The 288,358-nt window shown below is 40.3% G+C and overlaps 13 protein-coding genes, 5 long non-coding RNA genes and 1 pseudogene across 22 annotated transcripts in view; 15 read left to right on the top strand and 4 right to left on the bottom strand.

Annotated features, from left to right (window-relative positions):
* dnase1l1 (deoxyribonuclease I-like 1) overlaps positions 1-5,183 on the top strand; it is a 10,191-nt gene extending 5,008 nt beyond the window's left edge. For both annotated transcript variants that reach the window (XM_069169255.1, XM_069169254.1), the window contains exons 4-10: positions 328-416; positions 1,287-1,373; positions 1,480-1,592; positions 1,705-1,817; positions 1,923-2,080; positions 2,810-2,906; positions 4,417-5,183. In XM_069169255.1, the coding sequence (XP_069025356.1) occupies positions 328-416; positions 1,287-1,373; positions 1,480-1,592; positions 1,705-1,817; positions 1,923-2,080; positions 2,810-2,906; positions 4,417-4,602 (843 nt within the window). In that variant the 3' untranslated portion in view covers positions 4,603-5,183. The remainder of the gene's footprint in view (positions 1-327; positions 417-1,286; positions 1,374-1,479; positions 1,593-1,704; positions 1,818-1,922; positions 2,081-2,809; positions 2,907-4,416) is intronic.
* Positions 5,184-5,923: 740 nt separating this feature from the next.
* On the top strand, positions 5,924-11,619 carry LOC138210226 (L-rhamnose-binding lectin SML-like). Its single transcript, XM_069169257.1, has 9 exons — positions 5,924-5,986; positions 6,159-6,191; positions 6,277-6,327; positions 8,670-8,805; positions 10,415-10,521; positions 10,613-10,657; positions 10,740-10,872; positions 11,015-11,118; positions 11,533-11,619. Exons 1-9 carry the CDS (start codon positions 5,962-5,964, stop codon positions 11,544-11,546), a joined length of 648 nt encoding a protein of 215 aa, XP_069025358.1. The 5' UTR covers positions 5,924-5,961; the 3' UTR covers positions 11,547-11,619.
* A 1,047-nt stretch (positions 11,620-12,666) lies between these two features.
* On the top strand, positions 12,667-19,279 carry LOC138210227 (tumor necrosis factor receptor superfamily member 14-like). The gene is made up of 7 exons (XM_069169259.1): positions 12,667-12,817; positions 13,546-13,685; positions 15,743-15,836; positions 17,626-17,751; positions 18,034-18,189; positions 18,574-18,661; positions 18,768-19,279. Exons 2-7 carry the CDS (start codon positions 13,644-13,646, stop codon positions 18,886-18,888), a joined length of 627 nt encoding a protein of 208 aa, XP_069025360.1. The 5' UTR covers positions 12,667-12,817; positions 13,546-13,643; the 3' UTR covers positions 18,889-19,279.
* A 4,220-nt stretch (positions 19,280-23,499) lies between these two features.
* Positions 23,500-28,999, top strand: LOC138210225 (tumor necrosis factor receptor superfamily member 14-like). Its single transcript, XM_069169256.1, has 9 exons — positions 23,500-23,636; positions 24,500-24,593; positions 26,378-26,503; positions 26,786-26,941; positions 27,328-27,415; positions 27,522-27,703; positions 27,800-27,831; positions 27,928-28,003; positions 28,228-28,999. The coding sequence occupies exons 1-8, from the start codon at positions 23,595-23,597 to the stop codon at positions 27,964-27,966; spliced, it is 759 nt and encodes a 252-aa protein (XP_069025357.1). The 5' UTR covers positions 23,500-23,594; the 3' UTR covers positions 27,967-28,003; positions 28,228-28,999.
* A 2,102-nt stretch (positions 29,000-31,101) lies between these two features.
* LOC138210156 (uncharacterized) lies at positions 31,102-61,989 on the top strand. The gene is made up of 22 exons (XM_069169121.1): positions 31,102-31,455; positions 33,281-33,367; positions 33,474-38,549; positions 38,873-39,051; positions 39,704-39,838; positions 41,343-41,380; positions 42,042-42,135; positions 42,378-42,503; positions 42,786-42,941; positions 43,328-43,415; positions 43,523-43,701; positions 43,799-43,836; positions 54,970-55,051; positions 55,707-55,846; positions 58,014-58,107; positions 58,349-58,474; positions 58,752-58,907; positions 59,284-59,371; positions 59,478-59,653; positions 59,755-59,786; positions 59,884-59,938; positions 60,056-61,989. Exons 4-21 carry the CDS (start codon positions 39,009-39,011, stop codon positions 59,926-59,928), a joined length of 1,836 nt encoding a protein of 611 aa, XP_069025222.1. The 5' UTR covers positions 31,102-31,455; positions 33,281-33,367; positions 33,474-38,549; positions 38,873-39,008; the 3' UTR covers positions 59,929-59,938; positions 60,056-61,989.
* LOC138210228 (uncharacterized) lies at positions 48,317-54,861 on the top strand. Its single transcript, XR_011179234.1, has 4 exons — positions 48,317-48,406; positions 49,225-49,311; positions 49,418-49,540; positions 51,612-54,861. It is a non-coding gene; the product is annotated as an uncharacterized lncRNA (long non-coding RNA).
* Positions 61,990-62,908: 919 nt separating the features above from the next.
* On the top strand, positions 62,909-68,746 carry LOC138210192 (tumor necrosis factor receptor superfamily member 14-like). The gene is made up of 7 exons (XM_069169200.1): positions 62,909-63,514; positions 65,721-65,814; positions 66,055-66,180; positions 66,463-66,618; positions 67,005-67,092; positions 67,199-67,519; positions 67,615-68,746. Exons 1-6 carry the CDS (start codon positions 63,473-63,475, stop codon positions 67,395-67,397), a joined length of 705 nt encoding a protein of 234 aa, XP_069025301.1. The 5' UTR covers positions 62,909-63,472; the 3' UTR covers positions 67,398-67,519; positions 67,615-68,746.
* Positions 68,747-79,523: 10,777 nt separating this feature from the next.
* Positions 79,524-80,455, top strand: LOC138210229 (uncharacterized). The gene is made up of 4 exons (XR_011179235.1): positions 79,524-79,560; positions 79,947-80,034; positions 80,142-80,317; positions 80,418-80,455. It is a non-coding gene; the product is annotated as an uncharacterized lncRNA (long non-coding RNA).
* A 2,995-nt stretch (positions 80,456-83,450) lies between these two features.
* LOC138210222 (uncharacterized) lies at positions 83,451-88,694 on the top strand. Of its 2 annotated transcripts, none has more exons than XR_011179233.1 (3): positions 83,451-83,690; positions 83,797-83,912; positions 85,653-88,694. It is a non-coding gene; the product is annotated as an uncharacterized lncRNA (long non-coding RNA). The 2 variants fall into 2 exon arrangements; XR_011179232.1 differs by having other exon boundaries at positions 83,797-83,919.
* A 206-nt stretch (positions 88,695-88,900) lies between these two features.
* LOC138210155 (tumor necrosis factor receptor superfamily member 14-like) lies at positions 88,901-95,067 on the top strand. Its single transcript, XM_069169120.1, has 7 exons — positions 88,901-89,087; positions 89,738-89,877; positions 92,081-92,174; positions 93,745-93,870; positions 94,153-94,308; positions 94,693-94,780; positions 94,887-95,067. Exons 2-7 carry the CDS (start codon positions 89,836-89,838, stop codon positions 95,065-95,067), a joined length of 687 nt encoding a protein of 228 aa, XP_069025221.1. The 5' UTR covers positions 88,901-89,087; positions 89,738-89,835.
* A 5,685-nt stretch (positions 95,068-100,752) lies between these two features.
* Positions 100,753-102,675, bottom strand: LOC138210216 (general transcription factor II-I repeat domain-containing protein 2A-like; annotated as a pseudogene).
* A 213-nt stretch (positions 102,676-102,888) lies between these two features.
* LOC138210223 (E3 SUMO-protein ligase ZBED1-like) lies at positions 102,889-103,854 on the top strand. The gene is made up of 4 exons (XM_069169253.1): positions 102,889-103,085; positions 103,166-103,283; positions 103,396-103,535; positions 103,615-103,854. Exons 1-4 carry the CDS (start codon positions 103,017-103,019, stop codon positions 103,765-103,767), a joined length of 480 nt encoding a protein of 159 aa, XP_069025354.1. The 5' UTR covers positions 102,889-103,016; the 3' UTR covers positions 103,768-103,854.
* An 859-nt stretch (positions 103,855-104,713) lies between these two features.
* LOC138210173 (uncharacterized) lies at positions 104,714-109,171 on the top strand. 2 transcript variants are annotated; one of them, XR_011179229.1, is made up of 3 exons: positions 104,714-104,883; positions 104,990-105,105; positions 107,169-109,171. It is a non-coding gene; the product is annotated as an uncharacterized lncRNA (long non-coding RNA). The 2 variants fall into 2 exon arrangements; XR_011179228.1 differs by having other exon boundaries at positions 104,990-105,112.
* A 1,291-nt stretch (positions 109,172-110,462) lies between these two features.
* Positions 110,463-118,838, top strand: LOC138210154 (tumor necrosis factor receptor superfamily member 14-like). The gene is made up of 8 exons (XM_069169119.1): positions 110,463-110,578; positions 111,317-111,456; positions 113,041-113,134; positions 113,376-113,501; positions 113,784-113,939; positions 114,326-114,413; positions 114,520-114,698; positions 118,564-118,838. The coding sequence occupies exons 1-8, from the start codon at positions 110,536-110,538 to the stop codon at positions 118,836-118,838; spliced, it is 1,101 nt and encodes a 366-aa protein (XP_069025220.1). The 5' UTR covers positions 110,463-110,535.
* Positions 118,839-128,962: 10,124 nt separating this feature from the next.
* LOC138210153 (tumor necrosis factor receptor superfamily member 14-like) lies at positions 128,963-132,553 on the bottom strand. Its single transcript, XM_069169118.1, has 9 exons — positions 132,527-132,553; positions 132,417-132,429; positions 132,159-132,284; positions 131,721-131,876; positions 131,147-131,234; positions 130,861-131,039; positions 130,728-130,759; positions 130,576-130,630; positions 128,963-130,458 (listed from the first exon to the last, which is right to left on the bottom strand). The coding sequence occupies exons 1-8, from the start codon at positions 132,551-132,553 to the stop codon at positions 130,586-130,588; spliced, it is 666 nt and encodes a 221-aa protein (XP_069025219.1). The 3' UTR covers positions 128,963-130,458; positions 130,576-130,585.
* A 38-nt stretch (positions 132,554-132,591) lies between these two features.
* Positions 132,592-134,765, bottom strand: LOC138210204 (uncharacterized). The gene is made up of 3 exons (XR_011179231.1): positions 134,713-134,765; positions 133,920-134,059; positions 132,592-132,620 (listed from the first exon to the last, which is right to left on the bottom strand). It is a non-coding gene; the product is annotated as an uncharacterized lncRNA (long non-coding RNA).
* Positions 134,766-141,829: 7,064 nt separating this feature from the next.
* Positions 141,830-263,995, top strand: prkcz (protein kinase C, zeta). 2 transcript variants are annotated; one of them, XM_069169112.1, is made up of 18 exons: positions 141,830-142,058; positions 148,457-148,578; positions 149,524-149,613; positions 151,177-151,227; positions 200,472-200,557; positions 210,968-211,099; positions 213,136-213,226; positions 216,232-216,287; positions 216,498-216,692; positions 223,430-223,527; positions 225,160-225,246; positions 228,103-228,238; positions 228,497-228,584; positions 229,227-229,346; positions 236,323-236,402; positions 238,995-239,084; positions 252,020-252,135; positions 260,957-263,995. In XM_069169112.1, the coding sequence occupies exons 1-18, from the start codon at positions 141,982-141,984 to the stop codon at positions 261,042-261,044; spliced, it is 1,803 nt and encodes a 600-aa protein (XP_069025213.1). In that variant the 5' UTR covers positions 141,830-141,981; the 3' UTR covers positions 261,045-263,995. The 2 variants fall into 2 exon arrangements, with proteins under 2 accessions (XP_069025213.1, XP_069025214.1); XM_069169113.1 differs by lacking the exons at positions 141,830-142,058; positions 148,457-148,578; positions 149,524-149,613; positions 151,177-151,227 and adding an exon at positions 186,483-186,607.
* Positions 263,996-267,433: 3,438 nt separating this feature from the next.
* LOC138210151 (CCR4-NOT transcription complex subunit 3-like) lies at positions 267,434-275,702 on the bottom strand. The gene is made up of 4 exons (XM_069169114.1): positions 275,560-275,702; positions 273,182-273,329; positions 269,736-270,277; positions 267,434-268,565 (listed from the first exon to the last, which is right to left on the bottom strand). Exons 1-4 carry the CDS (start codon positions 275,700-275,702, stop codon positions 268,493-268,495), a joined length of 906 nt encoding a protein of 301 aa, XP_069025215.1. The 3' UTR covers positions 267,434-268,492.
* Positions 275,703-287,617: 11,915 nt separating this feature from the next.
* The window catches only part of skia (v-ski avian sarcoma viral oncogene homolog a), a 71,631-nt gene continuing 70,890 nt past the window's right edge, over positions 287,618-288,358 (top strand). Inside the window, exon 1 of the mRNA XM_069169275.1 lies at positions 287,618-288,358. This exon is cut by the window's right edge and continues 618 nt beyond it. Coding sequence (XP_069025376.1) covers positions 288,071-288,358 — 288 coding nt within the window. The 5' untranslated portion in view covers positions 287,618-288,070.

Genomic DNA, 288,358 nt, shown 5'->3' with positions numbered 1-288,358 from the left:
GGAGTAAAGGGGTAATAACTTTGTGCTGAAAATGGACTTGGAAATAAATGACGGGCTACTTTCAAATTACTGATCCTCTGTTCTGTAATTACAGGCTACAATAATGTTGTTACTGGGCTACAAGACAGGAAAAATGTGGTTAACTATGGTATCAAATGCTTTTTGGGCTGCCGTAGATTTTAAGAGTTGCAATACTGCTGAGTGGCAGCACCGTATTCAGCTCATCTAATACATCCTCGGCTCACTAGCACGGTACTCAGAGCAAATCACAGAGTTAGCATCCTTATTCCTAACATGCAACGTTCATGTCTGTTTTGTTTGTTTCAGATCATCACTCGCTGTGACGTGTGTTTGCTTCAGGAAGTGAGAGACATTAAAGAAAAAGCTATACCGCTGCTGCTCGACCGTGTTCAAGGGTGATCTATGTTCATGTTGTGTTTACGTCACTTTGGAGGACTTGACATTCATTTTCTCCGGACGCTTACCTCTACCAACCGTTTCCAAAAACTCATCTTACCTTGATCTTAGATCGATCCTTAAGTCTTTATGGTAAATTTTAATGATTTACAGCGTGGGGACTTGATTTTTGCTTCCAAACAGAAGGTGCTTCCCCACGAATGGCTGTTTAACACAAGAATTTTACCATTTGTTCCCCTTTTTTTCCTTATAGTCTATTTGGCAATCAGAACATTTTCAGTGCACCCTCTTTTGTCTCTGAATAGCTGAGGGTCTCTTACCCAGTCCACTTTTGGCCCCGTTTCGAGGTGTCGGTTGGTATTTGCTCACCCGCCTCCACCAAGGGGGGGTCTGTGAAGGCTGATGGGACATCGACAGTAAGACCTGAACTGTTATTGCAGCAACCAGACACAAAGAGTTCTGGTTGAGGCCAGCAGGATCGATGATTATCCTTACAAGACAAGCACTGCAGTTTCACTATCAATTGATGTAATGCATTCCCTCGTTCTTTACCCTAACCGTAACCATCACTGCCAAATGTCTAACCTTAACCCTTAACGTAACCCCGACCTAAACGTAACTGTAACCTTTAACCATCAAAACCAAGTTTTAATTGGTTTTAATTTCAAATCTAATTTTGGTCTCCACAGTGACGGGTTGGTGTGGACTCAGGCTTAAGTCCACACACACACACACACACACACACACACACACACACACACACACACACACACACACACACACACACACACACAGAAAACAAGTCCCTCTTTTCACACTAATATTAATAGCTTCTCCCACTTGTCTGTCTGTATCTCTTCAATATTCAGGTACGACACTCGGCATGAGTATAAATCTTTGGCCAGTGAGCGACTGGGCAGGTCGGACTACCAGGAGCAGTATGTGTTTGTTTACAGGTGAGCTGAACTGTGTGTGCCACTTTACATCTCCACACACCTAAATGTTAAGACTGAGTACAGACGGTAATGTTTGTGTCTACTCTCTGTATCTGCATGTGTGCAGGGCTGACAGAGTGACAGTCACTGGCCAGTATCAGTACCCAGATGATCTCCATGGAGACGTAGATGCTTTTGCAAGAGAGCCTTTTGTTGTCCGCTTCAGAGCCCCCATGACAGGTCAGTTTTCTAAACCATCCAAGATCATGAAAAAGCCTGCTGATGTTTTGGGATATAAACAGATCTCCCTGCGTCCTTCCTCCCTCCCTCTGACCCATATCTATGTCTCCAGCTATAAAGGAATTTGTCCTCATACCTCAGCACACCACTCCAAGCAACACCACTAAAGAGCTTGATGCACTGTATGATGTTCTACAACGTGTGAAAAAGATGTGGAGAACTGAGGTAAAGTCTCATTTTGTTCGTGGTAATCACAGCGCTTTTAAAATAACAATTAATTCATATTTTTTAAGTCTCACCATGACGGTTGGTGTGTGCATGTGTGTGCAGAACGTGATGCTTCTCGGGGATTTCAACGCCGACTGTGGCTACCTCGCCAAGAAGAACAGGAAGTACGTTCGCCTGATTACAGAGAAGGACCTCTTTTGGCTCATATCAGATGACACTGACACCACTGTGCGATCGAGCACGTCCTGCTCCTACGACAGGTGAACTCACACTCCTCACAGCCTGGTCACGTCACAAAACCTGCAGTTCCACCTACAGTCAACCAAAAGGTTTCGTTGGACAAATGTTTGTGAACTTTCTAAGAAACTAAAAGGTTCTTTTAAATTTGTGTTTCCATGGCAGAACCTTCAAAGGTTCCTAAAGGCAAATTAGTCAGCTGAAATTTCAAAAAGATACACTTGCAAATTTTGCAAAACAATGATGACCTTAACAAAAGTTGGCAGACTTTCTAATTCTCACGTCATATTTTGTCTGTGTCTTTCTCTGCATAAATGCGTTAGGTGCGTACAGTTGGTAAACCTTCATAGAATTTTTCCTGAAGCTTCATATTAATCAAATAATTAATTGACAAATTTGTAATTGACAAAATTAAAAGTTTTCAGTTCCAGGATTAAAATAATAGTTGTTGTGAGACAATCAGACTGTATATAAAAGTGGATGGAGCTTCAGTGTTCTAAAAAAATGAGGCCGAGTGCCTCAAGCAAAACAAAATGGCCAAAATTGTTTGTACAAGCGCCGTTTTTACGACCCACATTTACATTTCATTGTTAAGGAACCTGTCGTGGTCGAGTGAGACTGCATTTGATATGATGAAATGAATTTAATTTGCAGCAAGATTACTTTGTCTTTAATTCTTGTGAGACCATAACTCTTTAACATGCTTTCACAGAAGAAACATAATGTGTGGTTTTGGTCCGTTGTTCCGACAGGATCGTTGTGAACGGGGAGACGTTCAACAGAGCAGTTGTTCCTTCTTCAGCCAAACCATTCAACTTCCAAATGGAGTACCAAATGACAGAGGATCAGGTAACAGCCCTGTGTGTGTGTGTGTGTGTGTGTGTGTGTGTGTGTGTGTGTGTGTGTGTGTGTGTGTGTGTGTGTGTGTGTGTGTGTGTGTGTGTGTGTGTGTGTGTGCATGTTTATTGAGGTATGACCCTGCACAAGTGTAGATCTACACCTAACACGCATTTGCACTGATACACACTTTGAGTGCATATAAAAGCAGCAACAGAAATCCAGAAGATTTTGCACAAGAGAGGTAAAGAGAGGGCAGAAGGAAAGAGGGTGGGAAGGAGGGAAGGAGGGAGGGAGGGAGGGAGATCAGTCATTCATAGCTGCTCTCTCTCCACATTCCTCCCCCCTTATATGGACAAAACTACTGGAGCCCATCTCTCCATCTCTTTACCACACACACAAATACATGTGGGGTTGGCAAGGTAACTTTTTGAATGTAATAGTTAGTTAAAATGCAATAACTAATGTAACTATTTTAATTACTTCATCAGAGTAATACGACTTATTACATTTAATTTTCTCTTTGATTCATTTTCTAACAAATGTTTTCAACTGGAACAAAAAGCTGAACAGTTTAAAAACATTTAAACCTCACAACAGAACTCAACACTGGTTACTGTCAAACTATAAATACAAGTTCTTCAATTTAACTTGAATTGAGACTGGACAGTTTTGATTTTAATGCTCAAGCAACAAAAACAAATCAAGAAGATGTAGATCACAAACGACTGCAGTAAAATGTCCCCAAAACCTCAAACTAAATCTACATTCAGCTCAACTCATGTTGAGTGATGACAGAACTATTAACAGGGCTGTGTTCTCTTTATATTGTTTTGACAATGGTTCTTGAACGCCTCTTTTTCAGTCCCTCTTCGTCTTATCCCATGACATGGCCGACCCCCTCGGCAATGTTGCAGAGTGATTTGATCGGCAAATTCAAACAAGAGAAACTAATCAAAAAACAAGACTCAGAGTTTGAGCGCATACAGCCACATTTTTTGAGCGTGTCTCGACGTCGGCAGAAGGCAGTCCTGAACAGAGAAAAAATGCAAAGCAGCCGAATGACTCATATTATGTTTTGTGCTCTGATTCAACACTGAAACACCTCCTCAGTGACCTGAAACTCAAAGTCTTTATTAACGTTTAGCCAAAAATACCATCGGTCTCTGACCTTAACAAAAGTTCTTTTGTTGCCTTGAACTGATCACAGCTGGGAGTCTGGATGTGTACACACATGATCATCCACGCCTGCTGACTTTCATGCAGTTCACGCGTGTGTCACTTCTTTAAACATATTTCAACTGGTAATTATGTGATATCTAAACATAACTGGGAAAACAACTGAATTGTAAAGATGTAAATGTAAAAAAAAACAAAACAAAAAAAAAAAAAATCTGACAAACTGATCTAAAAATATGCACAAAAAAAAAAAAAAAAAAAAAAAAAAAAAAAAAAAAATCCCAAATCAAACCCAAACTCAGTTCTATAAATGCTGACTTGTCTTTCTGTGTTTTTCTTTCAGGCACTGGATGTGAGTGACCACTACCCGGTGGAGGTCCTGCTGAGGGTCACTGACTCCAAAGCTTTCAGCGGTGCGACTTCCTGGATATTAACTGGAACGAGCAAAACTGCATATGAGAGAACACATCGATCAAAGTTCTTGACTTTGTCTGTCCTCAGTTATCTTGTCTCCCAAATGTTGACATAGTGGTGGAATGTTAAAGCTCCTGGATGAGAGAGAATCTCAGGACGAATGAACTGTAAAGAGAACTTCATGGTTTCCCTGTAGGGAGTCCAACCTGCCAAATATCACGACGAAAGAGAAAAATTCAACAAAGCTTAAACCTTGCCATTTTTTAATTCACCGTATGCACAATAACGTATCAAACAGATTTGTGTGTTAATGATTCATTGCAGCTCCTTTAGTTTAGAAAAGTTGGGCCTTTTTAAAAAAATGTTGTTTGTTTCTCCTAAATTGTTGTATTCCTGTTTTATTTTGTATTTATTTCCTATTTTATTTTGAAATCAATCACCCCTTTGTTCATGTATGTTTTCATGTTTTACTTTTCTGGTGTATTTTGTAGTGAGTCATCTGTTTTCATCCAAATGTATTCTGCTTCCTGCCTTTGTGTTCGCTTCTTGACAGTTTCCTGCCGTGTCCGCCAATCACGGAGCCAAAATACACCAAATCACTTATTTAAAAAAATGACCATCAGATGTTTTAATAATAAAAATAGTTATTGCTTGCAGCCCTACAGGCTTTCTGCAAATAAATATTAAAACATTTCATCACGTTTTCTGTGTTGATTACATCACAAAGACAAAAATAAAGCAATCACCCCGATTTAAACTCCACTAGATATAGTACAGACTAGTTCCTCACCAAAACCTGAGGTCAGATTGAGCAGACCTTTGATTGGTAACCCTCGAGTCATTAATAGGAACAAACTCTGCAGGTCCCACCGGTTTTATCATCTTTCAGCTCATTGTTTTGGTTTTACAACTGAACTGTCCGATCGTCAGCCTGGTTTCCAGCAGCAGCAGACAGCTGTTTTTCATTAAAAAAAAAAAAATAATAAAAAAAAGCTCCTGTACACCACCAGCCCAACAGATACAGCCGGACACTGGCTGGTGAGCATATTGGAGCGTTTACCAGCTAAAGACCTCCCGCATTTTTGCTTATTAATATTCTATTTCTGCTGAACATTTACAATATTCCCCCTTTTTATAGATGGTTGCACAAATAAAATGTAAATAATGCAGTTTTAATATTACACTCTGCAAATCACTTACATTTCTGAAGTAAAAGCATAAAAACCTGAAGATGGATACATGGGACGAAATGAAAAGTGTAGTATAAAAATGATCAGTTTGTTCAATCAAAGTAGTAATTTGGATTTTGAAATGTTTGAATAAATTATATAATTTCAGGGACGTCCCGGGTCAACGGCACCCAGCTCAACAGGAGCCATCAGGCCATATTTGTTTTCAGTGATCATCACATTCTGTCCTTGAGCCACAGTAATAAATACTGAGGGTCTGTGTCAACCACCACCAGTCTGAAGCCATGCTTTACCTCAGCAGCACACTCTGTAAGTAAACTGGTAAATTAAATACTTTCATAAGGTCCCTGTATTATATCACACTGAGGTTTGAGGGTTAATTAGGACAAGAACAGTGTAAATGAATGGATTCATTTAAAAACTCATTAGATCTTTTTATATTGGATTATTACATAACTTGAAAGTACTTTTTCTTTTTCAGTGTTGGCAGCAACCTGTCTGCTTGTAAGCACAGGTAAACCTCTGTGTGTAACTGCATTCTTACATTTTTTACACATCTGTCTTTATGTTTAACTAATACTTTCATATGTGTTTCATAGGTGCAGAGATAACTACCACCTGTGGACCCCATGTCCACCGCCTGAGCTGTGGTAGGATCAAGTGGTTTTTTTTTTTACCACACTAGCTGGGATTTGCTCTGAATGGGTCATTTCAGTTTTTAAATCCCCTACTCAATTTTAGTCCCTTCATAAAAAATACAGTATAACTTCAAAATGTCACAGAGTACATTGTGTGGGGAAATGTAGTTCCTCCTGCAAATAAGTAACATATAAACACAGGGAGAAATAAGTGATGGGATGTAATTTGTGCTTTACATAAGTATAGTTTCTAGGTATTTACTTATTATATTTTTACTTCTCTTTATTTCTGAGGGAAATACAGTGGTGTGAAAAAGTGTTTGCCCCCTTCCTGATTTCCAATTTTTTTTGCACGTCTGTCACACTTAAATGTTTCAGATCATCAAACAAATTTAAATATTAGTCAAAGATAACACAAGTAAACACAAAATGCAGTTTTTAAATGAAGGTTTTTATTATTAAGGGAGAAAAAAAAAATCCAAACCCACATGGCCCTGTGTGAAAAAGTGTTTGCCCCCTCCTGTTAAAACACAACTTAACTGTGGTTTATCACACCTGAGTTCAATTTCTCTAGCCACACCCAGGCCTGATTACTGCCACACCTGTTCTCAATCAAGAAATCACTTCAATAGGACCTGCCTGACAAAGTGAAGTAGACCAAAAGATCCTCAAAAGATAGACATCATACCGAGATCCAAAGACATTCAGGAACAAATGAGAAAGAAAGTAATTGAGATCTATCAGTCTGGAAAAGGTTATAAAGCCATTTCTAAAGCATTGGGACTCCAGAGAACCACAGTGAGAGCCATTATCCACAAATGGAGAAAACATGGAACAGTGGTGAACCTTCCCAGGAGTGGCCGGCCGACCAAAATTACCCCAAGAGCGCAGCGACGACTCATCCGAGAGGTCACAAAAGACCCCACAACAACATCCAAAGAACTGCAGGCCTCACTTGCCTCAGTTAAGGTTAGTGTTCATGACTCCACCATAAAAAAGAGACTGGGAAAAAATGGCTGCATGGCAGAGTTCCAAGACCAAAACCACCATTGAACAAAAAGAACATTAAGACTCGTCTCATTTTTGCCAGAAAACATCTTGATGATCCCCAAGACTTTTGGGAAAATACTCTGTGGACTGACGAGACAAAAGTTTAACTTTTTGGAATGTGTGTGTCCCATTACATCTAGCGTAAAAGTAATACCGCATTTCAGAAAAAGAACATCATACCAACAGTAAAACATGGTGGTGGTAGTATGATGGTCTGGGGCTGTTTTACTGCTTCAGGACCTGGAAGACTTGCTGTGATAAATGGAACCATGAATTCTACTGTCTACCAAAACATCCTGAAGGAGAATGTCCGGCCATCTGTTCGTGACCTCAAGCTGAAGCCAACTTGGGTTCTGCAGCAGGACAATGATCCAAAACACACCAGCAAGTCCACCTCTGAATGGATGAAGAAAAACAAAATGAAGACTTTGGAGTGGCCTAGTCAAAGTCCTGACCTGAATCCTATTGAGATGCTGTAGCATGACCTTAAAAAGGAGGTTGGTGCTGGAAAACCCTCCAATGTGGCTGAATTACAACAACTCTGTAAAGGTGAGTCGGCCAACATTCCTCCACAGCTGGAAAAGACTCATTGCAAGTTATCGCAAACGCTTGATTGCAGTTGTTGCTGCTGAGGGTGGCCCAACCAGTTATTAGGTTTAGGGGGCAAACACTTTTTCACACAGGGCCATGTGGGTTTGGATTGTTTTTCTCCCTTAATAATAAAAACCTTCATTTAAAAACTGCATTTTGGGTTTACTTGTGTTATCTTTGACTAATATTGAAATTTGTTTGATGATCTGGAACATTTAAATGTGACAAACATGCAAAAAAAATAAGAAATCAGGAAGGGGGCAAACACTTTTTCACACCACTGTATATCTATATTATTTATTCTTTTACATTTCTTCAACCTCTTTAACATACAACCACTTTTTTTTACTAAAAATAAACTAAAAGCTTGGAAACCCTTTGTTTACTGACTCGTGCTGCAAAAGTAATTTTCTGTAATTAAAAAGTAATGAACTACTGTTGTGGTATTGATATCTTATAATTGATTCAGAAAGGGCTGTTATCATTCAAAATACCCATATCTGGACCAGTGAGTGTTAACTAAAAGGTCCATTACAGTCATGCATTAAAACTATGAATTAAATATTCTGCTTTCCAATAAAAAAGTTGATAAATCTGCCACGTTGTCCCTAAACCCAGGACTTTGTGGGCAGTTGCCTGCTTTTGCTCGGTTGGTGATGCAGCCTTGATTTTGTGCTTCTTTTCTGAGTGTCTCTTTCTGTGGTGTGTAACAGAAACTGGAGTCATCAGAGTGCAGACGGCACTGTACGGACGAGCAAACGGCGAGACCTGCAGCGGAGGGAAAACTGACGCAGAGCTCGCCAATACTGCATGCTCACTGGAAGGTGCTGATGACATCATCCAGACAAGGTACACATGTGGAAGAATAAGCCTGCCTGCATTTCTTAGTGGTGAATGTCACCGGGTTGATGTGCTTTTGCACTACTTTCTTTCAGCACAAAGAGGTAAGAGTTTGTTGGTTCCCTTAGTCACTGAAACAGTGTTTCATTACTCCTCAAAAGTGATAAATCAAGATCAATTCTCTCATGTATCTGAAGCCTTTAATATGTCATAAAATGAAGCAAAAGAGATAAACTATTGCTGATTTTACAAAGATCATTGTAAAATGGCCCAGGACCAAGGACAGTAAGCGTACAAAAGGTTATAAATAACTGGATTAAAGTGAAATCTCAAACCAACTAATTTCTTTAATTAGCATCACACATTTCTTCAACTTGTAATCAATCATTCTGCCTATTTAAATGGAGAAAAGTCATTCTGCTGTTTGATATCATCATGTGCACCACAACAAACATGGACCAGAGGAAACAGAGGAGAGAGTTGTCTGAGGACATCACAAAGAAAATTACAGACAAGCATGTTCAAATTATTGGCTTTAAGACCAAACAGCTTAATGTTGCTGTGATGACAGTTGCAAATAATGTTAACAAGTTTAAGTTCCATGAGGTGATAATAGTCAAACTGCCTGGATGCAAGAAAAGGAAAATCCACCCCAGATTGAACAGGATGGTGGTAATGGCAGACAAAGAAACAACAAAAACTTCCAAGTAAGTATAAGCTGAATTTCAAGGGCTCGCTATCCATTTTTATGGCATTATGCGTCACTTTTTGAGTGACAGTGGAAGACTTCACTTTTGAAAGAAAAACATAAAAAATAGCCAGGAATGAGGTCAAATGCATACGATGATTCTGGGAAAATGCTGTCTGGAAAGATGAGACAAAATGGAGCTGCTGGAAAGTCACATCAGCTCGATGTTTACAGACAAAAAAAATGAAGCTTTCCGTGAAAAGAATACCTGCTGTGAAACGTGGAGGAGGTTCGGCTCTGTTTTAGGGCTGCTTATCTGCATCTGGCTCAGGGTGCCTCGAGTCTTTAATGAACGATAATGAAATCTCAAGACGATCAAGGCATTCTGGACTGAAACATGCTGACCAGTTTCAAGAAGCTCTGCTTAGTGTCGAGGGCTTTAGACTACGGTGGAAACACAGATAACCAAGAGCTGAAGGACCTTTCAGTTCCTTGGAAAGTTCCCAGACCTTCGTCCTCAAAACTTGGTTCTAGGAACTTTTAGTGGCAACGTGGCTAAAGTTTCAGCTCATTGATTGTGCGATTGTGAGAGCCAGCAGCTGTTTTCAGAGAAAAAGCTGTGACACATGACACAGTACCTGTTAGAGACAAGCTGGTGAAAACACTGGAGCATTTAGCAGCAGACAGCTGGTTAGGACTCTAAGCAGTTGGTTGAGACCAAAAGAAGAATTCTATTCATCAAGTGGACATGAATACAATTTCAAGCATTATTTTGGTTACAGTTTGTCGTGTTGTCCCAATAAATAAGAAGTTGTGGGATTAAGTTTTGTTGTATTTGTTGTAAACATGCCAATTATGTCTTGAGATAAAGCCATGAGTAGAAGAAAGAAAGATGTAATTTTCCTGTTGGTCTTTGTGTTCTCCCTGCAGGTGTAATGGCAAGAAGGTCTGTGAACTAAACAAAAGCATCTTTCCAACGGACCCCTGCAGCGACACTTTTAAATACCTGGAGACCACCTACATCTGCATCCCAGCAAGTCAGTCGCATGTCTGCACCAAACATGGAGACATAGATTCAGATGTGTTTCAAAAAAGCTCCATCTAATGTGATTCATGTTGCTTTGACAGCTCACCTCATAACCTGTGAGCACTCGATGGCACACCTGAAGTGCGGTAAGGTCACATTTTGCATTGACCTGATTGTTTAATCCTTTCAAAACAGCATTATCAGAGCATTTCCTTCTATCGTCGATAGGCGATGGCCTCGTGATATCTGTCTTAGGTGCTGATTTTGGACGTCGCGATGAGACCACTTGCTCCTTTAAGAAGCCTAAAGAGCAGATCACCAACGTCAGTTGTTCGAACCCCACTAAAAAAGTTGCTGAAAGGTACAATTGCCTGCTCTTTGTTCATTTTAAATTAACCATTTATAAACTTTATTAGTCGTTTTAAAACGTTTTAACAGTTAAAGCTGAGCCCAGATTTAATTTGCTCCGATGCTCACATGCTCTCATGTCGTTGCATCCACAGGTGTAACTTGAAAGAGAACTGCACCATGAGAGCCAGCAGCTCAGTGTTTGAGGACTCCTGCGTCGACACTTACAAGTACCTGGAGGTGTCGTACGTGTGTGTGAGTAAGTAGCTGGAAGGGAGAATATCACATGGTGAATGATATAAGGTGAGGAGGAAGCAGGGATGTGGGGGTACGGACAGAAAACAGCTCAAACATCCCTCAATGATACCACCAATAAAATGCTGCAGTCTTAAAGAAGGTTCCATCAATGTTGAAGCTTTCAGTTATTTGCATTTCTCCTTGATTTTGGGCCTAAAAGAAAATAGGAACGGTTTTATTTTTTACCTGTGCTGGTTTAAAGGAGCCATCCTGCCATAGCATAACAGTTTGTGTATGTGTGTGTTTGTGTAGTGTGTGTTTGTGTAGTGTGTGTGTGTGTGTGTGTGTGTGTGTGTGTGTGTGTGTGTGTGTGTGTGTGTGCTAAGTCACTTAAATTTGACATCTAACATAAAGTCTTTCATCTGTTCCCTCACAGATCCTCCGTCTTAAAGGAGATCATGTAATGAAATCTCAGCATCACAGTGAACACGCACTGAATAAAAACATTCAATTGAAAAAAAAAGTGTCTCCTTGTGATTAACGTCCAGCTCAAGAAATGTTATTCATAAAAAAATATTTGTATAATTAACACAGATTTTTTTGTTTAAGTTTTTAAAGGACATTTAAGACTTTTGTCCACGTGGCATCTTGGAGACGACACGTGTTTAGTTACAGGAACTCTGTTTCAGGTTTTGTTTATTTTATCAGTCCAATACAGCAAACACAAACTCATTTATAAAAGTGACACTGATTCATGGCAGAGCTCAAACAGAAATGATTCACACACTGTCTGACAAGTCTAAAAGTGTCAATACATTCATAAATGAAACAGATTATTAATATGAACAAGAAAAATACATCTCATTCATAAGGTGAAACATGACCTTCAATTATCTTATACTATTCACATTAATTAATATTATAAAATTAATATTATAAAATCTAAATTATATTATTGAAATAAAAATAAATAACTAATTAATATATAATAAATAAATAGAAAATAAAAAATTGCTAATCATATATATTGACCTTTTGTCCCTCAACACGTTAACAACAACCTTCTACTGGTGAAAGTTATTTTCCATCCAGATGTCAGTCCACACTTACAAACAGCAGGATTCAGCTGAACAAAGCTTGAAGACAGAAACAGAAACATACAGGAAGACTTTCCAGAATACATTTCGTGAGTTTAGACTCAAAACATCCACTTCAAGAGTTCAATAATTTAACAAATGTGGACCAAAGACAAAGGTTTATAAAACAGGGGATATTCAATCAAGATGATATTGAGTGATGTTTGGTGGACAAATTGTGCTTTTTGATGAAACCTAAACTTTCCCGTTCTTTTAATGGTGATGAATTGTCTGTTTGTTTAAATAAACTTTCTGCACAATTAGACTTGAAAGTATGTCCGTGTCCATTTTTGGATTTACACTCATCTGTGTGTCGATGTGGTTGTGGAGGCTTGTCTTTGGGGAATCTAGGGAAGGAAACAGCTTCTCTATTGGCTGAGAGGGTCAATGAGACTTTGTCTTGTTGCACACAGATCTGCCCTTTATGAATCTACACTTTGTACTTTCAGTTACACACCAAGATGATCTGAACGTCATATCGGTTACCTTTTTTTTTTTTACCTGCTATATTTTCATATTTATTTCGCGCCAAAAGTTAGAATTACAATGCAACTTAAAGTAATCCGAGTGCTGTGACGTGGACAGGTAAGTTCCTTGATTTGTGTTATTCATGTTATTTGGTAACATCTACAAACAGCCTTAACACACAAAGATCAGTGTGTTGTTGAGTTCCTGGTGAAAAATACAATAATGTTCCAGTTCATACGATGTGTGTGTTTTTTTGTTTTTTCTGTTTCGTAATGTTCATACAAAAAGTATTTCCTCATACGCAGCAGCTGTTAAAATGTTCACGTAAAATAGATGAAAAGAGTTTTAAAAACGGTTTCACTTCGTGTACCTGCAGAGTGAAGCAGCTCTTAATGCAGAAATAGACTTTAATCCAGAACAAGTCGTTGTACAGACATGAACAGTGAACGTTGTGGATCAGATCAGAGACCTCAATGATCCAGTCCCGACGGACCACAATGATTCCTTTGTTTTACATCTCTGAGTTTTGTCTGTATCTGTATATTGGTTTGGTTCATGACGTTTTCCAAGTGAGAGAACAACTGTAACTGACAAAGAACTCTCAAGATATCTATCAGTCATAAAGATTGGATGAAGTTTGAAAGTTGGAGTTGTAATAATGTGAACTTTGATCAGCTCATTGAGCTAAAAACAGATTTATGTTGACGAAGAGAAAACAAAGTCAGCAACTTGAAACCTGCTCTGTAGCTTCATGTTAACTATTTCAAACCTGTCAGCTGATCTCTTCCTCACAGTAAACATGTTTCCTGGTTAGTGCAGCTTTTATAATGTCTGTTTGTTTCCAGATGTTGTCCTGATGTTCTGGATTGTACAACCCAACTCATACCAAATCTGAGTGAAGTTCTATCTTCAGTCCAAGAGAACTTTCATCCTGCTGTACAAAATGATCTGGAGAAGAAAACATTTGACTGCTGCAACGTTTCTGGTAAAAAACTGTTCACAGCATAAAATTACAGGAAGCTGGTTTTTAATCAAGTAGTAATTTATAGATTGCATGATTCCTCCTGCAACATTTCTGACCGTTTACAAAATCAGAAATATCCTTTTCCTGTCTGACTGGTCTTTATTTCAACTAAGATTTCACTGAGACAAAAACCCTTGTTGTTACTCTTCTCCTAACTGGATTGTGATTTAAGAAACTTCTCAGAGCAACTCTTGATTGAGGAAAGGACAGAAACCCTTATCTTAGTGAGGAGGTGTGGTCGACCCCGTTGCTAGGTGACACGTACTTTTAAAAGATGTGATTGATCAAAAAAGAATGGACGATGACATCCAGTGGAAATAAAATGAACTGCAAATTATGAAATTAGACATCAATTCTGCTCATCAGGTCTAGTGAGAGAAGGTGTGGCAGGTTAGAGTGTGGAAGAGTTGATGTGAGGACATATTCCAAAAATAGTTCTGTTTGAACTTCTGAAATATATTTTTCTGGTGGTGGGAGGGGGGGGGTTGATTTGTTAAATTGTACAGTGGTTAAACCTTCAGGAAGTCATGTTTTCAGTTGATAAACCAAGAGCTCAAAAGTCAGCTTCATTCTTGTTTTGTATTCTGAGACTTCCCTCTGATGAGACAGTTGTTTATTTCTGGACATGCTGTAGATTTATGCAGCTCAGCAATCCAGCAGAATTCAAACAGCACATTCAGTAAGATTTAGTGGGCTGTCTGAATGAATGGTGTATACTGGAAACACTGGTGTACCTCCACTCCACTTTAACAGATGCAAACTACCTGCTTTTTGCTGAGATTCAAATTCTCTGCATTTACATATTGATTAATACGATAACTTCACTCTTCTGACTCAGATTGGGAACTTCTAATTCCCATTTTAGCGTGTTGTGGTTGTAATTATACATGATCATCATGTTTCTTCAGGAGTTCTGAGCACATTTATTCACAGTTTTAAACTTGCCTGTGATTGATTTGGGCATGTGGATAAAAATTTAAAAACTGTTAAAAATAGAAACACACACACACACACACACACTGGTTAGTTAGTTGGAGGACTATTTTGTATTTAGCAACCATTTGCACGTAGTGTTGCAGTTTATATCAGACTATCATAACAACTACATGTTATACAGTATTAGTTGGTCTCATGCCACAGATTTGTGCACTTTTACAAAAGTCCACAAGTTCAAGAGATCAAACAGTGAAACTGTTTTCTTGTTGTTGAAGATTAAACTGGACAAAATGATCATAATCAGTAAATCCTGAACTGGAAAGTAAAAACAATTGTTCTTTGGTCATTTTGCTGTTCAGTTGTCTTCTCTTTCTTCCCTCCAGATCTTCAGTCTTCCTGTCCCCTCATCTTCTCCCATCAGGTCTCCTTTTCTTTCCTCCATCAGTTTCCTCTTCCACTTACTCTCCATGTTCTTCTGGTCGTATTCACAATGATTCTTAGAATCCTCTGAGAGCTCCTAACTGGATTGTGATGGATTAATGGGCACAGAATGGACGATGACATCCAGTGGAAATAAAATGAACTGCGTCCCAATATGAGGCTGTGAAAGTGGGTTTTTGATATTTCCACTTTCATTTCAGCCTTTATTGTGTTGAGAGGGAGAAGTGAGCGTCTCCAAGGAAACCGACTACAAACATCATCACTGGACGATATCATTTATAGCGTTTCATTAACGTGCCGTCATTCAGTGTTTGAAGAATAATCCTCTGACCTCGCTGTACTTCTGCAGTTTTCTCCTCTGATCAAGAAATTCTTCAGCCTCTGAAAAGTCCTCCTCCCTGCTCCGAACAGTTGTTCGCCATCTTGAGGGTCAAGATGTTTTGTTTTGTTTTAGTCTGATGAATCTTTGTGAATACGTCCCCTGGTTGCTGCAGTGACTTCTTATGGTCCGTTTCCTTTTTTCTGCCTCCTGCTTGTCTTTATTTGTCGTGTCTTTAATTTTGCAATTGGAATCAAGCTGCTCTTTTTTTCAACTGAGATTTCACTGAGACAGAAAGAACCCTTGTTTTCCCTTTTCACAGATACTTGTGATGAAAGTCTTCAGTGGTCTCACCATCACATGTCATCCAGCTGAGTATCTCATCTGGGATAAATGCTGTCCTAAATGTCTGTCTGGTAAGATCCAACTGAATGCTGAAGGGTTATTTCACTTTGCTCATTATACAATGCCTATAAAAAGTATTCACCCCCTTGGATGTTTCACCCTTTTGTTGCTTTTATACATGAAATCATGGTTAACATAATTTGGATTTATTCTTTTTTACAAGAATTTGCAAAAAAAACAAAAAAAAACAAAAAAAACCTAATATCAAAGTGAAAACAGACTTTTACAAAATAATGTCAAATTAATTAAAAATATACAAGGTAGAGTAAATGATTGCATAAATATTCAGCCCCTTCAGGTCAGTATTTCGTAGATGCACCTTTTGATGCACCAGGCACCTTTGTGTCTGTGTGGATTTGTCTCAATCAGGCTGGCACATCTGGACACCACAATTTTTCTCCATTCTTCCTTGCAAAGCAGCTCAAGCTCTGTCAGGTTGCTCAGGGATCAGGCGTGAACAGCTCTTTTCAAGTCCAGCCACAAATTCTCGACTGGATTGAGATCTGGGCTTTGACTTGGCCACTCCAGAACATTCACCTTGTTGTCTTTGAACCATTTCTGTGTATCTTTTGCTGGATGCTTGGGGTCGTTGTCTCGCTGGAAAATAAATCTTCTCCCAAGTCGTAGTTCTCTTGCAGACTGAGTCGGATTATCCTCCAGGATTTGGCGATATTTTTCTGCATTCATGTTCCCCTCTACCTTTACAAGCCTTCCAGGGCCTGCTGCTGAAAAACATCCCCACAGCATGATGCTGCCACCACCATGCTTCACTGTGGAGATGGTGTGTTTGTGGTGATGTGCAGTGTTTGGTGTTCGCCAAACATAGCGTCTGTCTGATGGACAAAAAGCTCAATTTTTGTCTCATCAGACCAAAGAACCTTCTTCCAATTGACCTTGGAGTCTCCCACATGCCTTTGGGCGAATTCCAGGCGAGATTTCATGAGCTTTTTTCAACAGTGGCTTTCTCTTTGCCATCTCCCATACAGCTTCGACTGGTGAAGAACCCAGGCAACCGTTGTTGTATGTACAGTCTGTCCATCTGAGCCACTGAAGCTTTTACCTCCTTCAGAGTGGTCGTAGGTGTCTTGGTGGCCTCCCTCACCAGTCTTCTTCTTGCCCGGTCACTCAGTTTGTGAGGACGGCCAGCTCTGGGCTTCTCTGAGTTGCTTGAAGTGTTATCTTGTCTTCATGTTGCAATTGTAGCATGAATACTGATGAACCAGAGAGTGGACCTCCCAGACAGGTATTTTTATACTACAATCACTGGACACACATCAACTGCACTCAGGTGATCTCCATTTCACTAATTGTGCCACTGCTGGCATCAACTAGCTGGACCTCTGTTGAATTAGGTCAGTCACTTTAAAGGGGGTGAATATTTATGCCAACACTTATTTTACACTAACAATTTTTAATTAATTGACATTAATTTGTAAAAATCTGTTTTCACTTTGACATGAAAGAAGCTTTTTTTTGGTGCAAATTCTTGTCAAAAAAGCAAAATAATATTGACCATGATTTCATGTATAAAAGCAACAAAAGGGTGGAACATCCAAGGGGGGTGAATACTTTTTATAGGCATTGTATATGGTGTCTTTCTGTTATGCTGTAAGTGTTAATGATAATTATCAGACTTAACTGTTTGTGTTTAGATCAGTGGAGTCAGTGAAGTTTCACTGCTCTCTGCTGCTGCTCTTCATGTTCACAAGAGAAAGTTATTGGGGGACAACATCCATCTAACTAATCAACGTTTTCTTTTTTTTAATGTTTATTCATATTTAAAATAATTATTTTCAACAGGAAGTCGTGTTAAAATTCATTGTACCGAGTTCCGCAGCACTTCATGTCTGCCCTGCATAGAGGGAACCTACATGGATAAACCTAATGGATTATCACAATGTACTCTCTGCACAATCTGTGATGCAGGTAAATATCTGTTCATATTTTATAATCATTTGAAAGAGAAAAATCAAATGTCCACTGGTTGATACGTACAGTACCAGCAGTTTAAATCAAATCCAGACAAGTCATTTATGCAGATGTTTCCCATGAATTCATCATTTGGAGGAGTTATTTTATCACATTTATTGAAGAAGTTGTAAACACTGAAGGTGTCTTATAGATAGAAAAAGCAGCATGTAGCTCTGTAGCAGATACAAACAGAATAGAGGTTTTCTAACTGTGTTTAACCTCCATGTGTGTTGACAGGTTCTGGTCTGAAGGTAAAGAGGTCATGTACAGTAACATCAGATACAGTTTGTGAACCACTGGAGGGATTCTACTGTACTGACTCTACAGAAGGCAACTGTGCAGCAGCAGAGAAACACACAACCTGTCAGCCAGGACAATACATCAGCCAGAAAGGTTGGTTTTCTTGGACTGACTTTTAAGAATATATTATATATACTGAGCTCAAACGTGCCAATGATTAATGATGATTAATGATTACAGTAAGACTGACCTGGCCTTGATCTTGAACCAGCAGAGTTTTCACATGAAACGTATGGTTGGACAAAAGATTCTTTTGTGGCGCTTCCTGCCACATCTTTACTTCCATCAGAATGGAGTTTGCTCAGTTGTCCTTCAATAATGATATCTAGTGATTACAGTCTGGTACTTCTATTTACCTAAATGCTGACTGACTGTTTCTCTTATCCAGCTGTCAGACAGTCATCCAATCTGCTCATTACTTGTCATGTAAAACTTTGAATCCTTTCATGCAGCTGTATATCATGTGTGTTTGTGCAGGAACAGCCTTCAGAGACAGTGTGTGCTCTGACTGCACTGATGGAACATTTTCAAATGGGACATTTACATCTTGTCAGCAACACACACAGTAAGTGAAGCTTCACATCAGACATGGACACATTTGATTTCTTGAAGCAGCAGTTAATTTGTAATATCTGTATATTTTCCTGTAAAATCTCCTTCTGTTATTCCAGATGTGAAACAATAAACCTTCAGTTGATAAAAGAAGGAACAACTTCGATTGATGCTGAATGTGGAGAACCAAGTTCAAATGTGGCAGAAATTGTGATCAGCTTCTTCTCGGCGCTTTTTTGATTAACTGGTTTATGTGGATTCACATTTTACTTTTACATGTCTAAAAGCTAAGATTTGCATTTATGAAAATTATTTTGTTTTTTTTCATGATGTGGACTAATATTTTTTTATTGGTTTTGTTGCTATAGACAAAAGAGGAAATGCAGTCATTGTAATCGTGGTAGGTTTGTTATCACTGTAATTTACTCTTAATTTGCTCATTCATAATTCACTTTAGAGTTTAAATGTTTTTCCTCTGTTCATTTTTGCATTTGATGTTAGTTTCAGGCAAGCAGGAATGTCGGAAAACTTATTACGTCCCTTTACAAACACGCCTGAAAGTCCTGGATAGAAAATCACTACAGTATCATCATTGTGTACGTTTGAAATAAAACATTTTAAGCTTTGACAAGTTGTATTTAGATATCAGTTTCATGTATAATAATTAATAATGCTGCTCCTCCACTGGATGTTTGTAATTGTTCTCATTTTGAAAATAATGCATTTTGCACAAATATATTTATTTGACTAAATCAAACTTTCAGTGTCATGCAGAACATATAGAGAAGGAAAAAACAGTAATGATTAGTACAGCAGTGTTCCGTCTGAGTTGTCCATTGTTAAGCCGCAAATGAGCTGCGGACACAGTGACTTCATTTCCTTACGCGAATAACAAGGTCTTTTCATTCTTTTCCTTTTATCTTTATTTTACGCAGCAAAAAGTTAACTGAAAACACAAAATAATAAACTCTGTCACACGCTAGAAAAACGGAACGCTCCCGTGCCTAATGCAGCTCTCTGTTTGGCACCTGCTGCCGTCATGATGTCATTATACCACAAAAAAGAGGGCACGTCATATTTTACATGTGTTAGTTCCTGCACAATGAGCATAATTCAGAAATTAAATTACTAATATTCTCGAAACTCAAATGAACTAATAATACAATTGTGGCTCTTGCATATCCGGCCCCTAATGTTTAAGCATGAAGATTAAACCATTACAGAACAACTTAAATTCTAAGAGCCATCAACTGAACTAAATATCAAACTAAACAAATATTCATAAATCTAAGTCTTCTTTATCAATCTTCTTCACATTTCTTCATCATCTGATCTTCTTATGTTCACATTGCTTCTTGCAGCACATAGTTTATGTACAGGTCTCTCCAGCGTGCTGGTTTGGTCTGCAGCTTCACTCTGCGTACAGATCCACTGGAGTCAGATATGGTTTGGTTTATTCTTCCCATTATCCATGTGTTTCGTGGTGACAAACTGTCAACTAGTAGCTCCACATCTCCATGCTTGAAGTTTCTTTTCATTCTTGACCACTTTTTCCGCTCCTGGAGGAGAAGTAAGTATTCTCGAGTCCATCTGGTCCAAAATCGATCTGCGAGATACTGTACTTGCCTCCAGCGTCTCCTCGCATATTGATCGTCCTTTTTGAATGTTCCCCGTGGCTCGTTGGGTTGCACTTTCATCAGCAGCAGATGATTGGAAGTCAAAGGCTCCATGTCACGTGGATCATCTGATGGGCTAGTGAATGGTCGTCCATTGATGATACTTTCAACCTCACACATTAGCGTTTGGAGATTGTCGACAGTACTCCGGCCCTGTTTTACATCAAAGGGACCAAAATAATCTATGCCTACATTGGTAAAAGGTGGCTGATCTGGTATGAGGCGATCCTCTGGCAGAATGGCCATTCTTTGATCTCCCACTCTGCCTTGGAGTCTCCTGCAGACTGTGCATTTTGAGAGAAGCTTCCTGATGGCTGAGGTTGCTTGTGGAATCCAAAACCTTTGTCGTAACTGCGACAACATATAGTTACGTCCACAATGTCCAGTCTTTTCATGAAGATCCAGCAAGATGAGGGTGGCGACTCTGGAGTCTTTTGACAGAATTGCTGGGTGTTTGGATTTATCCAGCCATCCTCCTACTTTTAAGATGCCATCTTGCAAAGAGGGGTCAAGGCTGTACAGCTGACTGTTTCTCTTGACAGACCCACAACTGTAGAGGGCCTTCACTTCTTCAGGAAACCATTGTTTTTGACTGTGTTGAATGATTTCCGTTTCCACAGCCAACAACTGTTCCAAGCTCAGCGATTTCTTTTCTATGTCAGATTTGACCTTTTTCATTTGTTGCTGCATGAGTAATTCTAGTCTTTCTGGATCCTTTTTGACCTGATTAATGGAGTGCTGTAACTCTTTTGTTTTGTCTTTCAGGTAGATCAAAGTTTCCTAGGCTCTCAAAATCCATTGAACTGCTCTCTTCAGTCTGTCCCAACTTGAGTAATATTGAAGCAATTTGTCAGAGATGACACAAATTGTCTTTTTCTTTGGGTAGTACACCCCATGGTGAGGGACGTACCAGACCCTGTAGTGATCACAGTCAAGCTGTTCTTCAGGAACTTCAACAGCGTAGCCTTTATCCAGCATGCCTTTCATGAAGTCTTTGTAGTCTTCAAGAAAGACATCAATCTTTTTCCGTTTTCTCTTTAGGCTAGCAGTTTGCTGTTCTGCCATAAAGCGGGTACTCGGCATCTTAGCTGCTTCATGTTTCAACGGAAGTCCTATGCAGTAATGTCCATCCACAAACTTTTTTGTCTTTTGCACTGACAGCATAAACTGCTTGTCCTTTTGCGACATCTCTTCCTTCTATGAAAAAACAATGTTCTGCACTGTTGATATTTAGATTCTTCATCCTGCCACAGGACCATTGTGGGAGGATCATTGCAGATTCATCCTGTAGCAGGAGAACAAGCTCAGACAGCTTGCATGAGTCATTAAGAACAATCACTCACTTGTTATCAGTAAGGAGTGGTTTTCACATTGCTGTTATCTTTGCAGTCACATAAACTGGTATAAGACATCAAACTGCGCTTAAAAATAGAGGTGAACTAAGTCTCTATATTACAATATTGATTCTATTTTGTCTAAATATTCCAACTTTATTCTTGTAACATTACTTTTATCTCAACATATTTCAACTTCCTTAGAACAGTGTACTGAATATTGTCTGTCTTGAAGTACTCTTCGGCGCCAGCTTTGTTCGGGTGCAAACGGTCTCCTGCGTGGAGGCTGGGACGCTTTCAAAACAAGTTAAAGTTGGAGATAAAACCAACATCGTGAGCCCTGCAAGCGGACTTGAGCCAGTTGTTGAGTGAGCGGATCCTGCTGAAACAAACGGATCCGCGGCTAAGAGCCGGAATGGGGCCAGAAAAAAACATTTCCTTTCCTCATTTTATTAAGAAACTCGAAAAGAAATAGTTTTTTGTCATTTGAGAGTGTTGTCTGGTTGTGTCATTAGTTCCAACGTGCACGATGAGTCTGTTTCCTGGGGAGGGGAGTGTCGGCAGAAGTGATTGGAGATATCGCAGGAATGTCGGAAACTCACGTCGGGAAAGCGCCCGACAAAGTGTTAAGGCTAGTCACCAGCAATATGACGCACTCTTCTCTCACACACACACACACACACACACACGAAACTATGTCCGTGACCAATTGTGGATTTACAGTCATCTGTATCGATGTGAACGTGGAGGCTTGTTTTTTGGTGATTTACTGAAGGAAACAGCTTCTCTACTCACTGGAAGGTCTTTTTTTAACCTGCTATATTTTCATATTTATTTCGCACCAAAATTAATATTTCCGATGCTACTTAAACTACCCTGAACGCCGTGAAGTAACCGTAGACTGTATGGACGTAACCCATGACTGTAGTATGTGTTAAACCATCGACGGTAAGTTCCTTGATTTGTGTTATTCATGTTATTTGGTAACATCTACAAACAGCCTTAACACACAAAGATCAGTGTGTTGTTAAGTTCCCGGTGAAAAATACAATAATGTTCCAGTTCATACAATGTGTGTTAGTTTTTTTCCTGTTTCGTATGTTGATACAAAAAGTATGACCTCATACGCAGCTGTATGAAGGTATTTTTGGGTTTTTATTATGCAAGCAAAAAAAACAGTTTTAATCGCAAATTTCTTGCTCTGCAGTCAAAAATAAAGTTTGCAAGTAAAACTATATAAACTGAGAATAAAATTATTTGCATTGCAAACAAATTTGCACTCACTGTTTTGTTAGTTTTGGTTACAGAATTTTGCTTATGAAACCAGACTTTTTGGCTGCAATTTGAAAACCTTTGCTCTCAAGTCAAAAACCTACCAGTGGAGTTGAGTCGTGGTTCTTCTACGATGGAGACGGAGTTTCTATTGGTGGACTGACTTCCGCCACACAGCATGGACACATCCTGCTGCTTCTGTAGACATCTGACAGGAGAGGACAGTGTTTAACTACATGGAGGCATGTTTGTGTGATATTCATCTTTTACTATGGAAAGTGATGTTAGAGTGACGTAACGTTAGCAGACCTCTAATATAGTTCAACAAACAGTCCTCTGAGTCTGACTCAATCCCCCAATAAAAACTCTGAAGCTGTTGTGGGAAGTTTCATCAGCTCAGTGAAACAGTAGAAACAGTTTTATGTTCACTAAGAGAAAACAAAGGTAACCTTGAAACCTGCTCTGTAGCTTCATGTTAACTATTTCAAACCTGTCAGCTGATGTCTTCCTCACAGTAAACATGTTTCCTGGTTAGTGCAGCTTTTATAATGTCTGTTTGTTTCCAGATGTTGTCCTGATGTTCTGGATTGTACAACCCAACTCATACCAAATCTGAGTGAAGTTCTATCTTCAGTCCAAGAGAACTTTCATCCTGCTGTACAAAATGATCTGGAGAAGAAAACATTTGACTGCTGCAACGTTTCTGGTAAAAAACTGTTCACAGCATAAAATTACAGGAAGCTGTTTTTAATCAGGCAGTAATTTATAGATCGCTTGATTCCTCCTGCAACATTTCTGACCGTTTACAAAATCAGAAATTTCCTTTTCCTGTCTGATTGGTCTTTATTTCAACTAAGATTTCACTGAGACAAAAACCCTTGTTGTTACTCTTCTCCTAACTGAATTGTGATTTAAGAAACTTCTCAGAGCAACTCTTGATTGAGGAAAGGACAGAAACCCTTATCTTAGTGAGGAGGTGTGGTCGACCCCGTTGCTAGGTGACAGGTCCTTTTAAAAGATGTGATTGATCAAAAAAGAATGGACGATGACATCCAGTGGAAATAAAATGAACTGCGTCCCAATATGAGGCTGTGAAAGTGGGTTTTTGATATTTCCACTTTCATTTCAGCCTCATTGTGTTGAGAGGGAGAAGTGAGCGTCTCCAAGGAAACCGACCACAAACATCATCACTGGACAATATCATTTATAGCGTTTCATTAACGTGCCGTCATTCAGCGTTTGAAGAATATTCCTCTGACCTCGCTGTACTTCTGCAGTTTTCTCCTCTGATCAAGAAATTGTTCAGCCTCTGAAAAGTCCTCCTCCCTGCTCCGAACAGTTGTTCTCCATCTTGAGGGTCAAGATGTTTTGTTTTGTTTTAGTCTGATGAATCTTTGTGAATACGTCCCCTGGTTGCTGCAGTGACTTCTTATGGTCCATTTCCTTTTTTCCGCCTCCTGCTTGTCTTTATTTGTCGTGTCTTTAATTTTGCAATTGGAATCAAGCTGCTCTTTTTTTCAACTGAGATTTCACTGAGACAGAAAGAACCCTTGTTTTCCCTCTTCACAGATACTTGTGATGAAAGTCTTTAGTGGTCTCACCATCACATGTCATCCAACTGAGTATTTCATCGGGGATAAATGCTGTCCTAAATGTCTGTCTGGTAAGATCCAACTGAATGCTGAAGGGTTATTTCACTTTGCTCATTATACAATGCCTATAAAAAGTATTCACCCCCCTTGGATGTTTCACCCTTTTGTTGCTTTTATACATGAAATCATGGTTAACATAATTTGGATTTTTTTTTTTTTTTTTTACAAGAATTTGGAAAAAAAAAAAAAAAAAAAATGTCAAAGTGAAAACAGAGTTTTGCAAATTAATGTCAAATTAATTAAAAATATACAAGATAGAGTAAATGATTGCATAAATATTCAGCCCCTTCAGGTCAGTATTTAGTAGATGCACCTTTTGATGCACCAGGCACCTTTGTGTCTGTGTGGATTTGTCTCAATCAGGCTGGCACATCCGGACACCACAATTTTTCTCCATTCTTCCTTGCAAAACAGCTCAAGCTCTGTCAGGTTGCTCAGGGATCAGGCGTGAACAGCTCTTTTCAAGTCCAGCCACAAATTCTCGACTGGATTGAGATCTGGGCTTTGACTTGGCCACTCCAGAACATTCACCTTGTTGTCTTTGAACCATTTCTGTGTATCTTTTGCTGGATGCTTGGGGTCGTTGTCTCGCTGGAAAATAAATCTTCTCCCAAGTCGTAGTTCTCTTGCAGACTGAGTCAGATTATCCTCCAGGATTTGGCGATATTTTTCTGCATTCATGTTCCCCTCTACCTTTACAAGCCTTCCAGGGCCTGCTGCTGAAAAACATCCCCACAGCATGATGCTGCCACCACCATGCTTCACGGTGGAGATGGTGTGTTTGTGGTGATGTGCAGTGTTTGGTGTTCGCCAAACATAGCGTCTGTCTGATGGACAAAAAGCTCAATTTTTGTCTCATCAGACCAAAGAATCTTCTTCCAATTGACCTTGGAATCTCCCACATGCCTTTGGGCGAATTCCAGGCGAGATTTCATGAGCTTTTTTCAACAGTGGCTTTCTCTTTGCCATCTCCCATACAGCTTCGACTGGTGAAGAACCCAGGCAACCGTTGTTGTATGTACAGTCTGTCCATCTGAGCCACTGAAGCTTTTACCTCCTTCAGAGTGGTCGTAGGTGTCTTGGTGGCCTCCCTCACCAGTCTTCTTCTTGCCCGGTCACTCAGTTTGTGAGGACGGCCAGCTCTGGGCTTCTCTGAGTTGCTTGAAGTGTTATCTTGTCTTCATGTTGCAATTGTAGCATGAATACTGATGAACCAGAGAGTGGACCTCCCAGACAGGTGTTTTTATACTACAATCACTGGACACACATCAACTGCACTCAGGTGATCTCCATTTCACTAATTGTGCCACTGCTGGCATCAACTAGCTGGACCTCTGTTGAATTAGGTCAGTCACTTTAAAGGGGGTGAATATTTATGCCAACACTTATTTTACACTAACAATTTTTAATTAATTGACATTAATTTGTAAAAAATCTGTTTTCACTTTGACATGAAAGAAGCTTTTTTTTGGTGCAAATTCTTGTCAAAAAAGCAAAATAATATTGACCATGATTTCATGTATAAAAGCAACAAAAGGGTGGAACATCCAAGGAGAGTGAATACTTTTTTATAGGCATTGTATATAGTGTCTTTCTGTTATGCTGTAAGTGTTAATGATAATTATCAGACTTAACTGTTTGTGTTTAGATCAGTGGAGTCAGTGAAGTTTCACTGCTCTCTGCTGCTGCTCTTCATGTTCACAAGAGAAAGTTATTGGGGGACAACATCCATCTAACTAATCAACGTTTTCTTTTTTTAATGTTTATTCATATTTAAAATAATTATTTTCAACAGGAAGTCGTGTTAAAATTCATTGTACCGAGTTCCGCAGCACTTCATGTCTGCCCTGCATAGAGGGAACCTACATGGATAAACCTAATGGATTATCACAATGTGCTCTCTGCACAATCTGTGATGCAGGTAAATATCTGTTCATATTTTATAATCATTTGAAAGAGAAAAATCAAATGTCTACTGGTTGATACGTACAGTGCCATCAGTTTAAATCAAATCCAGACAAGTCATTTATGCAGATGTTTCCCATGAATTCCTCATTTGGAGGAGTTATTTTATCACATTTATTGAAGAAATTGTAAACACTGAAGGTGTCTTATAGATAGAAAAAGTAGCATGTAGCTCTGTAGCAGATACAAACAGAATAGAGGTTTTCTAACTGTGTTTAACCTCCATGTGTGTTGACAGGTTCTGGTCTGAAGTTAAAGAGGTCATGTACAGTAACATCAGATACAGTTTGTGAACCACTGGAGGGATTCTACTGTACTGACTCTACAGAAGGCAACTGTGCAGCAGCAGAGAAACACACAACCTGTCAGCCAGGACAATACATCAGCCAGAAAGGTTGGTTTTCTTGGACTGACTTTTAAGGATATATTATATATACTGAGCTCAAACGTGCCAATGATTAATGATGATTAATGATTACAGTAAGACTGACCTGGCCTTGATCTTGAACCAGCAGAGTTTTCACATTAAACATATGATTGGACAAAAGATTATTTTGTGGCGCTTCCTGCCACATCTTTACTTCCATCAGTGAATGGAGTTTGCTCAGTTGTCCTTCAATAATGATATCTATTGATTACAGTCTGGTACTTCTATTTAACTAAATGCTGACTGATTGTTTCTCTTATCCAGCTGTCAGACAGTCATCCAATCTGCTCATTACTTGTCATGTAAAACTTTGAATCCTTTCATGCAGCTGTATATCATGTGTGTTTGTGCAGGAACAGCCTTCAGAGACAGTGTGTGCTCTGACTGCACTAATGGAACATTTTCAAATGGGACATTTACATCTTGTCAGCAACACACACAGTAAGTGAAGCTTCACATCAGACATGGACACATTTGATTTCTTGAAGCAGCAGTTAATTTGTGCTATCTGTATATCTTCCTGTAAAATCTCCTTCTGTTATTTCAGATGTGAAACAATAAACCTTCAGAAGATAAAAGAAGGAACAAATTCGATTGATGCTGAATGTGGAGAACCAAGTTTAAACGTGGCAGTAATTGTGATCAGCTTGGTGTTTTTTTTGTTAATTATTATATTTATTGTTGGATTAATAATTTACTTTCTTAAAAGAAAGAAAACACATCTAAAAGGTAAGAATTGAATTCATGAAAATGTTATTGCATTAATTTGGGATGATAAAAGTCATGACGCTGATTACGTTTTTTTTGTTTTGTTTGTAACTATAGTCAAACAAGAAAAAACAGTCATTGCAAAAGAGGTAGGTTTGTTTTCGCTGTAATTTGCTCTGTAATATATGACAACACGTTGTTTGTTTTAGAAAATTAAATGTCTTTTGTTTTGTTTCACCAAAAAGAACAAACCAGATGAAGCAGAATCATCAGAGATTGTCTGATTATCTGAGATTCGTTATCTGATGTGAACAGCAGCAGGTAAGACAGCAGTGTGTTGTTCTCTGAAATGTTCAGTGATGGAGGACTGTTTGACTGAATCACATCTACAAATGTACAAGACGTCTCTGCTTTAAGTGAATGTATTTCTCTCCTCAGACTGACACAATATGTGGATGAACAGATAAACATCTTTTCACTGCAGAGTAAATGTGTTCTAGAATCCTGTTATAACCCTGCTGGATGCTGGCACGTTGTCTTTGCAGTGAACAGAAATACAACATGTGGAGTTTCCTGCTTTGTGACACAAACTGAAACCCTGAAACTGAACACGTTCTCTCCACTCCTGCTGATCTACAGCCAAGATCATCATCTCAGCAATATACGCTACAGAAACTGAAGATGGTCTGCAATGTTAAACTTGTTGCCTCAATCTACATGAAGGTCCTGGTAAGAGTGAGTCGTGCTACCTGGGACTGTTTATGTCATCTTATTCTATTATGTCTTCTATCCTGTTTTATGATCCTATTTAAAGACCATTGTCCTTTACAAAGTAAAATATCTATTATGAGGAAAATCACATTTGACATTTTACTTAGGAAAAGAAGCAGTATTAATATGAAGCTCCATTTAGTCATTTTTTAAAGGAAGTTTTCTATTTTTGGAACAACAAACCACCACTGGGATATAAAGATGTGTTGGATAATAACATGCGCACTCTTGATTTTTTTTTCCTCTGTTAAATTTTGCATATCATGTTAGTTTCAGGCCAGCAGGAATGTGTTAAAACTTATTAGGTTAGTTTACAAACACGCCTGAAAGTCCTGGATAGAAAATCACGACAGTATCATCATCATGTACTTTTGAAATAGAAAATGTTAAGCTTTGACAACTTGTATTTAGATATCAGTTTCATGTATAAGAATTAATAATGCTGCTCCTCCACCACTGTGGAAATTTGTAATTTTTGTCTTTTTGAAAATAATGTATTTTACACATTCTGCAGTTGCACAAATAAATGTATTCAACTGAACTAAACTTTCAGTGTCATGCAGAACATATAAAGAAGGAAAAGCAGTAATGATTAGTTACTAAAATGAACTCCAGTGGGGCTGAAAATGTGGATTGTGGATTTATTTGTCTGCGTGTGCAGTGGAAGACAAAATCCAGAAGGAGGCGCTAACACACCGTCATTAGTAACAAACACAACAGACCATTACTACAATCCCCCTGGACTGCATGGACCACAACTGTCATGATATTACAACACATGCATTTTAAGGTGCTACATTTTAGTGTGTTGCTGCTGCGAAAATGTTGTTTTAGTGACAAATTGGCTTCTGACAAATAATTACACGTGATGTGATCCTGAACACAGCAGATGAGTGTCTTAACACTACTGAAGCCAAAACCTGGTGTGGCACTGAATGAATGAAAGAAGTGGAGAAGCTACAGGTGCAGTAGAAGAGTGTCTGTAGTCTTCTACAACATGAGACCCACCTAGATCTGATCCTAACATGAGACCCAGGTGGATCTGATCCTAACATCACACCCACCTGGATCTGATCCTAACATGAGACCCACCTGGATATGATCCTAGCATCACACCCACCTGGATCTGATCCTAACATTAGACCCACCTGGATCTGATCCTAACATGAGACCCAGGTAGAATCCATCTGTCATCATCCAGTTCTGTTTGGTACTCAGCTGCATTTTTTACACTAATTTTAGTTAAATTAACCCTTTAAAGAGACACAATCAAACAAACATATTAAAAGTATAAATGTCACTTCAGTAAACATCCTTCTCTCTGTAAATGACTAACAACAATACAATATCAGCAAACAATCACTCACAAGGAAATCTTAAAGGGGAAAATATAAAAACAGATATGAAGCTCTCAGTGGAAATAAATAGGATTTGGGCCACATCAGAATGAAATGTGATTGTTGCCTAATAATGTTTTCCAACATGTAGAAACATGAAAAAGAAAACAAGCAGCTGAAGCTGATGGATCACCTCCACACTGAAAAACAGGAACAGCTGCTTAGTTTTCTTTAGAGGGAAGCACATGCACAGGTCATGTTCATGATCACACACATGGGGGCGCTGACGGCTCGTTTCTGAGGTGTACCACTGTTGGGGTGGTCAATAATTACTCTCTCTCTCTCTCTCTCTCTCTATCTATTCATCTCCAGTAGCACTTCACTCATAGAAGTCATGTTCCTACATGTCTGGTTCCATTAAATGCCAACAGCTCTAATCACTGTTGTGTGGAGGTTTGTCAAAGCTCAGTATTAGTGAACACAGCTCGACTCCTTTATCCTTTAAAAATCCTGCAGGAGATCCAAAGAGCTGCAGGGGGAGTACAGACAGGATTTAGCAAGAGAGATCATACTTCTCCTATTTCAGGTTCTCTTCATTGGCTTACCAGGAAATGAAAAAATGAAATCAGAATTGTTCTCCGAACTTACAAAACTCTTCATGGCCAAACTCCATCTTATCTCAAAGAGTTTATAGAACCAGATCATCCCAACAGAGAGCTTCACTCTCAGAGTGCTGGACTGCTTGTGGTTCCCAGAGTTTTTAAAACCAGTCTGGGAGGATGTTTGACAAAGTTAGGGCAGGTTCAGGCTTGAGTCATCCTTTTATTATGCTGTTATCAGCTGCTGGGGGAAAGTCCACGATGCACTGAGCTCCTCTCCTGTTTCTCTCTTTCACCCTCGATGCATTTATATGACACCATTACATCTCCTTAACTTCACGCCTTCTCTCTCCCATAGTTTTCTATATTGTGTTGTTATCTTTCAGTTCTCCTTGCCTGCGTAGTTTTAGGATTTTCTTTTGCAGGTATCCCTGCAGCTCCATGTTTCTGATCTGTGATTACTGACCTGACCAACAGTTTACTGTAAAATCATTTCATTCTGCCAAAGGCCTGACAGATAATGGAAGAGGGAGTTTGGTTGTTTGGATTGTTTGTGGATTAACCCATGTGTTTTTTGGTGTTTTTTGTGTGTTTTGTGTAAACAGGTTCTGTATCTGACATTAAAAGTATGTTATCAAAATACATAACATGAAGTCAGGTCTGTAGACCTGAAGGGATTTTAGTCATCAAGATTCTCTTAATTACTTGAAATCACTCTGAATTAATCTCAGATTAAAAATAGTCCTCCAAGAGAAGCGCTGCAGTTTGGTTATAAAATACGATTATAGTAGGAATGTTTTATGTAGCTGCCACTTCTTGTTTTTGTTTTTACCTAGTCTAACCTGTACTAGTACACCTGGCTGGTAACAGGGACAGGTTAGACTAGGCTGGTACTCCCCCACCCCACCCCACACCGCCCCACACCGCCCCCCGTACTGTGAATCCCTCCTTCTTTGAAGATCCCACTGGAGAAGTGTTCAGTGAAGTGGCATCTATGTACCGAGCCACGGTCAGCAGGAGTCCAACTGGAATATAGTTTGCTGTTGACGTGTCTTCATTTTTAATCGTGAGTGTTTTATTCATCACTTGCGTTTGATAAAAGTTCTGTGTTGTCTTACTGAAACTGCAAAATATATAAATACAAATAAATACATCTTTGATAGTTTCTAATGGTGATGAATTGCCTGTTTGTTTAAATAAACGTTCTGCACAATTGCACTTAATACTATGTCCGTGTCCATTTGTGGATTTACACTCATCTGTATCGATGTGGACGTGGAGGCTTGTCTTTGGGGGATTTACGGAAGGAAAGAGCTTTTATAGTCATTTGAAGGTCTGTCTTGTTGTACACAGACCCGCCCTTTATGATTCAACATTTTGTACTTTCACACACCAAGATCATCTGAACGTCATGTCGGTCATCTTTTTTTTAACCTGCTATATTTTCATATTTATTTCGCATCAAAAGTAAGATTTCCGATGCCACTTAAACTCCTCCGAGTGCCGTGATGTAGACAGGTAAGTCCTGATTTGTGTTATTCATGTTATTTGGTAACATCTACAAACAGCCTTAACACACAAAGATCAGTGTGTTGTTGAGTTCCCGGTGAAAAATACAATAATGTTCCAGTTCATATAATGTGTGTGTTTTTTGTTGTATTTCCTCATACCCAGTAGCATGAAGGTATTTTTGTGTCTTTATTATGCAAGCAAAAAAAAAAGATAACAGTTTTGACAGCAAATTTCTTGCTCTGCAATCAAAAATCAAGTTTGTAAGTAAAAATATATAAACTGATAATAAGATTATTGCAATGCAAAAAAAAAAAATTGCTCTTACAGTTTTGATTACAGAATTAAGAATTTTGCTTCTGAAACTAGACTTTTTGGCTGCAAATTGAAAACCTTTGCTATCGAGTCAAAAACCTACAAGTTGAGTTGGATGTAGTGAGCGGGACATACGATGGAGACGCAGTTTCTATTGGTGGATTGACTTCTGCCACACAGCATGGACACGTCCTGCTGCTTCTGTAGACACCCGACAGGAGAGGACAGTGTTTAAATACATGGAGGCATGTTTGTGTGATATCAATCTTTTTCTATGGAAAGTGATGTAAGAAGGCTCTCCTCTTTATCAGCCTCCCGATGTCTCCTCTGTGACACACTCTTGACACACACACACACACACACACACACACACACACACACTGTTGTAACCCCAATTGTTTTCCCGAGTCCGTTGATAGAAGCAGTCTTTAGGCAGTTACCGGTCTTAGCTTATTTTTATTAAGCATAGCATACAAGATATCTTGGAGAGCCCAACATCAACAAAGGTCTCTTTGTTGGATTCTAACTTCCCGCTTTCCGGCACATACACTTATACTATTGGAAGAGGCATGGCCTATACTGTGGCGGGAACATTTGCATATGTTTGTCTCAGTACTTTTCCACTGTCCTCCGTTTAAGCCACACCTCCTCTTGCCTGATAGGGAGTTGCACCCCACGTGATCCTCCCACACACATTCCTGTTTTCTATGTAAAGACAAACAGTCAACACATTCAGTTCCCTGGAACACATTTCATTTCCTAATAAGATGCACTGTTGCATCCTACATTTGGCCATATTTCATACACGTGATAAGTTCCTGCATAAGCAATGTGTTCTCTAATGATTACAGTCAGTATGTATTTCGAACGTACATCATATGAGCCCACATATGCTTTAATCAGATCCCACAACACACACACACACACACACACACACACACACACGCGCACACGCACGCACACACACACACACACACACACACACACACACAGAAAACAACTCCCTCTTTTCACACTAATATTAATAGCTTCTCCCACTTGTCTGTCTGTATCTCTTCAATATTCAGGTACGACACTCGGCATGAGTATAAATCTTTGGCCAGTGAGCGACTGGGCAGGTCGGACTACCAGGAGCAGTATGTGTTTGTTTACAGGTGAGCTGAACTGTGTGTGCCACTTTACATCTCCACACACCTAAATGTTAAGACTGAGCGCAGACGGTAATGTTTGTGTCTACTCTCTGTATCTGCATGTGTGCAGGGCTGACAGAGTGACAGTCACTGGCCAGTATCAGTACCCAGATGATCTCCATGGAGACGTGGATGCTTTTGCAAGAGAGCCTAATCTGGGTCTCAGAGTCAGAAGACATCATATTGGTTTGTAGTAAGTTGACTCACAGTCAGATTTAGGGGACTTCAGAGGACATTATAACAATAATGTGTTGTAATTTGAGAGATCCATCATGGCTGATCATCATACTCTTATCAGAACATATGAAACTTCAGCAGCTACATTGGCACAATGAGATACTTTCAATTCATTTAATCACTGGGATTTAGATTTTGTTAATCTTCCCTCCCCAACAGTTCCAGTTTGTTTTATTTTGAAAAGCACATCTGTCTTGTTTCAGTGACGAGGCTGTGTGTCTTAAGAAATCTTCAAAACCATACTCGAAGTCTGTAAAGTATTTCCTGGGGTGAGATCCCAGACACACACGATATACCACAAAGTACAGAGAGTAAAATAACTGGACAAACAAATTAGCTTCTTTCATCAAACCTTCTTCCTTCCAAACATGAGAGACTAAAGCACTTCATTTAAATAGGATTAAGTGATGGGTGTGGTTTGAGTTATTTACGTACTTTTACGTGATACTTTCTTTCTAAACCAGAGTCCATAAAAAATAGGAATTTAGAATAACAGAGGGAAGTGTATATATCACTTTAATTGGTTATAAAAATGGATAATAAAGACCAAGTAAATTCTGATAATGCTCCATCTTTGAGGAGACTGGAAATATGACGTGTCACTGGCTGAGTCGTCCTCCTCCTCACTGTGGCTGATCCGACGTTTACGTGTCAATGAGGGAAATTTTACGTTAATGTGTGAAAAGCACCTGAAACAGAAAATCATCTGCCCACACCTGGTAGAGTGTGAACGGGGTCTGTGTTTCTGGCTGTCTGGCCATGTTTGAAAACCGAATGTTAAAAGCATATGATGTGTCCATTACTTACAATGGCCAAGTTTATTATTCCCAGGATTGGGGAAAAGGTGCAATCACAGCATTTTAAAATAGCAAAAGTTGTACTCTTAGGCCCCCTCCTTGGTTCAGGGATGGTCGTTCCTCCTTCACACAGACGGCCTCTTTGACTCCAAAGCAGTGTTCCTTCCATCAAGCATGAGCTCATCCTCATCCCTGAAGGAGGCCATGGGCCTGTACTTCAGTGTAAACTGTGGAGTCCTGGCCAGAAGAGGTAGCTCTTCCTCCCAGCACTTATCGGAGTACACGGCATTGCGCTGGTTCTGGTTTATGCTCAGTCAGCGGTTTTTACGTCTCCTTTCTTTGATTAGTCGTGCACTGTTTGGGCGTCAAACCCACCAATAGAAACTCACATCTATTCCCGCCCATTATGTCCAACTCAGCTTATTCCTACGCAACCAAAAGTTTTTGTTTCACAACCAAAAGTTTTTAACTTGTGACCCAAGAGGGCCGGATTTGCAATGAAAACTTTTTGTAACAGAAATAAAGTGTAATTTCAGAAGCAGAAGTCTGAATGACCAAAACTAACAAAACTGTTCGAATTTTGATTTTTTTTCAATCCAAATAATTTTATTCTCAGTTCATATTTTCACCTACAAACTCGAGTTTTGAATGCAGGGTAAGAAATTTGCTCTTAAAACATTTTTGTGTTTGTAAAATATAGACACAAAAATACCTGCAGGGAGACAACAAATTAGACTCAACGACATTCAATGATTCTTGATCTTCAACAAACTACAAGAGAAGATATAATTCTTGTTTTACTACTTTTTAATTGATAATGAAACTCATTTGTGTCAAATCAATATATAAGATCTGGGGAGTGATGTATTGATGAGGTATTTTACTGTTGCTGCTCTCTGAGGAAAATTTGCACTCCAACAAAAGAGGTTAAAGATACCTAAAATGTACATGTGTGAGTGTGGCAGCCAATTAGAACCAAATTTATTTATTTATTTAAACTCACTAAAAAAAAAGTTAAATCACTAAAAAATAAGGTTAAGTAATGAATCAAACTAAATATTTGATATCGACTGACTTCCTCTGAGTTTATATTGTATCAAAAAACTTTCAAAGATAAGCAAAAACTAGAAAATTAATAAAAAAAAAAAAAAAAAACTAATACTTTTCAGTAATGGAATGAGAAACAACACATTGAATGAACAGCAGGTTTGTTTTCCTTCTTTTAGAGCCTGACTGATCAGCTGATGAACTAAATGCTGTTCACATGACTGAATATGGAGAGAAGCATGCTGAAGGTTCTTTTCCACAAAACAACCAACAGTGTTGTTTTGTTCTTCTCCCATGGTGCATGAATTAAACTGGATTTTATTCAAGCAAGTATATTTACCAGAAAGGGAAATAGTGTTTGCATGTAATATATGTGAAACCTGATTATTCAAATCCTACATGATCAATAAAATTCTGTTTGAATTCAGTTTTATTCATATAGCACCACATCATAAGTCACGTCGAGGCGCTTTACCTTCTGACTGTATAACATGTAGAAATCCAACAGTTCCCCTTTGAGCAATCACGTGAGTGTTGAGAGGAAGAACTTGCCTTTAAAGAAATTCAACAGTTTTACATGTAACTGTCAGCTAAGAAGGAGTTTTGGTCTCTGAACAGCAGACTTTTGCTTTTGAAATGAGGCTCTTTTTGTCACAAAAAGTTTTGATGGCAACATTTTGGTGTTTCACAATCACCAGCTATTTTCTGAAAGCTGGTGTGATTAGGAAATTAAAGATGTGAAAGGTTTCACTAAGCTGCACGTTTCAGTTCTCATAAAACTACTTGAATGTAGGGAACAAAGTTCGAACACCAGAACCTGTGATTAGTGTCAGATTTTATTCTTTAGTATGTCAAAAAAGAAGATTGATATAACGATAAATAATTTTACTTTTATGAAAGGAGAGTTATACCAGTTTTAAACACCAAAGTGGAAAACACACATGATGTCTTTTGAGTTAGTGTTGGTTGGGTTTGAGGACTACAGGTTTGAAAATGACATTGTTGGGGATGTTGAGTTCTTCAGACCTCTCATAGTTACATTAACCACCACCAGCATAACAGCCAAATCTCCATCTGGAGTTGCATTGTGGGTATTTTAGGGGTCAAGTTTTGACAAAAAGAATTTGTGGAATAAGAAGTTCATAAACTTTATTAATCTCTGCCAGTGTCTTGTCATTGTCAGCACTGAGCTCCATCCTGCCCCGATCAGAAGGAGGTTCCAATAAAGGCTGGGGGAATAAAAAGGGGGAATTGTGAGGAAATTTTCATTCAACATTGGTCTCCCTCTCTCTTACTTACTGTCTAATTATTTCTTATTACCTTTTTATTATTATTAATAATATCCCATCAGGTTCCCTGGCGTAAGTCACTACGTCCTCCTGAAATCTGTGTTGCCATAAGTTCAGGTCTGTTGTGGCTACAGACAGAGACGGTTAATTTAATTATCTTTCCGACCATATCCACATTAATACACATACAGTGCAACGAGATCATGTTTCTCAGGACCAGGGTGAAACGTAATCAACATAAGACATAACAGTGACCAGTTTGTCCTGTAGTAAAGGTCGACAGTGAATTAGTATAGATAGTCCAACAGGGTGCAGAGTGGTTAATGTTTTACAGTCTTATTGCCTGTGGAAAGAAACTGTTCACAGTCTGGTAGTGTTTGATTTGAAGATGCCACTGGAGAGGTGTTCAGAGAAGTGGCATCTATGTACAACTTTAAACACCTTTACACTCATCACTCAGTCTAAAGTTGACCAGCATCAGACTTTAAAAGGCTACATTAGTTGTTTACTGTTGTAGGAATGAGGAATTCACTGACAGAGATCAGATTTTTATTTTCAGCCACTTCTTTGTGTTTTATGAAGTGAAACAGATCTGGTCTTGTGCTCACGATCTCGGTTCCACAAATGATTGGACATACAGAGTTGACTTCCCTGTCCTTCCCTGCTACAACTACCAGCTCAAGATAATGCCAACATGGCAGATTTCGAACTTGTTTCTTCACATCCAATCATTTGTTTAGCAACCACAGTCAGGAACACAGGATGTGATCACTTTGCAAAGTTTGGTGTACATGTATTCATGGGAGATTCATGGATTTTTAACTAGTTTGTATTGGAAAATGTAGAAAAAAACTTGGTCGCCTATCACAAAATAAAGAATGAAGAAATCCACATATTTGGCATTCAAATCTAAAATCCCAAACAAATAAAAAGTATCTTAAAATGTTACAGCCAACGAGACATTCACTTAAACAGGTCTGACAGGATTCAAATAAAATTTGAACAAACTATCTAACTTTTTTTGTGGATTTGTGCTGGCGGTTAGAAAAAAAATAGAGAGAAAACTTAGTTCCTCACGTTGACATAAAAAGATCTCAGAGCTCTGTTTGCTGGATGCAAAAATCAGATTTAAGATATGAAGGACATAACTGACTGAAACTGAGAGATTATGTTCAGAATTCCCCTAAAATCAGGCCAAACATCTGCTTCTGTTTGACCCGGAGGGACCGGCCAGCTCAACTAAGATCATTTCATTCTGACAAATAAAAGAAGAACGAGTTTGGTTGTTGTTTTTGTGTGTTTTGTGTAAACAGGTTCTGTATCTGACATTAAAAGTATGTCGTCAAAATACAGAACATGAAGTCAGGTCTGTAGACCTGAAGGGATTTTAGTCATCAAGATTCTCCTAATTACTTGAAATCACACTGAATTAATCTCAGATTAAAAATAGTCCTCCAAGAGAAGCGCTGCAGTTTGGTTATAAAATACGATTATAGTAGGAATGTTTTTTTTATAGCTGCCACTTCTTGTTTTTGTTTTTACCTAGTCTAACCTGTACTAGTACACCTGGCTGGTAACAGGGACAGGTTAGACTAGGCTGGTACTCCCCCACCCCACCCCACCCCACCCCACACCGCCCCCCGTACTGTGAATCCCTCCTTCTTTGAAGATCCCACTGGAGAAGAGTTCAGTGAAGTGGCATCTATGTACCGAGCCACGGTCAGCAGGAGTCCAACTGGAATATAGTTTGCTATTGATGTGCCTTCATTTTTAATCGTGAGTGTTTTATCCATCACTTGCGTTTGATAAAAGTTCTGTGTTGTCTTACTTAAAATGCGAAATATATAAATACAAATAAATAAATATTTGATAGTTTCTAATGGTGATGAATTGCCTGTTTGTTTAAATAAACGTTCTGCACAATTGCACTTAATACTATGTCCGTGTCCATTTGTGGATTTACACTCATCTGTATGGATGTGGACGTGGAGGCTTGTCTTTGGGGAATCTAGGGAAGGAAAGAGCTTTTATAGTCATTGTAAGGTCTGTCTTGTTGTACACAGACCCGCCCTTTATGATTCTACACTTTGTACTTTCAGTTACATCAAGATCATCTGAACGTCGTATCATTCACCTTATTTTTAACCTGCTGTATTTATATTTATTTCGCACCGAAATTAATATTTCCGATGACACCTAAACTACCCTGAACACCGTGACGTAACCGTAGACTGTATGGATGTAACCCATGACTGTAGTATGTGTTTCTCCATCGACGGTAAGTTCCTTGATTTGTGTTATTCATGTTATTTGGTAACATCTACAAACAGCCTTAACACACAAAGATCAGTGTGTTGTTGAGTTCCCGGTGAAAAATACAATAATGTTACAGTTCATACAATGTGTGTGTTTTATTTTGGGTTTTTTTTCTGTTTCGTAACGTTGATACCGAAAGTATTTCCTCATACGCAGCAGCTGTTGTTAACATGTTCATGTAAAATAGATGAAAAGAGTTTTAAAAACGGTTTCACTTCGTGTACCTGCAGAGTGAAGCAGCTCTTAATGCAGAAATAGACTTTAATCCAGAACAAGTCGTTGTACAGACATGAACAGTGAACGTTGTGGATCAGATCAGAGACCTCAATGATCCAGTCCCGACGGACCACAATGATTCCTTTGTTTTACATCTCTGAGTTTTGTCTGTATCTGTATATTGGTTTGGTTCATAACGTTTTCCAAGTGAGAGAACAACTGTAACTGACAAAGAACTCAACATATAATTTTATGTTCACGAAGAGAAAACAAAGTCAGCAACTTAAACCTGCTCTGTAGCTTCATGTTAACTATTTCAAACCTGTCAGCTGATCTCTTCCTCACAGTAAACATGTTTCCTGGTTAGTGCAGCTTTTATAATGTCTGTTTGTTTCCAGATGTTGTCCTGATGGATTTTACAACCCAACTCATACCAAATCTGAGTGAAATGATGTCTTCAGTCCAAGAGAACTTTCATCCTGCTGTACAAAATGATCTGGAGAAGAAAACATTTGACTGCTGCAACGTTTCTGGTAAAAAACTGTTCACAGCATACAATTACAGGAAGCTGGTTTTTAATCAAGTAGTAATTTATAGATCGCTTGATTCCTCCTGCAACATTTCTGATTTTGTAAACTCCTTTTCCTGTCTGATTGGTCTTTATTTCAACTAAGATTTCACTGAGACAAAAACCCTTGTTGTTACTCTTCTCCTAACTGGATTGTGATTTAAGAAACTTCTCAGAGCAACTCTTGATTGAGGAAAGGACAGAAACCCTTATCTTAGTGAGGAGGTGTGGTCGACCCCGTTGCTAGGTAACACGTACTTTTAAAAGATGTGATTGGTTGATTTAAAAAAATGCACTCTTGGTGATAATGGGCACAGAATGGACGATGACATCCAGTGGAAATAAAATGAACTGCGTCCCAATATGAGGCTGTGAAAGTGGGTTTTTGATTTTTTTTTTTTTTTTTCACTTTCATTTCAGCCAGTTATTGTGTTGAGAGGGAGAAGTGAATAATAAATGAATAATAATTTATACATTACATGATTCCTCCTGCAACATTTCTGATTTTATAAACCCCTTTTCCTGTCTGAAGGTGATGAAGGCATGTTCCAGAAATAGTGCCGGTTTGAACTTTTGAAATAGGTGTAAAGGTTTTTCCAGTGGTGGCTGTGAGGGGGTGGGATTGTTCTTTTGTTTTTTATTTAAATTGTGTGGTGGTAACCAGCCCCCAATGGGTTTATGTTTTGGATGTGATAAACCAACAGCTCAAAAGTCAGCTTCATTCTAGTTTTGTATTCTGAGACTTCCCTCTGATGAGACAGTTGTTTATTTCTGGACATGCTGTAGATTTATGCAGCTCAGCAATCCAGCAGAATTCAAACAGCACATTCAGTAAGATTTAGTGGGCTGTCTGAATGAATGGTGTATACTGGAAACACTGGTGTACCTCCACTCCACTTTAACAGATGCAAACTACCTGCTTTTTGCTGTGATTCAAATTCTCTGCATTTACATAATGATTAATACGATAACTTCACTCTTCTGACTCAGATTGGGAACTTCTAATTCCCATTTTAGCGTGTTGTGGTTGTAATTATACATGATCATCATGTTTCTTCATGAGTTCTGAGCACATTTATTCACAGTTTTAAACTTGCCTGTGATTGATTTGGGCATGTGGATAAAAATTTAAAAACTGTTAATAATAGAAACACACACACACACACACACTGGTTAGTTAGTTGGAGGACTATTTTGTATTTAGCAACCATTTGCACGTAGTGTTGCAGTTTATATCAGACTATCATAACAACTACATGTTATACAGTATTAGTTGGTCTCATGCCACAGATTTGTGCACTTTTACAAAAGTCCACAAGTTCAAGAGATCAAACAGTAAAACTGTTTTCTTGTTGTTGAAGATTAAACTGGACAAAATGATCATAATCAGTAAATCCTGAACTGGAAAGGAAAAACAATTGTTCTTTGGTCATTTTGCTGTTCAGTTGTCTTCTCTTTCTTCCCTCCAGATCTTCAGTCTTCCTGTCCCCTCATCTTCTCCCATCAGGTCTCCTTTTCTTTCCTCCATCAGTTTCCACTTCCACTTACTCTCCATGTTCTTCTGGTCGTATTCACAACGATTCTTAGAATCCTCTGAGAGCTCCTAACTGGATTGTGATGGATTAATGTGCACAGAATGGACGATGACATCCAGTGGAAATAAAATGAACTGCGTCCCAATATGAGGCTGTGAAAGTGGGTTTTTGATATTTCCACTTTCATTTCAGCCGTTATTGTGTTGAGAGGGAGAAGTGAGCGTCTCCAAGGAAACCGACCACAAACATCATCACTGGACGATATCATTTATAGCGTTTCATTAACGTGCCGTCATTCAGCGTTTGAAGAATATTCCTCTGACCTCGCTGTACTTCTGCAGTTTTCTCCTCTGATCAAGAAATTCTTCAGCCTCTGAAAAGTCCTCCTCCCTGCTCCGAACAGTTGTTCTCCATCTTGAGGGTCAAGATGTTTTCTTTTGTTTTAGTCTGATGAATCTTTGTGAATACGTCCCCTGGTCGCTGCAGTGACTTCTTACGGTCTGTTTCCTTTTTTCCGCCTCCTGCTTGTCTTTATTTGTCGTGTCTTTAATTTTGCAATTGGAATCAAGCTGCTCTTTTTTCCAACTGAGATTTCACTGAGACAGAAAAAACCCTTGTTTTCCCTCTTCACAGATACTTGTGATGAAAGTCTTCAGTGGTCTCACCATCACATGTCATCCACCTAAGTATCTCATCGGGGATGAATGCTGTCCTAAATGTCTGCCTGGTAAGATCCAACTGAATGCTGAAGGGTCATTTCACTTTGATCATTACATTTGGAGTCTTTCTGTTATGCTGTAAGTGTTAATAATGTTTGTGTTTAGATCAGTGGAGTCAATGAAGTTTCATTGCTCTCTGCTGCTGCTCTTCATGTTCACAAGAGGAAGTTATTGGGGGACAACATCCATCTAACTAATCAAAGTTTTTTTTTAAATGTTTATTTATATTTAAAATAATTATCTTCAACAGGAAGTTGTGTTAAAACTCATTGTACCGAGTTCCGCAGCACTTCATGTCTGCCCTGCATAGAGGGAACCTACATGGATAAACCTAATGGATTATCACTATGTGCTTTTTGCACAATCTGTGATGCAGGTAAATATCTGTTCATATTTTATAATCATTTGAAAGAGAAAAATCAAATGTCCACTGGTTGATACGTACAGTACCAGCAGTTTAAATCAAATCCAGACAAGTCATTTATGCAGATGTTTCCCATTAATTCCTCATTTGGAGGAGTTATTTTATCACATTTATTGAAGAAGTTGTAAACACTGAAGGTGTCTTATAGATAGAAAAAGTAGCATGTAGCTCTGTAGCAGATACAAACAGAATAGAGGTTTTCTAACTGTGTTTAACCTCCATGTGTGTTGACAGGTTCTGGTCTGAAGGTAAAGAGGTCATGTACAGTAACATCAGATACAGTTTGTGAACCACTGGAGGGATTCTACTGTACTGACTCTACAGAAGGCAACTGTGCAGCAGCAGAGAAACACACAACCTGTCAGCCAGGACAATACATCAGCCAGAAAGGTTGGTTTTCTTGGACTGACTTTTAAGAATATATTATATATACTGAGTTCAAATGTGCCAATGATTAATGATGATTAATGATTACAGTAAGACTGACCTGGCCTTGATCTTGAACCAGCAGAGTTTTCACATGAAACGTATGGTTGGACAAAAGATTATTTTGTGGCGCTTCCTGCCACATCTTTACTTCCATCAGTGAATGGAGTTTGCTCAGTTGTCCTTCAACAATGATATCTATTGATTACAGTCTGGTACTTCTATTGAACTAAATGCTGACTGATTGTTTCTCTTATCCAGCTGTCAGACAGTCATCCAATCTGCTCATTACTTGTCATGTAAAACTTTGAATCCTTTCATGCAGCTGTATATCATGTGTGTTTGTGCAGGAACAGCCTTCAGAGACAGTGTGTGCTCTGACTGCACTGATGGAACATTTTCAAATGGGACATTTACATCTTGTCAGCAACACACACAGTAAGTGAAGCTTCACATCAGACATGGACACATTTGATTTCTTGAAGCAGCAGTTAGTTTGTAATATCTGTATATTTTCCTGTAAAAATCTCCTTCTGTTATTCCAGATGTGAAACAATAAACCTTCAGAAGATAAAAGAAGGAACAACTTTGACTGATGCTGAATGTGGAGAACCAAGTTCAATTGTGACAGTAATTGTGATCAGCATCTTGGTGGTTTTTTTATTGATTTTTTTATTTGTATTAATAATTTACTGTCTCAAAACAAAGACCACATGTCTAAAAGGTAAGAATTGCATTTTTTTTAAAATGTTATTGCATTAATTTGGGATGATAAAAGTCATGACGCTGATCATGTTTTGTTTTTTTTATTGGTTTTGTAGGTATATTCAAACAAGCAGATGCAGCCCTTCACAGCAGGGTAGGTTTGTTGTCACTGTAATTTGCTCTGTAATATATAACAACACTTTATTTGTTTTAGATAATGAAAGTTACTTTTTTTTGTTTCACCAAAAAGAACACACCAGTTGCAGCAGAATCATCGGAGATGTTGCCGGTGTGAACAGCAGCAGGTAAGACAGCAATGTGTTGTTCTCTGAAATGTTCAGTGATGGAGGACTGTTTGACTGAGTCACATCTACAAATGTACAAGACGTCTCTGCTTTAAGTGAATGTATTTCTCTCCTCAGACTGACACAATATGTGGATGAACAGATAAACATCTTTTCACTGCAGAGTAAATGTGTTCTAGAATCCTGTTATAACCCTGAAACTGAACACGTTCTCTCCACTCCTGCTGATCTACAGCAAAGATCATCATCTCACAGCAATATACGCTACAGAAACTGAAGACCGTCTGCAATGTTAAACTTGTTGCCTCAATCTACATGAAGGTCCTGGTGAGAGTGAGTCATGCTACGTGGGACCGTTTATGTCATCTTATTCTATTATGTCTTCTATCCTGTTTTATGATCCTATTTAAAGACCATTGTCCTTTAAAAAGTAAAATATCTATTATGAGGAAAATCATATTTGACATTTTACTTTGGAAAAGGAGCAGTATTAATATGAAGCTCCATTTAGTCATTTTTTAAAGGAAGTTTTCTATTTTTGAAACAACAAACCACCACCGGGATATAAAGTTGTGTTGGATAATGACATGCACGCTCTTAATTATTTTTATTCCTCTGTTAAATTTTGCATATCATGTTAGTTTCAGGCCAGCAGGAATGTGTTAAAACTTATTAGGTTAGTTTACAAACACGCCTGAAAGTCCTGGATAGAAAATCACTACAGTATCATCATCATGTACTTTTGAAATAGAAAATGTTAAGCTTTGACAACTTGTATTTAGATATCAGTTTCATGTATACGAATTAATAATGCTGCTCCTCCACTGCTCTGGAGATTTGTAATTGTTGTCTTTTTGAAAATAATGTATTTTACACATTTTGCAGTTGCACAAATAAATGTATTCAACTAAACTAAACTTTCAGTGTCATGCAGAACATATAAAGAAGGAAAAGCAGTAATGATTAGTTACTAAAGTGAACTCCAGTGGGGCTGAAAATGTGGATCGTGGATTTATTTGTCTGCGTGTGCAGTGGAAGACAAAATCCAGAAGGAGGCGCTAACACACCGTCATTAGTAACAAACACAACAGGCCATTACTACAATCCCCCCTGGACTGCAAGGACCACAACTGTCATGATATTACAACACATGCATTTTAAGGTGCTACATTTTAGTGTGTTGCTGCTGCGAAAATGTTGTTTTAGTGACAAATTGGCTTCTGACAAATAATTACACGTGATGTGATCCTGAACACAGCAGATGAGTGTCTTAACACTACTGAAGCCAAAACCTGGTATGGCACTGAATGAATGAAAGAAGTGGAGAAGCTACAGGTGCAGTAGAAGAGTGTCTGTAGTCTTCTACAACATGAGACCCACCTAGATCTGATCCTAACATGAGACCCACCTGGATCTGATCCTAACATGAGACCCACCTGGATCTGATCCTAACATGAGACCCACCTAGATCTGATCCTAACATGAGACCCACCTGGATCTGATCCTAACATGAGACCCACCTGGATCTGATCCTAACATTAGACCCACCTGGATCTGATCCTAACATGAGACCCACCTAGATCTGATCCTAACATGAGACCCACCTGGATCTGATCCTAACATGAGACCCACCTGGATCTGATCCTAACATGAGACCCACCTGGATCTGATCCTAACATGAGACCCACCTAGATCTGATCCTAACATGAGACCCACCTGGATCTGATCCTAACATGAGACCCACCTGGATCTGATCCTAACATTAGACCCACCTGGATCTGATCCTAACATGAGACCCACCTGGATCTGATCCTAACATGAGACCCAGGTAGAATCCATCTGTCATCATCCAGTTCTGTTTGGTACTCAGCTGCATTTTTTACACTAATTTTAGTTAAATTAACCCTTTAAAGAGACACAATCAAACAAACATATTAAAAGTATAAATGTCACTTCAGTAAACATCCCTCTCTCTGTAAATACTAACAACAATACAATGTCAGCAAACAATCACTCACAAGGAAATCTTAAAGGGGAAAATATAAAAACAGATATGAAGCTCTCAGTGGAAATAAATAGGATTTGGGCCACATCAGAATGAAATGTGATCGTTGCCTAATAATGTTTTCCAACATGTAGAAACATGAAAAAGAAAACAAGCAGCTGAAGCTGATGGATCACCTCCACACTGAAAAACAGGAACAGCTGCTTCTTAGATTTTTCTTTAGAGGGAAGCACATGCACAGGTCGTGTTCATGATCACACACATGATGGGGGAGCTGACGGCTCGTTTCTGAGGTGTCACCACTGTTACTCTCTCTCTCTCTCTCTCTGTCTCTCTCTCTCTCTCTCTTCATCTCCAGTAGCACTTCACTCATAGAAGTCATGTTCCTACATGTCTGGTTCCATTAAATGCCAACAGCTCTAATCACTGTTGTGTGGAGGTTTGTCAAAGCTCAGTATTAGTGAACACAGCTCGACTCCTTTATCCTTTAAAAATCCTGCAGGAGATCCAAAGAGCTGCAGGGGGAGTACAGACAGGATTTAGCAAGAGAGATCATACTTCTCCTATTTCAGCTTCTCTTCATTGGCTTACTATGGAATCAAAAAATGAAATCAGAATTGTTCTCCGAACTTACAAAACTCTTCATGGCCAAACTCCATCTTATCTCAAAGAGTTTATAGAACCAGATCATCCCAACAGAGAGCTTCACTCTCAGAGTGCTGGACTGCTTGTGGTTCCCAGAGTTATTAAAACCAGTCTGGGAGGATGTTTGACAAAGTTAGGGCAGGTTCAGGCTTGAGTCATCCTTTTATTATGCTGTTATCAGCTGCTGGGGGAAAGTCCACGATGCACTGAGCTCCTCTCCTGTTTCTCTCTTTCACCCTCGATGCATTTATATGACACCATTACATCTCCTTAACTTCAGGCCTTCTCTCTCCCATAGTTTTCTATATTGTGTTGTTATCTTTCAGTTCTCCTTGCCTGCGTAGTTTTAGGATTTTCTTTTGCAGGTATCCCTGCAGCTGCATGTTTCTGATCTGTGATTACTGACCTGACCAACAGTTTACTGTAAAATCATTTCATTCTGCCAAAGGCCTGACAGATAATGGAAGAGGGAGTTTGGTTGTTTGGATTGTTTGTGGATTAACCCACGTGTTGTTTTTTTGTGTGGTTTTTTTTCAGGAACACAGGATGCGATCACTTGGCGAAGTTTGGTGTACATGTATTCATGGGAGATTCATGAGTTTTTAACTCTAGTTTGTATTGGAAAATGTAGAAAAAAAACTTGGTCGCTTATCTCAAAATAAAGAATGAAGAAATCCACATATTTGGCATTCAAATCTAAAATCCCAAACAAATAAAAAGTACTTTAAAATGTTACAGCTAACGGGACATTCACTTAAACAGTTCTGACAGGATTCAACTAAAATTTGAACAAACTATCTAACTTTTTTTGTGGATTTGTGCTGGCGGTTAGAAAAAAAATAGAGAGAAAACTTAGTTCCTCACGTTGACATAAAAAGATCTCAGAGCTCTGTTTGCTGGATGCAAAAATCAGATTTAAGATATGAAGGACATAACTGACTGAAACTGAGAGATTACGTTCAGAATTCCCCTAAAATCAGGCCAAACATCTGCTTCTGTTTGACCTGGAGGGACCGGCCAGCTCAACTAAGATCATTTCATTCTGACAAATAAAAGAAGAGCGAGTTTGGTTGTTTGGATTATTTGTGGATAAACCCACGTGTTTTTTTTGCGTGGTTTTTTTTTGTGTGTTTTATGTAAACAGGTTCTGTATCTGACATTAAAAGTATGTTGTCAAAATACAGAAAATAAAGTCAGGTCTGTAGGCCTGAAGGGATTTTAGTCATCAAGATTCTCCTAATTACTTGAAATCACACTGAATTAATCTCAGATTAAAAATAGTCCTCCAAGAGAAGCGCTGCAGTTTGGTTATAAAATACGATTATAGTAGGAATGTTTTATATAGCTGCCACTTCTTGTTTGTTTTTTTACCTAGTCTAACCTGTACTAGTACACCTGGCTGGTAACAGCTGGATAAAAGTGCCGTGATGGACGTGACAAATAAAAACATCTTTGATGGTTTTCAATGATGATGAATTGTCTGTTTGTTTAAATAAACGTTCTGCACAGTTGCACTTGAAACTGTTCGAGGTCATTTGTGGATCTTTGTGTCGATGTGGTCGGGAGGGTTATCTTTCGAGGAATCGAGGGAAAGAAACAGACCTGCCCTTTATAAGTCTGCACTGTTTACTTTCAGTTACACACCAAGATCATCTGAACATCATGTCGGTCACCTTTTTTTTAACCTGCTATATTTTCATATTTATTTCGCATCAAAAGTAAGATTTCCGATGCCACTTAAACTCCTCCGAGTGCCGTGATGTAGACAGGTAAGTCTTGATTTGTGTTATTCATGTTATCTGGTAACATCTACAAACAGCCTTAACACACAAAGATCAGTGTGTTGTTGAGTTCCCGGTGAAAAATACAATAATGTTCCAGTTCATGCAATGTTTTTTGTTGTTGTTGTATTTCCTCATACGCAGTAGCATGAAGGTATTTTTGTGTCTTTATTATGCAAGCAAAAAAAAGATAACAGTTTTGACAGCAAATTTCTTGCTCTGCAATAAAAAAATCAAGTTTGTAAGTAAAAATATATAAACTGATAATAAGATTATTGCAATGCAAAAAAAAAAATTGCTCTTACAGTTTTGTTAGTTTTGATTACAGATTTAAGAATTTTGCTTCTGAAACTAGACTTTTTGGCTGCAAATTGAAAACCTTTGCTATCGAGTCAAAAACCTATAAGTTGAGTTGGATGTAGTGAGCGGGACATACGATGGAGACGCAGTTTCTATTGGTGGATTGACTTCTGCCACACAGCATGGACACGTCCCGCTGCTTCTGTAGACACCCGACAGGAGAGGACAGTGTTTAAATACATGGAGGCATGTTTGTGTGATATCAATCTTTTTCTATGGAAAGTGATGTAAGAAGGCTCTCCTCTTTATCAGCCTCCCGATGTCTCCTCTGTGACACGCTCTTGACACACACACACACACACACACACACACACACACACACACACACACACACGCACGCACACGCACACACACACACACACACACACACAGAAAACAACTCCCTCTTTTCACACTAATATTAATAGCTTCTCCCACTTGTCTGTCTGTATCTCTTCAATATTCAGGTACGACACTCGGCATGAGTATAAATCTTTGGCCAGTGAGCGACTGGGCAGGTCGGACTACCAGGAGCAGTATGTGTTTGTTTACAGGTGAGCTGAACTGTGTGTGCCACTTTACATCTCCACACACCTAAATGTTAAGACTGAGCGCAGACGGTAATGTTTGTGTCTACTCTCTGTATCTGCATGTGTGCAGGGCTGACAGAGTGACAGTCACTGGCCAGTATCAGTACCCAGATGATCTCCATGGAGACGTGGATGCTTTTGCAAGAGAGCCTAATCTGGGTCTCAGAGTCAGAAGACATCATATTGGTTTGTAGTAAGTTGACTCACAGAGTCAGATTTAGGGGACTTCAGAGGACATTATAACAATAATGTGTTGTAATTTGAGAGATCCATCATGGCTGATCATCATACTCTTATCAGAACATATGAAACTTCAGCAGCTACATTGGCACAATGAGATACTTTCAATTCATTTAATCACTGGGATTTAGATTTTGTTAATCTTCTTCCCTCCCCAACAGTTCCAGTTTGTTTTATTTTGAAAAGCACATCTGTCTTGTTTCAGTGACGAGGCTGTATGTCTTAAGAAATCTTCAAAACCATACTCGAAGTCTGTAAAGTATTTCCTGGGGTGAGATCCCAGACACACACGATATACCACAAAGTACAGAGAGTAAAATAACTGGACAAACAAATTAGCTTCTTTCATCAAACCTTCTTCCTTCCAAACATGAGAGACTAAAGCACTTCATTTAAATAGGATTAAGTGATGGGCGTGGGCTGAGTTATTTACGTATTTTTACGTGATACTTTCTTTCTAAACCAGGGTCCATAAAAAAATAGGAATTTAGAATAACAGAGGGAAGTGTATATATACTTTAATTGGTTATAAAAATGGATAACAAAGACCAAGTAAATTCTGATAATGCTCCATCTTTGAGGAGACTGGAAATATGATGTGTCACTGGCTGAGTCGTCCTCCTCATCACTGTGGCTGATCTGACATTTACGTGTCAACGAGGGAAATTTTACTTTAATGTGTGAAAAGCACCTGAAACAGAAAATCATCTGCCCACACCTGGTAGAGTGTGAACGGGGTCTGTGTTTCTGGCTGTCTGGCCATGTTTGAAAACCGAATGTTAAAAGCATATGATGTGTCCATTACTTACAATGGCCACGTTTATTATTCCCAGGATTGGGGAAAAGGTGCAATCACAGCATTTTAAAATAGCAAAAGGTGTACTCTTAGGCCCCCTCCTTGGTTCAGGGATGGTCGTTCCTCCTTCACACAGACGGCCTCTTTGACTCCAAAGCAGTGTTCCTTCCATCAAGCATGAGCTCATCCTCATCCCTGAAGGAGGCCATGGGCCTGTACTTCAGTGTAAACTGTGGAGTCCTGGCCAGAAGAGGTAGCTCTTCCTCCCAGCACTTATCGGAGTACACGGCATTGCGCTGGTTCTGGTTTATGCTCAGTCAGCGGTTTTTACGTCTCCTTTCTTTGATTAGTCGTGCACTGTTTGGGCGTCAAACCCACCAATAGAAACTCACATCTATTCCCGCCCATTATGTCCAACTCAGCTTATTCCTACGCAACCAAAAGTTTTTGTTTCACAACCAAAAGTTTTTAACTTGTGACCCAAGAGGGCCGGATTTGCAATGAAAACTTTTTGTAACAGAAATAAAGTGTAATTTCAGAAGCAGAAGTCTGAATGACCAAAACTAACAAAACTGTTCGAATTTTGATTTTTTTTCAATCCAAATAATTTTATTCTCAGTTCATATTTTCACCTACAAACTCGAGTTTTGAATGCAGGGTAAGAAATTTGCTCTTAAAACATTTTTGTGTTTGTAAAATATAGACACAAAAATACCTGCAGGGAGACAACAAATTAGACTCAACGACATTCAATGATTCTTGATCTTCAACAAACTACAAGAGAAGATATAATTCTTGTTTTACTACTTTTTAATTGATAATGAAACTCATTTGTGTCAAATCAATATATAAGATCTGGGGAGTGATGTATTGATGAGGTATTTTACTGTTGCTGCTCTCTGAGGAAAATTTGCACTCCAACAAAAGAGGTTAAAGATACCTAAAATGTACATGTGTGAGTGTGGCAGCCAATTAGAACCAAATTTATTTATTTATTTAAACTCACTAAAAAAAAAGTTAAATCACTAAAAAATAAGGTTAAGTAATGAATCAAACTAAATATTTGATATCGACTGACTTCCTCTGAGTTTATATTGTATCAAAAAACTTTCAAAGATAAGCAAAAACTAGAAAATTAATTAAAAAAAAAAAAAAAACTAATACTTTTCAGTAATGGAATGAGAAACAACACATTGAATGAACAGCAGGTTTGTTTTCCTTCTTTTAGAGCCTGACTGATCAGCTGATGAACTAAATGCTGTTCACATGACTGAATATGGAGAGAAGCATGCTGAAGGTTCTTTTCCACAAAACAACCAACAGTGTTGTTTTGTTCTTCTCCCATGGTGCATGAATTAAACTGGATTTTATTCAAGCAAGTATATTTACCAGAAAGGGAAATAGTGTTTGCATGTAATATATGTGAAACCTGATTATTCAAATCCTACATGATCAATAAAATTCTGTTTGAATTCAGTTTTATTCATATAGCACCACATCATAAGTCACGTCGAGGCGCTTTACCTTCTGACTGTATAACATGTAGAAATCCAACAGTTCCCCTTTGAGCAATCACGTGAGTGTTGAGAGGAAGAACTTGCCTTTAAAGAAATTCAACAGTTTTACATGTAACTGTCAGCTAAGAAGGAGTTTTGGTCTCTGAACAGCAGACTTTTGCTTTTGAAATGAGGCTCTTTTTGTCACAAAAAGTTTTGATGGCAACATTTTGGTGTTTCACAATCACCAGCTATTTTCTGAAAGCTGGTGTGATTAGGAAATTAAAGATGTGAAAGGTTTCACTAAGCTGCACGTTTCAGTTCTCATAAAACTACTTGAATGTAGGGAACAAAGTTCGAACACCAGAACCTGTGATTAGTGTCAGATTTTATTCTTTAGTATGTCAAAAAAGAAGATTGATATAACGATAAATAATTTTACTTTTATGAAAGGAGAGTTATACCAGTTTTAAACACCAAAGTGGAAAACACACATGATGTCTTTTGAGTTAGTGTTGGTTGGGTTTGAGGACTACAGGTTTGAAAATGACATTGTTGGGGATGTTGAGTTCTTCAGACCTCTCATAGTTACATTAACCACCACCAGCATAACAGCCAAATCTCCATCTGGAGTTGCATTGTGGGTATTTTAGGGGTCAAGTTTTGACAAAAAGAATTTGTGGAATAAGAAGTTCATAAACTTTATTAATCTCTGCCAGTGTCTTGTCATTGTCAGCACTGAGCTCCATCCTGCCCCGATCAGAAGGAGGTTCCAATAAAGGCTGGGGGAATAAAAAGGGGGAATTGTGAGGAAATTTTCATTCAACATTGGTCTCCCTCTCTCTTACTTACTGTCTAATTATTTCTTATTACCTTTTTATTATTATTAATAATATCCCATCAGGTTCCCTGGCGTAAGTCACTACGTCCTCCTGAAATCTGTGTTGCCATAAGTTCAGGTCTGTTGTGGCTACAGACAGAGACGGTTAATTTAATTATCTTTCCGACCATATCCACATTAATACACATACAGTGCAACGAGATCATGTTTCTCAGGACCAGGGTGAAACGTAATCAACATAAGACATAACAGTGACCAGTTTGTCCTGTAGTAAAGGTCGACAGTGAATTAGTATAGATAGTCCAACAGGGTGCAGAGTGGTTAATGTTTTACAGTCTTATTGCCTGTGGAAAGAAACTGTTCACAGTCTGGTAGTGTTTGATTTGAAGATGCCACTGGAGAGGTGTTCAGAGAAGTGGCATCTATGTACAACTTTAAACACCTTTACACTCATCACTCAGTCTAAAGTTGACCAGCATCAGACTTTAAAAGGCTACATTAGTTGTTTACTGTTGTAGGAATGAGGAATTCACTGACAGAGATCAGATTTTTATTTTCAGCCACTTCTTTGTGTTTTATGAAGTGAAACAGATCTGGTCTTGTGCTCACGATCTCGGTTCCACAAATGATTGGACATACAGAGTTGACTTCCCTGTCCTTCCCTGCTACAACTACCAGCTCAAGATAATGCCAACATGGCAGATTTCGAACTTGTTTCTTCACATCCAATCATTTGTTTAGCAACCACAGTCAGGAACACAGGATGTGATCACTTTGCAAAGTTTGGTGTACATGTATTCATGGGAGATTCATGGATTTTTAACTAGTTTGTATTGGAAAATGTAGAAAAAAACTTGGTCGCCTATCACAAAATAAAGAATGAAGAAATCCACATATTTGGCATTCAAATCTAAAATCCCAAACAAATAAAAAGTATCTTAAAATGTTACAGCCAACGAGACATTCACTTAAACAGGTCTGACAGGATTCAAATAAAATTTGAACAAACTATCTAACTTTTTTTGTGGATTTGTGCTGGCGGTTAGAAAAAAAATAGAGAGAAAACTTAGTTCCTCACGTTGACATAAAAAGATCTCAGAGCTCTGTTTGCTGGATGCAAAAATCAGATTTAAGATATGAAGGACATAACTGACTGAAACTGAGAGATTATGTTCAGAATTCCCCTAAAATCAGGCCAAACATCTGCTTCTGTTTGACCCGGAGGGACCGGCCAGCTCAACTAAGATCATTTCATTCTGACAAATAAAAGAAGAGCGAGTTTGGTTGTTTGGATTATTTGTGGATAAACCCACGTGTTTTTGTGTGGTTTTTTTTTAAAATGTTTTTTTGTGTGTTTTGTGTAAACAGGTTCTGTATCTGACATTAAAAGTATGTCGTCAAAATACAGAACATAAAATCAGGTCTGTAGACCTGAAGGGATTTTAGTCATCAAGATTCTCCTAATTACTTGAAATCACACTGAATTAATCTCAGATTAAAAATAGTCCTCCAAGAGAAGCGCTGCAGTTTGGTTATAAAATGCGATTATAGTAGGAATGTTTCATATAGCTGCCACTTCTTGTTTTTGTTTGTACCTAGTCTAACCTGTACTAGTACACCTGGCTGGTAACAGGGACAGGTTAGACTAGGCTGGTACTCCCCCACCCCACCCCACCCCACCCCACACCGCCCCCCGTACTGTGAATCCCTCCTTCTTTGAAGATCCCACTGGAGAAGAGTTCAGTGAAGTGGCATCTATGTACCGAGCCACGGTCAGCAGGAGTCCAACTGGAATATAGTTTGCTATTGATGTGCCTTCATTTTTAATAGTGAGTGTTTTATTCATCACTTGCGTTTGATAAAAGTTCTGTGTTGTCTTACTGAAACTGCGAAATATATAAATACAAATAAATAAATCTTTGATAGTTTCTAATGGTGATGAATTGCCTGTTTGTTTAAATAAACGTTCTGCACAATTGCACTTAATACTATGTCCGTGTCCATTTGTGGATTTACACTCATCTGTATGGATGTGGACGTGGAGGCTTGTCTTTGGGGAATCTAGGGAAGGAAAGACCTTTTATAGTCATTGTAAGGTCTGTCTTGTTGTACACAGACCCGCCCTTTATGATTCTACACTTTGTACTTTCAGTTACATCAAGATCATCTGAACGTCGTATCATTCACCTTATTTTGAACCTGCTGTATTTATATTTATTTCGCACCGAAATTAATATTTCCGATGACACCTAAACTACCCTGAACACCGTGACGTAACCGTAGACTGTATGGACGTAACCCAGGACTGTAGTATGTGTTTCTCCATCGACGGTAAGTTCCTTGATTTGTGTTATTCGTGTTATTTGGTAACATCTACAAACAGCCTTAACACACAAAGATCAGTGTGTTGTTGAGTTCCCGGTGAAAAATACAATAATGTTCCAGTTCATACAATGTGTGTGTTTTATTTTTTATTTTATTTTTCTGTTTCGTAATGTTGATACCGAAAGCATTTCTTCATACGCAGCAGCTGTTGTTAACATGTTCATGTAAAATAGATGAAAAGAGTTTTAAAAACGGTTTCACTTCGTGTACCTGCAGAGTGAAGCAGCTCTTAATGCAGAAATAGACTTTAATCCAGAACAAGTCGTTGTACAGACATGAACAGTGAACGTTGTGGATCAGATCAGAGACCTCAATGATCCAGTCCCGACGGACCACAATGATTCCTTTGTTTTACATCTCTGAGTTTTGTCTGTATCTGTATATTGGTTTGGTTCATAACGTTTTCCAAGTGAGAGAACAACTGTAACTGACAAAGAACTCAAAATATAATTTTATGTTGACGAAGAGAAAACAAACGTCAGCAACTTAAACCTGCTCTGTAGCTTCATGTTAACTATTTCAAACCTGTCAGCTGATCTCTTCCTCATTGTAAACATGTTTCCTGGTTAGTGCAGCTTTTATAATGTCTGTTTGTTTCCAGATGTTGTCCTGATGTTCTGGATTGTACAACCCAACTCATACCAAATCTCAGTGAAGTTCTATCTTCAGTCCAAGAGAACTTTCATCCTGCTGTACAAAATGATCTGGAGAAGAAAACATTTGACTGCTGCAACGTTTCTGGTAAAAAACTGTTCACAGCATAAAATTACAGGAAGCTGTTTTTTAATCAAGCAGTAATCTATAGATTGCATGATTCCTCCTGCAACATTTCTGATTTTGTAAACTCCTTTTCGTGTCTGATTGGTCTTTATTTCAACTAAGATTTCACTGAGACAAAAACCCTTGTTGTTACTCTTCTCCTAACTGGATTGTGATTTAGGAAACTTCTCAGAGGAACTCTTGATTGAGGAAAGGACAGAAACCCTTATCTTAGTAAGGAGGTGTGGTCGACCCCGTTGCTAGGTGACATGTCCTTTTAAAAGATGTGATTGATCAAAAAAGAATGGACGATGACATCCAGTGGAAATAAAATGAACTGCGTCCCAATATGAGGCTGTGAAAGTGGGTTTTTGATTTTTTTTTTTTTTTTTCACTTTCATTTCAGCCATTATTGTGTTGAGAGGGAGAAGTGAATAATGAATGAATAATAATTTATACATTACATGATTCCTCCTGCAACATTTCTGATTTTATAAACCCCTTTTCCTGTCTGAAGGTGATGAAGGCATGTTCCAGAAATAGTGCCGGTTTGAACTTTTGAAATAGGTGTAAAGGTTTTTCCAGTGGTGGCTGTGAGGGGGTGGGATTGTTCTTTTGTTTTTTATTTAAATTGTGTGGTGGTAACCAGCCCCCAATGGGTTTATGTTTTGGATCTGATAAACCAACAGCTCAAAAGTCAGCTTCATTCTAGTTTTGTATTCTGAGACTTCCCTCTGATGAGACAGTTGTTTATTTCTGGACATGCTGTAGATTTATGCAGCTCAGCAATCCAGCAGAATTCAAACAGCACATTCAGTAAGATTTAGTGGGCTGTCTGAATGAATGGTGTATACTGGAAACACTGGTGTACCTCCACTCCACTTTAACAGATGCAAACTACCTGCTTTTTGCTGTGATTCAAATTCTCTGCATTTATATAATGATTAATACGATAACTTCACTCTTCTGACTCAGATTGGGAACTTCTAATTCCCATTTTAGCGTGTTGTGGTTGTAATTATACATGATCATCATGTTTCTTCATGAGTTCTGAGCACATTTATTCATAGTTTTAATCTTGCCTGTGATTGATTTGGGCATGTGGATAAAAATTCAAAAACTGTTAATAATAGAAACACACACACACACACAGGTTAGTTAGTTGGAGGACTATTTTGTATTTAGCAACCATTTGCACGTAGTGTTGCAGTTTATATAAGACTGTCATAACAACTACATGTTATACAGTATTAGTTGGTCTCATGCCACAGATTTGTGCACTTTTACAAAAGTCCACAAGTTCAAGAGATCAAACAGTGAAACTGTTTTCTTGTTGTTGAAGATTAAACTGGACAAAATGATCATAATCAGTAAATCCTGAACTGGAAAGTAAAAACAATTGTTCTTTGGTCATTTTGCTGTTCAGTTGTCTTCTCTTTCTTCCCTCCAGATCTTCAGTCTTCCTGTCCCCTCATCTTCTCCCATCAGGTCTCCTTTTCTTTCCTCCATCAGTTTCCTCTTCCACTTACTCTCCATGTTCTTCTGGTCGTATTCACAACGATTCTTAGAATCCTCTGAGAGCTCCTAACTGGATTGTGATGGATTAATGTGCACAGAATGGACGATGACATCCAGTGGAAATAAAATGAACTGCGTCCCAATATCAGGCTGTGAAAGTGGGTTTTTGATATTTCCACTTTCATTTCAGCTGTTATTGTGTTGAGAGGGAGAAGTGAGCGTCTCCAAGGAAACCGACTACAAACATCATCACTGGACGATATCATTTATAGCGTTTCATTAACGTGCCGTCATTCAGCGTTTGAAGAATAATCCTCTGACCTCGCTGTACTTCTGCAGTTTTCTACTCTGATCAAGAAATTCTTCAGCCTCTGAAAAGTCCTCCTCCCTGCTCCGAACAGTTGTTCTCCATCTTGAGGGTCAAGATGTTTTCTTTTGTTTTAGTCTGATGAATCTTTGTGAATACGTCCCCTGGTTGCTGCAGTGACTTCTTACAGTCTGTTTCCTTTTTTCCGCCTCCTGCTTGTCTTTATTTGTCGTGTCTTTAATTTTGCAATTGGAATCAAGCTGCTCTTTTTTCCAACTGAGATTTCACTGAGACAGAAAAAACCCTTGTTTTCCCTCTTCACAGATACTTGTGATGAAAGTCTTCAGTGGTCTCACCATCACATGTCATCCAGCTGAGTATCTCATCGGGGATGAATGCTGTCCTAAATGTCGGCCTGGTAAGATCCAACTGAATGCTGAAGGGTCATTTCACTTTGATCATCACATATGGAGTCTTTCTGTTATGCTGTAAGTGTGAATGATGTTTGTGTTTAGATCAGTGGAGTCAGTGAAGTTTCACTGCTCTCTGCTGCTGCTCTTCATGTTCACAAGAGGAAGTTATTGGGGGACAACATCCATCTATCTAATCAAAGTTTTTTTTAAATGTTTATTTATATTTAAAATAATTATTTTCAACAGGAGGTCTGGTTGAAACTCCTTGTAACGAGTTTCACAGCACTTCATGTCTGCCCTGCATAGAGGGAACCTACATGGATAAACCTAATGGATTATCACAATGTGCTCTCTGCACAATCTGTGATGCAGGTAAATATCTGTTCATATTTTATAATCATTTGAAAGAGAAAAATCAAATGTCCACTGGTTGATACGTACAGTACCATCAGTTTAAATCAAATCCAGACAAGTCATTTATGCAGATGTTTCCCATGAATTCATCATTTGGAGGAGTTATTTTATCACATTTATTGAAGAAGTTGTAAACACTGAAGGTGTCTTATAGATAGAAAAAGCAGCATGTAGCTCTGTAGCAGATACAAACAGAATAGAGGTTTTCTAACTGTGTCTCCATGTGTATTGACAGGTTCTGGTCTGAAGGTAAAGAGGTCATGTACAGTAACATCAGATACAGTTTGTGAACCACTGGAGGGATTCTACTGTACTGACTCTACAGAAGGCAACTGTGCAGCAGCAGAGAAACACACAACCTGTCAGCCAGGACAATACATCAGCCAGAAAGGTTGGTTTTCTTGGACTGACTTTTAAGAATATATTATATATACTGAGCTCAAACATGCCAATGATTAATGATTACAGTAAGACTGACCTGGCCTTGACCTTGAACCAGCAGAGTTTTCACATGAAACGTATGGTTGGACAAAAGATTCTTTTGTGGCGCTTCCTGCCACATCTTTACTTCCATCAGTGAATGGAGTTTGCTCAGTTGTCCTTCAATAATGATATCTATTGATTACAGTCTGGTACTTCTATTTAACTAAATGCTGACTGACTGTTTCTCTTATCCAGCTGTCAGACAGTCATCCAATCTGCTCATTGCTTGTCATGTAAAACTTTGAATCCTTTCATGCAGCTGTATATCATGTGTGTTTGTGCAGGAACAGCCTTCAGAGACAGTGTGTGCTCTGACTGCACTGATGGAACATTTTCAAATGGGACATTTACATCTTGTCAGCAACACACACAGTAAGTGAAGCTTCACATCAGACATGGACACATTTGATTTCTTGATGCAGCAGTGAATTTGTAATATCTGTATATTTTCCTGTAAAATCTCCTTCTGTTATTCCAGATGTGAAACAAGAAACCTTCAGTTGATAAAAGCAGGAACAACTTCGACTGATGCTGAATGTGAAGAACCAAGTTTAAACGTGACAGTAATTGTGATCAACTTGGTGTCTTTTTTATTGATTTTTTTATTTTTATTCATAATTTTCTTTTGCAAAAGAAAGAAGACACATCTAAAAGGTAAGAATTGAATTTATGTAAATGTTATTGCATTAATTTGGGATGATAAAAGTCATGACGCTGATCACGTTTTTTTGTTTTTGTTTTGTTTGTAACTATAGTCAAACAAGAAAAAACAGTCATAGCAAAAGAGGTAGGTTTGTTGTCGCTGTAATTTGCTCTGTAATATATAACGACACTTTGTTTATTTTAGAAAATTAAATGTCTTTTTTTTTTGTTTCACCAAAAAGAACAAACCAGATGAAGCAGAATCAGCGGAGATGTTGCCGGTGTGAACAGCAGCAGGTAAGACAGCAGTGTGTTGTTCTCTGAAATGTTCAGTGATGGAGGACTGTTTGACTGAATCACATCTACAAATGTACAAGACGTCTCTGCTTTAAGTGAATGTATTTCTCTCCTCAGACTGACCCAATATGTGGATGAACAGATAAACATCTTTTCACTGCAGAGTAAATGTGTTCTAGAATCCTGTTATAACCCTGCTGGATGCTGGCACGTTGTCTTTGCTGTGAACAGAAATACAACAAGTGGAGTTTCCTGCTTTTTGACACAAACTAAAACCCTGAAACTGAACACGTTCTCTCCACTCCTGCTGATCTACAGCCAAGATCATCATCTCAGCAATATACGCTACAGAAACTGAAGACGGTCTGCAATGTTAAACTTGTTGCCATGATATTACTGAGATGGTATGCAGTGATTCTCTGGAAGCACTGATGTTTATCTGATGGATTTTCTCTAATTCCAAAGATTTCATCTTAAAATTCAGAAAACTCCTGGATAAATACACCATTAGGTTGAGGAGGCCGATAGACGAGTGCGCACAAAGTTCTGATGGACTGTGAAAGCTCAAAGAGTTGAAGCTCAAAGCTGGAGAATGGATTCATTTTAACGTGGCGGCAACAGAGACTGCTCTTAAAGACTGTGGCAAGCCCACCACCTCTACCAGTCAGCCTGGGAGAATTAATGTGTGAAACAAGCTGTGAGAAGGCACTGGGTTCATCTTTAAACCAGGTTTCAGTCAAACACTGAACATCCAACCCATGGGAGTTAAAAAAGTCATTTAGAATGAATGTCTTGTTGGTCAGCGATCTGACATTAGCTAAGGCCATTCTCATCTTCAAGCAGTTCCCCGGCTGAGTGACCGTAGGTCAAAAGTTCACTCCACCATGGTGAGGAAGGGACCGGGATGGTGACCTCACTGATGTAACCGTCTGTATCTGAAACTCAGCTGCTGCAGATGGGGGATTTTTTTAAGAAACTCTAAAAGATGGTTCAAGTCATTTTTTGTCAGTTCAGAGTGTTGTCACAGACCCGCCCTTTAGGATTTTGCACTTTTACTGTCAGTTCCACTCCAAGATCATCTGAACGTCATGTCGCTCACCTGTTTTTAACCTGTTATATTTTCACATTTATTTCGCACCGAAACTTAGTTTTCTGATGCCACTTGCACTACCCTGAACGCCGTAACGTAACCATAGACTGTAGCAGGCTTTACACCACCAACGGTAGTCATATTATTTACCCTTTATGTGTAATGATGAGTACTTGTCTACATTGCTTGTAAACTTGTTCTAATTTAATGTATTGTTTACTGTTCACTGTTGTTCAATATAACAAAAAAAACAAACACACAAACATCGACGGTAAGTTTCTTGATTTGTCAAAAACCTACAAGTTGAGATGTAGTGGGCGTCCCACTGGTTTCTGTCCCACTGTTGTTCACATGGGAATTGTTGAATTAATTCAATTCAATTCAATTCAATTCAATTCAATTCAATTCAATTCAATTCAATTCAATTCAATTCAATTCAATTCAATTCAATTCAATTCAATTCAATTCAATTCAATTCAATTCAATTTTATTTATATAGCGCCAAATCACAACATAGGTTATTTCATGGCACTTAACACATTAAAGTCCTTACAGCAAGATGTTACAATATTATACAGAGAAAACCAACAATTCAGTAATTCCCACATAAGCTAGGAGGGAAAAAAAACCTCCTCTTTAAGGGAGATAAATCTCCAACAGAGGGAAGAAAAACTCCCTCTGAACAGGAAGAAACCTCCAACAGAACCAGGCTCAGAGGTGGGCGGCCATCTGCCTCGACCCGTTGGGGTGAGAGGAGAGCAGAGAGAGAAAAGGACAGCATAGAGATAGAAGAGAAGAACTGTTGGTGGAGACGACAAGCGCAGGGCAGAGACAAATTTGACATCTAACATAAAGTCTTTCATCTGTTCCCTCACAGATCCTCCGTCTTAAAGGAGATCATGTAATGAAATCTCAGCATCACAGTGAACACTGAATAAAAACATTCAATTGAAAAAAAAAAGTGTCTCCTTGTGATTAACGTCCAGCTCAAGAAATGTTATTCATAAAAATATAAGTCATTTTCCATCCAGATGTCAGTCCACACTTACAAACAGCAGGATTCAGCTGAACAAAGGTTGAAGACAGAAACAGAAACATACAGGAAGACTTTCCAGAATACATTTCGTGAGTTTAGACTCAAAACATCTACTTCAAGAGTTCAATAATTTAACAGATGTGGACCAAAGACAAAGGTTTATAAAACGGGATATTCAATCAGGATGATATTGAGTGATGTTTGGTGGACAAATTGTGCTTTTTGATGAAACCTAAACTTTCCCGTTCTTTTATATGTTGGGAGCCAAACTAATAATAACTTCCACAAGTGCAACCTGAAGCCTCCACACTGAAATAATGACATGTTCATTAGTTCTGGATTTTTACTGAAGGGAGAGTAAATATAATGCATCTGAAGAACATGTTTTACAAGGTAATTAAGCTACAAAATATTGCAACGGCCTGGGTGACATGTTCAGTTAAATGTTGAAGTGTTGATTCTTGTTATTGCTGTATTTAGATAAGTTATGAGACCTGTAAGTCATCCCTGTACCGATGACAGTGAACAGTGTGGGACAGTCACCTGTGATTGGCCAGGAGCCAAAGGGGGAGGGGCCTTTATAATTCTGCGCTGTTTACTTTCAGTTTCAAACCAAGATCAACTGAACCTCATGTAGGTCACCTTTTTTAAGATGCTATACTTTCACTTATTTTGCAACGTAAAAAAGATTTCCGATTCCACTTAAACTACTTTAAACGCTGTGACGTAGACAGGTTAGTCTTAGAAAAATACAATAATATTCCAGTTCATACAATGTGTGTGTTTTATTTTTTATTTTATTTTTCTGTTTCGTAATGTTGATACCGAAAGTATTTCCTCATACGCAGCAGCTGTTGTTAACATGTTCATGTAAAATAGATGAAAAGAGTTTTAAAAACGGTTTCACTTCGTGTACCTGCAGAGTGAAGCAGCTCTTAATGCAGAAATAGACTTTAATCCAGAACAAGTCGTTGTACAGACATGAACAGTGAACGTTGTGGATCAGATCAGAGACCTCAATGATCCAGTCCCGACGGACCACAATGATTCCTTTGTTTTACATCTCTGAGTTTTGTCTGTATCTGTATATTGGTTTGGTTCATGACGTTTTCCAAGTGAGAGAACAACTGTAACTGACAAAGAACTCTCAAGATATAATTTTATGTTCACGAAGAGAAAACAAACGTCAGCACCTTAAAACCTGCTCTGTAGCTTCATGTTAACTATTTCAAACCTGTCAGCTGATCTCTTCCTCACAGTAAACATGTTTCCTGGTTAGTGCAGCTTTTATAATGTCTGTTTGTTTCCAGATGTTGTCCTGATGTTCTGGATTGTACAACCCAACTCATACCAAATCTGAGTGAAATGATGTCTTCAGTCCAAGAGAACTTTCATCCTGCTGTATAAAATGATCTGGAGAAGAAAACATTTGACTGCTGCAACGTTTCTGGTAAAAAACTGTTCACAGCATAAAATTACAGGAAGCTGTTTTTAATCAAGCAGTAATTTATAGATTGCATGATTCCTCCTGCAACATTTCTGATTTTGTAAACTCCTTTTCCTGTCTGACTGGTCTTTATTTCAACTAAGATTTCACTGAGACAAAAACCCTTGTTGTTACTCTTCTCCTAACTGGATTGTGATTTAAGAAACTTCTCAGAGCAACTCTTGATTGAGGAAAGGACAGAAACCCTTATCTTAGTGAGGAGGTGTGGTCGACCCCGTTGCTAGGTGACACCCTTTTAAAAGATGTGATTGGTTAATTTAAAAAATGCACTCTTGGTGATAATGGGCACAGAATGGACGATGACATCCAGTGGAAATAAAATGAACTGCGTCCCAATATGAGGCTGTGAAAGTGGGTTTTTGATTTTTTTTTTTTTTTTTTGATTTTTTTTTTCACTTTCATTTCAGCCATTATTGTGTTGAGAGGGAGAAGTGAATAATGAATGAACAATAATTTATACATTACATGATTCCTCCTGCAACATTTCTGATTTTATAAACCCCTTTTCCCGTCTGAAGGTGATGAAGGCATGTTCCAGAAATAGTGCCGGTTTGAACTTTTGAAATAGGTGTAAAGGTTTTTCCAGTGGTGGCTGTGAGGGGGTGGGATTGTTCTTTTGTTTTTATTTAAATTGTGTGGTGGTAACCAGCCCCCAATGGGTTTATGTTTTGGATCTGATAAACCAACAGCTCAAAAGTCAGCTTCATTCTAGTTTTGTATTCTGAGACTTCCCTCTGATGAGACAGTTGTTTATTTCTGGACATGCTGTAGATTTATGCAGCTCAGCAATCCAGCAGAATTCAAACAGCACATTCAGTAAGATTTAGTGGGCTGTCTGAATGAATGGTGTATACTGGAAACACTGGTGTACCTCCACTCCACTTTAACAGATGCAAACTACCTGCTTTTTGCTGAGATTCAAATTATCTGCATTTATATAATGATTAATACGATAACTTCACTCTTCTGACTCAGATTGGGAACTTCTAATTCCCATTTTAGCGTGTTGTGGTTGTAATTATACATGATCATCATGTTTCTTCAGGAGTTCTGAGCACATTTATTCACAGTTTTAAACTTGCCTGTGATTGATTTGGGCATGTGGATAAAAATTCAAAAACTGTTAACAATAGAAACACACACACACACACAGGTTAGTTAGTTGGAGGACTATTTTGTATTTAGCAACCATTTGCACGTAGTGTTGCAGTTTATATCAGACTATCATAACAACTACATGTTATACAGTATTAGTTGGTCTCATGCCACAGATTTGTGCACTTTTACAAAAGTCCACAAGTTCAAAAGATCAAACAGTGAAACTGTTTTCTTGTTGTTGAAGATTAAACTGAACAAAATGATCATAATCAGTAAATCCTGAACTGGAAAGTAAAAACAATTGTTCTTTGGTCATTTTGCTGTTCAGTTGTCTTCTCTTTCTTCCCTCCAGATCTTCAGTCTTCCTGTCCCCTCATCTTCTCCCATCAGGTCTCCTTTTCTTTCCTCCATCAGTTTCCTCTTCCACTTACTCTCCATGTTCTTCTGGTCGTATTCACAACGATTCTTAGAATCCTCTGAGAGCTCCTAACTGGATTGTGATGGATTAATGGGCACAGAATGGACGATGACATCCAATGGAAATAAAATGAACTGCGTCCCACTGTGAGGCTGTGAAAGTGGGTTTTTGATATTTCCACTTTCATTTCAGCTGTTATTGTGTTGAGAGGGAGAAGTGAGTGTCTCCAAGGAAACCGACCACAAACATCATCACTGGACGATATCATTTATAGCGTTTCATTAACGTGCCGTCATTCAGCGTTTGAAGAATATTCCTCTGACCTCGCTGTACTTCTGCAGTTTTCTCCTCTGATCAAGAAATTCTTCAGCCTCTGAAAAGTCCTCCTCCCTGCTCCGAACAGTTGTTCTCTATCTTGAGGGTCAAGATGTTTTGTTTTGTTTTAGTCTGATGAATCTTTGTGAATACGTCCCCTGGTTGCTGCAGTGACTTCTTACGGTCTGTTTCCTTTTTTCTGCCTCCTGCTTGTCTTTATTTGTTGTGTCTTTAATTTTGCAATTGGAATCAAGCTGCTCTTTATTTCAACTGAGATTTCACTGAGACAGAAAAAACCCTTGTTTTCCCTCTTCACAGATACTTGTGATGAAAGTCTTCAGTGGTCTCACCATCACATGTCATCCTGCTGAGTATCTCATCGGGGATGAATGCTGTTCTAAATGTCTGCCTGGTAAGATCCAACTGAATGCTGAAGGGTCATTTCACTTTGATCATCACATATGGAGTCTTTCTGTTATGCTGTAAGTGTTAATGATGTTTGTGTTTAGATCAGTGGAGTCAGTGAAGTTTCACTGCTCTCTGCTGCTGCTCTTCATGTTCACAAGAGGAAGTTATTGGTGGACAACATCCATCTAACTAACCAAAGATTTTTTTTCTGTTTATTCATATTTAAAATAATTATTTTCAACAGGAAGTCGGGTTAAAACTCATTGTACCGAGTTCCGCAGCACTTCATGTCTGCCCTGCATAGAGGGAACCTACATGGATAAACCTAATGGATTATCACTATGTGCTCTCTGCACAATCTGTGATGCAGGTAAATATCTGTTCATATTTTATAATCATTTGAAAGAGAAAAATCAAATGTCCACTGGTTGATACGTACAGTACCAGCCGTTTAAATCAAATTCAGACAAGTCATTTATGCAGATGTTTCCCATGAATTCATCATTTGGAGGAGTTATTTTATCACATTTATTGAAGAAGTTGTAAACACTGAAGGTGTCTTATAGATAGAAAAAGCAGCATGTAGCTCTGTAGCAGATACAAACAGAATAGAGGTTTTCTAACTGTGTTTAACCTCCATGTGTGTTGACAGGTTCTGGTCTGAAGGTAAAGAGGTCATGTACAGTAACATCAGATACAGTTTGTGAACCACTGGAGGGATTCTACTGTACTGACTCTACAGAAGGCAACTGTGCAGCAGCAGAGAAACACACAACCTGTCAGCCAGGACAATACATCAGCCAGAAAGGTTGGTTTTCTTGGACTGACTTTTAAGAATATATTATATATACTGAGCTCAAACGTGCCAATGATTAATGATGATTCATGATTACAGTAAGACTGACCTGGCCTTGATCTTGAACCAGCAGAGTTTTCACATGAAACGTATGGTTGGACAAAAGATTATTTTGTGGCGCTTCCTGCCACATCTTTACTTCCATCAGTGAATGGAGTTTGCTCAGTTGTCCTTCAATACTGATATCTATTGATTACAGTCTGGTACTTCTATTGAACTAAATGCTGACTGACTGTTTCTCTTATCCAGCTGTCAGACAGTCATCCAATCTGCTCATTACTTGTCATGTAAAACTTTGAATCCTTTCATGCAGCTGTATATCATGTGTGTTTGTGCAGGAACAGCCTTCAGAGACAGTGTGTGCTCTGACTGCACTGATGGAACATTTTCAAATGGGACATTTACATCTTGTCAGCAACACACACAGTAAGTGAAGCTTCACATCAGACATGGACACATTTGATTTCTTGAAGCAGCAGTGAATTTGTGCTATCTGTATATTTTCCTGTAAAATCTCCTTCTGTTATTCCAGATGTGAAACAAGAAACCTTCAGTTGATAAAAGCAGGAACAACTTCGACTGATGCTGAATGTGGAGAACCAAGTTCAAATGTGGCAGAAATTGTGATCAGCGTCTTGGTGCTTTTTTTATTGATTGTTTCTTTTTTATTAATAATTTACTTTCTCAAAACAAAGACCACATGTCTAAAAGGTAAGAATTGCATTTATTAAAATGTTATTGTGGTTTTGTTGGATGATAACATTTCCTCCAAGTAATGATGCTGATTTTTTCATTTTTTTTAATTGGTTTTGTAGGTACAGTCGAACAAGGAAATGCAGCCACTGTCAGCAGGGTAGGTTTGTTATCACTGTAATTTGCTCTGTAATATACAACAACACTGTTTGTTTTAGATAATGAAATGTCTTGTTGTTTTTTTTCACCAAAAAGGAAACAACAGTTGCAGGAGAATCAGCGGAGATGTTGCCGGTGTGAACAGCAGCAGGTAAAACAGCAGTGTGTTGTTCTCTGAAATGTTCAGTGATGGAGGACTGTTTGACTGAGTCACATCTACAAATGTACAAGACGTCTCTGCTTTAAGTGAATGTATTTCTCTCCTCAGGCTGACACAATATGTGGATGAACAGATAAACATCTTTTCACTGCAGAGTAAATGTGTTCTAGAATCCTGTTATAACCCTGCTGGATGCTGGCACGTTGTCTTTGCAGTGAACAGAAATACAACAAGTGGAGTTTCCTGCTTTGTGACAGTGAATCGTGCTGCATGGGACTGTTTATACTGTACATACTTAACTGATGTGTGTTGATGTGCAGCATGATGAGATTATTCTTTAAACTGTTTTCATGACGATATTTATGAACCATTTTCATCAGAAGAGACATTTTACTTTGGAAGGACATTGAACATACTAAATATTTACTTATAATTGCATGAGTCTGTTTGTGGCCTGATCTGAATTACCAGTAGAGTTGCTGAAAGTAACAATGTGCTGAATGAATACTGACTGTTGAGTTTTCTACATAAAAAATGAAATAATAATTCCTGTACCAGTCAAGCATTTATGTTAAAATATATTCCAGCGTGTGTCAAGCTGCACAAGCCAAAGAGATGTGTTCTTGAATTTGGAAGTATTCTTTAGAAAACTATTTGGAAATGAAAAAACAACAAATGTGTTGGATAAAAACTAAAAAAGTGCATCTCAGTCTCGGAAGTCAAAAATTCACTTGTTCAATTCAGGAACTTTAGAGTTGTGGAAGTGAAGGTTTAAAGAGGTTCACGCTGAAGCGGCTTTGTAACTCAGTGTGTAATAATATACAGGGAGACAAATTCAGTTGTCTCATCAATATGAATAAAAACCAGGTGGATACTTTAAATGTCTTACTAAATGCTAATAAAGTCTGTGGTGGACGCCACACTGTAGTTCTTCATCAGGTTTCTAAGAAAAAAAAAAAAGCGTGATCTTGCCAAGACAGACGCTTGGTGTGTATGTGGTTTATTTTTTTTATGTTCTCGCAGTTTTTCCACACTTCCTGTGTGCAATACAAACCTTAGTGTAACCGACATATTCCTCTTTTCATGTGTACATGCTGTATGATTTTTACAAGTTTGTTTACTCCGTCCTTCAAACAATTTGTACAGATTTGAAATGCAGAAAAGCACCTTTGTACACGTATTAAACTCTAATTTTGAATAATAGAGAACAATGTTGAATAACTTACAACTGGTGGTTTTACATAAAGGACCGGACCAGAGTCTGAAGCTAAAATGTGATTTGACATCCTCAGTTAATCATGTTGGTAGAGGTGCGTACACGAGCTTCTCCAAGAACACCTTCATGCATATTGAATTTAAACTCGCTGCCTTTGTTACAATTTCATTCTCCTTTAGCAAAAGTGATCCTTGGAACTGGTTATGCTCTTGTGTGATGGTAGACCTACGTAAGCCTCGAGAGTGGAAGAATTAGGAGATAGGTGAGGGCAGCTCCCTTTGGCTTTCAGTTTCTTCCTGTTGGAGTATGTTCTGAACAGTTTTTATAAATAGCTGTAATGTGTTACAACGTGATATCACGGTTTCGGCGCTGCTCGTCGTTGATGAATGCCACACGGCAACTGTATCTTAATTCTGACTCGTTTTTATGGCTAAAGCTAACTACCCAATCCCATCTGCTCAAAACCATAAATTGTAAATACTCAAGTGGACCTCCCCTCTGGGTCTGAAAAACTCGGCCTATGCCAACATGCCCGAGACTGTGTTGCCACCACAGACTGTATATAAAAGTAGACGTAGCTGCCGGCTCTGAAAATGAGGCCGATGCGGAAGTGCCTTAAGCTGCAATACTATCCGGTGCCGCACAGACTCCAATTCAACTGGTCACATCAAATTCAGTCAATAAAATGTGTCCATCAGTTATCTCGGTGTCAAAGGCCACTTGGGGTCGGCTCCAAAAAGCCTCCATAGACTCCCATTCAACTTCTCTCATGAAATACGTTCGCATTTTGTCACAATTAGGCCAACAAAGTCATGTTATTCTGAACTTCACAGACTGAATAGGACTGGAAGCATCAATGCTGTAGTTCCTACAATGTTTAATGTACTAAACGATCTACCCCCGGTTAACAGTGACCCAGCTGTGTGGTAGTTTGCCTCAAAAATGAGGAGATAACCGACCAGTCTGGGTGAGGGCTCTATCTTACACCTGGCACTAAGCAGGACTAAGGCAGTGTCTCTGTTAGTTCCAGATGGATGCAGCTGTTCTATCTGTCCAACACCCACGTTGTTTCAACAGCAAATGTACCGTTAGTCAAAAAATGAGGTGTGGTCAGGCGAATTGTTTGGAAATGACTATCTTGAGGCAGCAGAACGCTCGATTGGCCAACAAAAGCCTGATCCTCAGTCAGTGGCGCAGTATTTATTTGATATATTTTAAAGGCACATTGGCTGTGATATTCTTACATGGGAGGAGGGTCTGCAATGCCAAGCTGCAGGCATACCTGGCTTTCAAGGTGGAATTGGACATGACAGTTCAATTGTCTTATTTGATACTATGCCTGAAGACACTTATGATTCATTTAGAGACAAAGAACCGACCCTTTGAAGCTGACTGAGATCAGATTTGTGCAGCCTCTGCAACATGAGAATAATGTATTTGGATCCAAAAGCAGACACGGTGAAGAGAGTAAGTTCAACAGGTTTATTGTACAGATGATATTTAATGAGCAGTCCAGAACCAGAAGGGAATGTGAGTCTGAGTGTTGGGGATTGGACCTGAGAGACCGGTGTAAAGATGAATATTGACCACTACAGGGTTCTGGTCAGAGAACACAGACATCTGATTGTTCCTCACGTTACTGTATTGAGTTTGGTGTACAGTATTATAACTTGGAGACAGATGGTGACAGATCTGAACGATGGAGAATTATTTCAAAAGATGGAAAGATGAGTTTCTGAAATAAACACAGAAAGTGAATTACAGAACCGAATTATCACCAACAGTTAACATTAATTAAACATTAATATACATTCACAGGAATACAGGCTCGCTAGCCAGATTAGCCACTTAGCTCAACGTTGGGCTATTATTTGAACGGCTCATTGCATAACAAACACTTACTAACACTAAATGCACTTAAGAACATAAGTACAGCTATAAACAGAACCGTTTTACCACATAAATCCAAAGTTACAGTACTCTGACTTACATCATCAATGACTCGATCTGACTGTACTGTCGGTCCTGCAGAGCATATATGATTAGCGCAACCGGAAGCGGAAACAGTTCGCGACGTCAAAATAAAGTTTCAAGATAAGAGCGTCGTAACCGTGTTGTCTCTGTCCGTGAAGAATTCACAACACAGAGTAAACAGGCTGAGTCCTGGAGGTGAAACGGGCCGGAAGCCTGAGGCCAGGTGAGTGGACAGGAAGGACTCCTCTCGAGGGTCGGGGGAGGTTGGAGTGTGTGGCCGGTTTGTTCTGGTGTACTGGGGAACTGAAGAGGTGAGTGCCAGCTGGATGTCCAGGTAACTGCTGACTCGGTGCCGGAGAGACAGCAGAACAGGTAACTGGTGGTGAGTAAATCTGGAGGTTGTTCAGAGGCCGAGAGGTGCCAGAGGATGAGTTCAACACGGGGCGACGGAGTCCAAACCATGGCTGCCACAGGAATGAGTCAAACGGTGATCTCGATGATCATACTGGACAGAGCAGGAAGGGTTTCAGACAGGACGAGACTGGAGCTGGAAGATAATCTCCGGAGTCTCCACGAGAAAACTACACAGGAACACAGGATGGAGGACGGGCGGCCGGATCAGGTGGAGAACACAGGATCAGAACCAGAGGATCAGAACCAGAGCATCAGAACCAGAGGATAAGGTAGGTGAAATCACCAACTTACGACTGGCGGCCAGAAGCCTGATACCAGGTGTGGTGGCGGGGTGTGGTTTTAGCTCAGCTGCAGAGGGGAGAGAGTGGGGGAGTGGTTCAGGGAACAGTGCAGGAAGATGTAATGAGCACAGCTGATCTGAATATGGACTAATGAGCACAGCTGATCTGGATGTGGACTGATGAGCTCTCCCCTATAAAGTGAGAAGGAGGCTGGAGGTGAGTGAATGTAGAGGAACGTGACCAGCGCTCGGGGCACAGCAGCAGAGCGTAGGCACGGTGACCGGGATGGATTTGGAGGAAATAAACCCTGTTAACAGGGAAACATGTGGCTGAAGTGTCTTTAGTCGGAGGAACCCACTGTCCGTAACTCAGGACTTGTTACACCAGGTTGACTAAATGGAATGATGTGACAGCTGTAGAGTGGAAGACCACAGTCGATATACTGCAGGGTGGTGATCAGAGGAAAATTCAGAGCAGCTGTGTCAACCATCAGGAAATCCTGCTGTGATCGGAGTCTGGGGAGAGGAGACACCCACGACAGAAACAAACACAGACAGGAAAACTAACAGGGAACATGGAAAGGGGGGAGGGGGGCAAAAGGGGAAAAACACAGAGAACAGTGTTTCCCCTTCACTTCCTGTGACTGAGCTACAGTCAATTGTAAAATATTTAATCAAATTCATACAGTGTATTTCACCAATACTTGCATTTAAAATAATAAGAGTGACTTCTGTAGACGATGGTCTCTTTGCCCAGAAGAAGTGCACAGAAACAAGCGACAGTTTTCAGCAGTTATTTCTGCAAAAGCCTGGCAGATGTAATTTTGCAGGGAAACAATCACTTGATTACAGAATTAAAAAGAACTAAAAAAGAAACTCAGACAATTTCCAAGTCTGATAAATAAGGGATATTTTCTTGTGTAAGAATGTCTCTAAGGAACCAGAAATGATCGTTTGTGAATCATCATGACCGTCAGCCAGGCTGCTTTTGGCAGGAACTACACAGTTTGGACAACGAAAGACGTAACTTATTACAGTATTTCTCTAAAATCGTCTTCAACACATCAAATGGTTACCATGGGAACTCCAAATCCCCTGCAGGCTATGGGGCAGTCAGTCATTCAGATGACCAAATATGACAAAACACAGTCAACAGTTTCAGATAACTAACTATTAAGAAGGAAGTTGAAATATGTTGAGATAAAAGTAATGTTACAAGAATAAAGTTGGAATATTTAGAAAAAATAGAATCAATATTTTAATATCCTCACTTTGACAATGTGAGGAGGGACTTTGTGAATGAGTTCATCTTTATTTTTAGGTGCAGTTTGATGACTTATACCAGTTTGCCTGGCTGCAAAGATAACACAGCAAAGTGAAAGCTATTCTTCACTGATAACAAAAGTGAAAGTATGTTTGAACTGCAACGTCAACCACAAGGTGTTATGAGTGTGAAGGGAAGTGGGTGTGAAAATGCTTCTGAAAGCAGAAGAAAGAAAGAAAAGAGTGACACACAGTCACACACTCTTCAGTACTTTGTCACACAGTTTTTCAACCTATTTTGCAGGGAGGTTGTTCAGTATCTTGGAGAACTTGCCACAGTTCTTGTGTGGATGTAATCAGTCTCAGTGTCTGATCTCTCCTTATATAACTCCATGATGGTGGGATCAGGTCTTCTGGAGGGTTCAGATCATCTGTTGGGCTTCTGGTTCTGAGTGATTGTTCTTAATGACTCGTGCAAGCTGTCTGAGCTTGTTCTCCTGCTACAGGATGAATCTGGAATGATCCTCCCACAATGGTCCTGTGGGAGGATGAAGAATCTAAATATCAACAGTGCAGAACATTGTTTTTTCATAGCACTGTGCGCTACTTAAAAGGAATTCCAGCAAAAAGGTTCCTTCAAAACTGGGGTCTCATAACAGATACATGCGGTCTAGTGCATGACACAAGGGCATTTTGGATGTTCAAGTCTACTTTCTGCAACAGCAGATAAGCTGAGCACAAAGCAACGTGCATGGTTCAAAGGAGTGGCACTTAATACCCTCATTAATTAGAAGTGAGTTTTGGGCAGACCATGAAATAAGTCTGCCATCTGCCACACCTTAAAGCCAGGTGTGTTTGTAGCTATAACAATGCAGCCTTAAAAAAAACAGGAATATACCTTGTAAATGTGACTGTTTTCTGCAACGGCTGTTATGTTTGCCTGGTTCTATAATTGGTTGTAAAGACTTGGTAACAGGAGGAAAGTTTAGACAAGAAAAAGTTCCTCAAAGAGAAACGTCAATCAAAAGGACCTCAGTCAAGTTGAACTGGTTATTATAAGTAGTTTCAGAATGACGACGAGTCCATCAATTTGTTGTCACTAAGTTTTCAAGGCCCCAAAGAGAAATCATTAAGGATATTAAAGACGTCCTTCAAAGGTCTATTCTTGGTCAACTTTCATTTACCATACACATTTTATCCACTTGAACTTAAACTAAAACACAAGAAGATTTAAATCATGAAGTCTTCATATGTATTGTATTTTCTGTTGTTCATATTGCAGTGCTGTGAATAAAACTGAACAAAGGTGAATGTAACACTTTTTAGAAATCAGGATTAAATCTCAGGTCTTAGTTTTTAAGTTCTAAACTTTGTCTTTTGAGCCTTCAACAAACCTCTATTTATTTATCCCTCACCAAATGATTACCCTTTAAAATGTTAAAATAAAACAAATATTTAAAGCAATTTACATGTAAAATGAATGCTCTTTGACATTTGTATGTGTTACTATTAGGTGCCATTCCCATGATTAAGGTCAGAGATCTGAATTTGAATCTGTTGCTGCATCTTCTTGTCTTCAGCTTTCAAGTTACACATAACTACAACAATATGATTATTTTTTTCCATTTATTTAATATCAAATATATTTATTATTTCCATACTGTCTCTTTATTTTGCTCTCTTTTGCTTTTTATAGAAAATCACTTTGTCATCTGATTCTAAAAAGGTTCTGCATGCTGTAAATAAAGGAAAAAAAATTACTAATTTTTAATCACAGAAACAGTGAAATTAAAGCAGAAAATTAAATCAACAAAAGAATATATACAATATTCTGACATGCCTATCAATCTTTACACTATATTTTCAGAAGTTATTTGATCCAAATACTTGAGGTTCTGATTCACAACTGTTCTCAGGTCATGAGCTTAAAATATTGATGTGACAGTTCACAACGCCTATGAATAATGCATAGCAACAGAAATATAATAATATAATATAACCCTGTTGATTCACTGTATACAGGGACATGAGGAGAAAGTAAAACATAATTAAAAACTTAATTGTGAAACCTGCATAATCTTTGAACTTTAAAGTATTTAATTATTTCCCAAATTATCAACCAATAATGTAAGAAATTCCACAATAAAGTAAATAGGATTCATTACATTTTGTTACTTGGGAAATACATCTTAACTATAACATTGTAAAAATATTTGAGATAAGATAAAGTAGCTATTTTGTCATGAAAAGCCACATTTTTAATCTAACAAGATATTCTGTATCAACAAGTGACATTAGTCTCAAACAACCAGCTGGAAAATTGGTGGAAATGTGATTAATTGTCATGATAGGCATGATTAGTTGAGGAGCTGCTTTTGTTGAGGATCATTATGACGTCACTTTAAAAACGATGCGCTCCTGACCTCTAGTGGCCAACACCAGTATATTATACAATGACGTCATCGGTTAATAAATGCACTGGGAGGAACATGGGAAGTATTCAGAAGGGACACCACTTCAGATGAACTGCAGGGAGAAGCTCCAAAATGTTCTTTAAAAAGAAAAGGAAGTAAATAAAAGTAGAAAGCTAAACAGAAAGATTTGGGCTTTTACTTTAAGGTGTAAAACATTTTATTTGTCTCAATTCTTAGTGGTTTTTTTTTTTTTTTGATTTTATACACTTTATTAATCCCCGAGGGGAAATTTCTTCACTACAGCAGGGGGGCTCTCAAGGGGGAGCTGCTGCAGCAGGCTGCCACTAGCGCGGCGCCAGGTAACCTGACCAGAGGTGCATGTTTTTGGAAATGTGTGTACATATAGCCACTATAGTGTATATATAGTGTGTACATATAGCCACTACTGCGCTTAAAAAAATCCACAATGACGCACAAAAAGTACTAACCACTCTTGTGCTCTGTATTTTAATAGTTATTAAAGTGTTTTATACAAATGTTGTCGTCGATTGTCTGTATTTATTGTAGTTATTGTCTAATTGTTCAACCGTGTTCTGTTCTTCCGTGTTAAATGTGACGCCATGTCCTGTATCGGTATTATATTTCATTCCTCAGTCAACACTGTGGTGGAAGGAAATTGCAATACAATCTAAATAAATAACTAATAACAGAAAGCACAAGTGGCACTGATTGGGGTCCAAGCAGTAGAAGACAAGAAGCACATGAGAGTACACCACATGATACATTTCAACATTGTTGAAAAGTTGTACTTGCCCATCAGAAGATTCAAACCACAAACCTTTGGATCGCCAGAGAAGGTGATTTACAGATGACCTCACTGGGGAGAAACGCCACCTTCAATCCTTCTACAAAGTTAAAGCAAAGACATCACATCTGCAAAATGGAGAAGTTTCCCATGTTTCGCAGTTAAAATGCTTTTAACATTCAAAATATGAATATGAGTTTTTGAAAAAAAGTGACATATCGTTCTGATGATGTCTGGTGTGCCGTCAAATATTTGGGTGAAGTTTATTAAAACATTTGTGGAAATAGAAAATCTTGTGCATACGGTAAAATATACAGGAAGATATTGAATATCACCGACTGAGCAAACGGACCCCCTTTGATAAGATGTTATATCTAGTATCCAAAGAAAACTGTGTTACATTCGGAAGCATTTGAATGAATGAACCAACAATTCAACAATTCCCATGTGAACAACTGTGGGACAGAAACCTCCTTTTTAACAGAAGGAAACCTCCAACAGAACTCAGATTTGGGCATCTGCCTCGACCGGTTGGGTAAAAGGATCGAGAGAAAAGGACATCGTAGAAATCAATACAATAATAATAAAAGAAAAAAGAAAATTGATCTTATTCTCTATGTTCTTCCCAAGAATAAAGAAAAGCTTCAAAAAAATCCTGTAGTTAAGAATCACTTGAGCATTTTTTTGGGAAAACTCACAAAACAGGGTCTGTCGTCCAAGACAATGAATGTTACAATAAGTTACAATTGAGGCAAAAAAATAAAATAAAAATGAACTGAATCAAATTAAAATATTAGCAATTAAATTCCCTTTACATTGTAAAGTTTAGAATGTACATCACAGAGATACAACCAACAACTCAACATTTCCCATGTGAGCATCAGTGGGACAACAACCTCCTTTTTTAAAAGAAGGAAACCTCCAACAGAACAAAAGAACAGAAGAAAAAAATGAGTTGGAAAACCCATTTTTGACACTTCGCAGCACATCCATCACATAATCTGACGTGTTGGACCGTCTGACTTCAAACAAATGTTTCACACACTAACACCACCTTCATGTCACTGGTCGTTTCTGGTAAAAACACTAAACCAGACCAATGTTGTAATGGTGGCAGTGAAACGGTTCTCGTGCCGTATATTGAACACAATAAGCATGAATGAGGGCAGCAGCTGAACTTCCTCCAATATCCCCTCTGCACATCACAGGCTGCTGATGTTCACCGTCCACACAGTATAATCTCATCACACAGATAATCAGGGTGCACTGTGACTAAATTTGTTGAATGGTCAGCTAATCTGGATCAGAAACATCGTTTGTTGTCTCGGTCCAGATAATCAGACTTTGCTGCCGCTGCTGCTTACATAGAAAACAATGGAGGCAACAGCCGGAACCGCTCGTTGCATGAAAGCAACTTCACATGCTAAAAGTGATCATTCAAATACGTTAATGCTAAGCAGATATAATGTTCAGTTGTACACTGCTCTTTTCTTTGACTTTTCAACAGTAATACTGAATTGGTGTTTTAAATCCCGTGACTGAAATGTCCATACTTACAATTTAAAAACTATATTTGCTGCTCAAGAAAGTTTTACAATTCAAAACTTAGATAATTGTGTAATTATTTGTGTATGTATGTAAAAATGGAGTAACTTATGATTGATGTTGATTTTGTGTTCAACTTAATCAACGCGTCTGTTTTTGTATCTATTTATTTTTGGAACAACAGTTGATTTGCTGAAAAAGAAACGTCATCCTTTATGCAGTGTGTAATATCAGCTACTTTTCATTGCTATTATTTTTACTATAAAGGTAAAAGATGATACTTTGTGGGAGTTGGCTAAGAAAAAAATAACCCCAAATTAATTATCCACACTTAAACCTTTTAGCAATGGGAATTGCATTTCTTGAATTTGTTTGTCAATTTACCAGCAGGTGGCGCTTAACAACTGTATTTATGTAAATTGACCTATGATTGAATTAGTTTTGTTTTTGTTAGTCAGAGAAGTTGTCCTTGCTGGTCTTCTTGTGATACAGCTCCAACAGAGAACGTGCATTTTTTTTTAATTTCATATACGATAACATCAAAAGAGAATTAATATCATTAATTAATTTGTGAATTATGTCATTGATTAAGAGAAACATAGGAGACCTGCTGTAATGCTCGCAAATGACAAGAAAATTATAGGAGATAAAAAAACAAACATACCATGAAGTATTCCTTTGTGTAAAGATAGAATAGCCTCCCATTAATACGTTTATTATTCGCACTAACAAAACGACTATTAAATCATATCTGTATATCCGTAGAATAATAATATGAGACGTTTTGTTCGTACAGTTAACAAGCAGCGGTAGCGGCACGGGGACAGGTGAATTTGGATTACCGTAACCATAGTGAGCCGTAAGAGACCGGGTCAAGTTTTGCCACACTTTGCGCTCGTGCAATCAAGGGTTAAGCGGTTTCGGTTTCAAAATAAAAGCACCACTCTCGACCCACAATACCCGTGCGGTATACCTTTCGACGTATTTGTTTAATTTTGAAAGTCAAGGCCGGAAACGGTTTAGGTTAATCAACCCCACTTGACAACTTGCTCCGTCACCAAAGCCTCTAATGTTACCAAACGAAAGAAGCTTGAAAAAAAGTAGCTCCAAAGTTTCTTTTGGGAATATTGGCACGTTCCGGTGCTTCTGCCCGCGTTGTGTGAACGTGCGCGTCCCGACGTGACCGGATGATACAGCTGTTCCGTGGCCTGTCCGGTTACTGTTGGTACGAGTTGGGGAGGCTGACCAAACTGGACCATGCATATGCTAGCGTCAAACGGATCCATAATGGACCTGGACTCGGAGTTGGTCAAAATTAAAGCACACTACTGCGGGTGAGTAACTTTCCACGAGATATAAAGCGTTCAGGTGACAGGAGTTAACCGGCTGGTCACCGTGACGAGCGGAAACACCTGTGGAGCGGAGACTTGGACCTTATCTGGGGGAGTCGTGGGTCAACGTGGAGCCTCGTCTTCTTGGATGTAGTTGAATTAGTCCGTGACAGTGAACTCCTGCACACTCGACCAGTGACAAACACAGGCAGGTATAATACAAATAATGATGAGCAAAGAGAACATTATGTATTTCATTTTTATTTGATTGTTCTCATGATCCCCAAGTTTGGTGGTAGGTTTGCTACTCTGCACACCTGTAATGATTTCATGAACTAAATAACATGACTGCAATTTTGTGTATGATTATAAAATAATGGGATGCCAAACAGCCCATAGCTCAGTTTATTTACTCTAGTAGGTTTGAGCACTTAGTATGTGTGAAGTGTAAAACTCCGCTGATGTGTTGGGGTCATATTTGTATTGTAAGGAACTATGGAAGAGAGTTAAGTTTGTCCTTAATACATACAAAATTGCTTGACTTTGCAGCAGCTTTTCTGCCAAGAAATGCCTTTTTTTTTTTTAAACCATTACTTATTAAAGACAACCTGTCAGCCAGGACAATACATCAGCCAGAAAGGTTGGTTTTCTTGGACTGACTTTTAAGAATATATTATATATACTGAGCTCAAACGTGCCAATGATTAATGATGATTAATGATTACAGTAAGACTGACCTGGCCTTGATCTTGAACCAGCTGAGTTTTCACATGAAACATATGATTGGACAAAAGATTATTTTGTGGCGCTTCCTGCCACATCTTTACTTCCATCAGTGAATGGAGTTTGCTCAGTTGTCCTTCAATACTGATATCTATTGATTACAGTCTGGTACTTCTATTTAACTAAATGCTGACTGACTGTTTCTCTTATCCAGCTGTCAGACAGTCATCCAATCTGCTCATTACTTGTCATGTAAAACTTTGAATCCTTTCATGCAGCTGTATATCATGTGTGTTTGTGCAGGAACAGCCTTCAGAGACAGTGTGTGCTCTGACTGCACTGATGGAACATTTTCAAATGGGACATTTACATCTTGTCAGCAACACACACAGTAAGTGAAGCTTCACATCAGACATGGACACATTTGATTTCTTGAAGCAGCAGTTAATTTGTACTATCTGTATATTTTCCTGTAAAAATCTCCTTCTGTTATTCCAGATGTGAAACAATAAACCTTCAGAAGATAAAAGAAGGAACAACTTTAACTGATGCTGAATGTGGAGAACCAAGTTCAAATGTGGCAGTGATTGTGATCAGCGTCTTGGTGTCTTTTTTATTGATTTTGTTAATTTTATTAATTAAATTTCTCAGAAGAAAGAACACACGTATAAAAGGTAAGAATTGCATTTATTAAAATGTTATTGTGGTTTTGTTGGATGATAACATTTCCTCCAAGTAATGATGCTGATTATTTTCTTTTAATTGGTTTTGTAGGTACAGTCGAACAAGGAAATGCAGCCCCTCACAGCAGGGTAGGTTTGTTGTCACTGTAATTTGCTCTGTAATATACAACAACACTTTGTTTGTTTTAGATAATGAAATGTCTTGTTGTTTTTTTTCACCAAAAAGGAAACATCAGGTGCAGCAGAATTATCAGCGATGTTGCCGGTGTGAACAGCAGCAGGTAAGACAGCAGTGTGTTGTTCTCTGAAATGTTCAGTGATGGAGGACTGTTTGACTGAGTCAAATCTACAAATGTACAAGACGTCTCTGCTTTAAGTGAATGTATTTCTCTCCTCAGACTGACCCAATATGTGGATGAACAGATAAACATCTTTTCACTGCAGAGTAAATGTGTTCTAGAATCCTGTTATAACCCTGCTGGATGCTGGCACGTTGTCTTTGCATTGAATAAAAATACAACAAGTGGAGTTTCCTGCTTTGTGACACAAACTAAAACTCTGAAACTGAACACGTTCTCTCCACTCCTGCTGATCTACAGCCAAGATCATCATCTCAGCAATATACGCTACAGAAACTGAAGATGGTCTGCAATGATCTGATCCTAACATGAGACCCACCTGGATCTGATCCTAACATGAGTCCCACCTGAAATAAGAGACACAATCAAACAAACATATTAAAAGTATAAATGTCACTTCAGTAAACATCCCTCTCTCTGTAAATGACTAACAACAATACAATATCAGAAAACAATCACTCACAAGGAAATCTTAAAGGGGAAAATATAAAAACAGATATGAAGCTCTCAGTGGAAATAAATAGGATTTGGGCCACATCAGAATGAAATGTGATTGTTGCCTAATAATGTTTTCCAACATGTAGAAACATGAAAAAGAAAACAAGCAGCTGAAGCTGATGGATCACCGCCACACTGAAAAACAGGAACAGCTGCTTCTTAGAGTTTTCTTTAGAGGGAAACACATGCACAGGTCATGTTCATGATCACACACATGATGGGGGAGCTGACGGCTCGTTTCTGAGGTGTACCACTGTTAGTCTCTCTCTCTCTCTCTCTGTCTCTCTCTCTCTCTTTTTATTTATTTATTTATTTATTTATTCATTCATCTCCAGCAGCACTTCACTCATAGAAGTCATGTTCCTACATGTCTGGTTCCATTAAATGCCAACAGCTCTAATCACTGTTGTGTGGAGGTTTGTCAAAGCTCAGTATTAGTGAACACAGCTCGACTCCTTTATCCTTTAAAAATCCTGCAGGAGATCCAAAGAGCTGCAGGGGGAGTACAGACAGGATTTAGCAAGAGAGATCATACTTCTCCTATTTTAGCTTCTCTTCATTGGCTTACCAGGAAATAAAAAAATGAAATCAGAATTGTTCTCCGAACTTACAAAACTCTTCATGGCCAAACTCCATCTTATCTCAAAGAGTTTATAGAACCACATCACATGTTTTTGTGTGTTTTGTGTAAACAGGTTCTGTATCTGACATTAAAAGTATGTCATCAAAATACAGAACATGAAGTCAGGTCTGTAGACCTGAAGGGATTTTAGTCATCAAGATTCTCTTAATTACTTGAAATCACACTGAATTAATCTCAGATTAAAAATAGTCCTCCAAGAGAAGCGCTGCAGTTTGGTTATAAAATACGATTATAGTAGGAATGTTTTATATAGCTGCCACTTCTTGTTTTTGTTTGTACCTAGTCTAACCTGTACTAGTACACCTGGCTGGTAACAGGGACAGGTTAGACTAGGCTGGTACTCCCCCACCCCACCCCACCCCACCCCACACCGCCCCCCGTACTGTGAATCCCTCCTTCTTTGAAGATCCCACTGGAGAAGAGTTCAGTGAAGTGGCATCTATGTACCGAGCCACGGTCAGCAGGAGTCCAACTGGAATATAGTTTGCTATTGATGTGCCTTCATTTTTAATCGTGAGTGTTTTATCCATCACTTGCGTTTGATAAAAGTTCTGTGTTGTCTTACTGAAACTGCGAAATATATAAATACAAATAAATAAATCTTTGATAGTTTCTAATGGTGATGAATTGCCTGTTTGTTTAAATAAACGTTCTGCACAATTGCACTTAATACAATGTCCGTGTCCATTTGTGGATTTACACTCATCTGTATCGATGTGGACGTGGAGGCTTGTCTTTGGGGGATTTACGGAAGGAAAGAGCTTTTATAGTCATTGTCTGTCTTGTTGGACACAGACCCGCCCTTTATGATTCAACATTTTGTACTTTCAGTTACATCAAGATCATCTGAACATCATGTCGGTCACCTTTTTTTAACCTGCTATATTTTCATATTTATTTCGCATCAAAAGTAAGATTTCCGATGCCACTTAAACTCCTCCGTGTGCCGTGATGTAGACAGGTAAGTCTTGATTTGTGTTATTCATGTTATTTAGTAACATCTACAAACAGCCTTAACACACAAAGATCAGTGTGTTGTTGAGTTCCCGGTGAAAAATACAATAATGTTCCAGTTCATATAATGTGTGTGTTTTTTGTTGTATTTCCTCATACCCAGTAGCATGAAGGTATTTTTGTGTCTTTATTATGCAAGCAAAAAAAAGATAACAGTTTTGACAGCAAATTTCTTGCTCTGCAATCAAAAATCAAGTTTGTAAGTAAAAATATATAAACTGATAGTAAGATTATTGCAATGCAAAAAAAAAATTGCTCTTACAGTTTTGTTAGTTTTGATTACAGAATTAAGAATTTTGCTTCTGAAACTAGACTTTTTGGCTGCAAATTGAAAACCTTTGCTATCGAGTCAAAAACCTATAAGTTGAGTTGGATGTAGTGAGCGGGACATACGATGGAGACGCAGTTTCTATTGGTGGTTTGACTTCTGCCACACAGCATGGACACGTCCTGCTGCTTCTGTAGACACCCGACAGGAGAGGACAGTGTTTAAATACATGGAGGCATGTTTGTGTGATATCAATCTTTTTCTATGGAAAGTGATGTAAGAAGGCTCTCCTCTTTATCAGCCTCCCGATGTCTCCTCTGTGACACGCTCTTGACACACACACACACACACACACACACACACACACACACACACACACACACGCACGCACACGCACACACACACACACACACACACACAGAAAACAACTCCCTCTTTTCACACTAATATTAATAGCTTCTCCCACTTGTCTGTCTGTATCTCTTCAATATTCAGGTACGACACTCGGCATGAGTATAAATCTTTGGCCAGTGAGCGACTGGGCAGGTCGGACTACCAGGAGCAGTATGTGTTTGTTTACAGGTGAGCTGAACTGTGTGTGCCACTTTACATCTCCACACACCTAAATGTTAAGACTGAGCGCAGACGGTAATGTTTGTGTCTACTCTCTGTATCTGCATGTGTGCAGGGCTGACAGAGTGACAGTCACTGGCCAGTATCAGTACCCAGATGATCTCCATGGAGACGTGGATGCTTTTGCAAGAGAGCCTAATCTGGGTCTCAGAGTCAGAAGACATCATATTGGTTTGTAGTAAGTTGACTCACAGTCAGATTTAGGGGACTTAAGAGGACATTATAATAATAATGTGTTGTAATTTGAGAGATCCATCATGGCTGATCATCATACTCTTATCAGAACATATGAAACTTCAGCAGCTACATTGGCACAATGAGATACTTTCAATTCATTTAATCACTGGGATTTAGATTTTGTTAATCTTCCCTCCCCAACAGTTCCAGTTTGTTTTATTTTGAAAAGCACATCTGTCTTGTTTCAGTGACGAGGCTGTGTGTCTTAAGAAATCTTCAAAACCATACTCGAAGTCTGTAAAGTATTTCCTGGGGTGAGATCCCAGACACACACGATATGCCACAAAGTACAGAGAGTAAAATAACTGAACAAACAAATTAGCTTCTTTCATCAAACCTTCTTCCTTCCAAACATGAGAGACTAAAGCACTTCATTTAAATAGGATTAAGTGATGGGTGTGGTTTGAGTTATTTACGTACTTTTACGTGATACTTTGTTTCTAAACCAGAGTCCATAAAAAATAGGAATTTAGAATAACAGAGGGAAGTGTATATATCACTTTAATTGGTTATAAAAATGGATAATAAAGACCAAGTAAATTCTGATAATGCTCCATCTTTGAGGAGACTGGAAATATGACGTGTCACTGGCTGAGTCGTCCTCCTCCTCACTGTGGCTGATCTGACATTTACGTGTCAATGAGGGAAATTTTACTTTAATGTGTGAAAAGCACCTGAAACAGAAAATCATCTGCCCACACCTGGTAGAGTGTGAACGGGGTCTGTGTTTCTGGCTGTCTGGCCATGTTTGAAAACCGAATGTTAAAAGCATATGATGTGTCCATTACTTACAATGGCCAAGTTTATTATTCCCAGGATTGGGGAAAAGGTGCAATCACAGCATTTTAAAATAGCAAAAGTTGTACTCTTAGGCCCCCTCCTTGGTTCAGGGATGGTCGTTCCTCCTTCACACAGACGGCCTCTTTGACTCCAAAGCAGTGTTCCTTCCATCAAGCATGAGCTCATCCTCATCCCTGAAGGAGGCCATGGGCCTGTACTTCAGTGTAAACTGTGGAGTCCTGGCCAGAAGAGGTAGCTCTTTTATTTTATTTTAATTTTATTCTCAGTTCATATTTTCACTTACAAACTCGAGTTTTGAATGCAGGGCAAGAAATTTGCTCTTAAAACATTTTCGTGTTTGTAAAATATAGACACAAAAATACCTGCAGGGACACAACAAATTAGACTCAACGACATTCAATGATTCTTGATCTTCAACAAACTACAAGAGAAGATATAATTCTTATTTTACTACTTTTTAATTGATAATGAAACTCATTTGTGTCAAATCAATATATAAGATCTGGGGAGTATTGATGAGGTATTTTACTGTTGCTGCTCTCTGAGGAAAATTTGCACTCCAACAAAAGAGGTTAAAGATACCTAAAATGTACATGTGTGAGTGTGGCAGCTAATTAGAACCAAATTTATTTATTTTATTTAAACTCACTAAAAAAAAGTTAAATCACTAAAAAGTAAGGTTAAGTAATGAATCAAACTAAATATTTGATATCGACTGAATGTGTTCCTGTGAGTTTATATTGTATCAAAAATCTTTCAACAATAAGAACAAACTAGAAAATTAATTTAAAAAAAAAATAAACTAATACTTTTCAGTAATGGAATGAGAAACAACACATTGAATGAACAGCAGGTTTGTTTTTCTTCTTTTAGAGCCTGACTGATCAGCTGATGAACTAAATGCTGTTCACATGACTGAATATGGAGAGAAGCATGCTGAAGGTTCTTTTCCACAAAACAACCAACAGTGTTGTTTTGTTCTTCTCCCATGGTGCATGAATTAAACTGGATTTTATTCAAGCCAGTATATTTACCAGAAAGTGAAATAGTGTTTGCATGTAATATATGTGAAACCTGATTATTCAAATCCTACATGATCAATAAAATTCTGTTTGAATTCAGTTTTATTCATATAGCACCACATCATAAGTCACGTCGAGGCGCTTGACCTTCAGACTGTATAACATGTAGAAACCCAACAGTTCCCCTTTGAGCAATCACGTGAGTGTTGAGAGGAAGAACTTGCCTTTAAAGAAATTCAACAGTTTTACATGTAACTGTCAGCTAAGAAGGAGTTTTGGTCTCTGAACAGCAGACTTTTGCTTTTGAAATGAGGCTCTTTTTGTCACAAAAAGTTTTGATGGCAACATTTTGGTGTTTCACAATCACTAGCTATTTTCTGAAAGCTGGTGTGATTAGGACATTAAAGATGTGAAAGAGGTTTCATTAAGCTGCACGTTTCAGTTCTCATAAAACTACTTTAACGTGGGAAACAAAGTTCGAACACCAGAACCTGTGATTAGTGTCAGATTTTATTCTTTAGTATGTAAAAAAGAAGATTGATATAACGATAAATAATTTTACTTTTATTAAAGGAGAGTTATACCAGTTTTAAACACCAAAGTGGAAAACACACATGATGTCTTTTGAGTTAGTGTTGGTTGGGTTTGAGGACTACAGGTTTGAAAATGACATTGTTGGGGATGTTGAGTTCTTCAGACCTCTCATAGTTACATTAACCACCACCAGCATAACAGCCAAATCTCCATCTGGAGTTGCATTGTGGGTATTTTAGGGGTCAAGTTTTGACAAAAAGAATTTGTGGAATAAGAAGTTCATAAACTTTATTAATCTCTGCCAGTGTCTTGTCATTGTCAGCACTGAGCTCCATCCTGCCCCGATCAGAAGGAGGTTCCAATAAAGGCTGGGGAAATAAAAAAGGGGGAATTGTGAGGAAATTTTCATTCAACATTGGTCTCCCTCTCTCTTACTTACTGTCTAATTATTTCTCATTACCTTTTTATTATTATTAATAATATCCCATCAGGTTCCCTGGCGTAAGTCACTACGTCCTCCTGAAATCTGTGTTGCCATAAGTTTAGGTCTGTTGTGGCTACAGACGGAGACGGTTCATTTAATTATCTTTCCGACCATATCCACATTAATACACATACAGTGCAACGAGATCATGTTTCTCAGGACCAGGGTGAAACGTAATAAACACAAGACATAATAGTGACCAGTTTGTCCTGTAGTAAAGGTCGACAGTGAATTAGTATAGATAGTCCAACAGGGTGCAGAGTGGTTAATGTTTTACAGTCTTATTGCCTGTGGAAAGAAACTGTTCACAGTCTGGTAGTGTTTGATTTGAAGATGCCACTGGAGAGGTGTTCAGAGAAGTGGCATCTATGTACAACTTTAAACACCTTTACACTCGTCACTCAGTCTAAAGTTGACCAGCATCAGACTTTAAAAGGCTACATTAGTTGTTTACTGTTGTAGGAATGAGGAATTCACTGACAGAGATCAGATTTTTATTTTCAGCCACTTCTTTGTGTTTTATGAAGTGAAACAGATCTGGTCTTGTGCTCACGATCTCGGTTCCACAAATGATTGGACATACAGAGTTGACTTCCCTGTCCTTCCCTGCTACAACTACCAGCTCAAGATAATGCCAACATCGCAGATTTGGGACTTGTTTCTTCACATCCAATCATTTTTTTTTAGCAACCACAGTCAGGAACACAGGATGTGATCACTTTGCAAAGTTTGGTGTACATGTATTCATGGGAGATTCATGGATTTTTAACTCTAGTGTGTATTGGAAAATGTAGAAAAAAAACTTGGTCGCTTTACTCAAAATAAAGAATGAAGAAATCCACATATTTGGCATTAAAATCTAAAATCCCAAACAAATAAAAAGTACCTTAAAATGTTACAGCTAACATAAACAGGTCTGACAGGATTCAACTAAAATTTGAACAAACTATCTGACTTTTTTTGCGGATTTGTGCTGGCGGTTAGAAAAAAAATAGAGAGAAAACTTAGTTCCTCACGTTGACATAAAAAGATCTCAGAGCTCTGTTTGCTGGATGCAAAAATCAGATTTAAGATATGAAGGACATAACTGACTGAAACTGAGAGATTATGTTCAGAATTCCCCTAAAATCAGGTCAAACATCTGCTTCTGTTTGACCCGGAGGGACCGGCCAGCTCAACTAAGATCATTTCATTCTGACAGATAAAAGAAGAGCGAGTTTGGTTGTTTGGATTATTTGTGGATAAACCCACGTGTTTTTGTGTGTTTTTTTTTTTTTTTTAATGTTTTTTTGTGTGTTTTGTGTAAACAGGTTCTGTATCTGACATTAAAAGTATGTCGTCAAAATACAGAACATGAAGTCAGGTCTGTAGACCTGAAGGGATTTTAGTCATCAAGATTCTCCTAATTACTTGAAATCACACTGAATTCATCTCAGATTAAAAATAGTCCTCCAAGAGAAGCGCTGCAGTTTGGTTATAAAATACGATTATAGTAGGAATGTTTCATATAGCTGCCACTTCTTGTTTTTGTTTTTACCTAGTCTAACCTGTACTAGTACACCTGGCTGGTAACAGGGACAGGTTAGACTAGGCTGGTACTCCCCCACCCCACCCCACCACACACCGCCCCCCGTACTGTGAATCCCTCCTTCTTTGAAGATCCCACTGGAGAAGTGTTCAGTGAAGTGGCATCTATGTACCGAGCCACGGTCAGCAGGAGTCCAACTGGAATATAGTTTGCTATTGATGTGCCTTCATTTTTAATAGTGAGTGTTTTATTCATCACTTGCGTTTGATAAAAGTTCTGTGTTGTCTTACTTAAAATGCGAAATATATAAATACAAATAAATACATCTTTGATAGTTTCTAATGGTGATGAATTGCCTGTTTGTTTAAATAAACGTTCTGCACAATTGCACTTAATACAATGTCCGTGTCCATTTGTGGATTTACACTCATCTGTATCGATGTGGACGTGGAGGCTTGTCTTTGGGGAATCTAGGGAAGGAAAGACCTTTTATAGTCATTGTAAGGTCTGTCTTGTTGTACACAGACCCGCCCTTTATGATTCTACACTTTGTACTTTCAGTTACATCAAGATCATCTGAACGTCGTATCATTCACCTTATTTTGAACCTGCTGTATTTATATTTATTTCGCACCGAAAATAATATTTCCGATGACACTTAAACTACCCTGAACACCGTGACGTAACCGTAGACTGTATGGACGTAACCCATGACTGTAGTATGTGTTTCTCCATCGACGGTAAGTTCCTTGATTTGTGTTATTCATGTTATTTGGTAACATCTACAAACAGCCTTAACACACAAAGATCAGTGTGTTGTTGAGTTCCCGGTGAAAAATACAAGAATGTTCCAGTTCATACAATGTGTGTGTTTTATTTAATTTTTTTCTGTTTCGTAATGTTGATACCGAAAGTATTTCCTCATACGCAGCAGCTGTTGTTAACATGTTCATGTAAAATAGATGAAAAGAGTTTTAAAAACGGTTTCACTTCGTGTACCTGCAGAGTGAAGCAGCTCTTAATGCAGAAATAGACTTTAATCCAGAACAAGTCGTTGTACAGACATGAACAGTGAACGTTGTGGATCAGATCAGAGACCTCAATGATCCAGTCCCGACGGACCACAATGATTCCTTTGTTTTACATCTCTGAGTTTTGTCTGTATCTGTATATTGGTTTGGTTCATAACGTTTTCCAAGTGAGAGAACAACTGTAACTGACAAAGAACTCAAAATATAATTTTATGTTCACGAAGAGAAAACAAACGTCAGCAACTTAAACCTGCTCTGTAGCTTCATGTTAACTATTTCAAACCTGTCAGCTGATCTCTTCCTCACAGTAAACATGTTTCCTGGTTAGTGCAGCTTTTATAATGTCTGTTTGTTTCCAGATGTTGTCCTGATGTTCTGGATTGTACAACCCAACTCATACCAAATCTGAGTGAAATGATGTCTTCAGTCCAAGAGAACTTTCATCCTGCTGTATAAAATGATCTGGAGAAGAAAACATTTGACTGCTGCAACGTTTCTGGTAAAAAACTGTTCACAGCATAAAATTACAGGAAGCTGGTTTTAATCAAGCAGTAATTTATAGATTGCATGATTCCTCCTGCAACATTTCTGATTTTGTAAACTCCTTTTCCTGTCTGACTGGTCTTTATTTCAACTAAGATTTCACTGAGACAAAAACCCTTGTTGTTACTCTTCTCCTAACTGGATTGTGATTTAAGAAACTTCTCAGAGCAACTCTTGATTGAGGAAAGGACAGAAACCCTTATCTTAGTGAGGAGGTGTGGTCGACCCCGTTGCTAGGTGACACGTACTTTTAAAAGATGTGATTGGTTGATTTAAAAAAATGCACTCTTGGTGATAATGGGCACAGAATGGACGATGACATCCAGTGGAAATAAAATGAACTGCGTCCCAATATGAGGCTGTGAAAGTGGGTTTTTGATTTTTTTTTTTTTTTTCACTTTCATTTCAGCCAGTTATTGTGTTGAGAGGGAGAAGTGAATAATAAATGAATAATAATTTATACATTACATGATTCCTCCTGCAACATTTCTGATTTTATAAACCCCTTTTCCTGTCTGAAGGTGATGAAGGCATGTTCCAGAAATAGTGCCAGTTTGAACTTTTGAAATAGGTGTAAAGGTTTTTCCAGTGGTGGCTGTGAGGGGGTGGGATTGTTCTTTTGTTTTTTATTTAAATTGTGTGGTGGTAACCAGCCCCCAATGGGTTTATGTTTTGGATGTGATAAACCAACAGCTCAAAAGTCAGCTTCATTCTAGTTTTGTATTCTGAGACTTCCCTCTGATGAGACAGTTGTTTATTTCTGGACATGCTGTAGATTTATGCAGCTCAGCAATCCAGCAGAATTCAAACAGCACATTCAGTAAGATTTAGTGGGCTGTCTGAATGAATGGTGTATACTGGAAACACTGGTGTACCTCCACTCCACATTAACAGATGCAAACTACCTGCTTGTTGCTGTGATTCAAATTCTCTGCATTTATATAATGATTAATACGATAACTTCACTCTTCTGACTCAGATTGGGAACTTCTAATTCCCATTTTAGCGTGTTGTGGTTGTAATTATACATGATCATCATGTTTCTTCATGAGTTCTGAGCACATTTATTCACAGTTTTAAACTTGCCTGTGATTGATTTGGGCATGTGGATAAAAATTCAAAAACTGTTAACAATAGAAACACACACACACACACACACACTGGTTAGTTAGTTGGAGGACTATTTTGTATTTAGCAACCATTTGCACGTAGTGTTGCAGTTTATATAAGACTGTCATAACAACTACATGTTATACAGTATTAGTTGGTCTCATGCCACAGATTTGTGCACTTTTACAAAAGTCCACAAGTTCAAGAGATCAAACAGTAAAACTGTTTTCTTGTTGTTGAAGATTAAACTGGACAAAATGATCATAATCAGTAAATCCTGAACTGGAAAGGAAAAACAATTGTTCTTTGGTCATTTTGCTGTTCATTTGTCTTCTCTTTCTTCCCTCCAGATCTTCAGTCTTCCTGTCCCCTCATCTTCTCCCATCAGGTCTCCTTTTCTTTCCTCCATCAGTTTCCTCTTCCACTTACTCTCCATGTTCTTCTGGTCGTATTCACAACGATTCTTAGAATCCTCTGAGAGCTCCTAACTGGATTGTGATGGATTAATGGGCACAGAATGGACGATGACATCCAATGGAAATAAAATGAACTGCGTCCCAATATGAGGCTGTGAAAGTGGGTTTTTGATATTTCCACTTTCATTTCAGCCGTTATTGTGTTGAGAGGGAGAAGTGAGCGTCTCCAAGGAAACCGACTACAAACATCATCACTGGACGATATCATTTATAGCGTTTCATTAACGTGCCGTCATTCAGCGTTTGAAGAATATTCCTCTGACCTCGCTGTACTTCTGCAGTTTTCTCCTCTGATCAAGAAATTCTTCAGCCTCTGAAAAGTCCTCCTCCCTGCTCCGAACAGTTGTTCTCCATCTTGAGGGTCAAGATGTTTTCTTTTGTTTTAGTCTGATGAATCTTTGTGAATACGTCCCCTGGTTGCTGCAGTGACTTCTTACAGTCTGTTTCCTTTTTTCTGCCTCCTGCTTGTCTTTATTTGTTGTGTCTTTAATTTTGCAATTGGAATCAAGCTGCTCTTTTTTTCAACTGAGATTTCACTGAGACAGAAAGAACCCTTGTTTTCCCTCTTCACAGATACTTGTGATGAAAGTCTTCAGTGGTCTCACCCTCACATGTCATCCAGCTGAGTATCTCATCTGGGATGAATGCTGTCCTAAATGTCTGCCTGGTAAGATCCAACTGAATGCAGAAGGGTTATTTCACTTTGCTCATTATACAATGCCTATAAAAAGTATTTACCCCCCTTGGATGTTTCACCCTTTTGTTGCTTTTATACATGAAATCATGGTTAACATAATTTGGCTTTTTTTTTTTTTTCAAGAATCTGCAAAAAAAACTAATAAAGTGAAAACAGATTTTTACAAAATAATGTCAAATTGATTAAAAATATACAAGATAGAGTAAATGATTGCATAAATATTCAGCCCCTTCAGGTCAGTATTTCGTAGATGCACCTTTTGATGCACCAGGCACCTTTGTGTCTGTGTGGATTTGTCTCAATCAGGCTGGCACATCTGGACACCACAATTTTTCTCCATTCTTCCTTGCAAAACAGCTCAAGCTCTGTCAGGTTGCTCGGGGATCGGGCATGAACAGCTCTTTTCAAATCCAGCCACAAATTCTCGACTGGATTGAGATCTGGGCTTTGACTTGGCCACTCCAGAACATTCACTTTGTTGTCTTTGAACCATTTCTGTGTATCTTTTGCTAGATGCTTGGGGTCGTTGTCTCGCTGGAAAATAAATCTTCTCCCAAGTCGTAGTTCTCTTGCAGACTGAGTCAGATTATCCTCCAGGATTTGGCGATATTTTTCTGCATTCATGTTCCCCTCTAACTTTACAAGCCTTCCAGGGCCTACTGCTGAAAAACATCCCCACAGCATGATGCTGCCACCACCATGCTTCACGGTGGAGATGGTGTGTTTGTGGAGATGTGCAGTGTTTGGTATTCGCCAAACATAGCGTCTAGTCTGATGGACAAAAAGCTCAATTTTTGTCTCATCAGACCAAAGAACCTTCTTCCAATTGACCTTGGAGTCTCCCACATGCCATTGGCACTCAGTTTGTGAGGACGGCCAGCTCTGGGCTTCTCTGAGTTGCTTGAAGTGTTATCTTGTCTTCATGTTGCAATTGTAGCATGAATACTGATGAACCAGAGAGTGGACCTCCCAGACAGGTGTTTTTATACTACAATCACTGGACACACATCAACTGCACTCAGGTGATCTCCATTTCACTAATTGTGCCACTGCTGGCATCAACTAGCTGGACCTCTGTTGAATTAGGTCAGTCACTTTAAAGGGGGTGAATATTTATGCCAACACTTATTTTACACTAACAATTTTTAATTAATTGACATTAATTTGTAAAAATCTGTTTTCACTTTGACATGAAAGAAGCTTTTTTTTGGTGCAAATTCTTGTCAAAAAAGCAAAATAATATTGACCATGATTTCATGTATAAAAGCAACAAAAGGGTGGAACATCCAAGGGGGGTGAATACTTTTTATAGGCATTGTATATGGTGTCTTTCTGTTATGCTGTAAGTGTTAATGATAATTATCAGACTTAGCTGTTTGTGTTTAGATCAGTGGAGTCAGTGAAGTTTCACTGCTCTCTGCTGCTGCTCTTCATGTTCACAAGAGAAAGTTATTGGGGGACAACATCCATCTAACTAATCAACGTTATCTTTTTTTTTTTTTTAATGTTTATTCATATTTAAAATAATTATTTTCAACAGGAAGTCGTGTTAAAATTCATTGTACCGAGTTCCGCAGCACTTCATGTCTGCCCTGCATAGAGGGAACCTACATGGATAAACCTAATGGATTATCACTATGTGCTCTTTGCACAATCTGTGATGCAGGTAAATATCTGTTCATATTTTATAATCATTTGAAAGAGGAAAATCAAATGTCCACTGGTTGACACGTACAGTACCAGCAGTTTAAATCAAATCCAGACAAGTCATTTATGCAGATGTTTCCCATGAATTCATCATTTGGAGGAGTTATTTTATTACATTTATTGAAGAAGTTGTAAACACTGAAGGTGTCTTATAGATAGAAAAAGCAGCATGTAGCTCTGTAGCAGATACAAACAGAATAGAGGTTTTCTAACTGTGTTTGACCTCCATGTGTGTTGACAGGTTCTGGTCTGAAGTTAAAGAGGTCATGTACAGTAACATCAGATACAGTTTGTGAACCACTGGAGGGATTCTACTGTACTGACTCTACAGAAGGCAACTGTGCAGCAGCAGAGAAACACACAACCTGTCAGCCAGGACAATACATCAGCCAGAAAGGTTGGTTTTCTTGGACTGACTTTTAAGAATATATTATATATACTGAGCTCAAACGTGCCAATGATTAATGATGATTAATGATTACAGTAAGACTGACCTGGCCTTGATCTTGAACCAGCAGAGTTTTCACATGAAACATATGGTTGGACAAAAGATTCTTTTGTGGCGCTTCCTGCCACATCTTTACTTCCATCAGAATGGAGTTTGCTCAGTTGTCCTTCAATACTGATATCTATTGATTACAGTCTGGTACTTCTATTGAACTAAATGCTGACTGACTGTTTCTCTTATCCAGCTGTCAGACAGTCATCCAATCTGCTCATTACTTGTCATGTAAAACTTTGAATCCTTTCATGCAGCTGTATATCATGTGTGTTTGTGCAGGAACAGCCTTCAGAGACAGTGTGTGCTCTGACTGCACTGATGGAACATTTTCAGATGGGACATTTACATCTTGTCAGCAACACACACAGTAAGTGAAGCTTCACATCAGACATGGACACATTTGATTTCTTGAAGCAGCAGTTAATTTGTACTATCTGTTTAGTTTCCTGTAAAATCTCCTTCTGTTATTCCAGATGTGAAACAAGAAACCTTCAGAAGATAAAAGAAGGAACAACTTCGACTGATGCTGAATGTGGAGAACCAAGTTTAAATGTGGCAGTGATTGTGATCAGCATCTTGGTGTCTTTTTTATTGATTTTGTTAATTTTATTAATAATTTACTGTTTTTGTTTTGAACAAAGACCACATGTCTAAAAGGTAAAAATTGCATTTATTAAAATGTTATTGTGGTTTTGTTGGATGATAAAATTTCCTCCAAGTAATGATGCTGATTGTTTTTTTGTTAATTGGTTTTGTAGGTATATTCAAACAAGGAAATGCAGCCCCTCACAGCAGGGTAGGTTTGTTGTAGCTGTAATTTGCTCTGTAATATATAACAACACTTTGTTTGTTTTAGATAATGAAATGTCTTGGGGTTTCTTTCACCAAAAAGGAAACAACAGCTGCAGCAGAATCATTGAAGACGTATCCGGGGTGAACAGCAGCAGGTAAGACAGCAGTGTGTTGTTCTCTGAAATGTTCAGTGATGGAGGACTGTTTGACTGAATCACATCTACAAATGTACAAGACGTCTCTGCTTTAAGTGAATGTATTTCTCTCCTCAGACTGACACAATATGTAGATGAACAGATAAACATCTTTTCACTGCAGAGTAAATGTGTTCTAGAATCCTGTTATAACCCTGCTGGATGCTGGCACGTTGTCTTTGCAGTGAACAGAAATATAACAAGTGGAGTTTCCTGCTTTGTGACACAAACTAAAACTCTGAAACTGAACACGTTCTCTCCACTCCTGCTGATCTACAGCCAAGATCATCATCTCATAGCAATATACGCTACAGAAACTGAAGACGGTCTGCAATGTTAAACTTGTTGCCTCAATCTACATGAAGGTCCTGGTGAGAGTGAGTCGTGCTATGTGGGACTGTTTATGTCATCTTATTCTATTATGTCTTCTATCCTGTTTTATGATCCTATTTAAAGATCATTGTCCTTTACAAAGTAAAATATATATTATGAGGAAAATCATATTTGACATTTTCTTTGGAAAATAAGCAGTATTAATATGAAGCTCCATTTAGTCATTTTTTAAAGGAAGATTTCTATTTTTGGAACAACAAACCACAACTGGGAGATACAGATGTGTTGGATAATGACATGCACACTCTTGATTTTTTTTTTTTTTCCTCTGTTAAATTTTGCATATCATGTTAGTTTCAGGCCAGCAGGAATGTGTTAAAAGTTATGAGGTCAGTTTACAAACACGCCTGAAAGTCCTGGATAGAAAATCACTACAGTATCATCATCATGTACTTTTGAAATAGAAAATGTTAAGCTTTGACAACTTGTATTTAGATATCAGTTTCATGTATAAGAATTAATAATGCTGCTCCTCCACCGCTCTGGAGATTTGTAATTTTTGTCTTTTTGAAAATAATGTATTTTACACATTCTGCAGTTGCACAAATAAATGTATTCAACTGAACTAAACTTTCAGTGTCATGCAGAACATATAAAGAAGGAAAAGCAGTAATGATTAGTTACTAAAATGAACTCCAGTGGGGCTGAAAATGTGGATCGTGGATTTATTAGTCTGTGTGTGCAGCGGAAGACAAAATCCAGAAGGAGGCGCTAACACACCGTCATTAGTAACAAACACAACAGGCCATTACTACAATCCCCCCTGGACTGCATGGACCACAACTGTCATGGCATTACAACACATGCATTTTAAGGTGCTACATTTTAGTGTGTTGCTGCTGCGAAAATGTTGTTTTAGTGACAAATTGGCTTCTGACAAATAATTACACGTGATGTGATCCTGAACACAGCAGATGAGTGTCTTAACACTACTGAAGCCAAAACCTGGTGTGGCACTGAATGAATGAAAGAAGTGGAGAAGCTACAGGTGCAGTAGAAGAGTGTCTGTAGTCTTCTACAACATGAGACCCACCTAGATCTGATCCTAACATGAGACCCAGGTGGATCTGATCCTAACATCACACCCACCTGGATCTGATCCTAACATGAGACCCACCTGGATATGATCCTAACATGAGACCCACCTGGATCTGATCCTAACATTAGACCCACCTGGATCTGATCCTAACATGAGACCCAGGTAGAATCCATCTGTCATCATCCAGTTCTGTTTGGTACTCAGCTGCATTTTTTACACTAATTTTAGTTAAATTAACCCTTTAAAGAGACACAATCAAACAAACATATTAAAAGTATAAATGTCACTTCAGTAAACATCCTTCTCTCTGTAAATGACTAACAACAATACAATATCAGCAAACAGTCACTCACAAGGAAATCTTAAAGGGGAAATATAAAAACAGATATGAAGCTCTCAGTGGAAATAAATAGGATTTGGGCCACATCAGAATGAAATGTGATTGTTGCCTAATAATGTTTTCCAACATGTAGAAACATGAAAAAGAAAACAAGCAGCTGAAGCTGATGGATCACCGCCACACTGAAAAACAGGAACAGCTGCTTCTTAGTTTTCTTTAGAGGAAAGCACATGCACAGGTCATGTTCATGATCACACACATGGGGGCGCTGACGGCTCGTTTCTGAGGTGTACCACTGTTGGGGTGGTCAATAATTACTCTCTCTCTCTCTCTCTCTCTCTCTCTCTCTATCTATTCATCTCCAGTAGCACTTCACTCATAGAAGTCATGTTCCTACACGTCTGGTTCCATTAAATGCCAACAGCTCTAATCACTGTTGTGTGGAGGTTTGTCAAAGTTCAGTATTAGTGAACACAGCTCGACTCCTTTATCCTTTAAAAATCCTGCAGGAGATCCAAAGAGCTGCAGGGGGAGTACAGACAGGATTTAGCAAGAGAGATCATACTTCTCCTATTTCAGCTTCTCTTCATTGGCTTACTATGGAATCAAAAAATGAAATCAGAATTGTTCTCCGAACTTACAAAACTCTTCATGGCCAAACTCCATCTTATCTCAAAGAGTTTATAGAACCAGATCATCCCAACAGAGTGCTTCACTCTCAGAGTGCTGGACTGCTTGTGGTTCCCAGAGTTATTAAAACCAGTCTGGGAGGATGTTTGACAAAGTTAGGGCAGGTTCAGGCTTGAGTCATCCTTTTATTATGCTGTTATCAGCTGCTGGGTGAAAGTCCACGATGCACTGAGCTCCTCTCCTGTTTCTCTCTTTCACCCTCGATGCATTTATATGACACCATTACATCTCCTTAACTTCACGCCTTCTCTCTCCCATAGTTTTCTATATTGTGTTGTTATCTTTCAGTTCTCCTTGCTTGCGTAGTTTTAGGATTTTCTTTTGCAGGTATCCCTGCAGCTCCATGTTTCTGGTCTGTGATTACTGACCTGACCAACAGTTTACTGTAAAATCATTTCATTCTGCCAAAGGCCTGACAGATAATGGAAGAGGGAGTTTGGTTGTTTGGATTGTTTGTGGATTAACCCACGTGTTGTTTTTTGTGTTTTTTTTTCAGGAACACAGGATGTGATCACTTGGCGAAGTTTGGTGTACATGTATTCATGGGAGATTCATGGGTTTTTAACTCTAGTTTATATTGGAAAATGTAGAAAAAAAACTTGGTCGCTTTTCTCAAAATAAAGAATGAAGAAATCCACATATTTGGCATTCAGATCTAAAATCCCAAACAAATAAAAAGTACCTTAAAATGTTACAGCCAACGGGACATTCACTTAAACAGTTCTGACAGGATTCAACTAAAATTTGAACAAACTATCTAACTTGTTTGTGGATTTGTGCTGGCGGTTAGATTTTTTTTTTTTAGAAAACTTAGTTCCTCACGTTGACATAAAAAGATCTCAGAGCTCTGTTTGCTGGATGCAAAAATCAGATTTAAGATATGAAGGACATAACTGACTGAAACTGAGAGATTACGTTCAGAATTCCCCTAAAATCAGGTCAAACATCTGCTTCTGTTTGACCCGGAGGGACCGGCCAGCTCAACTAAGATCATTTCATTCTGACAAATAAGAGAAGAGCGAGTTTGGTTGTTTGGATTATTTGTGGATAAACCCACGTGGTTTTTTTGCGTGGTTTTTTTTTTGTGTGTTTTATGTAAACAGGTTCTGTATCTGACATTAAAAGTATGTTGTCAAAATACAGAAAATAAAGTCAGGTCTGTAGACCTGAAGGGATTTTAGTCATCAAGATTCTCCTAATTACTTGAAATCACACTGAATTAATCTCAGATTAAAAATAGTCCTCCAAGAGAAGCGCTGCAGTTTGGTTATAAAATACGATTATAGTAGGAATGTTTCATATAGCTGCCACTTCTTGTTTGTTTTTTTACCTAGTCTAACCTGTACTAGTACACCTGGCTGGTAAAAGCTGGATAAAAGTGCCGTGCTGGACGTGACAAATAAAAACATCTTTGATGGTTTTCAATGATGATGAGTTGTCTGTTTGTTTAAATAAACGTTCTGCACAGTTGCACTTGAAACTGTTCGAGGTCATTTGTGGATCTGTGTGTCGATGTGGTTGGGAGGGTTATCTTTCGAGGAATCGAGGGAAAGAAACAGACCTGCCCTTTATAAGTCTGCACTGTTTACTTTCAGTTACACATCAAGATCATCTGAACGTCATGTCAGTCATCTTTTTTTTAAGCTGCTATATTTTCATATTTATTTCGCATCAAAAGTAAGATTTCCGATGCCACTTAAACTCCTCCGAGTGCCGTGATGTAGACAGGTAAGTCTTGATTTGTGTTATTCATGTTATTTGGTAACATCTACAAACAGCCTTAACACACAAAGATCAGTGTGTTGTTGAGTTCCCGGTGAAAAATACAATAATGTTCCAGTTCATGCAATGTTTTTTTGTTGTTGTTGTATTTCCTCATACCCAGTAGCATGAAGGTATTTTTGTGTCTTTATTATGCAAGCAAAAAAAAGATAACAGTTTTGACAGCAAATTTCTTGCTCTGCAATAAAAAATCAAGTTTGTAAGTAAAAATATATAAACTGATAATAAGATTATTGCAATGCAAAAAAAAAAATTTGCTCTTACAGTTTTGATTACAGAATTAAGAATTTTGCTTCTGAAACTAGACTTTTTGGCTGCAAATTGAAAACCTTTGCTATCGAGTCAAAAACCTATAAGTTGAGTTGGATGTAGTGAGCGGGACATACGATGGAGACGCAGTTTCTATTGGTGGATTGACTTCTGCCACACAGCATGGACACGTCCTGCTGCTTCTGTAGACACCCGACAGGAGAGGACAGTGTTTAAATACATGGAGGCATGTTTGTGTGATATCAATCTTTTTCTATGGAAAGTGATGTAAGAAGGCTCTCCTCTTTATCAGCCTCCCGATGTCTCCTCTGTGACACACTCTTGACACACACACACACACACACACACACACACACACACACACACACACTGTTGTAACCCCAATTGTTTTCCCGAGTCCGTTGATAGAAGCAGTCTTTAGGCAGTTACCGGTCTTAGCTTATTTTTATTAAGCATAGCATACAAGATATCTTGGAGAGCCCAACATCAACAAAGGTCTCTTTGTTGGATTCTAACTTCCCGCTTTCCGGCACATACACTTATACCAGGGGTGGGCAATTAATTTTTACCGGGGGCTGCATGAGCAACCCGAGCACTGCTGGAGGGCCACATCGACAATATTTCAATTAAATTTTGCTCAATATTATTTTTTATATACCGTAAGATAAAAAAAAAAAAAAAAAAAAAAAAAATTTAATAATAATAATAATAATAATAATTTCATTTAACCTAACTTAACTTTATACAAAAGAAGATTGCTTTTGATGGTTTTATTTAAACTCTTAATCCTTAAATATTTATATTAGGCTATGTGAAATTGAAATAAGAAAACAAAAACAATCTTTGAATCACTGCAATTTATTTTTAACTTGTTCACACTTTAACTTTGTTCCACAAACAAGGAAAAACAACAAACAACTTAACAAGTTTATAGAAATACTGCAATACAACAAACAATAACTTGTTATGTTTTCCACCTCATTTGACCTCTTCAGTGCGAATAATCCAGTCTGTTCTGGGCTTGAACAAGGGCATTGAAATCTGGCTGAATGTCTGAGGTGGCTATGCGAAGGACAGCTGAGAGGTGCTCATCAGTGATAGAGGATCTGTGTTTGGATTTGTTGAACTTCATCACAGAAAATGTCTGTTCACATACATAGGTGGATCCAAAGAGGACCAGAATCCTCTGAGCATGCCTCCTCAGGTGTGGAAAGTTCTCCTCTTTGAGGGAGGAGTAAAAGTCCAGCAGTGAGACTGACCTGAAGTGCTCTGCCAGAAGTAGGTCAGACTGCAGGTCAATGAGCTCCATCTGAACATCGCTTGGTGCATTGTCCACACTGCAGTTGAAGGGAGAAGAAACCATGTGCATTTCACTCTCAAGAGTTTTGAAATCTTGAAATCGCCTCGAAAACTCTCCATGCAGTGCTTCTAACTTGCTTGAGTACTTGTGGAGGTGATCGGCCGATCTTGTGGCTTCCTTTAGTGTTGGCAAGTGGGTCAGGATGTTGTCCTTCACTTGGCTTGAGAGAAGCTGCAACTTTCTCCTGAAAGCCGTCACTGCACTGTACATCTCATGCACAAAAAGGCCCTTGCGCTGCAGTTTGACATTCAGTTCGTTCATGAGTGCAGTCACATCCACAGCGAATCTGAGGTCTGCCACCCAGTCTTCATCTGAAAGTTCTGGGATGTCATGTCCTTTCTTCCCACAGAAATTCTGAATCTGGTCTCTCAGGTCCCAGACACTTTTCAGTACTTTGCCCAGGCTGAGCCACCTGACGTTGCTGTGGTAGCTTATGTCACCATGTTCACTCTCATTTTCCTCCAAAAGTGCAACAAATTGTCTGATTTAACGCTCTCGCTCTGATAAAGTTAACTGTTTTACTTACAGCATCAACAACATGGTTAATTTTTAACACTGTCTTACACAACACTTCCTGATGTATAATACAATGCAAAAATGTCAATTTCTGCACAGGGTTAATTTCTGTCACTTTATCCTGCATCCTCTTTAAAAGTCCAACATTTTTCCCCGTCAGATTTGGACAACCATCTGTTGTCACACCTGCCAGCTTGTCCCATTTCAGTCCTAACATGTCCAAACACGCATTTACCTCTGTGAACAAGTCATTACCTGTGGTTGTCCCTTTAATTGACTGCATGGCTGCCAGCTCCTCCGTGATTTGAAAGTCTGCAGTTATCCCACGTAAGAAGATGAGCAGCTGGGCGGTGTCACGTACATCGCAGCTCTCATCCAAAGCCAGCGAAAAACAGTCAAAGTCGGCCGCTCTGTTCTTCAGCTGAAGCTCCAAGTTTCCAGCGATGGTCTCAACCCGCCTCGTTACAGTGCGTCGGGAGAGTGACACGTTCTCAAATGCGCCCCTCTTCTCCAATAAGCACTCCTTAATAAACTCTCCGTCAGAAAACGCCTTACTTTTTCTGGCGATTTTGTGAGAAATGACGAAACTTGTCCTCTGCAGTTTTACCATCAACGCATCAGCCTCCCTTGCGCGCTCTTCATCAGACAGATTCCCGTATTTATCCTCGTGCTTCGTCGTGTAGTGGCGATTCAAATTATATTCTTTAAACACAGCAACCTGTGTACCACAAATTGAGCACACGGCTTTACCTTTAATTTCTGTAAAGAAATACTTGGCAGTCCATGTCTTGTTGAAAACACGGCATTCGTCATCAACTTTTCCTTTTTTAGCGTGAGCTGACATCTCGGGGGTAACCGGGCATCACTTGTCGCTGTGCACCTTCACTTAGTGATGTCACGAGGTGTGCCGACGCTTCGAAGTGCGTGTCGAGTAACGGAGGGGGCGTGTCCTCGAAGCGCGTGTCGAGGCTTGCTTCATTTAGGGGAGGAGCCAAAAATGATGACGTCCGAAGCCTCGCTGCCCGGCTGTACCACGTGACTGCTCCGGGAAGTGGTTCAGATTTTGCTGGGAGGTTTGACAGCAATATAAACCCCTCAGGCTCCGTTCAAAATGTGGGTTGATGGTGGAGAGTTGAGGTCAGTTGAGAGTTTAGATAGTTTGGAGAAGTTAGAGAGAGAGAGATAGTTTGGAGATTTAGGAGAGAGAGGAGAGAAGGAGGTGATAAGATGGAGCCAGATAGGAAGAGGAGGATTTCCCCTGTGTGGGAACACTTTGATTTGATAACTCCTAATAAGGTAAATCTAACTCTATTTCAGACACATTAGGTTTGCTTATCAAGAACTGCATTTTTCACAGTTTCTTATTTTATTCAAAGGTGAGGTGTTTATTGTGCTCCAAGGAGTTGGGGTACAATAACAACACCTCATCCATGCTGAGGCGTTACCGTGCCTTGCATGAGAATAAGGAGGAAACTGGAGCTTCACCCAGCCAAGGTAAGTCATTACAATATTACAAATGCACCATCACAATTTTTCCCTCTTCACTTTTGTTTATTGTGCAAATAAAGACAGGTAACAGACACTGTATTTATTCTCTTTTAACCAGCCACCAGAAAACAAGAGCTGGATGAAGCCCTCGTCTCCATGATAGTGAAGGACACACAGCCCTTCAGTATTGTGGATGATGTTGGATTCAGGGCGTTTGTGTCCAAACTGGATCCTAATTATGTTCTCCCTACAAGGCAGGTATGTACGGGTGCATGCATGAAACAAATGAGTACTTTATTGTGTCTCACAGTTCAGCACTATATATTTTTTCCTTTAGGCTCTGAAGGCCATGGTGGAGGCCAAGTATGAGTCAGCTAAGGAGAAGGCTAAAGTGGAAAAGGTGGCTGCTGTCAGCCTTACTTCTGACATGTGGACATCCACAAAACCAAAAACTGTTGAGAAACTGTTATTTCTGAATAAAAATGAATAAAATGTCCCCTGTCCTGTACATCATTGTCCAAGTTACACAAGCATATTCAGTCCCCTCTTCCTAGTTCCACAAGCACTTCCACTGTCCTCTGCCTGCTTAAGCCCATGACATTTTACTAAAGTGACAGAAAAACATGATTACACAACCTGCCATATCATATGATACTACCATTTTGGGAAAATTTACTCACACAGAATACATTCAAAAAATATTTTATTATGCACATATGTGATAATTTATGTACAGAAATGATTTGGTCATACATTTTTGTAATTCATAGTCATTCCCAACAGCCATAACAGACACAAAAATGCAATGCATCACATGTGGTTCAGATACAGCTGCCTGTGATTATACACTTGGCCAGCAGGTGGTTTCGTGTTCACATGAAGCTCCGAGTAATGAACCCTTTCTAGAACCAATTGGCTGAAGTGGTTGGATGCCTCATGAGGCTTCATCTCACCATCACTACCTTCACTCACAGGTTATACACGGACATACGTCCATAAATAACACTTTTCAAAATAAAAGCAGCACAGTTGTATTGCACGCATAGTATAAGTCTTATACTATTGGAAGAGGCATGACCTATACTGTGGCGGGAACATTTGCATATGTTTGTCTCAGTACTTTTCCACTGTCCTCCGTTTAAGCCACACCTCCTCTTGCCTGATAGCGAGTTGCACCCCACGTGATCCTCCCACACACTTTCCTGTTTTCTATGTAAAGACAAACAGTCAACACATTCAGTTCCCTGGAACACATTTCATTTCCTAATAAGATGCACTGTTGCATCCTACATTTGGCCATATTTCATACACGTGATAAGTTCCTGCATAAGCAATGTGTTCTCTAATGATTACAGTCAGTATGTATTTCGAATGTACATCATATGAGCCCACATATGCTTTAATCAGATCCCACAACACACACACACACACACACACACACACAGAAAACAACTCCCTCTTTTCACACTAATATTAATAGCTTCTCCCACTTGTCTGTCTGTATCTCTTCAATATTCAGGTACGACACTCGGCATGAGTATAAATCTTTGGCCAGTGAGCGACTGGGCAGGTCGGACTACCAGGAGCAGTATGTGTTTGTTTACAGGTGAGCTGAACTGTGTGTGCCACTTTACATCTCCACACACCTAAATGTTAAGACTGAGTGCAGACGGTAATGTTTGTGTCTACTCTCTGTATCTGCATGTGTGCAGGGCTGACAGAGTGACAGTCACTGGCCAGTATCGGTACCCAGATGATCTCCATGGAGACGTGGATGCTTTTGCAAGAGAGCCTAATCTGGGTCTCAGAGTCAGAAGACATCATATTGGTTTGTAGTAAGTTGACTCACAGTCAGATTTAGGGGACTTCAGAGGACATTATAATAATAATGTGTTGTAATTTGAGAGATCCATCATGGCTGATCATCATACTCTTATCAGAACATATGAAACTTCAGCAGCTACATTGGCACAATGAGATACTTTAAATTCATTTAATCACTGGGATTTAGATTTTGTTAATCTTCCCTCCCCAACAGTTCCAGTTTGTTTTATTTTGAAAAGCACATCTGTCTTGTTTCAGTGACGAGGCTGTGTGTCTTAAGAAATCTTCAAAACCATACTCGAAGTCTGTAAAGTATTTCCTGGGGTGAGATCCCAGACACACACGATATACCACAAAGTACAGAGAGTAAAATAACTGGACAAACAAATTAGCTTCTTTCATCAAACCTTCTTCCTTCCAAACATGAGAGACTAAAGCACTTCATTTAAATAGGATTAAGTGATGGGTGTGGTTTGAGTTATTTACGTACTTTTACGTGATACTTTGTTTCTAAACCAGAGTCCATAAAAAATAGGAATTTAGAATAACAGAGGGAAGTGTATATATCACTTTAATTGGTTATAAAAATGGATAATAAAGACCAAGTAAATTCTGATAATGCTCCATCTTTGAGGAGACTGGAAATATGACGTGTCACTGGCTGAGTCGTCCTCCTCCTCACTGTGGCTGATCTGACATTTACGTGTCAATGAGGGAAATTTTACTTTAATGTGTGAAAAGCACCTGAAACAGAAAATCATCTGCCCACACCTGGTAGAGTGTGAACGGGGTCTGTGTTTCTGGCTGTCTGGCCATGTTTGAAAACCGAATGTTAAAAGCATATGATGTGTCCATTACTTACAATGGCCAAGTTTATTATTCCCAGGATTGGGGAAAAGGTGCAATCACAGCATTTTAAAATAGCAAAAGTTGTACTCTTAGGCCCCCTCCTTGGTTCAGGGATGGTCGTTCCTCCTTCACACAGACGGCCTCTTTGACTCCAAAGCAGTGTTCCTTCCATCAAGCATGAGCTCATCCTCATCCCTGAAGGAGGCCATGGGCCTGTACTTCAGTGTAAACTGTGGAGTCCTGGCCAGAAGAGGTAGCTATTCCTCCCAGCACTTATCGGAGTACACTGCATTGCGCTGGTTCTGGTTTATGCTCAGTCAGCGGTTTTTACGTCTCCTTTCTTTGATTAGTCGTGCACTGTTTGGGCGTCAAACCCACCAATAGAAACTCACATCTATTCCCGCCCATTATGTCCAACTCAGCTTATTCCTACGCAACCAAAAGTTTTTGTTTCACAACCAAAAGTTTTTAACTTGTGACCCAAGAGGGCCGGATTTGCAATGAAAACTTTTTGTAACAGAAATAAAGTGTAATTTCAGAAGCAGAAGTCTGAATGACCAAAACTAACAAAACTGTTCGAATTTTGATTTTTTTCAATCCAAATAATTTTATTCTCAGTTCATATTTTCACTTACAAACTCGAGTTTTGAATGTAGGGTAAGAAATTTGCTCTTAAAACATTTTTGTGTTTGTAAAATATAGACACAAAAATACCTGCAGGGACACAACAAATTAGACTCAACGACATTCAATGATTCTTGATCTTCAACAAACTACAAGAGAAGATATAATTCTTGTTTTACTACTTTTTAATTGATAATGAAACTCATTTGTGTCAAATCAATATATAAGATCTGGGGAGTATTGATGAGGTATTTTACTGTTGCTGCTCTCTGAGGAAAATTTGCACTCCAACAAAAGAGGTTAAAGATACCTAAAATGTACATGTGTGAGTGTGGCAGCTAATTAGAACCAAATTTATTTATTTATTTAAACTCACTAAAAAAAAAGTTAAATCACTAAAAAGTAAGGTTAAGTAATGAATCAAACTAAATATTTGATATTGACTGACTTCCTCTGAGTTTATATTGTATCAAAAAACTTTCAACGATAAGCAAAAACTAGAAAATTAATTAAAAAAAATAAACTAATACTTTTCAGTAATGGAATGAGAAACAACACATTGAATGAACAGCAGGTTTGTTTTCCTTCTTTTAGAGCCTGACTGATCAGCTGATGAACTAAATGCTGTTCACATGACTGAATATGGAGAGAAGCATGCTGAAGGTTCTTTTCCACAAAACAACCAACAGTGTTGTTTTGTTCTTCTCCCATGGTGCATGAATTAAACTGGATTTTATTCAAGCCAGTATATTTACCAGAAAGGGAAATAGTGTTTGCATGTAATATATGTGAAACCTGATTATTCAAATCCTACATGATCAATAAAATTCTGTTTGAATTCAGTTTTATTCATATAGCACCACATCATAAGTCACGTCGAGGCGCTTGACCTTCAGACTGTATAACATGTAGAAATCCAACAGTTCCCCTTTGAGCAATCACGTGAGTGTTGAGAGGAAGAACTTGCCTTTAAAGAAATTCAACAGTTTTACATGTAACTGTCAGCTAAGAAGGAGTTTTGGTCTCTGAACAGCAGACTTTTGCTTTTGAAATGAGGCTCTTTTTGTCACAAAAAGTTTTGATGGCAACATTTTGGTGTTTCACAATCACTAGCTATTTTCTGAAAGCTGGTGTGATGAGGAAATTAAAGATGTGAAAGAGGTTTCATTAAGCTGCACGTTTCAGTTCTCATAAAACTACTTTAACGTGGGAAACAAAGTTCGAACACCAGAACCTGTGATTAGTGTCAGATTTTATTCTTTAGTATGTAAAAAAGAAGATTGATATAACGATAAATAATTTTACTTTTATTAAAGGAGAGTTATACCAGTTTTAAACACCAAAGTGGAAAACACACATGATGTCTTTTGAGTTAGTGTTGGTTGGGTTTGAGGACTACAGGTTTGAAAATGACATTGTTGGGGATGTTGAGTTCTTCAGACCTCTCATAGTTACATTAACCACCACCAGCATAACAGCCAAATCTCCATCTGGAGTTGCATTGTGGGTATTTTAGGGGTCAAGTTTTGACAAAAAGAATATGTGGAATAAGAAGTTCATAAACTTTATTAATCTCTGCCAGTGTCTTGTCATTGTCAGCACTGAGCTCCATCCTGCCCCGATCAGAAGGAGGTTCCAATAAAGGCTGGGGAAATAAAAAAGGGGGAATTGTGAGGAAATTTTCATTCAACATTGGTCTCCCTCTCTCTTACTTACTGTCTAATTATTTCTCATTACCTTTTTATTATTAATAATAATATCCCATCAGGTTCCCTGGCGTAAGTCACTACGTCCTCCTGAAATCTGTGTTGCCATAAGTTCAGGTCTGTTGTGGCTACAGACGGAGACGGTTAATTTAATTATCTTTCCGACCATATCCACATTAATACACATACAGTGCAACGAGATCATGTTTCTCAGGACCAGGGTGAAACGTAATAAACACAAGACATAATAGTGACCAGTTTGTCCTGTAGTAAAGGTCGACAGTGAATTAGTATAGATAGTCCAACAGGGTGCAGAGTGGTTAATGTTTTACAGTCTTATCGCCTGTGGAAATAAACTGTTCACAGTCTGGTAGTGTTTGATTTGAAGATGCCACTGGAGAGGTGTTCAGAGAAGTGGCATCTATGTACAACTTTAAACACTTTTACACTCGTCACACAGTCTAAAGTTGACCAGCATCAGACTTTAAAAGGCTACATTAGTTGTTTACTGTTGTAGGAATGAGGAATTCACTTACAGAGATCAGATTTTTATTTTCAGCCACTTCTTTGTGTTTTATGAAGTGAAACAGATCTGGTCTTGTGCTCACGATCTCGGTTCCACAAATGATTGGACATACAGAGTTGACTTCCCTGTCCTTCCCTGCTACAACTACCAGCTCAAGATAATGCCAACATGGCAGATTTGGGACTTGTTTCTTCACATCCAATCTTTTTTTTTTAGCTGTAACATTTTACGGTACTTTTTATTTGTTTGGGATTTTAGATTTTAATGCCAAATATGTGGATTTCTTCATTCTTTATTTTGAATAAAGCAACCAAGTTTTTTTTTTCTACATTTTCCAATACAAACTAGAGTTAAAAACCCATGAATCTCCCATGAATAACAGTCCAAGTGAAAGAAGGCGGCAGCTGCTGCTGACTAAACCCATAAAAAAGATCTCATAATGAGCTGCTGTGTGCTTCATTAATTCACCTCGTAAAGAAAAGGAAAGACCACCACAGATCCAGACATACTGCCATGTGTCAGCTCCTCTCTTATCTGTTAATTTCATGCATGAGTTTTTAGCTGCTTACTTTCAGGAAGCCATGCCATAAATCTATGAGTGTGTGCATTTAAAGAGCAAACATACATAACTGACTGAAACTGAGAGATTACGTTCAGAATTCCCCTAAAATCAGGTCAAACATCTGCTTCCGTTTGACCCGGAGGGACCGGCCAGCTCAACTAAGATCATTTCATTCTGACAAATAAAAGAAGAGCGAGTTTGGTTGTTTGGATTATTTGTGGATAAACCCACGTGTTTTTGTGTGTTTTGTGTAAACAGGTTCTGTATCTGACATTAAAAGTATGTCGTCAAAATACAGAACATGAAGTCAGGTCTGTAGACCTGAAGGGATTTTAGTCATCAAGATTCTCCTAATTACTTGAAATCACACTGAATTAATCTCAGATTAAAAATAGTCCTCCAAGAGAAGCGCTGCAGTTTGGTTATAAAATACGATTATAGTAGGAATGTTTCATATAGCTGCCACTTCTTGTTTTTGTTTTTACCTAGTCTAACCTGTACTAGTACACCTGGCTGGTAACAGGGACAGGTTAGACTAGGCTGGTACTCCCCCACCCCACCCCACCACACACCGCCCCCCGTACTGTGAATCCCTCCTTCTTTGAAGATCCCACTGGAGAAGAGTTCAGTGAAGTGGCATCTATGTACCGAGCCACGGTCAGCAGGAGTCCAACTGGAATATAGTTTGCTATTGATGTGCCTTCATTTTTAATCGTTAGTGTTTTATTCATCACTTGCGTTTGATAAAAGTTCTGTGTTGTCTTACTGAAACTGCGAAATATATAAATACAAATAAATAAATCTTTGATAGTTTCTAATGGTGATGAATTGCCTGTTTGTTTAAATAAACGTTCTGCACAATTGCACTTAATACAATGTCCGTGTCCATTTGTGGATTTACACTCATCTGTATCGATGTGGACGTGGAGGCTTGTCTTTGGGGGATTTACGGGAGGAAAGAGCTTTTATAGTCATTGTCTGTCTTGTTGGACACAGACCCGCCCTTTATGATTCTACACTTTGTACTTTCAGTTACATCAAGATCATCTGAACGTCAATCGATCACCTTATTTTGAACCTGCTGTATTTAAATTTATTTCGCAGCGAAATTAATATTTCCGATGACACCTAAACTACCCTGAACACCGTGACGTAACCGTAGACTGTATGGATGTAACCCACGACTGTAGTATGTGTTTCTCCGTCGACGGTAAGTTCCTTGATTTGTGTTATTCATGTTATTTGGTAACATCTACAAACAGCCTTAACACACAAAGATCAGTGTGTTGTTGAGTTCCCGGTGAAAAATACAATAATGTTACAGTTCATACAATGTGTGTGTTTTATTTTGGGTTTTTTTTCTGTTTCGTAACGTCGATACCGAAAGTATTTCCTCATACGCAGCAGCTGTTGTTAACATGTTCATGTAAAATAGATGAAAAGAGTTTTAAAAACGGTTTCACTTCGTGTACCTGCAGAGTGAAGCAGCTCTTAATGCAGAAATAGACTTTAATCCAGAACAAGTCGTTGTACAGACATGAACAGTGAACGTTGTGGATCAGATCAGAGACCTCAATGATCCAGTCCCGACGGACCACAATGATTCCTTTGTTTTACATCTCTTGAGTTTTGTCTGTATCTGTATATTGGTTTGGTTCATAACGTTTTCCAAGTGAGAGAACAACTGTAACTGACAAAGAACTCTCAAGATATCTATCAGTCATAAAGATTGGATGAAGTTTGAAAGTTGGAGTTGTAATAATGTGAACTTTGATCAGCTCATTGAGCTAAAAACAGTTTTATGTTGACGAAGAGAAAACAAAGTCAGCAACTTGAAACCTGCTCTGTAGCTTCATGTTAACTATTTCAAACCTGTCAGCTGATCTCTTCCTCACAGTAAACATGTTTCCTGGTTAGTGCAGCTTTTATAATGTCTGTTTGTTTCCAGATGTTGTCCTGATGTTCTGGATTGTACAACCCAACTCATACCAAATCTCAGTGAAGTTCTATCTTCCGTCCAAGAGAACTTTCATCCTGCTGTACAAAATGATCTGGAGAAGAAAACATTTGACTGCTGCAACGTTTCTGGTAAAAAACTGTTCACAGCATAAAATTACAGGAAGCTGTTTTTAATGAATAATAATTTATACATTACATGATTCCTCCTGCAACATTTCTGATTTTATAAACTCCTTTTCTTGTCTGACTGTGTCTTTCTGACTCTGTTACTTCTATTAATCTAATCTAATAATGTCAGGTTTCACACGATGAAAGTCAAATAATAAAATGAGAAATTAAAGCTGTTGTGTTCAACAACTCTCCAGAGAGAACAGGTGGGAGGTGGGAGGGTGGGAAGGTGATGAAGGCATGTTACAGAAATAGTGCCGGTTTGAACTTTTGAAATAGGTGTAAAGGTTTTTCCAGTGGTGGCTGTGAGGGGATGGGATTGTTCTTTTGTTTTTTATTTAAATTGTGTGGTGGTAACCAGCCCCCAATGGGTTTATGTTTTGGATCTGATAAACCAAGAGCTCAAAAGTCAGCTTCATTCTAGTTTTGTATTCTGAGACTTCCCTCTGATGAGACAGTTGTTTATTTCTGGACATGCTGTAGATTTATGCAGCTCAGCAATCCAGCAGAATTCAAACAGCACATTCAGTAAGATTTAGTGGGCTGTCTGAATGAATGGTGTATACTGGAAACACTGGTGTACCTCCACTCCACTTTAACAGATGCAAACTACCTGCTTGTTGCTGTGATTCAAATTCTCTGCATTTACATAATGATTAATACGATAACTTCACTCTTCTGACTCAGATTGGGAACTTCTAATTCCCATTTTAGCGTGTTGTGGTTGTAATTATACATGATCATCATGTTTCTTCATGAGTTCTGAGCACATTTATTCACAGTTTTAAACTTGCCTGTGATTGATTTGGGCATGTGGATAAAAATTCAAAAACTGTTAATAATAGAAACACACACACAAAAGTCCACAGCTCCTGACTGGATTGTGATTTAGGAAATTTCTCAGAGCAACTCTTGATTGAGGAAAGGACAGAAACCCTTATCTTAGTGAGGAGGTGTGGTCAACCCCTTTGCTAGGTGACACCCTTTTAAAAGATGCGATTGATCAAAAAAGAATGGACGATGACATCCAGTGGAAATAAAATGAACTGCGTCCCAATATGAGGCTGTGAAAGTGGGTTTTTGATATTTCCACTTTCATTTCAGCCGTTATTGTGTTGAGAGGGAGAAGTGAGCGTCTCCAAGGAAACCGACCACAAACATCATCACTGGACGATATCATTTATAGCGTTTCATTAACGTGCAGTCATTCAGCGTTTGAAGAATATTCCTCTGACCTCGCTGTACTTCTGCAGTTTTCTCCTCTGATCAAGAAATTCTTCAGCCTCTGAAAAGTCCTCCTCCCTGCTCCGAACAGTTGTTCTCCATCTTGAGGGTCAAGATGTTTTCTTTTGTTTTAGTCTGATGAATCTTTGTGAATACGTCCCCTGGTTGCTGCAGTGACTTCTTACGGTCTGTTTCCTTTTTTCCGCCTCCTGCTTGTCTTTATTTGTCGTGTCTTTAATTTTGCAATTGGAATCAAGCTGCTCTTTATTTCAACTGAGATTTCACTGAGACAGAAAAAACCCTTGTTTTCCCTCTTCACAGATACTTGTGATGAAAGTCTTCAGTGGTCCCACCATCACATGTCATCCAGCTGAGTATCTCATCGGGGATGAATGCTGTCCTAAATGTCTGTCTGGTAAGATCCAACTGAAGGCTGAAGGGTCATTTCACTTTGATCATCACATATGGAGTCTTTCTGTTATGCTGTAAGTGTGAATGATGTTTGTGTTTAGATCAGTGGAGTCAGTGAAGTTTCACTGCTCTCTGCTGCTGCTCTTCATGTTCACAAGAGGAAGTTATTGGTGGACAACATCCACCTACCTAATCAAAGGTTTTTTTTTATGTTTATTTATATTTAAAATAATTATTTTCAACAGGAAGTCGTGTTAAAATTCATTGTACCGAGTTCCGCAGCACTTCATGTCTGCCCTGCATAGAGGGAACCTACATGGATAAACCTAATGGATTATCACAATGTACTCTCTGCACAATCTGTGATGCAGGTAAATATCTGTTCATATTTTCTAATCATTTGAAAGAGAAAAATCAAATGTCTACTGGTTGATACGTACAGTACCAACAGTTTAAATCAAATCCAGACAAGTCATTTATGCAGATGTTTCCCATGAATTCATCATTTGGAGGAGTTATTTTATCACATTTATTGAAGAAGTTGTAAACACTGAAGGTGTCTTATAGATAGAAAAAGCAGCATGTAGCTCTGTAGCAGATACAAACAGAATAGAGGTTTTCTAACTGTGTTTAACCTCCATGTGTGTTGACAGGTTCTGGTCTGAAGGTAAAGAGGTCATGTACAGTAACATCAGATACAGTTTGTGAACCACTGGAGGGATTCTACTGTACTGACTCTACAGAAGGCAACTGTGCAGCAGCAGAGAAACACACAACCTGTCAGCCAGGACAATACATCAGCCAGAAAGGTTGGTTTTCTTGGACTGACTTTTAAGAATATATTATATATACTGAGCTCAAACGTGCCAATGATTAATGATGATTAATGATTACAGTAAGACTGACCTGGCCTTGATCTTGAACCAGCAGAGTTTTCACATGAAACATATGGCTGGACAAAAGATTATTTTGTGGTGCTTCCTGCCACATCTTTACTTCCATCAGTGAATGGAATTTGCTCAGTTGTCCTTCAATACTGATATCTATTGATTACAGTCTGGTACTTCTATTGAACTAAATGCTGACTGACTGTTTCTCTTATCCAGCTGTCAGACAGTCATCCAATCTGCTCATTACTTGTCATGTAAAACTTTGAATCCTTTCATGCAGCTGTATATCATGTGTGTTTGTGCAGGAACAGCCTTCAGAGACAGTGTGTGCTCTGACTGCACTGATGGAACATTTTCAAATGGGACATTTACATCTTGTCAGCAACACACACAGTAAGTGAAGCTTCACATCAGATATGGACACATTTGATTTCTTGAAGCAGCAGTTAATTTGTAATATCTGTATATTTTCCTGTAAAATCTCCTTCTGTTATTCCAGATGTGAAACAATAAACCTTCAGAAGATAAAAGCAGGAACAACTTTGACTGATGCTGAATGTGGAAAACCAAGTTTAAATGTGGCAGAAATTGTGATCAGCATCTTGGTGCCTTTTTTATTGATTTTTTTATTTGTATTAATAATTTACTGTCTCAAAACAAAGACCACATGTCTAAATGGTAAGAATTGCATTTATTAAAATGTTATTGTGGTTTTGTTGGATGATAACATTTCCTCCAAGTAATGATGCTGATTATTTTCTTTTAATTGGTTTTGTAGGTATATTCAAACAAGGAAATGCAGCCCCTCACAGCAGGGTAGGTTTGTTGTCACTGTAATTTGCTCTGTAATATACAACAACACTTTGTTTGTTTTAGATAATGAAATGTCTTGGGGTTTTTTTTTTCACCAAAAAGGAAACAACAGTTGCAGCAGAATTATTGAAGACGGATCGGGTGTGGACAGCAGCAGGTAAGACAGCAGTGTGTTGTTCTCTGAAATGTTCAGTGATGGAGGACTGTTTGACTGAGTCACATCTACAAATGTACAAGACGTCTCTGCTTTAAGTGAATGTATTTCTCTCCTCAGACAGACCCAACATGTAGATGAACAGATAAACATCTTTTCACTGCAGAGTAAATGTGTTCTAGAATCCTGTTATAACCCTGCTGGATGCTGGCACGTTGTCTTTGCAGTGAACAGAAATACAACAAGTGGAGTTTCCTGCTTTGTGACAGTGAATCGTGCTGCATGGGACTGTTTATACTGTACATACTTAACTGATGTGTGTTGATGTGCAGCATGATGAGATTATTCTTTATACTGTTTTCATGACGATATTTATGAACCATTTTCATCAAAAGAGACATTTTACTTTGGAAGGACATTGAACATACTAAATATTTACTTATAATTGCATGAGTCTGTTTGTGGCCCGATCTGAATTACCAGTAGAGTTACTGAAAGTAACAATGTGCTGAATGAATACTGACTGCTGAGTTTTCTACATAAAAAATGAAATAATAATTCCTGTACCAGTCAAGCATTTATGTTAAAATATATTCCAGCGTGTGTCAAGCTGCACAAGCGCTCAGGCCAAAGAGATGTGTTCTTGAATTTGGAAGTATTCTTTGGAAAACTATTTGGAAATGACAAAACTATTTGGAAATGACAAAACAACAAATGTGTTGGATAAAAACTAAAAAAGTGCATCTCAGAGTCTCGGAAGTCAAAAATTCACTCGTTCAATTCAGGAACTGTAGAGTTGTGGAAGTGAAGGTTTAAAGAGGTTCACGCTGAAGTGGCTTTGTAACTCAGTATGTAATAATATACAGGGAGACAAATTCAGTTGTCTCATCAATATGAATAAAAACCAGGTGGATACTTTAAATATCTTACTAAATGCTAATAAAGTCTGTGGTGGACGCCACACTGTAGTTCTTCATCAGGTTTCTAAGAAAAAAAAGCGTGATCTTGCTAAGACAGACGCTTGGTGTGCATGTGGTTTCTTTTTTTATGTTCTTGCAGTTTTTCCACACTTCCTGTGTGCAATACACACCTTAGTGTAACCGACATATTCCTCTTTTCATGTGTACATACCGTATGATTTTTACAAGTTTGTTTACTCTGTCCTTCAAACAATTTGTACAGATTTGAAATGCAGAAATGCACCTTTGTACACATATTAAACTTTAATTTTGAATAATAGAGAACAATGTTGAAGAACTGACTACTGGTGGTTTTACATAAAGAAGGACCGGACCAGAGTCTGAAGCTAAAATGTGATTTGACATCCTCAGTTAATCATGTTGGTAGAGGTGCATACACGAGCTTCTCCAAGAACACCTTCATGCATATTGAATTTAAACTCGCTGCCTTTGTTACAATTTCATTCTCCTTTAGAAAAAGTGATCCTTGGAACTGGTTATGCTCTTGTGTGATGGTAGACCTACGTAAGCCTCGAGAGTGGAAGAATTAGGAGATAGGTGAGGGCAGCTCCCTTTGGCTTTCAGTTTCTTCCTGTTGGAGTATGTTCTGAACAGTTTTTATAAATAGCTGTAATGTGTTACAACGTGATATCACGGTTTCGGTGCTGCTCGTCGTTGATGAATGCCACACGGCAACTGTATCTTAATTCTGACTCAGCTTTTATGGCTAAAGCTAACTACCCAATCCCATCTGCTCAAAACCATAAATTGTAAATACTCAAGTGGACCTCCCCTCTGGGTCTGAAAAACTCGGCCTATGCCAACATGCCCGAGACTTAAGGAAGTGCCTTAAGCTGCAATACTATCCGGTGCCGCACAGACTCCAATTCAACTGGTCACATCAAATTCAGTCAATAAAATGTGTCCATCAGTTATCTCGGTGTCAAAGGCCACTTGGGGTCGGCTCCAAAAAGCCTCCATAGACTCCCATTCAACTTCTCTCATGAAATACGTTCGTATTTTGTCACAATTAGGCCAACAAAGTCATGTTATTCTGAACTTCACAGACTGAATAGGACTGGAAGCATCAATGCTGTAGTTCCTACAATGTTTAATGTACTAAACGATCTACCCCCGGTTAACAGTGACCCAGCTGTGTGGTAGTTTGCCTCAAAAATGAGGAGATAACCGACCAGTCTGGGTGAGGGCTCTATCTTACACCTGGCACTAAGCAGGACTAAGGCAGTGTCTCTGTTAGTTCCAGATGGATGCAGCTGTTCTATCTGTCCAACACCCACGTTGTTTCAACAGCAAATGTACCGTTAGTCAAAAAATGAGGTGTGGTCAGGCGAATTGTTTGGAAATGACTATCTTGAGGCAGCAGAACGCTCGATAGGCCAACAAAAGCCTGATCCTCAGTCAGTGGCGCAGTATTTATTTGATATATTTTAAAGGCACATTGGCTGTGATATGTTCTTACATGGGAGGAGGGTCTGCAATGCCAAGCTGCAGGCATACCTGGCTTTCAAGGTGGAATTGGAAATGACAGTTCAATTGTCTTTTTTGATACTATGCCTGAAGACACTTATGATTCATTTAGAGACAAAGAACCGACCCTTTGAAGCTGACTGAGATCAGATTTGTGCAGCCTCTGCAACATGAGAATAATGTATTTGGATCCAAAAGCAGACACGGTGAAGAGAGTAAGTTCAACAGGTTTATTGTACAGATGATATTTAATGAGCAGTCCAGAACCAGAAGGGAATGTGAGTCTGAGTGTTGGGGATTGGACCCGAGAGACTGGTGTAAAGATGAATATTGACCACTACAGGGTTCTGGTCAGAGAACACAGACATCTGATTGTTCCTCACGTTACTGTATTGAGTTTGGTGTACAGTATTATAACTTGGAGACAGATGGTGACAGATCTGAACGATGGAGAATGATTTCAAAAGATGGAAAGACGAGTTTCTGAAATAAACACAGAAAGTGAATTACAGAACCGAATTATCACCAACAGTTAACATTAATTAAACATTAATATACATTCACAGGAATACAGGCTCGCTAGCCAGATTAGCCACTTAGCTCAACGTTGGGCTATTATTTGAACGGCTAATTGCATAACAAACACTTACTAACACTAAATGCACTTAAGAACATAAGTACAGCTATAAACAGAACCGTTTTACCACATAAATCCAAAGTTACAGTACTCTGACTTACATCATCAATGACTCGATCTGACTGTACTGTCGGTCCTGCAGAGCATATATGATTAGCGCAACCGGAAGCGGAAACAGTTCGCGACGTCAAAATAAAGTTTCAAGATAAGAGCGTCGTAACCGTGTTGTCTCTGTCCGTGAAGAATTCACAACACAGAGTAAACAGGCTGAGTCCTGGAGGTGAAACGGGCCGGAAGCCTGAGGCCAGGTGAGTGGACAGGAAGGACTCCTCTCGAGGGTCGGGGGAGGTTGGAGTGTGTGGCCGGTTTGTTCTGGTGTACTGGGGAACTGAAGAGGTGAGTGCCAGCTGGATGTCCAGGTAACTGCTGACTCGGTGCCGGAGAGACAGCAGAACAGGTAACTGGTGGTGAGTAAATCTGGAGGTTGTTCAGAGGCCGAGAGGTGCCAGAGGATGAGTTCAACGCGGGGCGACGGAGTCCAAACCATGGCTGCCACAGGAATGAGTCAAACGGTGATCTCGATGATCATACTGGACAGAGCAGGAAGGGTTTCAGACAGGACGAGACTGGAGCTGGAAGATAATCTCCGGAGTCTCCACGAGAAAACTACACAGGAACACAGGATGGAGGACAGGCGACCGGATCAGGTGGAGAACACAGGATCAGAACCAGAGGATCAGAACCAGAGCATCAGAACCAGAGGATAAGGTAGGTGAAATCACCAACTTACGACTGGCGGCCAGAAGCCTGATACCAGGTGTGGTGGCGGGGTGTGGTTTTAGCTCAGCTGCAGAGGGGAGAGAGTGGGGGAGTGGTTCAGGGAACAGTGCAGGAAGATGTAATGAGCACAGCTGATCTGAATATGGACTAATGAGCACAGCTGATCTGGATGTGGACTGATGAGCTCTCCCCTATAAAGTGAGAAGGAGGCTGGAGGTGAGTGAATGTAGAGGAACGTGACCAGCGCTCGGGGCACAGCAGCAGAGCGTAGGCACGGTGACCGGGATGGATTTGGAGGAAATAAACCCTGTTAACAGGGGAAACATGTGGCTGAAGTGTCTTTTGTCGGAGGAACCCACTGTCTGTAACTCAGGACTTGTTACACCAGGTTGACTAAATGGAATGATGTGACAGCTGTAGAGTGGAAGACCACAGTCGATATACTGCAGGGTGGTGATCAGAGGAAAATTCAGAGCAGCTGTGTCAACCATCAGGAAATCCTGCTGTGATCGGAGTCTGGGGAGAGGAGACACCCACGACAGAAACAAACACAGACAGGAAAACTAACAGAGGGAGGGGGAGGGGAAAAACACAGAGAACAGTGTTTCCCCTTCACTTCCTGTGACTGAGCTACAGTCAACTGGAAAATATTTAGTCAAATTCATACAGTGTATTTCACCAATACTTGCATTTAAAATAATAAGAGTGACTTCTGTAGACGATGGTCTCTTTGCCCAGAAGAAGTGCATAGAAACAAGCGACAGTTTTCAGCAGTTATTTCTGCAAAAGCCTGGCAGATGTAATTTTGCAGGGAAACAATCACTTGATTACAGAATTAAAAAGAACTAAAAAAGAAACTCGGACAATTTCCAAGTCTGATAAATAAGGGATATTTTCTTGTGTAAGAATGTCTCTAAGGAACCAGAAATGATCGTTTGTGAATCATCATGACCGTCAGCGGGAACTACACAGTTTGGACAACGAAAGACGTAACTTATTACAGTATTTCTCTAAAATCGTCTTCAACACATCAAATGGTTACCATGGGAACTCCAAATCCCCTGCAGGCTATGGGGCAGTCAGTCATTCAGATGACCAAATACGACAAAACGCAGTCAACAGTTTCAGATAACTAACTATTAAGAAGGAAGTTGAAATATGTTGAGATAAAAGTAATGTTACAAGAATAAAGTTGGAATATTTAGAAAAAATAGAATCAATATTTTAATATCCTCACTTTGACAATGTGAGGAGGGACTTTGTGAATGAGTTCATCTTTATTTTTAGGTGCAGTTTGATGACTTATACCAGTTTACATGGCTGCAAAGATAACACAGCAAAGTGAAAGCTATTCTTCACTGATAACAAAAGTGAAAGTATGTTTGAACTGCAACGTCAACCACAAGGTGTTATGAGTGTGAAGGGAAGTGGGTGTGAAAATGCTTCTGCAAACAGAAGAAAGAAAGAAAGAAAAGAGTGACACACAGTCACACACTCTTCAGTACTTTGTCACACAGTTTTTCAACCTATTTTGCAGGGAGGTTGTTCAGCATCTTGGAGAACTTGCCACAGTTCTTGTGTGGATGTAGTCAGTCTCGGTGTCTGATCTCTCCTTATATAACTCCATGATGGTGGGATCAGGTCTTCTGGAGGGTTCAGATCATCTGTTGGGCTTCTGGTTCTGAGTGATTGTTCTTAATGACTCGTGCAAGCTGTCTGAGCTTCTTCTCCTGCTACAGGATGAATCTGGAATGATCCTCCCACAATGGTCCTGTGGGAGGATGAAGAATCTAAATATCAACAGTGCAGAACATTGTTTTTTCATAGCACTGTGCGCTACTTAAAAGGAATTCCAGCAAAAAGGTTCCTTCAAAACTGGGGTCTCATAACAGATACGTGCGGTCTAGTGCATGACACAAGGGCATTTTGGATGTTCAAGTCTACTTTCTGCTACAGCAGATAAGCTGAGCACAAAGCAACGTGCATGGTTCAAAGGAGTGGCACTTAATACCCTCATTAATTAGAAGTGAGTTTTGGGCAGACCATGAAATAAGTCTGCCATCTGCCACACCTTAAAGCCAGGTGTGTTTGTAGCTGTAACAATGCAGCCTTAAAAAAAACAGGAATATACCTTGTAAATGTGACTGTTTTCTGCAACGGCTGTTATGTTTGCCTGGTTCTATAATTGGTTGTAAAGACTTGGTAACAGGAGGAAAGTTTAGACAAGAAAAAGTTCCTCAAAGAGAAACGTCAATCAAAAGGACCTCAGTCAAGTTGAACTGGTTATTATAAGTAGTTTCAGAATGACGACGAGTCCATCAATTTGTTGTCACTAAGTTTTCAAGGCCCCAAAGAGAAATCATTAAGGATATTAAAGACGTCCTTCAAAGGTCTATTCTTGGTCAACTTTCATTTACCATACACATTTTATCCACTTGAACTTAAACTAAAACACAAGAAGATTTAAATCATGAAGTCTCCATATGTATTGTATTTTCTGTTGTTCATATTGCAGTGCTGTGAATAAAACTGAACAAAGGTGAATGTAACACTTTTTAGAAATCAGGATTAAATCTCAGGTCTTAGTTTTTAAGTTCTAAACTTTGTCTTTTGAGCCTTCAACAAACCTCTATTTATTTATCCCTCACCAAATGATTACCCTTTAAAATGTTAAAATAAAACAAATATTTAAAGCAATTTACATGTAAAATGAATGCTCTTTGACATTTGTATGTGTTACTATTAGGTGCCATTCCCATGATTAAGGTCAGAGATCTGAATTTGAATCTGTTGCTGCATCTTCTTGTCTTCAGCTTTCAAGTTACACATAACTACAACAATATGATTATTTTTTTCCATTTATTTAATATCAAATATATTTATTATTTCCATACTGTCTCTTTATTTTGCTCTCTTTTGCTTTTTATGGAAAATCACTTTGTCATCTGATTCTAAAAAGGTTCTGCATGCTGTAAATAAAAGAAAAAAAATTACTAATTTTTAATCACAGAAACAGTGAAATTAAAGCAGAAAATTAAATCAACAAAAGAATATATACAATATTCTGACATGCCTATCAATCTTTACACTATATTTTCAGAAGTTATTTGATCCAAATACTTGAGGTTCTGATTCACAACTGTTCTCAGGTCATGAGCTTAAAATATTGATGTGACAGTTCACAACGCCTATGAATAATGCATAGCAACAGAAATATAATAATATAATATAACCCTGTTGATTCACTGTATACAGGGACATGAGGAGAAAGTAAAACATAATTAAAAACTTAATTGTGAAACCTGCATAATCTTTGAACTTTAAAGTATTTAATTATTTCCCAAATTATCAACCAATAATGTAAGAAATTCCACAATAAAGTAAATAGGATTCATTACATTTTGTTACTTGGGAAATACATCTTAACTATAACATTGTAAAAATATTTGAGATAAGATAAAGTAGCTATTTTGTCATGAAAAGCCACATTTTTAATCTAACAAGATATTCTGTATCAACAAGTGACATTAGTCTCAAACAACCAGCTGGAAAATTGGTGGAAATGTGATTAATTGTCATGATAGGCATGATTAGTTGAGGAGCTGCTTTTGTTGAGGATCATTATCACGTCACTTTAAAAACGATGCGCTCCTGACCTCTAGTGGCCAACACCAGTATATTATACAATGACGTCATCGGTTAATAAATGCACTGGGAGGAACATGGGAAGTATTCAGAAGGGACACCACTTCAGATGAACTGCAGGGAGAAGCTCCAAAATGTTCTTTAAAAAGAAAAGGAAGTAAATAAAAGTAGAAAGCTAAACAGAAAGATTTGGGCTTTTACTTTAAGGTGTAAAACATTTTATTTGTCTCAATTCTTAGTGGTTTTTTTTTTTTTTTGATTTTATACACTTTATTAATCCCCGAGGGGAAATTTCTTCACTACAGCAGGGGGGCTCTCAAGGGGGAGCTGCTGCAGCAGGCTGCCACTAGCGCGGCGCCAGGTAACCTGACCAGAGGTGCATGTTTTTGGAAATGTGTGTACATATAGCCACTATAGTGTATATATAGTGTGTACATATAGCCACTACTGCGCTTAAAAAAATCCACAATGACGCACAAAAAGTACTAACCACTCTTGTGCTCTGTATTTTAATAGTTATTAAAGTGTTTTATACAAATGTTGTTTTCGATTGTCTGTATTTATTGTAGTTATTGTCTAATTGTTCAACCGTGTTCTGTTCTTCCGTGTTAAATGTGACGCCATGTCCTGTATCGGTATTATATTTCATTCCTCAGTCAACACTGTGGTGGAAGGAAATTGCAATACAATCTAAATAAATAACTAATAACAGAAAGCACAAGTGGCACTGATTGGGGTCCAAGCAGTAGAAGACAAGAAGCACATGAGAGTACACCACATGATACATTTCAACATTGTTGAAAAGTTGTACTTGCCCATCAGAAGATTCAAACCACAAACCTTTGGATCGCCAGAGAAGGTGATTTACAGATGACCTCACTGGGGAGAAACGCCACCTTCAATCCTTCTACAAAGTTAAAGCAAAGACATCACATCTGCAAAATGGAGAAGTTTCCCATGTTTCGCAGTTAAAATGCTTTTAACATTCAAAATATGAATATGAGTTTTTGAAAAAAAGTGACATATCGTTCTGATGATGTCTGGTGTGCCGTCAAATATTTGGGTGAAGTTTATTAAAACATTTGTGGAAATAGAAAATCTTGTGCATACGGTAAAATATACAGGAAGATATTGAATATCACCGATTGAGCAAACGGACCCCCTTTGATAAGATGTTATATCTAGTATCCAAAGAAAACTGTGTTACGTTCAGAAGCATTTGAATGAATGAACCAACAATTCAACAATTCCCATGTGAACAACTGTGGGACAGAAACCTCCTTTTTAACAGAAGGAAACCTCCAACAGAACTCAGATTTGGGCATCTGCCTCGACCGGTTGGGTAAAAGGATCGAGAGAAAAGGACAGCGTAGAAATCAATACAATAATAATAAAAGAAAAAAGAAAATTGATCTTATTCTCTATGTTCTTCCCAAGAATAAAGAAAAGCTTCAAAAAAATCCTGTAGTTAAGAATCACTTGAGCATTTTTTTGGGAAGACTCACAAAACAGGGTCTGTCTTCCAAGACAATGAATGTTACAATAAGTTACAATTGAGGCAAAAAAAAAATAAAAATGAACTGAATCAAATTAAAATATTAGCAATTAAATTCCCTTTACATTGTAAAGTTTAGAATGTACATCACAGAGATACAACCAACAACTCAACATTTCCCATGTGAGCATCAGTGGGACAACAACCTCCTTTTTTAAAAGAAGGAAACCTCCAACAGAACAAAAGAACAGAAGAAAAAAATGAGTTGGAAAACCCATTTTTGACACTTCGCAGCACATCCATCACATAATCTGACGTGTTGGACCGTCTGACTTCAAACAAATGTTTCACACACTAACACCACCTTCATGTCACTGGTAGTTTCTGGTAAAAACACTAAACCAGACCAATGTTGTAATGGTGGCAGTGAAACGGTTCTCGTGCCGTATATTGAACACAATAAGCATGAATGAGGGCAGCAGCTGAACTTCCTCCAATATCCCCTCTGCACATCACAGGCTGCTGATGTTCACCGTCCACACAGTATAATCTCATCACACAGATAATCAGGGTGCACTGTGACTAAATTTGTTGAATGGTCAGCTAATCTGGATCAGAAACATCGTTTGTTGTCTCGGTCCAGATAATCAGACTTTGCTGCCGCTGCTGCTTACATAGAAAACAATGGAGGCAACAGCCGGAACCGCTCGTTGCATGAAAGCAACTTCACATGCTAAAAGTGATCATTCAAATACGTTAATGCTAAGCAGATATAATGTTCAGTTGTACACTGCTCTTTTCTTTGACTTTTCAACAGTAATACTGAATTGGTGTTTTAAATCCCGTGACTGAAATGTCCATACTTACAATTTAAAAACTATATTTGCTGCTCAAGAAAGTTTTACAATTCAAAACTTAGATAATTGTGTAATTATTTGTGTATGTATGTAAAAATGGAGTAACTTATGATTGATGTTGATTTTGTGTTCAACTTAATCAACGCGTCTGTTTTTGTATCTATTTATTTTTGGAACAACAGTTGATTTGCTGAAAAAGAAACGTCATCCTTTATGCAGTGTGTAATATCAGCTACTTTTCATTGCTATTATTTTTACTATAAAGGTAAAAGATGATACTTTGTGGGAGTTGGCTAAGAAAAAAATAACCCCAAATTAATTATCCACACTTAAACCTTTTAGCAATGGGAATTGCATTTCTTGAATTTGTTTGTCAATTTACCAGCAGGTGGCGCTTAACAACTGTATTTATGTAAATTGACCTATGATTGAATTAGTTTTGTTTTTGTTAGTCAGAGAAGTTGTCCTTGCTGGTCTTCTTGTGATACAGCTCCAACAGAGAACGTGCATTTTTTTTTAATTTCATATACGATAACATCGAAAGAGAATTAATATCATTAATTAATTTGTGAATTATGTCATTGATTAAGAGAAACATAGGAGACCTGCTGTAATGCTCGCAAATGACAAGAAAATTATAGGAGATAAAAAAACAAACATACCATGAAGTATTCCTTTGTGTAAAGATAGAATAGCCTCCCATTAATACGTTTATTATTCGCACTAACAAAACGACTATTAAATCATATCTGTATATCCGTAGAATAATAATATGAGACGTTTTGTTCGTACAGTTAACAAGCAGCGGTAGCGGCACGGGGACAGGTGAATTTGGATTACCGTAACCATAGTGAGCCGTAAGAGACCGGGTCAAGTTTTGCCACACTTTGCGCTCGTGCAATCAAGGGTTAAGCGGTTTCGGTTTCAAAATAAAAGCACCACTCTCGACCCACAATACCCGTGCGGTATACCTTTCGACGTATTTGTTTAATTTTGAAAGTCAAGGCCGGAAACGGTTTAGGTTAATCAACCCCACTTGACAACTTGCTCCGTCACCAAAGCCTCTAATGTTACCAAACGAAAGAAGCTTGAAAAAAAGTAGCTCCAAAGTTTCTTTTGGGAATATTGGCACGTTCCGGTGCTTCTGCCCGCGTTGTGTGAACGTGCGCGTCCCGACGTGACCGGATGATACAGCTGTTCCGTGGCCTGTCCGGTTACTGTTGGTACGAGTTGGGGAGGCTGACCAAACTGGACCATGCATATGCTAGCGTCAAACGGATCCATAATGGACCTGGACTCGGAGTTGGTCAAAATTAAAGCACACTACTGCGGGTGAGTAACTTTCCACGAGATATAAAGCGTTCAGGTGACAGGAGTTAACCGGCTGGTCACCGTGACGAGCGGAAACACCTGTGGAGCGGAGACTTGGACCTTATCTGGGGGAGTCGTGGGTCAACGTGGAGCCTCGTCTTCTTGGATGTAGTTGAATTAGTCCGTGACAGTGAACTCCTGCACACTCGACCAGTGACAAACACAGGCAGGTATAATACAAATAATGATGAGCAAAGAGAACATTATGTATTTCATTTTTATTTGATTGTTCTCATGATCCCCAAGTTTGGTGGTAGGTTTGCTACTCTGCACACCTGTAATGATTTCATGAACTAAATAACATGACTGCAATTTTGTGTATGATTATAAAATAATGGGATGCAAAACAGCCCATAGCTCAGTTTATTTACTCTAGTAGGTTTGAGCACTTAGTATGTGTGAAGTGTAAAACTCCGCTGATGTGTTGGGGTCATATTTGTATTGTAAGGAACTATGGAAGAGAGTTAAGTTTGTCCTTAATACATACAAAATTGCTTGACTTTGCAGCAGCTTTTCTGCCAAGAAATGCCATTTTTTTTTTTTTTTTAAACCATTACTTATTAAAGACAATACAATCCTGTAATCTGATAATAACCACACCACACATCACAGAGAAAGCTGGAAGTATTTTTAATTCTCACTTTTCTTTCTTATTTTCTGAACCTCCAGAGCCATTAGCTCAAAGTTACAAAACTTTCCCCGACTCATAAAAGTGTCTGTATCTGTGACTGTTATGAATATACTACATCTGTAAAAATAAGTAATTTGAATGCTTTTAAATAGGTTATAATGAATCGAATCAACACATAACGTATGCACCAAAAACAAATTGCTGTTGCTTACAACTGGAAGGCTATATACACTAATACACATAATTTAACACAATACTGTATGATTAGTCTGACTGATAACTGGTAGCTTATTTCTAGTGACAAGACCACATTTCCAATAATCCCCTTCTACTCCGGTTTTACTTTTCTATTCGGTCAGCTGGTTACGGTTACGCCAATCGGAGGTCAGTAAAGTTGATGTGGAATCAGTGTGCAACTTTGCAAAAACAATGTGGGACTCTGTAGTTTTCTCTGGACCCCTTCCTAACCGGACCATTGATGATATGTTTTGCCGTACTTCTTCACTTCACCGCTGGTTGTCGAGGTGGTGTCCCACTAACAATGTGGGCTTCATTGACAACTGGAATACTTTCTGGGGAAAACCTGGTCTGATCCGGAGAGACGGCATCCATCCTACTTTGGATGGTGCAGCTCTTCTTTCTAGAAATATGGCCATGTCTCTTAACAGCCCTAAAACCTGACATCCAGGGTTGAGGCCAGGACGCAGAGCTGCTGTCTTACACGCTCCTCTGCAACTTCTTTAGAGCTGTCACTCACCCAAAACCTTCAACATCCTATAGAGGTTGTGTCTGTACCCAGACCACCTATATTTAAAAAACTCAAGAAAAGATGTATCAATAAAAATGTAATGTAACCACACCCTCCATCTGGTTCTGTCATATGGCATTGAAACTGAAAATGTAATTGTATTTTCTCAAAACCCTGTTTTGTCGGACCACTTCGTATTAACATTTGAAGTTACAATAATGGACTACACAGCATGTGGGAATAAATCCCACTACAGTAGATGTCTGTCACATAATGCCATGGCCAAGTTTAAGTAAGCAGTTACATGCTTATCCTCTTCGATGCCGTGTGTTAAAGCATCTACGTTGATCTTAGTCCCACACAAGTGGATCATCTGGTAGAAAACACTGCAGTATCTCTGCTACAACTCTAGATGATGTCGCCCCTCTGAAGAAGAGAGTAATGAACCAGAGGAAGTTGTCTCCGTGGTACAACTCAGACTTACACTCTGCTAGGCAGTGACTAGAAAGATGGAAAGGAAATGGCATTCCACTAATTTAGAAGAATTTCACCTGTCTGGAAGGATAGTCTAATATTATATAAGAAAGCTCTTCGTAAGGCCAGGACTTTATTTTATTAATCATTAATGGAGGACAACAAGAACAACCCCAGATTTCTTTCCAGCACTGTAGCAGGCTGACAAAGGGTCACAGTTCTTATCATAATCATATCTTAGAGATCTTTTCGAACCATATAATCCCAGCAGAGCACTTCTCTCTCAGTACGTTGGTCTATTTGTGGTTCCTAGAGTTTCCAGAAGTAGAATGGGAGGCAGAGCTTCAGTTTTCAGGCTCCTCTCCTGTGGAACCAGCTCCCAGTTTGTGTTCGAGGGGCAGAAACCCTCTCTAGCTTTAAGATTAGACTCAAAACCTTCCTTCTTGATAAAGCCTATAGTTAGGGCTGACTCAGGTAGACCTGAACCAACCCTTAGTTATGCTGTTATAAGCCGAGACTGCTGGGGGACCTCATTACATGCTGAGCTTCTTTTCTTTCCTCCTACTCTTTAACTGACTCATACCTCACCATCTTTTTCTCTCCCATAGCTTTTTCTTATTGTCTGTTGTCTCCATTCAGTTCCTTCGCTCACGTAGTTTCTGTTCTTTCTTTTGCAGATGTCCCGTCATGGAGCTGCATGTCTTTGCTCTGCACTTGTCGTCTCCACCAACAGTTCTTCTCTTGTATCTCTATACTGTCCTTTTCTCTCTCTGCTCTCCTCTCACCCCAACCGGTCGAGGCAGATGGCCGCCCACCTCTGAGCCTGGTTCTGTTGGAGGTTTCTTCCTGTTCAGAGGGAGTTTTTCTCCCTTAAAGAGGAGTTTGTTTTTTTTCCCTCCTAGCTTATGTGGGAATTGTTGAATTGTTGGTTTTCTCTGTATAATATTGTAACATCTTGCTGTGAGGACTTTAATGTGTTAAGTGCCATGAAATAACCTATGTTGTGATTTGGCGCTATATAAATACAATTGAATTGAATTGAATTAATTCAACAATTCCCATGTGAACAACAGTGGGACAGAAACCAGTGGGACGCCCACTACATCTCAACTTGTAGGTTTTTGACAAATCAAGAAACTTACCTTCGATGTTTGTGTGTTTGTTTTTTTTATTATATTGAACAACAGTGAACAGTAAACAATACATTAAATTAGAACGAGTTTACAAGCAATGTAGACAAGTACTCATCATTACACATAAAGGGTAAATAATATGACTACCGTTGGTGGTGTAAAGCCTGCTACAGTCTATGGTTACGTTACGGCGTTCAGGGTAGTGCAAGTGGCATCAGAAAACTAAGTTTCGGTGCGAAATAAATGTGAAAATATAACAGGTTAAAAACAGGTGAGCGACATGACGTTCAGATGATCTTGGAGTGGAACTGACAGTAAAAGTGCAAAATCCTAAAGGGCGGGTCTGTGACAACACTCTGAACTGACAAAAAATGACTTGAACCATCTTTTAGAGTTTCTTAAAAAAATCCCCCATCTGCAGCAGCTGAGTTTCAGATACAGACGGTTACATCAGTGAGGTCACCATCCCGGTCCCTTCCTCACCATGGTGGAGTGAACTTTTGACCTACGGTCACTCAGCCGGGGAACTGCTTGAAGATGAGAATGGCCTTAGCTAATGTCAGATCGCTGACCAACAAGACATTCATTCTAAATGACTTTTTTAACTCCCATGGGTTGGATGTTCAGTGTTTGACTGAAACCTGGTTTAAAGATGAACCCAGTGCCTTCTCACAGCTTGTTTCACACATTAATTCTCCCAGGCTGACTGGTAGAGGTGGTGGGCTTGCCACAGTCTTTAAGAGCAGTCTCTGTTGCCGCCACGTTAAAATGAATCCATTCTCCAGCTTTGAGCTTCAACTCTTTGAGCTTTCACAGTCCATCAGAACTTTGTGCGCACTCGTCTATCGGCCTCCTCAACCTAATGGTGTATTTATCCAGGAGTTTTCTGAATTTTAAGATGAAATCTTTGGAATTAGAGAAAATCCATCAGATAAACATCAGTGCTTCCAGAGAATCACTGCATACCATCTCAGTAATATCATGGCAACAAGTTTAACATTGCAGACCGTCTTCAGTTTCTGTAGCGTATATTGCTGAGATGGTGATCTTGGCTGTAGATCAGCAGGAGTGGAGAGAACGTGTTCAGTTTCAGAGTTTTAGTTTGTGTCAAAAAGCAGGAAACTCCACTTGTTGTATTTCTGTTCACAGCAAAGACAACGTGCCAGCATCCAGCAGGGTTATAACAGGATTCTAGAACACATTTACTCTGCAGTGAAAAGATGTTTATCTGTTCATCCACATATTGGGTCAGTCTGAGGAGAGAAATACATTCACTTAAAGCAGAGACGTCTTGTACATTTGTAGATGTGACTCAGTCAAACAGTCCTCCATCACTGAACATTTCAGAGAACAACACACTGCTGTCTTACCTGCTGCTGTTCACACCGGCAACATCTCCGCTGATTCTGCTGCAACTGGTTTGTTCTTTTTGGTGAAACAAAAAAAAAAGACATTTAATTTTCTAAAATAAACAAAGTGTCGTTATATATTACAGAGCAAATTACAGCGACAACAAACCTACCTCTTTTGCTATGACTGTTTTTTCTTGTTTGACTATAGTTACAAACAAAACAAAAACAAAAAAACGTGATCAGCGTCATGACTTTTATCATCCCAAATTAATGCAATAACATTTACATAAATTCAATTCTTACCTTTTAGATGTGTCTTCTTTCTTTTGCAAAAGAAAATTATGAATAAAAATAAAAAAATCAATAAAAAAGACACCAAGAAGCTGATCACAATTACTGTCACATTTGAACTTGGTTCTCCACATTCAGCATCAGTTGAAGTTGTTCCTTCTTTTATCAACTGAAGGTTTCTTGTTTCACATCTGGAATAACAGAAGGAGATTTTTACAGGAAAATATACAGATATTACAAATTAACTGCTGCTTCAAGAAGTAAAATGTGTCCATGTCTGATGTGAAGCTTCACTTACTGTGTGTGTTGCTGACAAGATGTAAATGTCCCATTTGAAAATGTTCCATCAGTGCAGTCAGAGCACACACTGTCTCTGAAGGCTGTTCCTGCACAAACACACATGATGACTGATGTACAATTGTGCTTCAAAGTTTAAGATGAAGTATTACTTTGTAAAAATGACATGAAACACCATCAGAATTTCACATTAATCCTAAAAATAAATGAAGACAACCCATTTAAACAAATGTGAGAAAACTACCTGGTCATTTAGTTGTGATTGTGATTTTATTTATATTATAGAACAATAGAAATAAAGTAACATATTTAAATATGTATAGTCTATAAATTGCCCTGAGGTGTGAATGAGAGGGTGAATGGTCTTTGTTTCTGTCTGTCTCTATGTGTTGGCCCTGTGATGGACTGGCGACCTGTCCAGGGTGGAATCTGCCTTCACCCAAAGTTAGCTGGGATAGGCTCCAGCCCCAGGTATAGATAATGGATGGATAGAATTCATCCTGATTATTATCACACACACACACGTCCTGCATCCACTGTGTCCCAGACCCGAAAATCAGTCCAAGAAAACCAACCTTTCTGGCTGATGTATTGTCCTGGCTGACAGGTTGTGTGTTTCTCTGCTGCTGCACAGTTGCCTTCTGTAGAGTCAGTACAGTAGAATCCCTCCAGTGGTTCACAAACTGTATCTGATGTTACTGTACATGACCTCTTTACCTTCAGACCAGAACCTGTCAACACACATGGAGGTTAAACACAGTTAGAAAACCTCTATTCTGTTTGTATCTGCTACAGAGCTACATGCTGCTTTTTCTATCTATAAGACACCTTCAGTGTTTACAACTTCTTCAATAAATGTGATAAAATAACTCCTCCAAATGATGAATTCATGGGGAACATCTGCATAAATGACTTGTCTGGATTTGATTTAAACGGCTGGTACTGTACGTATCAACCAGTGGACATTTGATTTTTCTCTTTCAAATGATTATAAAATATGAACAGATATTTACCTGCATCACAGATTGTGCAGAGAGTACATTGTGATAATCCATTAGGTTTATCCATGTAGGTTCCCTCTGTGCAGGGCAGACATGAAGTGCTGCGGAACTCGGTACAATGAGTTTTAACACGACTTCCTGTTGAAAATAATTATTTTAAATATAAATAAACATTAAAAAACAAAAGTTGATTAGTTAGATGGATGTTGTCCCCCAATAACTTCCTCTTGTGAACATGAAGAGCAGCAGCAGAGAGCAGTGAAACTTCACTGACTCCACTGATCTAAACACAAACATCATTCACACTTACAGCATAACAGAAAGACTCCATATGTGATGATCAAAGTGAAATGACCCTTCAGCATTCAGTTGGATCTTACCAGGCAGACATTTAGAACAGCATTCATCCCTGATGAGATACCAAGCTGGATGACATGTGATGGTGGGACCACTGAAGACTTTCATCACAAGTATCTGTGAAGAGGGAAAACAAGGGTTTTTTCTGTCTCAGTGAAATCTCAGTTGAAAAAAAGAGCAGCTTGATTCCAATTGCAAAATTAAAGACACAACAAATAAAGACAAGCAGGAGGCGGAAAAAAGGAAACAGACCGTAAGAAGTCACTGCAGCAACCAGGGGACGTATTCACAAAGATTCATCAGACTAAAACAAAAGAAAACATCTTGACCCTCAAGATGGAGAACAACTGTTCGGAGCAGGGAGGAGGACTTTTCAGAGGCTGAAGAATTTCTTGATCAGAGGAGAAAACTGCAGAAGTACAGCGAGGTCAGAAGAATATTCTTCAAACGCTGAATGACGGCACGTTAATGAAACGCTATAAATGATATCGTCCAGTGATGATGTTTGTGGTCGGTTTCCTTGGAGACGCTCACTTCTCCCTCTCAACACAATAACGGCTGAAATGAAAGTGGAAATATCAAAAACCCACTTTCACAGCCTCATATTGGGACACAGTTCATTTTATTTCCACTGGATGTCATCGTCCATTCTGTGCCCATTATCACCAAGAGTGCATTTTTTAAATCAACCAATCACATCTTTTAAAAGGGTGTTACCTAGCAACGGGGTCAACTACACCTCCTCACTGAGATAAGGGTTTCTGTCCTTTCCTCAATCAAGAGTTGCTCTGAGAAGTTTCCTAAATCACAATCCAGTTAGGAGAAGAGTAACAACAAGGGTTTTTGTCTCAGTGAAATCTTAGTTGAAATAAAGACCAATCAGACAGGAAAAGGAGTTTGCAAAATCAGAAATGTTGCAGGAGGAATCATGTGATGTATAAATTATTGCTCAATAAAAAACAGCTTCCTGTAATTTTATGCTGTGAACAGGTTGTTTTTTTTTTTTTACCAGAAACGTTGCAGCAGTCAAATGTTTTCTTCTCCAGATCATTTAAATAAAAACAAAAGAACAATCCCATCCCCTCACAGCCACCACTGGAAAAACCTTTACACCTATTTCAAAAGTTCAAACCAGCACTATTTCTGGAACATGCCTTCATCACCTTCCCACATGTTCTCTCTGGAGAGTTGTTGAACACAACAGCTTTAATTTCTCATTTTATTATTTGACATTCATTGTGTGAAACCTGACATTATTAGATTAGATTAATAGAAGTAACAGAGTCAGAAAGACACAGTCAGACAAGAAAAGGAGTTTATAAAATCAGAAATGTTGCAGGAGGAATCATGTGATGTATAAATTATTATTCATTAAAAACAGCTTCCTGTAATTTTATGCTGTGAACAGTTTTTTACCAGAAACGTTGCAGCAGTCAAATGTTTTCTTCTCCAGATCATTTTGTACAGCAGGATGAAAGTTCTCTTGGACTGAAGATAGAACTTCACTCAGATTTGGTATGAGTTGGGTTGTACAATCCAGAACATCAGGACAACATCTGGGAACAAACAGACATTATAAAAGCTGCACTAACCAGGAAACATGTTTACTGTGAGGAAGAGATCAGCTGACAGGTTTGAAATAGTTAACATGAAGCTACAGAGCAGGTTTCAAGTTGCTGACTTTGTTATCTCTTCGTGAACATAAAATTATATTTTGAGTTCTTTGTCAGTTACAGTTGTTCTCTCACTTGGAAAACGTCATGAACCAAACCAATATACAGATACAGACAAAACTCAGAGATGTAAAACAAAGGAATCATTGTGGTCCGTCGGGACTGGATCATTGAGGTCTCTGATCTGATCCACAACGTTCACTGTTCATGTCTGTACAACGACTTGTTCTGGATTAAAGTCTATTTCTGCATTAAGAGCTGCTTCACTCTGCAGGTACACGAAGTGAAACCGTTTTTAAAACTCTTTTCATCTATTTTACATGAACATGTTAACAACAGCTGCTGCGTATGAGGAAATACTTTCGGTATCGACGTTACGAAACAGAAAAAAAACCCAAAATAAAACACACACATTGTATGAACTGGAACATTATTGTATTTTTCACCGGGAACTCAACAACACACTGATCTTTGTGTGTTAAGGCTGTTTGTAGATGTTACCAAATAACATGAATAACACAAATCAAGGAACTTACCGTCGACGGAGAAACACATACTACAGTCGTGGGTTACATCCATACAGTCTACGGTTACGTCACGGTGTTCAGGGTAGTTTAAGTGTCATCGGAAATATTAATTTCGCTGCGAAATAAATTTAAATACAGCAGGTTCAAAATAAGGTGATCGATTGACGTTCAGATGATCTTGATGTAACTGAAAGTACAAAGTGTAGAATCATAAAGGGCGGGTCTGTGTACAACAAGACAGACCTTACAATGACTATAAAAGCTCTTTCCTTCCGTAAATCCCCCAAAGACAAGCCTCCACGTCCACATCCATACAGATGAGTGTAAATCCACAAATGGACACGGACATAGTATTAAGTGCAATTGTGCAGAACGTTTGTTTAAACAAACAGGCAATTCATCACCATTAGAAACTATCAAAGATTTATTTATTTGTATTTATATATTTCGCAGTTTAAGTAAGACAACACAGAACTTTTATCAAACGCAAGTGATGAATAAAACACTCACGATTAAAAATGAAGGCACATCAATAGCAAACTATATTCCAGTTGGACTCCTGCTGACCGTGGCTCGGTACATAGATGCCACTTCACTGAACACTTCTCCAGTGGGATCTTATGATGTTATATCTAGTATCCAAAGAAAACTGTGTTACTTTCAGAAGCATTTGAATGAATGAACCAACAATTCAACAATTCCCATGTGAACAACTGTGGGACAGAAACCTCCTTTTTAACAGAAGGAAACCTCCAACAGAACTCAGATTTGGGCATCTGCCTCGACCGGTTGGGTAAAAGGATCGAGAGAAAAGAAGAGCGTAGAACTCAATACAATAATAATAAAAGAAAAAAGAAAATTTATCTTATTCTCTATTTTCTTCCCAAGAATAAAGAAAAGCTTCAAAAAAATCCTGTAGTTAAGAATCACTTGAGCATTTTTTTGGAAGACTCACAAAACAGGGTCTGTCTTCCAAGACAATGAATGTTACAATAAGTTACAGTTGAGGCAAAAAAAAAAAAAAAAAAGAACTGAGTCAAATTAAAATATTAGCAATTAAATTGCCTTTTACATTGTAAAGTTTAGAATATACATCACAGAGATACAACCAACAACTCATTCAGATGACCAAATATGACAAAACGCAGTCAACAGTTTCAGATAACTAACTATTAAGAAGGAAGTTGAAATATGTTGAGATAAAAGTAATGTTACAAGAATAAAGTTAGAATATTTAGAAAAAATAGAATCAATATTTTAATATCCTCACTTTGACAATGTGAGGAGGGACTTTGTGAATGAGTTCATCTTTATTTTTAAGCGCAGTTTGATGACTTATACCAGTTTACATGGCTGCAAAGATAACACAGCAAAGTGAAAGCTATTCTTCACTGATAACAAAAGTGAAAGTATGTGTCAACCACAGGGTGTTATGAGTGTGAAGGGAAGTGGGTGTGAAAATGCTTCTGCAAACAGAAGAAAGAAAGAAAAGAGTGACACACAGTCACACACTCTTCAGTACTTTGTCACACAGTTTTTCAACCTATTTTGCAGGGAGGTTGTTCAGTATCTTGGAGAACTTGCCACAGTTCTTGTGTGGATGTAATCAGTCTCGGTGTCTGATCTCTCCTTATATAACTCCATGATGGTGGGATCAGGTCTTCTGGAGGGTTCAGATCATCTGTTGGGCTTCTGGTTCTGAGTGATTGTTCTTAATGACTCGTGCAAGCTGTCTGAGCTTGTTCTCCTGCTACAGGATGAATCTGGAATGATCCTCCCACAATGGTCCTGTGGGAGGATGAAGAATCTAAATATCAACAGTGCAGAACATTGTTTTTTCATAGCACTGTGCGCTACTTAAAAGGAATTCCAGCAAAAAGGTTCCTTCAAAACTGGGGTCTCATAACAGATACGTGCGGTCTAGTGCATGACACAAGGGCATTTTGGATGTTCAAGTCTACTTTCTGCAACAGCAGATAAGCTGAGCACAAAGCAACGTGCATGGTTCAAAGGAGTGGCACTTAATACCCTCATTAATTAGAAGTGAGTTTTGGGCAGACCATGAAATAAGTCTGCCATCTGCCACACCTTAAAGCCAGGTGTGTTTGTAGCTATAACAATGCAGCCTTAAAAAAAACAGGAATATACCTTGTAAATGTGACTGTTTTCTGCAACGGCTGTTATGTTTGCCTGGTTCTTAAATTGGTTGTAAAGACTTGGTAACAGGAGGAAAGTTTAGACAAGAAAAAGTTCCTCAAAGAGAAACGTCAATCAAAAGGACCTCAGTCAAGTTGAACTGGTTATTATAAGTAGTTTCAGAATGACGACGAGTCCATCAATTTGTTGTCACTAAGTTTTCAAGGCCCCAAAGAGAAATCATTAAGGATATTAAAGACGTCCTTCAAAGGTCTATTCTTGGTCAACTTTCATTTACCATACACATTTTATCCACTTGAACTTAAACTAAAACACAAGAAGATTTAAATCATGAAGTCTCTATATGTATTGTATTTTCTGTTGTTCATATTGCAGTGCTGTGAATAAAACTGAACAAAGGTGAATGTAACAAACTTTTTAGAAATCAGGATTAAATCTCAGGTCTTAGTTTTCAAGTTCTAAACTTTGTCTTTTGAGCCTTCAACAAACCTCTATTTATTTATCCCTCACCAAATGATTACTCTTTAAAATGTTAAAATAAAACAAATATTTAAAGCAATTTACATGTAAAATGAATGCTCTTTGACATTTGTATGTGTTACTATTAGGTGCCATTCCCATGATTAAGGTCAGAGATCTGAATTTGAATCTGTTGCTGCATCTTCTTGTCTTCAGTTTTCAAGTTACACATAACTACAACAATCTGATTATTTTTTTCCATTTATTTAATCTCAAATATATTTATTATTTCCATACTGTCTCTTTATTTTGCTCTCTCTTTTGCTTTTTATAGAAAATCACTTTGTCATCTGATTCTAAAAAGGTGCTATATGCTGTAAATAAAAGAACATTTTTTACTTATTTTTACTCACAGAAACAGTGAAATTAAAGCAGAAAATTAAATCAACAAAAGACTATATACAATATTCTGGCATGTTAAGCCTGTCAATCTTTACACTATATTTTCAGAAGTTATTTGTTCCAAATACTTGAGGTTCTGATTCACAACTGTTTTCAGGTCATGAGCTTAAAATATTGATGTGACAGTTCACAACGCCTATGAATAATGCATAGCAACAGAAATATAATAATATAATATAACCCTGTTGATTCACTGTATACAGGGACATAAGGAGAATGTAAAACACAATTAAAAACTTAATTGTAAAACCTGCATAATCTTTGAACTTTAAAGTATTTAATTATTTCCCAAATTATCAACCAATAATGTAAGAAATTCCACAATAAAGTAAATAGGATTCATTACATTTTGTTACTTGGGAAATACATCTTAACTATAACATTGTAAAAATATTTGAGATAAGATAAAGTAGCTATTTTGTCATGAAAAGCCACATTTTTAATCTAACAAGATATTCTGTATCAACAAGTGACATTAGTCTCAAACAACCAGCTGGAAAATTGGTGGAAATGTGATTAATTGTCATGATAGGCATGATTAGTTGAGGAGCTGCTTTTGTTGAGGATCATTATCACGTCACTTTAAAAACGATGCGCTCCTGACCTCTAGTGGCCAACATCAGTATATTATACAATGACGTCATCGGTTAATAAATGCACTGGGAGGAACATGGGAAGTATTCAGAAGGGACACCACTTCAGATGAACTGCAGGGAGAAGCTCCAAAATGTTCTTTAAAAAGAAAAGGAAGTAAATAAAAGTAGAAAGCTAAACAGAAAGATTTGGGCTTTTACTTTAAGGTGTAAAACATTTTATTTGTCTCAATTCTTAGTGTTTTTTTTTTATTTTTTATTTTATACACTTTATTAATCCCCGAGGGGAAATTTCTTCACTACAGCAGGGGGGCTCTCAAGGGGGAGCTGCTGCAGCAGGCTGCCACTAGCGCGGCGCCAGGTAACCTGACCAGAGGTGCATGTTTTTGGAAATGTGTGTACATATAGCCACTATAGTGTATATATAGTGTGTACATATAGCCAATACTGCGCTTAAAAAAATCCACAATGACGCACAAAAAGTACTAACCACTCTTGTGCTCTGTATTTTAATAATTATTAAAGTGTTTTATACAAATGTTGTCGTCGATTGTCTGTATTTATTGTAGTTATTGTCTAATTGTACAACCGTGTTCTGTTCTTCCGTGTTAAATGTGACGCCATGTCCTGTATCGGTATTATATTTCATTCCTCAGTCAACACTGTGGTGAGAGGAAATTGCAATACAATCTAAATAAATAACTAATAACAGAAAGCACAAGTGGCACTGATTGGGGTCCAAGCAGTAGAAGACAAGAAGCACATGAGAGTACACCACATGATACATTTCAACATTGTTGAAAAGTTGTACTTGCCCATCAGAAGATTCAAACCACAAACCTTTGGATCGCCAGAGAAGGTGATTTACAGATGACCTCACTGGGGAGAAACGCCACCTTCAATCCTTCTACAAAGTTAAAGCAAAGACATCACATCTGCAAAATGGAGAAGTTTCCCATGTTTCGCAGTTAAAATGCTTTTAACATTCAAAATATGAATATGAGTTTTTGAAAAAAAGTGACATTTCGTTCTGATGATGTCTGGTGTGCCGTCAAATATTTGGGTGAAGTTTATTAAAACATTTGTGGAAATAGAAAATCTTGTGCATACGGTAAAATATACAGGAAGATATTGAATATCACCGACTGAGCAAACGGACCCCCTTTGATAAGATGTTATATCTAGTATCCAAAGAAAACTGTGTTACGTTCAGAAGCATTTGAATGAATGAACCAACAATTCAACAATTCCCATGTGAACAACTGTGGGACAGAAACCTCCTTTTTAACAGAAGGAAACCTCCAACAGAACTCAGATTTGGGCATCTGCCTCGACCGGTTGGGTAAAAGGATCGAGAGAAAAGGACAGCGTAGAAATCAATACAATAATAATAAAAGAAAAAAGAAAATTGATCTTATTCTCTATGTTCTTCCCAAGAATAAAGAAAAGCTTCAAAAAAATCCTGTAGTTAAGAATCACTTGAGCATTTTTTTGGGAAGACTCACAAAACAGGGTCTGTCTTCCAAGACAATGAATGTTACAATAAGTTACAATTGAGGCAAAAAAAAATAAAAATGAACTGAATCAAATTAAAATATTAGCAATCAAATTCCCCTTTACATTGTAAAGTTTAGAATGTACATCACAGAGATACAACCAACAACTCAACATTTCCCATGTGAGCATCAGTGGGACAACAACCTCCTTTTTTAAAAGAAGGAAACCTCCAACAGAACAAAAGAACAGAAGAAAAAAATGAGTTGGAAAACCCATTTTTGACACTTCGCCGCACATCCATCACATAATCTGACGTGTTGGACCGTCTGACTTCAAACAAATGTTTCACACACTAACACCACCTTCATGTCACTGGTAGTTTCTGGTAAAAACACTAAACCAGACCAATGTTGTAATGGTGGCAGTGAAACGGTTCTCGTGCCGTATATTGAACACAATAAGCATGAATGAGGGCAGCAGCTGAACTTCCTCCAATATCCCCTCTGCACATCACAGGCTGCTGATGTTCACCGTCCACACAGTATAATCTCATCACACAGATAATCAGGGTGCACTGTGACTAAATTTGTTGAATGGTCAGCTAATCTGGATCAGAAACATCGTTTGTTGTCTCGGTCCAGATAATCAGACTTTGCTGCCGCTGCTGCTTACATAGAAAACAATGGAGGCAACAGCCGGAACCGCTCGTTGCATGAAAGCAACTTCACATGCTAAAAGTGATCATTCAAATACGTTAATGCTAAGCAGATATAATGTTCAGTTGTACACTGCTCTTTTCTTTGACTTTTCAACAGTAATACTGAATTGGTGTTTTAAATCCCGTGACTGAAATGTCCATACTTACAATTTAAAAACTATATTTGCTGCTCAAGAAAGTTTTACAATTCAAAACTTAGATAATTGTGTAATTATTTGTGTATGTATGTAAAAATGGAGTAACTTATGATTGATGTTGATTTTGTGTTCAACTTAATCAACGCGTCTGTTTTTGTATCTATTTATTTTTGGAACAACAGTTGATTTGCTGAAAAAGAAACGTCATCCTTTATGCAGTGTGTAATATCAGCTACTTTTCATTGCTATTATTTTTACTATAAAGGTAAAAGATGATACTTTGTGGGAGTTGGCTAAGAAAAAAATAACCCCAAATTAATTATCCACACTTAAACCTTTTAGCAATGGGAATTGCATTTCTTGAATTTGTTTGTCAATTTACCAGCAGGTGGCGCTTAACAACTGTATTTATGTAAATTGACCTATGATTGAATTAGTTTTGTTTTTGTTAGTCAGAGAAGTTGTCCTTGCTGGTCTTCTTGTGATACAGCTCCAACAGAGAACGTGCATTTTTTTTTAATTTCATATACGATAACATCGAAAGAGAATTAATATCATTAATTAATTTGTGAATTATGTCATTGATTAAGAGAAACATAGGAGACCTGCTGTAATGCTCGCAAATGACAAGAAAATTATTGGAGATAAAAAAACAAACATACCATGAAGTATTCCTTTGTGTAAAGATAGAATAGCCTCCCATTAATACGTTTATTATTCGCACTAACAAAACGACTATTAAATCATATCTGTATATCCGTAGAATAATAATATGAGACGTTTTGTTCGTACAGTTAACAAGCAGCGGTAGCGGCACGGGGACAGGTGAATTTGGATTACCGTAACCATAGTGAGCCGTAAGAGACCGGGTCAAGTTTTGCCACACTTTGCGCTCGTGCAATCAAGGGTTAAGCGGTTTCGGTTTCAAAATAAAAGCACCACTCTCGACCCACAATACCCGTGCGGTATACCTTTCGACGTATTTGTTTAATTTTGAAAGTCAAGGCCGGAAACGGTTTAGGTTAATCAACCCCACTTGACAACTTGCTCCGTCACCAAAGCCTCTAATGTTACCAAACGAAAGAAGCTTGAAAAAAAGTAGCTCCAAAGTTTCTTTTGGGAATATTGGCACGTTCCGGTGCTTCTGCCCGCGTTGTGTGAACGTGCGCGTCCCGACGTGACCGGATGATACAGCTGTTCCGTGGCCTGTCCGGTTACTGTTGGTACGAGTTGGGGAGGCTGACCAAACTGGACCATGCATATGCTAGCGTCAAACGGATCCATAATGGACCTGGACTCGGAGTTGGTCAAAATTAAAGCACACTACTGCGGGTGAGTAACTTTCCACGAGATATAAAGCGTTCAGGTGACAGGAGTTAACCGGCTGGTCACCGTGACGAGCGGAAACACCTGTGGAGCGGAGACTTGGACCTTATCTGGGGGAGTCGTGGGTCAACGTGGAGCCTCGTCTTCTTGGATGTAGTTGAATTAGTCCGTGACAGTGAACTCCTGCACACTCGACCAGTGACAAACACAGGCAGGTATAATACAAATAATGATGAGCAAAGAGAACATTATGTATTTCATTTTTATTTGATTGTTCTCATGATCCCCAAGTTTGGTGGTAGGTTTGCTACTCTGCACACCTGTAATGATTTCATGAACTAAATAACATGACTGCAATTTTGTGTATGATTATAAAATAATGGGATGCCAAACAGCTCATAGCTCAGTTTATTTACTCTAGTAGGTTTGAGCACTTAGTATGTGTGAAGTGTAAAACTCCGCTGATGTGTTGGGGTCATATTTGTATTGTAAGGAACTATGGAAGAGAGTTAAGTTTGTCCTTAATACATACAAAATTGCTTGACTTTGCAGCAGCTTTTCTGCCAAGAAATGCCATTTTTTTAAACCATTACTTATTAAAGACAATACAATCCTGTAATCTGATAATAACCACACCACACATCACAGAGAAAGCTGGAAGTATTTTTAATTCTCACTTTTCTTTCTTATTTTCTGAACCTCCAAAGCCATTAGCTCAAAGTTACAAAACTTTCCCCGACTCATAAAAGTGTCTGTATCTGTGACTGTTATGAATATACTACATCTGTAAAAATAAGTAATTTGAATGCTTTTAAATAGGTTATAATGAATCGATTCAACACATAACGTATGCACCAAAAACAAATTGCTGTTGCTTACAACTGGAAGGCTATATACACTAATACACATAATTTAACACAATACTGTATGATTAGTCTGACTGATAACTGGTAGCTTATTTCTAGTGACAAGACCACATTTCCAATAATCCCCTTCTACTCCGGTTTTACTTTTCTATTCGGTCAGCTGGTATTTGGTTTGTTTCGATGAAGAGCAGAGAGGTTAAAGAGCCTTGCCGACTAAATGTTGAATTACTTTTTTTGATGAAGTAAGTTTTGTACAGAAAGGCTGACTTGGTGCTTTAATACCTTTAGTAGATTTCGATTGAGAACTTTTGAAATGGTGAAATCAGATTTTTTTTTTAGCAAAATTGCAAATATTAAGGTGATTGGTAGAATTAGCATTAATTATTGTGATCGCAAAATCCAAGAATTTTCTGGTGGAAGCGATCATCTATTCTTGAGTTGACTGGCCTGCCCTAATTACCTCTCTAAAGAATATTAAGGTTTAGACAACAGAGACCCTTGAAAAGCTTCAGAAATCCTGTGGCATCAAAGCACCGAGCCGGGCGAGGGGTTTTCAGTTCGCATTAAAAGATGGGAAGAATGTCTCTGTCCAAGATTTTGACTTTGACATTGGCGTGGTTGTGCACCATGAATTCCTTCTGAGGCAAAACATTCGGTGCCAACAACCTGAACTGTGGCGCTCCATCACTTCGGTTGTCCAACATGACAACATGCCCGTGTGTTGAAAACGTGCACATTTCTCCCCCTGCAACAACAGCACCCGCCACTCACCGTGACGCACCCACGACCACTCTCCCCGAGAACGCATGTTACTCTGGTGCTGATGTTGATCATGCAGACGGAACCTGAGTTGTAGCTTCCCCCACCGACCCTGAATGCATCACTGCGCTGCGTTCACATGCAGCAGGAGTTCACTTGGAACTTTGTAATTACAGAACCTCGTTCTGCAGCTGTGTGGCTCCAAGGATGCTGATGTTTGGTTTGCTTTTGCCACTTCAGAACTTGTGTCCACAGCTAAATGTTGATGCTCTGTGGAATATCTACTTTTATACCCAGCTTGTGGTTTTACAATCAAGTCTTTGCTGCAAAACATGTCTGAATTTTGGAGGGTATTTTTGCCCGGTTGGACTTAGACTGAGGTTTTCTCAGGTAATTCGTCCTGGTCAGAGGAAACACATACTTTACCATTTGCATGCTTGGAGCGACGAGTACATTTGAACTTGGAGTTGAATTCTGGTACAGTATTGCTGACAATCTCTATCAGGCTAACCTTGTTCCAGTTAGAAGGTTTGTTTCTAAATGTTTGCAGGGGATCTGCATATTAACAAGCTTATGCCAGATTTACATTAAGCTGAACGTATGGCTGATTTCATTCAACTGTGGCTGATACTCACTGTGGCTGATATCTCTATGGACACTCCAAAATGATTTATATTGATAAATACTGACACTTAGTGCTATTCAAACAAAAACCACACTGTTTCCCGTAAATGAGATAACTACAACTAGTATGACGTTTTACAATTGTAGTTAAATTAAAAATAAGTAAACAAAAAACAAATACATACAGCGTCCTTGTTTCAGACAGGATACCATACGTATGTGATGAGCTAATGGCAGCAGAAAACGGTGTCCTGCTAAATTGTCCTTGTGACTGCAGTTTTAGTCATATTCATGATAAATGAATACAAAAAAACAAATCCAAAATAAATACTAGAATTGTAAGCAATTATAAAGGGGTTCAAGCATACCCACGCAACTCTGGACCAGAAGACACATCGATTTAAGGCAAGTGTCCACAGACCTGAATCTACACCCCCATGGGAAGGGTGCTGGTTCCGTTTGAAAGGTCCAGTTGACCATAGACAGTGAAAAGACAAATATGTTCCAGTATGATTTTATCTGCTGGATTGATTTCGGGTGTGGAGCAAAAAAAGTGGATTCAAAAAATGTGTTGGACGATACACACAAAGGTCATGCAAAAACTGACATTGTTTCAATGTGTAAGTGAAGTTGAAGGGTCATGATATTTTCAAAGTTCTTTGTTTTTGTAGAAGAAAGTGTAGATGTTTTTATCCATGTGTCGTTATGTTGTCATTGTTTGGTGAAGTTGGTGATTAGTAGTTGTGACAATATATGAAGCAACGAATGGCCCTGACAGTCCCCGGGTTAGGCCACAACATTTATTGGTATCCTCCGAGATAGACGCTGGAGTTTGAAATGATTGAAATCCTCCGTTACACTGCGGTGAATATGCTGATGACAACACGTACAAATCTCTTTCTCTTTCTCTGTTTTTTTTTTTTTTTTTTTTTCCACCTTTCTTTATCTTCTTTTCATTGCCAAAAGATTGCTAATTTAACAGTTAAATGAAAGTGGGTCCAGTTGTTATGCATCATTGGATATGGAGCGTACGGTCAGTCCCTAAAGTCTATAATTGGTTTCGCTCCACATGATATCAGAAGATTTTAGGAAACCTGAAGTACACTGTAACCAAGTACTTGATACGAAAGATTTTAATGTCATCAGTTGGTTTAGTCTGTTGTTGTAAACGCAAAAACTTATAGTAGGTTTGTGGATGAATATTATTGTCTGCCTCACAATCATCCAACATCATATCCGAGATGTCCTCATAAAGCCTTCACCAGAACCCTCCGACGGTGGATCAGACTAATGGCTGAATTTATTTCCTGCACATGAATGTAGCAGCAAACCGGCAGCAGTGAAGTGCAACAGCTTGTCCTTTAACGGGAACTCCAGGCAGACAACACACAAGACCAGTTTTATAAAATCATTTTAAAAACGTTGAATGATTTGGCTCCAAGCAGCATCTCTGACGTGTTCGGTCTCTACACACAAGTCTGCCCTGTTTAGAGAGCAGAGAAAAGGTAAGTTAGGAAGTTGTACCTCCTACGGTGGAATGAAATACCACTTGTAATCCACACAGCTACATTTTTGTCTTTTCTTTTAAACATGATCAACTTTGAAAATCTTTTACTTCCCCCTCCCCGTCCCCTCTTTATATTCTTCTTTTTATTATAAAAGGTCTTTTGGTTCCAATTTATGTGGCAGTAAAAACTAAATTGGTTTTGATGACTGTCAGTTGCAGACGGTGGAAGCACAGTAACGCAGTGCGAGTTCTGATGAAAGATCAACACGTCACATTCTTATGCTCTCGTACGTGACGAGCCACTTTGTGCGCCGAGAAATCTTCAGTATGTGCACTCAGCAAATAGGGCAAAGGTCACATGTAGGTTTGCCTTTTAGTCACGGACATGTTTCCATGTGCATTCGGCTCCAGCAGAAACAGAAACGATTCTTATTCGTATGTTTATAAAGAGGAAATAGGACATCATACTGCAGTGTGATAAAGTTTGTACATATTTTGTTGATTTTGAAGAGCAAAAATTAGATGCAAACATTTGAACACCTATTATTTACTTCTAGCCTAGACCTTTGCATTCACCTGTATATGTTCATTCATATAGAGGTGTTGAATAAGCATTCTTAAAGTTTTCTACTGGTGTTTTGTTTTTGGTTGTGTTTTTTTCATCTGGCTGTAATGTGGTTATTTCTGTTACGCTTTCTTTCCACTTCCGTTGTCGAGAGTCGCAGCAAACGAGATCTCCAGCACATAAAATAACTTTGTACTTGTTGTAAAGGCTTTTTCTTAATGAATAGAGACTGCACATTTGGGCAAACTAACCCGGCAACATTTGTCATGGCAACATTTTCAATGGCACCTTACGGTTGGTATTGGGAGGGTAACGGTAACATCCAATAATGAGGGCATCTCGGCTGCAGCAAGAGAGCGTCAGAGAGACACTGCAGCTCAACAAAGACGCATGTATTTCGTCGTGATGTGTGATCATGCAAATCGTACATAATGTGGTGTTGCAAACTTTAAAACTGCATGACATCACGCAGCAGCCTGACATGCGGGTCCTCTCTCATTGGTGTCCAATGTCAACAGGACACATGGAGGCTAGCGAGTGAGAAAAGCTGAGCTGTGTGCAAATTGAACACACAATAAGACATCATGCATCAAATTCACTGAATTCAAATCAGAAAAAAGAGATCCTAACAATTATTGTGAATTTCCCCAGAGGTATGTTTCTCTATCGTCACATCATTTTAGTCTGGAGCCCCGTGTTGATGAAATGTCGAATAAGCACAATTTGATGACAAACTCATCAAATGTAAATATTCAGTATTATCAAACGTACTCGCATTAACATCATATTCATCATATGAGAGTAAATTCAACCAGATCTAATGTGATTAGAATTTGATTACTTGATCACTGGGAGGAAACACTGACCAACCTACACTGTGTTAGGCATAAACCTGCGACTGTGTGACATCATTTCAAATTGACTGGCGTGGGTGTTGACTGCATGGAGCAATGCCTGCTGGGAAGCAAGCTGTCTCTGCTCCACCTTGTCAGAGTCCAACAAACACTTGCCATAAACACTTTGACACACACACACACACACACACACACACACACACACACACACACACACAGTAACCTGTCGGACACACTCAGGTGGGCCCACTCGGTGCAGCTGCTGCTCGCACACATTCAGAAGCAGCTTTTACTGTAAGAAACACACAGCTGGCTTTACATTTGGCCCCGTCTCCATGCAAACTTTGATTTTCAGCAACTGCACTGTTGAACGTGAATCCACATTCCATATCCAGCCAACAGCAGAGCAGTAAGGGTTGATGTTGAAAGTAGACACACACCCTTATTTGAAATGGTTGTCAAGTGATAAAGGTGATATGAAGTTTCATGCTCGCTGTTTCAGGTCAGCATTCAACAACTGAGAGATGGTAAAAAAAACACATTTATGACACTTTACAGCTTCGGTATTCAGATTAGTGCAAAGTCCCTGCTTGTGATGTCATACTCTCATGTAAAAATGTACATAAAACTATAATTTAGTTACCTGGCTATCTTTGATAAAGTAGGAGTTCTTTCAAAAATATTTTTTTCCAGAAGCCTCCTAATCTGCTGCACTGTAAGACAATGTGAGGTTGAGTCGTGCCCCTTATCACGGCTAAACTGATCCTCAGGTGTAAAATCAGCGGACAGCTTCTTTATTTCTTTTGTCCATTTGTAAAAATTCTGGACGACTCGATTTAACACCTGCTATCATCGATATTGAACGTGCCAGTTAACTTCAGTGGAAGCTGGTGAACAGATGAGACCGACCTGAGCCAACAGTGAATGTTGCACAACAGCCTGCTGCAGCCACTGGGGTCATTAACTCAGCCACAAACCCAGCCATTGTTTCTCTCCATCCTTTTCTCTGTCACACCTGTTCACACGCCCCACTACGCCGTAAATACCTCCAACGATGGCAACTGAACGAGCTGATAACAAACAACCTATCCTCCCTCCTTGTAACTAACCGTATCATTTCACTTAAGAAGTTTGAATTCGAATTTAATAATTGTGAATGAAGTCCTCATTTTGTTGTCGACTGTCAAAAACTCTGTCCTGTCATTTTCTTTGTATTTCTGTGCATTCAGGGACATGTTGATCACCGACCTGGCTGCTACGGTAACCTTTGTGGAGCTGTGTGAGGAGGTGAAAACAATGTGCAGCGTTGCCAAGCAGAAGCCCATCACACTCAAGTGGATCGATGATGAAGGTGGGTGTGCTTCACGGTCAAATAGTGCAGATCAGTCTGCCAGCTCCGTCTGGTCCCGGGAACACCTGCTGTGTCCTGTTACCGTCCTTCTGAACACCGGCTCCAAAAGGAAGCAAAGTGGCCGGAAAGACCAAAAGTCATCACTACCACATCACATTGCACGTTCTAATGACTTAAAGTGTTACATTTAGTCTCTAAAACTACTTTCAGATGACACACATCCCACATCTGTTGTTCACATGTTTTCTTTTACCCATGTCTGATACAGCCTTTCTGCTCATTCCTGCCCAGCTGAATGTTACATGCACATGTTGCAGTTTCCATGTCAGTTTTTCCACCGTTATTGTTGTTACTACTCAAAACACACAATGCTCATCAATCCAAAAAATTATGATAAGAGGTGGAGCTGATTTTCATATACAAGAATTTACATCCTGTCAGCATTCACATCAGATTCCTGAATGATAATCTGTATCCAGGACCCCATTCACGGGATCAGCGACCCGCGTCACATCCAAATCCAACTGCAGTCAAGAGGAGAGTCGTGAAGGAGGTTCAGCTGACACAGGTCGAACAATAACCAAGTCTGAATGGAACAACGTGAGGCGTTCCGGCATAGTATTGAGTTGGAGGTCACCCATGTTTTGGCAGCATGCAGACTGTTGGCCACCACCCAAAGATCAATCTGATGTATTAGTTAAATGTTTGACAGGAAAGGCTTATTTTCATTTTATCTTCTGGACGAATTTAATTTCCACAGACTAAGTTATTCAAATGAAACGAAACAACGTGAGGAGGAAAATCAACAGTTCTTTGTTTTGCCCACATGACGTGTGTGTGTGTGTGTGTGTGTGTGTGTGTGTGTGTGTGTGTGTGTGTGTGTGTGTGTGTGTGTGTGTGTGTGTGTGTGTGTGTGTGTGTGTGTGTGTGTGTGTGTGTGTGTAGGGGACCCTTGTACCATCTCCTCTCAAATGGAGCTGGAGGAAGCATTTCGGATTTACAACCGAACGAAGAGGTCTGGACTGCTGCTGCATAGTGAGTTACCACACACAGGCCAGGTCTTTATTTTTGTTCTGGGACTCTGTAAACATACCTTTGTATGATTTTTAGCTTAAAAAAAAAAAAAAAAAAAAAAAAAATCCTTTTTCCCTTATTCTGGCCTTTAATGTTCAGCCACTGTCTGAAACAGGCCTCCTGTCTCTTTAAGGCCCCCGTTTCAGAAAGCTTTCTAAAGTTACCTCTCTGTCGACTTCTGCTGGCACCACAGGCTACAAAAACAAATAACATATTTTCTCATTCTTTACACAAAATGCCACATTTTCAAATACATCTGTACACGTTTAGAGCATGAATCTGATCCGAAGTATGCCAGTGAACAACATCAGCAACCAACTGAGATAATCACAGCAACAACCTGAGCAAAAGCTACATGATGTTGAACTACAAGAAGTGCCGAGCAGGCTTCAGCATTCGCTTTGTACCTTTTACCAAACAAACCTCTGACATCATAACCGTATATAAAAGACAGCTAAATCACACAAAGCTTCATATGTGCTTTTCAAATTTGTAGGTTTAGTCAAATCTTTAGGGCGGCATGGTGGTGCAGTGGTTAGCATTGTCACCTCACAGCAAAAAGGTTCCAGGTTCGAATCCAGTCCTGGGCCTTTCTGTGCGGAGTTTGCATGTTCTCCCTGTGCTTGCGTGGGTTCTCTCCGGGTTCTCCAGCTTCCTCCCATCACCCAAAAACATGCACCTCAGGTTAGTTGGCACCGCGGTCGTGGCAGCCTGTTGCAGCAGCTCCCCCTCGGGATGCTGCTGTTGCGAAATAATTTCCCCTCGGGGATTAATAGAGTACAGTAAAAAAAAAAAAAATCTTAATTATATGTTTTAATTTTAGTATAAAAAAAACCTAGAAAAAAATGACATTTTAGTCTCGTTTTTGTCGTGCATTTTTTTATGCTCTTACCCTCTAAGCATTTTGAGGCGACAGTGATTGCCATCGTGGTCTGCAGTTACCATGGTTACAGGTTTTGTATTTGTATCAAATAAAAGAACATAGTGAAATATCCTCAGTGAAGATCCAGAGGAAGCTTTAGATGGACTGCTGTCATTGATCCTGGAACTGACTCTTTCCTTATCATAGGTAACAGCTGCCTTCATAGAAACGTTACTGTCAGATAACATGACTGAGACATAACTGCGGAGCAAAATACATTTCTGTTGACAGTATAGCAACAGGTTAGGTCACTAAATCCCTTTCTGAACATGAGATATTTTGGGCGGCGGAGGAAACTTACATTTTCAGGAGCTCCAGTGCTTGATTCTGTAGTTATTCTTTAATCCATTTGTGACCCTTCTACATTATTACTTACTTTTCATTTGGGTGATAATCAATAAAATATATTTCATCATAGTTCTCATTTTTAAATGCTACTGTTTATTTAGTTTTAGTCTTGTTTTTGTCATGAAACATACCTCGTCAGAGAATATTTTTTTCCCTAACACTTTTCATTGACAAACGGCGTAACGTTTGGTTGCAGGAGCAGAAGAACCGCAGACTGAAATTGTCAGCGTCCTTTTATTGTTTGTGTGTTGCAGTCTTCCCCAGCATCCCGGAGCGGCCTGGCATGCCCTGCCCTGGAGAGGACAGTAAGTCTATCAGCTCTGCTTCCGTTCTCTAACCCGTTACTGTGTGTCGTAAAATCAAATTCGGCCTCATAGCGTAATATTTTTGATAGGTCCCTTATATAAATCCGCACCTGCTGCACTCTGTATTGAGAAGATCCTGTAAGGTGGTCGTAAAGCTGTCTTCTGTAGAATTGAAGCTTCCGCCTGTAGGGAGGGTTGGAGATCACTAAACATCAGTAATTTATCCTGTGAGCCATTAATATCTGCAGCAAATATCACCAGATTGACCTGAATACGTGTTTTATACCTGGTGGACAGACAGACTGGTCGATGTTCATGCTGAGCGCCGTGTAAAAAAGCCTAAAGATCGTTCTTAAACTTGAATGCGAGTGCAGTTATTGCTGTAATGTGAGCAGCCGCGGGTGCTGCATCCCCCCCACCTCGTACTCTCATGTTGTTTGCTGCACTCCCTCGCTGTCTATTTGCTGTGACAGCATGTTTCAGCAGCTTGTGGACTGCACTCCTGAGTGTGTGTGTGTGTGTGCGTGTGCGCGTGTGCGTGTGTGTGTGTGTGTGATGTGTGTGATGGGAGTGGAGCCCAATTCTTTTTATCCCCCTGAGGCAGAGCTGTGGTTGGACTGAGTGAAGAGCAGAATGTGACTGTCATTCTGTCGGTAGGTAATGAAGGATACACATGTACAGGCTCACACAAACCAAGGTAGTGTGTCTGTGTGCCGTGAAGCTTTGCCTGCTGTTCCCTGTGGTTGATATGTGACATTGTACGTAGGATAGCAGTAATAGTCGTTGGCTTCCTGCTGTGTTTTCTCCCATTTAAATCTCATTTGCTCACTGTTGATGTACATGACTGGAAGAGGGGAGGACTGAGCCGCTCTCTGCAGAGAGGACAAAAAGGGAGGAGAGAATGAGAATGAATCCGGGAGGGAGACACTGTTACTCCTACATTGTTAGGCTTTGTATGTGTTTTACAAGGCTAATAACTCGGCACTGATATCTGCTGATAAAATATGCTGTAGGTGCTCATTTGTAAAGATAATGAAACATTGAAGGATCAGTTTACATAAATTGCACAAAACAAAACTTGGTAAGATAGTTTCCAATTTTCCTTTGTGGATTTAGCCACAAAGATAGTTTTGGTTTGAAAGAACATCATGTCTTCTATAAGGTCACAGTGTGCAGTATTTGTGAATATGCAGAACCAGATCAAATTTGCAGACACCTACTCATTCAAGGATTCGTCTTTATATTTACTACAACCTCGTTTGCAAAAACGTTGGGACGCTGTGTAAAATGTAAATGAAAACAGATTGTGATAATTTGCAAATCATGTAAACCCATATTTAATAATGACATTCAAATTTTGAAACAGAATTTTAGTGTTTTATGCAAAATAGATGCTAATTTTGGATTTGATGGCAGCAACACATTCAAATAGAGAAAGGACAGGGTTATGTGTACCACTGTGTTGCATCCTCTTTTACCAAACACCCTAAACACTAAACGTTTGGGAACTGAGGACATCAGTTTCTTGAGTCTTGTTTTTCATTTCGTCATGTGCCAAATGTTTTCAATGGGTGACAGGGCTGCACCACAGGGGCCAAGCTGGTTTAATACGTGCACAATGCAGTTTGCCATTGTTTTTGCTGAAATACGCAAGGCCTTCCCCGAGAAAGAAGTTGTCTGGATGGCAGCTTCTGTTACTCCAAAACATGTGTACATCGTTCAGCATTAATGGTGCCTTTGCCATGTGCACTAATACTGTGCATCCCATACTGTAACTGATGCTGGGTGTTGAACTGTGTACTGATAGTAAACTGGATGGTCCCTCTCCTTTTTAACCCGGAGGATGCAGCGTCCAAGATTTCCAATAAGAATTTCAAATTTTGATTTGTCAGACCACATGATAGTTTTCCACTGTGCATAGGTCCATCTTAAATGAGCTCAGGCCCTGAAAAGGCAGTGGCATTCCTGGATCACGTTTCTATCTGGTTTCTTCTTTGCATGGTCGAGCTTTAACCTGCATTTGTGGACGCAGCGATGAACTGTTCACAGACGATGGCTTTCAGAAGTGTTCCTGAGCCCATTCAGTGATTTCCACAAAAGATTTGTGTCCGTTTCTGATGCAGTGTCGGGTTAAAGATCACGGACATCCAGAGCCTTGAGGTGCACCACATCTTCATGTATTTTTTGAAGAAGTTTCACCTGTTTGCACCGCAGCATCTGATCTCAGCGCCACATAGTTGTATCTGGCAAAGCTCCGAACGCCTGGTAGCAATTTATTGTTCTTTTTATGTTGTTTAGTAGCTCTGAAGGGAGTAACACAGGCGCCGGTAAAAAAAAAATGGGGAAAAAAGGAAGAACAATAGTTGCTTATACTATTAAATTTTTTTATATTTCAATGACTATTCAAACATTGTGCTGTGCCTAGGTGAACAAAAAATAACAGACCATAGATAGGTGATGTGTTTTGGTGACAGACTGACCCTCCTCTCTTACTAATAATACAATTTAAAAATTCAGCAGCGACGCTGCAAAATAACAGTACTTATGACAGTATATGTAGAAAAAAATATATATCATGTGTATTTAAATTGTTTAAGGCCACGGACCCCTTAGAGGGAACAAGCAGCCCCTTCTAACTGTTACATCAAACTCAGCATAGATATATTATACAATCTGCTTGGGAGCACAGTATGATTGTTAAACCTGCTATGTGTTATAAACATCTGCATACATCTGTGTACTTTACAGTTTGAGCTCTATGACTGCACTGTTTTATTTAATTATTGGAGTTACAGCTGTCAGAAAGACCTGAATGTCCTGTTTTTAGTCTCTGTTGCAGTTAGTGTGAAGAACGATGACTCACATTGGTAGGTTGTCTGACAGAGGCGCAAACTTTTTATAGCCACGAGTTCAGGATGCTCCTTTAAATGGGTCGGTCAAAATACCTTCTGGGATTTCCCCGGTAGTGTACAGTCACATCTCCAGCCACTGCTCTTCTATCTTACCAACGAGGTCACTTGAAAGTGTTTCAGCTCTCCTGTTTACTGTTGCCTTTAGGAGAGGAACTATTTTCTCTTTATTTGCTTTCTCTGTTCCAAGCGTACCCTCACACAGTTCAGCCTCAGCTGGTAGTAGGAGTTTTTCACAAATTTTGTGCAGCTTCTTTTCTTTTTACAGTCTGCTGAGCCTTCTGTTATTTGTTTTTGAGACTGTTGAAAGGTTAAGTATTTGCTTTTTCTGGCAGGTGCATTTCCTTGTGTCGGAAGGCAAAGTCAACAGTGTAACTCATTTTGAAATGAGGAATTATCACATGAACCTCATTTTGACCTGAAGATGTCACCTCACGAAAAGTCAAAGGGTCACAAAAGTTGAGTTCATGCTGAATGTGACTGTTGACACTGCACATGACTTGAAGACAAACACTGTTCCCTGCCATTAATGATCTTGAAATTCAGGTGTGTTGGATTGGTTGGTTAAGTATTAAAACTCATTTAACTTAAATTGACTCAAATGGTATAAATACTTCTCCATACTGAGAAGAATTAATTTCTGTCAAAGAAATTATATATATATATTCACCAAATTTATTGGATTGGTCCTCTGGGGATCACAGGTACAGTTATCCCAGAGGATCTCTCCAATATAGAAATCCATCCAATTAATCAGTGTTGACCAAAGTGGTGGACCAACACTGCTGCCCACAAAAACAACCTGATTTTTCCATTAACTTATCAATCCCTCCATTACCTGCCATCACACTGTGATTGCTAGCGCTTGGTTTGCAGGAGCTCAGTCACTCCTCTTGTTGTTTTGTGCCAGAAAAAGAATCTGTCTTTGTTCTGTGCTGCGATCTAATTAATTTCCTGTCAAATTAAACCTGATGACTGATGAGTCAAACTCTACCATAGGTGTCTTCCAGTCTGCTTGCTGATTGGTCTTTAAGGAAATTTTATGAAGATAAATACAGCAATGTTTTATTGATGTGAAAATCAATGCATTAAACCGGCACGGGTCCGTTAAAAACACGGGTCAGAAGGTAGAGCTGACAACGATAGACAAGACTCCCCTTAGAAACCAACTTGACTCTGGCTTTTTTTCAGGCTTAAAGTGTGATTTAATGTGTGTGTGTGTATGTGTGTGTGTGTGGGTGTGTGTGGGGGGAGGGAGGAGAGAGGGAGAGTGTACAGACCCCCTGTGTGTGGAAAGAGAATGACGGAGGCGGTGGAAGTGTTGAAATCCCGGATGATGCGCTCAGTGAACGGAGGCTGCCCTGCCTTGCACGGGATTCTTTGACAGACCCCCCCCCCCCACCCCCCCGCGCTCCCCAACCCCCTCACCACCAAGCCCCGCCCACCCCCATCGCCCCACCCTCCTCTTTCCCCCTCCTCCCAATTGCCACCACTTTTTCCCAGCATCCCCCTCTCTTTCTCTCAGCTGTGTGCCACCGCTGTTTCTCCAGGGAGGAGCCTACGGCGCTGCTGCATCACACAACACACAGAGGCGGGCGAGGGACACGGTGTGAAAGTGAAAGACAGGGGGAGAGAGAGAGGGGGGGGGAGAGGGGGAGCACTGTACCATGCAGATATCAGCTCCTAATATACGAGGCAGGCACTCTGGTTTTTCTCTTTTTTCTTCTATTTTGGGCTCGGCCTGCTCTGCCAAAAAAAAAGCAGAGATACGACTTCATCGAGGACAACAAGTTCTGGAAGCAGAAGGGAGAAACAGACAGAGACAGAGAATTAAAGAGCCTTGAGAGAGGCAAGTCGACTCTATCAGCTGTGACGAGAGAGGGAGGGAGGGAGGGAGGAGGGGGGCAGGGGGGAGTGGAGAGGGAGAAAGGGAGGGTGAGCGAGCAAGCGGGAGAGGCGAGAAATAATTAAATAAATCCCGGGGAGGAGAGAGAAAGAGGGAGGGATCGTCAGAGAGAGGGAGAGGAGGGGATGTAGCAGTGTGTATGCTCGCCGGCTCACCACACATACACACATACACATACACACACATACATGTACACACACACACACGCACACTTAGACTGGATAATGTGCTGAAAGAGGTGGAGAGAAAGGAAGAAGGCAAACCGGTGAGCTATCTATCAGATATCTATCCTCCATCCTTCCTTCCATCCATCCATCCATCCATCCTTCCATCCGTCCGTCCGTCTTTTCATCCATCCATCTGTGTTTCCACTCCAGACACCAAGACAATGGATTTTTGGGACGAATGTGTCCTTGCCTGGGTTCTTTCGTGCGCCTGTGTGTGTGTGTGTGTGTGTGTGTGTGTGTGTGTGTGTGTGTGTGTGTGTGTGTGTGTTTGTGTGTGTGTGTTCGTGGGAGATCTATCCTCAGCCATGATTAGGTTGTGTGATGGATTCATACCTTATCGCTCGTCATGCCACGCATTGCAGGCAGTGACTGTGTAAACGCAACCTGCTAGCCGTGCTAGCATGGCTGGTGCTTGTTCCTGGGTGGTTTCCTCTCCTGTATTGTGGACGGCTGTCTGTTTGGCAAGCCGCTCAGAGGCTGCACCTGCCAATGAGTGCGACATGGTGTCGGTGTGCATGTGTGGGTGTGAAGGTTGCATTGTTATGGTGGTGTCTGATTTAAGCGTTAGATCCAGCTAGTGCTGGTCTTTAATTCAGACGTGTTGTATTGAGTGACATCCACCTGATATAATGGCTGTGATGCAATACATATATATATATATATATAGATAGATAGATCTATCTGAGTTTTTGTGTGTGTATGCATATTCCAAAGAATTGCTTAGTGCTGCTCAATGCTACAAACAGAGGAAATGCTCGAAGAGCAAACAGTACAATAACCCCAACATGTTCTTTCTCCCTTCTTTTATTACTTACCCACCAAAGAGTGTATTTACACATCAAGATCAATTGACCTTTCATGGTTAGTGCGCCCCATCCTGCAAAAACTCAAATGTCTCCTGTTGTTCTGGAGGAGCTATTTTCAATATTAACTCCGATGATGTCATCAGGGTTATCTTAGGTTGGAGAAAATAAAAAAATTTTTAGGGCTTGTGCAGGAAATTGTGGGCATGAAGTGTGAAAGAAGTGAGTGTTTATTGAGACACTACCACGTTGTGTTATTGGGAAGTTGGGACTTTGTGTACTTGTTGCCTCTGTTGCATTAGTTTGGACCTTTTTTTCTTGCGTTTTTTAAATTTCAGGTAAACCCTCCCAAGGAGTCATTGTAGTTTTTTAGTTTGTACTTTAAAATAATGCAAACGCAAAGGATTCGTGTGAGGGATTGACGCTTTCTTTGATCTGTGAATTTTCCTTGAAACAATGCAGTGATTTGCTGCAGACTGAATACTCAGAGGTGTCAGGTTTTTTGGCGCCATCAGCCATTAGTCCAATAATCAGACTGAAATGCTATTCCGATTCGTGCCTTTCATTTGGCCTGACATTGAACTCCTGTTTGATGATTTCTCCTTGGCGGAGCTTTCTATTGTTTTGTTTCGCCAAAGGAAAATGGCAGTCCTGCCGACACGGGCAGTAGTGGTTGCTCGGAGCTATTCGCTCAACGCTTTCCATATCGATCGAAGAACGATGCCAAGTTACATCCACTCACAACGAGCCTGATCAGCTGACTTCATCCTCTCCACACTTGGTCGTATTTTTGTTGCCATTTTTCTGTCACTCTCTGAGCATTTGAATAAATTGAATATGTTTTTGGCGAGTCAGAAGTACCGTACCGATCTGAGGGAAAAAATGTTTCTCTGAATCAAAGCTGACATAATGAATAAAAGCCTTAAGATTCAGGGTACACAGCATTGTTGAATTAACATGTTTCTCTGTTGAGGAATCTTTAGGATATCATTACAAAATAACTTTTTCAAATGGGAGATTTAAGTGGGGCAAAACACCTCTGATTGCTCTCACCTCAGGTTTTACCATCTGTTGAATTGAACTGATGAAGCCGTTTGTCTTGACTTTGTTGTTCAGGGGAAGAAGGCCAGTGTCCATCTGTTTTTGTCCAAACAGTCATCCTTCAAGGCCGCGATTCATTGTCTGGACGACACTGTGTTAATTGCTACAGTGTATTCATTCCAATGCTGGGCTGGTGCTAACGACTTAGCCCTTTTTTTTTTTTTTTTGCCCAAAGTGACAAGGCACTTTAGCATGCAGCCTGCCTGTCCTTGGCTTGCTCTCCGCAGCACTGGGAGGTGAATACAGAGCTCAGTATTAGATCTCAGAGGCTATATTTGGTTTGGGGGGAGGCATTTGGGGCTGTTTTGCGCTGTCGTGGCCGTGCAATCTGAGTCATCCTCTGTATCGATCCCTCCCCTGTTTCCAACTATTTATGAGCCTGAGTAGGCTTGTGTCGTGTGCGTGTGTGTGTGTGTGTGTGTGTGTGTGTGTGTGTGTGTGTGTGTGTGTGTGTGTGTGTGGTTGGACGTTACTTCCGTGTGTCAGTTATGCTGACTGGACTCTGACCTATTAATAGCACTGTATAGAAAACGCTTGGTTGAACGGCTCAGTCTGCAATGCAGTTATTGATATTTAATGCTACATGATACTACATCTGCTCTCATTTCCTCTTGTTAGTGGATGCGACTGTTTATCAGTGCTGCTAGCTTTCTTTTAGTTTTCTGCCATGGGGCCCATTGGGACGGCATTATGGAGCTGCAATCAGCTTGTTAGTGGTTAAACTGGTTAACTAGAGACCATCAGACTCAATGGACTGCTGTCATGTCTGTCAGGCTGAATGAAGAAACATCCTCATGATTCACATGCCGGCACGAGATACTAATTCAAAGAGGGAGCGGCACCTGTTTTCCTCACGTCTGACCGTTGTACGGCTATGCTTCACTTAATGCCGGCTCAGTACCATTACACACCACATACATCAGCTCCTATCATCGCAGCATGCACCCACACTCCTCCAAGTGGGAAAAAAAAACTGGTGTGAGAGGATATTTTACAGTAGAAGCCAAAAACTAAAGGCTCTGTATTTGTCACTGTTGGGCTTTTGTTTGTTATTACTTAACCTTGGAGCACAGAAAAGCCTCTGCCATTGCTAGAAGGCATTCTCGCCAGCAACACAGACAGACAGGAGGGCGGGTTGTAACATCCTCATCACATCAGATAATGCTCCAATTATAAATGGGCTTTTGAACACAACAATACCAGCCTCAAGGGGATTCATCTTATAGTTACATCAGTTTCCTTTGGCCAATTAGTGATGGTGGTTTCTATTTTCTAAGGTTGTTGCTGGACACACATTGAATAATATGAGTTTGTATGACCAATTCTGTACTAAAACCAATGCACTGAAAAGATCAAAGCTTGTCGTTGTAACTCAGCCCCATTAAATCACAGCCTCAGTTTGTCACCTTTCTTTACTGCCGTGGTGTATTGTTTGCATTCTAACAGTGAATGCATTCAGTTGCCTCAATACTGGCAAACTGTGGGATTACATAAACTCATCAGGCCTGGCTTAGAGCCAGAGAGGCGGGAGCTACTTTCAAAATCCAATTTCAGTGTACTCATTACTTGTTTTAAATTGTAGCGACTGATGTAATCCTCTGAGATGCCTCAATTCAGAGATATAATCACATTGCTTCTGTCAGTCGAGGATTTGTTTACCTCCACGGCACCGCAAAATATAGTGGACTGAAATCACTGTTTTCTCTGTACAAGAGTTGTTTTCCACAACTCAATATCGCTTTCTGTCTGACCAGTATTTAGTCCAATACTCAGTGTATATAATATACTGTAAGCATATTGTCATGATTTGTCAGGTACAAATATATGAAATATGTAAACAATCACTGTCATTTGCAAAATTCAAAATGTTTCTGGTCTGGATATCATACAGATATTATTATATGTGCTCTAGTAGTTGAACTTTTAAGTAGAGGCAACGTAATGTGCGATCATCCATTTCTCTCATCTTCTTTTATTTTTTCAAATTAGTTTTCTAATAGTTAAAAAAAGAAATCACCTAAAGTACAATTTATTTTTTAGCTTGACCCATAGAACTAAAAGTCGGGAAATATCGGCCTCCACTGTTTCTATTCTTTCTTTAATGTCCATCTCACAAGTCTCCCAACTCCACACAATTATCATTTTAATTAGTTATAATCATTGTACTTTGCTGTCTCAACTCATTTTGACGAAAGATTGAAGACGAGCAATGACACAACAAGATTACGGATCCAATTCCTGTTTTGCGTTTAAGATTCATCTCCGAAAACAATTGGTTTTCGTACTGAATTGTTGTTTACAACCTATCTGATCATCTCACTGCCCAATCAGAACTTTTTGCGATACCGCCACGTTCCCAGAAATTCACCAGTGACTTTGGTGAGTATCACGAGAACCACAAAAACAAGACTGTAGTTGTCCAGCCAAGCAGACGGCCTCATTCAGAGCTGCTAGATGCATGGGTCTTAGAAGAAAGACAAATCATTGTGGCAGTGGAGACGGAAGTCAGACATTGCTCCCTGCAGCAGCAGCAGCAGCAGCAGTAAACCCAGAGGAATCATTGGGGACTTGAAGGAGTGACATAAAAACACTCATAGCTCCCGTCATGATGATTTCTTCCTCCTCTCGTAGTCCCTGCCCTCATTGACTCACTCCCTCTGTTCAAAGAATCATGTTCAAGGATCCAGTCTGGGATCTGTGCTGCCAGAGCCAACGGTGCACACCAGTTTCTTCGAAAACAGGAGGGAAGGTCAGAGAGAGGGTGAGGGATATGAGCGGCCATTTGTGACGCGCTGGCAGGGTGGACTTAATCCTCATGGGGGTAGGCTGGCTCTAAATTTGGGATGAATACTAGACAATTAACCAAAAAAATGGAAACCTATTATCTCCAACCAGCCAGCCTCGTTTCAGTGGTCCAATACAAGACCAGCGTTTCCCCTACCATTGTCTTGAAAGGTTGGGACGCCCCGCCAACTCGACCTCCCGCCTCCCTGTAGAAACATACTCGTAGTAGAGTATGTAGAAACATAAAGTAGAAACATACTCGTAGAACAGCGGTTACATCCAGAAAATACTATTTATTTAGTTCCTGTGCACCTGTTTCATTTCAGCTCAGTAAGAGAGTCGCTCATGCATTTTTCTATCACTGAAAGTCTGGTTTCCTGCTCGGCTGAAGGTGGACACAGGTGAATGTTACTCGAGTTGATGACAGCTACACTCATTACGTGACTGTAAAAAGCCTAAAGTTAAGCTGTCAATGGACAAACCTCGATAAGCTGCTAAAAACCACGACCAGAATATCAGCATTTTTAAAACCTGTACCTACTGAAAGTAATAAAGATGCTAATGTTAGCAGCTCTACTGATCAAGCTGGTGGTCAAACCCACACTTCAAACACTGAAGGCACATCTTGACTGCAATTTACAACCTTGGATCAAAAGGGAAACCAGTCGCAGGGCTTGAAACGTCACTGAAACTAATTCACTCAAACACAAGGCAACCTGTTCAGTGTATCAGGAGATAAAGTAGAGTCCTACCTCCTGTTCCATCATCAGTGTGCAAACAAACATATTTGTTTGGATTAAAGTTACTAATATAGTTGTTTTTGGCACTGAAACCATCGTTCAAACTACAGAACACTGAAACAGAACAGCATCAATCGAGGTTAATGGTGTATTACAGAAACCATCCAACAAACTGCATCACATCAGAGTAGCAGTCTAGTATTTATTTACTGTTGCATGCAAAACATACAGTGGGACCAATAAATCTGCTGCATCTGTAACAATAGTGTTATATAATGTACTAGCAGGAATGAATCTCTGCACTGAAACTATGGCCAAACCCCCCGAGGAGAAAACAATACTCCGGGCTTCCAACAACAGCACGGAGCAAACTAAAGCCGGTTCAGGGCTCGCACAGCTGTGTTGTTTTAGGGGTGTGATGTCACACAGCTTCCTGGTTTAACACCTCTGCTCTTTTTAATGTGCTCGTCTATTATTCAGCAGCTGCAGCTGCAGGTATGATCTGTGGCGCCACAGGCAGTGCCCGAGAGACCAATACTCTGTCGTATTAAAGGAAAGATTGTTTGTTGTTTATTGTACACTATTGATCATAGCTGTAGACATCATGAGATGTGAATAACAAATGTGACGGCTAAAAGAAATCTATCCCAACACACGTGGTCACAGTTATGAGCTATTGCCTGTGTGCTTTGCACTGATGGAACCATTTAGTTTGCAGTGGAGTATTTGTTGGCCCAAGAAAGACATTAATGGTAGTTAGATGGTTAGACCCTAGAGAGACATTGATGAATGGACGTCTCTCTTTAGGTCTGCCCATCCAACATTACGGTGAGTCAGTAGTGTTGGACCGACACTAAATACCTTGCTCAAGTGTTGCACAGGTTGGAAGCTGGCCAAGACCAAGCAACTTAGCACCACTTTATAGACACATTGGTAGCTTAATCTAAAACAGTTTTTTTTTTTTTTTTTTTTTTAAAGCGCACATATTTTGTTTGAAACAATAATCTGCAAAGTAACTGGTAACTACAGTGTATTGGTTAGTTACATGTAGTGGTTTCAACAATATGATGTTTACATTTGAAAGTAGAAGTATGAAGTAGCAAAAAATGTAAGTACACAACTCAAGTAATATACAGGTTTTTATTGTAGTTACTTTCCACCACCAATGTTGAATAAATAGTCAAAACTAGCTGACAGGGATCTATACAACGAGGTGGTGATTTTTGCCACGTCTTCCACAGCTCAAACTGTAATGCAGGTTTTCTGTTAAAGATCTCTGGTCTCCCAGACCAAGCAAAGATGAATTAAAGATTACTGTCACGCCCAATAGCAGGTAAGGACTTTGTCAACTACAATCAGGAAAACTCATCGAGCACACAGAACATGCGTGTACGTTTGTGCAACATTGTTTTTTACGAAGTTTTAAAAGAAGTACCCTTTAGTATAAAACCTTCCACTGAGCTCATGAGTTGTACCTGCAGGTTCAAATGTTTTCATAGAAATACTACCAGTACGTTTTATTATCAACAATACATGTAAACCGTATATTAAAGGGATCTTTAGAGGAAACCCAGAACCAAACGGAGGGGAAAGAAAACAATAATCGGGCATGTTATTGTTCACCCTTCCTCATCCTTCTTAACAGGAGCCCATTGCTCATGTTTTGCATCCGTAAATGCTTCAGAATTCACTCCCTGATGCCGTGAAGGTCAATGGGAGTTTTGGCGGAGTTTGTAACAAATGAAAATGTTCATCTGTGGACGTCTCTGTGACTATTTATAGTCTCATTAAATCAAAAGATGTTGTATTACATTCCCAAACCGGACTTACATTTGAAGGAGTCCTGTGTTATTTAAACTCAGAATGGACCGTGCATCATATAGTGCAGTAATCCAGGGGTTAGACACAGTTTTAATCCCTTGTATGAGGCGCTGACCCAGCAGGGGAAGGGTTAAAGTATAGGCTAGGGATTGGTCCAATTACTTTAGCATAGCAACTGCGAACGCCATTCAACCAATCCCATTTAGTGACTTTTCCAGACCAAAGTCATCTCCTTTAGGAACACGGCGGACCATTAAAGTCTGTTTAATGATGTGGCCACAATGTTCTCAGAGGTAGTTGTGAATGCTTTGTACTATTATACTGGATCTATACTGTGTTCTCATTGTGAATCGGAACTTGATGGATTTTATTGCTGTTGTGTGGTGCAGAACAACACTGCCGTTCTTATCTACCATCCACAAGCTACACGTAGCGAAATATATCAATGTCTCTGACTTTGTCAAGTACCAGAGCAGATCAGATCAACCTCATGAAAAAATGATGAATGAAATTAGATGATATTCTACATGCAGTTAGTCCGATGTTTAAATTTGGATCAGGGAGTTTTCAAACTGTTTCAGGGTGGCAGGTCTCAGCGAGTTTATTTTTGGGATGAGCTTCAGACTGTATGTTACGTTGTGCCACTGTTGGCAGGACCTTGGCCACTATACAATGTAACCTATATAATAATATAACTTTAATATGACATATCTGTATTTATATTATCAAGTCTTTAAATTTCAGATTCGTCTTAACATGCAGAAAACACCTAAAAATGGCTAAACTGATGTATCCTAAGAAGAATGGAAGGGGATCTTATGCCAAGTCTAAATCATCATGTCTGTGATTGATAAATGGTTTTTGGCACTTTTTGCTTAACAGATAATAATCTGTTCATAATTTATCAAATGTCAAATATTGTAAAGGGAAACCATAAAATCCAACACGGTGTCTGTAAGACCTGGAGTTTTTCATCCTATGCAACTGTTTCTTACTTTTTTATTTTGGCATGTTCCCTTTATCAGAATGTGTGGAAACAGAGCAGTGACATGTTTTAAATGTCTGGCCGGCCAGGATGAACCGAGGACTCACTGCTGATGACATACGCATTCATTCATGTGCTCTACCCCTTCACCACTTCACTATCAGGTCGCCTCATGGAACCTTTTTTAAAATATGTTCTCATGTAAGTTTTCAAGCAAAAATGTCAACTGTTTGCTGATTCATTGTCATCCGTCTCGCCAAAATGAAAACTCTTGGTGGTCTGTACTGTAGGTTGGACAAAACAAGCAGATGCCACAATATTTTAAAATCAAAAAATTATTTTGACATTTTTTTTAGACTAAATGATTAATAAATGAATAAAAAAACCAACAAGAATAATCTGTAAGGGAAACAATCATTGGTTTTATTCTTCTGTTCTTCATAAGTGTTGCTCGTGTTTTGACCTTTAAACTATTTCCCTTCTCCATCCCCGGCATGCCATGAATCCAAACTCTGAATCTCTGCGGCACACAGAGAGTTTCATTTTTCTAAATAATAAATAATGTCAATGTTCTGAATGTCGGCAGCTGTGGGAACTACATACATTTGGCAGCAACACAAGCCTTAACATGTGATTTGAATTCTTTTAATGTATTTGAAAACCAAAGCGATACGGTGAGAGCTTGTTAAAACGCAGAGTTTAACAGCACGCAAGACAATAAGCCCGAGGAATTCATTTTTAATGTTGAATTAGCTGCTCGTAGTCAAGATTGATGTAGTTTTCATACGACAACAGTCACTTGATGGTGGAATAACGAATCAGGAAAGGACATGTTCTGGCTGATGTGACCCAACCAGGAAGCTGATGTCGGTGTTATATCATTGTCAGGTTAATGTTTCCACCCGTCCAGACTGAAATGCAAACCTGGGTCCATCAGACTGAAACGTGGTCAGCTGCTTTTGCAAAACTCTCCATTGCAGGAATTCAAAAAAGTTTGAATGCTTGATGTGAACGTAGCAGAAGTTTATGTTTTAAAATAAAAATGTATTAAGTGTGGATGCAGCCTTGCCCGAGTTAAAGTTCCCAATGCCGTGGCACACACGCGCCGAGGGACATAATGACATATGTTCATTTGATGGGGAGTTAGTGTGGGTGAGTTTTGATTGTTATTAATTAATGTTTATCAACATTAGCTGACATAAGCAAACCTTAACTCGAGCAAGTCTGAGGGCATGCCGCTAACGGGGAGCTGGCTAATGACAATAATTGTATTAATATGAAGAATAATTTCTGACACCTGCTTGTTTTGTAATTGTCGCACATGGCACATTTACAACCTGCCATAATGGTCACTATAATAACTAAACAATGCAGGGAGGTTTCTGCTGCCACTGTCGGCTGGTAGTGTGTCACAGTAAGTCAGTTCGTGGTCTGACTCCAGCTGTCAGAGCTTTAGCTCAGAAATACAAAGAGAGGTCAAAACATGTCACGGTATCAGAAAGGATGAGGGTCTTACAACTAATGCTCGGCGCTGTCTGTGTGACAGTCTGTCTGCAGGGCTGCTGGGGGTTTGCAGTGCAGCATCTGTGGGACATCAGTTCAGTGGAAACATATGAGTGACAGTCACAATGGGACTGGTTACTACAGTACACATATATAAGCTTATATACATATATACGTGTCTTTATGATCTCCTAACCTGAGTAATGGGTCCTGGAGTGATAAATACGTGGGAACAGACTGGACAGTCATGTAATTTCCACGTCCTTAATTTGACTCCTGTTGGGGATCTTTGTTGCTTTTCATCATACGCCCCTCTCCGATCTGTCTCCGCTCCCTACCATCGAAGACAAAAAAGACAGAAAAAAATATTGGCGGGATTTTCCACAGATGATTTCCCAATAGGTTAAAAAAAAGGCAGCACATACAGTATAACAAATCAAATTCAACATGATTGATGAATCACATTCCACCAAAGATATAAGAGTTCAGGAAGCCTCATCACACAACTGAAATATTTTAACTGATAAGCCTTTATGTTACAGAATATCTATTAAAGCAGAGATTCCCAAAGTGTGACACGAGCGGCTCCACCTGGTGGTACAGCCTGGCTGTAGGGCACTCTAACTGGCCCAGGTCCAATTAGATTGTCATTTCATTTCATTTCATTGCAGACATTATATGAACATCACATATCACATATCACAAAGCTGTGTATCTTTGAAATATTCGTGGAATAAAGTTGTCTGTTGCTCGGCCACATTGGTCGTCGTGATGTTACGTTCGGCGCTAATGTTCGCTCGACGTGGTCTGATTCCTCTCTGCTTTATTTCAGGAAGTTAAATCAGCTGAATCTTTTAAATAGCTTTTTGAAAAGGTGCAAAAAACACTCTAGAGGCAAGTAACAATGCTGAAAAGAGCTGCGGTCCGCATATAGCGGTTTCTACACTTCCACCTGCGGAGTTTGGACTCATATTCTGTGTGTGCTCCGATTCATAGATGTAAACAAAAACAAAAAACAGTAACCTTATGTTGTTGTTAATTACTCTGAGCCTATTGCATGATTGAATGAGTGAATTTTATTTGGAAAATGAGTTTTGGTCTGTAAAGTTTGGGAGTTTCTGTACTGCTGGAGAAAAAACATTGATTTGATGTCCTGCTAGAAATTGAGGTGTTTTTTATAGTATTATATTTATATATTATGTATATGTAGACTGCCCTCTGGGGGTGTTGAAGTGTTAGCAGTGTGGGCTTTGCATAGCGAGGTAAGCAGGGATGGGTGCTGTTGGGTGCAGGGTGTGCTGTTGGGTGCAGGGTACACTGTTAAGCTCTTGTGAAGAATGACCGTAGTGTGTGTGTGTGTGTGTGTGTGTGTGCGTGTGCGTGTGCGCGTGTGCGTGTGTGTGTGAAAGAGAGGGAGGGAGAGACGAGTCAGCATGCAGGTCCTTCACGCATCACAGGGCTCAACTGTCAAAGTGTGGAAGCCAGTGTGCTGTTGATGACTTACTTTAGTCTGGGACATGCTCAGCACGACTGAAAGAAAAAGGGGGCGGAGCCAGGGGCACAGAGAGGAGGTTAATAGCCTGGACCAAACCAGTCAAGTATTTATCCATCAGGCCTTTGTTGAGTGGGATTCCTCCAAAAATCAAATGAAGTTTAGAAGCGGTGGTGGATTTGCCGTTAAAATTTTTATATAATCCAGATTCTTTTAATCTGCCGGGTTTCCCGTTAATGTTGCTTTTGTGGCTCGAGGAGATGCACAAAGCAGCGCATATCAGAGCGACTAGTCCGCTGCAGCTTTCCAACAAACCTGATTTTTACATGAATCATTTTAAGTGTTTGTTTTTGAGTTTGACTGAAAGTAAACACAGAAATTAGCTGCCTGAAACGACTATTTATCCGACTGCATTAGAGATCCCCATCCTGGGCGACTCTCCAGCTGACCTGATCACCTGCATACTCATCTGGGCATGTCAGTTTGTTTTGTGTGCTGCTGCTATTCAGCAACTGAGAGGGATTTTTACTCGTTGTAATAGAAATTTCTACTAAATGGAAATCACACGGAGATTTTCTAAATCGGAGATTAACGGGTCTCAGTTGTTGCAGCGAAAGTTGTTCTTTTCAGTAGGCAGCAGAGCAGTGAGTGAACAGACCACCGGTTTCCTGGTGTACGTTATCTTTCAGGACCTTCTACAGTCTTTCTGCCTCCTTCCTCTGTGTTTAGTCTTTCATTCGATCGAGCTCCACATCGACGGGTTGAAATCTGGTGACTGAAAAAAGCCACAGCGTGATGAGCATCAGTTCCATGCTCATCAAACCGTTCAGTGACCCCTTGTGCCGTGTAGATGAGGTCGTTGTCCTCCTGGAAGAGGCCACGCCCATCAGGTTAGAAACGTTCCATCATGAGATGATTTGCATTGATTTGCAATGACTCTTCACTCTCTAAAAGGACACATTTACTGAAACCATGACAGTAACATTCCCCCCACAGCATGACAGAGCCACTGGATCCCCCCCACTGTCGGGTCAAAGCATTTAGGCCTGGATTGTTCTCTTGGCGTTCGCTGCACGTGCACTCACGCACTTGTCGAGAGTACGATGACGAATGACTCCTATAACCACACCACTATCGCACCGCTATAGACCACTGCCTTTGGTTTTTGCACCACTGACCTCTCAAAAGTCCATTCATCTTTGTAATGAGAGGTTCATGAACTGCTATAAGAGCCCTCCTGTCCTCCCTGACAGTCAAATCATGTCTTGCATTGACATTCTCTGTCATGAGAGGAAGCTCCTCTGTTTATCCTTATAAATCACACTAATGCACAGCATCATTTTCATCAGATCTGCTTTATCGACCACAATTTCCAACCCTTTTACTTAATTCTTTCTCATAGTTTTAAATGGAGAATTAAGTGTGTGTGGGTGCATATATAAATAGAGAGAGAGAGAGAGAGAGAGAGAGAGAGAGAGAGAGAGAGAGAATCGGTCAATAGCATTTAAAATGAGTAATCCAGAACAACTGTTGAAAATACATATAATATAGTATATTGTTGCCTTTATTAAAGTATATCAATGGAAATAGGCATTAATTACAGTGGTGTGTAAACTTGCCACTACAGTAGCTACACAGGTTCAGTCCTGCACTTCAGTAAATAGTACGACACCCTGTCTGTGATCTACGTACTTCTGATTAGTTTCGGTGGTCGTGCTTTAAAATAAAAATATATGTTACATTGAAGAACTTCTAGTAAAAGTTTGACAGCACTCAGTGTTTAGTTCTGCTGTGAGGTTTAAACTGCCTGGTTAAAACTATATTTCAATCTGTAATTTGTTACCTACTAAATTTCAAAGTAACCTTCCCAACACGGTATACGTATTTATTTCAGTCTATAACTTTGCTTGGCCTTTTAGTGGGTTGTTGCTGTACATTTGACCGACACGCATGTTCTCTCTTTGGTTTAATTACAGTATGACTGCATGTTTCCTGTCCTTACGTTTGTTGGCTAAACACGATTAGGTTTCAAAATGATATTTCCCATTTGTGTTATCTTGCAGTGATCTTAAAATATATCAATAAATCTGTTTTGATCTGGCTTTCTAAAATGACCTCATGCAACTGGAATAGAATAAGTCAGAAATATGACTGCTGTCATGACCCATTCTTGATGACATTTTTAAAAATTTTTTATCCTCATTGCATCATGTTAATAAGTGCACCTCTGGCTGTGGTTCATATCGGGGATGTTTTTCTTCCAATTAGAAAATTTTATCTGAAAACATTCTACTAAATGCCAAATATGGACAACATGGTTTCATTTTTTGTTTTGTACTTTGCTTGGTCTCCTTTCCACCCAGTGGCCGTTGTACTCGTGCAGAATTTGATCAGTCAGATGTCAGAATGGACCGAGTCGACCAATACTGGAAGTCAGTGGCGCAAATTCCTGGGCTGAAGTTCAACAAAGCTGAACTTGATACAAAGCACATACTCACTTCACACCCAAAAGGCAATCCACTAATCCAAGTGATTACGCTGGAACAAACTCAATTTGTTGTAATGTTTAATTGTTGGCATCACCAGGAATTTGGTCTCTATAAAGTTGTATTCGCAGTAAAATTTGACAAATTGGACAAAAGAACTCTTTTGGCTTGGTAATCTCAGTTTATATTTGAATTTAGAATGAATTAAATCATTATTTTGACATGGCTTGTAACCGTAGCTATTCTGACATTCAGGGCAACAGAACCGAACTGTTTTCTGTAATTGAACAAAATTCAGAATCGGCACAAGAAATCAGAAAACTGTGACAGATCGATTGTTCACATCCAACTTAAAGTGACAGTTTGGCAGCAGCATAAACACTAATAACAACTTAGCAGATATGTCACACTTTATTTCCCTCATCTGTGTAATTGCCTCCACATGTCAGCGGCTCATTTAGAGGGAACGAGACTGTCAGATGTCGTTTGTAGTTACTGCTAACGAGAGCAGCTGGACATGCATCCACGCTTCACACCCATAATGCTCGGCGCACCTCTCGACTTAAAGCATCTCAAAATCCAGAAATAGCAACAGTGGTTTTGTAATATGTCAGGCCTCCCTGCTGCACTGCAGCACACCCACATGTTCTCACTGCTGCTGATAGCGGAGCAGCTGGGAAGCTTTCTAGCATTGATCTGAATGCGGAAGCTCGCTGGTTCTGCTCGGATGTATTTGATTTGCAGATAACTCGGATAATTTGCCGTCGATAGTTGGCTGCATTAGCTGTCTGGAACTCTGGTCTTGTGCGATGGCGTGGAACATGAAGACGCATCTTGAATCGGATTGATCTGGATCTGGTTCAGAAATTTTGGTTCTGTATTACGGGTCCACCATATTTAATAATAAACTTTATTTGTATAGCACCTTTCATACAAGAAATGCAGCTCAAAGTGCTTCACATAAAAGCAGATATAACGGAACATTTAAAAAAAATATAGAAAAGAATGAGATGTAAAAGACCAGATCAAATGCATAAAATTAAACACAAAAAGAGTAAAAAAAAAATTAAAAAAAGCAATATGCCTTTTAAAGGCGCAGTAGTTCAAGTGCAAGAGAGCTTCAAGAGTAACTACTTAAAGGCTGGTGTGAAGAGATATGTTTTGAGCTTTCTTTTAAACGCAGCTTCCCTGATATCTAACAGGTAGTTTGTTCCACAGTTTTGGAGCGTAGCTGACAAAAACTGAAGCTTAAGCTTAAGAACACCAACAGCGGCCTTAAAGAGCCCTGGTAACACACTTTCTTCCACCCATGTGGTTACTTCTCGTGAAGTCATCTGGACTCGGGAGTGTTTATATCAGCAGCAGCAGAGCTGCCAGCACAGAGCCGGGCTGTGAATGATAGCCTTGTTGGTGGAGCGTTGACTGTGGCACAGCAGAGCGCCATTGTTCTGCCTTTAACACACTGCGGTTTCTATACTGGCCAAAATGATGCATTGTGGATGACGGAGGCGCTCTCCTCAGACAGCACGGGGTTTGTGTTTCGACTACACGTTTGACTCAAAGTTGTCTTTTAAAGAGCCGTTACCCTAAAACACACCAGTCATTCGGACATTTTTCTCAAACTATACTTCTCATAGATATTACTGCTGTAAATATCGTTGTGTCGATTCTTCGCCGAATATTAACATTCTGCTCTAAAATCCCAAATTATATTTTACAATTGTGATCCAAACTCTTAATTTTGCAACAAATATTCTCAAAAATTGAAATTTTTTGAGTTTTATGGGATTTTTTTGTGTTAAAACTCAAACAAATGTAGAGGAAAAAGTTTTCTGTTATAGCTACTACCAAATGACAAAAGAGTCCTGTGTAATTACTGCTTATTATGATAAACATACTGAATACCAGTATGTGTTAATCTTGGCTCAAATTACAAAAAAAAGTAATGTAGCTTTACAAGACACTTTTGTGACTGCAATATAGAATAAATCTCATTACATCTTCTGTTGAAACAAGTGCTTTAAATGTTAATGTCAATTAATAATATGAATTAATGGATGCATAAACCCATGTAATTAAATACATACCTTTACTGTATAATTAAACTGACGCAAGGAAGTGCAACAGTTGCTGGCTAATTCTCAGGGTAGGACGACATTTAGCACAAACCCAGTCACTTCCTGCTTTAGATTTATTCCAGTTCTGATGATGAGAGGTTGAGGAGCCTCGCTGACTGTAAATTAGGAAGTCCAGGTTTTGTCAAGAAAGGCTGACTGTGTACCGTAATGTCTTCAGAGCTGCTATTGATTCTCACACATGAATACCATTAGAACGGATAAATGTGCACCCTTCCTTTCCCACCATCTGCGCCATGTGTGTTGCCATGGCAATGCAGACGCCTGACTTCGCTCTGGCTTTATGGAAAAGATGTAATTTCTCTCATTATATGCCACATATTATGTTAGATAACAGGTATGTCCATCAAATTAGTAGGAAGGAATGATCTTTGAACGGGTTCTATGCTGCAGTTTGAATATTACTTGCGTGTCTTGATATTGACTTAATTTGCCTCTGTACCATACTACGCACTCATGTTTTGTTTTTGTGGATACAGTTTTGTGCACTTGATGTTGTCTGTTAGTTTAATAAGTCAAATTATAAATGTCTGTGATGTGGCTCAGCTGGACTGATTTATAAACATTATGTTTAAATGTCAGGACGCCTTGTGCGTATGTGTCCTGATACGACGCAATGCAACAGTGTTTTATAGGCATCTTCAAAATGCAATATATACGCTCCTTTGTTGTTGTTGTTGTTGTTGTTGTTCTGGCTTTGTAGCTGTAAATGTGATCACTTATATTTCACGCAAAATTTCTCAGGCTCCTCATTTGGGATCCTTTTAATGAACTGGCCACATTTCAAACTATATAAATCGCCCTGTTTGAGGACTCTCAGTCCAACCTGTGCAATAATGGAAATACTAAAAGAGTGATTTGTGCTAAAGAGGGAACCAAAAACAAAAAGAATTCTAAATGCTCACACCCGTCATAGCTCTAATGTTCTGGTCTGTGTTTATGTAAAGAAGAAATTGTAAAGAGGTTGTGTTGCTGCGGACACCCACAGGACAGTTTGCAGGTCCTCACTCGGGGAGGGATGGAGTTCCTCTGCAGTAACAAATCTTCCCATTTTTCTACATCCCACATCGCTGGTGTTAAAATGCAGCTCGTCTCTTGTCGTGTGTACTCGGCCGTGTCCCGTCCCCCCAGCAGCCCGACCCACACTACCAATTCTCTGATGCCATGCCACTCCATTACCTTTCTGCTCAGGCTGTAATGGCTCAGATAATCAAGTCGCCATGCGTGCAAGTACGATTTGCTGTGTGTGTGTGTGTGTGTGTGTGTGTGTGTGTGTGTGTGTGTGTGTGTGTGTGTGTGTGTGTGTACCGGAGCGAGGGAGAGAAGGTCAGGAATATAAAAGCGGTGGCGTCTGATGCTGAAGGTGCTGACTCACCTCATCAAAAAAAAAAAAAAAAAAAAATCAGGACTAGCTACAGCGGAGCCTGAGTTGTTGTGAGAGCAGGCAGATGAGGCATGTTCACACAGTGAGGTAATCTCACTTTGACTATGGTGCAGCAGTCCTGACACCTGCCCCCCCGGGCTCAGATACTGCAGTGAGCTCTCCGTCTGGAGGGATTTTCTCATCCTTACGCTCTCATTTAATTTCAGTCAAACGTTTTTTTTTTCCAAATCTGATTGGGTCATTTTGTGTCGGTTTTTTGTGCAGGCATAGAAAAACTGGCAAAAATAATCTCTTACCTTCACGTTTTGGTGCTTGGGTAAAGATAATGGACAGCTCCTCCTGCAGCCACAGGCGAGAAAGGAATTAGGGTCTCTACGACATCTGATGTGCTTTTATGTGACGCTATTTCACGCATTTAAAAAAAATAATAATAATAATAATTTTGGAACATTATGCTCTTTCATGTGCTCATTATGATTCTAAATATGAGCTCAGTCTTTAATGTCCATTTTTGCTGCGGTCAGTCCCAGTGGTTCACTCCGCATCTCCTGCAGACTACAAGCTTGTTTGCAATGTTATGAAGCCTTTACCAGTTCGTTAACATGTGTGTGTGAACTAAAGATACAATGTATTTATTAGGTTGCTATTTTTCTCTCAAATATCAGAGGAAAGAAGCATACTACATTTGGAATCAGATAAACCATGTAGTTCCTGGAGCTAAAAAAAAATCTTTACTTGAGGTCAAAATGAAACACCAAACTATGGTTTACATTTTGTGTGACCATGTCATTTTAATGTGACTTAATCAAGCGTCTGTCATAAAAAAAAAACCAATTAAAATGTCAGAGGGCTTTTAGCTTCGGTTTGGTCTCCACCATCTCTTGAGAAAAAATATCTGGCTCCGCGGCTGCTGAATGGTCTGCTATGTTCACCAGCTCTCTAACTGTGCTTGTCTTCTGTTCGGTGTTGGACGGGTTGTGTCGTGGTTTAATCAGAGCTTTTTTTCTCGGGGAAACAGCTGCTAACTGCAGCTGGAAACGAGGCTGATAAGAGACGAGTTTTTGCCCTGTACAATTTAAAACAATCAGCTGAAAGGGGCTGAAAAGCTTTCCAGAGTTGAGGGGAACTCCAGAGGCCGGTGGTAATTCTCTGTGTCACTATACAGTATGTCTTCCCATGACAGATCTATCTTCTATACAAGAGTAGCGCAGTTATGAATAAACTTGCAGTCGTGCAGCTTTAAATAAATTACCACTGCTCGCTAAACTCCTGTTTTTATTAAATCACAGTAATCTAAATAATTTAAGGAACTCTGGCCTTGGGCAGCATTCCTCAGTATCGCAGTGAAAATATCTGCATACCTGAGATAGTTTGGGTTTCTCCTAATCGGAGGGAGAGGGTATTTGGATTTTTGTAAACGGAGCAGGATGTTCTTTTTAACAAAGAAAGTTAGCATCCTGATCTATAAACTGGATCACAGTGGGAATGTCTGACACCCTCTACAAGTGTTGGAGCATCGTGTAACTGGTCTTCAGCACTGTGTCATTGCCACAGTTCATCTACAGTATAACATGGTGACAGCAGTCCTCATCAGAGCAGCACATTCAGTAAGCACACACTGAGATGTAATCAAGAAATGATCTGTAGAAACCGATAGCCTCTGCGTTTTCAGATCTCGTTCTCTATCTGCTGAGTTCACAACTCATCATCTCTCTTCAATGATACACTGATTATATAATGTTGTGGGCTGTATGACGAACCACAGCCAACCCCCAGCACCAGGACATCATCCTTGGTTCTCTTTGCCTCCCGAGGATTCCCTGATTTCCCAGCAGTCATTGCTCCGAACTGTCAGCTTCAAGAACCACTGGATTGATTTCTCATTACGTGGTCTCGGTGAGCTGTGTTGTACTGTGTGGGCCCGCCAGTCGATGCCAGACAGGTTCCGGTTGATGGAAAAAAGAAAAGAAATGATGCTCTGGCATCAGTGTGGAATCACTGCTGTATTTCTGACACATTGATGTTTTTGTTACGCAGCATTAGCTCGGCCTTTTCGTAGTCTTACCTCGTTGAAAATGTAACGTTCTCATCTTCAAGAGCGGGAAATCTTTCTGGAAGGAGGGCTGCACTGAGAGCACCTGAGCCTGAATTGATTTCAGTCTGGCAGAGATGTAAAAGAGGCAGGGACTTGACATTTTAGCAGGATCCTCAATGGAAGTCTGGGATTCTTTAAACAGGCTGCCTTGTGAATAACTTGGCAGATTGCATCACAACATCATGGCCACATACCCCTCCTTGTGTTTAATCTGAAAAAGGGCTCAAGGTTAAAGACAGGTTAGATGTTGTTGTTGTTTTTTTTGTCTTTGGGATGCAGGCCTATGGTTGATGCAGATGATGAGACATTTCCTGTTTGGGCATTGCAGGACGGATACTGAAAAACCCTCTAAAAACTAAACTGAATCTGGAGGGAAATTGTTGATCTGAGTGTTGGCCGAGATGCCTGTAGGGTCGAAATGTGAAATCAAGTGAGCACATTGACGCTGCCTGGAGGATGAATCTTCTCTGGTTGAGATGTTGTAATAGCTCTCCTTTCACACTGATTTCAGGACAAAAGGTAATCTTTTCACGTGAGCTTTCACATAATCTAATAGACTACCGTGAAATTTGATATTCAGACTCCCAAGGACATAAATCAGTTTCAGTCTTGATTGCCCTGACGGGAAAACTTTGTGATTTTATCCCACTACTGCTAAGTCTGTAAGAATACTATAATAATGTTACTTTCACGACATTAGAACGAGTAGTAATGGATAAAGATTCCCTGTTTCATACACTGCATCATCAGTACAAACTGTTGGCTGAATTCTTACATCTCAGCTGGTGGCTGCCAAATCAAAGCAAACATGCCCCTCTGTTCCCTTTACAAATGCAGACAGTGACAGCTTACAGTGTCTCCACAGGTGCCACCTTGTCTTCTCAATTCTCCAACTTTTCATCTGCTAGATTTCCCTGTTCTGACAGGCCTGTGACTGACTTCACTTCATCTAGTCTCTTTCTGCTGTAGAGCTTCGTCTCTCTGTGAGCTTTTTTCTTTCAACAAAGTCTAACAAGCTGGAAAAAAAAAGAGGCCACTTAGTCATCATTTCTATCTCAAAATGTCACGGGGCAGAGACTAGACTTAACAGACAGGATGAGACCTGCATTATATGGCCACATGTTGAGTTAGCAAACAGCTGCTTACTGTAACATCCAGGTTAATTCTGGAATTCATTTGTAGTGATGTTTGTGTCCAGTTAATAAATCCGAAACAGGGTCACGGGGGAGTTGGACTTTAAGCACAGGGTGGGGAACACCCTGGACTGGTCGCTAGTCCATCACAGGGCCAACATAGAAAGACAAGACAAGACAAGACAAGACAATCACTCACGTTCACATTTTGGAGTTAAAATGCAAAATCAAACCCAAAGAAAGACCTCAGCCGAGGTTCAAACCCAGAACCTTCTTGCTGTGATGCCGGAGTGCTCACCACTTCACCCCCATGTCACCCCGTTGGCAAATATAAGGCAGAATTTAACTCTGGTTTGGTCTCCAACAACTCCTGAGATAAATATCTTGGTTTTTAGATGCTCAAACATGTCTACCGGCCTCGAGCTAACTTCATAGTGCCGGGCTGCTGGTGTGCAGCGGGTCAGTCAGTCAATCAGAAGGCTGCCTGTGGGAGTTGATATGAATCATCAAACCTAAAAAGTCAATTTGCATACTTGTTGCCTGTTGACCTCCGTTAATGACTTCTAGGAACTCAAACAATATCTTTGACTTCATCAAACCACCATGTGCAGAATTGGAATGTTTGTATTCAGCTGCGATGACTTCTAATTGAAATAGATAGAAATGCTTTGTCAAAGAAAATAATCGACCCGGTGAGGGGGGAGACACTGAAAGATGCCCGGGTGTTGCTGCCATCACATTGTGTGGTAGCCTTCTACCATCTTATAAAGCCAATATATAAATACAGGCCAATGTTATCACCTGCTCAAATCATTTCTGGTTCATGGGTATTTACTATCAGCTAAATATTGGAGTCCTGTTGTGCTGATGGCAGTTAGAGCTGTGCTCGGGGCCCAGAGGACATGTTAGACAGTTTGAACTCTGACATGGCTGACTGTGCTCCGACAGTTTCCAGCACAAATAACACTCCTGGGCCTCCCAAGTATTCTGCTGGTGCTCTTTGAAGGAACAACAGAATGCAAACTTCCACTAGTCCGCATATTTTCATCATCCTGTAAGTACACAATGCACTGTAGCTTAGCACATCAATGTGATATCATATTCATCATACTGTATATTATTTTTGATCATTAGGGATTAATAAAATGCAAGAGTCTGAGTGGAGCTAATGATTGGGTCGTTTTAACGTCTCTGTATGCTCCTCTCTTCCTCTGGATCTTTCCAACAGAACAGCCCTTTTCATTATTTGGTAATTTATTCTTTGGATGACAAATTTTGATGCTAATGACCAAATGAATCACTTCCTGAGGCATTAGCACGTCTGTACTCACAGCATGTTTTCACTTTCTTAACATACAGTTGATAAAACAAGTCCTCCAACCTGGACGACCATAGAGGTTGTAAGCCCTTCTGATATGACCCACAGAAGTGCACCAGTGGTCGGAGCTAAATCTCCCTTTTACACTGTCATGATTTGCTTTGATAAAGGTTCTGTTTAGGCACAAAAACAAAGTCGTTTTTGGGGAAAGATTATCGTTTAGGGTGAAATATACGAAGATGGTTGACTTACAGTTTGATATTTCAAACGATGACAGGCCGTTTGTTTTAGAGTAATGAATTTATGGTTACAGTTATGGCTGAAAGAAATGATTGGTTTGAAACAGGACATGAACAACAGTCTTCTGTGTGAAAGTCTAGAGTTTTGTGGACCCATCGAGCCCAACCTCCTCCTGACTTTGTGGCTCTGTAACAACCAAGCGGCAACCAGCAGTGACGTCACCCGTTGGTTCGTGAACGGCCGTTATGAAGCCTCGGGTACGTAATTTGTCCGTCGCCATCTTGCTAGTTTGGAACTGTTTGGAGCAGGAAGTGACCATATTTGGTTGAGCTGAAGGGGGAGCGAGCGGTGGATCTGTCTCGATCTGATTGAGAACACGACGATACTACGTCCTGTCCACCGATAGCCGTGAGATGACTGCACCACAGGCCTATCAATCAAACACACAGGCCCCCCCAAAAACACAGCTTTCTGAGGCTTATTTTATCATTAATGAGGGATTATTTTCCGATGGACCGCCAGAAAACTAACACGAAGGAGTGACTTTAGCTAACAACATCGAGATAACTCGTGGAGAAGTTTTATTGGCTGAGAATTTTATGAGTAGTTGAATGGGAGTTTATGGAGCCGGAGGCTTTTTGGAGCCGACCTCTAGGGGCACTCGGTGGTATTGCAGCTCGAGGCACTTCCGCATCGGCCTCATTTTTCAGACCCGGAAGCTATGAACACTTTTATATTCAGTCAGTGGTAACAACGTCACCTGACCTCCTCTGTTGTCCTTGCTGTAACTTTTATGGCCACTAGATGCTGCAGTCACATGAAACACAACAGTGGGTCAAACAAGCTGCTCTAACTGACAAGCTGTTTTAGAGTACTGACAATTATTTTAGTCTCTCCGTACTTCATGATTTCTCATTAGAATCTACCGGAGCTATTCTTGTTCTTTTGCGAGAGTGAGCTGGTTTGTGGAAAAGCCCAGCCCCACCAAGTCTTTCTGGAGCACTCTTTTTTTCTTTTTTTTTTCTCTCTGCCTATTTTTACTAACTGGGTTGGAAATAAAGCTTTAAGTAACATGGCAGTTGTCTCATCCGACTTGAATTTGGGTCATATTACCCTTCAGATGAATGGAGGAATGAAGGAATGTTTTACGACTGAGATTCTCTTTCACCTGCGCCTCTTTGACCAAGCCCTTTCTTCCAAATCCACAGGAAAGAAATGATTAGAGCTTTGAGAAACTGGGGCATTTTATATAAAGGAAACCCCTGTGCTCTGTTGTGGTCGGCTTTCTGGATTGCAGTTCATTTTTATCATAAGCTTTTTTTTTCTTTTTTTTTCCATCTGACACGTCTGATGGGTTGCTTGTGAGGCGGAGGCCTCTCGGGGAAGAGCTTATGAGCTTACAGTGTGTTGCATGGTTCATGCAAAATTGAAAGAGAGCAGTTTTTCCTCCTCACAACAAGGAGAGTGAGTCAGGCATAGAGGGTGATAGGAAACTAAAATAGGTCTGTCCTGCTGCAAGGCTGTATGAAAACCAGTTATAGTTCGACACCACAGGGACTTGATTTGTGCAAAGCGCTCATCTTCAAAGACATGACAACTGAATTCAGTACCAAACAAAACACACAGAAACAATCTCCCCCGGCTCTTTATACTAACTTTGAAATGGTTAGTTAGCATTGTCACCAAACAAATGCCTGTTTTCCCACAAGTTTACCTGCTACTTTTTTTTTACCAAGAACCAAATGTTATGAAATTGTCTCATTTAAAAAGAGTGCCTCATGCCAGACTTCTAAACTGCAGCAATTCAAAAGGGTCAGGTGTTACACTCACTGACATCCGTTAAGAACACAGTGAGAACCAGTTGAATAATCCGAGTTTTGTAGACGGGTCTAAAAATGGCAACATCATTTTCTATTCGCCTGAATTTGGTTGTTTTTTTTGCCACTTTTGAGATTAAAAACTCTAAAATCAATGCGTGGTTTTATGAAAATGTTTTGCTTTTTCATCATATTCGATCTAGCAAACTTTTGATTCTCTATGAAACAGTGTCTAAAGATAAAGATGGTATATTTGACCAACACGACAAGAAGAATGAGCTTTTTGCATCATTTATTCAACAAAAATATGAATACATACGGTATAAAAGTCTCCTGGGATAAGAGTAAGTACTCCACTGGCCTCAAAAGCTCGTATGGTGCCAATCAAGGCCACTGTGACTGCAGCCAAAACAACTCTGTCTTTGATTCACATGTCCAGAACACATTATTCCATTATTATTATTAGTTTAGTATTTTCATTGGCAAACTGTTGTTTAGCTCTGATGTTCTTTTTGGTCAGTAAAATACTTTTTCCTGGCATGCCTCAAATTCAGGTCAAACTTCAGCATTCTCTCTCTGATTGTAGATGTGTGAATTTTGACACCAACAGTCCAAAAGTTTCCTGCAGATCCTGTGACAAAATTTTGGGCTTCTCGGAGATCTCTTTCTGCATCAATGTCTGTTCTTAGGCTGAATTGGCTGGAGCCTCCAGTCCCGGGCAAATTGGCAGTCTTTTTAAATCTACACCGTCATCACTTGTTGATGATTTTAATCCCAGTGGAATGATTTCTTTCAAATCTATTCAAGATCTTTTTCAAATCTCCTGCCGGACTCACGGGCATCCACAACTGGTTTTTGAGAGCATTAGAGAGCTCTTTAGGTCATAGCATGATGACACAACAGACTTCAATGGCAAGGAGGTTTAAGTAAGAGAGGTTCCACCTGTCACATGGGGTCAGCTTACTTTTTCAATGGTACAATATAACAATTGTGACTTGTCATTTGTTTGAATATGGTGAAAATTACACCTGAGGATGGACAAATAAATCAGAATAAATAGCCCGGAAATCATTAAATATAAACACAATATCAGGTTGAACGAACGAGGTGAAACAAATCATAATTTGGCAACGCTGTGCTCATCCCTGTCAAAGTGTGGTGCAGCAGCTCCTTCCTACCTGCTCCGGCTTACAAAGCAACTGTACTTTAAAGAAGTTGTTTGGAAAAGTCTGATGCTCTTTGGGAAAACTACCATCTAGACCATTTGGCTGGAAGTTCACATTTTGACACGTTGAATGGTTTTTAGTTTCAGTTACTGGATCCTAAATCTGTCCAAAAATAGGACTGAATCTGGCAGCTTTTGAGACGTGATATCCAGCATTAGATCCCGATTGTTCTAGAAAGACATCAAAACTACTTGTCAGGAAGCATCAGCTGTCCTCAAAGCTACCAGCCCGATTGCCGTGTTTGTTTATCAGTTCCATAAAAGTGACTTTGAAGTGTTGCATTCGGCTCGACCCAACATGCTCTCTTCTACCTCCGCTGCTGACCTCATTCTGTTGTGTGCTGGGATTTGGAGTGGTTAGCATGTCCTGCTATTGAACCTCTGCAGTGAATAGCGTTCGCCTGGAGCACATCTGTTCAGAAGGCTAATCCACAAAAGGCTGGTCCCTTGCATAATACTCCCACCGGGCAACCACTTCAGCTGGCACAAACAAGCCACACAAACAATGGCTGTCGCCGGAGCTGGCCGCGGTGAGGCTACGTGCCGAGCAGGAAGAGGAGAGGTCCGCTCGGCTAGTAAATCAAGCTGACTCGTGTCTGAGTGCTCGCTAACTGAACTGGCCTCGTTTCAGAAAAACCTCCCACCGGCTTTTCCCCTTTTATCTAATTCTCCCGTCTTTCTTATATTACACCCCCACCTCCCCCTACCTCCACCCCTTCATCTGTCAAGTCTCCTTTCTTTTCAAACACACATTTGCTTTCTGCCTGTTATCACTGTTTGTACTTATATCTCCTGGTCTGCATTCCTCAGCGCACCACGCGCCTGACCAGGTCACCTTGCAGTTCTTTGTTGTTGTTTTTTTTTTTATATTGTCAAGTGAGAGCATTTTGAGCAAAGCCCTGCAATCTTACATAATCCAGCAGCGCTTGCAGTACAATGACCCGTCGAGGTTGAGATCGTCGTAGACAAAAGGAGCTGAAACACTCTTTTTTTTGTTGTTTATGAAGAGCAGGATTTAGTCAGGTCCTTTGGATTTAGTCAAACAGAGCACTGCAGCCGGTTGGATCTGTGTGGCCTTATTGTGGCTATCTACGGCTGAGCGTAACGCTTAGAGCAGTTAGGTTTCGGTAGCTACACAGGGAACATTTGACACCCAGTGGAGGTGTGTGGTTTCAGTGATTTTGAAGGTATAAATACGGCGAATGACTTGCGTGTACAGTAGGCAAACATAAACCTCCAATGATGGCTATATTTCTGGAGCAGGTATACAAATGTTGATCACAGAGCCCCCATTTGATGACATCACTTTATTTTGAGTGTTTGATAATGAAACGGCACGTGCACCATCTTCTAATGAATGACACCTCCTTGCATTTATAGATTCAGTGTTGCCTGAATGCAGAATAGATGCTGATAAACCACCTTAACTACAACATCTGCATCTTATTACGTGTAATACCAATTATAACTCATTGCTAAACGACACTTGCTTTTTCTTTGTTTTTATTCCAAATTCTATTGATGTTTTATTACTGGTGCTTTGTATGTAAGTGATTTAAGGTGACCTTTAGTGCCACGACAGACACCATTCCATGAAATCTAATATTATCATTATTACTTTAGAGAGCTGCGTGATTGATGGTGTCCATAGCGTTTGGTTAATGAGAATATGGTGACTCAAAACCATGGACATATTACAAGTAAAAATACTTTCAGTTCAGCAAAGTAAACCAATGCAATGTGCAGATGTTTTGAGACAAATTCAACCTTATAGAGTACTGTTGCTGGTCAAAAGAATCCAAAATAGAGAAAGTGTAGCAGTTAGCTCACCAGCTACAGTTCACCTGTCAGCCCTGTGTTACCAAGTATCTAACACTTGTTAGTGAACTGTGCCTTGCACTGTCTGGTCTGGTCGTGATTTAATGGTCATTTCAAGTTGTTACGGTCGGCTAGCCTGCTATTATCACACCCAAATTCCCCGTGTGGGTATATGGTTCCGGCCACGCTCCGTTGAGGATGGTTTCCAGTCGTCCTTCATCCTAATGGGTGCAGACCTTGGGGTACCGGCTTTCCTGCGCTTCTCTCAAACAGATTTAGTGAAGCTTGAACATAATTTGCTAGTAGTAAAAACAGTGTTAACTGCTGTTCATAAAGAATATTGTCAGGCAAAAATGCCATGTGGGCATGCACATCCCCGTTGGTACAGATAGACTCATATAGAAATGAATTGAATGTCTGATACTGATGGAGGCATTTTGATCCAGAGAATCCAGGAGGAAAAGGGTTCAGAGTTAGTAGAAAAATGTAGTGCCTCATTTTGATCGTAGTAGTTCTGCAATAGTTGAGTTGCAAACAGTAAAAGTAAATAAATACAAAAAGACTAATATTTTAAAATCTATGCAAAACATGGAAATTGTGTAAAAAAAAATAAATAAAAATAAAAATAAAATAATTTTTTAATCCAAGCTGCTTTGGTCTCTTCATGAAGTTCGCTGGTCCAGCTTGCAGCTGTAAATTGTAAATGAGGACCGATAACCTCACAGACAGAACGTGTTCTCTTCGTTTCCAACCACTCAGTTCCTCCAGTGAAGATATCGGGCAGCACGTGTTTCCCGTTGCACTCTACTGCTTTCAGTCGCTGTTGATTCAAGAGTCGATGAGTGGCAGCGTTGCACGGCCCGGTCCTGGCAATCCTGATAAAGTAAAAAATGTCTTGAAGGCCGCTTTGATAACGCTCTGCGTCCAGCCCAGAGAATAGCCCTCCATCCTCACGGGGAAGGAATGCAGAAAATGCTTGCACAACCTCCCCAGTGTTGCAACGCTGGCAGACAAGGAGAGACATGAATGTGTCCAAGTCTGTCTCTGGCTGAGAGAGGGAGATCCTGTCCTAAAATAATCCAAGTGTTTATGGTGGAATTCGTGGGGTTTATTTATCTTGTCATCGAAGGCATTGGCTCTTTCTCTGAAACACTTTCTACTTTCAGTTTTTTGCATCTTAAACTGTGAAGTGAGTTGTTTATTTTCTGTAAGAAGCAGGTGATGTGACCAGTGTGTTGATGTGTCACAGTGTGACTCATAAATGCAACCCTCTTAAATGAATAGACTGCTCAACTGATCTTTAGTATAATGGTCATATTAACAATCAACAGTTAAAAAAAAAGGACCAAAATTAACGCAACAGAACCAGAGATGATGTCTTTTTATCCCACATCCTTATCAAAAGCTGGGACCGACATTACCCACAATGCAACTACACTAAAGACAGTCTGGTTGGAGGCTCAGCTGTGTTCAACTGGGGATAGATTATGATGGAAATAAGATGCGCACATAATGTTCTCATCAGTTTAGTCTGAATCTAAAATACATAGCCGACCAAGTCCCATCAAAGATACAATTTGAGATATTATTTAGCCACAGTAATGTTTAATATTTAATGTTAAAGTAATGTTTTTGTGGACGCTGCTACATTGACTTACGTCAGAATATTTGCTGCTCAGTGAAGTCGGGTGCCTGAAATTGGCTCGGGGTCCCAGTCTGAGCTCTGACTTACAGACAACCGCTCCATCAGACTTACAGACCTCGCAAGTTCACAAGTTGACTCCCTCCAACCAATATTACCTCAAGTGACATCACCTGAGGACCATTTGAAACCACAAGAAAACTTCTGTAACTTTTTGCTTCACCTGGAAAATTTCCACCGAAGTTTCTTCTTTAAACTACGTTTATAAATAATCTACGATTTTTGGGAGCGTCCACTCACTGGTCTTTAATTGATTAAATTGGCCATCATGTTGGGGAAATTTGGTCCAAATCAAATGTATCTAAGGCCAATTTAAAACTGTTCATGAATTAGTTCAAGAGCAGTGCTGTCCAGGACTGGGAATGTTCTGTAGGAGCAGCCGGGAGCACGCAAAAAAAAAGTTCAGGGTTGGTCAATGAAACAGCAGTTTATTATGATTTATATCAAGATCAAAGATTAAATACTAATTAAAGTGCTTCTCAGGTTTCCAGTTAGATAATTAAACTGAAATTAAAGAGAAAATACAAAATGCATAAAGCACATTAGACACAGAGTTTCAGCAATCATGTAGTCAGAGACTTTAGACGCGAGTGTGAAATATTCAAATCAGCTTCCAAAAGAAGGAAATGCTCCCACTTTGTGCTCCCTGTTTGATCCCGTTTTATTGGAGTTAATCCAGTTTGGAAAACTTGTGAAACAGCTGACAGGTGATACAAGTAAATTTTGATTTTAAACTCATTCAAGATTTAATTTGCATATTCCACGTTAGTGCAACCTGACCCAGTCATTATGTATGTGCAATGAGGACGATACATTTTTTTTAACAAGTCATCCTCTTTTAAAGACTTACCAAGAATCAGTTTTGTTGTCCTTTTTATTAATTAGTTTGCTGTGGCTCAGTATTTCACCTTTATTTACTGAAGGAAATAAAACGGTGTCATGAACAAGTAGAACTTCAACACACAACTTGTCAACTTATACTCAAGAATATGACATTTTTTTTTACTTAAAATCAGATGAAATGGATTTCTGTTGGAGATATTAGACTTTGCTTTTCAAGGCAGACACTGACCCCTGACTTGCAGTATGTAGGGCAGTATTAACTTTCACACATTGTCCATAGGTGATGTACGAGAGCACAAAAGTGCTATAAATGCATCTTGAGGCTGGTCTCTAGGAAAGTGTAGCTGTCATCCAGGATGTGCTCCAGTCGGCACAGTACAGCCTCTAAAAATAGTCCACGAGATTTATATTTAGGTTAAAACGTTTTGCATCCAGAGGATGCTGTGGTTGGATTTAGAGCTACTTCTGCCATCTTGTGGGCAAAACGCTGAAACTGCAACACGGGCGCAGAGAGGAGGGTTGCTCTGAAAGCCTCTGTCATGTGGTATCATCCTCGTTCAGCAGGGAAACATTTCAATCACGACGCACAAAAACCCCAAAAGGCTGTTTTGACACCGGGGCATGTTTGCATATGCTTCCTCTGATGTGTTTTACTTGAGGTGTGTGTGTGACGAGAAGCTAAAGAGAAGCCGCCTGGAGGGTTCTGAGAGGGAATAGGGAGGGGGGGAGGGAGCAGGAGGAAGAGGAGAGCGACACACTAGTGAAGCTGCTCAGTGAGAGCGGGAGGAGGAAGAGGAAGGAAGAAATAGTGGAGGATGTGAAGGAGACCACCATGAGATCCAGGGTGTAAAGGAGCGGTACCGTTCAGCAGGAGGGATGCTGCTCACGCTGCTTTTCTACCTTCGAGTCAAAGGTAGGGGATTATGGGTGAGCGCGGGTGATTCTGTCACGTCAGGTCATCTGAGGTCTGTGCAAGAAACATGGCAGACTTGCAGGAAGAGTTGGGTGGGGGTGGGGGGCTGGGCTGAGTTGAGCTGAGGTGAGCAGCTTTGCCTTTTTGCTGAGGTGACATCATCATTGATTATCAGCCGGTGGAAGAAGTGGGTTACTCTGAAGAGACGGGGTTCTGTTTTTTCAATCCTAATCACGCTAAAAGACACTAAAATCCCCGCGCTACCTTGTTGCATGCATCCTGTCGGCTAAATGCAAACAGAGTGTGAACTAGATAGGTTTTCCACTGTTTCTGTTAGACCCAGTAATTTTCTTTTTTAGATGCAGCAGCTGCATCTGAATTGCATATCCATCATCTTTCCTTTGCGAGGCTGACTACGAGTGCCTCAGGTTGTTCCTACTTCCAGAGGAGCTGCTCAGTAGGACTCATGTAACCTATGTTTAAAACACTCAGTCTGACTGTGTCCTCAGACTAGTTACAATGTGATGTCCATGAATACCTGTCTGTATGATAATTTAATGACGGTGAGACATTTTGTTCCAGCAGTCTGAAGAAAAACTTGACTTTGAAAGGACACGCGTTGCTCTACATTCTCTTGACTGCTGCAGTTTGGAAAATCAGTGAGTTCAAATCATCACAGTGGACATAAAGAGTGAACTGTGTTTGAAATGCCATTCCTGAATTTAAATACTCTATGAAATAGTGATCTTTAAGCACTAAAAGTAAAGAGAGGATGCTTTCAAAGAATAATGCCAGGAAGCCTTCGCTTTTAAAATAGCAACTAAACTATTTGCACAGTGTTTTTGAGGCAGTTGCAGGACTTCCTGTTCTTCTTGTGGCTGATGATATTTCTTTATGACTCCTGCAGGTCCTGCTGCAAAATTAATTTGGAAATTTGGGATCAGATGCCTCCCAGATTGTACTGCATGATGGATGAGAGTCTAAGCGGCTAACTTCCCTAAAATGTTTGCACGGCACTGCACACTTGATACATGTAGAACCTCCTGTTTTTAGATCACTCACACAATTGATCAGAGCCAAACACCTTGGAGCAAGACAATAGTAAGAGAGAAACTTCAAATATGGTGCAACAAATAGGGGCTGGCTGCAAATGATTTTACACACAGTATAATGTTTCCATTGTTTTTAATAAGTGTATAAAACAGAAAGGAGTGAAAAATATCCATCACAATTTCCCAAAACAATTTGGCATCATCCTCAGATTTGACGTGACAGGAAGAAAAAAATGTAAATCGTAATCAACTTACTAGCTTTGTTAGAACTTCCAACAACATCTCCATCAGAATATGAAGTTTGCTTATATGTCATGAAGATTTCTCAGTTGTTGGTTTCCAAAAAATGTGAGTAAGAAGATGCCGAGTTAAAGATTTCCGTCCAACAATCCAAAACCCAAAACCCAAAGATCCAATTTACAATGATAAAAGGGAGAAAAAACAAACAAATTGCCAGCTGAAGGCAGCTAAGAACTAATGTATTGCCAAGATTTTCCACAGTTTATTTAATTGATTAGTTATTTTAGCTTTACAATAAATAACACAAGTAACTGCTTTTATGTAGAAGATATTATGTGGAAAACAAAATGTTTCTTTTTACTGAAAGCTCAGAAGCAGGTGACTCAGCATGTATTCACGCGCGCTTACCGACAGAAAAGGTAGAAAACGACTGTTTTTCAGTGAACACACTCTCATTACAAAGTTAGGAACTATAGTAGCTGCTTCTGGTAAAGCTACCTTGGTATTAACGGTTTCAAAGAGCATATCATTTTATTCAAAGATATGCAAATACAATTTGAAATACAGCGGGCAGAAAGTTTTAAGGGGTTAAAGCCAAGAGAAAATACTGGCGGAACAAAGGCCGTAGACGAGGTTTGAGAAAAACAGCTGTTGTATCAAACCTTCTCAATACAGCTGAAATACAATTCTGACTGTGTTGGTGTAAAAACACCGCAGACATCCACGGATATGTGCTTTTTACGGTAGACTGTGAACGCCCAGATTTCCCAGGAAAAATGATGATGGCTTGATCTCAATGCTGCTCAGAAACTCTGGTGCTGAAACGACCGGGCAGCATTATGGAATATCAACAAAGGCAAATACAAAAAGCAAACATTCGGAGGTGGTGACCTCTCAAGTGTGAAGACTTGCTTGCTTTCCTTTATTTGATGTAACCTAAATAGAATTTTTGAAAAACAGCTAATAGTAATTGATTGGTCCTCTGAAGGTTTTTGGTCATTTGTCGCTCTCTCTGACATTTAGAGATGAAATGACTGGAAAAATATCAATAATCGAGAAAAAAAACATGTTAGATATATCCTTTCCAAGACACCAATATTTTTGAAATAATACCCCCCAAAAAACCTGACCCCAAAACATTTGTGATCTGTTTTCAAAACCATGATGCAGAATAAATCCTATTTGTGGCTTTATCTGTAGACTGGAGGGCAGCCTATTTTAAACTAATGCAACCACCAGTTTGACATGAGACAGACAGACAGACAGACAGACAGACAGACAGACAGACAGAAGAGGAAATAAAGAAATGGCAGAAGACCGACTCGACCTAGTCAGCGCACAGTTTTCTCTCATTTTACTCGGATTCATTATCTTGACACTGACATACAACCTTTAGTAGATGATTGATAATTACTGGATGAATTCTAAGTCCTCTGTAGTCTGTTTTTCTGACACATTAACACAGTGTAACCGCCCTGATGACCAGCTTTTCCGTATAATAGCAGAGCTTTTATTTCTTGTGTGCCGAGAAGAAGAGCAGAGATGGAGGTAGCTGCTCTCTGCCTGCGGCAGCTCCAGCAGCATTAGGCTATTAACTGAAATGGAAAGGTAATTTAGGACAGGATCAATCAGTGACCCTGACACAGGGCTGCATCACACTCAGAGGACACTACAGATGGACTGAAAGTGGATTTGGTGGCTGTCTGATGAGATATCCAAACTCCAGGATCAGTCCATTTAGGCCCTCCATCTGTGTAAACTGTAAATTAGTATTCAGAAGCTGGAGAATCCCTGACCAGTATGCGTACAAACCTTCAATACACATTTACATTCCTGCTCAGGTTCGCAAAGTACAATTGCTAGTTGAGGTATGGACGGAATGTATTTTATGATCCAAAAAAAACACCATGCTTAAATTCTCCTTTATAAAATGACCTGCCTTCTCAAGACTTTAGCTGGTATAAATCAGCAATATGTAAGCACTTCAGTCTGATTATTTAATTGCAGGTGGCTTCTCAGAGAAGCCTTGTGTGCTGTAACAGCAGTAATGGGCCATTTTTCAAATCAAAACGATGATTAATTTATGTGTCACATGGTTAATAACAAAAAGTTAAACTGCAGTGTTGCAATAATATATTGGAGATAGTCACAGTATGAGGCACATGTAAATATACGATAGAGTCTGATAAACTTTCACAGTCCTTTCCCAGAAATATTCTGCTGAGTAATGGTAACTAGACTCTCATGTTTGTAGCGTCGACCCTGCTGTTGCAGGCCAACCCCCCTAAAAAAAAAAAAAGATGAACGCAGGGACAGCCATCAAACCTGATGAGATGTGCCGCATTTGTATGGATTTGCATCTTCTTCATGTACTCAGAATATCTGGACACCGGACTCAAAGATGGCACCCACACACTTGACTGAAAACTGCTCGCCTGGTGCATGAGCCGGAAAAAATCATGTCGCTTCCAAGTTAGCCTCCGCGTCACGTGGCCAGCCGCACGTGCACGTTTCAGTCAGGGAACAAATACAACATTTTATTGCCACATGCAAGAACAAGAAGAGAAATGTCGAGGGATGTGAGAGTCTTTGGCAATTAGAGCCCGTTGTCATCGTATTTAAAGGGTGTGAGGCAGTGTGTAGAACAGGAAGCCCCCAAGGGTGTAGACACTGCTGCTGTTGATGCATTCACAATCAATTTATATAGCGATAGATCATGAAATGAGTCGTCACAGGGCACTTAACACTCTGAAGTCCTGATGTCAAACTTTACACATTATAAAGAGGAACCCAACAACAGCTGGAAGGAAAAACTCCCTTTTTAACAGGAAGAAACCTCTGGAAGAACCGGGTTTCGGGGCGGGTGGCCATCTGCCTCCACCTGGATGTGATGAAGGGGGGATTCTAATGAGTTCAACCTGAGGCCTGGATACATGAGATGAGAACAGATTGACTTTTGACAGTGTGGGAATGATTGGCTGATTTAGATCGTGGCAAAATTAGATTAGTAAACTGAAAATGGCCATAATCATGTGACTAGGAGAAGTGTGAAGACAAAGAGAGAATTGAGGATGAATGAGGATAAAGATATTCTTCCAGACTGACCAGCGTCATCAGTGTTTCCCCCACTGGTTCGGCCGACATGTTCCTGCTCAGCCGTAGACTAAAAGTCTCGAAGCTGTTGGCCTTCTGTGAACCAGGTGCGAATTTTCCCTGCGTGAATATGGGTCTGGTCACCCTGCATAAGGAATAGTTCACAGTCCTTCCATCCTACTGGGCATAGACCTTGGGTCAATTCTAACCAATCAGCATGCGCCGAAACTGGCCGACACCGTGTCCACCAAAGTGTTTTTACCCGATTACAGCATATCTTGTATAATTGTTTTAATGAACGGCAGCAGCTTGACGATGTGCTGAGCGTTTACTCTGAGCTGAACATTCAGCGTTAACCACCGACTCTGTTCGCTGATTGGTGATCGGCCTTCAGAGTGGCTGAACGAACGGTAATACGAGCCGAGTCACCAGACTGCAGTCGCAGCGAAGAGAAGTGAAGCTGTGAGCGACAGTCGGTGCAGCCGGGCTACCGAGCTGGAGGAGAGCTTTACAAATATAAAACCTCCATGAATAACAAAGGCCCAATAGAAAGAGTTGTTTGCAGTTGTCCTGTCCTGTCAGCAGTTTTTCACATTTCTTTTATAATGGTAGTCTTGTGTAAAAATGCTTTTGGGCTGCAGGGATTTTACAGGACTGGCAGTGGCCACTGTAAAATAAAAAAATAAATAAAAAAAAGGCTGAGTGGTGACATTGTATCAATTTCTCTTAATACATCAACGTGTGCATCACACACAATATAAGAGAGGGGGTGTCGGAGAGGGCGAGACAGAGGACAGAAGATGAATGGGAAAGAGGAACCCTGTGGAGGGGAAGTGAGATGTGTGAGTTTACAAATACTGCAGTGAGAATACACCAACATTTTATTTGTCATATTGGACTCTATTGGTCGTCAAGCCGGCGACAGGTTGATGTTTTTTGTGTGCACCTCAGCTTTTCAGTGGTCTGATATGCATGCGGGGGTAACGTGGCAATGGATAGGTTGCCATGGCGTTACATAGAGCGGCTGACTCATCAGCATGCGACACTGTCTTGTCTTCAGTCCAGAGGATCCCACACACCGGTTCTCATGGCTGTCGTACAGTACGTCTGCAACCGCATCCGTTCCTCTGGAACCCCAGCGGCCCTCAAAAGGCTTTTACAGACTCCTAAATCCGGATCAAACTTTGGTAATCCCAACTTTTAAATTGGATGTCTTTTGAAATTTCATGCACTTTGCGATGTCCGTCCTCTCCCTTCTTTATCGGGAACGCGCTGATTAAAAGACAATTGAATAAATGCTTTAATTAATAGCCAAGCTAACAAAGTTAGTCATGCCACTATTGAGCACCCGCTATCACAGAGGTCTAATTGTGTCTAACAATGCCTCGGGGCTGTTTCATTGATCCCTTTCAGCTTCTTTGGAAGTCAAAGCCAGTAATAACCTTGCTTTATATAATGGCCCTTAACAACTGGCAGCAGGAACAAAGTATCCAGAAAATAACTTGGCTCTTTGCACAAGTTGATAAGGTCTTTATACTCTGGGACATTGGTAGATATATCACTGATGGATTCATGGATTCTGCTGCTGATTCCTCCAGAACCCATTGAAAGCTCTGACTTCTGAGTCTTAAAGCCTTGTGCTTTTTCTTTTTTTTCTTTTGTTTGGGTATTTGAGGGAAGGGGCGGTGTTGTTGGTAGCAACTCGTATGCGGCTACTTTCCTGTGAGTGCGAGGAAACAATGTCTGGAAGTGAGTCAAGCCCTTGTAAATGTCCTGTTCTGGAGAGATTTGGTAGTACCACCCTGATCTCCTGCTTCGCGGCTCCCCACATCATCCGTGCTGTATCGCCAGCAGGCTGTCAGCTCTTCTTTATATCTCCGATGGGCAGCATGGCAGGACTGTGCGCGTTGGCCTTCACGTCCGGAGGTGTAGTATTGTGTTTTTTGATTCATTATCTCTGCGGTGCTCGACTTGCCTGATTTGTTCCTTCACTCTGCGTCGGTCTTGTTCTCATTCTGGCACCTTTGGAAGAAAAGAAATGGGGCAATGAGACATTTGTTTCCCTCAGGGGGATGTTGTAATAGGTCAGCTCTTTGAAGGTCTGCTAGGCAAGTGCAAGCGCTGTGTTGTAAGTGCGTCTGAGGCAGCGGTGTTTGTGTCGCATTCAGACGGTGACGGGATCCAGCAAGACGTAAAGGAGAACTGATCGACCCCCCCTGGTCCGGAAACTGTTTTTTAATTGGACTGTAACCAGACGGGATTCAATAGGGTGTCGTTATCTGTTTTCACAATTGATAATCTCATTATTCTGGGTAAAACATGAAGGAAGAGATGAGGCTGGGAAATCCCACATTACTGTATTTGTCTTTACTTGTGGTTAACATCAGTTCTGTAGCAATATTTTCAGTATCATGATGACTCACAGCCAGGACTGAATTTGAAGAGAAATTACTGGTGGGCATAAAAATCACTGTTGGTTCCTTTGTACTCGTGCTGCTCACTGAGTTAACCTTCCCCTCCCTCTCCCACTCACCGTCAGCTGGATTTCTGCCTCATATATTTGTCACTTCACCACAACAACTCTCCTGCTCACTTGACTCTAATTTGCCGTGCGAATTGACATTCCACACACACTTCATCTAGAAGATGCACTTCCGGTACGCCCGAGGCCGCGAAGCAAGTCGGGCGGGCGTTGTAATTTAAAAGCCAGTCTGCTCTTTGAAACGACATCTCTTCGGGCTAAATGTGAAAGTTTGCCTTCGCTCAAACTTTAAAGAAAACACAAGTGGTGTTTAGATATTCATGGACATTGATCAGAATCAGAATATTATAATTATTTTGGAAGATCTACACTGTTAACACAAAGCCCAACTAAAGTGAACTGAGAATTTAGGTTAACTCGACTGAATTTCACAGCATGTGGTCAGTGTGAAATTATTTTAACAAGCAGACTTTGATATTCAACTGAGCAGCATTTAATATTTCGAGTTTTGATCTGAGCTAAAGCCAAAACTCTTGTTGGAACTACTTCAAAGTCATCGCGCTCATCCTCCCACGCTGAGCAAACCTTAATGCAAACAGGGTTTCCAGACTATAATCAGAGTGATTAAAGGTGTTTGCAATCATCGGGTAGACAAACTAAGAAAAGTCTTAACTGTCTCTGTAGTCCTAAATATTCATGACTGTAACCACAGATCAGGGCCAAGATGTTAGCGGTGAAAATCTCGCCTAATCTGCTTCGATCTGTGCGTGTGCGTGTGTGTGTGTTTATGTTTGAAGTGTTTGCTGGCAGCTTCATCACATTATCACATTTAATTTCAGTGATACTATTTTATGACTGATTAAAAGATGATTTTCTTTTAATCATCGCGTACTGAACTTGTGAAAACAAGCAGGGAAGATTTTTAATGAAAAAAACCCGCCAAAACTCTTTATCAGTCTGATGATGAAGAAATTAGATTTTTGAACGGAATTGAATTTTAATTCATAAAAGTAATTTAACACTGAGCAGGGCAGGAATATATTGCTGATTCATTAAAAACATATATTTAAAATATATAGAGATATATCATTGATCCATTCCTTTGTTTTCATGGATCAAATGAATTTTATGAACTGTTCTATATACAGTATGCAGTCATTGTTTGATATATGGGTTGCAAAGGTTTGACCCGCTTTCAGCTGCTTCAATTTTTTTTAATGAAATGGCTCAACATTTTAATTAGCAGGAAACGTTTTCAAGTTAAATATCTGCTGCAATTACTTCTTAATCACACCGTATTTAGCTTCTGATGTGGTGTTCATAACGTGATGTGTAGGTTCACCCTCCTCGCTCGTGGCACACCGAGCCTCAAGCCCGACTCCCTCCCTCACCCACCAGTACGAGCACAAGGGAAGAAATACTGGGTAACTATGGAAACACTCCCCAGTGGTTCTTCCGAGGCGAGCAGCACTTTTTCTTCAGAGGGCTTGACTTAACAGGATTAAAGGGAAATTCACAGACGAGAGCCCAAAGAGCAGGGCCTCTTTGTGTCGCCCCCTCTGCTCGCTGTGACTCTGATCTCAGCAGTCTGGACTCAGAGAGCGAGCGAGAGGGAAGAGCGTAGAGTCACAGGAACATCGATCGTGATGCAAAACACGGCTGAGTTTCTAGGCGATGAGTGTACGTTTACGTCAGGAGAGACCTACTTTAGTGACATTAGACCGCTGTGACCGGAGGCCACCGTTCTGACAGCAGTGTTGCGTTTAATCTTCAGTCAGCACCTCGTGTACCAAGTGTCCGGAAGTTAAATCCCCGTCTCTATGGCTGCCTATTTGCATGTAGACATGAGCTCAACTTCAGTTTTGCCTCTAACGAGACTCCGACCCACTTTACCAATATTGTTTACCTGAAATGGCACCGCATATATATATATTTTGGCTGGAACAATGTCAGTGTTGCACAAAATAGATAATATTTAAGAACTGGGACGGATGGAGGAGGGCTGATCCATGTTCCACCTGATTCTGCACAATGGAACAATTGGTTTTCAGAAGAGAGGAAGGAGGGATTTGTGGTTAAGATGCACTTTTTTTTTTTTTTATTGCAGACAATGTCATCCTGACATCCTCACAGCTACCTAATAATAGCTGGTATATGGTGGGCTGGGGCTACCATAGCAACAGAGGCAAAAAAAAACATGAGTGAGTGGAGGAGGATATCGCAGCCGCACCCATCACTGGAGCAGCCAACCAGACTGGAAAACCAGTTGAGACACGGGGAGGCACTGGGAGTACGTCTAATGAATAATTAGTGGGAGTCGGGAGGACAACGCCTGATGTGGTTCAGCCAACCAGTCCACTGAAGGCTGTGGTGATTTTATTTATTTATTTATTTGCAGCAGAAAGCAGCACTAGCAAATTGTCTCATAATTTATTGATTTGTATGGCAGCAGGTTTATCGGTCAATACCTGAAGCTGCATAAAGTGCTGCTGCTTAATTCACATTAACAACAACACGGAAAGCCCTTTTAAAGGGACGCTGATTTCAGCTGGAACTGATGAGTGAAAGAAGAAGAAGAAGAAGAAGAAGGAGGAATAAGTTTGTCTGCGAATGTCGGAGAAAATAACAATGGTGACGTCATCAGCTCAGCCTTAAAAGGTTTTACATTTCTGACAGAAAGCCTGTTCTACAGACTCTGGGTTTTGGGTTTGGAAGATGAGGATATTTATGAGGCAGGGAGGGTTTGAATGAAAGATGTATTTCACTAAAATATGACAAAAAGTCAGGATAGCAATTTCCTTTTAATTGGTTTTGAACGTTTTCCAACCTCTGCAGGACTAAATCACTAGAGTGCCATGAAAAGGACAAAACTCCCAACGTGTTAGTCGGTCTCTCAATACTTTGGGACTTTTCTAACATATGCAAATTGGTTTTTACGTTAATCTTGAAGACGTTTGTCTTTGTAAAGGTTTTAGATAGAAATGACTATAAAATAACAACATATTTTCCAAAAATGTATTGTTTGAAAATACATGCAGCATGTGCAGCAATTAATGCTGCAAGAATACTTAACTTCTGTAACAAGTTACAACCTAATCAATGACTGAGCGCCACTGTGAAAGGTATATATAGTAGGTTCATACCTGTTATGGTTTTGAATCATAGGCCCATTTTATGTATCAGTGTCTTCATTTAAATGTTCCAAAACAGCATGTTTTAACAAGAGTGAATACAATTTCTGCCCATCAGTTCAATTTCATTTGGTTTATTTATTTTTAAAAGAGTAACTGAGGCGTGATGGGAACTGCTAATACGACAACAATGACTATAGGGTTTGAATCATGCGTCTCAACACCCAGCGATTGAAATATTACTCCTTCAAAGAGGATCCCTGAACACAAGCTGTAGTCTTAACTTAGAAAATAAACTCTGAAAATCTAACTTTTTTACTTGGTTTAATTTACCTCCAGGATATTCCACTCTAGAAATTTGCTGTGCAGCTCATAAATATAGTTTATAGATTTTTTTTTTTTCTTTAATTTAGTAATCCCCTTCTACAACTGGCCTAAATTTTTAACAAATGTTACTCAAACCGGAGGGAAATTGTGCATTTGTGGTGGAAGATTAATCCCCAATTGGGTTTATGATATTAAAATTCTGGAGGCAGGATGCTCTATGTTCAATGGAGTCAAAATAAACTACAGTGTGTACCTTCATGATGATGAAGAAACATGCCAGTGTGGCTCATTGGTGTGTTTTAGATCGTTTCTGGCCAACAATAGAGCTCTATAGCACAGAGAGGATTAACATACAACAGGCTTCCATACAAACATCCACTGTTGGTTTGTTTTCATCGGGTTTCTTGATAATAACATAGAAATCCGCAGACTGATTCTTAACAGGAGCTTTTATTTATTTAGTGTTGTGATACTACATTCAACTTGGGAAAAAAAAAAAAAAAAAGAGGCATATTTGTGTTCTATAGCAGTTCTGTATTAAATTTCTTATCAGGCTCACAAACTGACAAACACATTCATGTGTGTAACCCTGGGTTTTCTATTCGCTGTTGTGGAGAGTTACTCAGCTCCTCTTCTGCTCCGCTGCTGACTGCTGTGTCATCGTGCATCAAATTAAATTGTTTGTTTTTTTAAGCTCCATCTGATGCAACACCCTGAAATCAGAATTTCCTGCTGTTAATAGAAATGTAATGCTTGCCTATAATAATTTCCTAGAGTCACTACTTGTTGTACCATGTGCAGAATTAAGACCTCATCTGCTCCCTGCAGGAGGAGTGGGCCATGACTAATTGATGTGAACAACAGACAGGGTGCGTGATGGTCGTACAGATTGCACTTGTGCTCATGATACACTCTGACATGGCTGAGCGATCTGGACCGGACTGTGGACCATGCAGCATGTTGTGTTTGAACTTATAGTTATATAATAGGCTATATCAGTAGCTCTTCAGCTATGCTAATTTCGTTTGTATAGGATCCAGACAGTCTATTTATTAAACTCATGATTTTAGTAAATTTGGATCAATAATCCAATTATTGCACAGATTTGGAAGCAGCATTAAACAACCCCTTTAAAGACTAAATCTGAAGTGGATAATGCTGAAAGGAATATAGATGAAGGATCCATTAATTATCTTGTAAAATTCATTAGATGTTGTGTTTAATTTGTTGACTGTGGCACATTCAGCTGCCCACGTTTGTCTCCGTTAGAAATATATTGCAAAAATGGCTAAACAGTGTCCCTGAAGTTTAGTACATAGAGAACACATCTGTGATGATTTTGCGTGCAAAGCGCTTATCAGATAAAAAGTAAATAAAAACATCAACAACATCCATTCTTAAGTCTTGTTGTATGCAGTGGAATGCAGGAAAGTGTGCGAGCATTGCTTCGGTTGACATGTACCATGAACAAGTCCTGAATAATAATAATAATAATAATAATAATAAGTTTTATTTATATAGCACCTTTCATACAAGAACTTCAGCTCAGTGTTTTACAGCAAGAGAATTACCCACAGTGTTTCACATAAAAACAGATAAAAAGGAACATTTAAAAATATAGAGAACAGATAAAGGTTAGGTTAGGTTAGGTGGTTACTTTATTAATCCCAGAGGGGAATTTTTTTTTCACTACAGCAGCATACAGGAAGCAATAGATAATAATAGAATAATAGAAAGCAATAAAATACATAAATAAGAGAAACGAGGGGACAGATGACTTCTATTGGACAGTCACATATTTTGTTGGTTTGCACTGTGCTTAAGTACATTCAGTTAGAAACTTATCAGACCAATATTGAAAGAACTGTATGAGAGAAACCCTCATTGAACAGTGGAGGATAACCCGACAAGCACTTCGAACTATTTTACTGCAATAGTTTGTTCGGCAGTGCCTTTTAAACTGTGATCTGAGCGTAGATTGTACATACAAGTGGGCGGAGCTTCCGGGTCTGAAAAATGAGGGAGATTCAGAAGTGCCTTGAAGTGAAATGCCACGGAGGCCCGCCAGGGGTTGGCACATGAAAGACTCCCATTCAATTTCAATCATGAAATATGAAGTCAATCAATTTTTTTTCTACGAGTCCTTTTGGTGTCAAAGTTGCTCCTTCTTATTCGTTTTCAGGCGGTCCATCTGAAAATGATTAATTAGAAATTTGGCCTCGATGGGTGTCGTCACAGTTTGTTGCTGCTTGGTGTTGACGCAACACTTTACCTTCCAACCCCAACGATAACTGTTTGAAACAAAATTCATGAAGCTGTTTTTTGATGCAGTGATTTAACATACAGTCAGAATGCAGTTGTATGTGGAAAAGTCTGTTGCCACCATTTACTGTGTATACTAGATGAACATGTTCCATGCATTAATAATAATAATAATAATAATAATAATAATAATAATAACAATAAACTTTATTTGTATAGCACCTTTCATACAAGAAATGCAGCTCAAAGTGTTTTCCAGATATAAAGGAACATTTAAAAATATATAAAAGAAATGAGATGTATAAGAAACAGATGAAATGCATACAATTAAGCACAAATAGAGTTAAAAAAAAAAAAGAAAGAAAAAAAAAAAGAAAGGCGTGGTAGCCAAGTGCAAGAGAACTTCAAGAGTAGCTAGTACTGTAGCAGGGTTAGGGTTAGTATGCTATTACTGTGCAGTCTCTCGCTGCAAATGCTCGACCAGCATAAGATTGGCAGCGGCCATTTCTGAAACGCTTTGTCTTCAATTCTGGGGAGCTATCGGGTAAAAAGTCATGAGTATTCAAAATTAATATTGTAATACTGTATATATAGATTATAACACATGTATATGCCTTCATCTGTTTCTTGTTTCATATTAAATTGATAAAAAGTGGTCAGGTAATTATTATTCTATCGATAAGATAATAATAACAATGAGGCATCTTTTAGGATTGTTTCTACGGGTCAAGATATTCGATGAATCCTAGTAAACCTTTCATAAGAGTGTAGAACATTGTTTGATAGGAAGACAGAATCATCCAGTTTTAGCACTCTGCCAGGCACATGTTAATGCCCTGTGGTTTAATAATAGCTGACTACAAAGTGCCATTATAAATAGCTACACCTTCACAATCTCATCTGAATTAAAGGCATTATGAAGCACTGATACGCCCATTCATCACCAGGTCTAGAAGGAAGGCAGGGATGGAGGTTTTGAAGAAGTTTTTTTTTTTTTATGTAGCACGGAAGAAGCAGGGAGGGGATGAAAGAGGAAAGTAGACTGGTGAGGGAGGGAGTGGAGAAGGAGGCAGGCGCTTCGGGTGTGTGTGTGTGTGTGTGTTTTACCGTAGACAAATCCGACGGTTATCTTCCCCTCACTTGAACTCAGATTCCACACAAAGGAAGAGCCTCAGGACCTTTTTATCTCATTTCCATCCCTCCACACGTCCTTCCCACCTTCCCTGTTAAGTCCTCCACCATGCTGCTGCTCTTCAACCGTCTCATCTCTCTCCTAGAATCGATCTACCGCCGCGGGGCCAGAAGATGGAGGAAGCTCTACAGAGTCAACGGACACCTCTTCCAGGCCAAACGCTTTAACAGGGTGAGTGTCTTCGACTCTCGGTGAGACGCCCTCCCGGCTGGGGAGAACATGCGGTAATGCCTGAACAATGCTTCAGTCAGGTCAGTGAACGGAGGCCATCTGCTGTGGGGAACACTTCAATTCTGACTGAGAAAGTTTGAAAAGTCTGTTTCACAATAAAGTTAAGGTTTGCTAGACTTTTAGATGTTTTAATGTTTATTGTACTTCAATGTGACCCATTTTAGAATTAATCTGAACAGCTGTTCTTTCTCCCACCGAATTTTGCTAAATGATTTAGAGAGCAGACATCAGTCTGGGCAGATAACATCAGTATTGACTGATGTGTCTGTGCTGCAGCAGTTGAAGAAGCTGTTAGCGGCACTTGATGTTCTTTAGCTTGATTTGAGGGTTGCGTTGTCTGAGAGTTCACACCCCGTACGGCTGTGCTGATCTCATCTATGTGTACTGGCCTGGTCGAGCCATTAAGGAGCGGAAACCACACCCGAGTTGTTCATACTGGAACTAGGCTTGTTTTTGAGGAGAGCAGAGAGAGAAAAGGACAGCATAGAGATACAAGACATGAACTGTTGGTTGTTGACAATCACAGAGCAGACATGTAGCTCCATGACGGGACATCTGAAAAGGAAAAATAGAAACTACGCGAGTGAGGGAACTGAATGGAAACAACAGGTAATAAGAAGAAACTGTGAGAGAAGAAGCATGAAGTTAATGATATTTAATGGTGAGATATGAGTTATACAGAGTTAAAGAGTGAGAGGAAAGAAGCTCAGTGTATAACGAGGTCCCCCAGCAGCCTCGGCCTATAACAGCATAACTAAGGGTTGGTTCAGGTCTACCTGAGCCAGCCCTAACTATAGGCTTTATCAAAAAGGAACGTTTTGAGTCTAATCTTAAAGCTAGAGAGGGTTTCTGCCCCTCGAACACAAACTGGGAGCTGGTTCCACAGGGGAGGAGCCTGAAAACTGAAGCTCCGCCTCCCATTCTACTTCTGGAAACTCTAGGAACCACAAGTAGACCAGCGTACTGAGAGAGAAGTGCTCTGCTAGGATTATATGGTTCTATAAGATCTCTAAGATATGATGGAGCCTGGTCATGTAGAGCTTTGTAAGTCATCAAGAGAATTTTAAATTATATTCTTGATTTCACAGGAAGCCAGTGAAGAGACGCTAAAACTGGAGAAATATGATCTCTCTCGCTAAATCCCGTCAGTACTCTTGCTGCAGCATTTTGGATCAGCTGAAGGGTTTTTAATGAGTAATTTGGACATCCTAACAACAAGAAATTACAATAATCTAGCCTAGAAGTAACAAACGCATGAATGAGTTTTTCTGCGTCACGCTGAGGAAGGATTCTCCTGATTTTATTAATATTACGTAGATGAAAGAAGGCAGTCGTGGAGACTTGCTTTGTATGGTGGCTAAAGGACAAATCCTCATCAAAGATGACTCCACGGTTCCTCACAGTTTGGCTGGAGGCCAAGACAACGTCATCTAGAGTAACCAAGTGATTACAGAAATAGTTTCTGAGGTGTTTAGGACCAAGTACAAGAACTTCTGTTTTGTCTGAATTTAGAAGCAGGAAGTTTTTGGTCATCCAGGCCTTTATGTCTTTTAGACAGGCTTCAAGTTTTACTAACTGATTAGTTTCATCTGGTTTTATAGAAAAATATAGCTGAGTGCCATCTGCATAACAATGGAAGTTCATGCAGTGCTTCCTGATGACATCTCTTAATGGAAGCATGTGCAAAATAAAAAGAATCTTCTGGGTTCATCACATCCGTGTTTTTTAAATTTTTTTTTATTTTATTTCACTTTATTAATCCCCGAGGGGAAATTTCTTCGCTACAGCAGGGGGGAGCTGCTGCAACAGGCTGCCACTAGCGCGGCGCCAGGTAACCTGACCTGAGGTGCATGTTTTTGGATGATGGGAAGAAGCCAGAGAACCCGGAGAGAACCCACGCAAGCACAGGGAGAACATGCAAACTCCGCACAGAAAGGCCCAGGACCGGATTCGAACCCGGAACCTTTTTGCTGTGAGGCGACAATGCTAACCACTGCGCCACCGTGCCGCCCATTTGAGTAGAATTTGTTTGAGTCAGCACCCTGACTGATCATTTTCAGTTCAGGAAACACTTCCTTTTATTTGATAACTACTCATAAATCCTTCCTTTGCCCACATTTGTGTGCGCTACAGAATCTGTGCAGAATAAGAGAGTCTTTCTGTTTCCGTGTGGAGTATACAGTATGTCAAAAACATACTGCAGGTAAATTATAAATGAAAGGTAATCCAGTCACCGCTCCAGCTAAGCTATCTGGATTTTGATGCATAATTCATGGAGTCCTAGTTGTGACTCGTTTGCCTCGTCTCAGCTCTCGACCCCACGCTGCACACACCAGCACCTGAGAGCACACGAGGGCCTTCATCCTTTCCTTCGCCAAGATGTTAAAGGGCTCCACCTGCTCCGTCCTGCTGCTCTCAAAACAGTCTCGTGTTTTCATGATGCGCCGGCCACTCTGGAAGGCAGAAGAAGAAAGACATTAACGCTGCGTCGGCCTTTCGTACCTAATGTGTTTCCTCTGAAGAGGGTAGAAGGAGATCAGGTTCTGCTGCTGCTAGAACAAGCCTTCACCTTTTGTCTTGTCGGCTTTCTTTTTGTGAATCACTTTAGCTTTAGCCATCCTTATATGCTGTTGTATTTGCTTAAAGGTGTCCCATTTACAAAAACACACAAATTAGACTGTCTGTTTCCTCTTCCTGTTGTTTTGAGTCACCTTTCAGATAAACAAGCACATAGAAATTGCACACTTCAGTTCAATTAACTGTATAAATACAGGTGTCCTCATCATCAGCGCACCGTCAGCTGATGACACACTGCACGTTGTTATTGTTACTCTTTGTCCTGGTTTGTAATTAAACATCTCTTCAGGGTGAAACATCCTCCGCTGGCGGTACAGCCTGAATCTCTCGACCAGAAAGTGGATGAGCTGAGTGCACTGGTGTCATGCTGACTCAGCTCTTTGTCCAACCTCTACTCCTTCTTGTAGCCATTGCTACCGATGCACTGTGGAGCCGTGCTCATTCAATTGAAGACATATATTGTACTGTAGAGAAATATAATCCAAATACACTCCTCCTAATGACCCTACAGCAGCTCTGTTACTTTATGCTGCTAAAATATCCTGACGTCTGTTTAATGAATCAGGTTTTACTCTGTCTCCTATGAAATAGATCTGTGCAACTAATCGTTTTGTTCAAACATCAAATATTTTGGAGGAAATGTAATTCCTGCCTTGATTCCATTCTCTGGGAGTGTTTTTTTAAACTTGGATGTTTGCACAGAAGATATAAGGAGGATGTCGGGGTGGATGGCCGGGTAAACAGTCAGTAGGATTTTGACCGTGGAGACGTACGGAGCCCTCGAGGAGTCACGGTGTGAATTTTAAAGACATAAGACACTTTATTTGTCATTATAAACCATAAGGGTTCAGCCCAGGTCGGTACTGCCAGAGACCTGCAGCAGTAAACTGAAAGTGCCGAGCCGCCATCGTGCCCTTCTCTCTGAACTTTTGCCTTCCCTTTGCTTTATGTTTTGCATTCTCTTCCAAAACTTTTCTTCTTCCATTCCCTCTGAGCCGGTCGTCTGTTTCCCCTCGGCTGCTCCCAGCTCATTGAATTTTCCTTGAACTTGGGTATTTAATATGCTGATATAAGGCACCAGGCTCAATACGTATGGTTATGTAATTAGTGAAATTAAACTTCAAGGAATCTAAATTAAGTTATGTTACCCTAACCCTATTTTTTTACATGTCTGTTTGCAGTTGGATTCAACAAACAGCATGTCGGTCAGTGAGCTCTAGAGCTGGTGGTTGGTGTATTTTTTCTGTTCCCGATGCTGTCTGTCTGTATGCTACAATCAGCTACCCAGGTGCAGACTTCAGGTGCAGATCGATATCCATCTTCTTAAATTACAATCTGGAAGAAAGTAAAAAAAAAAAAGCACGGTCTCCTGCTTCAGGAGATTGTCATGGATGTTTTGCAACTTAGCAGTAAGTGTTTGAATTCTTAACCAGTCGGCTCTCAGTCTGGTATTTCTCTGACTGTTGTTGCTATGCCAACTTACAGGCTCCTGGTTGGTTCACTATGTTGTCCTCAGCATATAAATAAGCTGAGAAGAAGTAGGTCAGATTTCTCCTCCCTTCTCTCACTCTATCGCTCTCCCTCCCTCCCAGTCTCCACTCGTCTGTCTCTGTCCCTCTCCTCCTCCCTCTCAGTCTCCACTCGTCTGTCTCCGTTCCTCTCCTCCTTCCTCCTAGTCTCCACTCGTCGGTCTCCGTCCCTCTCCTCCTTGCTCTCAGTCTCCACTCGTCTGTCTCCATCCCTCATAGTCTCCACTCGTCTGCCTCCGTCCATCTCGTCCTTCCTCTGTCTCCACTCGTCTGTCTCCGTCCCTCTCTTCCTTCCTATGTTTCCACTCGTCTGTCTCCGTCCCTCTCTTCCTTCCTCTGTCTCCACTTGTCTGTCTCCATCCCTCTCTTCCTTCCTCTGTCTCCACTCGTCTGTCTCCATCCCTCTCTTCCTTCCTCTGTCTCCACTCGTCTGTCTCCATCCCTCTCTTCCTTCCTCTGTCTCCACTCGTCTGTCTCCATCCCTCTCTTCCTTCCTCTGTCTCCACTCGTCTGTCTCCATCCCTCTCTTCCTTCCTCTCAGTCTCCACTCGTCTGTCTCTATCCCTCTCCTCCCTGCTCTCCTCCCCTCTCCTTCCTCTCAGTCTCTAGTCGTCCCTCTCTTCCCTCCTCTCCATCCATCGTCATCTCCCTCTAATATTGCAGTGCAGAAACCTGCTTTGTGAATCCCTCCCCACAGACATAATGAGGTCTCTTTAGCGCTTGTCTCACATGTGATGAGGCAGATTTCAGTCGTCCCCTGCTCGCTGTTCACTTCCGCAGGGGAGGGAGGAATGACTGACACCCTCCTTTATCCAACAAGATAGACCCCCCCCCCAAAAAAAAAAACAACAACAACAAAAAACAAAAAACCTGCTGGTGGAAATGTGATGCTGAGGAGGCATCGTGTTCATTTTCATCACTGGTTCGAGATTTGTTATCAAAATGAGCTGAAGCAAATCTACTGCACACAAACATGTATTTAAAGTGATGCACAAAATACACATATGCGGTTTTTGTGTCATTGGAATTTTCTTCTTTTTTAGACAGTTTTGAGCTTTCTAGTCTTTTTTTGACCCGCGTTGTGATGATGAGGGTAAGTTGGGGAGAGAGTTGTTTCCTGTTTCTGTCGGTGTTAGACAGCAGCGTTTACCTTTCTCTCCCCAGCAGGGGCTCTCAGCAAAGAGTGCAAAAAAGGGACCTTACCTACATAAAGCTATCAGAGGTGTCAGCTGTTAGGTTTAACAAACAAAAAAACAGCACTTTTCCCTGCAGCAGGCCTACACAGGATTACAGGTGCACCCTTTTAATGACGGTTGGTCGCTGCATTTTTTTTTTGTTTTTAGATTGTGACATCTGTCAATTTAAACTAAGGTTAGAGATTACTGTTTGGGGGTTGAGACCTGTAACCTTCCACCCTGCTGCCTGTCTTCTCTCTGATATGGATGCTGCATTGGCTTGGAGTGCTATAAACATGGAGGTTTGTGGGGCATATTTGTGCTGTCTCATGGAAAAGATACTCTGCTACTGTAATGGCCTGATTTCACTGCACCGAGGAAACATCATCGGTCAGTTTTCTCTGTCCGAGGTGAATCAGACAGCCGATCATTTCTCAGCATATGAAGCCGGTCTGCTTCCAGGCAGTCGTATGATGTGTAATGCTGTCTGCTGGGATGGATTGAAGGACTGTCAATTGATCAAAGCCTTTTCTCATCCTTTTATTATGAAGCTGCTGGCAGCTGGCGTACACTGGACTTCCATCAGCACTTCCACACGACAAACACATACCCTCCTCATTGGTGCTATTGGTTTGCTTTGTTCGACAGTTTCATCAATACACAATGATAGAATTGTGTTATTTCTGTTCATCCCGGCTGAAGGGCGGCTCAGTTTTGTGTGTCCTTGAAATGTTGAGTTTTTTTGTTGTTGCAAACCTGGCACAGGTCCGGCTGGAAATATGGCTGCATTACCATCACTTCATGACTCTTCATATGAATAGATCTTTGATGCAGGACAGTATGACTATTCAGAGATGATCTTGTAATAACGTCAGATGTCAATGACTGTGATGTGTTAGCAGAAAAGTGCAGGTGTAAAGATCTCAAACACTTTGACAAGGGCCAAACGGTTCTTACAAGACTTCAGAACTTTTTGACGGCTGTAGTCATCTTTGCACGATTTTTTTTGCTGTTCGCACCGGAACATCTAATCTACAAGCGCCACACAGTTTCACCTGCAAAGGTCCGGAGCCTGGTAGCAATCATAGACTGTATATAAAAGTGTTAGTCGCTTCCGGCTCTGAAAAATGAGGCTGATGCGCAAGTGCCTCCAGCTGCAATACCACCGAGTGCCACTAGAGGTCGACTCCGAAAAGCCTCCGGCTCCATAGACTCCCATTCAACTTCTCTCATAAAATTCTCAGTCAGTAAAATGTGTCCATCAGTTATCTCGGTGTTGTTAGCTAAAGTCACTCCTTCTTCTTCGTTTTCTGGAGGTCCATCTAAAAATAATCCCTGATTAATTTAAATAAGCCTCAAAAAGATGTGTTTTGGGGGGGCGTGTCTGTTTGATTGACAGGCCTGCGGTGCGGTCAGCTTACGGATATCGGTGGGTGCGATGTAGTATCGTCAGGTTTACAATCAGATCAGTCAGCTCCACCGCTGGCTCCTCCCCCAGCTCGTCCAAATATGGTCGCTCCAAAGAGCTCGAACTAGGAAGATTGGTGACGGCCAAATTCCGAACTTGAGACTTCATAACGGCCGTAGACAAACCGACGTCACTGCTGCTTGCTGCTTGGTAGCAAAGTCCTCTTCTTCTCCTTATGTTGTTCAATGGCGGCTGGCTGACAGCTTGTAGGCACATTACCGCCACCTTCTGACGGGAGTAACGCATTACAACCAGGTGCTGGTAAAAACAGGGGAAATTAGGAAGAACGATAGAACGTCGCACATACTAATCAATTTTTCTGCATTATAATGACTATTTAAAAATTCATGTCCCATCCCTACTCAGTACCTACTTACAGTGGTCCGAGAGGACAAACCATAAATCGGTAGCAGGGTGTTGGTGATCTGCTGGAAAAGGTCTATTCCACCCACCAGTTCTGGATCTGCCGCTCAGATCGTTGTCAGATGCACCTTCGGAGGTAGAGTCCATGTCTTGATGAGTCAGAGCTGCATGTGGTCATCATATTTTGTCTCATGAGTGCATTTTGTAAATCCTGGAATGAATCACATCCCAGAGTGGCATAGTCTCTGGGTTTCTGGAATTACTTTAACATCTCCAGCACTGAGCCGAGGAGAGCGGCAAAGCTGGGTCAAGGACGTCGCTGACAGACTGCGCGGCTCTGCTGTACGAGCAGCTCGTGTATCCACTTAACGTACTTCTACTGTTCATGGTTCTTGTTGGGTTTTATGTTTTCTTGTGGTATTTCATGATAAAGAATACATATATCCTTTCTCTTCTGTGGAAAACAGGATTTCTTTCCCAAAGCGAAGTTTAAATATCCATTTAATTCTTTTTTCATTTAAAACACTAAACGTTCTGAAGGTCTCCTGCAAAGTACTGACTGAAAGTCAAGTTGAATTTGTTGTCGATGGTGAGGTAAAAAAGTCAGTATATACTTGAAAGAGGATAATTATTTTAATGTTTTTGAGAGTCGGTGAACTGTTCATGATGTGCACCAACAGAGTAAAATCCTGACTGACTCCTACTCCTTACTTACTCCTTGTGCTTGCTGGACTCTTTTGAAATAATTGATTTAACGAAAGCCTGAACTTTCACCATGGAGAAAAGATATTATTGGTGATGCAACAGTGTACAACTTGGCTGTTTTAAAAGAGATCATTAAACTTTATTTTCTGTAAGAAGTATCACATGTATATTATATTTACCAGCAGTTAGGACCTTATAGAAGCTACAACAGTAGTATCAGTGTCTACTGTTTTCTAGTTATCATGAACATGATGGCTGGTTGATTAGTTAACAAAAGAAACTAACATTTTCACTCACTTTTATACTGAATAGATATTATAATTAAAATATAAATATGTCCAATTGTAGTTGTTATGCATTCATCTCTCATTTTGTCATCTCTCAGCTCCAGCTCATTTCTATGATTAATTTTTCTTTGTTTTATGCTTTTATTTATTTATTTACTTATTCTTAAGGTATGGATCAATTGAGTTTTTATTTATGATTGCAATGTGCTTACTTTATAAAGTTTTGTTTTATTTCAACTGCGGTTCCTATTTTGAGCAAAATTTCAGCTTGGTCAACTATTTCGGTTTATGACCAAATGCATTGAAAATAAATCACATCCTAGCAGTGCAAATTGTCCAATAGTGACATGCTAACCTGCTGAGTGGCTCAAAATCATAGCTGCTAAATTGAAGTATTAGCGTTTGTCATTGTGAGCATGTTAGCGTTAAGCTCAAAGCACCTGAAAAGAAGCTGATAGAAAAGCAGAGCCTGGATGTTATCTGAGGAATGAAAAGGCAGAGTAAAGAGTTCCTCCTGATGTTTCCGAACCTGTGTGGCGACAGGCGTCCTCAACACCTCTGTTTTACTTCACACTGCTGATTGTTCTCAGGTTTTATGTGCTGTGAAAAGAGACGAACTGGCAGCCAGGCAAAAGTTAGTGATTAATTTATAAATGTACGCCTTAACCTTTGTGTAGAGTTAGATTAGGAAAAACTCAAAGAGGCCTTTGAAGTCCTGCTTAAGCATTTCCATGGCAACGGAGCACTGACTGGGACTCTTTGTGCTTCACACTGTCAGCATACACACCCTGTGAATACAGCCAAGCACGCACGCCGCATCTGAAGTGTTTAGTGTTCGGGGAGACGTTTTGATGACAGGCTTATTGATGTTCAGGGACACTGAGCTACAAACTTAACATCCTTTGGTACGAATATAGCAACACACAAGCTAAAAAAAAAACAAAAAAAAAAAACTCAAAGAACAAACTCTGGAGACGGTCTTATGTAACAGAGAGGGAACTTCAGTAAGTTTCAGCTTTACATTAGACGTATGTCAAGGGAGCAACCTGAGCCCCGCAGTACACATAATGACACGCTGCACATGGATGATAGTACTGTATTTCAGGGAAAGGCCTGGAGAGGTCAGATGTCAGAAGACCACATCAAACATATTTTCAGTTTAATGCGGCTTGTAAAGTTGGCTTGAATCCAATCAAGTATTATTTGAAATTTCCACCTAAAAAACATTCTCAAATTCAGTCGGTAACAGCTCCACAACTTAAGGCCTATAGATAAGAAGCATTTTGGAGATTTGAAATACAATATGTCTGCTTGTGTCCATCATCAGGCCAGAGTGAGATTTGAAAAACTCTAAATTTTTACTTCACCTAATCAATAGCTGTAAGTTTACTGGAAATCATTTAAATTATTCATTTATTGTGGCACAGGTTATAGGTAAAGGAAAATGGGTTTAAAGGAGCAGTGTGGCATCTAGCGTTGAGGTTGCAACCAACTGAACACTGTAAGAGAATCTATGGAGGCCACTAAAACCTCAAAAGTGTAAAAGTCCCTTTCTAGATCTAGTGTTTGGTTTGTCCCTTCTGGGCAACTGTAGAAACACGGTGGTGCAACATGGAACAATTTCTCTCTTCTAAGGAAACAAAAACACAAATATACTTAGTTTCAGGTTATTGTACACTAATTAAAACATAGTTATGAATATCATATTCCATATCAACCAACAGATCTCACTAAATACACTGAACCTTCAACTGGACCAGTTATGTCAAAGAAGTGTATCTTGAAACCTAAATGAACTAAATAAAATGAGAATCTCAAAACTTTGTCTCTATTTTCTAATAATAAGTATGTAATAATAATAAGTACCCGACTGAGAAAATATCAGGAGAATGCACACACAAAATAAAGCGTTACCAAGGTTTAATGCATTTTATCAATCGCTTGAAGGTTTATTTTATATGTGGTTGTACTCATCTGTGTCAATCCCATCTATTATTGTGGTATTACTCAAAAACAAGGCCTGCACACTATATGAAATTGAAAAAAGATAAAGAAAAATAGCAGAGATTCCATATGAGAATGTTTGTGGAACAACTCTGATGCGTGACGTCATCTGGAAAGAGATTCCGTGATGCATTTTGTCTATTTGTCAGTGCTCCCTGCTAATTAATCCTTGATGAGATATCACTGGTGATTGTGTGAGTTAAAGACTAACCCGTCCGTGTGTGTCCTCTTCTGTCTTACAGAAAGCCTACTGTGGCCACTGTAGTGAAAGGATATGGGGGCTGGGCAGGCAGGGCTACAAGTGTATCAACTGCAAACTGCTGGTCCATAAGCGCTGTCACAGACTCATCCCTCAGACCTGCCAAAGGCTTATGGTGAGTATTTCATCATGTCCCAGGCAGCGAACAGCAGGGTGCCAGAGCCGCGTCTTATCCAGCGTCAGCGCGGCGGCTAAGCTGCCCACCAAACTCTTACATCAAGTTACATGTTGTCAACGTGAGTCATGAGGATTACGATCTGTCAGCAGGAACATTATGTGATAAAAGCGTGCCAAGTACAACACGTCTTGTGCACTTTGCAACGACCTCAAAGTTCAAAGTGTAATTCCTGTCCTCCACTGCTTTTGCATTAGACTCCTTTAACATTGTCAGACAGACAGTTTTTAAATCCATACAGCAGAAACACACATATGGTCATTTTTTTATTCTGCACATTCTATTTCTTTGTCAAAATATGGCACCTCACCACAGACAGTTTGGCAGGACATTAGTGCTGTGTTCCAGATGTCGTACTTGTGTACTAACACTCACTGTTTCGAGTGCATCAGTGTGTTTACACTGTCAAGTACAGAAACATCAGAACACTACAAGTACCAGGATGATGCACTCAAAACAGTCCAAAAAAAAGAAGTGTGAATGTTGGACACTTAACACCCTAAACGGTCGTCATCTTGGCTACGTAGAGGAAGGGGCGGGGCCACAGACGTGAAGAATTTTCAAATTAAGGCGTCTGAGGAAGCTGCAGCTGTTCCTGAACACAAAGTGTTTCTTTTCCACTGCTGTTGCTGCTGGACAGAAGAATCAGTGAGTTTATTGAGTGTGTTAAACAGAGGACACAAAAACACGCTGATTTCTGGGTAAAATAATTAAAGCTGCAGATATTTTGCAGGGTGATGTGTTCACATGATGAGGTCATTTCCTGTCAGTGTGAGCTCTGAAACAACACGACACTGTCAAAACTCCTCCTTCTGAACAAGTTATACAAGTCATGAATTTGTCAGTGAACTCATCATACAGTCATTGTGGGAGAACCTTTCGTACAAAAACTAGCTTCATTAACTCACTGCAGGATGCCTCGATTACTGTGGACTGCGTCATTTATGACGGATGAACGACAGCGTTGTCACCGATGCAAATTAAAGCCAGAGCACAAGATCTATGTTGTAGTAAAGTGAAATTCGCCCTCTAACGTGCAGTGCTGTTGAGGCGTTTTCACACTTAAATCACACGAGGTCCCTAAAAATCGTAGCTGACTCGGCAGAAATAGAATCGAGGTCGTGCTCTCACTTAAATGTCAGGCTGACTTGTTTGAAGCCGTCCGCAGGTGAAACTTTAATGACTTTGTTTCGCTTTCTGTGTACAAGAAACATCAATCACAGTTTTTGAGACGAAAAAAACTAAAAAGTCCTCGCTGCACTGCGTGTTTCCGATTTGTACTCGCAGTCTGAAGTGTTGTGCTGTCTTGTTTTATAGTTGAAACATTCCTGTGTACCTCTGCGACCATCCATCTTACAGCTGCTGGCAGGAAACATGCATATTACTAAATGTGTAAGAAATGTGGTGCAGCTGCGTCCCTGAGCGAGTGCTGCGCTGCAAGCTGCTGCAGCACCGCCGACGGAAAAGCTCTCTTTCTATACTTCCTGTTTGACATCGTGGATTGTCTCCCTGCAGCTCATCCTCCTGTTCTTTCCTCCCATTCTATTGAAAATAGACATCACACCAAGTGACAGCAAAGCAGTGTGCTCTTACGCAATCAAACCATGTGACCACAAAGCTAACGTCTTACCAAGCACAAATTGTCTGCCCTGAAGGCCAAAATCCGGACTACACAATCAATGTTGTTGATCGAGTGTTTGCTGTGGTGCCGGCGAGCTCACTGTCTGCTGTCATCAGTGCAACATAAGTGACCTTATGGCTTGATAAGATTAAATGCCTTTTCTTGTGAAACCCCCACTCTGTCGTTACGAGTCCCAGAGGGACAACACTTCTCTGCATCAGCTGAGAGCATCTCTCAGAGCTCAATATGATCCATTATACACTCTTCCAGGAGGGTAAAACTATAAAGTTTCAGTGGATATTTGAGGGAATATGTTCAAAGATATTAAAGTGAGCTTTTGAAATTCTTTGTTCAGGATCCAGTCATGCCATCACAGGAGCCCCCTTCAGATGCCAAGAGTGAAGAGGTGGACCTTCCACCAGACGACACGGAGGACTCGGATGGGAGTAAGAGCCTCAAACATTTTTTTATCCTGTTTTTAATAGTAGAGTGTAACCAGGGGCAGTTTTTGGAAAAGAAGCTGGATATTGGTTCCATGTCTTCAGACTGAAGTGCAGTAAATCAGGTGATGATGACAGAGGAGGACTGGTAGTAAACTGAGGAAACTGTAGATGGTTAATACTTTGTAAGAACAATGTGGTTGGAGAAGCAACTCTTAATCCAGACAACTGTAAATCTTATTTTAACATATGAGCAGTTTAGTAAAGGACAGTTCCCTGAGAACAGTGAGGGATACTTTCAATGGGATGCAGTATCAGTCATAATTCAGGCAAATCTATGAAATTCATCGCCAACTATTTTGACAGTCAATCAACTAATGGTTTTCGAAATTTTTTCAGGAAAAACCCTAAAATATTTGCTGCTCACATTTGTGGGATCTGATGCTTTTTTTTATTGTACAAGACAGTAAACTGAATGTATTTTGGTTTTGAACTGTCTGATAAAACAAGACATCTGAAGTCTTTATCGTGAACTTTGAGCAATTGCATGTTTTTCTCTATTTTCTAATGTTTTGTTGGCAAAATTAAAGTTTAATTAAGTAAATAAGCAGCAGACTAATCGATAGTGAAAGGAATTGTTAGTTAAAGCCCTTTTGTTAGTATTTGCTTGCATACTTTGCTCATCTGTTTGATTAAAAAGAACTACCAAAATTGAGATGGTTAATTAGGGTCAAAAAAGGGCTGAGTCATTAAAATATCTCTGTTGAGAAACTTCTGAATTTGCACAGTATAAACAATTTAGCATTAGAGGGTGTTGTTATAGGGGAGTTTTTTTTAATGTTCATTTAAGTTGGAAAAAAGAAAACTGCTGAAAAAGTGTGAAAAATCGAGCTAAAACATTTTACGCTCGGGTGAGGTGGAAAAGGCGATTAAAGTAAAAGAAATAGATCAAATATGTAACTTAACTTTAAAAATATTTAACTTTCTTTCTACTTTTTATTAAGTTTAATTATCAGCTGACGTGTTCTTAATAACCTGCTCAAAATATTTTCCTTTTCTAACGGTACCTGTTATAGAACAGAAAAGGATGTTGATTTCTTGTATAATGGAAAAACAATACACTGCATTGTGTCCACTGTGTTTTGAGAAAGTTTGTATTGTTGCTGCATGAATGGAACCTACCTGGGAGGCTGTGGCTCAGACGGTAGAGTGGGTTGAACACTAATCAGAAGGTCGGTGGTTCAATCCCCAGCTCCTCCTGTCCACATGCCTAAGTGTCCTTGAGCAAGACACCGAACCCTAAGTTGCTCCCGATGGTGTACCATCGGTGTGCGAATGTGCTCCTGATGGCAGCACCTTGCATGGTGATCTGTCTCATTAGTGGGTGAATGGGAAAACCATGTTAAAGCACTTTGAGACCAAAAGGTGATAAAGCACTATACAAGTACATACCATTTTACTCCAACACTACGATGGATGTTACTTTCTGAGGACGCACAGACAAAGCACCAAAGTTAGTCCAAACACTTAAAATGGCTCATAATATGTGAGCCATTATTTTCCAAACTGGAGCCACTTTTTTACAAAGATAGACTTTGACTAAGGTTGAGATCACACTGACTACACAGCTGACTACAGTCTTACTTGTGAAGCCTGACTTAGCGTGCATTTACATTTGTTTTCTGTCACGTCTGTCAAATCCATAACCTGCTGCACTCATTTCAAGCAGTGACATAATGACGCCCATTATATCACTCCGAAAGCAAAAAACACAAGGACAAAACACGGCTATCATGAGGTTAAATTAGCAAAACAATTAAGAGCAGCAGATCTTCTACAACGGATATAACAGAACAGTGAAACATGGAAAACTCCATTTGTACTTTACGTATAATCCAGTATAAAACCGAGTGCACATCTACGTGAGCGAGATGAAGGAACCCTCGGGGGGGTCTCGATGTAATTCCAGGATTCCCCAGACAACTGCATAATAGAAAGGCGACTGTTGCTGAGACCGACTGTGGACTTCACCTCACATTCACGATCATCACTTACGTAACTCCCAGCTGCTGTTATCTAACATTATAACTGTTCTCTGATGGGATGTGTGAACAGACTCTTGAATCCTGTTGAAAGGAGACTGTTGAACTGACTGTTTGAGGGTCTCTGTGGATTAATTTAGTGTGATACTTCTTTCTTCTCTGTGCTCTACCTCCCTCTACTGGCCAAAATAAAGAACTCACTTCTGTCATGTTGTAATGTACTTTCAGGTCAGGTTCAGGTTCAGGTTACTTTATTTGTACCCGTAGATAGATGTTTTGCAGTAAACAAGAAGGCACCCATCTTCACAGACATTTAAAAACAATACTGACAATATTCAATCGCAACAAGACATGACAAGAAGAAATCAAAAGTTTCACTTATCAAGACTGATAAATAGCAATAAAAGCCACAACAATAAATAACCACTTGCATAAAAGGGTACAGTTCATACTAAAAGCTTAAAAAATGAAATAAATAGAAGTTCCATAAAATGTGAAAAACGTGCCACAACTTGTTCGTATGAACGATCGCAGCTAGAACAAAGCTGGTTCTGTGAGTTGGTCCTCCACCTTGGGACTAAAAACCTCCGTCCAGAGGGATGAAGCTGAAATTCTCCATGTAAAGGGTGAGAGTCATTATTCAAAACTCTGCCTACCAGACCAGACCAGTTTGTTCTTGTCTTTCAAAAATAAACCACAAAACCATGATAACAAAAAAAAGAGGATAAAACAGACTCGATAAATGCATGATAAAGTAACGTCGTCATGGTTTCGTCGATGTGGAAGGAGGACAGTTTACTTAAGCGGAACAAACGCTGGTGCCCCATTTTTGCACACAGCTTCACAGTTTGCCTCAAAGCTCGGTCTGGAATCAAGAATACTCCCAAAGTATTTATAATATAGCACATCCTCAACGGTCTGCCCCTTAATGCATGTGTACATGTGTAATGCATCCTTTGTCTTTTACAGTACCGTTTTTACCGCACAACTGTGCAGAGGATAAAACAGAGGATGCAGACACAGAGGTGAGAAGAGTTCTGAATCTTTACAGAATGAAATGCATCTTTCATCTAATAGTGTGACATAACTGCAGTCACAATCTGCCCGATCATTTGGAAAGAACTGTTCTGTGATCTTTACTCTACCGAAAACATTCAAACTAAAACTCTTCAGACTATATATTCATTTTGAATGTGTCGGTCCGCTCGTGACCTTCTGTCTTCTGTGCCCTTCAGGACATCAAAGCAGTAGTGGACGGCATCGATGGCATCAAGCTGTCCCAGGGCCTGGCTCTCGGTCTGGGTGACTTCGACCTGATCCGAGTGATTGGGCGCGGCAGCTACGCCAAAGTGCTGCTGGTTCGGTTAAAGAAGAACGAGCAGGTGTACGCCATGAAGGTGGTGAAAAAGGAGCTGGTCCACGACGACGAGGTGAGACGCTGAGGGATGTTAGATGGTAGATACACGCCGGGTACCGGACAGACAGAGGGATGTTAGACGGTAGATACACGCTGGGTACCGGACAGTTTGAGGGATGTTAGACGGTAGATACACGCCGGGTACCGGACAGACGGAGGGATGTTAGACGGTAGATACACGCCGGGTACCGGACAGACGGAGGGACTGGGTCAGCTGCAGAGGGTGTGGTCATGGTTGGTCATTGACTTTTTACAACAACAAACAAAAGTGCAGAACTGTGAATGAACAACTATTTGATGTGGAATTTAGGTTCTGACTATGTTTTGTCTCAACATCTCAACTATTTCTTGAAATAACAGTTATGAAGGTGGATGAACTTCTTCGGCATGTTTTACTCTGACAATGTCTTTCCTGGGCGTCTGACAACATACGGGAATGTAATATTAAAGGATAATTCTGGTTTATTACAACTCAGGTTTTATTTTTGTAACATCACTGTTATAGGTTGAGACAGAAAATAAGAGCATCTTATTTGAATGTGGGCAATTTAATTCTTTGTCTTCATTTTCTCTTCTAAGTGAGTAATAAGTAATAACCTGCGTGAATATTGTCACAAACTGCATCACAGAGTCAGGACAAAGATAGGAGTCAAACCTTTTACAACTTCAAAACAAATAATTGAGTAAACAGATGATATTAATGAAATAAGGCAGAAAAATACATCAGGAGTCAGAGCGTCAGGGAGGAGCAGGAAAGAGACGCTCGGGCTTCGTTTAGACTGCAGTTTCCTGAATCCAATATTTAGGACAGACTGCCTGCACTGTTATTTGCAAGTGAGCAGATCAGATTTGGTGCGTCCAGACATCGACATGGTAACAACGTACATGGAGCAACTTTCCAACGCGGAAGCACTCTGCCAGTTGATCATTTTTTACACATCTATTCACAGACTGTTGTTCTCATGGTCCTCCGCAGGAGCAAAACCGACAATCTCTGATGACACTCTGCTCGTGGTTGTACAGATTCTACTCACGCCGTCTCTCACAAAACGACGTTGTCATCACATATCGCATTGTGAGGGACACAAGTAATCTGATCTGAGCCACCAGAGCACCCGGACTGACTAATCTGTAGGAATCTGATTGAAATCACATTTCAAGCTACATCCAAATGTGGTTTTGATCTGATTTGCAAAAATATCATTTAATGTGTTGTTTTTTTTGCTGTCTAGACTTTAAAAAATTAATCTACATACAATCTGGATTTGAGAAAATAGAGATTTGGGCCGGCAGTCTGAATGAGGCCTTGGAGACAAACCGGATAATGTTGCCTCCCATACGGGTATGGCCAATCCTGTGATTTAATGAGCGGGACGAAGCAATCAGGATGGACCTGAGAAGGGAAGCAATCTATCAGAGAGAAAAGAAAATCACTGTTAGTTGCAGCCAAAGCAAAAAACCACAAGACAGACAGGATGGGAAGGGTTGGAGTCGTCACATTAGTGTTTACTGGCAGGAATAATGGCCAAATCTACAAATTTCATTTTAACCATGTTGTATTAAATAAGAAAATTCCTTTAACGTGTGCTCTGAAGTAGAACGAAACAATAACAGAGAAACGGGAAGTAGAAACTACAAAAAACAAAAAGATGATGCTTTGTGTTCAGAAACAGATTTCTAGGAAAGAGCACAGACATTCATAAATGTTAGATTTGTCTTCAGCTGTTAAACACTTCAATGTCTGCACATCTGTAGCAAGCTGTCACCTGGAGTTTCTGCTCCTGTGGAGTGCCTAAAAATAGATCAGGTCATTTTTGAGGATAAATTGTACCACACGGGTGGCTGATGATGTCATCCTCTGTACATATTTCTACATAAATCCACGTGTCTGTGACGTCAGGATCTACCTCAGTCCTGTTCCTCAGCTTCAACGTGCAGGAAGGCTCCAGAAAAGCAGCAATTGAATGAAAAATCTGTATCGCTGCCTGTTGGGTGGAACTTATTAAAGACACAAAATATGACTGTCTGTAGGACTGCAGTTTGACAGTTGGACAAATGCTTCATTGAGGAGGAGATGCATTTTAAATAGCTCTTGTATGACTTTGTCAGGACATGTTCATAGACTTAGAGGGCTGCTGGGTTTGCATTTAATTGCTTTGACCTTGCATTCATAGCGTGAATGTGTCACTGATTCACTTCTCAGAATGAACAGCAGCACGTCTCTGGCACCCTTGAAGGCAGTGAATGAGAACTGGACTATGTAACAGGTCTTAGAGCAGTAATCAGTGACGAGACGAAGGAGGAGGATAAAAGATGGAATACTGAACGATGTATGGAAATATGGGAAGCAGCAAAGACTAAAAAGGAGTGCAGGAGACTGAGTCAGAGCCACTGAAAGGAAAGAGGAAAAAAAAAAAGAAGAAAGGGACTAAGACTGGAAAAGACACAGAAGTGGCAGAGAGCTTATCAATCGAAAAAAAAAAGCTTGGGATTAAGGAGGAGGACGTGGGTGGGTGACTCACAGGAGACGATGGATTCACAGGATAACGTGTTTCTCGCAGTGATGAATCGCCAGATGATGTGAGACTCATAATCTGTATAAGGCACCCAAAGCAGAGAAATATAAAAGCACACATATCATTCATATTATTACGGATGTGAATGGAGCTGGCAGAGATCGGTGGTTCCTTAATTCCAAAATTCCATCTTTTATTCGTAAAAATAAAACCATTACAACGCACCCAAAACACAACAACATATTTTCGGTTGGTCATTTTGGTCTTAATTGTTCCGGTTATAAAACTGTATACAACTTATCAAACTAGCCCCCCATGAAGCTCATTAACTGGGAGCATCATCTAAATTAAGCCTTGGAGCAATTTAGTTTTTGAGTTTGGTGTATTTTAAAGAGAACAGCACTACCTGGTGGCCTTGTTCATATTTACCTTTCCTGTTATAAATAGGAAGAGACTAAAGTATTTGGGGCCAGGATCTGAGCCACGTGGAAGAAGACACTGATCATGTACTAGTTTTACTTAGTTAGTGAATTGTACATATAATAGAATTTAAAAATTAATTTTTTGTTTTGTTACTTTGAAATGTCTTCATGCGTCATGCACGCAAAGTGTCTTTTCAAATGGCCTTTTTATCTTAAGGCGCAGCATTTCTTGTCATCAGACCAAAAGGCCATCACCACCTCGAAGAAAAGCAAGATGAAGATCTTTCACCAGCAAACAAATCAAACACAGTGTGTTATGAAGTCTCTATTAGAACATGTCTACAGCCACAGTAGTGCCACTATGACGGCTATACGGTAGAACATGCCAACACGTAGTGGCACTACCGAGGCATGTTAGACATTATAAGCCCCAAAAACCAAACTCCAAAATCAAGTTTTTAGTTCTGTGAATGCACTTCTATCATATTAGAGTAACAGCAGAAAACTCAGAGACATTGGTACTAAAACCTGGACAAAAAAAACCAAACTTTTCTAGGAGATCCCCCCCTGTGAGGAAATACATCCTCCCACTTGTCAAAATACTGCATACTGTATGTTGGTAAATGTACTCATTTGCTTTGTTTCCAAGACTGAAGCATGCAGCTGGAGATCAGTGTCACAGTCTCTCTGTTTCAGTTCCTGGATCTGGAGTCAGTTTGCATACTTAGCATAAAGACTAGAAGGAGGGGGAAACAGCTGACCTGGCTCTGATCAAAGTTAAAAATGACATGTTATCTGTCTACCTTGCTCTGCTGGGTTCAGTGTCTCTGGCTGCAGATATATTCAGTGAACAAAGATTTCATTTTGAGACTCTTCACAGTCACAATGTTTCCAAACCCGACAATGTTACTGTAACAGGAAGACTTCAGGGGGCCGTCATCCAGCTGTAACTCCTCCTCATCACACAAACTCTTATTTAATCATTTATACGTGTATTCAGATCAAACAAGTGACTTCTTTGGAGCTGCTGCTTGTTGGATACTTGAAACAAAGTTAAACATTTGATGATTATGAACTTTAGGCCTGGAACACACAGCCTGCACGGTGTGTGTTTTACCTGCTGCTGCATGGCGTCATTTCATTTCAGCTTTCATATCAACAGATTAGAGCAGACACACTGCCTGCTGAGAACTATTTTCTCACGCCTGCAGCACAGAGTTCCCAGCTACAATATTACATTTCATTTAACTGACACTTTTATCCAAAGCGACTTACAACACACCATCGGGAGCAATTTTGGGGTTCAGTGTCTTGCTCGGGACGCTTGGGCGTGTGGGTGGGGGGAACGAGCCAACAACCTTCCAATTGGTGTGCAACCCACTCTACCGACTGAGCTACAGCCTCCCTCCCAGGGCCACAGAGAGACAGAGAGACAATATACAGGGAAACAATCTGTGATCACGTGCGCTGTATGATCAGAGCAAAAACACTGTAGGCTGTAATTATATCATGGCGACACTTCACCAGGTGAGGGGCGGGGTTTTCCCTTCTGCTGTCTCTGTATCGCTCGTCTGTCTCGGTGCGAGTGTCTGTCTGTCTCGCAATGAACGACGGTAAACTAAAACCACCTTCCTGCTTTTTGGCCACCGCAGCTTCACGCACATATAATATAAAGACACGTGCATTTAATTATTTACAGTTCACATACTGTCGTGAGCTGCAGCAGTGATGTTCTGTAAAGAATTGCAGACAAAGTTAGATGAGAGAGATAGTTACAGAGCTGAACGGGCCTGAATAAAGAAGAATGCTGCATCATATAAGCCCACTAGATGGCGGTATGGCTCAACATATAACTCCTTTACAAACCGAGCCAGTGTCCAGAGCTACTGCATCATCCAGCCTCCGCACATTTTCCAGTCTCCCTCCTCTTCCTTTTCTTGCACACATAAACACTTCATACTTAAAATCCAGTGTTAAAATCCAAATTCTCTGTGACAGCTGAAGAACAAAACAAATTTGACTCCATGAAAAAGATTCAGCTTTGCCCCAATAAAGAGGATTTGACGAAATCACTAAGTCCTTCCAATGTTTTGATTGGACGTCTCATTTATGTATTCATGTACATTAGTTTAATAATTCATCTCAATAGCAGTCTTAATGCCCGGCATCAAAAGAAGCTGGGAAGAGCTTTCATCCGACTGACTACAAACTACTTAAGGAGCTGAAATGACGAAAATGAGATATGTTGTGATGACGTATTCTGTGTAATTATAAATTCCTCTGGTTATAATGAGATGACCGGAAGGAATCTTGTATCATATGCACAATAAGTGGTCTCTATTGTGATGTGATAAATTAACCATTAACTGTAGTAGAGCGCAGCATGAGGGGATTCAAACGTAGACACACTGTGTTGTAGCTCACAAAAAAAAAAAAACATGAACTATCATCATTTTAATGACATTTTAAATCAGCATAAAACATCCTCGCCTCCGGCTAAACACCGAGAGCTCTCTATAAAGTGAAGTGTGAACAATTAAAACCATAGCTGATGTGATGGAGCGTATTGTACGTTTCTAATTGCCTATTTTAGATATTACTCTGTCGGTACTTCATGTCTTTTATAAGAGGCACTTTGTAAGATCAGTTTAGAAAAGAGATTCTGTGCCAGTCAAAAGTTTGGACAGATGACACAATACTGACACATGAATACTATGAAATAACACGTATGGAAACAAAGAAGTGTTCAATCACGTTATGATTGTTGGCCCTTAATGAGAGCGTTGCAAACTATTGAGGCTATCTGAACCGGCCAGGAAATGGTACAAATAATAAGGAATCATGAAACGAGCAGGTGTCCAAACTTTCACTGCTACTGTAAATTCACGAACCACATTTTATTGAAGCAGTAATATAATCCAGTCAAAACTTTTACTTTTTTACTTTAAAAACATTTTCATATGTGTTTTTTTTATTCAGGATTGTTTTTACTTCACAGTTTGATTTTGTTAAATCGTTGTTTTAACGTGGTTTTCTTGTCTCTTTAATATTACCAACATTGTTTTGAGACGGAACTCAAATTTTGCCACAAGTTTGTGTTGATGCCATGTTTAATTTAAAGTTTTACATTAATTCAAACATTACGATTTCAACCACACCCCCAAAAATCCAAAACATGAAATTGACTAAGCTGTGACCACGTTGTGTGGAGGGATTAATTAATGCAACGGGACATGAGGACATCCACCTCAAACCTCAGAGTCCAACTGTTGTCCTCTGTCACACATCAAAATGCTGGCTCTGATATTTGGAATATGTAACTAAACTATGTGACTGTTCCCATGTTTTGTGTCCAAACATCTGGATTGTCCAAGGATTTGGCTTTCAGGGCCATTTTTCTTAAATGTTCTCCTTCTCTGCTCTGCACTTCCAACACATAACAATATAAAGAAAAAAATATTTCTGGATGTCATTTTCAAAAGGTTGTGTCGAGCCTCTGTTCCTGTCAGGGACGTACTGGTGGAGATGTTTATAAGACAGGTTTGGTGTTCATGGTTGTGACCCTGTTATCTTTGGGGACGACATGTCCCAATCCAAGGTCCACCCATTTAACCGGGACAGTCCAAGCCACGACACAGTCTGAGTAATCCTGAGTGTGAGGATTGTTCTTGAAAGGTGACTCCAGTCTATTTGTGGCCTGTTGGATCTCCATCTGTTTAAGAAAGCCTATTGATCAGACAAATTGATTGTTAATACATTACCTTTTTCGTCACGCTGTCTCCGTCTCCGTCTGTCTCCCCTCCTCTCTCCAGGATATCGACTGGGTGCAGACAGAGAAGCATGTGTTCGAGCAGGCGTCCACCAATCCTTTCTTAGTCGGCCTCCACTCCTGTTTCCAGACAGAAAGTCGGTAAGAACACAATAATAGCTGACAATACGCAGCTCATGGTACCAATATGAAGTATTAATTTGTGATGACGGTGTGTCCTTCACAAACGCGGGGACATTTCTATAATTTTACAAACTAAAATCTCATGGAAGCGAATTTGTTCAGTGTCGACTGTGTAGCAAAAGCCTAAAATTTGAAGCCTCCGTGTCATACTGAAAAACGTCTGCGTACTTCAGTGTTGTATGATGAAGCTCTTGGCCACCTGATCTTCTTTAGGAACTCTCAATATAATGACATTAAACAGAACTCACATGTCCTTTTTTCATGCAAGTTCACTATTGTAGCTGTTGATCTCCAAATACAAAGCTCTGTGGATTCAGGATGTCGGAATGGCTAATAAGAATGTTTTGGAAGTCATAGGTTGTACTTTTCTTAACAGTTTTTTTTTTGTTTTTTTTTAATGTTTCTTTCCCTTTTATTACTCCTGATTTATTTCTGCATTGATGTATCCTCAGTTTTTTCTGGTGTTTTTCTGTTCCCCCTCATTTTCTTATCAGTCAGGTTTTGTGAATTGTTTTTTGTCAAATATTTACCTTGATGAGGGTGAAGTGACTAAAAGCTCCACTTTATTATTTACCAAAAACTTGACGCAAGTCCAAAAGCCACAAACACATACATGAACCATACAATTAACAAGAACCACTGAACATACAGCGGCAGCACTTCAGGTGTCACACTTTTCCACCGTGGTTTGGTCCGCAGCATCCAGACTACCAGACTATTTATTACGCCAGAAAAAGATGTAGTATGTCCCAAGACTTAGTATGTTAAATGGAGGATGACAAAAGTACCAGGATGTCCTACTACATCCGGTCATATTTTGCAGTCTGTAGGCCAGCGTGCTACTCTGGCTGTTCTGACCCACAATCCTCTGCGCGGTGGAAGATGCGTCACATCGACTGACAGCCGAGACAGTTGGTGGCGCTGATGCTCCGCCCACAAAAGGAAGAAGACAAAGAAAGGGCATTAAAAGAAAGCGGACTCGTTCTAAATCGCATCCTTTTTCTTTTTATTCCAAACGTCGCGCTACGGATCAGGACAGATATGACTAAAAATTCAAGAAGCATTTTTATGATGAAGTAGTATCTCCCAATTGTACACGTACTACATGCAACAGTACTTTTTAAGGGTTGCTGCAGTCCGTACTAAATGTAAAAAGAAATAGTATGTGATTCAGAACGCAGGGTACACGTCACCTAAATGAACCAGAATGGCCCATAATGCTTGTTGGTACTGAACTGTAAACTACTTCAGGCCACTAAGACCATTCAGATGGAAATGGGTTGTTGTTTGTCTCTTAAATATATCTTTTGAATGATCTTAAGCCTTCAACACACTGTGGTATTGATTTAGTAATGTTAAACAGGGACTTGTGAGTCAATAGAAATGTCTTTTTTATAAAAAAAAAAATTAATCTATATATCTGATAAATAAAAGTGACACAAGGCTGCATAGTGTTTGTGTTCCATCTGACATGACATTTCATAAACATGCTGATGCAGTGTGTCTCATGTTAAAAGCAACCAGTCTGAGCCCGCCTCTGTTAAACAGTATCAGTGGTTTAGTAATGAGTTTTCTCACCATGGTTTCCAGGTTATTTCTGGTGATTGAATATGTGAACGGCGGGGACCTGATGTTTCATATGCAACGACAAAGGAAGCTCCCTGAAGAACATGCAAGGTAAACAATCCAGATGCACAACATCTGCTTTCTTACGTGATCAAAATAAACTGAAAATCCCCATCCAGAATTTAAGCATGTATATTTAGATACAGTATATGGTGTTACTTCCATGTGGAAAATTTCCTATCAGAGGCACTACTTGGAGTATTTTTAAATATAAACGAAGTGTTTCTTTGTTTTTCTCTAAAGCTGCATACTCTAATGAAAATATATGTGGACCACAGGAGGTTGTTCACCGAGGCCCCCAAGAATAGGCAGCATGATCACAGGAGGACAGTGAAGTGGGTGAATTTATATGATTAGATTCAGGTTAAGCTGACATGACACTGTCAGGGACGAGCATCAGAACCACATCTATGCAAGTGGCAGCTCTTTTGAGGTAAACTAATTGAACCCCCTTCAGAGGAGTTATTTGTTTTTCATGATGGTATAATGGGGAAATACAGGGTGTGTGGCCGCAGGCAGTTGTTGTCTCAGTTTAAACAAAAAGCCATTGGTTTCATGAGAGGATCTTGTGTTTTGTGGTGTCGGGCAGCTGAAGTGTGTGTGCTTGGTTGAAGGAGCTTTTTATGCACCTTTTTTGCCCTCGGTTTAAAATGTTCCTCAATAGCATGCGTTTGGAGTAGCCCTTTCAAACGTATGCTTAATGGGATGCTTTAACCGCTCTTCATGGACGTTGCAATGCTGCCAAAACCCAACTTAACGTTTTTTTTTTTGTTTTTTTTCCACCTCTGACAAATATAATGAGCACCCATAATTCATTGTGCCTGTCTACTTGCGGGGCACTCCAACTGTGGCTCTGATAAATGCTGGATCAAAGGCTGGGTAATTTAGAGAGGCACCATTGGGCCCCTGTAGGCCCCTGCAATCTGGATTCTGGAGACAGTGGCTGTACATATGCAAAGCAGCATGTTAATCACTCATAATGATTGTACATATTCATGAGCAGCGCTCTTAGAGAGAGCCCTGCTGCATTCCCCCGCGCCATGGGGGAGGCGGGCCGGTGGGCGATGGATGGTGCTGCTGATAGGATGCAGCTTCTATCAGTTTGATGGCAGCAGTGAAACAACGGCGTACAATGGAGGCTGTCACAGTGAAAATGTGGGGGAGAGATGCGGTATTTGTGATTTCTCTGTCAAACATCGCTTCACTACGGTCTTTTCCCTCAGCGTTTGACAATCACGGATTTACAGCAGGCAGACAGAAGGAGCCTCGTCAGTGGTAATGAAAGCTTATCTCCCAGAGACAGAATACACGCTACCTACACACGGAGAGAAAAACATTCTTCTGACTCACCAAAGATGCATAACAAGTACATCTGATCACGGCCAAAATTATAAAGGGTTTAAAGGCTAATGTTTGCTCTAAATATGTCCCTGTTCCCCAATATTGAGAGTATTCTTAGTAACAGATTCTTAGATGTTCTCATTAAAAGTCTTTTCCACACTCAGATCAAGTTTTGTCAACTTGATCTGAAGATTTGGCACATTTATTACATATTTCTGTGTTTCTATATTCTGTTTGATTACTATATATCAAACCAAATACCTGGTCTTGGGACGTTGAAAGGTGTGAATGGTTGTGACCCGGGCCATATCGTTAAGGCCAGACACCTGGGTCAGAGCGTCTCCACGCAGCAGTGCTTGTGTGGGTGCTCCTGGTCAGCGGTGGTGCTGCAGTGTTCTGAGGAGAGACTGGCAGCAGGGTGTTGGAGTAAGTAAGTAAGAGGAAGAGTGAATTAGAAGGTGTGTCTCGAATCAGCTCCTTTCATTCCCTTTACAACCTCTGTGGTGTAGCGTTTTGTCAGTTTTGTAATGGCTGAAGAAGGAGCAGGCTGGCACCACGAGCTAAACCGTATGCAGGAGGAAACTGACATATCTGTCCGGGAGGTTCAGGCTCGTAAGCCACTCATGGTACTGCAGGCCGGCCTCCTCGGGCTGAAGATATTAAATCGGCTTGGGAAGACGTAACTAATATCATAAATTACTCTTCCCCTGGTGTTAGGACGACAGCATAGACGAGGGGCCAAACATAAAGCTGCATCTAATAGAAGCCAAAAACAGACATTAATTAAATGTTAAAGTGAACAAAGAACACTCATCCAATGTAGTGAAATCAGGGTGCTGAAACAATGTTGGGGAGTAAACATAAGAAAAGTACACACACTCAAAGCTTCCGATGCAATTCATTCATTAGCAGCATTAATGAAGAGCAATGTTCGAAATGTCACTCACTCTGTGGTGTTAATAACTGAATTGCATCGGAGCATTGAGTTTGCATAATTTAATTTCCAATCATTAATTAAATGACCTAAACTGCCGTGTGTAAATATCTGAGTGTGACACTGCATCATTACAAAAACTCAGTGTTCTTGCACGGTCGGGTATATTACTAAACCAGATAAGAGGGTGAAAAGGTTTTTCAATTCTTACCTGTTTATGTGTATCTTAATTGCAATTCATTTGTGGTTAACCGGAGTTGGCTTTTTATTTTTTATGGCTCAGATTATCTATGAAAATAGGGTCCTCAGTCTCTGTTGGTCTGAGATGACTTTGTGGCACGGACAGGACCAGCAGCTGATTGGGCAGGGTGCTCATAATTCTTTAGATCAGCTTAGCCTGTCATACTTTGGCTCATCAGTGCAGAGTTGAATGGTTTAAGAAAAAAAAAAGCCTTAAGTGCTTCCTAGAGGCTGAATTGTACACCCATCGGGACCAGCCCTATTAAACGCCTGAGTTCCTGAGGTTTCAACAATACCTTTCAAATACAGAGCTCATGTCGATGGCCTGATAGTGGCACAAGATGGACCGGTCAGATACGTCATCCTCCTCATTCCTCTCTGCTTCTTCGCAGATTTTATGCCGCTGAAATCTGTATTGCTCTGAACTTCCTACATGAAAAGGGCATCATCTACCGTGATCTGAAGCTGGACAACGTTCTCTTAGACCACGAAGGACACATCAAGCTCACAGACTATGGCATGTGCAAGGTAAGACACGTATTGATTTTATCGTTCAGTCGACTTTGTGGACAGCTGCTGTTGGGTTATCAATAATGCAGTAGATCAGTATCGACTGGAGGCTCTAACAGGGCCTCTGATTTTAGTTTTTTTGTTAACGCCGCCATTCATGTTCTTGCACATATCACCTTGTCCACACGGCCTCTTTTATCTCTACAACCACTGTTCTCTGTTTCCTCTTCTCCCTCTTCCGGCTCCTCCTCCTCTTCCTCCTTCTCCTCTCCTCAGGAGGGTATCAGACCAGGTGACACCACCAGTACATTCTGTGGAACCCCCAACTACATTGCGCCTGAGATCCTCAGAGGAGAGGACTACGGTGAGTGTAGGAGCAGCGTTGTGCAGGCCTGTGTGATTATGTTTTTGAGTAGTGTATGTGAATCTACTTTGAAATACAGTGATTCAATTACAGTTACTCATCCAAGTAACATGATATTTGTGGGTCAATGTCTCACCAGCAGATAGATGAAGGGTTGATATCACTTTGGTGTGTTTGTTGTACGTTAGCTTCGCACAGCTTGCTGTTGGTGGGGAGGCGGTTAGCGTCGACGAAAACAAAGGAAATGCAACTTCAAAGTCAATTCATGTTGCATGTTCTTACATTGCTCTTAATGTTAGCTACGTGTGCGTGTTTTAAGAGTCAGGTCAGGTCTTCTGGAGACCTCTCTGCAGTCATGCTAATGCGAAGCTGGCTGTTACGTGATGGTCTTCCAGATTGTTGAGCTGTTTGTTTGTTTAAAGGCTTCTTTGACTGAGCTGAAAGCTCCGTAACAAACATAAAGTGTAATGTAATCAGCTTTTGCCCATAAAACTTTGCACATTACTGTATGTGGAGATGATTTTCCACTGGCGGCCAAACCAGCCTCAGTTTGTGATTGATTGAAGCCAAATGCAGAGCTGAGCAGTCTTTTCATGCCACACCCATAAAGATGAACATCACATGTTGTTGCGCCCTCCTCAGGCTTCAGCGTGGACTGGTGGGCTCTGGGCGTGCTGATGTTTGAGATGATGGCTGGGAGATCCCCATTCGACATCATCACCGACAATCCTGACATGAACACGGAGGAGTACCTATTTCAAGGTGAGCTCTGTTCTTTTCACCAATTTATCATGCAACTAACAAATCTTAATTATACAGTTATACAAAACATCATAATGAGCCAATTTTTCCACTTTCCAAATCAAAGTATCTCAATTTCCAAACATGAAACACAATTACAAATTAACCTCCAATTTCAGTAAGTCCTTTTAGGTATTTTTTTCTGGCCTATTATTCAAAGTAGTATTTCCACAAGCAGAGTGAGTTATTACTAACCTTCAATATTTCAGCCTACTATATTTCAATGAGCACCAAAAACAAAACAAAACGTTTCACGCAACAATACTGATGAAGTAATTGGTTCACCTCAAACTCCCCTGTCTGAATTACACACCAGGAAAGTCCCTCTGATTAATCAGACTACTCTCACTCTCCACCAATTCTTCAAATTCCTGCTTTCAGGTCAACACGACAGTCCCGCTGTTATACTCAGACCTGTTTGATGCTAAAAGTTATTCTCATTCTTAGTTGTTGTAAACTTGTAAATACGTATAGTTTCATATTACTTCACTTACCTAGTTGTTTTCCAAAAGTCAAATTTTCCCTTAAAAAAGAGCTTTTTATCAAGGAAGCTCTTTGCATGTTTCATCAGAGGAGTGGGTGCAGCAGAAGAGCTTCAAACTACATTCTCTATGGTTTCACGGACTGGGAGTATAGAGGAATAATAGAAAATCAAATATGAGTATTGAGAGCACATGGCAGGCTGTTTGGAGCCATTTAAACAAAAACATATTAATTTAATCTTTTGTGACGCATAACTGATATTTTGAGAGTGGTAAAAACAGATTCCATGTAATGGAATAAGAGTCAGCTCGGGGCTGTAGATGATTCATGTGTGTGTAAATCCAGGCTTAGATGTCTCTGCTCTGCTTCATTAAAATGGAGGAATCTCTGAAACAGAGCTTATTTTATTTATCTCTAATGATAATTCGTTTTAGTTTGCTGAAGTCTCTCAGTCCACTCTGTGACATGTCCTTGCGTTTGAGTAAAGTCAATGTCATTTTCATCAATGATATACAGTAGTTTGAAGGATGTCAGGGGAGGAACTGTTGTAGTCGCTGCATTCACGCCATTTCTTATATTTCCTCTTGATGAAAATGTCCATCCTGTGGATTTATTTCCCCTTTTTCCACTTTGAAAATTAATTTGTTTTCACCCTTGATTTTTGCAATTACATTTTGTATTTCAGTTGAGACATTACATGGTTCTTTATTGGAAAATTCTACCCTAAATTCTTTCAGATCTTTTGGATAATTGCAAAAATGCACTCATTCAATGGTGAGGAAGGCTAAAAATAACATGCTGGTTTGCTTCATATCTTCAAGTCAATTTTATTTATATAGTGCAAAATCACAGCATAGGTTAATCATGGCACTTTAACACATTAAAGTCCTCGCAGCAGAACTTTACAGCATTATACAGAGAAACCCAACAATTCAACAATTCCCACATAAGCTAGGAGGGAAAAAAAAAACCTCCTCTTTAAGGGAGAAAAACCTCCAACAGAGGGAAGAAAAACTCCCTCTGAACAGGAAGAAAACTCCAACAGAACCAGGCTCAGAGGTGGGCGGCCATCTGCCTCGACCGGTTGGGGTGAGAGGAGAGCAGAGAGAGAAAAGGACAGCATAGAGATACAAGACATGAACTGTTGGTGGAGACGACAAGCGCAGAGCAAAGACATGAAGTTCCATGACAGGACATCTGCAAAAGAAAGAACAGAAACTACGCGAGCGGAGGAACCGAATAGAGACAACAGACAATACGAAGAAACTATGGGAGAGAAAAAGCATGAAGTTAATGAGATTTAAGGGTGAGATATGAGTTATAGAGAGTTAAAGAGTGAGAGGAAAGAAGCTCAGTGTATAACGAGGTCCTCCAGCAGCCTCGGCCTATAACAGCATAACTATGGGATGGTTCAGGGCCACCTGAGCAGCTCCAACTATAGGCTTTATCAAAAAGGAACGTTTTAAGTCTAACCTTAATGCTAGAGAGGGTTTCTGGCCCTCAAACCCAAACTGGGAGCTGGTTCCACAGGAGAGGAGCCTGAAAACTGAAGGCTCTGCCTCCCATTCTAGTTTTGGAAACAATGGGAACCACAAGAAGCCAGCAGAGGGTTTAGGGGGTCCCTTAAGAGGTCTTCAGGGGTGACGATGAAGTTTGTAACCGTTCGCTTTATCTGTACGGATCTCTCTGTAAAACATTGACAGTAAGAACTTAATCATTGTCTGTGAACAAGAAATGTGTTATTATTTGAGAAGTCGCGTGATGATAAACTGTTGCAGCTCTAGCGCATGCTCCCTCCATCCCTCGTGAACTGGGGGGAATTTGGCAGTACATCGTGGCCTCCATTACAGATGAGGTTTAGGTGCATGTGTGGAACGGCGCAATGTTTTCTTTATTAGTTTGCTTCATTTGGCAGTTGCTGGTATTTTCAAATTATCATATGAACCGAGATGGTGCCAAATAATCACAGTGAGGCACCTGAAAACACAGATCTCTCTCTCCTGTCAGTCGGAGGAACTTTGAGTTACACGCACAGTTTTATGAGCATGTTTTGTGTCATACTTCTAATTTTAATGGTATAATGAGATATAAATCTGATGGCCAGCAGTTACTTGTAAAGCTTTTGCTCAACAAGATAAGCCGAGGGAATATCAACAGTGTTTTGCTTGAACGGGGTTGTTCGAGTGTTCTAATGTTTGTGTACAACTGTAACAAGAAAACGGGTAGAATTGTGCATCCTGCTCGTTGGTTGACAAGATGTTTTGCAGACTTCATTGACAGCACCATCAGCACCTCAGCAGCGGTGCCGAGAGCAGACATGAGCGTTGTTGTCCAGCAGTTTCCATCAGCCATCTCTACTCCCGCCAGTTAGTTTTGAGGTCATTTTGAGGCAATAGAATAAAGTTCACTGACCTCCATGGTCTGTGTGGAATAACAAAAGCTAAAAATAAGTGCAGCGGGAAGCCCTTGTTAAAATCATGATCAAATGCACACCCAATACACATATTATAAGATGTGATATGAAGTAGTTTGACTTTCTGGTAAGAGGTTTTGTTATTTTCCCAATCAGGCCATGTTCCCACTGACATTGGCACTGGGTGAAAAAAACTCAGGCCACTTAGTCATTTCAACAATACCATTGCAAAAACACATAAATGGCTCCGGTTATAAAAAACAATTTAACAAAATGTTGGGTCATCTGGCAAAGCTGTTAAAGCTGTACAATCATATATGTGCACATATTACTTTAAAAGACGGACGTTTCATTGCCTTCAGCAAACATTTCGTGGTCATTAGAAAACCTTAAGCATGCGCTCCCGTAACTTCATTTTTATTTCACACATAGCCACGACTTATCCTAAAGAATTGATTCCTAAAACTGTTGATAATGGCTAATAGTTCAAGTTAAGTCCTACCCCGAACCTGGGACGCCAGCACGAAGCTAGAAATGGACAATATTCTGCGGTGAAATCAGACAATGGCAGAGTGTGAACAACTTTAAGAGAACAGCTGACACTTTGCTGCCGTAGAGCGCTAGCCAACTTCAGGACTGAAATATCAACCCTACGACAAGAACTGAAACAGGAGATTGAAGTCATACTATCAGAAACAACAGTCAGCCTGCAAGGACTGCGCCATGATTTAGAGGAGGAAATCAACAAACTTCACCAAGGCCACATTGAAGGAACTGCCGAGCAAGCGGATCTGGCACTCCAGCTCAACAACTTATTGAGCGAACTCAGGAGTTTGAACATGAGAATGATGTGAAGTCTAAAGAGGTGAAACGATTCTTGGACAAATGCACAGACCTTCAGAACCTGAGTCGATGGCAGAACCCGAGATTTATCGGGATCCTGGAGGACACTGAAGGCTCCAGCCCCACCAAGTTCATGACTGAGTTTATTCAGGAAATCCCGTCTGCCGACAACTTCACCTCCCCCGGTAGTTATTGATCGAGCTTACTGAACACCCAAGACCCCTAACCCAAGAAAAGGATACCGACAAGACCTACGCTAGTTGGGCTGCATTACTATGCACAGAAAAGAGATAATCCTGGGTCTCGCCAGAGGCAAGCAGCTCCTTGTACACCAAAGTTCACCCGTCCTCATTTTTCCTGACCTCCAGGATGAAGTGAGCAAGCTCCGTGCCATCTTTGATTCGGTCGAAGCTGAACTCCGTGACCCTGAACGTCGCCCGCCACACATTTTGAATCCGGGCGCCGCTGAGAAATTTTACCGTGCTATGATTTTTCCCCATGAGAGTCCACTTCATCCTGAATGCAACATACAAACAGACAAACAACTCATCGATCGCCATTCTGCTGGACTTTTTGCAACGTGGCCGTACAGTGTCGACACTAGCAGCAGTCAAAATACCCATTGCAGGTTGTTAAAAGACATATTCATACATTTTCAATTTGACCTTTCAACAACTGTCAAGTACCCACTTGAATATAGAAACATCTTTGTCCTGTTCATACTGGTTACGTAGATATCATTCCAGTGTAAGTGGTCCACAGTCACTACCATCAACACTCCCCAGATTCGGCTCGGTTTCTTTATCTACACGTGTTGTTCTTTTAGTACGGTAATCCAACGTGAGCTACATGTCATGAATAATGACAAAATAGATGATGAAGACAACTACACGAATGCAGCATTGATATGATACTTTGCACTACAGCGGTTTTAACATTATGATAACTGTTAATTACAGCAAACTCATCTCAAGCCTAAACTTTGCGGGATGACCACTTAAAGGACCTGAACTCATTAGAAATCGAAGTGTGGGAGCGAAAGCTCCGTCAGACGAGAGGAACCTCGATCATTACCACCCTTCTATTTGCATTTGTGTTTCTTGGAGCCATATGGTACCCTTACATAGCACAGCCCTTCCGTCCTCCCCTCCCTCTCTCTCACAGTCACCCACACAGTCCTCTATAACAGAAATTCCTCCATACTACAGTGTGACGCATCATGTCTCAGCTGTGACTGTCAGGAGCATAGCGCGGCACCACGGCTAGCATCTGTCACCGGCACCGTCCTCCTGGCGGGCTTACCGGTAGAGCAGCAGGTTCCTGGATTACCGCCTGCCAACGGAAACCAACCCTTTCATTATAGGAGCGACCCAGCCATATGTCTCCTAGATAGACCCTTTGCCAGGCCCTTACTTTGGGTATTGTTGCACCACATGCCAACCCCAGAGCTTTAGACAGACACCCATAGACGGGAAGAGATTAGATTCAGTGGAGAAATCCACCACAAGACGGTATTCACATTAAGCCCTTAGGACCGCGCCGGCTTGTTGTTCGATGAACTTGAGTACGTTGTTACGGTAACACTGTTTCTTCTGAGCATTAAAGGTCATTCTTGATTTAGGAAAAAAGCTAAGTGGACTATGAGTTTAGATTTTCTTTTGGCAAACTCTCCTCTCCTCTCCTCTCCTCTCCTCTCCTCTCCTCTCCTCTCCTCTCCTCTCCTCTCCTCTCCTCCCCTCGCCTCTCCTCTCCTCTCCTCTCCTCTCCTCTCCTCTCCTCTCCTCTCCTCTCCTCTCCTCTCCTCTCCTCCCCTCGCCTCCCCTCTCCTCTCCTCTCCTCTCCTCTCCTCTCCTCTCGTAAGGTACACATACACCATCGGATCGCATAGACCCTACTAAACATTTGACTGCTTTCTCATGTCCCTGGTCTGTAGAAATATCTAACATTTATTCAGTCATAGTGATGAAGAGCACTAAAGTTGAAGTTGACCGTGACCATGCTTTTCAATTGTGGGAGTAATTTCTCTCGTGTTTTATACTGTAATAGCGTAAAATGAATCACAAAGTGGTCAACAGGGTTTGGGTTTGGTTTCAGAAGTGTAGGGCACAATGAAATTAAAATATATATATATATATATATATATGTTCATAATATATTCATGTGTATAATTAATGACATATGTTAAAGTTGGATATTGCACTTATAATAAACCTAAACATTACAACGTTGTTGTTTTTCTATATTGTTATACTCAACAGATGCCATGAAAAGACCAAAACCAACAATAAACTGATGCTACGTCCTTGATTTAGGTTATTCCTCTCAGCTTCACTGTGACACAGGTTGAAGATATGAAATATAGGCGCTACAGTTTATTTAGAAACATTTCCACAGACTAACCGTGATAACAGGGCCGGAGGTAGAGGAGGAAGAAGGAAAGAAAGAAGAGAAAAGATCAACGAACCAAAACAACACACACACACACACACACACACACACACACACACACACACACACACACAACAGACCTCCTACACATATAAATGCAACAAAAAATGTGAATGCAAATATTCTGCTGTACTCACAAACCTTCTTTCAATTACTTTAACCTGTTGTTTTGTGTTGTCATGTCTCATATTTGTCATCTTGTTGAACACTTGGTTGTACTTTCAGCACACTCACACACCAGTAAAAAGCTCACAGATGAAAGAGGTGACATTTAACTGTCATGTCCCACTTTTCAAAAATGTTTGTTTTCCGGCGCAGCAGCAACTTGTCTTGTTCTGAAACACTGAATCTGAGCTGGGGAGGAACCACACCTGTAGGAGAACGTGCACTGGTCACATTACCCTGAACAGTAACTGGGAAAAAAAAAACTCAGCGTGAAACAGCGCTACGTCCTTGGATTTAGGTTTTGAGGGTAAAACAATTTTTCTGTGCGTTTTTGTTCCTGTTAGTATGACATTGTTTAGCTGTGGGAGTTTCAAGGCTATTAGTAGACCATAAAAAGTGAGAGAAAGAACAGAAAACTGTCCTTTGTATCTCCTCCCCTCCTCTGACTCCCACACAGCAGACATGGTCACCCACAGGCAGGTTGGACTGTGAATCATCCTCCTCCCTACTCACGATTGTCGTTTTTATTGTCTCTCCCTCGCCCTCTCTCTTCTGTTGTTGCTGTCCTTCTTTTTTTGCCAACAGTTATTCTTGAGAAGCCCATTCGCATCCCAAGGTCTCTGTCGGTGAAAGCTGCCAGCGTGCTCAAGGGCTTTCTAAACAAGGTGAGAGCAGTCCACTCCCATCAGCCCCCTCTCTCTCTCTGTGTACTCTGCTGCTCACTCAAAATCAGCATGTGTGGGATCAAGGCCAAGAACTTGGGCTGTGTTATGGCGAGCCAGGGTAGGCCTCTGTGCCCGGCTCAGACTGCCTGAGTGCGTGTTTGTTTCTCCGTTATTTTGGTTGTAAGAAAGCAGAACTACAATACAGCACAGAAGAAGCAGCATATACTGTAAAGGAAATCTCAGCCTGGGGGCAAAGACCATGTTGGGCCTCGTTGTTGCTGATTTATTCCCAAAAAATAAAATGCAGAAGTCTCAAACTGACTTAACAAACTTGAGATTGGTCAAATGAAAGCATCAATAAACTCACAAAAATTGCAGTACAAAAATCTAAGGAATACACGTAACATATCGTCGAATAAAAGATTATTTTATTTCAAAAAGTTTTCAAAATGGATTTGAAAGCAGCCAGCTGAGCCCACTAACATCATTCCTAGAGAGGAAGCAAATAAACATATTTAACAAAACGTATATTGTGAGAACTTGTGAGTTTACCAGTTGTGTTGCTTACCAAACAATATTATATCGTATTATATATATTTTTACACACCTTCTACAAACTCACTGCTTTGCATTTGTATCACGCCAGTATGATCATGTCTTTTTTAAATTTGTATTCACAATTGTAATTATTGTTTGATTGGAAGGCAGTGCAAACCTGTCTAATAAAACTCAGAGAACAAGATATTCACTGTGAGGGATTAAATAATCAGAGTGGTAATATTCTATAGTTTTATTATAGTCAACAAATTCCACAAACAGCTCAAAGCCAACAATGAACTGATCAAATTGTGAAACCTGTTGGATTTAAGCACTAAGTACAGTAAAAGGAGTCCATTTACAATCTCATTCCTCTGAGCTCAACTGTTGTCTAAAACTCATTAAGAATACATCAATGAGCCACACTGTTCCTTCAATAGCATGAACTCACACCCTGTAATTTATTTTAAATTCATCACTACATACACTGTCCTGCTGCTAGAAATATTCACCAGACAACCAACTTAATGTTAGTCCACGGCTGATGATAGTCCCCAATAAATACAGCAAATTTCCCCAGTATGAGTAACATTAAAAACTGGAGTCCAGCTATTTCAGGAAGTTACAGACTTTTTTTTAATGTAAAAAGCTAAAGGAATTATTTTTTTAAAAATTTCACTTTCACTATCAATACTTAACAGACCCACTAAAAAAAAAGAAAAAAAAAAAGGAAAAAGTCAGGAAAAACACAAGAACAGTACAAATGATAAGAATCATATAATAGATAGAGCCAAGACAATGACATCAATGAGAATAAAACCAACAGGATGCCAAGGGGGCGGGATTTAAACTGTGGAAGCCTACAATAAATTATACATTTTAAAATAGAGAAAAACATCTCAGTTTTAGGTCTGGCCTTAAAGGTTTCAAGAGAAGGAGCTGTTCTAATATGAATGGGAAGACAGACGCAGGAACCAAGAACTGAAAATAATCTGAAACTCACCCATTTTTTGTAAACTGGGAATGAGTAAGTAAGAGAAACCAGCAGAATGTAGGAGGCGTGCTGGTGTATGTGGTAAACTGAGAAGTTACCAGGTGCTAACTCATGTAGTGCTTTATAGGTCAGGCTAAAATCATCTCTAGCTTGTACGGAGGGATGGTATCAGAATATCTGGTTGTGGTTAGGATGCCTGCAGCGGTGATATAAGCACAGGTTTTAGGCTAAAATAAAACTATATACTGAGCTGCTTTATGTCTTCTGAAGGAACTAAAAGGTTCAGAGTCACAGACAGTAGATGATTTAGAAAGCATTATGAGATGGACTAAAAGAGAAATATAGAAAACTGGTAGACAACTTCTTAATTCAAACAAAATTTAACATTTTAAAATGAATGGAAAATAAATGTTTTGGAAAAACTTTCAATTATGTGCATGAGAATAAATTACAACATGTAAAAACACTGGCGTGGCCCCTTTATGAGGTATTCTGATCTTTTCTAATGTGTGTGTGTGTGTGTGTGTGTGTGTGTGTGTGTGTGTGTGTGTGTGTGTGTGTGTGTGTGTGTGTGTGTGTGTGTGTGTGTGTGTGTAAAATTAACACTGCATATAGACATTTACAAAACAAAGATTTATTAATTTCAGCCCCAGGTGTTTTGTATGTTTTTGCCACAAGGTTTTGTGTGTGCTCACATGCACCTTTCCTCTGTGAGTGATCACCATAATTGTTGTAATGAAAAGAGCACAGTCCAAGTGAAGCAGTACATGTACACATGTACACAGACATGAAACATGTAGTATCAATTTTGTTATTAATTGTCCACTTGGCAATTGCTTCAATCTCATAGGAGTATGTATAACATGTAAAATAGAATAAGAGAAATACTATCTTTTGACATAGTCCCTCTGGACTTAATTACTGTTCATGTGAAGTGGAATCAGGCCAACAGGAAGCTTGCTCGTCCAAATGTAGATACTGAATTAAAAATAATAATCTCACATTTTTACAAATTGCATTTCAATGTTTGTGTTCCTGAGTGTCTGTTTTGGTCCCAACAGGATCCTAAGGAGCGGCTGGGTTGCCAGGTCCAGACTGGCTTCACAGATATGAAGTCACACACGTTTTTCCGAAGTATAGACTGGGAACAGGTAAGAGCTGACTGAGTGGGGAGTGAAAGAAATAGTGTATTGTGGCCATTTGAAAGTACACTTTTAACAATATGATCATTTTTGTAATCTCTGTAATCTTAAAAAAAAAAGAAGATATACACTCCATCCCTGAAAAGAAAATGTTTTTATATTACAGATGTCTCAAAAATATTGATGATTTACAGTAGAGATGTAGATGTAGTCGCAGTCTAGTCTGCTACTGCTGTTGGGAATAACATTGTGAACTATCTTGATAAAAAAACACAGTGCAGCACTCTTTGTAGATCTGTCCAAGGCTTTTGATATCGTTGACTTCAGCATCTCATGAAATAAGCTGTTTTCTGTTTGATGTCTGGTCATCAAATCATATCCCACTGTTGTAGGTAGCTGGTAAAGGTGTCCCTCAAGGATCAATATTTAGACCACTACTAATTACTCTGGACATAAACATTTGCTTTTTCAACTCAATAGTATAATGTCCACTTCTACGCTGACGATGGCATCATGTGTGCCATCAGCATCACCACAAACCAGGCTCCCTCCAGATTACAGGCTGCTTTCCATGACTTCCCTGTTCAACTTCAAATGTGTCCCAAACTCCAAAAAGAAAGAAAGATTTATATTTAACAAGAACCCATATCTTAGCTGGTTCTGACCCAATCCATGTGCTAAATGGACATTTATTAGGAGATCAATTTTCCCCTTGGTATTCATGTCAGCAGATTTGAGAAGGAAATATATTTTTAAGGTCATAAATGAATTATGGAGGTGTACGTTACATGATCAAACATCAGTCCACCCAACTACAAGAAATAATCTGCAAGTTTTAGCTAAACAGCTCCGGTAACCTCCTGCAAACTACACACTAATGCAGATCAGCAACATCAAGGTTTGACCTTGTTCAGGACTCTTTCAGGACCTTTTGAGCTAAATGACTTTGAAACGGTTAGAATGTCATACATGCACAATATTAGCTCCTTCAGTCGTCTGAATGTGTACAAAAATAATAATCTAAGGGGAAAAAACTCCAAGTTAACAAACTCATAATTCAGAAAATTTTGGTTCACTTGATTTTCTTTTCAATGTGATAATAACCAAAGAGGGGGAAAAAAATCAGTTTACCTACTGATCCACTAATTCAAACCAGAACAAACAAACTATCAGCTTGGAACTGTGCAAAAAAAAAAAAAAAAAAGTGAAACGTGGCATCGCAACTGATTATTTCTAGATGCATTCTGAACAGATAAACTGTGAGGTTGAAACTGACACTCCACATATTCATTTCACGATGTACGTATGCTGTGCCGCCTGACAGACAGCTGCTGACAGTTGATCTGGGGTTCGACTCTACAATCTGTCAGTTCACTTAGAACTAATGTAAAAACAACAAACACAGAGTAAACACCGCACGCCCACATTTAATGCCAGTCAGCAGAGAGACAACAGGGCACAGCTGTCATTACACATTCTCCGTTTCCTTCATCACACCAGATAGTGTGTCTATTCTATACGAGGAGCTTAAACGACTGAGAACACTCCCTCCTCTGTGTGATCTGAACAGACACACGAGCGAGGTGAGGCCCTTGTGTGTGTGTGTGTGTGTGTGTTAAAAATGGATGATAAAGTTATAGACATTGAGTGTAGACCCCTGCTGCATCCCCCCCTCCCATTCTCCCCCCTCTTTGGTGCAACAAGGCAAATAAAAGTGAATTCCTAATCACACACACATACTCGCCCCATCGAATACATTAGCGCTGGATGTGTGTGTTGGGGCTGCAGTTGTGCGATTAATGGCGTAGGTCTGACGCACAAACTTATTTGAAACCGACATGAAAGAAATGATCGAAGCCGTACAATATTCAAAATCTTTACAATGCCACGCTATATGCTGAAGTCAGCATAGAGTCAGGTTTCACCAGAAGGGTTGAGCAGCGTTAGGGATAAAAGACCGTTAGCGTGGAGCAAATATGGATAGAATGGACAGTGAGAATATGATATCAGTTGGTCTCCTGGCTCTCCTGCATATACATTTATTTGAACGCTCAAAATGTCACCTTCTGAAAAGTCGGCACTCTGACGGGAAAATTGAATTCACTCCGACTTTACCAAGAAGCTGACGCTCTAATCTCGCTCAGTATTGGAGCGCCCAAAGAAGTAATTATTACTCTGACAAGGTGTCGGCAATTAGGTTCAACAGCAGCAACCAGCAGTGACGTCACACGACGGTTTTTAAACGGCCGTCATGAAGCCCCGAGTTTAGATTTTGGCCGGCGCCATCTTGCTAGTTCGGAGCAGTTTGGAGCCATAAGTGACTATATTTGGGGGCGCTATGGGGGAGCAAGTTGTGGATCTGACTGATCTGATTGGAAACCCATTTTTTCAAATTTTTCCCATATTTCCCAAAACCATATTTTCAGATGGCCCACCAGAAAACTGCTAAGAAATAGTAGCCTTAGCTAGCAAAACCAAAATAACTCGTAGAAAAAATGTATTGACTTCAAATTGTATGAGAAATTGAATGGGAGTCTATACAGCCAGAGGCTCTTCGGAGCTGCCCCCTAGTGGCACTTGGTGGTATTATAACTTCATGCTATGCCTCATTTTTCAGACCTGGAAACTACGTGTACTTTAATATACGGTCTGTGGTTTAAACATGGGACAGTTATATCAGCATTGTTGAATAAACGCAAACATACGGTAGCTTTACTGGGATGGTAGAAGACATTGTAAATGTTTTATTTGTATTTCATTTCATTTTTACTTTATTTCTAGGATTGTATTTGAATGAAGATGGTGGGTGAATGCTGACAGAGCTACAGCAGCCTACCACTGTAATATTTCTGTTCAACTCATTATTGACTGTGATCACATGCCGTTTTTTTTTTTCTTTATATGTAAGTCTTACCTTGTTGTGACATTAGTGTTGGCCAGATTTGTCCCACGGCACTCAACTTTCTAGCTGAGGCTATATTAGTAATTCCAATACATACATGTAATCTGAGTCATGCAACGTTCATGGTCAGCTGTTGTGTGTCGCAGTCAGATTACACTAAATGTAAGCTATCGCGTGAGACAGCTTCTTACAACGTATATCAAGACAGGACAAGTTTCTCGTGGTCAGCTGAAACGTTTGGTATCGTGAGTTGTGCAAAGTTTTGTTCTCATAAAATGGGGGTTATGTAAATCACTCTGCTGGACCTGGTCAAGAGCCTCGCAGCAGCATTTTGGACCAGCTGTAGACGGTCCAGAGATGATGATGATGATGGTGATAATAATAATAATAATAATAATAATAAACTTTATTTGTATAGCACTTTTCTAAACTCAAGTTACAAAGTGCTTCACATAAAATAAGCCATTAAAACAAAACAACAAGTGTATTCTAACAAGTCTTAACAATGATCGTATAGAACAACTATAAAAACTAATTAAAACAGGGTATAACAGAAATGAGTTGATCACTAAAATCAGCAAAGGCTCTCTGATAAAAGTATGTTTTAAGAAGAGATTTAAAAGATGCCACTGACTCTGCAGACCTTATTTCCTCAGGCAGCTCGTTCCATAACCTTTGGGGGCTCTAACCGAAAATGCTTTGGTACCGTTAGTTTTAAGACGTGTCTCCAGAACAGATACAAGTTTTTTGTCTGAGGATCTCAGACAGGCTTGTATGGAACAATCAGGTCAGCTAAATAGGAGAGAGAGAGGCCATGAAGTGTCTTAAAAGTCAACAAAAAAAAAATCTTAAAATCAATTCTAAAACATACTGGGAGCTGGTGCAAGGTGGCTAAAACGGGCGTGATGTGGTTCCCTTTTTCTGGTTTTAGTTAAAAGTCTGCCAGCTGAGTTCTGTTCAGTTTGAAGTGGACTGATACATTGACTAAGATACAAGGGCGGACTGCTCCTTGTCCACACAAATCGGAGTGCAGCACTGTGTCGTGTCCGGAACAGAAGTGAAGCTATAACATTTGTGAGTTAGTACTCCAAGTTACATCGCATGATTAACATCAGCACCTGACTTGCACGCTTTTGTCACCATTGGTCCAGAGCGTCTGCGGTCTCTCCATGAACCTGAAACTTCAGCAGAGAGTTTGTGACAAATTAACGGGGGACGCAGAGAAGCCGCATGGATCTAAATCCGGTGAAAGAGAGGCTGGGGAGCGACAACTGTGTTTCAGTGGGAGAGAAACTTGCCCTTTTTAAATGCGCCACAGTTCAGTTGACTTGCAGCACATGTTTTCCCTCAGAGGCCTCAGAACATCACAGCAGAACTCGATGATGACGGTCTGACCCTGGGGGACGAATCCTCAGCACACAACGCTACCGATGCCGAAGAAAACCCGTCTGGTTGCACCTTTTTCGCTCTTGGACATAAACATTCTGCCGCAGCCTCCCTGAAGCATTTCAAGGATCTCGGTTGCCAATTTCCAGAGTTTGACACTGAATTGGATGTGCGCCCTCTGCTGTTGATTTTGATCAAGGGAAGAAACTTGAAAGACTAACTTCCAAAGGAAAAAGCTTCTCTGTGTTCCGTGCACATCGTGGTGCTGCACACTGTTTGCACGCAGCAGAACCAGATCTGGAACCTTTTAATCCACCTGGTAGGAATGTTTCCAGGAATTCGTTGAGCCCTTTATTTTAACAAGTGATACTTTATTACATCATTGGTCTGCTGATTTCTGGCAGAACGATGGACAGTCTTACCCTTTAGTCACATTTTTGTGAATCGAAATTGTCGAGAAAAGAAAAATGGGGCAGAACATGGTAATTCGGTGGACATAAATCTGTCAGACATATTCTGATAACCAGTAGCTTTAATTATCTTTAATTAGTTTAAATAAACACATTAATATTTAACATTTTCGAATAAAAACAATGTAAATCCATAAACGTGCTGAGGATTCTTCCAATTGTTATAATAAATGTAAACTAACTTGTGGAATCTTCTCTGATGGCCACATTTCAATCAGTTACTTCTAGCCAATTATAGGAAGCTTAATTCGTCAATATATTGGCAAATATTAATATTAAAATGATTTATTTACAGCTGTTTAGCTAATTTATGTATTTTAAGCCATAAAAAAAATTGTCCAAAGTTATTCAAATTGGCCTTTTTCCAATTTTTTTCAATTACCAGTTATTCTATAAAAGCACCATTAATATGTCCTTATCAAACACGACCACAAATGCTAATTTGAAATGAATTAAGACCATTTCTCTCCCTCCTCATTGTTTCAGTGTCCCTCATGGGACAATTAGGTGGGGTGGCAGGTAGTGTAGTGGCATAAAAGAGGAGGAAATTTATTGTCGGAGTGTGTTAATGAGTGCTGCCTCGACGCCTGTGAAGTACACACCAAAGACAAGCCGGGGAAAGATATCAAAGCGGAGAGGAATCCTGAGCCCGGTGACAAAGCTCCCTCACCGTGCGAAGGGAAAACAAGTTGACAAAGCTGTGAGAGGTGGAGAAGCGACGCTCTCTGCCCTCAAACTAGAAACCTGTCTCCAGACCTGACAGGCCTGGCACGCCGCTACTGTTGTTACCACGTATTAATATTCATCAGACATTTCCTGAGGGAGCGCCGAGTTCTCTCTCTGAAGAGATGACACATTTGAATATCATTTACCTGCCGTCCTCTTTTATTCCCTCTCCAAATCCACAGTTCTTTACTGCCAGAGAACTGTCAGCCTGATGAGCAATGAAGGAGAAATTGATCATTTGGAAGCAGACAGAACTGGATTTCACGGCTGTGAGATATTTTTCATTGACGCCGGGGAAGGAAACAAGATATCCATCGTCTTGTCTTATGTTTGTACACCAGCGATAATCCTAGAAAGCCAAACGGTGGCAGCGCACTTTAAAACAAAATGAAAATTGGCACTTTAATACAGGCAGGATTATGTGTTCGGGACCAAAAGAAATTTTTACATTTGGCTTTGATTGTCGGTGTTCACAGACTGGTTGGCAGAACTCAGGTGTTTCTCCGGTGCACCTCGCCAGCACACTTACCTGTAATTGGTCAGCAGTGTCATGTGACTGCTTTGATCTGTACTCAAAGTACACAGACTAACTGCTGATGTTTGCCACATGCGGCTGCATCACATTCCAGCTGTCAGAAACAGTTAGCTGGCATTTCAAGCCAACGTCCAGCAGGTGTGCAGCCATAAACTCTCACTCTTTATTTTCTCCGCTCTGCTTTCTTCACACACTAGACGATCCAAAACCATGCATATGGTGTGTTCCACACATAAATTGCTGTTTAAATCCCTGAAATTCGCAAATACCAGCTTCTCAAATGTGACGATTTACTCATTTTATAGTTTTCTGTGACCGTAAACTCAGCATCTCTTTTTAGGGGGCTTAAAAATCTATTTGAGTGTGTAAATACAGACAGGTTTTCACTATTGTTGCTGCTGCTGCCCGGTTGTAGCCTCACAGCTCTTCTTTGAGATTTTCTGTCAGGTAATTAATTACAAAATTGAGGCAGCTTGATAAAATGCACTTTACAATGAGCTTAATAGAAACTCTTCATTGAATGAGCCACATTTGGCAGCCTTTTAAAAGTGGCAGCTGGTTTGTGTTTTAATAAGAGAGATGTTCTGGGTCGAGACCAGGGCCACAAGACAGAGAATGGAGGACACAGCATTCAACAAAAACAAAAACATGAAGCAAATTTTATTTGTTTCAAATTTTGTTCACAAATTTGTTCAAATCTGTTACTGAGCACTTCACCTTCACCTTTGCCAAGACCGAGACACATGACAGGTGCAAAACAACAACATGCTGATTAAGCAGCATTATTATTGCACAGGTGTGTCTTGGACTTGTCACAGTAAAAGGCAAATCTAAAATGTCCAATTTTATTTTGAACTTTTTATTAGATGCTGTTCCAAATGCGGCTACCAAGCGGCAACCGTCAGTGACGTTACCCGTTGGTTTGTGAACAGCTGTTATGAATCCCCGAATTCTGGATTTTGCCGGAACCATCTTTGCTAGTTCGGACCGGTTTGGAGCTGGTAGTGACCCTATTTGAGCGAGCTGAGCAGGAGCTAGAGGGGGATCTGACTGATCTGATTGAAAACCCAGCGAAACTACATTCCTGCCCACCGATAGCTGTAACCTGACTGCACCACAGGCCTGTCAATCAAACAGACACGCCCCCAAAACCAAGGTGTTTTGAAGCATATTTTCTAATTAATGAGATTGTTTTCAGATGGACCTCCAGAAAACTAATAAGAAGGAGCGACTTTAGCTAACAACACCAAGATAACTCGTGGAAAAAATCTATTGACTGAGAATTTTATGAGAGAAGTTGAATGAGAGTTTATGGAGCCGGAGGCTTTTTAAAGCCGACCTCTAGTGGCACTCGGTGGTATTGCAGCTTAAGGCACTTCTGCATCAGCCTCATTTTTCAGACCCAGAAGCTACGAACACTTTTAAATTCAGTCTATGACAACTACAGATGTGCATTGTTTCTTTGGGGCTGAGGCAGAAAACCTGTCTGTATCTGGTGGACTCGCTCAGTGTGACACACCTCCTTGCATTGAGTTGATGAGGTTGCTGTTTGTGGCTTGTGGAGTGCTGCTCCAAGTGAAAATTGCTGGATGTTGGCAGCAATTGGAACGTGCTGTCAGTGACACAGAGAACGGCAAAAATGCTCAATGGATAACATTTCCTGTTCGCATGCAGGCCGTGCAAGAACTGGGATTTTTTTCAGGTTCCGGCGATTGTGTACTGATGCTCGCAGCATGCGACTCTACATTATCATGAATGGCATGACGATGACCACACAATGTCTCTGTGCAGTCTGTAGCTTATTCCTGCCCATACCATAACTGCATAACGGCTCCGGTGGACATTTATGCAGTCAGTGTGCTAATTTCACGCTCTTTTAATGATGTAGTGTGATAAAACTGCCCACTTTTAGAGTCGCCTTCGGTTGTTCAAAAGGAACACCTGTGCAACAATCATGCTGTCTAACCAGTGTATTGATATGCGACACCTGTCAGGTGGATGTACCTTCTTGCCAAAAGGTGAAGTGCACGTTTACACAGATTTTAACAAATTTGAGAGAAAGAAATCTTTTAGTTCAACTCGTGAAAAATGGGAGTGAAAATAAAAAACTGTTGGGTTTCTATTTTTTGGGGAATTTGCCTTAGTGGTGGAAATATTGGACATATTCACAGCTAATCAAATTCTGTAGAGCTACTGTAAGTATGTTTTAATGTGTGACCTAGGCTTTTGGGCCAGTGTTTCATAAGTGTTTCAGATCTTCCCTCATCAGCGGCTCTTCTGTCCACAACTTAAACATTAGCATTCTTGGTGGGACGTTCACCGTCCGACAGCACATCTGGACCACGAGCAGCGGGATGATTTGAGAGATGTAAAACAGCAGTGAAGTGAAGGCACTTGGCCCCTCTGATGTTGATCTCCCTTTTCTGGCGCGCCGACGCGGAGACGGAGGAGGAGCTGAAGCGCCACTCAGCGCGTGATTGAGTGATACAGTGTTTGTGTGAGCGAGTGAGTGATGAATGGCTTCAGGTCTGTTGACTGTAGTTTTACCCTCAGATCAGGCTGGCTGTTATATCGTCAGTCCAGTCCCGAGAGCATCGATGCCACTTGAATGCAGACGCTTTCACACACACACACACACACACACACACACACACACACACACACACACACACACACACTGACATGTGCTATGATCTGAGAAGCCATGGCTCGCCCGTATAGTCCTGGTGTTCACTTACCTCTTTCATGTGCCCCTCTGGCCTTGGGGACATTTGCCGTGTGTGTATGTGTGTGTGTGTGTGTGTGTGTGTGTGTGTGTGTGTGTGTGTGTGTGTGTGTGTGTGTGTGTGTGTGTGTGTGTGTGTGTGTGTGTGTGTGTGTGTGTGTGTGTGTGAGCGCATGCTGGTTCCGGGCTCGTTCCAGACCTTCATTGCACTTCATTACCAGCTCGTAGAGCTCCAGCCTGCCCAACAACACATCAGAGAGACTGGGGAAAGTAGGAGGAGAGAGGAGAGGGATGTGAGAAGATAAAAGACTTGACAATGAGTAAGACAGACACGGGCGTGGAGGAGAAAGATGGAGACAGGATGTGAGGGGGTGAAACTGACAGAGGAGTGTAGGTAGGCGCAGAAAGAGCTAAAAAAAAACAAATTTAGCAAATAGAGAGCGAGATTGGGGGAAGGTGGGCCAATTTGGTGGAGAGAGAGAGCGATGGGAAGAGATACAGAGAGAGAAAGTGACTTGTTTTGTGTTTGTTTGTTTGAAGCCACTTTTCAGAAAAAGCGCTTTGAACCAATAACACTAATGAAGCACAGAAACCAGAGCCAGGAGCTTTGTAGGAACTAAACACACACAGGAAACAAGTCCTGAGTGGTTGATAAATGCCTCAACAGTGTTCGTAGTTCAACCCCAACACGGTGTTTATTCCTTCCTTTCACAATATGAACAGCACGAAAGTGATTAATAGGAGCCGCCTCTGTGGCAAAGATTTGATTTTAGTAAAGTTGACTAAATTTACGTGATTTAACAAGAGCTTCCATTTTACATGTGAAAGTAAAAGGTGTTGAGAAAAAGCTGGCTGTGGCTGAGCTCCGGCTCACTGGAAACATGTACCACCAATTCAGTTCAGCTCATCCCAGCTGACTTGTAGTGAAGGCTGGATACACCATGGACAGGTCACCAGTCCTTCACAAAGCCAACACACACACACACACACACACACACACACACACACAGACAACCTTTGTCCTTTGAGAAAATCCCAGAAGTCACAGGGAAAACATGCACAGAAAGGTCCCAGAATCCAGATCCGTGTTTCTGTGAGGTGACAGTCTAACAACTGCACACACAACACAGAAAAAAAAGCATAACAATGCACCATTAATAAAAGTGTTATTCTGTGTTCCAGATGACATGACACACTTCCCTTAGTAACACTAACAAATAGTCCTCTTTCACGTTAAGACTCTTACTTAATTAGTGCAGGAATTTTGACATTTTTGTGTTGTTTCAGATTGCACACTGCTGTTCTGCACTGACTGGAAATAACTTCAGCATGTGAACACATCACCCTCCAAAATATCTGCAGCTTTAATTCTTTTACCCAGAAATCAACTGTTTTCTGTTTAACACACTCAATAAACTCACTGATTCTTCTGTCCAGCAGCAGCATCAGTGAAAAAGAAACACTTTTGTGTTCAGGAACAGCTGCAGCTTCCTCAGATGCCTTCATTTGGAAATTCTTCATGTCAGTGGCCCCGACCCCTTCCTCTATGTCGCCAAGATGGCGACCGTTTAGGGTGGAAAGTGTTCCAGCTTTTCAAACTTCTTTTTTGGGGGCGTTTTCAGGGCATCATCCTGGTGCTTGTAGCTCACTGCATGTTTCTTTACTGACAGTGTGAACTCACCAATGCACTCAAAACAGTACAACATCTAGAACACAACATGGGTGTTTGGGGTGCGGATAGAAAGTCTGGAGCAACCAATCAGAGAGTAGCGTGAGGCACGTGTAATGTATTCGCAAAGAAATGAACCACAGACAATTTTAAAACGTCTTTTGATCAATGTTGATGTGCCTGCACGAAGTCCAACTAGAACATGTTTATTTCATAATTATTTTGCAGAAATGCAATTATGATTAACATATTTAGTGATTTTTCTTTTTTGGATTATTCAAACGGGGCGTCACTCCAGCGCCCCACTTTATCCAGCCTCCACCATTCATAAGTGAATTTCATGCCTCAGAGACGTGAGACCCGGAGAGGAAAAATTGCTAAGAGAGCAGAGGAGCTTGACAGGAGATACACACACACACACACACACACACACACACACACACACACACACACACACACACACACACACACACACACACAGTGGGTAGAAGGGAAGCTGCCTCTCACCCACAACATAATGCAGACACTCGGATTTGGCTCTGGGTGGACATTTCGGGTAAAAAGCCTTTGTGTCCCCAGTGATCCGAAGCAGACTTCAGAATCAACTGTGGACCTCATGTTGACCTGAACATGAGTGAGTAGAGATTGTAAACATGCTGTGTGTGCAAGTTGAAGTGATTTGTTGGAAGAGTGGCAGAAAATTCATCAATCAAGAACAGAAAGACTCCGAACGGGACCCGAAAAAGTATTTGCAAGCTGTGATGAAGCGGCAACCAGCCGTGACGTCACCCGTTGGTTCGTTATGAAGCCTCGAGCTTCGGAATTTAGCGGGCGCCATCTTGCTAGTTTGGAGCAGGAAATGACCATATTTGGGCAACCTGGTGGAGGAGCAAGTGGTGGATCTGACTCGATCTGATTGGAAACCCAGCGATACTACATCCCGCCCACCGATAGCTGTAACCTGACTGCACCACAGGCCTGTCAATCAAACAGACACGCCACCCAAAAACATATTTTTTTAAGTTTATCTTCTCATTAATGACAGATTATTTTCAGATGGACCTCCAGAAAACTAATATGGAAGAGTGAATTTAGCAAAGGACATGAAGAATACTTGCGGAAAAATGTTATTGACTGAAAATTTCATGAAAAAAGTTGAATGGGGTCGATGGAAAACAGCCCTTTTCAGAGTCAACCTCTAGTGGCCCTCGGTGGTATTGCGGTTTAAGGCACTTCCGCATTGGCCTCATTTTTCAGAGCCGGAAGCTAAGAACACTTTTATATGCAGTCTGTGGCTGTGCCCAAACTTTTGCATATGCCAAAATTACTATTTCATATTTTTCTGTTTTATTTTATCTGGTATGAATCTAGAAATGATTAAAAAAACAAAACAATGATCTATCCCACTAAGTATAAATGATCATCACATTGATCCTCATCTTTGATATTGGATGTAATTTGCCCATTGTATCACTAAATTCACTTTTAGCATGAAAATGATGTGACTGAGATCCCCATTAGACAGCAGCAGGATCAGCTTCCAAACATGAAATAGATGTTCCTGTATTTGAAGTCTCCCCTCATCTTACCTCCAGCCAGGTTTTTCTAGGGACTGAGGAAACCATCAAAAACAACATGGAGAGAAACATGTGTACCTGCGCTGTTTCTCTGCCCATCTGACTACACCGTGTTCTCAGAAAACGTCATCAGTGCACATTTTAACAGGATGGAGGGACCGATGTGAAACCATGGAAACAAACCAGACTAAAACTCTCCTGGCTGAATCACCCGGGCACAATTATTCTGCCGTCTCAACCTTTGTCATTCTGTTGTTTTTCTCTCCCTCGTTCAGTCCTGCCCTTACTGTTAGTTTGTTCATCAACATATGCCATGTTCCTCTCACTTGCCTTATATTGTGTCAAATTAAATAAGTCAACATGAAATGAAACATTTGACATTCAACCCAATCTATTCATTAGAATACAGGAAGCTACAGTTTACAGAGGGTCCCTGTAAAAGCTAAACGCCTCACATGCTTACTATCAGCAAAAGGTAGTTAGACACCTGTAGTCCTCACTCGGTTACTGCAGTGTACACAACTCAGACTGGGGTGTTACCAAGAATTGGCTAATTAGAGGAATACGATAAGGTATTTTAAACTACAAGTCTAAGAAGCCCAGGAAAAGACTATTAAATGGTATCTTTCCTCGTGTTAATGCAGCCATGCTTTGAATCCTTTGTGTTTTCAGCACCATCTAGCAGAGTTTGACGTCTTGAAGTCAGGTTTTTTACAATGTGCATTTGTCAGAAAAACATGTTGTCATGGATAAAAGGAATTGATAACCTTGGAAGCGACAAATTGAGATGGATCGATAATTCCGTTCTCAACTGAAGCCGTTTCTTGATGCCAATCCCTGGACACTTCACGTGCAGTATTTTCTTTTCCTTTCATGGTTTTAACCCTCCTCCTAAGTAAAAAGTAAAAACTGTTGTTTGACGTGATACATTCTGGTGTGTTTGTTTTTCCTCAGCTGGAGAAGAAGGAGGTGACGCCGCCCTTCAAACCTCAAATCTCTGATGAGTACGGCCTCGAAAACTTTGACACGCAGTTTACTAATGAACCAGTGCAGCTAACACCAGACGATGAGTAAGTACTGCTCAGCTCAGAGCCATCATTAAAGCCAGTCTTGTGTGAATAATTTAGAGCACTCTTTCACATCTATCATTCAGGTGAAACTTCACACTTCTGTATGAAGAGGGGCTCGCAGCTCAAATAGCATCATGTTGGCTCTTTCTTTGTCACCTTGTTGTTTTGTCACTTTAAAGTCACTACAGAATGTTTAAGAGCCCAAGACGGATGTTGATAGCGTAATGAAATACATGGAAATTGGTAATTACACTGACTAAATTCTAACTTATATTGGCACTTTTTGTGAATAGATATTAAACTATATTAATAGGAAATGAGACGAGTACTCGGCTGAAATGGTATCCGGTATGGACAGTGTACTTTCGACAAGTACGAGTATCATCCGAGTAATTGTGTCACACGCCCACAATATTTGCTGAACAAAATAGGAAGTACATTATTATTTTTTATTTGATTCTTTATATGACTAGCCTGACATCAGTATAGCTCAACAATAACTACAGCAACTTTTATTAAAAAAAAAATGAAAAAACTTGTCTGTCAATAGTTCTCTTACTCTTGTGATCAAAAACGTTGCTCAATTCTGGTGCTGTTCTGTAAATAGTTTACTAATAAATAATAAACTTTAGTAATATCTGATCAACCCATATCAAGCTCAGGCTTAAAAGATCAACTTCCGGATTACGCCCTGCCCCATCCGAGTGCGGATATGGATACAGATACTTTGGTTGGTTTAAGTGATAAAGATAAAGATAATGCTGTACTATATATTAATACTAACTGGAAGATTAGATTCCACACGTTTTCCCCGATGTACATCGTACGCAGCTGCTTTCACTGTATACTCTGTCAGACTCAGAGACAAGTGTTTGCTAAGTAGAGCCACGAAATCCACATTTACAGGAAATAGGTTGAAATTAACCATAAATATCATTTAAGTTCATATTCGGCTCAGAAAGTTGCAGCTAATGTTACTTTTCATTCATGTTATTTTAACACCTGCTGCAGTGTTGTGTTTGGTTTTTCAGACAAAACACCCTCTGGGGAAAAATACAACATAAGGAGTTCTATCAAGAAAAATTTGACAAATGTAAATAATGACATTTAACCAAAATACATTTCAATTTCAGTTGAACATCTCTTAACTTATCTTTGCTGCTTTTTCCAATACTTTTTTCTTTTCTACACTCAGTCTCGCGAGTATAATGTTGGTCTTTTGTTTCGCATCGTGTCGCAGCAGTTGATGGAGCTGCGTAGTTGCCTCTCGGACTGATCTGATTTTACTGGACCAGGTGGACTTGTGTCCAGCCGTAAAGGTGTGCAGTTCAATCCTGTCATGGTCAAATATAGAGGCAGAAAAAGAGCACTGATTCTAAATGTATTTACACACACACACACACACACACACACACACACACACACACACACACACACACACACACACACACACACACACAGGGTGCTCTTCCATCCTCAGAAGACGTCTGCATCCAATAAAGAGAAACATCCCCCCTCTGCGAGTTCCCAACACTGACGTCTTTATCCGTCAGGGACGTTGTTTTGATTAATGCAAACATGTAGCCTTCAGGATGTGACAGGAGCCCTTGTTTAAGATTTAACTTTGGAGGGAAGAAGGCTGAAGAGATCTGGCACGACAACAGACACAACACCGGCTCCGCTGCTGCAGACTGTCTGCAGCCGCACCAACGCGCCAGCTCGGCCGGTTCTCCTCCGCGCGGCCACAAAATAGATTCCATAAGGCTTTTGGCAGGCCCTGCCAATATATATTACCGGGCTTATGTTCGACAACATTTTTATTTAAATCCATGCTGGATTGATTGTTCAGGCTCCAGCGTTGTACATTTCTCCTGTGAAGCCTTTACTGAACTGATTTTAGAACCGTTTCTCCACAGAAGCTGAGCTGAAAGCTAAATACAGCTTGCACTTAAAAAAATTCAAGATCCTTTTTAGCGTCATTGAATGACAACAGAACATTTACTAAGAAGCTTTTAAAGAAGAAATGAAATGTTGAACAGCGGTGCGGCCAGTCATCATCTACATCATCCCCAGCATAGAAAACGACGCCGTGGATGGATTTATGGATTTGAAGATGTTCGTCACTTCTTTCTGCACACCACACATGTACGACTCCTCTCCACAGGGTGGGGGTGTGCAGCATCAACACTGACGCTGCGATCATCTCCGCACGATGCCGGTTTGACCGACACCCTTGTGTGAGCAGAGAAGTCGCAGATTGAGCCGTGTAGCGAGTCAACACGTAATACAAGAGCTATAAATCATGCCTGCAGCCTGTTAGCATGCCGTCGCTGACAGACTTGTGCACTGCCAAACGTTCCAGGTGGAAGCAGGATTTCTGTTTGTGGAATGCGAGTGAGGAGAATAAATAGACTTTTATACCAAATACTCCAGCGTGGGACGAATAAACGTACAGTTACAACGTGCAACAAGGAGCAAAAAAACAAAGAACCAGTGAGTCCACTGGAGCAACAACTGTGCGCTAATTGAAACGTCTCAAAGACCCCATACAACAACAAAAATCTTGTTTTTTTTTTACCTTGCGAACATGTTCATGTGGTGTTATTTTTATACACTTCAAGCCATAGGAGCGAAATAAGCAGTCAATGGCACAGCTGAGTATTTCTGTTTTTTAATCTCAGTGACAGTCTGACGGTCTCAAACACAGATTCAGACAGTCGTGGTTTCATACGAGACGTTCCTGTCAGTGTAGTTAGTACTTAGTTCTATCTCAGCCACCGTGACACTTTTTTTTTCCTTTTAGGAAATGTGTCGTTTTGATGAACACACAAGCTTTTAGAAGTTTAATCGATGATAGAAGAGGAACTTTAGAAAGCAGCGGACTTTGTTTTCTTAAAAAACATCCTTGGAAGAAATGAAAGAATCTGTCATTTCAATTGCGGGTACTTTAGCATATATTTTTTTTCGTATGTGGCTGCAGGCTGTCAGTGGACACCTGGAAACTCCCTGTTGATTGTTTGGATTGGCTCATATGCAAATGGTCAGTTTGAGCAAAAACCTTGTTATATACAGTTGGAAAGTGCTGACAAAATGTGACGTAAAGTGAATGAACATCTGCATTTCGGGGGGGTGAGACCTTGTATTAAATCAGCTAAATCCCTGCAAAAGACCAATAAGAAGCAAGCGGGCCCGCCTCACTGTAGGATCCAAACCTCAGTGAAAACTGGACATTTTCAGGGTGGAGGTTGATGCTCGGAGTTCATTGTTGTTTCCTGTTGCGATGGCGAGTTTGAAAACAGAAACACAAAGATGTCGGAAGCGGAGGAGAACATCAACTGAGACAGTCGGTCAATTGCAGGTTTATACCAACAGTCTGCAGCGTGTCGGACTATATGTACAGACAAAAAGTATGGACAGTCAAGATGACAAAATGGTTGGTTGTTAACCACAGACTGAATATAAAAGTGGATGAAGCTTCGAAGTCTGAAAAATGAGGCGGAAGGACCTTCAGCTGCAATACCATGTAGGGCCACTAGAGGTTGGCTCAGACTCAATATAAAAGTGGATGTAGCTTTTGGCTCTGAATTATGAGGCTGATGCAGAAGTGCTAAAAGCTGCAATACCACCAAGTGCCACTAGAGGTCGGCTCCAAAAAGCCTCCATAGACCCCCATTCAACTAGTCTCATTAAATTCTAAGTCAATAAAATGTGTCCATCAGTTATCTCGGTGTTGTTAGCTAAAGTCACTCCTTCTTATTAGTTTTCTGGAGGTCCATCTGAAAATAATCCCTCATTCATTAGAAAAGAAGATTCAAAAAGACCTGTTTTGGTTTTTTTTGTTTTGGTTTTTTTTGTTTTTGGGGGGGGGGGGGGGGGGGGCGTGTCTGTTTGATTGACAGGTCTGTGGTGCAGTCAGGTTACAGCTATCGGTGGGCGGGACGTAGTATCGCCGGGTTTCCAATCAGATCAGTCAGATCCACCGCTGGCTCCTCCCCCAGCTCGTCCGAATATGGTCACTTCCTGCTCCAAACCGCTCCGAACTAGCAAAGATGGCGCCGGACAAAATCCGAAACCCGAGGCTTCATAGCGGGTGGCGTCGCTGCTGGTTGCCGCTTGGTCCGGACGCTGCCAAACTATCTGACCTGCCTGTCACGGCCCGTGATTCTCTCCGGCCTCCGTTCGCTGTCGGCTTCCAATGAGTCAGATTTAGGATTCTGTCTCGTAGAAACGCGCCAGTCATGCTGTCAGCAATTAGTATTATCAGCGCCGGCTCTGCAGAGTTGTTGACTGTGCCATACTTAGCGGCCCTTATTAAATGCCCATCATGCTCTGCTCCCGTGGCAGATGTGTTCGGTAGCGAGCGTGGGCTCCCCCTCGGCTTGAAGGTGCTGCTCACCAGACGTTGATCTTCAAACAAGCCTCGCGGTGGGCGAGCCATGAGGCTCATTAAGGGGCTGCAAGCGTGGTGACGGCTCTGAAGCTCATCCCGGCTCATGTGCGACGGGCGGGGGGGGGGGGGCTCGGTGACGGAGAGTCCGTGACAGACTTTTTGGGGAGGCGGTTGTGGAGGAGGTTGGGGGGAGAGGGGGGGAGGTTTGAGTGGGAGAACAGGGGGGAGAGCACGCTGCCAGTTCTGTAGTGGAGATATCAACTTGGCATCAAACACCAACGGCACATCAAAAGAAGACGCACGCCTCCCCCCCCCCCCGCGTCTCACACTTTATCTCCCCCATCCCTTTCTCCTCTTCCCTCCGTTACCAAGGAGAGGGGCTGACGTCGCCCACTCCCGCTAGGAGGGGGTGATGCAAAAAAGCTCTCCAGTCTCCCCTCTCGCCCACTCCTGACGGGCTTGGCACGAGAAGAAAGAGAAGCGAGAGCTGTGTCGGGAGAGAGAAGGGTAAACCCTCCATGTTAGAGATTTACATTGTGGCATTAAAAGCCAGGATTGCTGGGGGCCCATGCCAGCAGAGTGAAGGGAGGGAGAGGGGGGGGGGGCTGCTTTAGGTTTTCTATGCCAGCTTCCTGTCTTGGTAAATGGCAGCCTCAGCCGGCGCCTATGGAAGCATCCTTCGGTCCTCTCGGTGCTGGAGTTCAGGGAGCTCTAGTCTACAGACACGTGTGCACGGTGAACCTGTTGCTTATACTCACACTGTATTTGAGGGAAATCATTCATATCCACTTTAATCTTTCCTCCCCCAATTTCTATCTTTACAACCAGAGAGGAATCAGACAGTCACAAACCAGAAGTCTTCCATCCAATCGGTCTGTCAGGTGTTTTAGGACATCCAGAATTCGCGCCGACACATTTGTGTTCTTCTTCCACTCAAGCAGAGATATGTGATGATATTGGAGATCACAGTTTAAAAAAGAAGCCGTTGAGGTGAGACGACTCGCCTCCAACTGCTCCGTGTGTGTGTGTGTGTGTGTGTGTGTGTGTGTGTGTGTGTGTGTGTGTGTGTGTGTGTGTGTGTGTGTGTGTGTTGATGGGTTAAATGCAGAGGGCCAATCCCCTGTGAGTAAACCTACTGTTACTGCTGGCAAATAGCAATTCTTCCTCCCCGTGCTAACGCTAAAGCTAACGCTGGGTGAGCCGGACGGATTCTGTTCAAATTGTCCGAGTTTGGAAACATGACCTGAATTCGGCGAGGAGAGTTTGTCTGTCGCATCGCTGCAGAGCCGACGTGCACGCTGGGACTGTAAATGTGTGAAAGGAGCCGACGGTACCTTCTTCATGAAACCTAGTGACAGTCGAGAATAACACGGTAACCATGGTAACTGTACTCCAAGATGGTGAGTTGAAGTTGAGCCTCAGAAATGTTTATTCGAATGCAAAGAATGGAACTAAAACGGATGAAAAAAAAAACTCGATTAAAATGGCTTTAGTGTCGACTGAAACATTTTTTATCTAAAAACTCAAACTAAAATGATCATATACTTTACATTATACACATATACTTGTGTCTTTTTATGGAAAGCCCGCTAACACGTCCCTCGCTGGTGTTGCACCAATAAAACAGCCGCTGGATTGTTGAAGTGAAAAAAACCTCCAACCCCGGAAGGCTGCTCTGATTGGCTGAACTTGAACCCCTGCAACAGCACCGACTCCTCACTTTTACCAGAAGACACCCTGCTGCCTGTCAAGACACACCACGGTCAACCAAGTTTCTTTCTTTGTTTCGTTCATATAAACCTTAAAGCGGTGTTGCCGTCCGATGGAGGATTTGGACAGACGTCGAGCTGAGGTTTGATTGTTTCTGTAGCAACGACCTTCATCACGGCGTACTCAAAAGTTACATCGCTCCATCGAGTGTCGGAGAACGCGCGGAAAATTGGCAAGCGAGACCCTCGCGTGACGAAAACCACTCAGTGGGTCCAAGACCTTTTCCTGCCGACTTCTTTCTTTTGCCCTCCCCACAGAAAAAAAAACAAAAATCTAAATTCGACGTGTGCTCTTCTATTGGAGTTTGAACTAAGTGAAATCTTTGTCTGACCTCACCTCACACCTCCCGAGCCCAACACGCGCTCATGTGTGTTCTCTGCATTAACTTGATTTACAACTACGAGATGCAGCTCATTCAGCCTGAACACGACTTGACTCTCATTCAGCGAGCGGTGACTTTCACTCTGGACCACAGAGGTTCAAATCATTTCTCACATTTGCTAAAAAAGCTTTTCAAATGTTCAGGGTTGAAGTATTGATTTCCTCAACTTGTACAAAATGTTTCCAAAAAAAACCAAAAAAACCCACAGTTTGCAGTTCTCTGTGGATATTCCTTCTGCCTTACTCTCGTCCAGTCTCTGTGATTTGCCTCCCTCCTCTTCACGCTGCATCTGGTAACGCTTTCGGGAAAAAACAAAACAAAAAAGGAACCATTTATGTTGGTTTGTTTTGGTCATCTCCCAAAAAACCTTCCCCCCCCCCCTCTCCTCTCCGTGTCCCTCTCCGCTCAGCCCTGAACGTCCAAAACAGAGACAAAACGCCCTTTTCCAAATGTAACGGTTGTATGGCTGGTTGACCCCCTCCCACGGTGAGGGAACGTCTCCTGACATCACACGGAGGAGAAATATTTGCTTCATCAATATTCCAGCCAGCACACTCAAAAGAAGAAAAAGAAAAAAAAGATACTGTAGCATTTCATTCATTTGTCCTGCTGCTCCACGTGGGTGGGATGTGCAACCTGCTCCACAGCCCCCCCCCCCTCCTCCCCGAGAGACTCCCACCCACCTGGTAGACCAGGGTGAGACCAGTGAACGCACCTATTGTTTTAACTTCAAAGCCGTCTGCTCGGTGTCTGCAGGGAGAAAGCCTCTCAGCCTTTTCCCAGCGAGAGGCCTTGTTTTTTGTTTTTTTTTTTGGCCTTCTCTCCCTGGTCTCACCATCACCGTACACTCACACACACTCACACACACTCACACACACACACACACACTCACACACACTCACACACACTCACACACACACACACACACACACACACACACACACACACACACACAGATGAGTAAACTGCCTGTTGCTGCAGGAGAGGAAAGCAGCAGTGTTGCTAAGGGAGTACATTTATTTTTACCCAGCGAGTCCGAGCCCACTATTCACATTTACCTGTGATTACGCCTCCGTTAATAGAAGCAGAACCTCAGGAAAGAAACAAAGTGATAGTTCCTCCACTCCTTAGTCTGCAACGTTTCTTTTTTTTCTTTTTTTTCTTGCACTTGATGTCGTGTTTGTAGGTTTGGCAGTTTTACAGGAAATGAAGGATTTTATTCTGGAGAGAAACTGATGCAATCAGCTCAGCAGGTGTCAGCCGGCTGACGACGTACAAAACTGTGATGGAAGCGTCGTGAACAACTTATTTCGCATCACGTCGCTCCATCTGAGCTACACGCATTTTTCCCTGAGCTGCGGTCGGTGTGCACTTGTGATTTGAGCAGAAAGCACTCATCCGATATTGTGTTAAATCCTCAAAGTGCGTCAGAAGGCCCACAGCGGCCGTCTCTTAACTAGAGCCGCGGACGGTTAGCAACATTTATTCACGTAGCTGAGCTCCACCCAAACCAGCTGGATAAGCTTCATTGATGTGAACAATAACAAATTGATACTCTTCACATGCACATTACAAAATTGAGCTTTTTTTTCTGTATTCGTGGGGTGTTGCCGGTTTGAAAAGTGTCAAGTAAAGTTTTCTGATAAGATTTAACCAGAAAAATCCTTATTTTAAAATACCAAATCTGAACCTTATATCGAGCCACGAAATGGCACATGGAGTCAAATGTGCTAATAAACAACTTTGATAAGATTAAAACAAATATAAATACTGACCAAATGTATTACATATGTATTCTTAAGCTGTCGTGACAACTGAATTTCCCCACTGCGGGATTAATAAAATCTTATCAAAATATTGATTTTAATTTGTTCACTTTCAGTTGTGCATGAAGTGGAAACTGCTGACTCATCAGTCACAACAGTTCTCAGAGCTCGCGGCTCTATTTTCTCCGTATTGCAGCATTCGGCCTGACTGCCGGCCAACGGTGCCGACTCCACCAAAACTCAATTCCCCGCAGCTCCGGTTTATCCGCGATCTGCCCGTCGTTCCGGTAACGGTCCAAGTTCAGGTTCAAACACGGAGCGAGGCGGGTTTCATTCAGCACCGGGCTCGGTTCAAATCCACCGCGGAGACGGTGGATAACCGGATCCGAGGTTGTGCTGTTGATAGCATTGTGGGTGTTTGTTTTTTGTTTTTTTTGGCTGTGATGAAACAACACCTCTAACTCTCTCTCCCCACCCCCCACCCCCACCCCACCCCCCTCCTTCTCTCCTCAGGGACGTCATCAAGAGAATAGACCAGTCAGAGTTTGAGGGATTTGAATACATCAACCCCCTGCTGCTATCCACAGAAGAGTCTGTATGAAGGAGAGAGCAGCTTCCTCCTTCGCCCACCCACTGTCTGTCCAAGCTGCCGTCTCAGCCAAAAAAAACACAAAAAAAACACTCTGAAAGGCTCGGAGGAGGGAGGAGGGAGGAGGAGTAAAGGACAACAGGGAGGACGAATTCACCCTCCGGACCTGTCAACAAGGCGATGCGAACAGGAGGAGGAGGGGAGCGTTTCCTTCCTGGATGATTCCGATTGTTGTGTTTTGGGTACCAGACTGTTGCTTGTTGTTATCTACGAGGAAAAAAACGGACGCCGGACGAAGAGAACATTCCCCGTCGATCCGTTGTCTTTTCCTTTTTGGTTTTTTTTTTGTTGTCGTTTCGTTTGTCCTTCGACTTCATTCCTTTCTCCCCGTTCAGAATGTCCATCCTCGTGTCCAAAAGCACGACCAGCTCTGTGATTTCAAAAAGAGAAAATGTTTCATTCTGTGCCTGCCGTCATGAACACGCGTCGACCCGTCTCACATCCCTGGATGAATATGACAGTTCTGCTCAAGAACTTGAAATGATTTTACGTGCACTTTTTTTTTTTATTGTTAGTTTCTTTTTTTTTTCTATCTTGTCGGGGAGGGGGGGGGCGTGTCCTCACAAAACAAGAATGTACAATGACAAAAGGAAAAAAAATAAGTTATTATTCTGTATTATAATGTAGGTAGTGAATCCAAAATTGAGGATGCCTTTTTATTGATGCAAGTGGCACATTTTCCACCTGGAACTGAAAACCTTTCTCTTTTTCTTTTTTTGGTATCTTTTATGATTTTCACAAAACAATGGGACAAAATGCTGACCGGGAGACGACATTTAATTTAAGAAGTGCCTCAAAGATCAAATTAGTTACCACGTCTCTGATTGCACTTAAACTCTTATTGGACAGTTCTTCACCCGTCACGGCTTCAGTGGGGAAAAAGCAGCCGAAACCACGGCGAGACTCCCAACTCTTCCGGTTTGTAGGGGGAATCCAAATGTTTGGAGCTCCAGTGGCCCACCTCGGCCCCCGCCTCGGCCCCCGCCTCGGCCCCCGCCTCGGCCCCCGCCTCGCTGAGGACTGAAGATTTTTCCTTTTTGAGTGAATCAATCCAAATATAAATCAATTCTGATTGTCTGTATTCACAAAAGCAGCATTTATGGCCGCACGAGACAGAACTCCGACCGGCGCTGGAAGGTACATTTACAGTACAACGCTCATTAGTGAGGGTTGTTTCCCGCTTGCAGAGAGTCCCCCCTCACCCCCCCCCCCCCTCCACCCCCTCCCCCCCCCTCCCACCTCCAAAAGCCGTCATCAGACGTGCGAGAGCATCCGACAGGGCCCTGTGTTTATAGAGGTGTACGTAGCCTCCGTCTGGCAGCTGAGGAACGTTGGCTCCGGGCCTCCTCAGCGTGTGCGGGCCCGCCGGCCAAAGCTCGGGTTCCTTCCACACCGGCGGCCGCCGCGTGACCATCTGCGGCCGCTCCGAACCGACCGACCACGTGACCCGTTGGACGTCTCCCGTTTTCCATTCGGGGGCTCACGCCGTGTTTTCCGTCTCTGCTTCGCCTCTTCCGCTGCAGTAAACTCCATTTGTTCCGGGAAGTCCAAATGAAACGTCAGAAATAACGTCTCGTCATCGTTGGAATGATTTTAAGAAATGTATTTTTTAGTGTTGTTGGATTCCACAGGACGTACCGTGTACAGTCCAAACGTTACGACCGTGTGGAGCAGCTGACAGACAGCAGATCCATCTGAGTGGCAGGAACACGGCTGGTTGAGTGTCTGGACTGAAACGTTGTCTGTAATGTCGACTGTTTAAAACGCTCAAATATCAAAACTTAGCATCCAATCAAAATCAGGCTTGTTTTGGGTTTTTTATTATTATTATTATTATTATTTGGTCTCTCATTTGGATGCAAGCAGGATCTATTCCAGCACACTGGAAGCTTTTATAAAACCATATTCAACTCTGAAACACTGAGGTTTTGTTAAAACATGTTTAAATTCTCCAAAGGAAGATTTCAACAAAAAGAAATGTTTTTGTTGATGGTATTTTGCCACTTTTTTAACGAAGGACGTCACGATATCCGTGATTTGCTAGATGATGCCAATTCCTCTGAAATTCTTCCGATTTAATTTCAGCTTGATTGAACAACAGCTTGGTGCCCCCCCCCCCCCCCCCCCCCCCCTCCGGCTGCAGGTGCACAGTGGATCCCAAAAGCCAGTCAGAGTCCAGTTTAACTTCACACACTGCCACCTTTATACCCAGCGAGCAACATATCTGTAACCAAACGTTCATCGACGAAGAACGCAGATAAAAGTCGGCGGCAGAGAGACTCTGAAACGATCTCTCCGTGTGTCCGTGTGCTTCCGAGGGGAAGACGAGCTCTCTGAAATCTGACCCGGGTTAATTTGATAACCACATAATAGGATTAATTAGCTGGTCCCGAGTCAAAGGGTCTCAATTAGCTGCGGGGCCTTTACAGGCAGGGAAGGAACTGATAGACAGAGGAGAGATAATGAAGCAGTTCCACAGTCACCGATTAGTCCACTACGATGAACACACACACACACACACACACACACACACACACACACACACACACACACACTTTTCAAGAAGCTAGAAATCACTCCAACATTCGGGAAAGCTTCATCTCATTTGCTGCATTTTTATTAACGTTGTGCTTTTTATTGCCACCTGGTGAAACATCAGTGGTGTTTTCTGGTTGTTTATTTCTTCTTTTTTCCCCCCGTGAGGGACCAATGGGTGAACCGGGAGTCCTCGTCTCCACATCACAGACCACTGAAGGCCATTCGAACCACCGTACAGACAAGAGACTGAAACCAGACCGTGATTTCTTTTTAACATAATGCTGGTTGAATCTGCTTAATTTTTTGCTTCACCGCATCTTTGTAAATATGTGTAATTATTAAAAATGATACTGGTTTTCCGTGAACGGAGTGCCTCCTCTTTTTTTGTTGTTGTTGTTGCAGACGACAGCAGTAAAATGTTTGCAGATGCTTCAGTTTGATACGTGTCTCCGGGGTAACGGGCCTCACACGGCAGCTCCCCCTCTGATCACCACTTACCCCCGCTCATCCAGCCGGAGCGGAGAAGGTCATTAGCCAATATTCATCACCTAACACTTTTTTTCCGGGTGTGTTCGAGCTCGGAACTGTTTACTGGAATATTTAAAAATCTGCAGTTCAGTCTGATTTCATCAGCTCATTTATTCAGCGTTGGCTTTTTTTTTTTCTTCTGCCCATTAGGACAAAGTCCATTAGCGAGACGGAAATATTTTTTATATGAATGGAATTTTTTTTTTTTAAATCTGCATCTTCACCACCCAGATAGTGCAAAATATGTTTAATTAATAACGTGCCAAGCTAGCTCGGGTAAGAAAGCGTCCGTTTTATGTTTATTATTTGCTTCTTTGTTTGTGCTGCAGCCTACATAGTTAATAGTTTACTTTGTTTTTGCTGTTAAAAAAAAATAATTAGTTTGTATTTATATTTCACATACGGTGCCAGAAGCAGGAGGATAACGCATCGGTGATTTGATATACGATCTGAAAGTCTGCACAGTCTTTTATTTTGAAAGTGGTCTGTGCGCCTGACTTCCTGCTCAGCTGATCTGTTCTGTGCAGCTTAATGTTGCTTCTAGACAACATGCATTTTTTGCGGAGGAACGGGATGCTTCTGAAACACAGCGCATCAGCTGGAATCCCAAACGTTGTCTAGAAGCACCGCGATCAGTTGTGGCTGTCGGAGCTGAAACGTAACGACGCCGGGTCCGGCTCAACCAGCAGCTCTGACACTCACTGACAATCATCTCATTTGACGGAACGACACAAACAGAAATATAGAAAGTTTAATTTGTGGTTTTCAGGAGGATCCATTGAGGATCCGTCCAGACTTTGTGCTCCACCGAGTACACAAGCTGCCAGATACAATGTACAAAGGGTTCGGTTGTCTCAGAACAGACACAAAGCTGAAAACCTCACTGTGACACAAAGGTCCAATCCCAGCTCTCCCCTTTGGCCCCTCCCCCTCTATTTTACACGCTCCCACACAGGGATCGAGGTTTGGTGGTCATCTAACATCCAACGTCTCACCCTCCAACTGCATCCAACATCTCACCCTCCAACGTCTCACCCTCCAACTGCATCCAACATCTCACCCTCCAACGTCTCACCCTCCGACTACATCCAACATCTCACCCTCCAACGTCTCACCCTCCGACTACATCCAACATCTCACCCTCCAACGTCTCACCCTACGACTACATCCAACATCTCACCCTCCGACTACATCCAACATCTCACCCTCCAACGTCTCACCCTCCAACTGCATCCAACATCTCACCCTCCAACGTCTCACCCTCTGACTGCATCCAACATCTCACCCTCCAACGTCTCACCCTCCGACTGCATCCAACATCTCACCCTCCAACGTCTCACCCTCTGACTGCATCCAACATCTCACCCTCCAACGTCTCACCCTCTGACTGCATCCAACATCTCACCCTCCAACATCTCACCCTCCAACGTCTCACCCTCCAACTGCATCCAACATCTCACCCTCCAACATCTCACCCTCCGACTACATCCAACATCTCACCCTCCAACGTCTCACCCTCCGACTACATCCAACATCTCACCCTCCAACGTCTCACCCTCTGACTACATCCAACATCTCGCCCTCCAACATCTCATCCTCCGACTACATCCAACATCTCGCCCTCCAACATCTCACCCTCCGACTGGCCCGTCAAACGGAGTGTTTTCAGGTATTTTTGGACTCCAAACCAAGCGGTAGAAGAATGCTTCGCAAACTGAAGCAAAATAACATGAAAACTGGTCCATAAATTCAATAAATGGATTTTTTTTCAAGAACATTTTTGTTATCTGAAAGTGCAGCTCTGGGATAATAAAGCCATTTTTCTGCTTTAAATAGATTGAATGAAGACTTAATATACAAATTCTAGAGACCTTCAAACTTATTAATAATGAACTTTGGAGAATTGTCACTACTGTTGGCGCAAAGAGTGGAGTCACATTTCCTTAGGTTAAGATTTTAAGCCCCCCCCCTTCTAGCTCTGTTCTGAAGGGTCCACTTTCCAGTAAAAGTACATGACAGGTCGGGCCACATGGGAACTGGGTCACTGCACGGACTGTTCATCACGAAGGTCACGACGTCCCCACGACAGCTGTGAACTTCAGTGATAAAGCATTTTCCCCAAATGTTGCTCTTTCAGTGGATTCATTTTCTACTTGTTCTTTATATAATGACACTTTTATCAAACTAAAAAAAATAAAAACATGAGCAACTGAGCCACAGCTACATGTTGATCATCTCCATGTCCAGCCACGATCTCCATGACGACAGAACAAACACGCTCACAGTACAAATAACTTCTCAAAACTGCTAACAGATGTTTCCCCCCAAAACAAATCTGTTTATATATTTATTAATATGCAAATGTATTCAGCAAAGCAAACTCTAATCAAATCATGCGCTCCATATGGAGTACCTGTGGAGTGAGTATGAAGTTTCTGCTGTGTAATGATTTCAAGTTATCATGTTCACAAGAAAAATCTGTTTATTCCTCATCAACCTAATTAGCTCCTTAATTAGCGAGGACATTTTATACCAACATGTTTTCATGCCTCAGACCTGCTATCAATTTGAACTTGTTAGCTTAAAGTGTTGACAAGTTACAGCCTTTTTCTGGGAAATCAGTGGTCCCTCATTAATATGCAAATGTATGCAGTGAGGTGCTTCAACATCTAATCAGATCACCTCCTCTGTGTGAAGTGGTGTTAGTATGAAGTTTCTGCTGTGGATTGTTTTGGAGTTTAGTTCATTAGAAAGTGTCTGCAGAGTCACAGGGGTCACAATGAGGTCCTGAAAAATTGGTGTTTGGATCACAGACTGAATATAAAAGTGTCCGCAGCTTCTGGGTCTGAAAAATGAGGTCGATACAGAAGTGCATTAAGTTGCAATACCAGCGAGTGCCACTAAAGGCCGGCTCCAAAAAGCCTCCGGCTCCATAGACTCCCATTCAACTTCTCTCATCAAATTCTCAGTCAATAAAATGTGTCCATCAGTTATCTCGGTGTTGTTAGCTAAAGTCACTCCTTCTTATTAGTTTTCTGGAGGTCCATCTGAAAATAATCCCTCATTCATGTATAAGCTTAAAAGAAAAGGTGTTTTTTGGGGGGCGTGTCTGTTTGATTGACAGGCCTGTGGTGCAGTCAGGTTACAGATATCGGTGGGCGGGACGTAGTAGCATCGGGTTTCCAATCAGATCGAGTCAGATCCACCGCTCGCTCCACCCCCCCCACGTAAACATAAACAACAACAACAACAAAACATAATGTGATTTGAAAAGATCTGATGTATTTCCAAGAGGATCCTTTCGTCTGTGATAATAACAGTAATAGATTGTCAAAATTCTATATAATACATTGATTTTAAAGCAGGTTTCTCTGTTCATCTTTACATGACACACAGAACAAAACTCAGCTCGATATTCTTCATTTTAGCAACTGAATGTAGTAAAACAAAAGGTATCAAACCCTGCGGAAGGTATTTCCATCTTAAGAATGGATCCAAATTACGAGATCACATGTTAACATCAGGTGTAAACCGGGCCGGTTACGGTCTCTCAGAAGATCCGACCACGACGGAAATCTAATGTGCTTGTGCATATTTTTCAAACATTTCTCCATGGAAACATTTACAGTGTTGCATCGGGTTGTTCACATCAAAAGTGCCAAAAATAGTAATAAATCCTTTTTTTTTTTCCTTTTCTTTTTTTTCTTTAAAAGCAATACCTCACTCCTCGCATATCTGCACGGCTGCTCAATCACAGTGTGAAGTGGGTTTCAGTGGAAAGTTACTTGTAATAGGTGGCATCGACACCCCAAATCCAAAGGTAGTGGGGTGTGTTTATGTGCGTGTTTATGTGCGTGTTTATGTGCGTGTTTATGTGCGTGTCGGGGGGGAATTCAACGTCTGTAGCGACGGGTCTGATGGTTTCCATGGAAGCAGCTTTGCAAGGAGGACGCAGCCGTCTTCCATCTCCGGTTCGTCTCCCGGAGGTCGAAGAGGGATCGTCTTTTTTTGTTTTTTATTCGGCGTTCCTCTCGGACACGTTCTTCGAGAGACAAATCGGAGCTTTTCGTGTCTGAAGAGGCTAAACGGAAAATATGACAGAGGAGCTTTCAAAGTAGTCGAGGTGAAAAGTTCAGCATGTTGACATATAGGAACGTTCTTCCCACCTCTCCACGAGGTGAGCGTCCAGGGTCGGGTTGAACCGTCAGCTCCCTCGGTGTGCAGCCCGTGTTGCTCTCGGTGGGTGTGATCCTCCTCCGCTCCGTACGACCGTGGAGCGAGTGGGTCGTCTGGGGCGCTCGGAGCTGCTGGACGGCGGCCAGCGCCCCGTCGGCTCACCAGGTCACGTCCACGTTCACATCGGACAGACACTGGGCCAGGTGGCCGTCGCGGTCCATCTGGGAGGACCTGGAGCGACGGCAACACGGTAAACGACAGCGAACACACTCGGTGTGTGATGAGTACATAGTGATCAAACGTCTGCCTGCAGAACAAAGGAGGGCAACCCGAGTCTATCCTCGACTCGTAAACATCAGGGTTAGAACAAGCTCTGGATCGGGATCCCCGCATGCTTGTTAAGACCTGCGGTACTCCGAGTTTTCCAGTGTGATTGTATTCTGTATAGTGATAGACAACATGACAGCCCCCCAGTAGTGAAACCAAAACTTCTCCCCGTATCAGCCCCCGGTGGGTCGGTACCACGACGCTGCTCACTATGGTAATGTTACCACGCTCATATTTAGCAGGTTGAACTCCCTATAGTTTAGATTGGTGGCATACTAACATTTGCTAATTCATACAGCCTCTAAGAAAAGAGGAAAACAAAATGTTTGTGCTGTGTTGTTGCGGCCATCTATCTTTGCTAAAAGGCCAATTCATTGTTTCCGTGTCTGCAGACAGCTTCGGACTTAAACAGTGGACATGGACACACTTCCATACACACTACAATCAGGGCTGTGTGAGTGAGTGAGTGAGTGAGTGAGTGAGAGAGTGTGTGTGAGTGTGTGTGAGTGTGTGTGTGTGTGTGTGTGTGTTCGTGGACATTTTTCCACACATCCACTAGAAGACAGAAAAATAAAAGCTCCTTTGTTTATTGTGTTTGGCTGGACACCATGAAAAAGTCCCCAAAGAAAAAAAAACAGAAAAGAAATGTGTGCAACCTCTCAACGAGTTGTATGAGCACACAAAACCAGCGTCCTGTTGGCCTTTTTTTTTTTTTTTTTTTTAACTCATGCACAGTTGCCAGGTCTGTTGTGAAAGTCCTAATTTTCGGACTTGCTTTTTTTTTTTTGTAAACTTATCTGATTCCTGAATAACACAAAAACGTATTTTATCAGTAGCAGCAGCAGCAGGTGCATCTCCATCTTTTGTGCTGGGGTCGGATCAACTTGGTTATCAGGTGAGATGTGGGAAGACTGTTGGCAGTGCAGTGGGAGCACCGGGTTAATAGAAAAACAAAAAAAAAGCTGGAAAATCACTTCTTTAAAAGTGAGGAACGAGGCTAGAAATGGTAGAAATGGCAGAAAAATGGTGGACGAGAGCGGGATGATAAAGAGATTTGTGGTGTGCGGCTCTTACCCGACGGGGAACACTTGCAGACACATGGGACAGCTCTGCAGCCCTCCTCCTCCTCCTCCTCTTCCTCCTCCATCGTCTCCTCCTCCTCCTCCTCCTCCTCCTCCTCCGATGCTCCTCTGCACCTCCTCTTTATTTTTAGCCTGCTTCTGCAGGGGAGGCGGGCCCTCAGATGCCTTCACCCGGTGATTCAACCCACTGATTGGTTCCTCTGGTTCTCCTCCTCTCCTCCCCTGCTCTCCCCTGGTGCCCGAGGGTCCTGCCGATGAAGCCCCCCCCTCCTCCCGGCGGCGGACGAACGGCCGCTGACTCATGCCGAGGGGTTGAGGTGCCTTGCGTTTGGGACTCTGGCCGCCGTGAGAGGGCAGCCGTGGGTCTGGTACCGGTCTGCTCGGTGCCGAGAGGTCCTGCTGAGAGGAGCCGAGCCTGAGAGGATCGGGGCTCGATGAAGTCCCAGAAGAAGGTGGAGGCGGCTCGGGGAAGGCAGCGACGTCGCTGCGGAGGTCACACCACAGCTGATCATCGGACTTTAGTGCTGCGGGTCTCTGAAGTCACATGGAAAGAAAAACAGAGGACAAAGATGACATGAAGAGGAGATGCAGGATAAATGGGGGGGAAAGAGCAACTAAAGACAATTAAATTATTGTTTATGCTCCGATGTTGGAATTTCAGCCAATAATTAGGTGGGACAGCATGCTGTGAATGACATTTGACTTTCTGCCCTGAGACGCTCACACTGAAGTATGTTAAAGAATAAGTCTGGTTTATTTCCAATGAATTTGTCTGTGGGTCATGCTGACTTTGCACTCACAGTCTGTCCTTGTATATCAGTGCAACAAATGATGTAACTCCCTGCAGCTTACCAAACATTTTTTTTTTTTTACAGAAATCCCATTAAGGTTTGTTTTCAAGCTGGTCAATGCTGTGAGTTTATCTAACTGCTGTAACCAGTGCTAAAATAAATAGTACCCAGTATTTGAAGTATTTTGATCTAACAGAAATCACGTGTTGCACCCTTAAAAGCAGACAGGAATCTGTTTTGGCAACTTTATTTTTCCCGGCACTGTTTTTTCTTCTTTGTTTTCTTTCTTTCAGTCCTCTTTTAGGATCCTCGTGTACACAACAACGCAGCAGCAATGACTGTTTCCCAATCCTTGCGTCAGAGCCGAGTGATGTCACGTGGTGTCGCTCTGACAAACAGAAACGGCAGGATTCATTTAGGAGAGTAAAATTAAACAATGTAAAAGCGATAAAAGTCTATTTCTTTGTCTCTCAATGTTCACATGGACTTGAATGTCTAAGTATCTTTAGGTCGCAACACATGTGCTCGTGAAAATACATGAAGCCTTTGTTATTTTAAACTGTTTCTACTGTCTGCGTGTTCTCAGCGTAACCACCTGTGCCCGCTCTACCCTGAACAGGTTGACGGAGGGCGGAGCTTATCTTAGCTGACTGAGCAAAAGCAGGGTTCACGTTGGACAGGTCGCCTGTCCGTCACAGGGCCAACGCAGAAAGACAATCCCTCACACTCACTCCGTTACCCAAAGGAAACTGGACTTCTTTTGAGTTTCCTGAGGACGTTCCCGCTCTCATCCGAAAGTCTAATGTTAACTTCCCGTGACCTGAATGATTGACATCTTCACCAAGCACCGGTCCCCTTAGCGCTCACGTCTTTGGACTGTTAGAGGAAGCCAAATCACCTCAAATAAAACCCAGTCACAAACAAGGAGAACCTGAGAACTCCACACAGAGAGGCCCAAAGGACCCAGAACCTTCCTGCTGCGAGGTGACGGTTCTGTCCAATCCACCACTGTGTGGCATTAGAAGAACTTAAATAATATTTAGGTTCCTGTTTAATATTAAAGTTTAGCTCTGCTTGTTCAGACCTAAACAATAACTCTGGAGCAGTTCAGCACCAGATCAACATCAGATTTTTCGGTTTGGGCAACTTTTCCCAGTAATTTCCATGAGCCAAGAGGAAAAACATGTGTTGTGATTGGACTCCATCCATTACTGTAATGACGGCGCTGCAGGCACCACGAACAACACGTTGGTAAAAATCAACCTCTGCACTGGATTTGTCTTTAACCTCTGAGGTCCCGGTCGCGTTGCTGCTCTCTGTAAATGATCGATAAGTTCCTCGATACTTCAAGCTTCCTCCACCAAAGTACACTTTACTAGGCAGGACCTTCTTTCGCTCTCAAACAGCCTCCATTCCTGATGCCATGGACTCGGTCAGATTTTTAAGCCTTCCACTAATATTTTTCTCCAATTTGGCACAATTCATGACATCATTTCTGCAGAGTTTTTAGCTGCATATTCATCCTGCCAACCTCCCGTTCCACCACAAAAGTTGTTGTGGATTCAGATCTGCTGATCCAAGTGTCCACTAAACTCACGGTCTTGTCCAGTTTGAGACTTGGAGCATTAACCTGCTGGAAGAACTGTTAGAAGATGGCGAACTGTAAGAAGATGGCGAACTGTGTCCATAAAGGGAGACATCATCAGCAACAATACGGACTGTTTGATTCATTGGTATTGAAGAGCCCGAAGTGGCTGAAGAAAACATTCTCCACACTATCACACCATTACACCAGCAGCAGCACCACCATCAGCAACACGAGCACCACCACCACCAGCAGCAGGAGCAGCAGCACGAGCAGCAGCAGCAGCACCACCACCACCAGCAGCACCAGCAACACCACTACCAGCAGCAGGAGCAGCAGCACGAGCAGCAGCAGCACCACCACCAGCAGCACCAGCAACACCACCACCAGCAGCAGGAGCAGCAGCACGAGCAGCAGCACCACCACCACCACCAGCAGCACCAGCAACACCACCACCAGCAGCAGGAGCAGCAGCACGAGCAGCAGCAGCACCACCACCACCAGCAGCAGCACCAGCAACACCACCACCAGCAGCAGCACCACCACCACCACCAGCACCATAAAGAAAACAGAAAAATGCTCACATTTGGTTGAAAAGCTATTAAAATACTTGCAGATTAGTGTTCTGGTGATCAGCAAATGAGTTAATTGGCTGATGGTGCTGGCTCAGGTTGGAACCAATAAGTATCTTATTGGTACCTGAATCATGCTACAAAAATGTAATACAAAAAAAAAAGAAGATGAATTATAGTGAATTTATCAAAATGACATAAATATGAAGGGCCATTTTAATGTCTCTAACACACGCTTGTTCATAATAAAACCCTGATTCTCTCTACAGCACAGACAAAACTGGAACGACATGTGGATTGGAAATGATTTTTTTTTCCCCCCAGTGACAGACTACTTCCTTTCAGACACACCACGACACGAGAGTGTGTTTGAGCCCGCGGAAAAGAACACAGGTGAACATCTGAACTTTGTGATGATGAAGCCTCTCTGATGCGAGTCTTGTCGGGAGTTTCATCATCATTCAACTGCAGGAGGCTGCGCGAGGCGTACCGCTGTCGATGGATGCGGAAGATCAGGAACCGGGTCCCAGTGCAGGTTCTCCCGGTGCGCCGGAGTACACTTCAGTGCGAACGCCCACAGGTTCTCCACAGCAGGCAGCGGCTGTCTCTTCCACCACGCTGCCGCAGGAACAGCTGGCCTGTGAACCAGATGTTACACACTGTCTGTTCCACACAACCACCGCAGTTCGAACTCAACTCCTGCCTTCTCTCTCCGGCCCTCATCCTGCACATCTCTGAAAAACAACACAAATGCAGTGCTTTTTGACCTATTTTTGAAGTTAAGCAAAAAACCTTCCAACTGTATTTTTTGTTGTCTTTCCATGCATTTTTAATCAAATTATTTATAAAGGGTCTCTTTGATCTGCTTCACAGTGTCTACGAGACAAATGTAGATTTGACCCCTGCATAGATTAACTATTCCATTTTTGGAAACAATAGGGTAATTATTTGTAAAATCAACAATATGAAATGTTGAAACTTTCTGCCATTAATTCAATTTGCGTTCGGATTTATTCTTAAACTTTAAGTTATGAAATGATTCGGTGTTCCTGCAGTAGATCCTGGCGTTTCCTATCTCATAATGTTCCATTTTTGTTTCATTCACAAGAGGAGTTGAATAAATTCAGCTAGAGGGGGTTTATTCTTAGTGATTAAATCTCCTGTGAGGTCTGATGCTTTGGTTCTTGTATTAAAGAAAAATCCTAAAATCAGTAATAGAAACCTCCAAGTTGTTTTATTTAACTTTATTTATTCTTTTTTTTTTTTTTTTTTTTTTCTAAAGGACTGGTCTTCTTCTTGTTTTCTGTTTTCTAATCTTCTACTAATCAGTGTGGTTTGAGCTTTCCTTGTCAGAAGAGGACGTTTCAAGTAGGAGAAGTTAATATTCAAGTTAAAATCAGTTCTACTGTTTCCTATAAAAACATCACCTCCAACTCCTCCTTTCTACATGAGAGAGCCTCAACCATTTCAGCCATGATTTTTATTTCATCCCGTCTGGATTACTGTAACTATATTCTGCTCTACAAATGCCACGATATCAGAAAAGTTTTCATCAGAACCAAGACGATTAAAATTGGATGATTCTTTTGTCAAACATAAAACATCTCCATACGCGACTCTTGTTTTTTGTTTGTTTTTTACACCAGACTTGTTGCTGCAGCAGCCACAACTTTGGTACCTTATAGTTTTATAAAGGAGAAGAAAGGTAGCATCACAATTTCAGAATTTTTGGCATTGACTTGATACCAGTCCTGTACCTATTCCTGTGATTTCCCTACTTAAACACTCATTTGAAAAAAAAAAAAAGCCACTGAAGCCTTGTCTCAGCCAAGTTTTTCATTTTGCATTTACACAGGCAGCATAATGGCTTACATTTTACACCATATTTAAATTAAAGCAGAAAAAACTGGATTTGCCCTGCACAATTTAACTGGTTGATGCAGCATTTACAACAGCTCAATATATCACACTTTAGATTCTGATTGGCCTTTACTAGCCTGAAAGGGCCAGTGATTGGCCGATCAACTGGCCCTGCACATACCTCTACTGCCCCCAGGCCATGACGTCATACCCTGTTTCTAAAGCTAAAACTGCCCCGCTGTTTTTATTCGTTAAGTTCATTATGGTCACTTCTCTTAATGGACATTTTTCATTAGATTTACTTAATACTAGAAATTAAAGAGGTATATTGGCAAGTATGTGGCCTTAGCCTAGTGTTACACCCTGAGCAGCAGTTTCACTGTATAATGTTGTCTCTTTATGATTGTGTTAAAAAAAAACAAAGATATATATATTTAGGAAGGGTCTAGGGCAGCACAATGTCCAGAAGACCACCCTGAACCAAACCCGTTTCCAGAATCTGACGATTAAACGTCACTGTGGCTAAAAGGGAATGATGCACACACATGTTGAGATTTGTAAAATATTAAAATTATTACATTTAATTTGTCATGCAAAACTTCCCTAAAACTGATCTTATATACTTCAAATGTCAAGTCTTTGTTTGCCTGTCAAGAAGTTACAATCAAACATAGTCATCCAAACATGAACCGATTCTTAAAAGTTGAGCTTTGTAGCCAACACGAGTTTATTATTAACTCATTAACACGCCGAATTGTCCCAAAGCACCTGTTTGTTGACAAAAGGACTTCAGTTATGTTGTGTTAATAATGGGATTCCTATAATAAGAGAGATAACACTTCATTTTGAGGGTTTTAATGGAAGTTCGTTCTCCGGCGTTTCGTTTTTTTCAGTCACCAGCCACTATCGCGGTACTTGATAATCAGTAAATGATCGTTTCAATAAGGATTCTTTTAACCATAAACTTTAACTATACATGAAAGTGTTGAGGATAAAGAACAGACTCACCCTTCAGTCTTGGATGCGCTGTTACTAGAAAACAACGTTGTCCGAAGTGTCTTCGGTGTTCCGCTGGAACGTGTTTCTGTTTGCAGCTCTTCGACAGAAGACTTCTTTCGTTTAAGTTTGGACTTCGTGTAATTTCCAGCCATGTCGTTTCAGCAGTTTACAGATCAACTTCCGAATTCCGCGCCAGCATTAAAAAGGACTTCCGTAATCTAGACACCTAACGTCACTGGATTCTATCCAATCAGAGACGTATTTTTGGTCCACGAGCAAAAAACCTCTATCCAATCAAGTTGTTCAACGATAAAAAAAAAAAAAAAAAAAAAAAAAAATTAAATACACCAATTACGTGAACATACTAAACAGTTTTACACTGCTTAAAATATATAAGGAGGCATTCAAAGATAAATGAATAGTAAAATGTTTGTGTCTGTGTTTTGCTCATATTTTTTTAAAATACATCATACATGTACCTAATCTCAGTTTTCAAAAAAACTAAACCTTACTCAGCTGTCCTGAGTGGCACCCAAATCCAGACCTGAAACTGTGACCCCCACACTGCCCACTCACACTGTACAAAAAAACAACTCCTGAGTTGCATGTTAGTGCTTCAGGCTGCACTGCATGAATGTGTTTTTACATATTACTTTTCTTTTAACTACATCTTTCATTTTTCACACAGCTTTGTGAAAGTGCAGCACCCAGTTAGTCATATATTGATTCTTCTCTCTTTAATAATCTCATCAAAACAATATATTGTAGTTTGATATATTTAGATAACCTTTAATATTCAGGCAACAATATGTGTTTTGTTTGTACTTTTGTGCAATTAAAGACGGCTGCTTCCTGCTGCTTCATCACTGCAGGTATTAAGTTAACTGAAAATAAAGGACTTATTTGTTCTACAAGTAGTGAGTGTGAAGATTCACACTGAAAACAGTGGTTTGATTAAAACAAAACAATAAATGCCTACACACTTTCACTACTTCTCTTACCAACATCAGGTAATGTTGAGTAAGATTCCAGGACTCAACAGTAGGCTGAGAGGTTGAGGTTGAGGTAAGGCCTGGAACATACTGCCAGAATGAAATTTAATTCTGGCTTCCAGGTAACGCACATGCCAGGCAGGCCAGGCAGTGTATCCCAGGCCCAAGGCCATATCTGCAGAATGTTTCTTTGAAATGGAAATGTATTTTAACGAGACTGGACCAACGCACTAAGGCCTGGAACACACTGCCTGCAATATGTGCAGTGCTCAGTTATAAAATAGAACTGATGCCTATTTTTTCCCGCGTGCCACATTCCCCGCAAAAAAAATAAACAGGGAAAGGATCTGTGATCGCATTCGTACTGAACAATCATAGAAAAAACCCAGTGCAGGCTCCTTATTATATCATGACCACAGTTCACCAGGTGGGTGGGTGGAGGGGGGGTTCCTCGCTGCTCTCTTCCTCCCTCCCTGTGAGTGCCCGTGTCTGTCTGTGGGTCTTGCTATGAACGAGGGAAACAAAACCCACATACCTTCCTTTTGGTAATAACTCATCCCATGTTTGGACCTCAAAAATGAAACTGATGGACCAAAATGTTTTGCATGCAACGCGTCTTTTAACATCTAAAACCATATATCTCGATACGACACGGAGAACAGTAATACAGCACAGATTTGGGTCTTTTTAACCACCAAAACTACAGTCAGTAGATCGGGGTTTGCGTTTAAATAGAGGACCTATGTTAACATTAACTTTAATTAACATTCACTTTAGGTTCTGAAAAGTTGATTATCGGATTGAAACAAGAAACTTCTGCGTTAAATGATAATTCTGGTTTATATATTTTATTTTTCAGCCATTTTGGTGACTTATAGTGCTTTTGTTTCCATACTTGGCAGTGTGAATGCATTCAAATTGTGAGTGTTAGGTAGGCTGTTTTGAACACAGCTTAGAACTATAATATCTCACTTCCTCCTTCACTCCCAGTAAAATTACTCGGGACACTAGAGGGAGCTGTCCCAATGAAAAGTAACAATAGGTCAGAATCTCAAACTGTCTATAAGTGAATATGGCTTCCGGGTCTGAAAAGTGAAGCCAATGCGTTCTTGAAATTCTTGAAAATGCAATACCACCGAAGGCCACTAGGTGTTGCCTCCAAAACGCCTCTGGCTCTGTAGAGTCCCATTCAACTTCTCTCGTGAAATACAAAGACAAAAATCAATGTAATGTCATTTGCAAAATTCACGGTCTCTGATTGGTGTTCTGGTGGTCCATCTGAAAATTATTCCTAAATTAATTAGATGTTAGGCCTTAAAGTGTGGTATATTTGGGATAGTGTCTGGTTTGATTGACATGCCTGCAGTGCTGTCAGGTTTACACTCTAGGTGGGCGGGGCATAGTTTCTTTGAGTCAGATCGAGTCAGATATTAAATATTAGAAAACTTAAATAAGAAAACAAAAAAATTAAAAAGTTGGCAATTTTTTCAAGGACTGACTCAGGCCATTGTGCGTGCATGAAAAATTCATGAAAAATCCCAAATCTTTTGAAAATATTTCAACTGCTGCTCTGCAGATTTCTTAAAAAATAATGCTAGAAAAATAACAATAAGAATTAAATTAGATAACTTAGCAACTGTCCTTCTGCTCCTAATTTTAACGCAGTGACTGACGAGAGAGGGACTTTCTCTCTTTGGTAATGACTCAAAGGATTAAAAAGACACAATAAAGCCTATATTCTGTTTGATTGACCTAATCATCAACTCTTACTTTTAACACTAACAATTTTATGTCAGTCCTGCACAAGGATATCTACTCAGAGCACAGTAAAGACGGTTACGTCATACAAAAATCTTAACTGTAATGATGAGACTTTGTTCCCTCTGCTAGGACACACATAAAGTGGAAAGTTGAAGTCATAATAATGGTGGGACTTTCTGAGCCTTCTAAGCTTTTGGCCAGAAGAGAGGGACCAACGGAGAGTGGCTACAATTATGCAATGGAAAAAAGACAAGGGAAAGCTGGACTGAACAGAAGGAAAAGAAAAGAGAGGAAAGAGGAGAGCTCCATTTAAAAGAATGGAAAACAGCACTATGGGAAAACCTGCTACTTTGAAATAGGGTGAGAGTTTTTTTTTTCTTTCTTTATTTGGAAGCAGTGCTCCATAAGATGAATATTGCAGAAGGACTGATGCTGAATTGCTGACATTGGCCAATCAGTTTTTTTCTACCTCAACCGCAGAGGGGTAGAAACACAAAAGCGGAGCAGTGGGCCAGGCCTGTGGTACACAGTGTTACTCTGGGAAAAATCAACCCGGCGCCTGGAAAGAAACATTATGTCACCCGACCCACGTGATGCTGTGTTGTGCTCTGCTGCCATGGTGATAGCGAAGATGCCTTGGCTGTTTTAAACTACTTGAGCCTTAACATTTTGGGAGGTTACACCAGCAGTCAGCCTCACTATGGACTGATGTGAGCATCAACAAAACTCTTTTCAGGTGTTCTGATAGTTGAAAGATGGGCCTTTACATATTGAAAACTCTTTTTCTCGTGCAGGACGGAAACCACAATGAGCTCCCTCTATTGTTTCCCATTCATATGTTGAGCCTCACGAAGTTTGTCTCTCATAGTTCTGTATTGGTCTTCCAAACTTGTGTTTACCTCGAGGAGTCCATCTCAATGGAAACTTTTTAGAAACGTGTTGCTGGCATCAAATTCAAACTGAGCATATAAATTTCATAAAACGATAAACATTTCTGAGTTTCCACATTTGTTTACATGATCTGAAAGTCATCGCATGCTGTTCTTATTTGCATTTTACACAGTGTAACTTTTTTGGTAACAGAGTTGCTGAGCCACAATGAAAAATGAAAAAGAAAAAAAAAATCTCTTTTAAGGGCCCATTTTGTTTGCTCTCTATATGCTTCCTTTGGGCTCTGTCCTTCAAAAGCACAATGTCAATTCATTGCAACGCTGATAATACTCATATCATCTTCTGAATTGGGGTGATATGAATTTAATTAAGTTCATCCTTGACTGTCTCTAGGATGTGAAATGCTGGATGGAAAAAAATGTCTTTAGCGCAAGAGAGAAGAGCAAGACAGAAGGGATTTGTTTATGAGCACAGATCAATTTTAAATCTTTCAACCTCAACGACAGCGGGTCAGGGAGGTCATATACCTTTGCTGAACCTTGAAAGCTTTGAAATAGTCTTGTGCTTTCAGTCAAGTCAAACCCCTCTATTGACACATTAATGGCAAAAGCCTAAAAACATTTAATGGCTAAATTCTCTAACAGTCTTTTATTTACATTACATTACATTACATTTCATTTAGCTGACGCTTTTATCCAAAGCGACTTACAGTAAGTGCATTTCAACCATGAGGGTACAAAACCCAGAACAACAGGAATCAAGAAAATACAATTTCTTCAAGAAAGCCAAACTACAAAGTTCTATCAGTAAGAGTAATTTTAAGTGCTACTAAAGTTCTACTGTTCAAGGTAAAGTCGTAAGAGGTGTGTTTTTAGTTTGTGGCAGAAGATGTACAGAGTTTCCGCTGTCCTGATGTCGGTGGGGAGCTCATTGCACCATTTAGGAGCCAGGACAGCAAACAGTCGTGATTTTGTAGAGTGTTTATCTCGCAGCGAGGGAGCAACAAGCTGATTGGTAGAAGCAGAGCGGAGGGAGCGGGCTGGGATGTAAGGTTGGACCATGTCCTGGATGTAGACTGGACCCGATCTGTTCGCAGCGCGGTACGCAAGTACCAATGTCTTGAAACGGATGCGAGCAGCTACTGGTAACCAGTGAAGGAAGCGGAGGAGCGGAGTAGTGTGAGTGAATTTCGGGAGGTTAAAGACCAGTCGAGCTGCGGTTAGTTTAGTTAGTTATATATCCATTTTACAATTATTATTCATCTCTATGATTTACATTTATTTATATATTGATTTGTACTTCATCTTTCCATTTTATTGTGCTTTCAATTTCTGATTTCATTTTATCTCACAGCCTAGTTGTTTTAAATGAATAAACTTGATGTTTGGAGAAGTGCTTTGATTTCTTATTCAGGCTCTGAAATGATAAAGTAATCCTATATTCAATGGAGTATTCACTGGGATGAAGAAATGGAGCAGACTTGGGGACATGGTCCTCGCATTCAGCAGGGCCCTCATGTTTACCATGAGCAGCAGTTAGTGTGTATCAGGCACCAGACTGTACAGCTCTCCAAAAGCAGACACAAATTTCACAAGGTCAAAAAGAGCAAATGGCAACAAACAAAATGTATAAGGAAATGATGAACACAGATGTGTGTGTGTGTGGGGGGGGGGGGCAGTAGGACAAGCTCTGCATGCTGGCAACATTATGAATGACTGAAAACGAGCCTTGGCATGCACTCCACACTGTCTAGCAGCTTTGGCCTTGATAGGATAAGAAGCCTGAAGGAAGCACAAGCTTTGTATCTCGCTTGTATCCATTACCACTTAATATGCACACACAGACAGTAAAACAATATGCCAGTGTAGTACTGCAGGCCCACATCCAGCCCGCAGCTGCCAGAGAAAGAACGGCTTCATGCCAGACTGATAGCACCGCCGGGGACTCTGGTCCCCCTCAGAAATGGTCACTTATCTGCCAGCTGAATAGAACAGAGCCCTACCCCGTGGCTCCAACACTGGAAGTGGGCAGCTTCAGCATGGGGGTTGAGTGTCTTGCTCAAGGGCACATGGATGGTTTTCTTTACCGTTTCAAGGAATGGAACCGGCATCTCTTTGGTCCAAGGCACAGCTTCTTAACCTCCAGGCCATGGCGCCCATTTATTCCTTTAATCCTAGCTGTCACTTTCTGTATTCCCAGATATTCCCGGATTCGAACCTCTGCCTTCAACATAGCAGTCTCTGATCCATGCCAACCGTCCTGCCTCCTAATACCGCCGAAAAATGTCCTTTGTACTTGGTCACATGATCCTTTGTTAAGTTACTTTTACGTGTGTAAGTTTCACGCTTACAAATTATGAAACTGCCACGCCTTGAGAGGCCAAAGCGTGGCTATCTCACATTTTGCTGTAGTGGACCGGCGTGTCTATTTCACACTTTTCCTTGATACTGGGTTGCTCAGTCAGCACATGTTTAAGTGTTGGTATCAATGCAGTCAAAATCTGCAAACCTCACTGAGACGACCAGTCTTACTGGACACAACCACCAAGCAATAATTTCAGCACATAACTTCTTCCTCTAAATTTAATACTTCTTAATTTGCATTACTAAGTGTGTAATGCAAAGTAGGGTAACCATGAGCTGACCAGCTTACTGCTTTGGGAATAAACATAATTGATCAGGACCAAGAGGCCAGATAGCCTGAGTCCAATTTTATTAATAGTTTAAACATAAGCATAAAAGCTGTGTTTTCCTTGCAGGCTGCAATTCGGTAGACCTTTTCTAAGGCTAAATGTGCAAAATAATTATTTTTTTTCCTGTTGCTTTCATCATTTCTCACTGGAACTCGTCCCAGAACTCAATTTCCATTCAACTCTTTTGTTTATTCATGCCATGCATGGAATTTACTTGGAATCACAGCAACTAATTTACTAAGTCAAAAGCATTGAACAGAATCATTTTATGGACATTGTCATCAAACCCGGAAGGAAGTGAGCACGCTCACTGACCTCCTCATACCAGATACACACTGCACACAAACATGCATGACACTACACCACATTTCCCCAGTGTCAAGCCGAAATATTAGAAAAATGGGTGCTGCCATCTTGCAGCAGTTGTGTCATTTAATGCATATGACGTCACCAGCGTAAAATGGCAGCAGCCCATTTTCAAGATTTCTTCTAGAGCTGTCATGCCGTCTATGGCTGTGTCTCAAACTGAGTAACTACGTATTAAAACTTTATATTTTGACTTCATACATGCATTCACACAAGTGTATTGAGAAATGCAGTACTCTGTGAGTACCGCTGATAGTTTACTTGTATGACAACAATGGACAACTAACCCATTTTCAAACTGCAACCGATGAAGCTGCAGCTGTTGCACAATAACACATTATACAAATATAAGTTATACACTTCCACGCAAAAGTGTTTATTTTTTCACTCAGAACCACTTCTGTTGGACGGAAGCCATCAGTATTTTTATGATGTGCACTGAATAGGTTGAATAGGGTCATTTTGAGGTTGCTAATAACCGAGCAAGGCGAGCAGATAGGACTGCGGATGATGTGGGCTATTCAAATGTTACGGTCACTTCGGGTAAAAACAGGATGGCAGCACAATTTAAGACAATACTAATCTGTCGAAATTCACGCACAAGTAAGTGAACTAACACGTTACTGAAGGAAGTACACAATTTTAAAAACAGAATATGATGTAAATTTTAAGATTTAGAGAAAAATCTTCACACAATTTGGGTTCCTATAGTTGAATAAATCTCAGAGGCAGCAAAAAGCAACCAAATTAATGTCCCAATAGAGATCTGTTGCTGCAACCCACTCGAAAAACCTACACAGGTTGCTGTTGACAGCACTCTCCTTTGGCCAGCAGAATAAAATAGCTCATATTCAGACACTGGCATGAAAGTACAGCTGTACAAAATGTTCATGGACAAACCCATCATTGCATTTAAAGACAGAGAAACCTTAAGGACTCGTTAGTGAGTGCAGAAACAGTACGACCTCCAGCCTTGTGGAGAGAACGCAGTTCCTTTTGGATAATCGGTGGATGTGCTTCTGAGTGGCAGGGCTGGGTTACCAACTGGGCAAAGTGGGCAGCTGTCCTGCGATCAGGATTTACTCCACATCATTTACACAAAATATGATTAATTACAAATTCACTTGAAATTTGCACCACTTTAGCAGAATTTCAGCCATCAAGCTTGACTCCATCAAAATAAACTATTAAATACTGTAAAGTTGCAACCAACAGTTATTTTAATGATAAATTCATTTTAGCAACGTCATTGTTTTTAACAATTGATTTCTATCAATTGAAGTCTAGCAAAGAGTAATTTGAACAATGTGGATTTTCTGTCAAGCGACTAATCAGTTAATTACTTCAGCTCTACAGTTGGTATGTGGGTGTCTGGGAAATGAATGAAACTGCTGTGTCCTTACTGACATGTAAGGCTCAGTGGGAGGTTGATCCACTCACGCTAAAGGGATCATGTAACATCGAATACGCTGGCCCTTAAGTGTATACTGGTAAAACCCAATGCACCCAGCAGCATAAAAGCATCATTAACAGACTTACTGAACTATACCTATTTTACATCCCATTTTACAGCGTCTTGTTACCAGATGCATGAATATATGAGTATGGTCACGCTCCACAGGGAATCCTTTCCAGTCGTTCCATCCCAATGGGCATCGACCTCAGTTCAATTTTGATGCTGTGGGAGCAGCCTTTAACCAACTGGCATTGAACCACCATCTGCACTAAAACTGACCAAATGCAAAAATGCTCGACTTCAATGCAATTGCACTCAACCATCTCCACTGGTCCCTCATTGGTCCATCTTTCAGAGTGGCTAAGCGAACATTTATGTGAACAGGATTTCCAGCTTATTGTCGCAGCAAATAAAACGGAAGCTGTGATTGATAGTCTGGCAGAGCTGCTTTAGGTCAAAATCTCAAACTGAGTCAGGGATCTCCATTACAGGCTTTTTAGCAGCGGCACATTGTGCTTAACGAGTTTCACTTTGACTGCCATTATCACTTCCTTTTTATCGTCGTAATTAAAGTGGGCTACATCAGATTAACATCAGAATTAGCATGTCCACCTTTTCAAAAATTGTAAATTGTTTTTGTGTTAAATGTCTTGTCACAGGATCATTTTACTTTTTATCGATACAAAAAAATGTTTTATCCCATCATTGCTTGGTATTAAATCTTATGACATATCAAGTCACTTCCACTTTTTTTTATTTGAAAAGACCCATCAGCATAAACTTACCCTGCGACGCCAACATGTTGGAACAACATACAGTATTTAGTTCAGATCTAAATCTGACATTCATTTTGCCACATTTCCATTTTTGTGCCATTTAATGATATAATTTTAGAAAACAGCGTGAGAAACAACCAAAGCAAAAGAGACAAACCCTGTAAGCTATAAATGGTGTTAAGTGTGGTGTTAATGATGTTAAGTGTTAGAGATGTATCCGTTTTCGTGAGTTAACATTTAAATAATTTTGTTTGTTATCCACATAAATGAGACAGAAATTAAATCCGTGGAAAATGAAAACTGCCAAACTAGCGCTGCTAAAGTAACTAGCCTAGCTTAGGGTTTTTCACTCTGGCAGGATTCAGAATTTTTGGTTTATGGCAAAGCTAAATAAAGTTTAAAAGTTTTGGGGTGTAGATTAATTAATTATGTTAATTTCAAGGTAGTAACTATAGTTACTTTCTTAATAACTCATTATTTTGAAGCTAAAATCATAAATGTTTACTGAGAGGGAGTCTGACTTTAAGACCAAAACTGCTCATATTAAGATAAGTTGTTGTAAAGTTTAATTAGTTTGCTTCCACTTTTTCCAAACTTCATCTTAATCACCAAAGAAGAACTATAATGTTTCAACCAACAGTTATTTTCATTCAGTACATCTTATTTATTTTCTTCAATAAGGAGTTTCGTGCATAAAACATCAGATTGTATTGACAAAGGGTTTCATCAATATTCTTTGATACTCAAAGTTAACATATCCTCTCTTACTTTTTCATGTCAACAGCCCAAAGAGGTTGAGTTTACTCTAATAGAAACAAGGGCAAATTCAAGATACAATTAGTTAATTTTGCCTTATAAAAGACTCAGTCAATTATCAAAATTACTGCCAATAAGTTTTCTGTCACTTCAATAATCAATTGATCATTTCAGCAGCGGCTGCTAGTTGGTTTCTGGCTACTAATAAATAGGAAATATGAAACACTCACTGGGGACTCAACAACAGATTTTGGCCCTGAAGCCCCAAAACGATTAATCAAAGTTAATAAATTAATAAATACACAGCACTTTTATTTTGTTACATTTACCACATGACCTTGTGCTGCCTTTATGGTGCAGTTACAGTAGTGTTTGGCTAGGGGACGCCACAGGAGCAACAAACTGCTCCATTAGTCCTGGAGTTGAACTTGCTCTGGACACATGACCCCCGGAGGATGAAGTTCTAGGTTTGGATTAGTAATTCGTAATATAGGCCTATTACTTATTTTTGTTACTGACAATGCTTCCCCCTTAAGAGAGATCCAATGTCAAAGGTGCGTTTTTCTGTCCAGTCAACCTCAGAAATATCTCAGAATGTTTATGTAGGCTGGTATTTAATATTTATGGCTTTATATAGGCTGTTGTGGAGCCTTAGATTTGCAGAGATTGGTATTACTCCATGGGTCACAGTCAAAGTAGCCTAAATAGAAAGGATACATTTAAAAAATAAAATATATAGGCCATACTTTTTTCTGTTGGATGTGCTTCGAGGTTTAAAAGTTCACTCACAAATTCTAATAGCTAGTTTGTTAAAAACACAGCAAAGCAAGAAATCTTCTCTCGTCGTTTCATTAGTGAGATTGTTTCCCAAGGTCGCTAACACATGAAACTTGTTTACTCGCAGGCTCTTGCCAAACAATTTTAACACATTCAAGCAGAAGGGAAAATAAATAAACCGCAGTCAGTCGTGTAGTTTGTGTTTCCTCTCCCAATGCTAAATTTGTCTTGTCTCGCAAAACACCACCCATCCGATTTTTTTTTTCTTTCTCTCTCTCTCTCCACAGACGTGAACTGAGTGATTCACATTAACGCTCATTATTGTTCTGCTACGTTCAGGGCCTATGGGGAAGGTGGTAAATATGAGTATTCCTGATGTGGGAACCTACCTCAGATTTTAGTCGGTGGATGGCACTTCTGACGTCAAAAAAAGCCGCGGTCACGGGTGGAATACGGCATGCTGATTTCAAATACTGGCACGATCTGGGGAGAAATATGTAGGCTAGTGCCGATCTGCCATAGGGGCTCTCTTTTTTTATTTCCATTAGGCCCCACGTAAAATACAGAAGTATGAACATTTACAAAAAGATAAATTAGAACATTAAAAAAAATAGGCTACAATAAGAAAATAGGTTGCCCAATAACAGCAAGTTACAATCATGCATTTATTTCGTATCAGCACCAAAATATATTGAAATGTAAGGCCAGTCTACATATGGTGAAGAATAACACATTTTTTAAAGATATTCAATTCTAGTATTTTATATGTACTTGTTTTTGTGTATATAGTCTGTGTGTGTGTGTGTATTTATTATTTTATTGCTCTTATTGTTTTTTGAAAATAATAAAAAAAAAATTATCTGTTATTTCGTTCATTTCATACGTATTTGTACTTTTTTTCATACTGTGTACATGCTGCTGTGACGACTAAATGTCCTTACTGTGGGATTAATAAAGTCGAATCTAATCTAATCTAATCTAATCTAATCTAATCTAGTATGCATTATATCACGTCATTCATATAATGTCCTGTTTTTTATTGGCCCCACGGAATGCTTTTTATAAGTACATTATAATCTGCCAAAAAGTCAAATGTATGAAGCAGATTGAAAAATACGATATTTCTTCGAAATTCTACTGGAGTAGAAGCATAAAGTAGCGTAAAATGGAAATACTTGAAATAAGTAAAAGTACACGTACTCAGTTACTTTCTACCACTGAGAAATTTACTGTAAGGGACTTTTTTCCCATACGACCTGAACGCAGCGTTCGTCTTCCCTTTGCTCCCTTTACTACTTTTTCTTCTTAGTGCTATCCAGTGTGTGTGCGCGCGCGCGCGTGTGTATATGCCTGCTTGCAGGAGGGGGGGGGGGGGGGGGGGGGAGTGATGGCTTGTTCCTGGAAGAGCCCAGCCTGCCTGCAGAGTCACTCACATTCCTGGCTGGGATTCAATGACTGAGCCAGACACACAAACACAGAGGGAGGGGGGCGCGCGCGAGAGAGAGACCTAGACGGAGCGCGAAGGAGAGAGAGAGAGACTGGATGAGAGAGGGAGAGAGAGCGCGCGAGCAGGCTGGCTCTCAGACTTCTCATCTCCATACAGTCAGAGTGAACTGCGGGGGCAGACGGAGTGGATCGCTGCAGTCCTCGACAGCGGAAAGAAGCTCAAATAAGGATTTTTATTTTATTATTTTTTTTTTTTTTATCGAGCTGTATCGACTCACAACTCCCGCTTTTGTTTCATTTTCGCCCACTTTGTTTTGGAATTCGTCAAACGGAACTTTTCGCTTCTCTGGAGTTTGGAAAGCCGTCTTTTCAGATATGGACAGTCGGCCACCCGCTACAGGGAGCGACTGGCCGGTGTTCACCCAGTAATCAGGAATAAAACTGTAAACTCGCGTCTGGGACTTTTTATTGGATGTTTGATGAAGCGCTTCGCAATTTTGGTCAATTCTGGGACACCGTGGATTTACCAGATTCAGGAACGGATAGACACTTGTGATTCCCGGTCGACGACGAGAAGGATTTACGCTTCTAAAGTTGCAGGAAAAACATGGAGACTGTAAGTCGGCAGAGCTTCCAGCCTCATCCGGGACTGCAACAAACTCTCAAGCAGTTTCACCTCAGCTCTATGAGCTCTCTGGGCGGACCGGCGGCTTTCTCTGCCCGGTGGCAACATGAGCTCCTCTTCAAGAAGGACGGTAAGGAGCCCGAGCCGGTTCTGCAGCATCTGCCGCCGCCCGTGATGCCGGGCCCGCTGTTCATCCCCTCGGACCGCTCGACGGAGAGGTGCGAGACGGTGCTGGAAGCTGAGACCATCTCGTGCTTCGTGGTCGGCGGG

The sequence above is a fragment of the Embiotoca jacksoni genome, unplaced genomic scaffold, assembly GCF_022577435.1.
Source record: "Embiotoca jacksoni isolate LCO1_2020_lvr unplaced genomic scaffold, fEmbJac1.0.p SCAF_43, whole genome shotgun sequence".
Classification (NCBI taxonomy): Eukaryota; Metazoa; Chordata; class Actinopteri; family Embiotocidae; genus Embiotoca; species Embiotoca jacksoni.
This window is presented reverse-complemented; position numbering and strand designations above follow the sequence as displayed.

Excerpts from the sequence above, each read along its gene's own strand:
- LOC138210226 (XM_069169257.1), top strand. The coding sequence starts at position 5,962 with ATGCTTTACCTCAGCAGCACACTCT. Across the intron at positions 5,987-6,158 it reads TTACCTCAGCAGCACACTCT|TGTTGGCAGCAACCTGTCTG; the intron begins GTAAGTAAACTG and ends TTTCTTTTTCAG. Across the intron at positions 8,806-10,414 it reads GATGACATCATCCAGACAAG|GTGTAATGGCAAGAAGGTCT; the intron begins GTACACATGTGG and ends TTCTCCCTGCAG.
- LOC138210227 (XM_069169259.1), top strand. The coding sequence starts at position 13,644 with ATGATCTGGAGAAGAAAACATTTGACTGCTGCAACGTTTCTG. Across the intron at positions 15,837-17,625 it reads CTGTCCTAAATGTCTGTCTG|GAAGTCGTGTTAAAATTCAT; the intron begins GTAAGATCCAAC and ends TATTTTCAACAG. Across the intron at positions 17,752-18,033 it reads CTGCACAATCTGTGATGCAG|GTTCTGGTCTGAAGGTAAAG; the intron begins GTAAATATCTGT and ends GTGTGTTGACAG.
- LOC138210225 (XM_069169256.1), top strand. The coding sequence starts at position 23,595 with ATGATCTGGAGAAGAAAACATTTGACTGCTGCAACGTTTCTG. Across the intron at positions 24,594-26,377 it reads CTGTCCTAAATGTCTGTCTG|GAAGTCGTGTTAAAATTCAT; the intron begins GTAAGATCCAAC and ends TATTTTCAACAG. Across the intron at positions 27,416-27,521 it reads TCTTGTCAGCAACACACACA|ATGTGAAACAATAAACCTTC; the intron begins GTAAGTGAAGCT and ends CTGTTATTTCAG.
- LOC138210156 (XM_069169121.1), top strand. The coding sequence starts at position 39,009 with ATGGATGTAACCCATGACTGTAGTATGTGTTTCTCCATCGACG. Across the intron at positions 55,052-55,706 it reads TATGTGTTTCTCCATCGACG|ATGTTGTCCTGATGTTCTGG; the intron begins GTAAGTTCCTTG and ends GTTTGTTTCCAG. Across the intron at positions 59,654-59,754 it reads AAAGAAGACACATCTAAAAG|TCAAACAAGAAAAAACAGTC; the intron begins GTAAGAATTGAA and ends TTGTAACTATAG.
- LOC138210192 (XM_069169200.1), top strand. The coding sequence starts at position 63,473 with ATGATCTGGAGAAGAAAACATTTGACTGCTGCAACGTTTCTG. Across the intron at positions 65,815-66,054 it reads CTGTTCTAAATGTCTGCCTG|GAAGTCGGGTTAAAACTCAT; the intron begins GTAAGATCCAAC and ends TATTTTCAACAG. Across the intron at positions 67,093-67,198 it reads TCTTGTCAGCAACACACACA|ATGTGAAACAAGAAACCTTC; the intron begins GTAAGTGAAGCT and ends CTGTTATTCCAG.
- LOC138210155 (XM_069169120.1), top strand. The coding sequence starts at position 89,836 with ATGATCTGGAGAAGAAAACATTTGACTGCTGCAACGTTTCTG. Across the intron at positions 92,175-93,744 it reads CTGTCCTAAATGTCTGCCTG|GAAGTCGTGTTAAAATTCAT; the intron begins GTAAGATCCAAC and ends TATTTTCAACAG. Across the intron at positions 94,781-94,886 it reads TCTTGTCAGCAACACACACA|ATGTGAAACAAGAAACCTTC; the intron begins GTAAGTGAAGCT and ends CTGTTATTCCAG.
- LOC138210223 (XM_069169253.1), top strand. The coding sequence starts at position 103,017 with ATGGAGCCAGATAGGAAGAGGAGGATTTCCCCTGTGTGGGAACACTTT. Across the intron at positions 103,284-103,395 it reads TGGAGCTTCACCCAGCCAAG|CCACCAGAAAACAAGAGCTG; the intron begins GTAAGTCATTAC and ends TCTTTTAACCAG. Across the intron at positions 103,536-103,614 it reads ATGTTCTCCCTACAAGGCAG|GCTCTGAAGGCCATGGTGGA; the intron begins GTATGTACGGGT and ends TTTTTCCTTTAG.
- LOC138210154 (XM_069169119.1), top strand. The coding sequence starts at position 110,536 with ATGGATGTAACCCACGACTGTAGTATGTGTTTCTCCGTCGACG. Across the intron at positions 111,457-113,040 it reads TGACTGCTGCAACGTTTCTG|ATACTTGTGATGAAAGTCTT; the intron begins GTAAAAAACTGT and ends CCCTCTTCACAG. Across the intron at positions 113,135-113,375 it reads CTGTCCTAAATGTCTGTCTG|GAAGTCGTGTTAAAATTCAT; the intron begins GTAAGATCCAAC and ends TATTTTCAACAG.
- LOC138210153 (XM_069169118.1), bottom strand. The coding sequence starts at position 132,553 with ATGAATGCTGTTCTAAATGTCTGCCTG. Across the intron at positions 131,040-131,146 it reads TCTTGTCAGCAACACACACA|ATGTGAAACAAGAAACCTTC; the intron begins GTAAGTGAAGCT and ends CTGTTATTCCAG. Across the intron at positions 130,631-130,727 it reads AAACAGTCATAGCAAAAGAG|AACAAACCAGTTGCAGCAGA; the intron begins GTAGGTTTGTTG and ends TTCACCAAAAAG.
- prkcz (XM_069169112.1), top strand. The coding sequence starts at position 141,982 with ATGCATATGCTAGCGTCAAACGGATCCATAATGGACCTGGACTCGGAG. Across the intron at positions 200,558-210,967 it reads AGGCCAAACGCTTTAACAGG|AAAGCCTACTGTGGCCACTG; the intron begins GTGAGTGTCTTC and ends TCTGTCTTACAG. Across the intron at positions 229,347-236,322 it reads GGAGGAGTACCTATTTCAAG|TTATTCTTGAGAAGCCCATT; the intron begins GTGAGCTCTGTT and ends TTTTGCCAACAG.
- LOC138210151 (XM_069169114.1), bottom strand. The coding sequence starts at position 275,702 with ATGGCTGGAAATTACACGAAGTCCAAACTTAAACGAAAGAAGTCTTCT. Across the intron at positions 273,330-275,559 it reads AGCGCATCCAAGACTGAAGG|GCCAGCTGTTCCTGCGGCAG; the intron begins GTGAGTCTGTTC and ends TCTGGTTCACAG. Across the intron at positions 268,566-269,735 it reads CTGCAAGTGTTCCCCGTCGG|GTCCTCCCAGATGGACCGCG; the intron begins GTAAGAGCCGCA and ends CCGTCGCTCCAG.